This window comes from Amphiura filiformis, chromosome 19 (genome assembly GCF_039555335.1).
Source record: "Amphiura filiformis chromosome 19, Afil_fr2py, whole genome shotgun sequence".
Lineage (NCBI taxonomy): Eukaryota > Metazoa > Echinodermata > Ophiuroidea > Amphilepidida > Amphiuridae > Amphiura > Amphiura filiformis.
The window spans coordinates 8,438,852-8,686,693 of record NC_092646.1 but is presented as its reverse complement, the minus strand read 5'-3'; the positions used below and the strand labels follow the sequence as shown (position 1 = coordinate 8,686,693).

Here is a 247,842-nt window from a genome sequence, read left to right as displayed (position 1 = left end):
CGTATCATTATATCGTGTACACTGCTCGTACACTACTGATGAACCGGTAATCGTATACGGTATAGTTAGATTCCTTCTTTTTTCGATGCACTGTGATTCGGTAAGATTCAGCGATGCACAGTTCAGACCAGGTACACTGGGTACGTTACACCAGTGATCGGTTGTTGCTGTGAGAAACACGGCGCTGATGGCATGCCATGCATCTGGTATTGCCACAAGACACAGTAGAAAGTAGACTCGCCTCTGGAATCGACCAAATTCACCAAGCCTTTTCACGATTTCGTCGAAGTGCATTTTCTCTTATGTTTCTTCAAACTATTGGCTTTAATATATATTAATATAGCATATAGCCCGGGCCTATAGGCGTTTGTTTCATATATTAAAGTCGCACACTTCTCCCGCAGGCGGTTCTATGGCGATTTAACGCTTTTATCCCGCTCTATAAATAAACCCCCGGTTCCCGCACTCGGTGCATCCGCGGGTATTCATGATTGTCGGTGACCCTTAAAAACACACCCTTTTTGCTTTTCTTTTCAGGGGAAAACGCCCCTTTTTTAGCGATTTCCTGAATTATTTGCCCTTCGTCAATATACTCCTATTTTCGCTAAGGTATAAACGCGAACGATATACCTATGTAAAGGGTTGGCTACAAAAACGATTCTCTTATAAATCATCTATGCACAGTTTCCACCTCGATACATCTGAGCACACAATTTTGTCCAAGCTAGCAGTGAATTGTCTCTACACAGTCTTTCATTACACTATACGGTTCAGTGCAAAGCATCATATGAGCTGTGTAGCTTCTAGCTGGAAAATATGCCTCTGTGATTGGTTTTTCTCAAAACTTCAAGTGTTCTCTTCATCCAATCAGATTTTTTTTAATATCGAACGAAAGCTAACATTTCCCCCTAAAAACACTTTTTGTCATTAGGTCAACAGATGACGCAATTCAATGTTTATAGCAAGGCAAATGTGGCAAATCTGTTGAAAACGACCTATCCAATCACGATTTTTGACCAAAATGTAGGTTTTAAATGTCAAAAACTCAAGTGTTCCTTACAATATTTTTCAAATTTTATGTCATTAATGAAAGAGCACACTTATATTGGCCATATACTAGCGTCATTAGAATGAGGAATGGCCAATTCTCTTGAAATTGCAAATCTTATGCAAAAGGTTTTCGCCTGTTTTGTCATACGGTTGTAAATTCAATGAACTATGACTTTGCTAAAGAGCGCTTACCAATTCTCGCGTTTCACAATACGATGCGCCTCCAGCGGTCGCTGGGCCGAGGCCAAAATACCCAGTGCATCATGGGAAAATGAGTCGACATCCAAAGCCCGCGTAACATACTGCAGTTACTGCACCAGTATCATACAGAAGCATCTGTATATACTGAGTGATTTGTATCCAGAAGCACACAGTAATACTGATGCCAAGCTAGTACTTTGCGTAGTCTGGTATAGAAGCACACGGGTAATTCCGTGTGCTGGACCCGTTGTTGCTATGCCTATTATGCCGTTGCACTGTCCGTTGCCTAATTGATCGAGTGCACTGTTCTTTAGGATCCGATGAATTAGTTTTAAAGCAGAGCAGCTCAGAACGACTGGTCTTTTAGACAATTTTAAATTTTAAACGCGTATTTATTGCACGGTTGGCTTGACAGTGATTTGGCTTGGCTCTGGCGACCTTGCATCCCGGGGTACCTTGATCACAACAAATTTGGTTCTCATAATTATCTAGAAGCTGACACTATAGGCCTAATAAAATTTTTCGTAGACCCTATATTAGGCCTAATAGCTTTTATTTTATCCGTAGGCCTATATTAAACGACTGGTATGTGTGTATAGGTGTACCTGTACATGTAAATACCGTGTCTTTGTTTTGATACGCGAATGGACAAAAGACCGGATAACCGGATCGAATATTCCCTTTAATGAGTGGGGCTACTACGGGCAATAGCGGTGTCGGGGTGCGCATGCAGTCTCATACAGGGTCCATACGAATTATCAAGACATGCTGGACGAATTATTGCTCAATAGGTTATTATCTAGAATAACATAGAATGGCAATTATTAGGCCTATTTATCGATTTATTATTATAGACTGATAAATAAATATAAAAAAATATAAAAAAATAAATAAATAAATAAATAAATAAATATAATTAATAAATTAATTAATTAATTAACATTTATTCATTTATTTTATTATCTATTTATCGATTTATTATTATAGACTGATAAATAAATAAATAAATTAATAAATGAATAAATTAATTAATTAATAATTAATTAATTAATTAATTAATAAATATTAACATTTATTAATTTATTTTATTATCTATTTATTTAGGCCTATTTATCGATTTATTATTATAGACTGATAAATAAATAAATTAATAAATAAATTAATAAATTAATTAATTAATTAATAATTAATTAATTAATTAATTAATTAACATTTATTCATTTATTTTATTATCAATTTATTTTATTTAGTCACTTATATATTTATTTATTTATTTATTTAATAATTGATTAATATATTGATTGATTGGTTGATTGTGTGAGTCAGAAAGAGAGCTTGTGAGTAGGGTGAAGTATCAAGTTGATTGATAAGCTGATTGGATTTGATTTTGTTTTAAATATTTTGTTGACTCATCCACTCATTTATTGATTAATTTATCTATTTATTTATAAATTTTTACTTATTTATATATTTATTTATTTATCTATTTAGTTATTCGTTCATTTAGTTTAGTTTGATTTAGATCGATTAATCGATTGATTGATTGATTGATTTGTTTGATTGATTGATTATGTGAGTGAATGAGAGAGATGGATAGATTCAGAAAGGGGGGAGAGTATATCAAGTTGATTCGGATTAGTTGATTGGATTAATTCATTCATCGATTGCTTGATCTGTTGATCGCTAGGTAGGTTGATTGGTTAAGTAGGTGATTTAATAGCTGAGTGAGTAAATGGGGTCATTGAGCAGTATAGGGATTGAGTAAGCAGTTCAAAGTATAAGCCTACTTTACGTGAAGGGGTGAATGGATAAGTTCTTTCTTTCTCCTGGCTTGGGACCGTTACTGTCCACACCACCCCACCCCTGTTGCCTCCAGTTTCTTCATTGAAGGTAAGTTGTAGGTTGTACTGTTTGATACATGTTTTTATTTGGAAGGGGCCGCTGGGGATGACTTATGACCCACCTTCCTTGCTCTCGACCCAGCTGCTTCAGCTCAGCAGTGCAGTGATAATTTAGGCACGTTGCTTCCCATAAATAGTGTCATAGGGACACGGGGGCACGTGTCTCCCCCCAATCGATCTGGAATTTTAAAAAATCCCATGGCGAATTTGCTGACCCCCCATTAGACCCTTTGCCCCCCACCCAAAAAAAAAAATCGTGGTCGGTACCCCCCCTACAACCATGTTAAAGTTTTAGCGCCTATTCACTTTTTGACTGAGGGATCCCTCCCCCACACAAAATTGCTCGAGCCAATCCATCTGGTTCAGTGATGATAAGAAAATGGAAGCTAGTTGTAGCCTAAAACCCGTTACGATCATGTAAATGTGTTAGTGCTTCCTCATATAATCACACCTTGCTTCCCATAAATTATATATGATATCCGCTTTAGGGGAAAGCTTTCTGACTGGGGACCCCACCCCCCATACAATTGCTCTCAATCCATCTTGTTCGATAAAGATCACCCACCCACACCCCCCCCACACACACACACACACAATCTCCCTCACAATTGCTCTCAATCCATCTTGTTCGATAATGAGCCTAAAGCACGCTATATCCATGTTAAAGTTTTAGCGTCTTCTCCTATTTGAACATCTCGCTTCCCATAAATTATAATGTTCACTTTTATTTCGATGGGGCATTAGGGACAATGACTTCTGTCTGGGGGAACCCTCCCCCACACACAATTGCTCGAGTCAATCCATCTGGTTCAGTGATGAAACAAAAAAGTGGAAGCTGTAGCCTAAAACCCGTTATGACCATGTAAATGTTTTAGTGCCTGCTCTTATAATCACATGTTGCTTCCCATAAATTATAGGCCTAATGTCCACTTTACATGTTTAATTTATTTGTAAAGGGCATTAGGGAAAAGACTTCTGACTGGGACCCCCCCCCCCTGCACCTCACCCCACACACACACCCCCACACACACAATTGCTCAATCCATCTATGGTGATACAAAACACTGCATTTTGAGCCTAAAGTACGATATAACCATGATAACCATGTTAAAGTTTTCGAGCCTTCTCTTATTTGGACATCTCGCTTCCCATAGATTATAGTGTTTACTTTTTTTTCGAGGGGGCTTAGGGACAATGACTCAAAGGGGATCCCCCACACACACACACAATTGCTCTCAATTCATCTAGATCAGTGATGATACCAACAAAATGCAATTTGTAGCCTAAAAAAATCATGGTCGGTACCCCCCGCTATATAAATCATGTTAAACTTATAGCGCCTTCTCCTATTTGGACATCTCGCTTCCCATAAATTATACTATTCAATTTTGACTGGGGGACCCCCTCCCCCACACACAATTGCTCGAGTCAATCCATCTGGTTCAGTGATGATACAAAAAATGATACTAAAAACTGCATTTTGAGCCTAAAGCACGCTATAACCATGTTAAAGTTTTAGCGTCTTCTCCTATTTGAACATCTCGCTTCCCATAAATTATAGTGTTCACTTTTATTTCGATGGGGCATTAGGGACAATGACTTCTGACTGGGGGACCCCTCCCCCACACACAATTGCTCGAGTCAATCCATCTGGTTCAGTGATGAAACAAAAAAATGGAATTTGTAGCCTAAAACCCGTTATGACCATGTAAATGTTTTAGTGCCTACTCTTATAGTCACATGTTGCTTCCCACAGGCCTAATGTCCACTTTTACATGTTTAATTTATTTGTAAGGGGCATTAGGGGAAAAGAATTCTGACTGGGACCCCCCCCCCTGCGCCTCACACCCACACACCCCACCCCCACCCACACACAATTGCTCTCAATCCATGGTGATACAAAACACTGCATTTTGATTTTTGAGCCTAAAGTCAAGTACGCCATAACCATGATAACCATGTTAAAGATTTAGCGCCTTCTCTTATTTGGACATCTCGCTTCCCATAGATTATAGTGTTTACTTTTTTTCCCTTTTTTTCGAGGGGGCATTAGGGACAATGACTCAGAGGGGGAATGCCCCCCCCCCCCCACACACACACACAATTGCTCTCAATTCATCTAGATCAGTGATGACACCAAAAAAAATGCAATTTGTAGCCTAAAGCCCCTTATGACCATGTAAATGTTTTAGCGCTTGCTCTTATTTGGACATGTTGCTTCCCATAAATTATATATTATAATGTAGCCTACCATTTTACATGTTTAATTCATTTAGAAGGGACATTAGGGGAAGTGACTTCCAACTAGGGACCCCCCCCCCCCCGCACACACACACACACCCACACAAATTGCTCTCAATCTAGATCGATGATGATACAAAAACTGCATTTTGAGCCTAAAGCACGCTATAACCATGTTAAAGTTTAAGCGCCTTTTCTTATTTGGACATCTCACTTCCCATAAATTATAGTATTCACTTTTATTTCGAAGGGGCATTAGGGACAATGACTTCTGACTGGGACCACCCCCCCCACACACACACACACACACCCACCCACACAATTGCGCTCAATCCATCTGGTTCAGTGATGATGTATGTTTGCTTTTATGAAACTTTTTAGTTCATCCCTGTTTGAACACAGCTTTAGTACGTAGGGCGACCGGGCTATAAAAGATAAGAGCGCCCTCGTTAGGCCTCCTATATTTTCATCGCCAAATACGCAGTTCTATTGCATGTAAGCAAGTCACTGATAGACGTGACGGTTCTCTATAGAAGAGATTGCTGAAAAAGTTTTTTAAGGGATGGTCTTGTTAAACACGCCAGTTAGGAAATTTTTTGCATTCGCAAAATTGATTTTTGAACATGCACGGGTGGGATAATGGGAATGCTGTGCAATTATTATATATAAGCCCTGGGGATGGTTAATTTTTGTTGGGGGAAAACATTTTTTTGGCTTCTGATTGGGGACCCCCCCACACACACACACACATACACCCACACACACAATTGCTCTCAATCCATCTCGATCAGTGATGATACAAAAAATGCAATTTGTATATAGCCTAAAACCCCTTATGACCATGTAAATCTTTTAGCGCTTGCTCTTATTTGGACATATGTTGCTTCCCATAGATTGTAATGTCTGCTTTTACATGCTTAATTTATTTAGAAGGGGCATTAAGGGAAATGACTTCTAAATGGGGACCCCCTCCCCCACAACCCTCCCCCAACACACCTCAGTTGTTCGGTGATGATACAAAAAAAACTGCATTTTGAGCCTAAAGCACGCTATAAGTTTTAGCGTCTTCTCCTATTTGAACATCTCGCTTCCCATAAATTAGGCCTATACTGTTCACTTTTATTTTGAGGGGGCATTAGGGACAATGACTAATGACTGCGGGAAACCCCCACCACACACACACACACACACCCAATTGCTTTCAATCCATCTGGTTCAGTGATGATACACAAAAATGCAATTTGTAGCCTAAAACCCATTATGACCATGTAAATCTTATAGCGCTTGCTCTTATAATCATGATAATCACATCTTGCTTCCCATAAATAATATTGTCCGCTTTTACATGTTTAATTTATTTAGAAGGGGCATTAGGGGAAATTACTTCTGAAGGGGGACCCCCCCCCCCCCCGAGACACCCCCACACCCCGTTCGGTGATGATAGAAAAACTGCATTTTGAGCCTAAAGCACGCTATAACCATGTTAAAGTTTTAGCACCTTTTCTTATTTGGACACCTCGCTTCCCATAAATAACAGTGTTCACTTTTATTTCGAGGGGGCATTAGGGACAATGACTTATGACTGGGGGACCTCCCCCACACACACACACATTGCTCTCAATCCATCTGGTTCAGTGATGATACACAAAAATGCAATTTGTAACCTACAACCCCTTATGACCATGTAAATGTTTGAGTGCCTGCTCTTATAAATCACATGTTGCTTCCCATAAATTATAATGTCCCTTTACATGTTTAATAATTAAAGAAAAGAGTTTTTAAGGGGGTATTTACACACCCTGCTCAATTGTGTGCCTATTTTTGCATTTTTCAATATTATAGCGCATTGGTGACAAGTAAGATATGTATATTATAGGGGCAAGGACTACAACTACTGCACTGGAAATTTTATTTCAACACAGACACCAGTTGTGGAGTTACAGTCAAAAATGAGGGAAAACCAATATTTGATCAATAAATCAATAACTACTTGCCTTGAGTTGCTGAATTTTCAGTGCAGTAGTTGTAGTCCTTGCCCTATAAGATTACTTGTCACCAATGCGCTATAATTTTTGAGAAAAATGCAAAAATAGGCACAAAATTGGCCAGGGGTGTAGTACCCCCTTAAGTGATCGTCTTGTCAAACACTCCAGCTACGAATTTTTTTGCATTCGCAAAATTGATTTTGAACATGCACGGGTGAGATAACGGGAATGCTAATTATTATGAACCCTGGGGAGGGTTAATTTTTTGTTGGGGGGGGCATTTTTGGGCACACATTCATTAACGGATCACCTTTTAATGGGGGGGGCAGTACAAAAACCTTGATTTAGATGCAAATGTCATCCTCTCATTATTCCTTATTTGACCATTAAAGATTTGTGCAATTATAAAGGGGGGGGGGGGGAAACTTTCACACAGATCTGGCAACGGGACCCGGGGGCTTAAAATGAAAGACCTGTTTAGAAGTGACACTACAAACAGTAGAATGAAAGCAGATACAAGTTTGCATTATATTCGCTTTTTATTTTGTTCTTACAAACCCACAAGGGGCATACAAATATGTTGAGTATAATACTTCTTAGGCTTAAAGGAAGGTGACCTGATATAGTTGGAAAATCAAATTCTTTAAAACTTACTATAACATAAAATGTCATCCCTTTCAAGCACTCATACAAAAAGAAAATGTAAATGTTTTTTGTAAATGTGACTAATTCCTAATGGAATTACCGACAGGGTGTCTAAATAAAAATAGGCCCTGTGGAATGGGGTCCATAACTTTAAGTATCAGCAGTAAAATTAAAATGTTCTTAAAGATTCAAAAACCACAAAGTGCCTGCTTTAAAATTATGCAAAAAGCGTCACAATCCGCTCTCGCATCACTGAGATAATTGAGATTGTACAAATAGACTCATTTTTGGACCGTTCCAATGGGGCAATACACATTAACAATATGCATTGTAGTTTAAAATGAAAAAATAAAATGATGAATACTCCCAATGTTGTTGGATTCAACATAAATCAATCAATCAAGCAATCTCTCAAAGAATGTTGTTCACACATTTCTCTTTGGGTTAACAATATGTAAAAGTGAATCTTCTAAAAATATTGTTCACTCATTTCTCAAGCAACAGTAGGGCTGGCCTTAATATTGCAGTGGCTGAAATAAATTGTTCTAAAAATGGTTACAAAATTAAATGGTTCAGGTGAAAGTATTGATTGTGAAATAAACAAAATTTGAAAAATAATATCAATAACCGTGGAGGCATAGTTTCTGATCAGACAAGCTATCACCTACCCAAGAACACCGGGAGTTTTACGTGTATTTCCTCCATACTAAACTACAAAGCAGCATATTATTGTTAACATGTATATTGCCCATTGGAAAGGTCCAAAAATGGGTCTATTTGCAGTTTTCCAATTATCTCAGTGACGCGTGAACGGATTTTGATAATTGTTGCACCATTTTATAGCAGACATTTCATGGTTTTTGAATCTGTAAGAAACATTTAATTTTACTGCTGGTAATTGATGCTATGTCCCCAAATCCACAGGGCCTATTTTTATTGAGACACCCTGTACAGTGTGATATTGGTAGTCTACAGTGTTTTAATTAATGATAATCATCATGATTTCAAGTGAAAGGTCCTATTTTTTCTCATAAACATATTGAAATTAGAAGTTCTGTCAGTGTATTTCCCAAGATATCTTCAAAAACTGTTTAATTAGTCAAAACAATGGTATACCATAGTTTTGACTAATTCGCAGTTTTTGATGATTTCTTCGAAATACACCGATTTAGAATGCCAAATTTCAATATGTTTATGAGAAAAATATGAGCTTTCTTCTGATACCAAAATCAGCATTTTGATGAGGTAAAGTGGGGGATGAGATTTTCAATCAGGTTACCACCTCTAATTTCAAAATGTTTGAACCAAACTTATAATAAGTACTGGTTCTACATAAAGTTTGTACTAACAACTTATGCAAAATATGTATGTTTTATTTAAATGAAACTTTAAATGAGGTATGATTACGAAAACTATAAAGTATGGGCAAACACATTACCTTAAGGTGGTACTACACCCCCTAATAAATTTTGTGACTAATTTTGCATTTTTCTCAAATATAACTTTACACTGGTAACAAAATTATGTATATTATAGGGGAAAGGAATCCAATTACTTCACTGAAATTTCAGTGATTCAATACAAGTGGTTCATTATATATGTTATTCTAGCGGTACCTCTTTTCTTATCATAAATAACGTACCGCTTGTCTCGAGTCACTGAAATTCCAGTGTAGTAACTGGATTCCTTGCCCTAAAATATATATAACTTTTGTGTGTTATTATTTTTTGAGAAAAATGCAAAAAATAGTCACAAATTTATACCACCTTAAGCAACAACAAAATTGTTTCATTTACTTGTCCTCCATCCACCAACCGACCCAAAATTGGCCAAAATCAGGGTCGGCCCTTTAAAAAAAAAAAAATTTAGTTTTACGTTTAAAATGTTCATGCTAATTTACCATCATATTCTGTTTATGTACCAATACCTGACACTACATTTTATAAACATGTAATTTATAACCAGTTAAAAAGGGAATGATATAGAACTACAGAGTATCATGATAATATTATGTGATGTGATCTGTGAAAACCCTTCACATGGCAACATTTTGCGTTTTGTACACAAAAAACATTTTGTACCTGTAATTTCAATGTCAAAGGTTATGAGCAAAGGATTGATTTAGCCTTTATTACCTTTATAAAACAAAATAGGATAATGTAACATACAAAGGCTTTTCACAAATCACATCAAATCAAAACAATCACTCTTTTTATATTTGTGCTAAATATTGAAATACACATTACCACTGCATAAACATGTAACTTTATTTCTTAATGTAAAGTGTGCCAAAGTTTGGGCATCAACGTCTAGGCCTTGTGCCTGTGCGTAGCGCCCTATAAATCTCTGCGCTTTTTTTAAAATATACAATCCAAGTAAACACAATGTTCAAATGTTGTTGCCGGGTTATATAAAGGCTATAAAGCGTTTTCATATTAACATTCACAAACGCTTCAAAACTTACTGCAAAACATTCTAACATAATGTTACTTAAATGTTGCAAACATTTTGACATTTATGATATTGTAGTATTTTTTCATACACACATTTTAAAACGTTTTCATGTCCTTTATAAAATGTGACATGTTATTTAAAACATTTTGACCAAAACCCAAAATATAACCCCTTTAAAATAGGGTGCTTCTTTTTTTAAAGTCAAGTAATTGGTTTGTGTTATCCCTCTGTTGTCTTGAAATGTTTTGAATTTAACACTAATCCCAGCAAAAGTGTAAAAAAACCTCTAAAATTGTTTTAACTAAATTATTTAAAAGTGAAGGATAAGTCGATAAAATTGTCATTTGGTATTTTTGAAATGAAAAATTTGACAAAAACAAAACAAAAACAGCAGTGTTGACTAAGTTCCATTCAAATACATGATAGCTAATTTATATACTGTCAGTATAAAAATTACAGATTCATGTAAATGTCTTATTTTGTTTCAAATACACCGCTTTTGGCTGAACTACTAGCATGCTATGTTAGCACATCTATGACAATGACAATGGTACCAAGATCAGAATTTTGATGATTTTTAAGATTGTCCTGATGAGCAAATCACTGAATGGGCATTTAATTTCATTAAGGGGTACTACGCCTATTTTTAAATTTAGGGGTCAATTTCCCCGATCGGGGTTAACGCTACCCCTGATCTGCTTGTGCTTGTTTGCCATTAATCGGGTGATGGGTATAGGCATACATGTAGGTCAGTCAAAGGTCAACATGGTGATAAAGTGTCCAGATTTCAACAAAAATGCATGGTCTCAAATTAGTTGTCATGTAAAATAAAGTCAAATAAGGAATAGTTCGCTTTGTCTAGAATGCTTTGTTTACTGCCTAAATTTATGATTTGATCAACCCTGTATAGGGCCTATTGAACATGACCTATTTTGTAATGTTTGCTATGTATCAAAACATCCTAAATGGTAAGAACTACAAACCAATTTGGGATAATTTTGTTGAAATCAGAGCACTTTTACATTTTGTATAGTTTGTGGCCAAAATAACTGACCATAATTATACTGGGTTTGACCTTTCTGTTTGTAACTCTAGAATGGTATGTTGCAGACAGGTCAAACTTTTTTCTTAATCCTTCACATGAGAGGAATACTAGTACGGTTTTTAACAAAATTTTGAAATTTGACCCCTGCGTTGACCTTTGAGCGACCTCTTACACTATACCAATCACCAGACTAATGGCAAACAAACACATTATGATAGCTGTGGACCTTTGCCAACAGAAAAACATGGTGGATGAAAATCTCTAAAGAGGAGCTACAAATTGCTCCATGCTCTAACACATCCATAAATTTATAAAAACTAATTTGTAAAAAAGCCATGTTTTTGAAACCATATATTTTGGCATTATTTGTAACATTTACACATGTCCCAACTTACACCTTAATTGAATCAGTCAAATTTGTTGTGGGCAGTGTTTGTAGGTCAATGTGAACAATTTGAACTTAAAGTCATATTACAACTTTAATTCCCCTATATAAATCCATGTTAAACAGCCAAAATAGCCAGTGTGGTTTCTTTCACTTTACCTTGTTATTTCAGCATAAAATGGACAGAAGATCTTTCTGACAGGTATTATTACTATTAGCATTATTTTTAATAACAGTGTTTTGGTTCAAGAATAACAAAATTAAAATTTTACATTAATCGTACATTATGGCTTTAAGAAGCGCAAATACTTCACAGATAGTGCTGAAGAATTTGCCCTTTTCTAGTTTTTAGGGAAATTAAGAATAAAAAGCACATCTCTAAACCAGTTTTCTGAAAATTGCAGCCCAAAGTTATACCCAAAAGCCTGAAAATGCACCCTAAATCTGCTGCACATCTACCCACCTTTCCACTAAACACACTCCCTACCAGTGTTGTAGGTCTCGATACCAGGTCTCGGTCTCGAGACCATCTCAAGACCATCTCAAGACCTGGTTTTGCAGTGTCTCGGTCTCGGAACTTAAAAGTCTCGGTCTCGGACCTCAAAAGTCTCGGTCTCAAACGTTTTCTAGTTCGAGACAAGAAGAACATGAGGAAAAAGATATGATTTTCTGTTGTTGTTCATTACTTATTCCTTACCCTATGGGGGATGTGCATAAACATGGGTAGCATTTTTAGCCTTTTGGTATATCGATGACCCCTTTTTCTAGGCCAAATTTGGTATAAGAATGGGTCGCTTTATATAAATTTTTGCAGAAAATTTTGCCTCCACTGTAGCCAACATTTTTGAAATTTTCCCAAAATTTAAAAGGAAAATTATAAAAATTAAGACAAATTGTGTTAAATTTGGGTCCAAATTTCTTGAAAACTTGGTACATTGATGAGTCAAATTCTCAGCGGCAAATCCTTACCCCAACCAAACTTGAGTATCCCCGGGATTAAACCAAGGTCTTGGTCTCGAACTTAGAGGTCTCGGTCTCAGAAGGGGTGATCTTGATCTCGGAAGGTTTGGTCTCGGTCTAGGACGGCAGGTTTTGGTCTCGGACGGGCAGGTCTTGGTCTCGGACATAGAGGTCTTGACTACAACACTGCCCACTACCCCAACCCATCCCCCTGGCTTGCCACATGAGAGTGAAAGTCCATACGGACAAAGTACGCTAACTTTGTTAATTTTAACTGCTGCATCCTCCCTTTGTGAGATTGTTTCATGTTTGAACTTTGTACAATATTTTATCATATCATGTATTCTTGTTCAAAAAATACCCAATTCCTAAAGGTGCCTGTAAAGGCTCATTCAGTGATTCTTTCATCGGGAGGATCATAAAAATCATCACAATTCAGGTTTTGGCACCTTTGTCAGTGTCATGTGCAAACATAGCCATGTACATAAAGACAAAAGAAGACATTTTACACAAATCTGTAATTTCTCTACTTCAGTAGAGAAATTAGCTACATGTATTTGAATGGGGCTTCCCAGCTTCAACTTTGTCAATACTGCTGTTTTCTTGTTTTTTTGCCCAATTTTTCATTTCAAAAATTGAATTACTTATCCTTCCACATTTAGGCAAATTATGAATAATTATAATTTTTTACACATACGCTGGAATCACTGAATGGGCCTTAATTAAATACAAATACACATAGAAAATGTTTATTACTCTAATAGTCTATTTGGCTTCCTTGAGAGAGAGTGATGTCAGAACATTGTTGGAGTAAAATTTACATCATGCGAACAGCGAGCACAGACGTACCACGTTTAGTGATTGCACCTGTAAACACATATTTCTTTGAGTCACTGTACGCACGATTTAATACCACATGTATGCACACACTGATATCACTTTCTCAAGCCAAAGGACTATTAGCTATTGGTCATAATCATAGACTGTAGTAGATATCTATGGGTGGCCGTGAGGGCCAAAAGGGTCTCAAAACCACACAAGGGTCTCAAAAGTACAATAAGATCTCAAAAACACACAAAGGTCTCAGAAATAAACACACAACAAGGTCTCAAAAGTATAATAAGGTCTCAAAAACACAAAAAGCTCTCAGAAACAAACACACAGTAATGTCTCACTAGCACAATACCAACAGAGAAAGGAAGCAAACACACAAGAATGTCTCAATAGTATAATAATTAAGGTCTCAAATACAGAAAGGTCTCAAAACAGAAAAGGTCTCAAAAAGAGAAAGGTCTCAAAAACAGAGAAAGGTCTCAAACACAGAGAAATTCAGAAAAAGGTCTCAAAAACATGTTATGGTCTCAAAAACATGTTATGGTCTCAAAAACATGTTATGGTCTCAAAAACACTTTATGGTCTCAAAAATATGTCAAGGTCTCAAACCAGGTATTACATCCGACCGTTATATGTGCAGTATCGCATGCAGTACTGCACACATCAGCTTGCAGTTTCGCATGCGAAACTACACATTCCGGCCACGCACTTCCGCATGAGGAGAGGAAGTAAGGAAGTACATATCCCAACTTGCATTTCCGCATGCGGTGATGCAGGTTAGATGTGCAGTTCCGCATGGGGAACTGCAATATTTTGGTGCATTTCCGCATGAGGAATTGCAATATTTTTGGTGTATTTCCGCATGGTGAACTGCAATATTTTTGGTGTATTTCCGCATGGGGAACTGCAATATGTTTGGTGTATTTTCGCATGGGGAACTGCAATTATTTTGGCGTATTTCCGCATGGGGATCTGCAATTTGTTTGTGGCATTGCCGCATGCAAAAAAAGCGGAAATGCACCAAAATGTTGCAGTTCCCCATCATAAGCGAACCGCACATCCCGATGTGCATCACCGCATGTGGAAATGCTAGTTGATGTGTAGTTCGCATGCGGGTGTGCGTGATTTAAATGTGCAGTTTCGCATGCGGAACTGCAAGCGGATGTGTGCAGTACTGCATGCGGTCGGTTGTAATACCTGGTTTGAGACCTTGACGTGTTTTTTGAGACCATAACATGTTTTTGAGACCATAACAGGTTTTTGAGACCATAACATGTTTTTGAGACCTTTTTCTGTTTTTGAAACCTTTCTCTTTGTTAAGGACCTTTCTCTGTTTTTGAGACCTTTTTCTGTATTTGAGACCTTTCTGTTTTTGAGACCTTGCTCTGTTTTTGAGACCTTTCTCTGTTTTTGAGACCTTTCTCTGTTTTTTAGACCTTTCTCCGTTTTTGAGACCATTCTCCGTTTTTGAGACCATTCTCTGTTTTTGAGACCTTTCTCTGTTTTTGAGACCTTTCTCTGTATTTGAGACCTTTCCTGTTTTTGAGATACTATTGAGACATTGTTGTGTGTTTGTTTCTGAGACCTTTCTGTTTTGAGACCGTATTGGGCTGTTGCTTGACATTACTGTGTGTTTGTTTCTGACAGCTTTCTGTGTTTTTGAGACCTTATTATATACTTTTGAGACCTTGTTGTGTGTTTATTTCTGAGACCTTTGTGTGTTTTTGAGACCTTATTGTACTTTTGAGACCCTTGTGTGGTTTTGAGACCCTTTTGGCCCTCACGGCATATAGATAGGCCTTACATTGGCCAGACATTTTTAAAACTTTGCAATGAGTTTTAGTAAACATTCAAACGTACAGTATTGGGGTTTGAACATGAGGTCATATTTATGAAATTTGCTACACAAGTAACATTTGTACTCCAATTGATGCTCAAAGCAATTGTCCAGTGTTTCCCTGACAAACTTCCATTTGATAGTCTTAATTCACTGTTTTTGCCATATTTTGGCCATGTTGAGCTATAATTAGTGAGCATCTGCACATCTCAGCTTACAACAATCCATTTTCCAATCCAAAGAATTTAAAGATGCGAGCTTTTTTCTTGTATATTCGACACAACCACCTTACGTGTATCAAATGTGATGACGAATCCATCAGCCACCTTTTTCTTCTTGTCCTGCACCAAGATCTCCTCTTTCCCGACCTATAATACACAATGATGCTCTTGCTGTCTACCTGGAATGACCTGTCTCCTCTTAGGGTATGGCTTATCTCCAATTACATCACACTTCATTCCCTCCGCTGGCCTGAAAATTGAGCATGTTAAAATATGAGAACATAAATTGAACTGCTGTTTTATAAGAGCTTAAAAACAAACTAAAGCAGTAGCAACTGACAAGTAGGTGAACTTTGGATGGATCTAAGAAAGCAGTGTTGCCAAAAGTTTTGCAGTGTCAAGGCGTAGCGAATTGGTTTGCCAGGCTGCAAGGAATGACTCTCAAGGAGCCCAATTTTAAAGATTCCAACATAAGTGCCCAATATCAGATATATGGACAATTCACCCGGATTTAGAACGTAAATCACCCAATTGAGCGGAAAAGCAATTCACTTAAAAACATACGGTTCATGGGAAGTTACCGACCAAACAATCAATGGTCACAAAACCCATTGTCATTCCATTTTGAGCTTCAGAGACTAAAATCTTCAAAATTTGGTTGAATTGAAAGGAAAATATCGTCACATTACTGCCGCGAACTTACTCTTGCAATGCAAAGTAGCCCAATTTTAGGCTACATTACTTACCAGATGTTTCCAAATTTAACCAAAGTTAATGCTTTATTTAGCTAAATGGTGACAGATAATAAATGCATTCTCAATGCTTGGAAAAAAATCATGCTTTTAAATAACAAACACAAACATTTTTCCTAACAGTTCAATTACAATGTACCATCAACATTTGACAATACTATGATTGAGCTTGTTCAAAATTTAAATATCTGGGTTTGAGACTTTCTTTTGGTCTCTCATGGTTGACTCAAATTGTCACCCATCAAGACAAACATCTTCTTTACTATACATTAGTTAGCACATGTTTGGATCTCATTTCACTCTTTTGTTATAAAGTTTGTTTCACGGATTCAAATATCAATTGATGTATCGATCTATATTCAGTGTGCTAATAATTCATCTCAAAGCCCCTACGCATTAGTAAATTGGCCCGTTGTTTGTGTTATTCCTGCTGGATTGAGTAAATTTCTTTCTGCTGTTTTATTTTTTTTCGATCCACCAAACAAAAATTTCACTTCTGATATAGTCAGACCTTAAAATAGCCTAAAGCGTAAATCTCAATAAAAATGCTTCATACATGTATTAGCCACAGTGCAACCTCCATAAGAGATGAAAAGGTGGTCTATTCTTGCCACAGATATTTGATTAATTTTTTAATTGGGAAGGGCTTTGAGACAAACTATCAAATCAAGATGGCCTAATCACTGCGTGCTGATGATGCATCTGTTGTCATTGATAGATATTGACTCCGTGGAACAGACTGAAAAGGAGGTTAGTTTCAGTAAAATTCTTTTATTGTATTGCATGCATACTTTGAGGCTATTCAAGCTACATTGTTTTTTCTTCTCTTTTTTATGAATGTGTCCCTCTTAATAAAATATATTGATTTTTATCTTGAAAACATGAATACCTAGATATTGATTGCCCTAATTAGCATGGCCATTGACTAATGACAAGCCTCGATTTTAATACATTTGTAAATACCTTGTGGGGAGGGGACTTCAGTTTAGGTATAGATGAAAGCCCAGTTACTGATTATCCATCATATAAGTTTAATTTCAACTTTAGTTTATTCATTGATACATGCAATATGGTCTTGGCCATGGGTGGAAAAAGGTAGTTCAAAAAGGAGGGATATCTTGGAATGCAAAGCTGAAATTTGGGGACTCCAAGCCTAAAGACCTGAAAATATAAAAGTTAAAGAGACAATCTCACCAGGAATTCCAGAGATCGCTTCAAGCTAATGATCACAGTGAATGGTTACGGGATACCACAAGCAGCAGAGCTCCTGCAGATGACAGATGCCAATGTTGCAGTCGGTGCAGTTCTTCACCCCAAACTCATGAAACTTCTCCGTAGAAAAAATGCTGCAATTAAGACAAAAAGATACAGAACCTGTCAGTGGCTATGTAGAAGCACATTTGACTACATGCATAAATGCTATACAAGACTGTGTAACTGAACATAACTTGATGAAAGCTGGCTGATGACACCAGGCAACCTGTTAACCAAGTGGGGAGTGAGTGGAATCATCAGGATGAAATGCAACTGAAATTGCAAAATGCTACTCACAATTTTGGAATTGCTACTCAAATCTGAAAGTGAGTAGCATTTTTGCTACACAAAAAATATTCAAAATCGATCACTGATTATGACCCCTACCCTCAGATATGTGAGGAGGGCCGGATATCATCTTTTGTGCGGTTACATTAATGACTATCCCAGTGTTGTAGTCCTCGAGTACAGTCCTCGGCCTCGAGGACAGGTTTTGAAGTCCTTGGTCCTCGGACATGTAGTCCTTGGCCTCGGACGTGTAGTCCTTGGCCTTGGCCTCGGACCCCAAAGTCCTTGGTCCTCAACAACAAGGACCTGACAAGGACAGGCAAAATCACCAAAAATGCAGGCAAATGTTTAAAGAGTGAAAGAGTACAATCTGCTGTTTAGTTATGGTCGTGCGTCATTGAATTGGGGTGGTGGTGTTACATTTAAAAAAAAAATTCAGGACGTTTTGGCCCAGATCTCAAGAATGTAGAGGGCTACTGAACTAGAAATGGTCTCATTTTGTTGCTAATTTATCTACCTAAAACTGTGGAAAGTAAAAACTTCACACTGTATTTACTTTTTGAGATATTGCAATTCTAACGATACAAAGTCAGGGGTGGTAGTGCCTACGGTTGAGGTGCCTACGGTTGAGGCGTGTGTTAAAGTATAGGGAAAATTGATTTTCAGTGCCTCTCAAATTTATTTTTTACTGTAACTTCATAACCCAGCAAGGTATTAGGATGGATTATGTACCATTGTTTTGGTATTTATGTCTAGTAGGTAACTTGACCAATTTTACTCCAAGCTGGTTTAATTTGTTGCTAATGTGCTGCATTCTGTGTCATGGGTTCTAGGCTTTTCCTATACGTTACTGTACTAAGCATGCATTTGTGCTCCGAAATGTTCTGAATGTCACATTTCTTGAAGAAGTTACCCTACTTCTGTACAAGTTAATATTTCTTAGAAGGAAATTTGATGAGGAATTCAAATATGCCACTGGTTTTTGTGTAGGACATGAAGGAAAAAAGTTTTGATTGATAATGTCATAAAAATCATAAACATTTATGTACGACTTTTGAACACCCTGTATCTCAGTTAGGCTACATAACTCATCATTACAAGTTTGCTTTTTTTGAGAGCCTACAATGTTATTAGCACATCTAAAAAGGTTTTAGCAGAACAGGTGTTTATGTTAGTGAGTAAGAGAGGAACCAATTTTTTTACTTTTTGAACGAAAATGTAACTTTTCCACCCTATATAATATTTGTGGCACCCTGTATATCAACTTAAAAGTTGAAAAATTGTCTTCCTTACACTTTCAGCTTTATGATGATATAAAAATTGTAGGTTTCTGACAAACATGAGATGAATTACAATCATTTTTGTGTGAAAGCGTGATTATTTTTCTAATTTTGAGCATGTAACGCATTTGGCCCCCAATTCATGACACACGACCTTATAAATTTAAACTTTTTAGAGAAACATGACAAGGATAGCTTTTTATTGTACCTGATTGAAATACAAAACAGTTTGTCAATATTTTGGTGCACTCTTAACTATCATCTTTGCTCTTTGCAAAACATGCACATGGAGGCCAAATATGTGGTTTTATATTAAAATTCCACTCAGCCAATATGATTCCTAAAATAGGAATATCGAATAGACACAAGAGGTTCTTTAGATATTTGAAGAAACTCATTGGGCGCTACTGTAGGACATGTTTCGATTACCGGGTAGGCCTAACTGTGATCAAATGAATTTTATCTATTTTAGTTATAATCTCATCAGCAACATTTTGCTGCGTTTGATCTTAAGCAGCCATTGTCAGTAAGAATGGGACCGAATTGGGACTTTGTGATTCAAGTGCGTCATGGATTTTCTTTAAAAAAAAAATAGGATGATGCAACATCAGTCCCAGAAACTACCCCAAAAATTTTAGCTTCCTCGCTCATTTCGATAAACAAAAAAAAATCATTGAAATTTTGGCCTCATAAACATCGTTAAATGGTTTATCAATTAGCAGCCACTAGAAAATTGTGCGCCAACGTTGGCCCAGTGAAAAGAAAACATTTTTTGAATCCTTTTATGAGTATCATTACAATGACACAAAAAAATGGTTGGGTTACCATTGGCGCGTCGTAATAATCAAGTTTAAAATATTAGTGAAAAGCGCCCTCGTGCTGTTTTATGTGGCTTTAAACTCATTGCGCCATTAAGCACCCATGAAAAAAGCAAGTTGAAATGGATAAACTAATCATTTAGAATCAAATGCAAATGCAAAATTGATGGGTGCTCGTTGCAAGAAGAAAAAAATGGAGGTCAAAGGTCAAATTTTCTAATTTTGAGCCATTTTCACGCCTCGTTAATTTCATGCGCCAAGGTCAAGAACAGAAAAGTGGTGTTCAGTGGTAAAAAACTGTAACTCTACTAAAAGAAGCAGTAAAAAGCTTGGGTCCTGTTGGTTTAGTATTTTTTATGATTTTCTAAATATCATCTTAAGGCAAGTAAACAGTAAATAATATGCCATGCCGTACTATATATGCGAACTTTAAGCATCCTCTACTAGATATGCCAACAAGTACCCATGGTGTTTTAACTTTAGTTAGTTTATTCAAGTGCTGTTGATTGCATTTCTGTGGAAATAGGTGTGGGCTCATGTTGGCGCAATCATGTGATTACCTGCTTGGTGCATTACTGAATACAGTTTGCACGATTTCAATCACTTCACCTGGAAAATGAGACCCATCATACTCAACAACATGAACAAATTTTGTATCAGTCATACAAATCTCAGTAATCAGTATCAACTTGAAATGTCACTGTGGCTGTTGTAGTCTCAGGATTTCCAGTATCTATATTTCTTGGGCTAGATTTGGGAGGAAAAAATAAAAATGTTGGTTGCATCATTTTGACCAGGTATTAGTAGGGATGCCCACTCTCAATACAGTTTCCACAATTTTTCATTTACTGTGTGCGTGCACTCACACACGTATTGTCTATGGAGAAACTGATCGATACAAGAAATCCCAGGCATGTTAAATGGCGTGCATACTTGTTTTGATCCAAATGTAGGCCTATATCAGGGTGTTTCAAGAAATTCCTGATTCCATCAGAAAACATTCACCAAACTTTTTCCTGTTTGGTCAGTAAATAGAGAGGACCTTCCTGCATGAAGAGATCAACTTTTTTAATGAAAAATTTAATGAGATGAGAACTACAACAGGTTGAAGTGACACCATTCCGTGCATCAGGTGTTCAAACGCAATTATCTCCGAATTTGGAGTGAATCAGACAAGCAAACTTACATACTCATAAAATTTAACTATTTATGAAGACAAAATGTGTAGGATGCCCATCTCAAATCATGCACTTCCCCGTGCACTTCTCACTACCATGTCCATTTCATAGGGAGTATAAAAACCGGGGACCATCATGGCTTCCATGCACACAGTGTATTGCTCAATGTAGTAAAGATAACCTTTGAGTTGGAACAAATTTCTCAAAATTGGTAGTGATTAATGTTACCAAACTTATGCCATGATGAAATATAATAATTTTTGAAGATAAAATGTGCTGACCTTAAAAGATTGAACAATGTTTAAGACTACCGCTTTTCATTTGAAATAATGCACTTATTGTTCATCTCCTCTATGGAGATATTTTCCATGGCGGCCATCTATGATCATGCTTGCAGTTGGAGGGCCATTCAACTTTGACGCGCTATTATTAAACTGTACGCTATGAATACGCACACAACGAAAATTTAAATTTGCTTGATTTGGGTTGCAGTTTTAAAAGCTTCCAAATTTCTCTCTACAACTCCTAATAGCTATATATTTTATATATAACTACAAGAAAGGCTTTCAACATTCCATATATGTTCACAAAAAATACCGTAACTTTGCAAGGAATATGATATGGGCACATAAACACAAATTTTTGTCATGAATTGAGATAAAAGAGTAAGAAAAACTGCGTTATTTTAAAAATGGTGCGAGTTCATAAATCAGGAATTTGCATATGATTAGAAACATGGCTTATTATCCTCATATTAAAAAATCAAGATTTTTGGTTGGTTAAGACAAAAACCTGCCGGGATGAAAAGGGTATTTTACAAGACGGAAAAATACCAGAAAACAGTAGGCCATGCGACAACAGCATTGCGAAGGTTCATGCGAGCAGTGTACAACTGCGCGCGCGTATTTCACTGAACGCAGATGAATGGCGCGCTTGGGCGCAACAAAGTCACGCGCGTGTACTCGTTCATGGTGTCAAGTCACGCGGTATTGTTATGAAGTTGTTTACTTAATTTTCGCCGATGGGCCTAATCTGGGTAACCAATTTAAACTATTATAACAATTTAGAATTTTAAGTTCAAAATTTGGGACAAAGACTAATCGATAGATAAAGGTTGAAATGACTTGTCTGGCTAAAAATTAGAATGATTAAAGCGTTAAGACAGAAAATATCCGGGTTAGAAGTCCTTAGCAACGAAAATAAATTTGAAGGTAAAGCAAACGCAAAAATCACGAATTCTAACGACAAAAGTAGACAAAATGGAAATCAAGTAGACAATTGTGAAGATATTTTCTAATAAAACTTATTTGTTAATTGCCCAAGATGATTGGCTACACATAATACGATACATTTCAAATCGAAATTTTCCATGGGAAAAGTAAAAAAGCATACCCAAGAGTGCGACGGTCATTTTTGCCAAGGTCGCGTCCGTTAATAATTTGACCTTTAACGGAAAACGCGCATGATGGCCCTCCGACTGCTTGAGGTTTCAACAAACAAACCATGGGTTTTGAGGTCTTATAGTTTTTGTTGTATGTCAACAAAATCGATTAAATTTTCAGGATGATCTTATTTTCATGTTGTTATAAGCAAATATAATGTTCCAGATAAGATAGTTAATAAATACATTAAGAAAAAGTACCTTAAAGTTGCACTTTCTGTTAGTATTCCTTTTGGACTTTAACTTTTTAACATGTTCTAGCAGCCCTATATAAAACCGTGACACTTTTCGAAAGGCCATATCTCTGGAATGAAACGTCCGATTAAGATTATTTAAACGCCAAAATGTTTCTTTCATCAATTCCCATCCAATAAGTTAGGTCTGAATCAATTTAAAAGTACTTCAATTTTTAGTGGACATGCCTAGTATTAGTAATGGGATATAGAGCATTTCTTTTAGAGAGACTGTACAAGTTTAAGTCTTCGAGCTTCAAAAAAGGGACTTTATTTTGGTAAAAATTTGGTATACATGTATTTACACTATTTTACGCATGATCAGGGTGGAACTGGCTCCTTGAACCTGTTCTCTATCTTTGCCTTCCATATTTTTACTTTCATTTTTCTGTAAGAAGGGCACTTTTATCTTTAATTTGGGGCCCCACACATGTGTGTTTGCCTGGTTGTTTCTTTGTTTGCTTCTTTGTTCGGCTGCTCGGGAGGAAGCGAATTGATTAATCCACTGTGCAGCTTCAACACAATAATCGATCAACTACATACTTGGTATACTATGCCAGATAGATAGTTAGGTAGGGTGATAGGATATGGTGGCTTGATGTGCTGTATAGTTTTGTGTTATTTGCATATTTATGAATATTAATGAGCTTATTTGCATATTTTGCCTACATTTTCATTGATCCACTCTGCAGCTTAAGTGCATAAAATAACCAATCAACTTGAAACTTGGTTTGGTGATTGTATATTGTGACCTGATGTTTGTCATGAATGTTATTTGCATATTTATGAATATTAATGAGCCTATTTGTATATTGCATATCATTTGTATTTACAAAACATTGTTATTTACACACTTTTGAGTGAGTGCCACCTTAATTACGAACCCCGTAATTCTAGTTTGTCGGGGAAGTCTGCCCCACCTGCTCCCCCAACTGGCTACACTACTGCTAGAAAGTTGTTACCATGGTTACATTTATGCATATTCATGCAGTTGGGAGATACCTCTATTACTGCCAAGTGGTATTTTGCATTACCTTTGCTGGTACAGGGGGAAGTGGGCTATGGTAACTCGTGCTACATCGGTAACTCGTGCTACTGGTAACTCGTGCTACAGTTTTTAAGGGGTCATTATTATGTGGTGGATAGTGTTTTGTATTTCAATTTCTTATTTTTATTCAAGGTACTACCGTACTAGTAGAAGGAAAATAATAAGTGGCATCAATTAAATTGTCAACATTTTGTTATATATTAAAAAATGCATCTCTCGGTAACTTGTGCTACACCATATTTAGTGTTATGAAAACACAATGAAAGGAAAAAACTAGCGGGGGGTTATTTAAAATGTGATGGATATTTCTTGAAGACCATATTTCATAGATATAAAATGTATCAAATTAAAAAGAAAAGTGCCCCTGTTTAATAAAATAGACCCACTTAGAAAATATCTAAGTTGAACAGGATTTTTCAACTAAAAATACACTCTCCGAAGAAAGGTTTTTTAAACAAAATGTTAGAAAAATGCAGAAAAAGTTTAGAACTTGAACATTACATCTGCTTGGAATATTATGAAAGTTAAAAGAAATACAAAAGGCAATTTTAGTTTTTTGAGTCATGTCCACTTTTGCTTGAATTGCCCATTTATACATTTGAAAATTAGAATAATCAGGCTGTATTAAAATGAGCCCAAACTTGATGCAATTGGACCAAGAATAGCCCTGTGAGAACAAGTTAAATTAGAAAGAGGCGAGAAAATGTAACATCACCAGGTATTTTGGGGTCCCACCATAAGACACATGACCAGCTCCGAATTTGCACACGATAGTTACGCATTCGATGCTAGAGTTGTATGTTGCTATCGTTTTTCGGTCAGACAGCGGTGCACTTTTTTGCACGTGCACCGGAGGTTATTTATTCTGTTAATGTTGAAATTTGGATGAAAGTTATTTCGATGAGTCAACTGTATCTTTTGAGTAAGATTTGCCTATTATGGACAGTTTAAAATTGTGCTGAAGTGTAATTTTCACAACATTTTTGTTTCCATGCGATCGCCTGTCGTGATCGGCTGTGACAGTGTTTACTTAGAAAGTAACTTCCATTGCTTAGTACACGGTGTCATGCTTCAGCAACTCCGAAGTCTAGATTTTGAATGCAATGGTCTCTAGCCTAGAATGTGAAGCTATCGGTGAGCAAATTCTTGGCTAGACTTCTCGAGCAACACAAAGACGTCGACCATCACTGGCACTGCCACTGCCATGACTGTATATTAATTATGACCAACAAATGTGGAGCAATGAGAATGATTGATACTTGGATATAATTTTACTAAGTAGAACTTACCCTGGAAGGTGCCGCGCCATATCATCGCATCGCCATCGGCAGTGCAGCTAGTGCATGAGTGTCAGCTGGTCATCACTCAGTGTAGACAACATACATGGTACCGCGGATACATTTACCGGCATTGACCGGGTAAGCTTAAAAACATTTTACACATAGACATGACATGATGACAGTTCAGTCAGTTGTGACACCGAAAATCACACCACCACACATTCAACAAATTATGCATTATACGGCAGTAAAGTAGTGAATAAATCATGAAAATAGGGTTTCTCTATTTAGGCCAAAGACAGTTCCAAATGAAACAAAACAATGTTCGTATCGAAAACTCTGTTCATGATTCGCGGAATCGCGGTTTCCCATCGGTCACTCAGACTTCATTTGCAGTCGTTTTTGTAATTTTATTCGTCATCACCGGCAACACGGTACCGGCCAGAAAAGTATACGCTACAAACCGTATGATTCTGTATACCAAGCTATAAACTATTTAGCTTTGCATTGGTACTACCGCGTACTTGCGCACCGAAAGTGCACAGTAGGTAGTGTCGACTGTATCTTACACGGGTGGTTACTGTCCGTTTTCCTATACACAATACACAGTGCTCTCACCATTGACGCGTGACCCTATACAAATGATGTATGTTGGGAGAATGGACACTTGCCTAGTTAACATCACTGTGTGAAAAATAACCAGCCAATATTTTATTTATTCTCCAAAACTTCTAGCAAATATATTTCTCTAACATGACCTAAAATTACAGCTAGGTTAGATGTTCAGAAATGGTCGTACTTTTGTAAAATATGAGTGAGGGCAAGGCATAGCTAGCCAACTCCCCGTGTTATTTGAATGGAGATTTGACCGAAAATATTGGTATCGGACCGCTCACTTCTGAAGGATGCCACAAAAAACCGGTAAAAGCTACATTTAAATTATTCTAAATAGGTTCTAGAAAATAAAGTTTTGTAACATGTCCTAAATTTTTAGCTAATTTAGGTGTTTGGAGAGGGTCGTACTTATGTGTTTTAGGAAGGACATGTAAACGACAGATAACACCAAAAATATGAAGAAATTATTTCCAAACCGTGTTAAGTAAAAAATCATTATGTTGCTCATTTTCAAGAATGCTGGTTTACAAAAAGCACGCCATTGTCTGATTTCGTGAACAAAGCCACAGATAACATTGTTTCCTTTCGTTTCCTTTATAATCGGTTACCCAACTGAAGCTATGAATACCAGCTTTATTGCGATATCGCACATGAAAACAGTCACTTGTGCACAACCAGAGAAGATCCGATTTAATCAGTTGAGCTGTTTCAATGAGTGTTATCTTGGTTTAATAGCTTTTAATGGGGTTAAGTCCTGCAAAGGTCGAGATGAATTCTACTGTAGACATGACTGCATCATGATACGAATACAATACAGGAACATGCATCATTGTGGGTTTAAATGTCATTATAATGATGTTACATGCGAATGCACACTAAAACAACAATTTACAACTATAGTAGATCCATTTTCTATCTATTGATCACAGGGAATCCTTTGTGGAGCTGTTTTCAACATATTTATTATCACACTCGCGTGAAAATTCAATAGCAGCTAGCTAGAACGGCGATGTCGACTCTGGAGTCAAAAATTTGACTGCCAAAAGCAACCGCTGGCGACGCATCGTATTGTGAAACGCGAGAATTGTTTCCAATAGACCCTTTTCTGGCAGAAACGCGTAGACCGCTGCCCTCATTCGTCAACCTTCTGGAGCATAACACAGTACATGCGCAGTGTAGACGGCTGGTGGAATAAGTCTAAGAAACGCGTAGGCTTCATATACAATGCACGAATTGCACTGGCGCATGCGTTTTACAGGCCCCGTGGCTAAATGTATGAACTTTCATTACTTGACCGGGTGCACACCGGATACACCGAACAGAAAATTATCCTGATGGGGGATTTCAACGCCAAAATAGACTCTGACAGTAAAACATGGACCTCCGCAATGGGCAAGTATGGAATTGGTAAGATCAACAGCAGAGGGGAGAAACTGTTGGAATTCTGCATGCTCCACAAGTTGACAGTCTGTAACACCCATTTCCAGCATAAAGCATGTAGAAAGGTAACATGAACTTCACCTTGTGGGAAATACAAAAATATGATTCATTCATTCATTCATTCATTCATTCATTCATTCATTCATTCATTCATTCATTCATTCATTCATTCATTCATTCATTCATTCATTCATTCATTCATTCATTCATTCATTCATTCATTCATTCATTCATTCATTGACTTCTTCATAACTCAACAGGAGAACCTAAGTGCCATCCAGAACTGCCGATCATACTGCTCAGCTGATGGCTGACGTGGGCTCAGATCACAATCTAGTGATCGCCAAAGTGGTCTCAGCACCAGTCAGAATCAAACGCTTGAAAACAAGTTCAACAAGCTATGACGTCAGTAGATTTACCAACCCCCTGATTGCAGAAGAGTTCAGAGCCAAGATTGGCGGTACTTTTGAACCCCTGCTTCAACTGGAGGATACTGATGTAGAAGACGGTGGGCTAAGTTCAGAGACTCCGCAAACAAAATTATAGAAGAATCAGTTGGTATTAGGAGGGCTCGCCAAGTGAAGGGATTGCCTGAAGAAGTCAGGAAAATGTGCCACCTGAGAAGAAAAGCCAGAGCCTTGATGTTAAACAACCGCTCAGATCCAAACAAGAACCGCTATCGGAAGCTGAACAAAGGGGATCAAATGTCAAGTGAAGCAGTGGAAAAGACAGCTTCTTGAAAAAGAATTCAATAAATGGAAGAAGCCCATGCAAAGAACATAAGCCACGATCTCTTCAAGAAAGTCACAAAACTAGCAGGTGATAGAGCCAAAATTCAACCTGCAGCCAAAGACAAACATGGTTTGCTGAAAACATCCCCAGAGGAAGTAATGAAGTGCTGGGAGGAATACTTCAGTAAACATCCGAATACATAATTCCTCAGACTGTATATGTAATATACTTAACCCGATCCCGGAACCTGTCAACCCCGCTACAACAAGTCTGCCCTTTTCCATAGATGAAGTTGAAGAGCCCATCAAGAAGCTTAAAAACAACAAAGCTTGTGGTTGGGATAAGATCTCAGCAGAAGTGTTAAAAGCAGGAGGACCCATGTTGAAACAAATGTTGTTGAAGATCCCCGAAAATTATTGCTTTTCATTTTGGCCGAGAAAATTAAATTTACATTGAAAAGGTGTAACTAAAAATTTTGCTCATTTCAACACAAAATTCAATCGTTTGTATTGCCTCATTAGGCCCTGTATCCATAGGCTGTTCCCTTGTGGCGTGTGCCCTTGTTCCGTGTTTACTTGTTCCCATGTGACCTGCCACACAGACCATTTGCCCCAGGTTCCCCTACTTATGTACTAAATCTTAGAATCTGTACTGAAAAATGCCATTAATTTCCAGGTTAAGAGTCACTGAAAAAATCACGTAAAACTTGATATTCTTCCTGGAGCTTTTATTGTATTTTGCAAAGTGTTATGTTGCACGTTTTCCGCGTCGCTATGGTAATAAAGACTGCACAAAAAGTCACGTAGCTGTTATAAATACGCCAATAGCTTCAGAACTATTTATTGTCTATTATTAAACAGACTTGTACCCGAGTCCAGCTTGTCCGAGCCGAGTCCATCTGTATCCGAGTCCGAGCCAAGTCCGAGTCCTTTTGTGTCCAAGTCCGGACTCGAGTCCAAGTCCAGGGGTGCCGAGTCCGAGTCCAACAAAAATAAGACCCGAGTCCGGACTCGAGTCCGGCTCGAGTCCGGACTCGCGGGGTGAGAGTCCATGCCTGGTGGTGGTGGTGGGGGGGGGGGGGGCATTCAACTTTAATCTGACAGGTATCTACCTATTGGCATTGCTTAGTTTGGGTATAACAAAATGAAAAAGGGGTAATTGGGTATAAAATTTTGAAAGAAGGGGTCATTTGGTACAACATTTTGAAAAAATGGGTCATTATTTGCAAAAATGGAGCAAAATGTTATGTTTTATTTCTTATTTGAAAAATTTACAATACAAATTTGCTGAAAAAGGTCAATTTTAAAGTTTCCGCATAATTTTATGGCATTTTGATGATAAAATTGTAGAAATGTGATGAGAAGGTCACTCACTGCATCACACCACACACCACTCTACCAAACCCCACCCAACACTGTTGACTCAACCAACCAACCGTATACACTTTCTTCAAAAGCCATGTCCATGAACAGGTTACTCCTGAAGGTAAAAACTACATGTATCAGACCACCTATAGTACATGTATCAGACAGCAGGCATGTGGGGGGTATTTTGTGTGTGTGCGTAGCACACTACATGTAAACTCACAGTTACTTAATTGCGCCTAGGGACAAGGCTGTAGGTATGCCAGGTGAATTCAAATTTGCCATCAAACTGCATCATTTTATATCAAATTAAAGCCCTTGAGTAAAGTAAGTCAAAACTGAAAACTGTTTTGTCATAGCACTTTCTGTAGCAAAGTTACATCTTGTCAAAGATTGACTTTCATCTAAAAGATTCAGCTAACAAAACAGCATTTCGGTCATAGTGTGTTGCTAATCTTCGAGTATCGAGTTTCGAGTTCGAGTATCGAGTTTCGAGTTGCAATTTTCGAGTATCGAGTTGCAATTTTCGAGTATCGAGTTGCAATTTTCGAGTATCGAGTTGAAATTTTCGAGTATCGAGTTGAAATTTTCGAGTATCGAGTTGAAATTGTCGAGTATCGAGTGTCGAGTATCGAGTTGAAATCTTCGAGTATCGAGTTGCAATTTTCGAGTATCGAGTTGAAATTTTCGAGTATCGAGTTGAAATTTTCGAGTATCGAGTTGAAATTTTCGAGTATCGAGTTGAAATTTTCGAGTATCGAGTTGAAATTTTCGAGTATCGAGTTGAAATTGTCGAGTATCGAGTTGAAATCTTCGAGTATCGAGTTGCAATTTTCGAGTATCGAGTTGAAATTTTCGAGTATCGAGTTGAAATTTTCGAGTATCGAGTTGAAATTTTCGAGTATCGAGTTGAAATTTTCGAGTATCGAGTTGAAATTTTCGAGTATCGAGTTGAAATTGTCGAGTATCGAGTTGCAATTGTCGAGTATCGAGTTGAAATCTTCGAGTATCGAGTTGCAATTTTCGAGTATCGAGTTGAAATTTTCGAGTATCGAGTTGAAATTTTCGAGTATCGAGTTGAAATTGTCGAGTATCGAGTTGCAATTGTCGAGTATCGAGTTGAAATCTTCGAGTATCGAGTTGAAATCTTCGAGTATCGAGTTGCAATTTTCGAGTATCGAGTTGAAATCTTCGAGTATCGAGTTGCAATTTTCGAGTATCGAGTTGAAATCTTCGAGTATCGAGTTCAATTTTCGAGTATCGAGTTGCAATTTTAATTTTCAATCTGCTTTTGAAGTAGGCTATAGGATGTCCCCTCTCCGACATGAAGAGAAAGCACAAAATGTTTAACCCTTCTCTATCCAATTTGTTATTACGTTCTCCACGGAATTCGTAAAAGCCCCGGTAAAAGCACACTAGTTGTTCATATATATATAGATAGGTATTAACCTCGGGGGTATATTTACTATATATGAAAGGCAAAATACTTCAGATCAATTTAGATTAACCTTTGGCCTAAATAATATGTGTTTACCACTTTGATTAAGGGCCGCATGTGCGACAAATGCATCATTTGCAACAGAAAAGTTTAACTCGAACTTCGTTCATTTGAGCGCATTTCGAGTAACAAACTCGAAAACCTGCAAAATGAGCGTACTTCGAGTTAAAAACTCGAAAACCTGCAAAATGATCAATATTCGAGTGAAATCCATATTTACTATAGGCCTATATGAAAGGCAAAATACTTCAGATCAATCTAGATCAACCTTTGGCCTAATAAAATGTGTTTACCACTTTGATTAAGGGCCGCATGTGCGACAAATGCATCATTTGCAACAGAAAAGTTTAACTCGAACTTCGTTCATTTGAGCGCATTTCGAGTAACAAACTCGAAAACTTGCAAAATGAGCGTACTTCGAGTAACAAACTCGAAAACCTGCAAAATGATCAATATTCGAGTGAAATCCATATTTACTATATATGAAAGGCAAAATACTTCAGATCAATCTAGATCAACCTTTGGCCTAATAAAATGTGTTTACCACTTTGATTAAGGGTCGCATGTGCGACAAATGCATCATTTGCAACAGAAAAGTTTAACTCGAACTTCGTTCATTTGAGCGCATTTCGAGTAACAAACTCGAAAACTTGCAAAATGAGCGTACTTCGAGTAACAAACTCGAAAACCTGCAAAATGATCAATATTCGAGTGAAATCCATATTTACTATATATGAAAGGCAAAATACTTCAGATCAATCTAGATCAACCTTTGGCCTAATAAAATGTGTTTACCACTTTGATTAAGGGCCGCATGTGCGACAAATGCATCATTTGCAACAGAAAAGTTTAACTCGAACTTCGTTCATTTGAGCGCATTTCGAGTAACAAACTCGAAAACTTGCAAAATGAGCGTACTTCGAGTAACAAACTCGAAAACCTGCAAAATGATCAATATTCGAGTGAAATCCATATTTACTATATATGAAAGGCAAAATACTTCAGATCAATCTAGATCAACCTTTGGCCTAATAAAATGTGTTTACCACTTTGATTAAGGGCCGCATGTGCGACAAATGCATCATTTGCAACAGAAAAGTTTAACTCGAACTTCGTTCATTTGAGCGCATTTCGAGTAACAAACTCGAAAACTTGCAAAATGAGCGTACTTCGAGTAACAAACTCGAAAACCTGCAAAATGATCAATATTCGAGTGAAATCCATATTTACTATATATGAAAGGCAAAATACTTCAGATCAATCTAGATCAACCTTTGGCCTAATAAAATGTGTTTACCACTTTGATTAAGGGTCGCATGTGCGACAAATGCATCATTTGCAACAGAAAAGTTTAACTCGAACTTCGTTCATTTGAGCGCATTTCGAGTAACAAACTCGAAAACTTGCAAAATGAGCGTACTTCGAGTAACAAACTCGAAAACCTGCAAAATGATCAATATTCGAGTGAAATCCATATTTACTATATATGAAAGGCAAAATACTTCAGATCAATCTAGATCACCCTTTGGCCTAATAAAATGTGTTTACCACTTTGATTAAGGGCCGCATGTGCGACAAATGCATCATTTGCAACAGAAAAGTTTAACTCGAACTTCGTTCATTTGAGCGCATTTCGAGTAACAAACTCGAAAACTTGCAAAATGAGCGTACTTCGAGTTAAAAACTCGAAAACCTGCAAAATGATCAATATTCGAGTGAAATCCATATTTACTATATAGGCCTACAGTATAATATGAAAGGCAAAATACTGCAGATCAATCTAGATTAACCTTTGGCCTAATAATATGTGTTTACCACTTTGATTAAGGGCCGCACTAGTGTGCGAAAAGTGTATCATTTGCAACAGGAACGTTTAACTCGAACTTCGTTCATTTGAGCGCATTTCGAGTTACAAACTCGAAAAACCTGCAAAATGAGCGTACTTCGAGTTAAAACTTCGAAAACCTGCAAAATGATCAATATTCGAGTGAAATCCATATACTATATACAGTATGTATACGAGTGGTCACATCCCAATATCAACGGTACATTTTGGCACTGCAGATATAATTATTGCGATTATGGTTGATTTTATAGGCCTACATTGATATCAAAAATGCAGGGGTGTTTCAGTATCATAGTTAAGAAGTATAAAAAAGTAGCAAATTAATATAGGCCTATGTCATTTTGAGAAAATGTCAAATAAAGATCAAATAGGCCTAGTTAAATATTTTGCAATTCTCAATTTTGGACGCGGGAATTATTAGGCTAAATAAATAAGAAATAAGTAAATAAATAAACATGTTTCACGTCTCCTCTGACTTTCTTTTTTGAGATTTCTTCGATTTATAGGCCTATAGACCTATTATTATTTTTCTGAAATTCAGTTTAATATAGGCTAACTTTTCAAAACATAGGCCTATCTATAGGCTATGTCTAGGAAGTTGAGATGCTTTCTATAACCTAGCTAATAAAGGCCTACAAGAAACATTTTTGGTTTTGGAAGGTTATGTGATAATTAAAGGGTCTTACCGGTACCTCTCAGAAAAACAAATAAAAGGCTTATTAGGCCTGTTGTCAGTGCAGTGGCGGCGCCAGGAATTATTAAAGTGAATTTCAGGGGGAGGAGCGCAAAATAAACAAATTTTGAGCAAAATTGCCGCAAAAAGTGGAAATTTTCATAATTTTGAGTTTTACTGGGTATTTACCGGCAATTTTGCGATAAAAATAAAAACTCCCTCTTCCTTCTCTTTTATTCAAAAAGCCGGATGTGAAACATGTTTGTTTATTTTGTTTGTTTAGGCCTATAAGTTTGTTTATTTATTTGTTTATAAGTTTGTTTATTTGTTTGTTTAAAACTTTGCTGTTATTTGTTTGTTTGTTTATCTTTGTTATTTAATTTGTTTATTTGCCATGTATTTTGTTTGTTTTTAAGTTTGTTTGTTTATTAATATTTGTTTATAAGTTTGTTAATTTGTTTAAACCTTTATTCATAATTTCTTTGTTTGTTGACCTTTTTATTAATTATATTGTTTATTTGTTTGTTTATAAGTTTGTTTATTTGTTTCTTTGCTTGTTTGTTTATCTTTTGTTTATTTGTCTGTATTTTGTTCAAGGTGTAAGTGTTTATTTATTTATTTATTTGTTTATAAGTTTGTTGATTTGTTTATAACTTTATTAATGTTTGTTTATCTTTTTGTTAATTATATTGTATATTTGTTTATTTGTTTTTGCTTGTTTGTTTATCTTTTGTTTATTTGTCTGTATTTTGTTTAAGTTGCAAGTTTGTTTGTTTATTTATTTGTTTATAAGTTTGTTGATTTGTTTATAACTTTATTAATGTTTGTTTATCTTTTTGTTAATTATATTGTATATTTGTTTATTTGTTTTTTTGCTTGTTTGTTTATCTTTTGTTTATTTGTCTGTATTTTGTTTAAGTTGCAAGTTTGTTTGTTTATTTATTTGTTTATAAGTTTGTTGATTTGTTTATAGCTTTATTGTTAATAAGTTTGTTTATCTTTTTGTTAATTATATTGTATATTTGTTTGTTTATTTCCTTTTTGCTTGTTTGTTTATCTTTTGTTTATTTGTCTGTATTTTGTTTAAGTTGCAAGTTTGCTTGTTTGCTTATTTGTTTATCTTTTGTTTATTATTTTGTTTCTTTGTTTGTTTAAAAGTTGTTTATCTTTTTGTTAATTGATACTCGAAAATTTCAACTCGATACTCGAAAATTTCAACTCGATACTCGAAAATTTCAACTCGATACTCGAAAATTTCAACTCGATACTCGAAAATTGCAACTCGATACTCGAAGATTTCAACTCGATACTCGACAATTGCAACTCGATACTCGACAATTTCAACTCGATACTCGAAAATTTCAACTCGATACTCGAAAATTGCAACTCGGTACTCGAAAATTGCAACTCGATACTCGAAAATTGCAACTCGATACTCGAAAATTGCAACTCGAAACTCGATACTCGAACTCGAAACTCGATACTCGAAGATTAGCAACACACGAAGATTTCAACTCGATACTCGAAAATTGCAACTCGATACTCGAAGATTTCAACTCGATACTCGAAGATTTCAACTCGATACTCGAACTCGAAACTCGATACTCGAAAATTAGCAACACACTCGGTCATAGACATACTAGTTTGTCTGGGATTTCGGTGGTGTTTCTAGATCTTAGTCTCATGATGATAGCAGCTTTTCTATGTGGAACTGCTATCAAAATGCGGGTCAAAATCCCTCTAAAATTCCATGTGCGAGTGTCTCATCGCCATAAAAAAAAAATCATATATTTGGGTCAAGTGAAGTATAGACAACATACTAGTATTTATGTAGGTTTCCTTGACCTACCTGTTCTTTTAAATTTCTATGTAAATATGTATTGTGTTCTAGGCAAATTTGGCTGACTAGCAGATAGGTTTGCCTGGCATACCTATACGCTGTGTGCAGTATTACATGTAGGCCCCTAAATGAATTGCAATATATTCAAATACATTATAGAAAATTAACATCATCATCATTATAATAATAATAATAATACTAACAGAAATTCACCTTTATAATTCTAAACATATTTTCAAAATTGGCCCACACAAATGTCATGTGTACTCACTTACTGAGCACATGCAAACTATGGTTATTCCTTCATGTAATTTTACACGAAATTAGGGTTAGGGTTAGGGTTAGAGTTAGGGTTAGTTTAGGGTTAGGATTAGGGTTAGGGTTAGAATTAGGGTTATGATTAGGCTTAGGGTTAGGGTTAGGATTACGGTTAGAGTTAGGATTAGATTACACGAAATAATTACATGAAGGATCGACCCAAACTATAGCCCTACTGAGTGGGAGCTGAGATGTATGGTCCAGTGTGCATGTTTCTCTTTCAAGATGGATTGGAAAGTTCCATGAAAGAAGTCTTACATTGTAGAAATTTTTATCAATTATTTCATTTTAAATGATAACAAAAATATGATTCTGCTAAGTGACAGATAAATCTAAATAATTTGGTGGATATGTAGGAATAATAACAGGTCACAGATTTGACAGCCCCAATTAATTTGGAAAATGGCCAAATAAGTAAAGTCAACAAATTTGAGATCTATTTTTACATTTTTAGATAATCATTTCACATTTTACATAGATTTGGACATTGGACTGGACTCGCCTTCGAGTCCGAGTCCTTTAATCCGAGTCCGAGCCGAGCCGAGTCTTTTTGTGTCCGAGTCTGAGCCAAGTCAGAGTCCAACAAAAGTGGACTCGAGTCTGGACTCGAGTCCGAGTCCGGACTCGAACGATACATCTCTGTCTATTAATCATGTTTTTACGTTCATTTTGATACCCCATTTGTCCAATTTCGTTCAATATTAACAGTAGAGCAGTGTTTCGAAAGAAAAATACCCGAATATAAAAGTTACAGCTATATTATATTGATTTGAAGTCAGCGCGAAGATAGTAGAGAGCTTGCGAAATGACGTTACTTTAACTTTAACTTTAACGTCTAGAGGATTATAGAGGATTATGTATTCAAAACCACCTTGGTTTTGAATACATAATCCTCTAGACGTTAAAGTTAAAGTAACGTCATTTCGCAAGCTCTCTATTTTTACATATACCACTGCACAATGCCTGCATGATAAACATTGACCGCTGCAAACTGCAACTTTTAAATTCGGATATTTTTTTATCAGCACTCACTCAGAACATGTTGAAATCAGCACAATTCAGAGATACACCGTTTTGCTGTGAAATTTATTTTCTCGTTTAAATATAAAGGAATATTTTTTCCTTCAGAAAAAAACATAGTGCTTGGATATTCATTAAAAAAAATCCTAGTATTAAACTTAGGCATTAAATTGTGTCTTTTAGTGTAAGATTTAGGATATAACTTAGCCCTCGAATTGATTTTTTGGCGTTTCAAACTAAAAATAGTTTGCAAAAGAAAGTGTGGGTCTATATTATAGCTTGGTCAGAATTTCCGTTTCGATTTCAGCTTTTTTCACTTGCGACTGCCAAAATGTCCAACCAGTACCTCATTTCTAATATAAGCAGCAAAAATAATCGATATTTCTCTTGTGGCTTGCAAAATCACCCATCCATGAGCACATTCGCGAGTTGATTTTGACAAATTTGGTAGTCGGAATTGAAAATGGTGCAATCAAAACCGAAATTCTGACAAACCTATGGCATATATATAGCTTCATATGATATGCTTTAGAAAGTTGGGAATATCTTTCGTTAGCGAATTATGTTACTTTGAAAAGCAAAAACGCTGACACCCCCCCCCCCCCAAAAAAAGCTCATGGGGCAAGTTGAAGCCTATGAAAGTCGGAGATCTTACATTTAGAAGCCTAAATTTTACACCTAAGTTTAACATCAGGGTTTAAAATATACAGTACCAAGCATTATAGTTTTCTTCTGACATTTACTGAAAAATGAAAATTATTGTTTTTCATTTTGGCCCGCGAGAAAATTACTTTTACATGGAAAAGGTGTAACTAAAAATTTTGCTCATTTCAACACAAAATTCGATCGTTTTTATTGCCTCATTAAATGACTGCGTGAGCCTTGTACAACAATAGCCATCGGTTGACTAAAGTTCTGAGTGCACTATACTGTGTTGTTGATATTGAACGACATTGAACAAATGGGGTATAAAATAGACCCTCCCTCGTGTCCATGGAGAACGACTGGTAATGTAGATAAATAAACCCGATACATGGAGAGCTATGATAAAAATAAACAAATTGGTCAGTTAGATTAATTGAGTTTTTGTCGACACACAGTGCTCCAGGAGCACTATAACTTTGTTGCTGGCAGTTTAAGGGCTTGTTGGTGTGTTGGTATTATTCTGTGGAGTGAAGGAGAAGGTGGTTTGAGCTCTAATTATTTACCCAGAGATGGAACCGAGACTATGGGACAGTCTAGGTATCAAAATGCGCGTAAATACACTGATTATAAAGATGACAGTATCCTAACACTTAAGGGCTGGGGTATGAACGTTTGGACAGTATTTATTTTGGGACATTAGAGCACATTAGACATATCGAATTGCATTCTGAATACGAAGAATGTCATTCTGATATCAAATAATTTTGGTTTTTGAAATTCGCAATTTAATACACATTTTATGGCAAATCATTAAAATTGATATTTTTGATATTTAACAGTAGTAAACTCGAAGTAAACTTTATAAATCTGATGATTTATACTTAACGTGTATGTAGGTGGGATGACATGCCGACGATCAATTGAAAATTTTGACCTTTCGTATTGAAGATATGGATTTTTTTTCCCAAAACACCAAAAAAAATTAGGTCTTTTTGGGAAAAAAATCTATATCTTCAATATGAAAGGTCAAAATTTTCAATTGACCGTCGGCTTTTTCCTCCCTGCTACATACACTTTAAGAATATATCATTAGATTTATATAATTTACTTCGAGGACTGTTATATATCAAAATTTGAAAAATATCAAATTTTTATAATTTGTCATAAAATTTGTATTATATTGTGATTTTCAAAAATGAAAATTATTTGATATCAGAAAGACATGCTTCGTATTCAGAATGCAATTCGATAGGTCTGAGGTGCTCTCATGTCCCACAAAAATACTGTCGAAACGCAATAAACGCTCATTTTAGATCCCTTAAATCGACTTGAAATTTATAATTTCGATATTACGAGAAAAGAGAAACCCACATGGAAACGAGAGTCGGAAGCGGCTTGCAGGTGTGCTTAAACATGCTCAAAATGGTTTTGTTGGCGTTCGGATTCTTTTAGTAAAAAGCTGAATCTATGATGATATGAAAATGAAATATGTAAAAAAATTAAAACCTTGATAGTAAGTAAAAGTATAAGGCCTAATATTGTTACGCAGGGTACAAATTGCCATCTGAAAAAGGTCTTTGATACTTGCTTTTCCTTTAATAGTTTATTTGGTGATATGCACCCTTGCGTTTGTGGCACTACAGGCTGCATCAAAATGATTGGTACTCATCAGTTTTAATGTTTATTGAAAAGCCTGCTTCTCCCAAATGTAACATTGTGTCCTCTTGGAATAGCCACAATTGTAGTTTATGACCATATATAACATTTACCTACACATTTATGTGAATTTTATGTTGTATTTTGATACAGCAGTCTTGTTAATAATCAGTCAAAATTGTTGGGTACCAATCATTTTGAGACAGCCTGTATACCATTACGCCTACTCTATTATAGGCCTACTGAATAAATACCCTGACGAATTGAGCAGAAATCCCATGGCGATTATATCGGGATATGAGATTAAAGGGTTAAACAAACAAGTCCATAAACTTGATCGATGATCCTCATAATATATCTTTTAATGCAATCGACTTTTTATTGCCAAAATTCTAGGAATAAAGGCCAACCCCCATTGTAGCCTAGATAGTCAACCTACAATTATACGTTGGTACAACATCGTATTGGCTTTAAGATTTTCAACATTAGGGGGGCTGACCAAACATCATTTCAATATAGGGGGGCTCTTGCTTGGAATCAACTCCACAATTCAATCATTTCTCCGTTACCAACCAGTACTGGTGTTTTTAAATCAAGATTCTATCCAAAATAGTAGGTATATTAATTTCTCTTGCCACTAAACATTGGTTTAAACATTTTAGGCTCTTTTGTTGAGTATTTTTAAATGATAGGCATTGCAATGATTGTTACAGGATCAACTTTTGCCAAATTTCTTTTGTTTAAATTTGTATTGATTTTTCTATTTGCTGTTTGATTATTGTGTTCTATCCTAGCCACTAAGTTTTTATCAATTTTCTTTGATTATTTGAATGTAGTTTGTTGTATTTTGAAATCCTAATTTTAAATTATTATGCTGGCATAATGTTTTATCATTTTAAAATTTAAATTCTCATAGTGCAATAAGAAATAATAATAATATAAATTTTGTCAATGTATTTGAAAATGTAGTCTAATTAATGCAATATAGTGTGTGCTATGTATTATTTTTACATATCTTTTAATATTATTGTTGTACCCAATTAATTTTGGTAATTCACGTAATTTAAGTTAATATAGTAAATTATTCTAAGTGTTTTGTAATTATTTATTTGTATTTTTGTATGTAATAACTGGGCCATATGGAAGAACAGGGGAATACTTAAATTTTCCCCTGAATATGGACCCATTATAAAGAAGAAATAAACAAACAAACAAACAAACAAACATAAAAATTTGGTAACCCATCATGTATCATGGCCAAAAATAAGGGGGGCTGATAATAATTTTGGGTCTGAAGGGTGGGGGGGCTGAAAAGAAAAAATGTGAATTTTTCTTTTTGCATCAGACCCCATCCCCCTGTTACATTTTCTTATGTGTTCATGATGTTGTTCTTTTTTCTATCATTTAAAACTAACGTCGTATTCTATTCAATAAACTAGATATCTGTTTTGTACGAACCCACACTTCTCTGTACGAATCCACACTTCCTGTGAGATTCGTACAGAAAAGTGTTGATTCGTAGAAAATAATCTACGGTTTATTGATTAAACTGATGACGTCATAGCATTAATATAATGAGGTACATAATCTATAAGGTATACAAATAATTAAAGCCATAATGTGTGATTTGTATCTCAGCGACGCCCTCAATTTTTCTTGAATTTCTAATTTCTGCATGATTGTAATATCAATTAGGTTTATGATGATGATGATGATGATGATGTATCATAGTGATCACTCGCACCTGTAAGATCTATGATTGGAGACATACACAGGTGATGAGTGCAACATCTATCAGTCCCGTTGTTGCCCTGCGCCTCCGATTGGTTCAAATAACGAGTACACGTTTCGCTTCTACGCGCACGCACTGAATCGTGTTATATCGTCTCATCACAAGAACCAATAAGATTGCAGGAACTTTCCCAAGTGCTTAAGATTGTAATTAATGAACTAACAACTGATTAATCAGAATTATTGTAAATTTGTATTCGTCGTCACCATCCTCATCATCATCATTATCATCATCATCATCATCATCACCATCCAAGACATTCTCTAGCTAAATTGTATATATGTTACAAATCGTGAACACCTAATTTTGTTTATATGATACATTTTAAGGCATGCGCAATAGAAAGATTAAAATGTAAATATATTACATTTTAAGAAAAATCCGACTTCTGCGCATTTCACTGAAGTGATGATGATGCTTATTTTGTATATTTAGCACGGCAGTAATTAGCGCCCTCTGTGTTACATTAATGGTACTGTTGGCCAATTTTATACATTAAGGTTACTGTTGGTCAATGTTACATTAAGGTTAGGGTTAGGGATAGTGGATTAGGGTTAGGATTAGTGGGTTAGGGTTAGGGTTAGGGTTAGGGGTTAGGGTTAGGGTTAGGGTTAGGGTTAGGGGTTAGGGTTAGGGTTAGGGTTAGGTTAGGGTTAGGGTTAGGGTTAGGGGTTAGGGGTTAGGGGTTAGGGTTAGGGTTAGGGGTTAGGGTTAGGGTTAGGGTTAGGGTTAGGGTTAGGGCAGAGAGTTGATATTCTTGAGAGGGCACTCTATTCACGTGGTTTCTTTTCCAACGCTAAAAGATCACGAATTTTGGTGGTTTGCAAATGAAAAGTGTCCGCACTATCGATTGATTACGTAACTGTTATGAATAATGTATTAGGTTTTCAATGCAATCGCCTCGACCCATCAATACATATTATCTGTATTTATCAAAGTACTTGGAATAGCAATCTGGTGAGTTCACTGAACTACGCCCTAATACTGATGGAGTTTTAATGGCGTTTAATGGCGCTAATCCTCTCCATACACAGATGAACAAATACAATAGGAGAAGGTCAACACATATGACCTCCTATATGACATGTTATATGAGATGTACAACAACCTGAATATCATAAAGATCAGTGTTCGTTTGTGCATATGAACTGCATATTTACAATACTAAATATTAGTCGTTATATATTATGCCAAATATTGGTATTATGACAACACGGTATATGCATTGTATATAAAACAACTAATAGATCCTGCTATCATGGCGTCAGGTCATTGGTTCATCATATCCCGTATGTTTCTTAAAATTCATTCATATTTGAGACAAATTTCTGTGCCCATTTTATAGGCGTACAGGTGGATCCGGTTTTTTGGTCATTTTCATTTCTTTTTGATGAAAGAATTAAGGTTTTCCACTGCACGGAGGCCACTATGTGATACTAATTTAATGCTATATTTATAAATTGAATACGTGTTCCCGATTGGCTCTATAGCGATTTCACAGAAAAGGTATTTCTAGTACAATGCAGCGTCGGACTCTAGCTGAGAGCGTAGTAGCCTAAGTCATGGACTCCAAGAAAGGCTCTCCATACACAAATGAACAAACACAAAGGAAGGTAGTCTCCTCCGTGACCAGCTTGATTTCGATGGAGCGAAAACAAATTGGCTGCAGAGGAGACGGGTAATTTTGCCATGCAAATGAGGTGAGTGTCATCCCCCTGGTTAGGGTTAGGGTTAGGGTTAGGGTTAGGGGGTCAGGGTTAGGGTTAGGATTAGGGTTAGGGTTAGGGTTAGGATTAGGGATAGGGTTAGGGGGATTAGGATTAGGATTAGGGTTAGGATAACCTTAAGGGTGACGGGCTGTCTCTACTAGGTGATGGGCTGTCGATAGCGAAAATGAGATTCTGTTATCGACAGCCCGTCACTCATATCCATACTTAGAGACAGTCCGTCACCCATTTCACACTTTCTACTTATTTTACATTTTTACCCCGTAATTTCCCTCATTCTTCAGGCCCTGCCCTCTATCGGTGGCTAATTTACAGTTTAAGCTTGTTTGCTATTGTATTGGGAGCAACATTGTTTCTTTATAGGCCTGCGGCGCAACCTTGAACAATATTGTCCTTGAGCTAACGCCCCGTAGCCACCCCCAGCCAGCCCCATACCTCATTTCAGTTTTTAAATTAACAAAATTCTGCTTTTTACATTTTATAGTGTTACTTATTAACTCAAATATTAATTAACTCTCTTAAAAAGTACTTACTAAAGTGAATTTTGATCAACAGAGGGCGCTATTTACTGCCGTATAATTTGATGATGATGATGATGATAATCCTTGACTACTGCGCATCCATTCTTGCGCATGGTCTAATTTGTATCATATATACATTTTAACTGCTTTGACCATTTGTATCATATGTACAAAATAAGATTGAGAATGGGTTGCATAATTATCATCATCATCATCATCATCATCATCATCATCATCATCATCATCCAACCCATTCTCATTCTTATTTTGTACATGATACAAATGGTCAAAGCAGTTAAAAACTGAAATGAGGTATGGGGCTGGCTGGGGGTGGCTACGGGGCGTTAGCTCAAGGACAATATTGTTCAAGGTTGCGCCGCAGGCCTATAAAGAAACAATGTTGCTCCCAATACAATAGCTCAAGGACAATATTGTTCAAGGTTGCGCCGCAGGCCTATAAAGAAACAATGTTGCTCCCAATACAATAGCAAACAAGCTTAAACTGTAAATTAGCCACCGATAGAGGGCAGGGCCTGAAGAATGAGGGAAATTATGGGGTAAAAATGTAAAAAAAGTAGAAAGTGTGAAATGGTGACGGGCTGTCTCTAAGTATGTATATAGGTGACAGGCTGTCGATAACAGAATCTCATTTTCGTTATCGACAGCCCGTCACCTAGTAGAGACAGCCCGTCACCCTTAAGGTTACGCTAGCCCTAACCCTAACCCTAATCCCCTAACCCTAACCCTGACCCACTAACCATAACCCCCTAACCCTAACCCTAACCTCCTAACCCTAACCCTAACCTTAACCCTAACCCTAACCCTAACCCTAACCCTAACACTAACCCTAACCCTACCCCCCTAACCCTAACCTAACCCTAACCCTAACCCTAACCCTAACCCTTACCCTAACCCTAACTCTAACCCTAACCCTAACCCTAACACTATCCCTAACCCCTAACCCTAACCCACTAACCCTAACCACTAATCCTAACCCTAATCCACTATCCCTAACCCTAACCTTAATGTAACATTGACCAACCGTAACCTTAATGTATAAAATTGGCCAACAGCAACATTAATGTAACTAAGAGGGCGCTAATTACTGCCGTGCTAAATATACAAAATAAGCATCATCATCACTTCAGTGAAATGCGCAGAAGTCGGATTTTTCTTAAAATGTAATATATTTACATTTTAATCTTTCTATTGCGCATGCCTTAAAATGTATCATATAAACAAAATTAGGTGTTCACGATTTGTAACATATATACAATTTAGCTAGAGAATGACTTGAATTATGATGAAGACGATGATGATGATGATGATGATGATGATGATGATGATGATGATGATGATGATGGGATGACGTTGCACCCTAGACTTCTCCGAAGTCCACTTGCCCATTTTGCATACTCTAGCTAATACATTTAAGCATAAAACTCTGATTTGTATTAATTTGTCTGCAATTGATAGATTTTTACATTTGATCTTTTCAATCACCATACTCCATCTGTTTGTTAGCTTCCCAAGTGGACTACTTACTTTGGATTGCGGTTAACATTCTTAACACGGGTCTCTATGTAGGCCTAAAGCTAGGCCAATTTATGGCCTGCTAAAATTTACCATGGTGTAATGCATCTTTAAATAGATCTGGCTTGCGATTGGTCGCCCAAATCTCGTTATGGTTTAAATCCTCCGGGCACGTGCCATTACATCGTACACAACTATCTGTGGAATTTGCGGCGCTATTTTTGTTAAAGTTAAACTCTCACTATGTGCATGACGTACGTCTAGCGCGTCTTGTACTCTCCATGCTCTGTGCTTGCGGTTAAATTGGATCACAGATTCTGGAAAGTATGATTGACAGTGTGTGTTAGGGACAAAGTCCCCGATCAAAGTCCGGCTCAAAATCTTAAGTACATAGTCGAATTTTACTTGGGCTTTCGCGATCATTAATAAACTGGTAGATTCCAAAATCAGAATCGTTTGATATGCATGTGAGCCATTATGCAAGATATGTTGGATTCTATAGCATATGCCTACGTATACTCTACTTTGATTGTCAATAGTTATATAAACTCTTTATGACCATTTACTATTGGACACTTTAATTGCAATAAATACAGTATAATTTTGAGTTAATAATAACATAATTATTTCTATTCATCAAAATTCGACTATAGCATAGTCTACCTACGGGCTTGAAAAGGTCAGAAAGACGCTATTATGATTGGGCTACGCAGGTCTTATACATCGTACGCCGTGAGGCTAGAGTAGCCGTTGAGCCCCCATTTCGAGAAACTGGCCCTCGAAAACTTTGAACAGGTTCTTCCCCGATCAGTTCATTAAACTCAATTTATTGTGGGAAACTTTGCTTTATAATTTTTATATCTATTTAAATAATTTTACTGCTGTACGTGATCGATTCCTTGTTACGTGCTTGTCTTACTCAGCAAATTAAAGACGCTCCTGGATCAGGGAATTTGGTATAAAAGAAGCGCATATAACAGTTTAACTGGCATATTCCCACCCCATTATCAGGACGGACAGCTAGCACCGAAGAAATTAGCAGGAATTGGTGGAATTTCTTGTGAGCAAAACAAACAAGGTAAGGTGTTTTTGTGTTATTATTATTATTATTATTATTATTATTATTATTATTATTATTATTACTATTGTTATTATTAGTGTTATTATTATTATTAGTAGTAGTATTAGTGTTATAAGTGTTAGTGTTATTATTAGTAGTTGCAGTTTGCTCCATTGCATGCCCTATTGATTTGTACACAAAGCGTTCTCGAACAAGAGAACTATAGCTCCATGCTTTCCATTGATTGCACATTAAGGTTAGCAACTATTTTAAATTGTTGCGATTTGGTAGTTCACAGCATCTTGCGAATGGTAGTGAGCTTTGGCAAAATTTCATAGCGAGTCATGTGTAGAAGAATTCAAATATCACAGATATACTTTTGTAGGTCCTGTGGTTCTTCGGTTGTTGTAAAGAGGTAAGCAAGTTTTCAAAGTATATGATTTGTAGAATGAACTTTTGCAAAACAAAGTGTTATTTTTCAGTAATAACTCATGTAATGATTTAGATAATGAAAATCGATTTTTGGCTGCTTCGACCAACAATATAGTCTATAAGTAACACTAGCGTCGTGCTTTCATTGATTAGCACATAAAAGTGCAACTTTTGATTTCGTTCCTTCCTTAGGTTTAGACCACCGTTTCTTTAATTCTCAACCAATTTCAACATATGAGGTCTTAACTGTTGCGATTTGGTAGTTCACAGCATCTTGCGAATGGTGGTGAGCTTTGGCAAAAATTGCATTGATCATTTCCTAGCGATCGTGTAGAAGAATTCAAATATCACATATATACTTTTGTAGGTCCTGTGGTTCTTCGGTTATGTTTTAAAGAGGGCTGAAACAACAACACTTTGGTAAAACGTGCATAACACATTAACAAGCAAGTTTTCAAAGTAGGCCTATATAATTTGTAGAATGAACTTTTGCAAAACATTAAAGTGTTATCGTTCAGTAATTATATTGATTTAGATAATGGAAATCGATTTTTGGCTGCTTCGACCAACTTGTCTATACCCTTAGAACTAGCGTCGTGCTTTCATTGATTAGCACATAAAAGTGCAACTTTTGGTTTCGTTCCTTCCTTAGGCTTTAGATCACCGTTTCTTTAATTCCCAACCAATTTCAACAAATGAGGTCTAAGATTAGAGCTGACGGGTAGGGCCTACCGGTACTAGATGCTTGTTTTAATTTTGACATATTTGTCTTTGTTAAAGATATACAAGGGTGAACATTAATGGTACTTTAATTCTTTTGCGCATTGTATATGATTTGGTTAAAAGTAAAGATCAGCATTCAAGTTTAATGATTAGGCGACGAAAAAAGGAAACCATGTGCTACGGGCCCGACCGACCCAGATTTTGAACAAATTGGGGGAAAAAATTCCTGTTATGCAAATGAATGCCGCCAACCCAAATTTTGGAAATTTCAGGAACAATTTTTTTTGTATTTTCTCAAATTACAAATTATTTACAGATTTTGGTGTTTTTTGGGGTCATTTCAAAAACAAACAAAAAGCCGACCGACCGACCCTATACTTGAAATGTCCGTCCGCCCGTAGAACAGGGTTTCTTTTTTTTTCGCCTCGGGTAATTTTATAGAATCAGGTTAAGGCTGTGTCATAGAGCTATACGATATAGCGTTACTGAAACCAAGGAGTTATGAGGGTAAGGATTTAGAATTAGGGTTATATTATAGGGTTATGATTTTTAACATGTTTAAATTTAACATACAGGGTGTCCCAGAAAAAATTAACGAGCAAATAAAATTGAACGTAAGTCGAGAAATAAACATCAAAATCAAAAAATTTAAAATGTAGCGCATAGCTTATTTTGTTGTGCATCACATACGAAAATTTTATTTGATTCGGTTGACTGGTTGAGAAGAAATGAACGATTACATAATGTGTGCATCAATTCAGTTCATTCCAAGTTTGATGAACAGACGCTTTTTTCATACTCGCTCACCGCTGCCTAAAGTGTGTGTATCTCATTAAATTTAGTCCATATTATCTATTTTATAATCGGACGGTGTTGTGTCATTCATGCTTTCACTGAAGATAACAGTTTGTCCGTAAGACTTTGATTTCTGCAATTGGACGCTTTCCAACTTCAATTCTTCATGTTGTGCAAATATGTTATATTTTAACTTTCCAAAGAACATTTGAGACAAGAATAACAATGACCAAGTGCTTACAGCTTTACGTGTGATTTTTGATACCATGCAACATCATTACTGTGAAAGTTTTAAAAGATTTAAACTTGGCATTACAATTTCTTGCCTTGGAAATATTCCAAAGACATTAATGTGTGTGAGAAATTTTTAAGCCAGCTAGAATTCTTTATGCAATAATTCTTTATGCAACATTAACGAAAAATATATATTTACAAATACCGAGCATCATCTAACATCCCAGCAAACACAAAACGTTTTCGACATCATTCGCAAAAGGTTATAAAAGGTTGTCAGGAAACATTTAAATACCGGGTTATATAAAGGGTATATTAAAAGTATAAAACGTTTTCATAACCTTAAAAAACATTTTTTGATAATTTACTGCTGAGGAAACAACAATGATTTACAGAAAACGTTTAAATGTCGGGTTATATTAAGGGTATAAAAACGTTTTAATAACATTCCAAAAACATTCTTGAAAACTTGATACAAAACATTTTAAACAGAATGTTATTTTGGGGTTGAAAAAATATTTTGCAAAAAATGTTTGCCCACAATATTTTCAATAACGTTTTTATAACGTTTTCATGACCTTTATATAACCCGACATTTAAATGTTATTAAAAGGTTTTGAAAAAAACATTTTAAGAACATTTCTGTGTTTCCTGGGTTCAAATATTTTAACATAATGTTATTTAAGTATTGACACAATATTTGGCAAAAATGTTTGCAAAAATAATTTTCAATAACATTTTTTGAAAACATATAAAAATATTTTTGTAGTGTGTTTTCATACAAAACGTTTTAAAACGTTATCATGACCTTTATATAACCCGACATTTTAATGTTATTAAAACGTTTTTACGTAAACCAAAAGACAAAATATAACTTATTTAAAACGTTTTTAAAACGTTTTTGTGTTTGCTGGGATGCAAGCTTTCATTTTCAATATCGTGCAGGTTTACAAATTTGAACAAAGCAGATTGTTTAAAAAGAACGAGGAGTTCACAGAAAATATGAAGCCCCTTGACAGTTAACAACTAGTGTGCATTATGTTGAATGATCTTTCTTTCAAACTTGGAATGAAGTGAATTGACACATGCGTTATGTAATCGCTCATTTCTTCGCGATCAGTCAACCGATTCCAGCGAAATTGTCGTATGAGATGCAGAATAAGATGGGCTATACGCTGCTGTTTAGATTTCTGGATTCTGGAGTCTATTTCTCGACTTACGTTCAAATTTGTTCGCCCGGTATTTTTTTCTGGGACACCCTGTATGTTTAATAACTGCAAGTTAAGAGTTATAGGACTAGGGTTACATTTTAGAATTAGGTTTAGGTTATAACTTATATGATACAATTACTGTTAAGGTTTAGGGTTAGGTTTTAGAATTAGGCTACTCTCTTAAATTGGCCGATTGAAATACTTCAATCTTTTAATGATTGATGATTTTAAGAATCAATCTAAATAGATGGAAAAATAGATTGAAATGGGGTTTTTTTTGGTTTGACTCTAACTCTTTTTGTAGACTGATTTCACTATCCAATCATGTGTTACTCCTAATGTACTGCCAAATGGCATATGTTGCATGTGTTTGGAATCAGATTTTAAACTTTTTAGAGTGAATATTTTCAATATTTTTTCAACTGGAACGATTGTCCCTAAATCGGGACGGCAAAAGATTGAAAAGCAATGAAATCAGCCCATTCTACTGAGAATTCAATCGAAAAATATTGGCCACTAACTCTAATCGCTAAAAGATTGAGAATCACTCCTTTTTATTGAAAAAAAGGGTTTAAAATTCAAATCACTCGACTGAATAGACAATCAAAACGATTTGTCCCTAATTCGGGACGGCAAAAGATTAAAATTCAATATTTTTAATTGATTGAATATTCAATCGGGCAATTTAAGATAAACTTGGAAAATGGAATTAGAAGGGGTAGGTGTAATATAGTCTTAACCCTCCAAAAACACATGTTACTGGCTTTAAGAGAAACCATTTTTTGACCACATAGTTGTGAAATCGGATGCATTAAGTACATAAGCATAAGTGCATGGGTTTTCCAACAGATAATGTGAGTTGCTGGAATTATTTGTGTAATTATTAATTTGAAACCAGTCACTTGTAATTTGATGGTTAGCACTATGTTGCACAATAGATCATGCACTAATATTGTTGTTTTTGTACCTTCTTTTTAGACCCTGGAAACGCTTAATAAATTGGAAATTTCTTATAGGAAATCTAAAAGTTTGGGATATAAAAAACATGTTCTCAGTGATCCATAATAGAGATTCAGCTTTCAGTGTTTCCAGTTGGTCTGTTTAAGGGGTTGTTTTGAATGACAGGTGAGTCAGGGGTCAAAAACAAAATTGATACCTTTTTGACCTCAGCACATGTGTATGTATGATGTGCCATACAAAACAATACCTTAAAGTATCATTTTTAATGTTTTTGCGATAAACAGTATCTTTTACCATGTTTACAAGCTACAACTATTTGTACCGTGGGCGTGTTTGTTGCCAGGTCATTAACAGACGGTCAGACCTTGAATAATAAATTTTGTGGCTTTACATAATGCATTGCTTAAAGCAATTATAGTAGCCTTGGCCCAAGGCTTTGGTTCTATAAGTCACATGTGGGAAAGCATACAATATAGGCCTATTCAATAATTGCTTTATATGCCCCCCCCCCTTGTGTTGTCTCATATCCCTGGTCAAATCCAGCTTGCAAAAAATATAAATGTGCTGATATTAACTCATGGTGGTTTCTTTAATGTGTACATGTAAATGGCTAGCATTGCACCTGGCACCATTTTCCATACTGTTAGATTACATACATGTAGGACCAAAAATTGTGTACTCACAAGAAACTGAACAAATCATAGATCCAAACTCAATATCCTACAATTGGTCTTAGATTACATGCATGTAGAGTGTGGCACCAAAATAGTATCCTCGTAAATTATACCTTTTATGTCCTGTTTGGAAGATTTTGAAGTTAATAATTTTGGTATATAGGCCTACATGAATTTAATTTTGAATTTTGATGATTCATTAATACTACTTCATAAAGTACCATGTTAACTGTAAAGTAGGGCCTATGTTAAATACAAAATAATAGGCCTATGATATCTTGATAATGATAATGATAATATGTCGCACACCTCTTATAACTTAGTAATTTAGGCTTAGGCATATACAGCCTACATCATGAATTTTCTCTGCAAATTAATTTTACTGTTCTAACCATGTCAAAAGACTTGGTCAAGTCTAAAGCAACAGAGGGTATACAATATAATGTCACTCATGTCAACCTCATCATCAATATAAAATATTGACATCGTATAAGGTACCACGGGCAATTCGAATGATAATACAGATAAAAACAGGTGATGGGTATGAATGGTAGTTAGTGGTTTTGGAATCGAACTACACACCTGTGCCTCTATCACCTTAAAGCTGTCCCATGTCTCATCCCTGAATAAACCAACCGAGCTTAACCGTAAAGGTATAACAATTGATATTGTTAAGCTTTATAGAAATCAGTTCCAATGTTTAAATTGGACACACCTCAGTGATCCGAATACATTAATGTCCATATTTGTGGAATATAGTATTGGCGAGTTGTGATTTACTTTGCAGAGTTTATAAACTACGTTTTAAAATACTGCAGCATTCTCTGTGTGGTAGCATGTAGGCTTATAGTGTGGCGTAACATGTGATGGTGTGTAGGGCGGGTTGCTTGTTTTAGGGTGCGCTTATCTTTTAATATGGCCATTTGTGGCATATTAAAACTTGATGCGTTGTCCTATACAAAAACAATTTGGTTTTGAAATATTGTACACATTTCACGTTAAAACGTCATCAATTATGCCTGCCGAAAAATGTACATTTTCCTAATTTTTGCTCTTGCCTTGTGGTATTATTTTCTTAGGGGATTGAGGTAAAATGTTTGACTGAATGAAACATTTATGTAATATGAAGGTATATGCTGAAATGCATCTTTTTATTGTTTTTCTTTCTTTCTTTTTGTTCACAATTAATGATAAGACACAAATATATCCTAAACCTAACCCCAACCATAACCCTAAACGTCGCCTTAACCTGTAACCTAAGTTTTAATCCTAAACCTAAACCTAGCCCCAAACCTTATCTAACCCCTGACTCTCTGAATCCCAATTCTGACTTCCAACTCCTCACCTATGCACACATTCCACCTTGCAACCCTTAATACTCACACACGCACATCCCACACACCCCATACAGCACCCACATCAATAAATCCACACTCCGTCGACTTAAAACACACACCTACCCCGAGCTACCCCCAAATAGGCCTACCCCATTCGGGTCTAACTCTAATTCTACTAATAACTCGACACTAAATTCTACTAATAACTCTCACTAAATTACTCTAGAAATAATTATACATGTTGGAATATAAAAAATTGGTTGTCGTTTTTTCCGATGTATGCCCCGCCTACTTTATCGAATGGTTTATAGTCCAATAGAGGCTGAAAGCGATATTTATGAAAAAATGCTAGCTCCAGATCACAATAAGGCTATTGAACAGTGTATAGAATAAGCCGGTCCCTGTAAATTTTAGTCGTTAGCCGAAGCGATCAATGTTTAGAAGGCTTTTAGAACATATTTTGGCAGTAGAAAAATGATCTGGGCAGTATCGCGGCCAGAGACTAAGTTCGGTTTTATACATTAAGCGTATATTGACAACCTACATTGAGACCCCTTGAAATGATGATAAATATATCGACACTGAATCCAGAGCTGCTCAGAGTGACACATGTTTTTAGTTATGAAGTATTGCAATGGACTGTTACCAGGAAAATGTGGATTTATACTAATTCAAGACACCAATCGGAAGAAACATAGTAACCACTGTGCAACGCTTGTGTTTGGCCTTCTTATGTGTGAAATTTCGAGGCAAGGCGGTGAGTAAAAAAAAATAAAATCAATGAATTTATGCTAAAAAATTCCATAACATCAGTTCTGTAGATATGACATATAAAGGCAAAACTCAGCACTAAAGTGGACGTTTTGAATAGGATGCATTTACTAAATACACACAAATTTGGGTTTCTTCGCTAACGGAATGGGTGTAGAAGTCTTTTCGTTAAAAAGTGGGACATTTTTAAATTTTGATGGACAAAATTGCAATAAGAAATAGGCGTTTCCAAGGTTGCAAAATTACGATGAATTGTGTCCACAAACGATACCAATTAAGACACATGCCTTACCCTCAAGTTGAAAGTAAGTACCGTAATTATTTATATAGAGTGTGCAACATATTAAGGCGAACTTCTGGCGAAATCGATGCAAAGTCAATTCATGAAATCTTCGTTGCCACTAGAAAGTGCGTGAGCAATAATGTAACATCAAATATACACGCCTGTTTACATAATTTCCTAAGACCTTACACAAGTGATCAGGCTCAAATATAAAACTAGAGAGTTTGGTCATTGATATGTACCATCAATTTTGAACCTATGATCAATATTGCTAGGCAAAAATTCACATCAAACATGGCAAATTTCTCTCATTTCGGAGATATTTGAAACAATACAGCTCGACCCCTTAAACCTGGTTGTACCATAGACTGTAGAGAACAGTCTATGGTTGTACATGCTATATCTTAGATAATTAATCATTGATATTCCTGATTATATAACACATAGTGATGATAAGCGCAATGATCAGATGATTTTTGTTGAGAATGAACTGAACACCAATATTACAAATTATGTTTTAAACGCAACCGTTTTGAAACCAGTAACAAATCTGTTGAAAAATAGGCGAGGGTTAGGACTATACCCCTTATTCTTTAAAACTTACTTATAACATAAAATGTCATCCCTTTCAAGCATTCATGCAAATATTATAGTTCCTTGTACCTAATTGTAAATGTGACCAATTACGGAAATTTATACAGCATGATACTGGTAGTCTACCATGTTTTTATTAATGATAATATCTGTAATCGTGTATTAAATTGACATCAACTGAAAGATCCTATTTCTTTCATAACATATTGAAACTACTGAGGAGCCCGGGGGCACTTCAACTTTGGAGGTGACGCGTATGTTGGGCTGTTAAGACCCCCTTTTTCATCATCTCTGTCACCCAAAGACCCCATATTTTTTTACGAACACATGCTCTGTCCCGGCTCTGTCACCCGAAGACCCCTATTTTTCCATTTGATCTGTCACCCAAAGACCCTTACAAGTTGAACAGCAACTTTCATTTATCACTGATTTTGTTACTTATTTTGAAAAAAAAAACAAAGACATTTGAAGCCATTTAGAACTAAAAATTCGATTTTCGCGGTTTCTGTGGCGCTGTTTCGGTTCTCACCCAAAGATTCCATTTCAAAAAAAGGTCATGTTCTCACCCAATGACCCCATATTTTTTACATTTTGCTATCACCGAATGCCCCTTAGTGCGAAAGTGCCAGCCCTACACATATATCCATTTCAAATTGAAGTGCCCCCCCCCCCGGGCTGAGGAGTTATTAAGATATTTAAAAATAAACTGTTGAATTAGTCTCATATACGGTATATGGTATACCACAGTCGCGACTAATTCAACAGTTTTGATAATATCTTCAGAAATATACCGATTTGGAACGCCTAATTTCAATATGTTAATGAGAAAAATTGGATCTTTCACTTGATATCAAAATCTGCATTTTGATGAGGTATAGTGCGGTAATGAGACAGTCAATCGGATCACTGACCTTTAAATAACTGTAGGGCCTATGTTAGAATATTTGCAGTAAATTGTCAAAAAATGTTTTTGCATGTTATACACCCTGTACATAACTCGACATACAGGGTGTCCCAAAAGTCTCGATACAATTATTTTAAACGTTCATAACTCTAGTATATAGCAACCGCCAACAAACATGAAGGTATCGTTCCACAGAGAAAACTCATGCAATTATTTTGACATCAAATTTGACATATAAACCCACTAACATAATAAACAGTGTACGGTGAAACAGTTGGGCATATTACACACAAAACCATATAATAATTTTATGTTTACAGCACATCTCTGGATCCCAAGTATCCACTACCTCCTCTCAACGTCTAGACCAATGTCCCCCATTCAATTCAATTGCAATATCTTTTTCAACCAGTTCTCATATTATAAAAATATCAAGACTATCAAGATGATATATATAACACCAAGAAATGTGTACTTATTTTTCAATTATATTCAGAAATCAAGGGTCGAAAGTCACAATTGGGTACAAATTTAAAATGCTGACAGCATGTTGTAATATATCTCCAACTATTCCTCTCATCATTAGAAATTTATAAAAATAAATCATATTGTTGTACCTATACTTAGTTAAAGGGTTATAAAGTCATGTAGGTCAAATGTCTAAAATGTGATAAACGTAGGTCAAATGTCAAAAACGATAAAATTTTATGAAAACTGATGTCAACATATTCCTCTCATCATGTAGGAATTTCACATAAAATTAACGTTTATTATATAACGACGGTGCAATTTTGTCATATGCGTCCTGCGTCAATTAAAGCCAAAGACGATAAGAATATGAAAAGGCTAACCTTTGACCCATGTTTTCAGTATTTTCTGAGGTTTTTTTGTTTTGTTTTTTGTTTTTTGCAACCCCTATCCTTTATTTTTATAATGTAATAGCACGTAAATATTTCACACGTTCTCTTTTGTAAATTATTATTATATGTTTTGTAAATAACTTGGTACAAATTAAATTATCACTACACTGTGCATTTTAATCACTGTTTCTTTGCTCATGACAGTATTACCATAACATGCACTTATCATTATTATGCGCAGTTTTACACTTATAATATTCATTGTTGATCATTTCTTTTTTTTTTTTTTTTTTTTTTTTCATTTTATTCACCTGTACTTGGGCCTGGTGGACCCCATCTTAATTACGGTAACCAAGATAGATACAAAGATGCAATCAGAGTGTGACAATGAGATTTAAATACTGCCCCACCAGCACGACAACAGGACCCAACAGATACCTCTGTTAAAAAGAGCATAAGGCCGTATAAAATTAATGTTTTGGTTCTCGTCCAGAGGATTTTCATGAATTGATGAGGGAGGGAGGTTTTGTTTTTGTTTTTTTTCAATGTAAAATTAGCATTGTCAGTAGTTTTCGGTCTTCTCCAACAGTGCTCGAGGAAACGATGAGGCCCTTTTTTTTTTTTTTTTTTTATTTTGAGGGATAAACCCCCTAGAGTACCACAAAAAGACTTGGAAGTGATGCTTGTTTTTTAATAAACTTATTCATATGTATGAAGATTTCATAAATCATTCCAAAGTCTAAAAAAATTTAAAAATCTAAAAAAAATCAAAAAATCTGACAAATCCCAGAAATTGAGGAGGGAGGGACGAGAACCAAAATATTAATTTTACACGGCCTAATGCTGCACACTACCAAGAGTGATGAAAAAGACAAGCAAAAACAAGGAGTGGTAGTCCAGCAAAGGCAAGAAGAAAAAAAACCCACAAAGGCCACCGTTGGGTCCCCCCACCCTGGGTGGGCAGATTAAGCACCATAGTATATTAAGATGAAACAAATAATGTTGGTTACAAGCGTATCAATTAAAAACACATCAGGGATTTTCTACATAAAAACAAAAATCCCACCCAAAAACCCCCTCAATACACCCACCCACCCATCCCCAAACACACATACATGTAGGACAAGTGACAAAACAAACCACAAATAACTTTCCCATATATCACTGTACAATTAACATGGTCACAGTACAAAAAACATGGTCCACCAATGAACTGATTAACTTAGGGTAGACGAGGTATTGTTGGTCAAAGCATCCTAAAAATCGATTTTCATTATTTAGATCAATATATTATTGAAAAATAACACCTTGATGTTTTGCAAAAGTTCATTCTTCAAATCGTATACTTTGCAAACTTGCTTTTATAATGAGTTATGTACGTTTTACAAAAGTGTTGTTGTTTCAGCCCTCTTTACAACGTAACTCACGTACCGCAGCACCTATAAAAGTATATCTGTGATATTTTAATTCTTCTACACACTCGCCATGAATTGAGCAATGCAGTTTTTACCAAAGCTCACTACCATTCGTAAGATGCTGTGAACTACCAAATCACAACAGTTTAAAATAATAAATAACCTTAATGAAAATCGCATCCCATTAAAAACCAAGATATGAGGTTGCAAGTATCTCAAACATCTCAACCATGATCTTATTCCTCCTGATGAGAGGAATATTCCTCCTGATGAGAGGAATAATTGAGACCAGTTTGAATAAAATTGAAGCATTTTGAAACCTATTGGCATCAGGTTTAATTTGATATTTGACATATTTGATCTTCAAACTTTATTTTCTAATTTTGATTGCGGATTCTTTCAGGGGCTGTAGGCGTTAAATCAACGACGCGCGATGGCTATAATGCAGATTCGATCAATTTCACTATTTATGCTGATATTTGCGACAGCTATCGTTCTATCGACCGGAACAGGTAATTACTAATATCGCTACTTTTAATTTCGTTTTTGTTTATTGTTTGTTTGTTTGTCTGTCTGTTTGTTTGTTTGTTTGTTTGTTTGTTTATTTGTTTGTTTGTTTGTGTGTTCCATCTTGGTTTGTTTTTTGTTTTTGTTTCTTTTTTTGTGTGATATTTTCACACACATTTTTTATCTATATTGTGATGAAACTTCCTACAAATGTCAACCATTGGGACCAAAGTTTACAAGGTCATTTCGCGGTCATCAGAAATCAAATTCTTATCAAGTTTTTCAAAATGCCAGCTTTCCACGATCAAGGTAGGCCTATATTAAAACGTCAACAGTGTTATTGCTGCTTGATCAGATCGTCAAAGTCATCCGCCTAACTTACCTCGTGCCCTTGTAAAGAGCACAGTTGCTCTAGTTTCTTCTTTCTTTCTCCTTCAAGTTAGTTCAATCGATAAAGCATTCGACTATGGTGCGAGAGGTTGCGGGTTCGAACCCCGGTGGTGCCTATTACGCTCTCGTGGAAAAATTGAGTTAGCTTGAAATTCCCTGGACAAGGAACTTACTGCTAATTGTCTCGTTGTAACCCGTACGAAACTCGGGGAGCTGATCCTGGTTGCGAAGGTTATTTGTGGAATGTCTAGGGTGTGCGCTCTTGAAGCAGCAAAGTCCCTGAATTGTTGTTAAATGGCTTATGGAATGGTGTGGGGCCGTAGTGGTCAGCGACAACCTGTAAAGTGTGCTGAGGCTTGTGGAGCAACGTCTAGGCGTTGTGCCTGTGCGTAGCGCACTATAAATCACTGCGCTTTTTTTTCTCACAATTTGCTTAAGTTTTATATTTTGGCATTTTGCTCTCACCAAATGCACATTACTATGAAAGTGTCAGCCCTACACCTATTATTAAGCCTATAAGCATTTCACATTGTGCCCTCGTATTGGACTATATATTTTGTTTTAACAAAGTCACGATGTTCTTTTTCTTTTTGTTAATTTGTTATTAGCTCAACCCGCTTGCGACAATCATCTTGGTGTAGAGGATGGATCAATCCCTGACAGCCATATCTGGGCCTCCTCCGAGTGGGACTATGATAATACTGACCAAGGAACTAAAAATGCGCGCCTGAATCGCATTGCACAGCCCGGTACTGCTGGAGCTTGGATCGCCCGGACCAATAATGAAAATGGGAATGTGGAATGGATTCAAGCAAAACTAGGCGGCCTAAAACGAGTTACAGGCGTGAAGATTCAAGGGAGACAAGATTGTTGTCCACAATGGGTAACCAAATTCAAAGTCGCATACGCTAATGACGGTGAACATTGGACGTTTGTGCAGATAGGGAACAATCAGGCTGATATGGTGAGTTTTTATCGGTAATTTTTACTTGAAGTATATGAATTTGTCTTATTTGTATTGAGTTTGGTGGTTTGTATGTCCCCTACCCCTTGATATTGTCATATTTTACGCTGCTACACATCATGCACATGAAAAATTAACACTTTTCTCACATTTTATGTCTATAGAGCTGACAACTTTATAATACTAGAAAGTTAGAACAATCAATTAGCTACATATTGATACCAAAATGAATTCATTTTCATCAGTAAAACTTGAGTTTTGGTGGTTTGAATGTCCCCTACCTCTTAATATTGTCATATTTTACACTGCTGCAGATGGATAATTGAAAATGTTCTCACAATTTATGTCCATCCCGTTAACAACTAATGGTTATTTTGCTTTAAAGGGGGCATTTCGTGATCTACAGCCTCATCCCCCCACTTTTCCCAAAAAAAGTTGAGATTTTTACACCACTGGATACCTCTGGCTACATATTATGTTTATGTACCAAATATTTCTTGCAGATTAATTCGTTTAGCAAAAATATCGTTAAATTTGAATTTCGTTCTGGTGCACCAGAACGAAATTACAACACATTGTCTATGGAGCAGTGTAATACACATAATCATGCATAACTCGCAAACGCAAAATCGGAATCAACTCAAATTTTGGAAATAAGCTTTTTTCGTGGATATCTACTGAAAAATGTCATAAAAAGAGGATGCTAAGATCACGAAATCCTCCTTTAAAAGGTTACAAAAACCAAATACCTACATAGTGAGACCATATTGAATTAACGTTCAGCTATGGTGGTTTGTATGTCCCATACCCCTTAATATCGTCATATTTTACGCTGTTACACATAGAAAATCACACATTTTATGTCTACAAGACAACTGATGGGTTTTTGGTATTATATAGAAAGTTAGAACAATCAATATTAGTTACATGTAGATTCCAAAATGAATTTAAAAAAATATTATGAGTAAACGTAAAATATTTGAACCAGAACAACAATGTTTGCTATATGCTTGACGTTATTAGACAAAATTAAAAAAATGGAAACTTAACCAATTTTAAAAATAGAAATTAGCGCAGTAGTAAAATTTGAAGAGAGTGTCACATACACACCCACCCTACACATTGTTATGAAAATCTGATTTTCTACTAGTGTATGGACTGTCCACTTCAAACATGATTTTAATGAGACCTAGGTTAGCTTTCACCAGTCTATAATATCGAATTGATTAATTCGAATTAAACAGTTCAGGGCAGCGCCATTAATAATAGACATGTTACAAGACTACCAAGTGACAGGTGATGGACCGTACACACACAAAAGAATAGGCACTTTTTGATAATTTTCATCAAGGTTACTCAAAACTTACCTAGCTAATTTATGCATCAGGGGTCTCTGTCTTTTCAATATGTTATGAAAAACTTAATTTAAAAAAGATCTACCGACGGACATAAAAATCCATCGACGGATAGTCTTGTTATGCTCTCACAAACTTAGAAAAAAATCTTAAAAATCCAAAATTTTGGTCTAAAAAATGCCCAAGGTTACTCCTGTCCCATTACAGTCTCAGTACAGTCTCAGTACAGGAAGGCCACCTACAGCGTTGAGGTCAACTTTCTAGACTTCCTGTCTACTGGCAGTAATGGCTACTACCCAGTGCTAACATCAATGAATTGTTTAATTCGAATTAATCAATTCGATATTATAGACTGTTCACATACTATAAAGTTAGAACAATCAACGAACTCTATGTAGGGCCCATAATGTGATCTTGCTCCTGGACTATGTATTATTATGTAAAAGTGAGAGGAACATGACCTAGCGGTGTTAGCACTCAAATATTAAGCTGATACACAAGAGGAATGATATGGATTATATCGCGGAGGTCCCAAGACGGTGTCATACATATATTATAGCACGAACGAATCATACTTTAACCCACTCATACTGCATTTACTGTTCATTTTCCTATACACAATACACAGTGCTCTTACCATTGACGCGTGACCTCTACATATTGCCTAGTTAACGTCACTGTGTGAAAAATAACCGGCCAATATTTTTTGTACTCTCTGAAATTCTAGAAAATATAGTTTGATAACATGTCCTAAATTTTTAGCTAATTTAGATATTTGGAAATATTCGCACTTTGGTGTTTTAGTAAGGAAGGGCACGGCATGCTTGCAAAATTCCCTGTGTAAATCGAATGCAACTTTTAGTGACTATCACTCACTTCCGCTCTCTTCCGAAGGGCATTAAAGCTAAACCACATGACGGATAATTTTTGCACTTACTGTCAATCAAGAATAATGTATACATTACATGTAGGCAAAAACCTGAGTAGGTGGAGCATCTGCAAATGTTCGTACCTCCCTGATATGTAAATGGCAGATAACATTAAAAACAGCTCCCATAACTTTGGTCAGTGCAGCGAGTCAGAGGATTTCAAGTGGGTGATTATTGATTGGCAAGTGCCATATTTGGGCATAAGTGCAGTCCTGGAGTAATTTCCTGTTAACCAGGTTTAAGTACTGCAAAGGTCGAAACATGTTTGCTGTGCAGAATAACTGCACTATGTTTTGACATGTTTACTAATGAAATTGTGTGAAAGGCACTCACAATCTACGGGTCATTTAAGGAGAGTGGATGACAGGAGTCATATTTTTCCAGTTTTAGACAATTCAATTAACTAAAAAAACTGCAGTGTACTTCTTAATATTAATACACATTGAAATGGAGTTACAGAAGCCAATAATCGCATTTATATTTCCATGTCTTGCGGTTCTTGAGTTAAGAGTAATAACATATTAAAACGAAAGTTTGGGCGTTTTTCCTCTCCCCGAGAAGAATCATTCCCACATGCACTTTTGTGATCAGTTTCACTATAGTTTTCAGTTTCATTTATTACAGATATTTAATGGAAACATGGACAAAAACACTGTTGTCACAGCACTTTTCCCAGAACCAGTTCAAGCACACAGCTTCCGGATATTCCCTACCGAATGGCATCAACACATCAGCATGCGTTTTGAGCTTATTGGCTGCGAAGGTAAAACATTTACTCCTGATTCCAGAAAAATGCAGCATTAATTTTTTGGAATTAAGAAAATATTCTCTTATTTTGCCAAATGAAACAGCTAAATTTTAATCATTTAGTTACTAGTAGTTCTAATTGGCAATAAAAGTAAAATTGTTATATTTATTTGCATTTTGAGGGAAAATTACGCAAAAACATGCAATTGTGCTTGTTTTCTTACAATTGTTTTCCTACAATTGTAATCACAATATTTCAACACTTGGCACAAGTCCAAGCATTCAAAATTTTGGGTGTAGGCTATATAGCTCAAAATTTTAATATTTTATGTTATTTTTGATCATTGGTTATGAAATTGATTAGAAAATCTGTTTTTCAAAAATTAGAATGCATAACTTGAAATTAGCCTTTGCACAACGTCACTGGGCGGGGAAAACCTCATGTAGTTTTGGCCCTTGAGCATGGATAAAGCTCAAGGGCTGGTGTAAATCAAATCACTGGTGTGATTTGATACTTTGTAACAAATGTATGAAAAAAAAATCAAATTAAAGCAATAATGTGTAATTTGCTCACAAGAACGCCCTTAATTTGTTTGAATTTCTACTTCTTTGCACGATTGTAATACCAAATGCTGTACTTAAAATCCCCGGTTTTATTTCCCAATTCCGGAATAAAGAGCTCCATGGCTAACTGGTTTTCTTTCATTTTACCTCATTATTTCGCCTAAAAATGATCATAAAACCTCCTTGACAGTTGTTACTAATAATGTGTAATAATTTTTGACATGCACTGAATAACGAAATAAATTTAAATTTGACCGAAATCATACATTATGGCTATAAACAGTGCTCTTCTGATATTTCTGTTAACTAGTTGAACTCAACTGCCGGAACCGTCTTGGTATAGAGGATGACAGGATATCTGATAGTCAAATCACAGCTTCTTCCGAGCTCGACTCGAGCCCCCTCGATCACGGGCCTAGCAATGCACGTCTGAACCGCCAAGCACAGTCTGGCACTATTGGAGGTTGGCATCCCAAATATGATAGCACCACGGAATGGATTCAAGCAGCTCTTGGCGTTTTTACAAGGGTTACTGGCGTGTTGATTCAAGGGAGGCAAGATTGTTGTCCGCATTGGGTGAAAAAATTCAAAGTCCAATACAGTAATGATGGTCAAAATTGGGCGTTTGTCCAACAAACAGACAATCAGCGAGATATGGTGAGTTTATCGGCAATTTGTATCTACCGTAAAACCTTGTCTATAAGCATTATGGTGTTTTGATGAAAGCTAAATTAATATGAAACAGCCGTAAATATGCCAATACAATCGATTGGTATTACAATAATACTTGTTTGTATATTATGCTTGTAGCGGTAATTTATATGCCCAACATCCACAATTTTATAACTTTGTCGACGGGACGGCGCCTGGATTAATTTAGCTTTCATCAAAAGCACTCTATATGCTTGTAGACGAGGTTTTACGGTATTTTATATAGGCATTACCACGAGGCGTGTACACATCTCACGATTTCGAAAAGTATTTTTGATAGAATGCCTATTGAGAGAGCCATCAGTAGGCAGGGGGGCCTAACATGTCTTATACTTAGGTACTTTGTCCTGAAGAAGTCAGAGCTACTCCTGACGAAAGCTTGACAGTTCTAAACTTGTCCGACGGCGAACCCGCTAAAAAACGAAAAGAATGCCTATTGTTCGAAATGGATAAAATAATATACAGCGATTACAGTCACGAGAACCACTTTCACTGCATTATGAACTTTTTAAAGTTTATAACTTAAAAATTTGACCTCCTTGACTTTTGGTCGACCTTTGCACTATAAAATCTGAAATGGTTCTTCATATGGTAATCTTTCCATTTCATTTTATAGATATTTAATGGAAACACCGATCAAAACACAGTTGTTACCAGACATTTTCCTAACGCAGTTGAGGCATCATTCATCCGAATACGCCCTACGGAATGGAACATACATATCTGCATGCGTTTTGAGCTACTTGGCTGTGAAGGTAAATTATTTAGTTCCAAGTGAAGTTACGTATAGTTTCTTAGGGTTTTATAATGTTTTATACATGTTCAGGGGCCAAAACAAATCTTTCACAACCTTTCATGATGTTTTCACCCAGTAATAAGTATTAAACATTATAAAACCCTAAGAAACTATACGTAACTTTAGTGTATACATGTTGAGGGGCCACGTGGACTTACGGTCGTCTTGCGCTCAGGTCTTCAAGTATAAAGGGACCGTTCAATATTTATGCCAGGGAAAGTGGAAGTTTTAATGGAAGAATACGGATTCTTTTTTGGGTTTTGAGGGGAAATCTGAACTAAACTAAAACTGAACTGAACTGGATGAACTGGATCTGATTTTTTTACTTGACCATGAGGAGGAATGCTAAAGAGGAATGGTCCGATTTATCTACATAAAGTTTTCATCTTGATTACATGACATTTACCACCAATTCCCATCTGTGAAGTTTCACGTCAGTACGCTAATTCATTTTGATATGAGAGCTAAAAATGTAATTTTCTAGCCCCATAGGAACACAATTAAGCAGAGGTGCACCTTTTCATTCATAACGTTCAAACTAAAAATCTTTGAGGCCTGAAATTGCATAGGGTCAATGACAAAAATGGAAACCATATCATATTCCACTACAAACAATCGAGAAAGAAATTCTCATGAAAGATCTGTGACTAAAAGATTAATTGACCTTGAAGAAAAGCTATATAGATAATGAACTTCAAGAAGAAATTGTACATGAGTATGCCGAAGTGAAGAAAAACTATATAAAAATACAAAGTCAAAGGTATTATGAGATCAAGAGGCAGGTATTATGATGAAGGAGAAAAAAGCTCTACTCTAAATATTTTTTTAAATTAGAAAAAAGAAATGTTTCAAAAAGTAGAATTGCTGAAATACTTGTAAATAATGTCTTTAAAACAAAATCAAGATATTTTTGGCGAAATCAAAGTATTTTATGAAGATCTTTTTTCAAGTAAACAAGATGGTGAATGTTTAGATATTGAGGAATATCTAAATCAAAATGACCTTTTCGGTAAATCCCATAAGCCTTTGCGAGTACACCTAAGAATTCGTCATTCTGCGTCACGCCGCTCCGCGCCGATGCGCACATCGTTTATCGAACATCGTTACTGCGAATTGCAAGTCGGCGTGACGTCAAATGACGAGTTCTCAGGTGTACTCGCAAAGGGTTATGGGATTTACCGAAAAGGTCAATTGAAATTCCAAAGCTTTCACCACACAGGGACAGCTTTGTGAAAAACGTTTGACTTCGGACGAATGTTACAAAACCTTAAAAGTCTAAAAATAAATTTCCTGGGAGTGGTGAGTTTACCTATGTTTCTGGGATTTGCTTGGAAATGTTTTAGTGGACGAATACTTTCTTATTCGTCCAAATAACAACTTAACATAAATAAACATAAAGGTTACAGAGTATTTGTGAATTTATAATATCTCTTCTTCCTGATTCTGCAACAAAAATAATTATCATTTAATAATACACACGTCACTCTTTCAAATGCTACTTTTACTACGGCTAGAATCCCTGCACCCCTGTTGTATATAAATATATATTACGACTCCTATTCCATAAGGTCTAAACTTTGAATTTTTATACACCCTCCCAAGTTAACACTACTCTTCTTCTCGCTCTTCTTGTATTGTAATTAATTAGTTTGCCAGGGCCGTCTCGGTATAGAAGATGGCCGGATATCTGATAGTCAAATGACGGCTTCCTCCGAATATGACTCCAACCACGGGCCTAGCAATGCTCGTCTGAATCGTGCTGCACAGTCTGGCACTAGCGGAGGTTGGAATCCTGAATATCAAGACACCAACCCGTGGATTCAGGCAGCTCTTGGCGTCCCAACCAGGGTTACTGGCGTGTTGATTCAAGGGAGGCAAGATTGTTGTCCGCAATGGGTGACAAAATTCAAAGTTCAATACAGTAATGACGGTCAAAATTGGGCGTATGTGCTACAAGAAAATCAGCAAGACATGGTGAGTTTATCGGCAATCTTTTTGCAGGGAACCAAACTGTAACGAGGAATGGTGGGAGAGGGCATTAATCACATGATTTTGAAATACAAAAATCGAGAATTTTAAAGGTATTGTCGTAATGGGTGGAGAAAATCCAATTCATTAATGACCGCACTTGAGGTGCTTGGACACACAGAGTAACGGTAACACTTTAAAGTGTAAGCTCAAGAAATATGTAAGTTTCCATACTTTACCGTTTTGTGATCATTATTCGCTTTTTAAGTTTTTTATTGACTTTTGATCGACCTCTTTGCCCTCTATGGTCAATTCTATTACCCCCACGACCCATTATTCAAAATCGCGCACTGTGATTTGTTGAAACGCGTCACGTGACAGACCATTAATTGGCGATAAAGTGTCAAGGGCAACGAACTTTATGTTCTTCTATCATCACAGCGCACAGCAGAGCGCACAGCACACCTGCTTATGTAGGGGAGAATGGAATGTCAGGGATGTGTTATTGTATGTGCATACCTGCTTATAGGGGAGAATGAAATGTTAGGTTGTGTTATTGGAATGTGCATACGCTTTGGCTACGCGTATGCGATCCACCTTGAGGTAAACAACTTGAAATATTTGGGGAAAAAATTGATATTTTCTCTTTAAATCACACTATTTTGTGGTAATAGAATAGAAATAAAGGGTACAGCATTATCCTTTACACGCAAATAATGTGTCCTCGGCAGTAAAAACGTTTAAATAATGGGTTCGGCTGCGCCTCACCCATTATTTACGTTTTACTGCCTCGACACATTATTTTCGTGTAAAGGATCATGCTGTACCCTTTATTTCTTAAGTACCGACAGGTTCTAATTTAAATTGAAATCTTTTAATTTCATATTTTACAGATATTTAATGGAAACACAGATCAAAACACAGTTGTCACCAGATATTTTCCTATTGTAGTTGAGGCATCATTCATCCGAATATACCCTACGGAATGGAGCCAACACATCAGTATGCGATTTGAGCTTATTGGCTGTACAGGTAAATGTTTTGTTTCTGGTCCATGCTTTTTTTTTAGTGTAGTGCAATGGGTGAAGGTTCTTCCTCCTACAAACCCTCTGGAAATCAAAATAGTGCGCCCCTTTATACAGTTGTTTCATACCGACCTACACACACTAGCCGTAAGTATTGCAACATCCCACAGCGTCATCATCCCTCTATCTTCGTGTCTGAAATTGTAATGACAGTAGTGCGAATCCACTAGTTGTTCAACAGCACGGCATGGCGATTTTGTTCCGACGTGAGTTAATAGTTTCAAGATAAAGGCCGAACAATCCGGGCAAAGTATAACACCCACTTGTACCTGTACAAACACCACCTGTACGATAGATACATAACGTTTCTTTTCCACTATGCATATACGATTTTTGTTGTCAGTTTTTGATTTCAAGACGTAGGCGGGGAATTCAATGCGCAGAGTAAAGGTTATCATATTCTTTCAACACATTATTCATGTGCTAGCTTTACAAATGTTTTTTTTCAAATAACAAAAATAACAAAATAGAGCCCGTCAGCGTTTTTCAAACGTGACTCATAAGTGTTTGTATACATGATTGGTACCCACGAGCTCCTCATTCACTTGCTTGATATGATTGACCTCTATAGATTAACTGACTGCAAGTATTGCTCTATACCTAATTCACCTGTTGTTTATGCCCTGAAGCTTTGAACAGATTTTACAAGTTCCCACAAGATGGCCACTGTGACGTCACACTGACGACCTCTATATATTCAAGGATTTGAGATTTTATCACATCAATAGTAATTACACCACCATAGGCCTATGTACTAAGTGGTCGGGTCACATAATTCAAATCAATCCAAATATAATTATGTGCTTCAGAAATGCGAGTCGATTCGGACTGTCATTAAGTAATCAAATCTATTCGCCGTAATGATCGGATTACCTACCGTAGCATTAGAAGCATACAATTTTTGAGTAGATCGCCCTGCACTACAATTAGATTGCACTAATCACCTGTGTATGTCAGTAAACATAGATTGAATACAATACCGCTCTTTTCAAAAATACTAATCTGACAGGTGCGAGTGATCTATGGTTCAATGCATAGGTACCGCGTGAATATTGAAGTGCAGGGCGATATATTCAAAATTGTATTCCTCCTCATCATCATCGGTCGGCTGCGGAGCAGGCTACTGCAAGCTTTCTCCAACTAATGCGATCTTGGGCAAGCGAAACAATTTTGTTTGGCTGCAGCATCCCTTAAGTATCTCCCAGGAGGTGCTGGACATACTGTATTAAAGTACAGTGTGCGCGGCCGTCCCGGTTTCCTCTTCCCATGTGGTGGAATATAAAGCGCATATTCTTTCACAGGCGCGCCATCTTCAAGACGCAGTATATGGCCGAGAAATTTGAGTTGATGAATCTTGACTCTGGCAACCAGTGGAGTGGTGTTGGTCAGGTTGTAGATGGTTTCATTTGGAATCCGAAACTCTGTAGCAAGATGTTGCAAATGCATTGATCAAGTTTTCCATGTCCTTGGTAATTACCCATGACTCGCACCCGTACAGAAAGACAGTAACACACGTTCTCTGAAACAGCTTGATTTTTGTTTCGATTGGCAGGGACGGGCTTCTCCAAAGGCGTTCCAGTTTCCAGAAAGCTGCCCAGGCTAGTGCTTTTCTTCTTTTTAGGTCTCCAACACTAGAGCCCATCTTGGAACCCAAATACTTGAAGTCTGTGACATGGTTGACGGTACTACCATAGACTTCAAGTGCTGGTTGGGCGTTACAGTTTGCAGTCATATATTCTATCTTAGGTGCGCTGATGACAAGGCCTAGATCTGCTGCTGCAGTTGCAGTCCTAGTAAGCTGTGACTGGGCCCGGTCTATGGAAGATTCCAGCAGGACAATATCATCAGCAAAATCCAGGTCATTCAGCATCTTGGCAGGGTACCTGCTTGACCGACGTGGGTATAGGTAACAATTCCAGGGTCAATTCCAGTTGATTTCATGAGAAGGTACCGTAATCTACCAGGATAATGAACAGGTCCCGCATGCACAAGATGCATACCTGTGCATGTAGCGCGCATTTTCGAGATGAGTATTACTCTGACTTTTCCCAACCCGTCTCGGGTGTTCACATGAAACCCAACGGCAAGAGGCCGCTTAGTGCTAAGAGCAGGTCCCTCACTGTAAAAATCGGACCAGCCAAATTTGCACGCTACAGAGCCTGAAAAATAAGATCCCGCGAATCACAAATTGACACACGCATGGTAGCTGCCGGCAACGCGGGGGGGGGGTGCTAACGATCGCGTCGCCAGCACAAGCGTCCTACGCGATCAATAACGCGTATAGGGCGCATTCAACTGTGCCGTAAGCACCGGTACACACCGACATCGCCTGGCTAATAATTACTTGGTGCATCAGAGATGCATACTAAAATCAATACCCGGGATCGATACACGTGTATGTGCTATGCACGAGTTTGATATGAGACGAAAATCTTTGGATACCGGGGTAGAAAATGATGAATATCTCCCGTAAATGATTTCGAAGAAGCCAGATGTGGCTCCTTGCACTTGAATACATGTTTTGAATAGATATGATAGTCGTTAGCTAGCGTCTTGAAAAAGAAGCTTGCCTCTTGAACTCAAAAACTGACAATAATTCTGATTTTATATGTGCCGACTATATAGCACAGTGTATAGGCCAATCGTGGAGGTAGTCTAAAAGCAGATGACATATGGCGTACCATGGTCACTCACACACTGGCGAGGTCAGTCACCCATGGTCACCGGGCTATTGTCAGGAGCCTTAGTCAGATGTCCTTCGGCCCATTATGCGTCTCAAAACTATTAAACATGTCGGAACAAAATGGCCATGCGTGGCGGTGGATTCAACCTACCATGGCGATTTCTGCCATGAAGATATCGGGGTGATGACACTGTGCGGTAGTTCCTGATACGCGATGACAGGGTTAATGGCCGCTTCCACGCAGTAACATACTTCTGAACTTGCTGTCAGGGTCCTGGTAAGAGGCTTTCTTGGGTTATCCAGGATTGTATTCACGAACACATTAATTCAACAGATTCAAGTATGTCTATTTGGTTTATATCCGCTAGTCCGAAGGTTCGCAAGTGTGATAAAAATAATGTTGAAAACAGTTCCATGAAGGCTTCCGTGTGATCAATAGATAGAAAACGGATTTACTGGTATAGTTGTAAATAAATAATTGTAGTGTGCATTCGCGTGCAATATCATCGTAATTGATATTTCAACACGCAATTACAGTATGATTACTAATTTATATTACGCGGGCTTTGGATGTCGACATTTTCCCACGAAGCACTACGTATTTTGGCCTCTCCCCAGCAACCGCTGGAGGCGCATCTTATTGTTAATCGACCTACTTATTTGTCTTTTGTTTTGTTTGTTTTCTTACAGTAGTACCATCCTTTCAAGGAGCCATCAGCGTGCGCAGATTGCCAGCGATCGAAGGTAAACAAATTATTCTAAGGCTAAACAAACAAAACAATTAGGGATCTTTCTCGTGGTTGTTCAAATTTGCAGATACCAAATGGGTGCGGTTTTGGGGTGTTCGATGGGGTTTTGTGAGAATATATGAAAAAAATTGCTTCAAATCCCAAATTTCTTATCAAATCAGTTGAAAAGTAACAAATTGAATAATTAAAAAAGTATCAGTAGCGAACAAGAACTGTCTTTAAAAAGACAACGCCACGAATGAAGATCATGCATGTTTCATTTTTACATGATTAAGTCCATGGAATACTGGTAATTTGCTTGTGTGTTGAATAATTCCCAGGTGGGAAATACCATTATTTAATTGCAGGCACCCACCCCAAAGCCATACTGAAAGACACCGTGAAATAGGCCTACTCAAGAATTAACACATTTAAAGCTGAATATATTTTTAAAAATATGGGCCAAACACATGGAATTCATGATCATTTTGTATCAAAAGGCTCAATGGAGATCACATCCACCAAGTTTACAACTGTCCACCAATCTGTATACAGTTGACCTCAGATGACCTTGAAACGACTTTCAAAAAGATTGTCTCTGCTCATGTTTAATGACAACCCAACAATCTATATTTAGATGACCTCAGTTGACCTTAACATGACCATTAACATTTTTGACGCGCAATAGTGATCACAACAGTCACTTTTTGAAAATGCGGGCCACCTACATACCAAATTAATCAAACTTTTTAGCCTAATAAGTTACTAACTTTGCTTTCTTTGTACAAAAATGGTACATATTATATCAGTATGGCTTTATAATGAATGCGTATACGTATGCTTCCGGACTAGTTATCGTCCCGTCTCTGCCGTCCCGTTTGGGTATCACCCATTTTGTTAACGGTCAACTTAGATCACGCATCCATTCGGTTTTACGTTGAGCACAAATAAAAATACCTAGACGGATGTATGATACCCAAACGGTTCTATGTGCTAATTCCATTTTAAAACCACACTTCTCCTATGGAAGATTTCATGGGGAGTATGAATTTCAAAGGAAATTAGCATATTAACCGGCTCTATTTGAAACTCACCCTACCTCTGTGGAAAATTCATGTTAAATCTCTCTCAGAGGGTGTATCTAACTGCCCAATGTATTCATTCCATCCCCTCCCCCTGTTGAAGATATTTCAAACATCTTCCACAGAGGGAGTGTGTTTTGCTCAATATATAAACGGTTTGTAACACGTACCCAATCATTATTCATATAAATTGTGATATTTTGCCCACAAGAGGGCCTCAGGGGCATGCGTAACGTTACTCTCCTCCTCTTGCCCTACCGAGGTCCCTGGTTTGAGCTCCAACCGTTTCCGACGAATTCGCATTTGGTTTCCAGTCCATACATCATTGGTGGCCACTTGCATTATGGACTTTATAACTAATCACATATGAACAATATCTAGAAGCCATCAACGTGAATTTTTTGCGTCGATGGATAGATGTTTTAAGTGGACAAATCAATCATGTTCAGAAGAGTCTGGAGAATCTTTTCTACCATGTTGTCAAATTTGTTTTTCTTTGTTTTCTTTGTTTTACGTATACCCCGTTTTGTTTTGGCTCGAAATATTAAATAGGCCTACTAACATTTAAATGGGAATCTATTCTTGAAGCAAATAGAATTGCATAGTATTGCTTTAATGTCCCACACAGGTGGGCGTAGATTTCAAATCGAACTACCACATTTTGAAATTTACGAGGAGATTAAGGTCATCTATGGAATTCAACTCACAGCTGTTTGATGTGATCATTTATTAGTTTTTCAAACAAAACATCATGTACCACTAAATTTTAGGCTTAAACAGCTAAAAGCGATATTATGCTAATGTATGCAGATGATTTTGAGTCATTTTCAACTTTAAATTTCCCCTCTTTTACAAAATTATTCACTTTTACAGCATTTTTTAAAGCTTTTCGGATATAAAATGTATCTATTTATGACAAAATTGGTGGCGCTATTTATTTACTGAAAATTACTCTTTCAAGCTTTTAATACGAACAAATTTCTTTTATTTTTGGATGAAATATGTTTATAAACTTTCTTTGCCCCTTGTTTCACCAATTCCATCTGTTTTAAAGGCAGTATTGATCACCTAACCTTGCAAATTAATATAATATGATTTAGGATAAATAGCGCCATCTATAGTTTACATTTAGTTAATAATGAAGCCAATTCTATATACATCAAACAACCGTGAACTAGAATAGCCCAATAATTGGCCGTGTTACAACTTGCTAGTATAGCGTTAACAACTTATGGCAAATGCAAAATTTGAACCCTAAACTGCATTTCCCCATTATCATGATTATGTTAAACAATCGAGACAAAATAACAGCATTGTATTGAAATATATTTACCATTGTAACAGAGCCGCGAAGGCCGCCACCGCCGCCTCCATCAATGACTACACAAGGTATGTTTGAGATCAGCTAAATTATAATAACTAGGGTACCTGTAGCTGTGATAGCACCAGTAGCAGTATGCTAACTATGTTTGACCCCTAACACTAGAAACCCACAAAGGCGAGAAAGTACCCATTTTTGGCGAGAAAAGGCGAGGAAAGGCGAGGTAGCCTATAAAAAGGGCGAGGTATGGCGAGGTTGAAATAATTGCTCTTGCTCAGATCCTGGGCAAGTATGTCGAGGAATGGCGAGGAAAGGCGAAAAATGGCGAGGAAAGGCGAGGTAAATCCAGTGAGATTCAGCTCACCCCGACTTTCTGGGGGTATGCCTGCAAAATTCCCTGTGTAAATTGAATGCAACTTTTGGTGACTATCACTCACTTGTAGACCGCTGTCTTCCGAACGGCATTAAAGCTAAACCATTTGACAGATATTTTTTTGTACTTGCTGTCAATCAAGAATAATGCATACATTACATGTAGGCTAAAAACTGAGTAGGTGGGGCATCTGCAAATGTTCATGCTTCCCTGATATGTAAATGACAGATAACAGCAAAAACAGCTCCCATATCTGTCCATAACTTTGGTCAGTGCAGCGAGTCAGGGGATTTCAAGTGGGTGATTATTGATTGGCAAGTGCCATATTTGGGCATAAGTGCAGTCCACCATTCAATGTGGAGGACAAACTAGACTTTATCGATTGATTTTGCTGGAGTAATTTCCTGTTAACCAGGTTTAAGTACTGCAAAGGTCGAATCATGTTTGCTGTGCATAGTGTGCAGTATAACTGCACTATGAAGCGATTGTTGTGAAGGTACTTACGCCGTTTATCTATTCAAAATCGCGTTACAGGAGATTGATTATTAGACCGGTGCACAGATCCGGGAAATAAAGTATTTCCCGGATCTGTGACCGGTGTCAGCACCAATGCGCTTGAGAGTTTGCGATGTCTTTATGCCTTTGATATGTAGCACGGTGGCCTAGCACGGTGGCCTAGCGGAACGGGCACTGACTCATAATCAGAAGGTTGCGGGTTCGAGCCCCGGCGACGCCATCGTGTTGCGCCCTTGAGTAAGGCACTTTATCTCGATTACTCCTCTCCACCCAGGTGTTTAAATGGGTACCGGCATTCTTAAATGTTGGGAAGGTAATAGACTCGCTGTAAAGGAGGTGTAGCGATCCCCCTGTAGCAACATTACTTGCAGGAGGAGTCTGGCCCAATCGCCAATGAAAGAGAGATGGGCACTCCGATCACTGTTTATACAGGATCGTCTCCTTTACCTTTACCTTTACCTTACTTATGCCTTTGTGTTTACGCCCGTCTAATCTATGAATAGTGATTTTGACCCGGGGATTTTTGAAAAGTTAGACGGTCGTCGCAAAGCGTATAAATCGTTTAAAAATATAAACAACGTAAAACAAATTGTTATCGATACATTTTCTTCGTTTCATAGATCAATTTAATCAACTGACGACGCGTTTAGATGAAGCATTCATGCAGATCGACAAACTGAAGAGGCTATCACTGAGTACATTGAAGTTGATACTTAACCCAGAGGAACAAATGACTCATAACTCGGGTAAGTGAACCAAAGTTGAAATGCTCATTAACAATTTATCGTCAATCCCATAAGCCCTTGAGGGTATATCTGAGATGTCGTCATTTGACCGTCACGCCGATGCGCACATCTTTAGCGAACATCGTTACTGCGCATTTCAAAGCCGTGAAGTTCACAGGAACGATGTGCACATCACAGGTCTAACCGCAAAGGCTTATGGGGTTTACCGAAAACTAAGTTTATCGTTTGAAAAATTTAGTTTATCAACTGAGCTTTGTATTTGAGAGAGGATATAATGATGTTTTTTAGTTTATGATGAAAACTATAGGTATGTGGGTGTGTGTGGGGGGTGTATATGTGGGTGTGTATGTATGCAGTGGCGTACCGCGGCCGCTCCTACCCCGGGGGCTGATTCAACTTTGCCGCCCCTTACTCAATTCACAGCCCGAAAAGGTTGACCCATTTTTTTTCGGTGGTTTGAAAAAGTATAGAGCAAAAAAAAAGGGATCATAGGCGCTAGCGTCCTAAAAGCAGCACATTTTGATGTATAGCGCCCTTTTTTTTTTATAATTCTTTTTGCCACCCCATCTTCTTCCGCCGCCCCTTCTTTTAGGCGCATGGTATGTGGGGTGTAGGAGGTGGGGTGTGTAAGCTTAAAAGTTGTATATATACTAATTGGCCCGGCTAATTGTCCCACTGTGAGCCCCCGTTTGAAACCGTCAGCTTATCTTATTTATTCATGTTGGGGTCACACTATTTCTTCCAGAAACAAACGATACGTGCCGAATACTTGGTACGGCACAAACCCCAGCTCTTTCTTGCTACCAACTTAAAGAAGCGTGCCAGGTACCAAGCGGTATTTACTACGTGCGAGGGGGAAGCGACACGTTCTACAAGGTATGTATACGTTTCACAAATAAAACAACTCAAAACAACACACAACCGTTATTTTGACATTGGACCTGTACCAACAATGTCCGACTTTAAAAATATCGCCATCTACGGTATACCTAACCCTAATCTAGAGGTTTTCAATCCATACTCATAATTCGCTTATGACGACTGGGATAGGATGAGATTTTAAGCCTGGGCTAAACCCGTTTATTGCCGTTGGGACACTGTTGTTTGATATGGGATCATTTATTAGTTTTTCAAACAAAACATCATGTACAACCAAATGTTAGGCTTAAACAGCTAAATGTGATATCATGCTAATGTATACAGATGCTTTTGAGTCATTCTCAACTTTAATTTCCCCTCTTTTACAAAATTATTCACTTTTATAGCATTTTTATAGCTTTTTCGTATATAAAATGTATCTATTAATGACAAAATTGGTGGCGCTATTTAGTTACTGGAAATTACTGTTTCAAGCTTTTAATATAAATGATTCCTTTTATTGTTTGATAAAATATGTTTATAACATTTCCTTGTTGCTTGTTTCACATATTCCAGCTGTTTTAATGGCAGTATTAATCACCTAACCCTTGCAAATAAAGAAATATGATTTAGGATAAGTAGCGCCATCTATAGTTTGCAGTTAGTTAATAAGGGAGCCAATTCTATATACATCAAACCTTAGATTATTAATACACAGATTGGAATTTTTCATGCCTGTGCCCTCTAAGCGTACTCGAATTCAGCTGACGCCGGTACAGCGTACAGACCTGGCGACATCGCTTATCTTACGCGCGAAGTTTCTTTTGTGTACGCTCGCACTGTTTGCGCTATTTTTGAGTTTGCTCACGCGGTACCTGACTTAGCGTCGATCCCCTGAGGCAACATGCCATGTTTCCGCGGTATGCATCAAACAACCGTGGGGAAGTGTACAAATCAATAACTCACAGTTTGCCGATTGATTGTAGGGTGAATCAATAGGTGCTTCCTATATTATTTAGATATATTTGTCTCAGCATAGCGCCATCATGAGCTTATTGCAATTGCGTTAATATGTAGTCTCGGGTCAGACTGTATGCGACTATCACAAACTTACTAGGAACGACGACTGGCTGTGTAGGAGACTAGTTTGGATGTGAACGGCACTATGACGTTCTACCGAATAATGTCGTAATATGGCGTTAGCAGTGAACACCTCTTCGCAATCTCTCTATTGATTATTGATTATTGATTGACGAGCCAATTAGTGATGGTCAGGATTAAGTCGGCCATAGCTGGGGGCCATCCGCGCCAAACTAGCTTATTTCGTTTGGATTGCGATCCAAGACGCCCACTATCGCGAGCGCATCGGAGCGCGTAGCACTTGCGCCGCGTCACGGGAGCGGTGAACGCTGCACGCCTATGATACCGGCGTCGAGTAAAATGGATCGATGGACCCCCGCTATGGCCGCCAGTGCAGTGAGGTGTAGGAATGTGGCTCGTCGGATTCGTCTATACGCCGTAGAAGTGACGTCATAATTGGATTAACTACCATAGCAATGGATGAATACAATTTTTAAATGTACCGCGCTGCACTACAGGCAGGTTGCACTCATCACCTACTCATCACATATCGCGTTAAACATGGCATTTTGCCTCAGGGGATCGACGCTAAGTCAGGTACCGCGTGAGCAAACTCAAAAATAGCGCAAACAGTGCGAGCGTACACAAAAGAAACTTCGCGCGTAAGATAAGCGATGTCACCAGGTCTGTACGCTGCCCGGGGGGGCACTTCAATATGAAATGGATATAGGTGTAGGGCTGGCACTTTCGCAGTAAGGGGCATTCGCTGAGAGCAAAATGTAAAAAATATGGGGTCATTGGGTGAGAGCATGATTTTGGGCATTCGGTGAGAGCGAAATGTAAAAAATATGGGGTCATTGGGTGAGAACATGACAAAAAACAGCGTCAAAAAACCTCGAAAATTTTTTAGTTCAAAAAGGCTTCAAATTTCTTAGTTTGTTCAAAAATAGGTAACAAAATCATAGATAAATGAAAGTTGCTGTTCAAATTGAAAAGTAAGGGTCTTTGGGTGACAGATTAAATGGAAAAATAAGGGGTCTTCGGGTGACAGAACATGTGTTTGTAAAAAATATGGGGTCTTTGGGTGAGAGCGACGCTGAAAAGGGGGTCTTAACAGCCCTACATACGCGTCACCTCCAAAGTGGGAGTGCCCCCCCGGGGGTACGCTGTACCGGCGTCAGCTGAATTCGAGTACGCTTAGAGGGCACAGGCATTGAAAATTCCAATCTGTGTATTGATAATCTAAAGCTGTGTTCACACATGCACTTATTACCGGTAATATTTTATCTAGGCTTATGTCCGATCGAATTAAATATTTCCGCTAATCCCATAGTGCGTCCACATTTGTCGGCAATAGCGCTATACGCTGGCGAAGTTACGTAATAATCGGATTAACTACCATAGCAATAGGTGAATCATGCTGATTAGTTGCACCTGTAAGATTAGTATCTTTGAAAAGACCGGTATTGTATTCAATCTATGATTGCAGACATACAGGTGATGAGTGCGACCTGCTTGTAGTACAGCGCGAAATGTTCAAAATTGTTTTCACCTATTGCTATGGTAATTAATCCGATAAATGACGTAACTTCGCCAGCGTATGCCCGACGTGTTATGTCCGTTAAAGCCTATTACCGGTCATAAATCTCTTCTTTCTACATGAGCATCATCAGAAAATTTAACCCGATTTTAATGTTTTCACTGAAAATTCACTTTCAATAAACGCCCCTCTTTAGAACAAATTACAGACAATGCGGTAGGTATGTCATGTAAGAAAAATGCAATTTCATAAGTTCCAAAATTAAGACCAATTTTGTATTTATGTAGGTTCTATTATTATTATTATTATTATTATTATTTTAGTTTGACAAAGTAGTCCCATTTTACAGTAGACTTAGCTCTATATCGCATTTTATACATGTAGGCCCTACTATGGTGGACATCTTTGAAAAAATGAAAAAAATAAAAAAATTACACTGACTCCCATCATCATCATGCCGTTTACACCCCCCAAAAAAAACATCAGTATTTTTGAATAAAATAAACACACTATCTGTAGTCATGCTGAGTTGTGACTCCCTACATTTTGGTCATCAAAAATATTTTATGACACCCCCTATTTTTCTTTCCGTATATTTTTCACCCGATCATGGAGGGTGCGATGGAGAGTTTTCAGTGCCTTTATCACTACAGGTTTCTGCTCCCCCGTATCGGGCCCCCCCCCCCTTGTCATGTAATAGCTCCTCCCAAAGCTTTTTTTATCCCAGAAATACTTTCCGTGTCTCTCCAAATTTTGAGTATAGCCAATGTTTCCTTGTCATTCCAATTGACCCCTCTATGGAAACGGGAAATCACAAGCAGCAAATAAAAAAAGTCGGCTTCAATAAAATTGCGACCTCCCCTATTTCGGCAGCAAATATTTTATGACCCCCCCCCACCGTTTACACCCCCCAAAAAAAACAGGCATCAGTATTTTTGAATAAAATAAACACACTATCTGTAGTCATGCTGTGTTGTGACTCCCTACATTTTATGACACCCCCTATTTTTCTTTCCGTATATATTTGGGACCTCCCTAATCATCTTATAAAATGCAATTGCATGCCTTTCTGTTATCATGCTTATGGCTTAATAAATTTCATCTCCATCTACATCCAGGGCCATACTGCCCCCCCCCACTGAACCCTCTGGGGTTAACATTTACTACCCCCCCGAAACTCGTGTAGGTTATCCCAATAAGGATGGTCAATTGCTCCTGCGCCTGAATTTTTCACCCGATCATGGAGGGTGCGATGGAGAGTTTTCAGTGCCTTTATCACTACAGGTTTCTGCTCCCCGACCGTATCAGGACCCCCCCCCCCCCTTGTCATGTAATAGCTCCTCCCAAAGCTTTTTTTATCCCAGAAATACTTTCCGTGTCTCTCCAAATTTTGAGTATAGCCAATGTTTCCTTGTCATTCCAATTGACCCCTCTTTGGAAACGGGAAATCACAAGCAGCAAATAAAAAAAGAAGCTAAAAGGGAAATGTAAGAAAGAACAAATTTTAATGTTCATTTTCAATGATTCTACCTGTTCAGTAATTCTTCCTGTTATAGTGAACGCTCCCATTTACTCATCTAACGGTGATGTCCGAAAAAAATAATCGCATCCCCAGGCCTTGCCGTTTGAGGCGAGCGATCGCTCTCGCTCGCCGCCGCTCGCCCAAACTCGATTTTTAGTGAGCGATTTTCCACTCGCCATAGACACTAAATATCACTCGCTGCGAATCTCCCAAAATCAGCCACTGAATCAGCCATTTCAGTATTTAATCGATGCTGTACTCTCTCCAAGCGTAGAAAGTGAAAATGTTAGCGCGCTTCGCGCGCATTTCAACATAAATGTACATAAATACCGTGTCAAGACAGAAACTCTACTTGATTATTTCCTAAATAAGTGATATTTGTGAAAATTCGACCACTCGCCTACAATCATGCTAGCGAGTGATTAACCACTCGCCTTTAAAATCTAAACGGCAAGGCCTGCATCCCGATAGTTTATATTAATATTTGCAGCTGCAGCCATAAATTACTCTGCTTAAAATTTTCCGCGAGTGATATAGGCCTACTCACAATTATATCCGACAGCCCAATAGTGCTACGTGTCCACACGTAATTACTATTAATAATAATAATAATAATAAAAGAGATTTATATAGCGCATCATACAGAAGTCTCGATGCGCTTTACAGAGCACACATACATAAAAGTAAAAACTAAATAAATGTACAAAATGGCGGAATTACTATTACGTCCGGTACTATTACCGGACGTAACGTTTCGATCGGTCTTAACAGCTCTTAACTCTGGTCATCTTCAGCCTTAAATTGTCGGATTTAAAGCACATTACGTCGGATATAGTAATTTTTTTTATCCGACGCTCATTCACACTGCCACTTATATCCGATACTATTACCGACGTAATTTAAGTCCGGTAATAGTCCGACTGTGTGAACACGACGAGTCGGCAATAGCTCTATGTCCGACGTGTTTATATCCGAGCTATTACCGGTCATAACTAACCGGAAATGGTCAGCAGAGCTAATGTCTCCTTCTCTTGCCAGTTCAATCCTCTATTGCGTTTGATATTTGCACCTGCATCCATGATGATTTTGTTTTATCTCTCACTGGTCACACTATTTATACTCTGCTTCATATCAGTTGCGCGAGTGATTTAATTTAACCCGGAAGTGTTCTTCACGCTGAATCACGCAGAAAGGTGAAAGGTCACAGTTATATCCGACAGCCCAAAAGCGCTGTTCAGTGTTCACACGTAATTACTATTACCGATCGTAACGTTTCGATCGGTCTTAACAACTCTTAACCCTGGTCATCTTCGGATTTAAATTGTCGGATTTAAACCACATTACGTCGGATATAGTTATATCCGACGCTCATTCACACTGCCACTTATACCCGATACTATTACCGACGTAATTTAAGTCCGGTATTAAGTGGTTTAAGTCCGACTGTGTGAACAAGGCTTAAGAATACCGCTCTTTTCAATGATACTAATCTGACAGGTGCGAGTGATTAGCATTTCTTTGACATCTATAGTTCAATGCATCGGTACCACGTGAACGTTGAAGTGCGGGCGATATAGTCAGAATTGTATTCATTCATTGCTATGGTAGTTAATCCTATTAAATACGTCACTTCTACGGCGTATTACTTTTCGTTAGTGATTTTAACAGATGAACTCTTTTATCCGACTAAGAATACATACCTGACAAGTTTATTGTGTGACCAGACACTACACATCCAGCCTTGGGTAAATACGCCGTAGAAGTGACGTAGTTAATCGGATTAACTACCATAGCAATAGATGAATATAATTTTGATTATGCCGCCCTGCACTACAACGATCACGCGTTACAGATGCATTGAACCATAGTGTCAAAGAAAGCCTGATCACTCGCACCTGTAAGATAAGTATCTTTGAAAAGAGCGTTATTGTATTCAATCTATGTTTGCTGACATACACAGGTGATTAGTGCAATCTGCTTGTAGCGCAGAGCGGTCTATTCAAAAATTGTATTTATCTATTGCTATGGTAGTTAATCCGATTATGACGTCACTTCTACGGCGTATAGCCAACCATTCGCCACTTGCACGGTTCCGCCATTATGCACTATGTGCGGGAGAGCCTCGAACTGGCAGCATACATGAATGGGAATTGAACCAGTCATATAACATTCTGTGTAAGGTTACGTAATTCTTCCTTTCATGTATGCTGCCAGTTCGAGGCTCTCCCGCATATAGTGCATAATGGCGGAACCGTGCAAGTGGCGAATAGCAACAATAAAACTATAAAATGATTAGTACTGAAAGCCCTTTATAGCGAGTTTGAATTTATTTTTCAAAATTAAGAAAACAATTTTTAGCGGATTTATGAAAGTTACACAGCAAGCTCACAGCAGAGAAGTAATGAAATACTACAATATCTTGATTAAACACGAATTCCTATAGACCTATAAAGTTATATATAAGATGCTTTATTTTACGATATGAGCCCAAATGAGTTCAGGTGAACACACTTTTCTACAGGGGTTAAATTTTCAACATGCACCAATTTCAACGAAAAAGGTCACAAATTGTTTATGCCTTTCTAAAATTTCTATATTTTTGTTAAGAAAGATCATACCGACCGAGCTGCGGAGCTTTTATCCAGAAATGCACGGTAATTTTGAGTGTCCACTACGAATGAGCCGTAAACTCTGCAAATTGTATTTTGAGTCACAGTATAAAATGTGCGTGAATGTCGTATTCATAGCTATCTAAATTCGGTGCGACAAGTATCTTATCAAACACTGTTTAAACCAACCAATAATCCTATTGCTGAAGAGGATAATAAGCTTCTACCTATTTCTATAGAATAGTTCTTGTCTTTGTTTGCCTTGGCTAAATCCTGTTCAAGTGGTGGATTACAAAGCATTGTATTTTGTCTATGTATATATAACCATAACCAACAATTAACAATGAGAGGACATTCCTGAACCTCGTTGACTTGGGGATAATTTGAAATGACCGCCAATTATGACTGCTTGATATTTATTACCAGAAATGTGGAAAAAGAGACACAAGTAGAACCGATAAAAGGTACAATTTTGTTGAAGGAACAGAGTTCAACCAAACATAACGCCGCTTCTGGATATCGTTTGGAGTCAAATGATATACCATTTTAAAGCTTTTACGACTGATTCGTGGTGTCCAGTCACATTTAGTGTAAAAATTATTATTGATTTATCAAACAGGTGTATTGCGATATGGAGACACTGGGTGGAGGCTGGACACGTTTTGGTAAAGGAAACATGAGTTCCCTTTGGAATTACCACAACGAAGAAGTTGAGACAACAACCATCAACATTTTCACCGACTCTGACATTATCAAGATGCAACACATGCATTTTCATGAGTTCAAGATCTTGACAGATGTGCAGTTGTCGCTTCAACAAGATAATAGCATCAACCCATCTGCGTTGTCTGTTACTTTGCTGCCTTCCTTTACATCTGGTCAGGTGCGGGTTACTGGTGATTCTAATCATGATCACACTCGCATTGAGTTCGATTCACAAGGTATGAAACACGTTACTTTTCGTTATCAAGAGTTTGACCCATTCAGGGGCTACGTCAGTGCCGCCGACAAGGGGGGGTTAAGGGGTTGCGTTACACCCGAGCCCGGTGTCCTAGGGGTCCCGCAAAAAATAAATAAAGCATACCTTAATGGGTCCATAAAAGCAATAAAAAGAATTTTATGACAAGTCAAAGTGTGGCAGCAATTTTTGCAGGTCAAAGGGGAGGGGGAAGCGATTTTGGCAGACATTTACGGGGCACCTTTTTTTTATATAAAACGCTCTAAAAAACTTCGGCAAACAGTATGCCTATAAAAAGTTCAAATATGCACAATTTAGTCTTCCTACGCTGTATGGAAATGCTACCCCCAGCTCATAATTTATATTTCATAGTACATCACATAACCCCCTGAGCACTACCTGCCGATCTAACATTGCCTCTGATTGGTCAATTACGTGATATCTTCACTTTAATCACCAATCAGAATGGAGCTTTGCATATATATAATTCACCCCAACTTTTTTGCGTGGTGAAATTATTCTAACAATGTTGCTGATTGATCCAATTGATAATGAAAACTTCTTTTTGACCAATAGGCAGGTAGTTCTCATAGGGTTATAAGGACATATCAGACATCATATTAGCTGCAGTAGAAACGCCAGCGTACGTAGCCAGTTTTTTTTTTTAAATTCGGGTCTTTGTGTTGGGGTGGGTTTGTCAGGGTGTGTGGGGTGACCCGTGGGTTTGGAAGGGGTGTGGGAAATGTGTGAGGCTTGTGGGTATGTTTGCTTGTGTTTTGAGTGCGTTAAAAGCTTGTTTGGTTCTGGCCTCGTTTTTCTAGCCTAGATACCGCGGGACAATGGCGCGGGTAATTAGTAAAACGAGGCCCCCAAAATGAGGCTCGACCATTATTTCATTGTTAATCCATAGTATGTTGAATGTTGTTGTGTCTTTGTGGGTGTGTCTGTAGCCATGGTAGCTGCTGATAGCTGTAGCTGACACTAAAGAAATACTTCGCACTCAAACTTGGCGGGAAATTGTTTTGTCATCATGGCACGTGAATGTGTACTCAGTGGCGTAGCGTGGGTCATCACATAGGGGCGCCGACCATTTTGGGGGGGCACCAGGTCTCATGGGGGTGGGGGTGGTGGCACATACCGTTTTCGGCAATTTTCCTATGGGATTTTCCAAAGTTTCAGATATATTGGGGCATGTGAACCCCCCCGCCCGTGCACCTATAACGCTACGCCACTGAGTTGTACTGTACCTGAAACAAACTTTTTTAACACAATGCAGGTGACCACATCGAATGTTTTGGATCAAAGGAGCATCCTCAGTCAAACCGTTGTGGCTATGGTGGGACTCCTTCCGTTGGAAGCCAATCTCCTCAACTCCTCATCCGATCTGCTTTCTTTGGACCCAGAGCAAAGGGGTCATCGGTTATCTTTAGATCCAAAGAGCTCCCTTCGCGAAATAGGTACACTTGGATGGGCAGCTACTACTACGTTTTGGCAAAATAAGCATTTTTCCATTAAAAACAGTTTTAGATAGTTTTTGATTTAAAACAGAGAAATGTATGTATCAAAAGAAGTAAAAGAAGTAAACACAAATTTTGAGTTCAATATCATGCAGGGGTCAAATAAAGTTGATTACTGAAAATCATCTTGAAATTCACTATTTCTTGCATATTAAATGCTGTGATCATCAGAACAATGCCAAAATGTCTCTGTATTGCATTAGGTGAATATAGGGTTATAATCAGTTCTGAAGTCACATTTGTTTCGTCAGATGTAGCCTTTCTTTGTAGCCTTTTTTCTCATGCTGTTCTTTTGCTTTGTTTAATCTCTTTGACCGCTTCGTTTAAAATATATATCAGCGCTATCGAAATATTTAAATGTATGTATATGTAATCCCTATACATGTAGGGTATCGTGGAAGATAAATAATCAGTTCAGACATAGTCTTATGATCAATGCTCTCTAAACTTTCAAATGTGTGTAGTGTCTCAATAATGTCCCTTTAATAACTTCGGTTATAATTTGATCGTATAGACGAATCCAATTCCACGCATTCCTACACTTCAATGGCAGCCATAGCCGCGACGGGGACCCAGCTATCTCACCTAAAATGTGAAATGATGCGGCCTTGAAGGGTATTTTAAACTGCATTCTATCATCCGTGTTACACGTAGACAAAAGAATGATGACAGTTTACAAAACAAAAGAATCTAACATCGAATTTTAAGCGGGTGTAATCCACCCAATTGGGCACTCACAACACCTGTTTGGTGCATGCGGGGACCCGATAATGGCCGACCAAATCCTGACCATGACTTGCTTCGTTGGATTCGTCTATATAAAATCACATGACGATAATTCGTCAGTAAATTTTAAAAGAACAGACTGAATGTTTTTCTTTCATTAAATTTTAGCCACGCAACCAGGATTGGTGCACAATGCAAACGTACAGGGAACCGATCCTCTTCAAATACATATCGTACGTTTTAGTTATTTGATAAATTGGTAATATGCATCTTATTATGGCATAGTCAGTCCCTGGTATAGTGTAGGCCCGGGAGTGGCACATAACAGAAATGATCATATACGGGTATGCTCCCCCGGAAACACCCTTGTTTTGGACCGCGCAGCTCCGAAAGACACCTGAATTCAACCAAAATAGAGGGCTGAAAGACTCCTCAATTCATGTCATTTTGATTATCTCAGCTCTGAAAGACAGCTCATTCTTCACATTTTTTTTCAAGCAAATTCCAACCAGAAAGCCAAGAAAGACCCTTGATTTTGACCGTTCTTTTTTTTTTTACCTGTAGGCCTACGGTATCAGTTCCCAAAGCCCAATAATTTACGAATTCCGGGGGAGCATACCAAAAAATAGACGATGTGCCCCTCCGCGGACATGTAGTCTAAAAGAAAGGAATAATTACTACCGGGGTTATGTATATGCCTTTTCAATAAATCCCGTAAGACTTTGCGAGTACACCTGAGAACTCGTCATTTGACGTCACGCCGATCTGCGCACATCGTTTATCGAACATCGTTACTGCGCATTGCAAGTCGGTGTGGCGTAAAATGGCGAGTTCTCAGGTGTCCTCGCAAAGGCTAATGTGATTTACCGAAAAGGTCAATTCCCCGCCGCTTTATAGGCCATTATCATCTCATCTCATCTATTCTCCTGTAAGATTATTTGTAAGCATAGAATAAATATATAAATGCACATTAATTTTGACTCTTGTGTGATTCATTGGTTTGACCCATATCCCTGGGCATGTGGGGAAATGATGGGGCTTCTCAATTTGTTGGTATTAGTGGCCGTCCCCCGGGCCGTCCATAATTTTCGCCATTTTAAGTTATGCACAATGCGAAAGAGGGGTGAGGGGGTAAACATTATGGGCATGACGATTTGTTTAAGCAATAAAAATGGGAGTGAAAAATTGTGGTATTTTCCAAGAATTTATTCATAAATACGAAAAATCAAAATTTTCAAATGATCGTCAGTTTTTCATCCCAGCTCACACATACTTTAAGTAAATATCATTAAATTGATCACTTTTACTTCGAGGACTGTTAAAATGTCAAAAATGTCCATTTTTAATTATTTGCCATAAAATTCATATTGTTATTTCAAAAAATTAAAATTATTTGATATCAAAAGGACATTCTTCGTATTCAGAATGCAATTGAATACATGAATACAAAACCCACCCAAGTCCATGGGAAGTGAATTTGAGAGAAAAACCTGTGTATCATTTTAATTCCTTAAGTTAGATTTATCTGGTCAATATGGTAAGTTTTACGTGCAAATGAGTGGATTAAACTGTATAAAGTATGACGATTATCATTTCAGGGACTTTGTAGGGTTCATTTTAAATTTTGGACTTGGGTGGTTTTTTGAATCATATACAAAGACAATAACGTTGGAATGAGATTACCACTAGTAAGATTTACAAAATAAAGCACACAGTTATGTATAATGTTGATAAGCATTCTGCCATGTAATATAAACCACACACGTTCCTTTATTAAACCCATTTTTTTCAAAAGTCACTCTAATGCAAAGAATGTGTTACAAGTGGACTTTTATACATACTGGATTTCAATCAATGTGTTTCAAGACTCAAATCACGGAACTGGGTGGTTCTTTCATACATGCTATTTCTCACGTGCTCAATAGACACATATGATGAATTTGAGTTGTTCTTTCATACATATGACAGGCGTATGTATAGCAACAATTTCCCATGCTTAACTCAATTTGGCCAACGTATGGACTTGGGTGGGTTTTGTATTCATATATTCAATTACTGTAGATGTCTCATGTAATATCAGGCCCCACAAAAATACTGTGCAAAGGTGGGTGACCGACCCCTTAATACAATAAAATATCAATGGAATTATTCAATTCGTTGTACAATACAGCTTTTTTTTTATTTAATGTTTAATTTTGAGCCAATTATACACACCAGGCTGTCCTATATAGTACCTTTTGCTTAATTTATTTCATACCAGTATAGGCCTAAATAAATTGCGTTTTTCTCTCCCGGTTCGGCTACAAGGAAAGCTTCGAGGGTAAGCATGCAGTGTCTATCCCGAATCATATTCACCGATGAAACAGTTTTTCAACCTGAAAAGGCAACATGTGACACAGAGTGTTTGATGTTAAAGCCATAACATTTGCTGAGGAGAACGCCCTCATTTTTTTTTAATTCTGGGTTTTACAAGATTGTAATGTAATTTAGTTAATAAAGATACTCTGCAAAAATCAAGACTTTAGGTGTTCTAGTTTGGTCAAAATCCGAGATTTTGAATAAAACGATAGATCCGGCGTTTTATTATTACGATGGAAATATTAGTCGAACAAGTATGCACAGTACGTGCACGGCGTGCGGGATACACAGACACACACACACCCCGAGGATCGTACCGTATTACAACCGCTGGAGTAACATGCATGGGCGCTAGTATTAAGTTCCAATTTTCTAAGCTTTACCTCACTTGTTCGGCTCAAAATTAAAAGGGGACATATCTGACAGTAAAAGCTAACATTTTATGGAAAATACATACTAATCTATTTTTACAGAAATGTTATAATATGGCTTTATGATTTCAGCATAATGACGAATGTAGCAATTACTATAAACCGACTCTATTATAACACGTGAAATAGCCTGCGCGACTCGCCCAGCGCGAGTAGCGACAATGACTAAATTACCCAGCAAACACAAAAACGTTTTTAAAACGTTTTAAATAAGTTATATTTTGGGTTTTGGTTTAGGTAAAAACGTTTTAATAACATTAAAATGTCGGGTTATATAAAGGTCATGAAAACGTCAAATGTGCTGCAGACAAACACTAGTAAAGTGTTAGTTCAATACCTTTAGAAAATATTTCTCTGTGATGACTCCTGTTGATTTTGGCTAAATACGTTGTATTTTTACTCAAAAGGGTACGTGATTCCGCTTGATTCATTGTGCACAAATTTTACCCCCTAGCTTACTGAATAAATACTGCAGTTTTCCGATCTTTTCCGATCTTGATTTGAAAAGGTCTATAGCGATAATGGCAAAAACGGCTTTGCAGCGAAAAAAAAAAGTAGATACGATATCATCGCCCTCTATAGCCATTACGAGTATAATACAGGGCCGGTTTATAATTATATGAGATTCGTCTGTATGTGTTGATGATGATTGCTTGCCAGGCCTATCATTGTAGACAGTCTAACCTACATAATGAACATGTCTCTGTGTACAGGTATTTTTCCAAATTCTTGGAAGGCTGCTAAAGTTGTGCCTCTTCATAAAGGGGGCGATTTGAATAACACCAACAACTATCGGCCAATTTCCATTTTATCATGTGTTAGTAAGATAATTGAAAAGGCAGTTCATAAGCATGTTTACTCTTATCTCAGTGAGCATAACCTAATTAATCAACATCAATCAGGTTTTAGACCATTTCACTCCACTGAAACTTCTCTCACTGATATGATTGATGGTTGGCTTGGTAATATGAACTCAGGTAAACTGACTGGAGTCGCCTTTATAGATCTTCGTAAGGCTTTTGACACGGTCAATCACGATATTTTGTTAAATAAATTGCACGGCATTGGTTCTACCGAGAACACTGTTAAGTGGTTTAGGTCCTATTTAACGGATAGGACGCAACAAGTTTCTTTTAAAGGGTCCATTTCTGAGTCACTCGCTGTAAATACTGGTGTTCCTCAGGGCAGTATACTCGGTCCTTTGTTGTTCATAATTTTTATCAATAATATGTGACCGTACAGCACGAATGAGCCGTAAATGTCCTCAATTGTATTCTGAGTTACAGTGTAAAATGGGCATGAAGGTCATATTCATAGGTATTGAATTTGGTGCTACGTGTATCTCATTAAATGAGGTACACGTAGCACCAAATTGAGGTACCTATGAATACGACCTTCATGCCCATTTTACACGTACACTGTAACTCAGAATACAATTGAGGACATTTACGGCTCATTCGTGCTGTACGGTCACATATGTGTGATGTAATTAAGCATGGTAGCATTTCCATGTACGCTGATGACACCACTTTGTCTGTTGATGGTGATAATGTCAGTGACATTTCTAACAAATTAAGTTCTGATATTGACGCCCTTATGGTATGGTTGCACAATAATAAGTTAATTCTCAACACTGACAAAACTAAGATTATGTTACTCGGTACAGGTGCTAAACTTAAGAATGTGCAAAGAAGTGACCTTTCTGTTATGATTAATGGTTGTGAGCTTGAAAGTGTGCATAATATGAAATGTTTGGGTGTTTTAATTGACAATGAATTAAATTGGCATAAGCAAGTTAAGAATGTTATCCAAAAGGTATTTTGTAAGATTGCTCTTTTACGTCGTGTAAAACCTTTATACTTGGATGTAAACACTCTAAATGTTCTTTACAAAGCTTTAGTCCAGCCACATTTTGATTACTGTAACATAGCTTGGTATGGTCGCTTTAAAAATGACACTGCTAAACTTGATATATTACAGAAACGGTGTGCGCGAATTATTTTAGGTGTTGACTTTTCACTCCTTCGGATTACATGTTTAATGAACTTAGATGGGAGCGGCTTTCAGTCCGCAATCAGTATTTTAAAGCACTTATGGTATATAAATCTCTGCATAATCTAGCACCGCAGTAGGCCTACCTATCTACGAAGTTCAATTTTGTAAGTGATAACCATGATCGTAATACAAGACAAGCTACTTCTGGTCAGCTAGCTCTTCCACCACTCAATGATGGTTATGATATCGAGTGTTTTAAACATTCTTTTTAGTTATAGTGGTGTTAAAGTATGGAACCATATTGATCTATGTGTTAGAAATTCTCTAAATTTGCATTCTTTTAAGGAGATGTATAAGAGACATCACTTTAAACAGCACTAATTTGGTTTTTTTTTTGTGTGGTGCTTATGCAGGTTGTCTCAATATATTGTGTTTATTTTATTGTTGTTATAATATGAGTTGATATGTTATGTTGATATGGTGGTTGAAGTTAAATATTTTATGATATGTTGTTTTAAATTTGTATATATGTATTATTGCAGGGCCCCGGGTAAGACCAGCGGTTAGCTGATTCGGGCCTACCCTGAATAAAGATTATAAGGCCCATTCCATGTCAACTCCAGGGATGTGCACCGCAGCACCTCTTCAATTTTTTCTTTTTCTGTGTGGTGGTAGATATTGATGAGAAAGTAAAATCCTGAAAATTTGAGCTTCATACTCCATTTCGTTTTCCCGTGGCATCAATTTGAAATTTAGGGGTCAAACGTAAAAATGTGTCGCAACGCGAAGACTATGTTTGGAGGTCCATAAATGGATAAAGGGAACCTTTTAAAACTTTGAAAAGTATGTATCCTGGGGTACTTTTTGGTGTAGAATTCAAATCTGCTATCAGAAAACTTGTAACTCCTTTACTTTAAAAGATATAGGGCCCTCAAATGCAACTTCGTCACCAGGACCAACTTTGAGAACTCAACTTTGTCAATTTTTTTGGGGTCAAAAGACAATTTGTAAAACTTCAGGTAATTTTATTGTCAATTTTTTGCCAGTCAGAGCCCTTTTGTAGGACATTACTCTTATCCAATATTGAGCATATTAGAGTACATTTAGCTGAGATATTACCCATGCAAAACCAAAGTTTACATTTGAGTTCCCCTGAAAACCAATGTCAGACGAAGTTGCATTTGAGGGCCCTATATCTTTTAAAGTAAAGGAGTTATGTTTTCTGATAGCAGATTTGAATTTCTACACAACAAGTACCCCAGGATACATACTTTTCAAAGTTTTAAAGGGTTCCCTTTATACATTTATGGACCTCCAAACATAGTCTTTCGCGTTGCGACACATTTTTTACGCTGACCCCCCTAAATTTCAAATTGATGCCTCGGGAAAATCGAAATGGAGTATGAAGCTCAAATTTTCAGGATTTTACTTTCTCATCAATATCTACCACCACACAGAAAAAGAAAAAATTGAAGAGGTGCTGCAGGTGCACATCCCTGAGTTGACATGGAATGGGCCATAAGTAATACCCGTATTCACTCGATAGTTAGCACATGTGCTTCCTATCGAGGGCTTTTGAAAACGTGCAAAAACGAAAAAAAATGAACAGCGCCATCCACAAAAGTGACAAAAGTGTAAAGGGTTTTGAGCAAATCATCGATACACATAGCTATATACGAACAATTAAACCTACGAATTTTTGTGTTAACTACATTAGCGCAGTTGGTAAAGCGACAGACTTTGAATCATCTTAAGAAGAGCGAACTGAGCAGGAGTTCGAGGCTCGTTATAAACTTTTCCGTTGCTTTATTTTTATTTTGGGGTTTGAGCTTTTCTTCATAAATTTAATCTTTGTTTTTCATTTTGTTTCTTTATTGTTTTTTATTTGCTTTATTTTGTTTTGTTTTTTCTTTTCTTTTTTTTTTCTCCTTTCTTTCTTTTTTGTTCTATTCATACTGGGGTCATGGGTTATTTATTCAAAACATACCTATATACGAACAATTCAACCTGCAAATGTATGTCTGAACCCCATTAGCTCAGTTTGGAAAACGCCGGACTTCGAGACTCGATGAAGTTCAAATCTGTTCAGTATTTCACTATTTAGATTTTTTTTCTCTGCCATGTTTGTTTTACAGGTCTTTTTTTAACTACGAATATAGGCCTACATTTGACAATTCTTGAAGGTTTTTTTGTGGGCTTTTTATTTATTTATTTATTTATTTTTACCAAAGGAACAATTAGAGATCAGTTGGATTAAAAGTGGAGTGGTTACATAACTCCTTGGTAACTGGATCACGCATCTTTTTGAAGGCAAATAAATACGCTCATTTCGTTCTAATAGACAAAGTGATAATCGGATTACACGTAACACTTCGCTGGCGAATAATTGGATCAACTTTAAAATTTCACCCCTGCATCCAATTTCATGCATTTCTACACACATGCATGCTACACCTCAATGGCAGACATAGCTGGTGGGACACAATAGAACAATAAATGGCGATGAATGCCATAGACTTTGTGTTGCGATCATATCGATCGTGGTGCAGAACTCAAAAGCGTGATCCAGCTGACAGTGATAATCGGATTACACGTAACATTTCCCTTGCGAATTGTTACGCATAGTCGTGCTAAAAGTCGGGCGATACATGTTGAACTCAGCACAATTCAGAAATACGCGTTTTTGCTTTGAAAATTCTCGGTCAAATAAAAAAACTTTTTTTTTTCAGTAATGTTGAATAAAAAATGGTGAATAAAAACATAGTTCTTGGATATGCATTTGAAAAAAAATCCCGGTGTTAAAATTAGGCACGAAATTGTTTCCTGTTTGATTTTGATAGGACTCAGCTTCACCTAGACTGCGGAACTTAGTCCTCAATGATAGTCAGTCATTTATCTTTTGGTCGTTATATGACTATCATGATACATCTCCGAGGAGCAATTTCAGACAATTGCTTGGGATTACTGGGGCAGAGGTTAATTGAATCCTTTCATGACCACTGATGCATAGTCAAGTCTGACAAAGACACTCGGCACGAATTGAAAGACCATGTCACTCTCGACAAAAGAATGCATGCATGTCAAAGGTCATACGACACCAATTGGTGTTTGTTATGCTCATCGAAATATGTACAGTAGGTCTATGTCTGGTTCCCTTCATTGTATGTAATGTCCTTCCATATACTTCTCCAACCCACTTGGTGATCAGAATTCGTCTTTGGCTTGCTGTTATGTCATTGTTGGCGTATTTTTGGCCATTTAATCAGGGACTGGAAACAGATTATTGTCAAGCTATAGTTATCAGATTATCTTTTCGACCTTCGATTGTATGCGAGTTGCGCCGAGTGCGCTATGTTTGAATTTTATTATTTACTCATGTTGCCCTACTAAATAATAAAAAAAAAAATTCCAATATCTTTTTTAAGTTATGTTAAATTGTGTAAAATGTCTATCCTTTGTCGAACACAATTTCTGTGTAGCATGGAAAATCATTTACATAGGATTTTGAAGACAAAATGTGATACTTTTGTGGAGATACAGAATGCTAGAACAAACAAAATTATATTTTTTCTGGAATGTGTACACCGTACGCTTGTTATTCCTACTGATTTCGATACTGAAATAATTCTTAAAGCTTCTTAAGATGATGTTCTTTGAAGATTTATGTTGGCATTTCTAGAGTCTGTCATTATAGGCAAACATGTAGGCTCATTTCGCAATGTACAAGACAAGCCACGCGCTGTGTTGTAACTGTGCTTGGATTCGTAGGGTCTATTGATCAACGTATTATTCATGCTTGCTCAACTGAGGATAATTTGTAAACATGCAACTCGCATGGTACAATGGGTGGAAGCCGTTTACAGTCCCTCCATATAGAGGCCTTGCATGTGACGTATCATTACGTAAATATGGCGGACTACTCAAATGCATTCAATAGAAGCATGATTGCAATCTACCGTGACAGTTCGTCTCACACACATAACCCTGCACTACGATCAAATAGGTTGATGACAACATTTGATTGAATGGACTGCACTCCGCCATAACTACGGTGAAGGACACCGGTTCAAATCCTTTGTCTGGAGCCAATCGATAATTTCATGCAGGGCCTCTATACAAGGTCCCTGATTCAATAAAGCACACAATGTAACAGGCACAATTGAATCGGAGCGGGATTTTACACACAATGAGCGTGTTTATACATGGTTTATAGTGAGAAAATCTTTCCGTTATTTAACTACCGCGCAGTCTAGGTTTGCAATGGTTAGTAAAACATAAACAAATATAGACTGCGTGGCAGTCCAGCTAAATACCGCATAATCTGGCTCACTATAAAGACGCTCTTTGTTTTTTATTTTTCGTATTGCACAAAATCATAAAAGTATAATGGATAAGGTTAAAATTATAAAATACAAAAGATTTCTTTGCGGTTAAAAAGCATGTCCATATCACGTTTAAGTCGCAGTTATTGTGTCCTTCTTGATGTAAAACGAAGTCAGTATTTTGAAATAGACTGCGGAACTCAGTCTTCAATGATAGTCATTTGATAGAAAGGAACCATCATCAGAGCCTTTGAAAAATATGGAATTTCTGTAGCGTGTAATGGCAAAGAGGACCATGACCACCTCATTTTAACATTGAGGGCATACCCAACTACATTGTTGAATAAACAGCCCTTGACCCCAGTATGAATAGAAAGAAGAAAAAGAAAAGAAAAGAAAACACAAAACAAAATAAAGCAAATAAGAAACAATAAAGAAACAAAATGAAAAACAAAGCAAAAAAAGATTAAATTTATCAAGAAAAGCTCAAACCCCAAAATAAAAATTAATCAACGGAAAAGTTTATAACGAGCCTCGAACTCCTGCTCAGTTCGCTCTTCTTAAGATGATTCAAAGTCTGTCGCTTTACCAACTGCGCTAATGTAGTTAACACACAAATTCGTAGGTTTAATTGTTCGTATATAGCTATGTGTATCGATGATTTGCTCAAAACCCTTTACACTTTTGTCACTTTTGTGGATGGCGCTGTTCATTTTTTTTCGTTTTTGCACGTTTTCAAAAGCCCTCGATAGGAAGCACATGTGCTAACTATCGAGTGAATACGGTAATAATAATAATGATATAATTCATCAAAATCTATATCGTATTATAATAATCTTGTAAAACAAAAAGTATAATAACTATTGGCCAATATTAACAGAAGTGAAGTGTAAATTAATTAAGTTAATATCACAACAGAGGAGTAGTTGTTCATATGTAAATTCACTAGTATGCAATCATCCACACAATCATCTCGGAGAAGATATCTTACCCTTCCAGAATCCTTTGCAACATGATATAATGATTACTTTATTATATCAAATGACAGTCCCAGTACTTTGTACAGATTCCCCTTGTTTTCATGTTGAAAATAGACCGGTTAAACAAGAAATAAACATTTTTCAAGATCTGGATGTGCTCTGGTCATTAAGCATGTTAAGGTTGGCCCCTACTTTTTGTCACTATCGACCCATATTGCACTAGATAGCAAACCATTACAGGAAATTAAAATTGGAGAAATGCATTATGGGAAGTGTGTGATATCTTCTCTGAAATCTTCTGATGTTCTTTTCATATTCTTAACATCAAAAACACAAGAGAATGTAACGTTACACTAATGTTATAAGATGACTTTCCTGTTCAAACAGTGCTGAACTATAAACTTGTAGCACATTGTATTTCGTAGACAGTGGCGTAGCTGCCGGGGGGCAGGGGGGCAATTTCCCCCTGGCAAAAATTGTCTATTTGGGCCCCCGCCCCCTAGTGCAAGGAAAAAAGAGGAAAAAGGAGGGAGAAAGTGGAAAAGGAGGAGAAAGAGGAAAAAGAGAGAGAGAGAGGGAGAGGAGGGCAGCCTGGCAAAAATTGTCTATTTGCCCCCCCCCCAAGTGCAGGGAAATTTTGTGGATTTGGGCCCCCGCCCTTGGGCTTGCCCCTCCTGGAAAAAATCCCAGCTACGCCGCTGTTCGTATATATCAAAATATAGATAACATTTTATAATAAATGATAATAAATGTATTGAGTCAGTGGCGTGCGCAGCACATTGAAAGTGGGCGGGGCCAGGTTCTTCAGTTCCCCCGAATGGAATCTGATTAGGAGGGTAAGGTGCGGGCGTAGCCCGCACTGCGAGCGGCTTGCCGCGAAGCCCCTCACGGGTGGGGCCCAGGGGCCCGCCTTTAGCTGGTGTGGTCCAGGGCGGGGTCCAGTGGACAACGTGCCCGGAAGCTCTGGGGTTTTAGCGTTTTAAAAGGCTAAGGAATCCTGTTTTGAGGGGGGCAAATTTTGACGTTTTTGCACCGTCAAAAGTGACGGACTCTTTCATAAATACTTTTTTTTTCACACCATAGTAAATCAGAATTCATAACGATATGGTTGACCAAAAACTTTTGAATACGATCGGGGGCGTTGGTTCAAATCCTTTCTTTGAAATCAATCGATACGAAAAAGCATTGGAATTTCAAGCGGACAAGACATAGGGCCTAGTGGCTTGTATTCTGTCAGACCTGAAAAAGACAAACTATCATCATGCAGTTATTGTTAACTACATGTATGCACACAACACAGGGGCATTCACAATAGGCAATTGAACCCTACTCGTAGCACTGTGTTGTAGACATATGAGATGAACTAGTTAGCGTTCATGATGCAGTCATGTCTACAGTAGAATTCATCTCGACCTTTGCAGGACTTAACCCCATTAAAAGCTATTAAACCAAGATAACACTCATTGAAACAGCTCAACTGATTAAATCGGATCTTCTCTGGTTGTGCACAAGTGACTGTTTTCATGTGCGATATCGCAATAAAGCTGGTATTCATAGCTTCAGTTGGGTAACCGATTATAAAGGAAACGAAAGGAAACAATGTTATGTGTGGCTTTGTTCACGAAATCAGACAATGGCGTGCTTTTTGTAAACCAGCAAGCATTCTTGAAAATGAGCAACATAATGATTTTTGACTTAACACGGTTTGGAAATAATTTCTTCATATTTTTGGTGTTATCTGTCGTTTACATGTCCTTCCTAAAACACAAAAGTACGACCCTCTCCAAACACCTAAATTAGCTAAAAATTTAGGACATGTTACAAAACTATATTGTCTAGAATTTTAGAAGAGTACTTTTAATATTGGCCGGTTATTTTTCACACAGCGACGTTAACTAGGCAATGTACTATTACCTATAACATTAACTAAAACACCAAAGTACGAATATTTCCAAACATCTAAATTAGCTAAAAATTTAGGACATGTTAAAAAACTATATTTTCTAGAACTTTAGAAGAGTACTTTTAATATTGGCCGGTTATTTTTCACACAGCGACGTTAACTAGTCATATCCCCATACTGTTAACATAGGGCTATTTGTAAAGGTCACGCGTCAATGGGAAAGAGCACTGTGTATTGTGTATAGGAAAACGGACAGTAACTGCAGTATGTATATAGCAAAAAGTATAAAAGCTCTGATTTCAGTACTTGCTCTATGTTTCAATTACTTATTCTTTTCAAAATATCTGAATTTGTAATCCGGTACAAGCTTTAGTAACGGGGGAGCATGCATTTGTATGAGAAAGAAAATCTACCATCTTATCCAAACTCCCGTGTTAATCCAATGCAAATTTTGCTTCACCGGGCCGCCCTGACTTGGTCGCGTTTGGGAGAGGGGTACCACCAAACCGTAATAGGTACAAATTTAGTACTTTCTGTCAATCAAATATGGTTTATTTTCATAGTCCATAGCATTAGCACGGTGGAGCGCCTTGATGAGTAAATGATAGCAAACCAGTGAAAAATCCCAAAACTCAGTCAGTGGAGCTCCGCCCGTGCATGTCAATAGCGTCATTATCGATTGGATTAGTCGACCGTAGCGGACAATTCGATCGCTCATTGGATTAATATTATCACGTGGTAAGAAATGTGCATTGGACAATCGATTACTATAATGGTTTAGTACTGCATACTTCGGTTTAATCTTCACTAAGCGGGTTTATGGCTGAAAAGGTCACGGTGAATTTGCCGTGGACAAAACTGCACTATGTGCGGTATTTAACATGTGACTTCATTTACTACTTGTTGAGTTTTGCAATATTTTCGCTATTTTATAGAGTAGAAATGTGGTCAAATGTTTACCAATAACGAAGATCGAGCATTTTGGAATATACATAGTCGAACCGGAATAGGTATGCAAACTACATAAGACGTTTGAGCATGTTGAGGTAATGGTAAGTTGTTTTAACAACTAAAAAGAATATTAAAATATTTTTTTTAGCAAGAACATAAAAAATTGGTAAAAATGCAACTTCTTTCAAGAACGCTACGGCCTATATTCTGCGATAGTCCACATGACTTCTGCCAACACTTTTGGTTCTCGTTTAAATTCTGCCGATAACACAGTAGGCCTATATCTGCACAGTAAAACAAATTTGCCCGGTTGGACTACCCCCTTGTAGGACTACACAGTGAAAAAGAAATAGGATTTATCCTTGTAGGACTACGTAATATACAAATCTAAGTTTTTAAAGGACATGTTACAATATTGCTTTAATGTATACGATGATGCATAAAAACTAATCATTTCACTTTAGCCTTCTGAACTTTCAGTTGTTGTTTTATATATTTCCCTTGTCATTACATTAGCTAACAACAATGGAAAGGTTGAGGGGAAAGGTGAGAAAAACTCGGCAAAGAACCAAGTGATATAAGTAGGCCTAGTATTAGTGGTTTCTTGTGTTGTATCAAATTCAAACATTCAGACAATCCTGTCTCCGTTAGCATAGCCTACGGCACAAAAACTGAATAATTTTGTTTGCTGTGTTTTCCGGTACATTTGTTCTTATAAATATATATATTTAGGGATGGTGCAATATTTATGTGTACCCCGGATGGTGAATTCTCAAAATGGTCTGCCAAAAATCTCCCCCTCCCCTTTGGCCGTTCCCAAAAGTCTTTGCCAACCCCACCTCGACGTGCCAAAAAACCTCCCCCCTTTTTGATGTCGCAAAATAATTGCCTCCCCTTTTTTTACACATGCAAGATTTTGGAGAACCCAAATTTAACACCTTAAATTGTCTTATCATATAGGCTAAGCCTCCCCCCCCCTCCCCTTCGACCTGCCAAAAATGCTCGCCCCTTCCCTTAGGCCTGTCAAAAAAGTCCCCCACCCCGTAATTCACCACTCCAGGATACACATACACATAATTATTGCACCACCCCTTATGTAGGCCTATCCCCCTCCCAACGAAAAAGTGTGAAAAGGCCCAGATTTAGCATTTTATGTTATGTATATAGGCTTCCTTTATCTTTTTTGGCTATTATGCATGCATGTAAAATCAGCAGCTTTTCTTGTGAAAAGTATTGATTTCGACTGAAAAACGCCACCAAATTGCAATTTTGAAAACAGACGGCCGTATTGAACATTAATGAACAAAACATGGTCGTTTTTGTCGCCTAAATGTGGATTTTTACTCTTTTTCAAAAATGACAAACAAATAAAAGATTCACACAGGCAAAAGCAAATTCATGCCAAACCATATGATACTGAAAACTGAGATGTATTGCAACCTTTTCTGAAAACTCAACAAGTAGGCCTAGAAGTTTGCACAAACAGTTCGAGTAAAAGAGCTCATAAAAGCTAGTAAAGCGGAAAAATAGCAGGTACGTATATAGTTATTTTAATTAATAGGGCTAAGTACCGTAAAGATTCGCCTAATGGTGCAGTTGGTCTCTTTTGCCTTTGGATAATTTCATGTGCAAATAGAGAGCTCCCTCCTCTGAAATTCTAACAAGAATTAATGCCCTTGTTTGCTGAGGGGAATTTTACGGGAAGACACCTTTTTGGTTGTGCCTTAAATTCCACTCATGTCAAGTGAGGCCATAGCGCCATTAGGCGAATCATCTTTACGGCACAGTGTCATCGCCCCGATATCTTCATGCCAGAAATCGCTATGATGGTAGATAGAATCCACTTGTTCTTCAATAGTCATGCATTTTGTTCCGACCTGTTTAATAGTTGAGACGCATAATGGGCCGAGGGATATCCGACTAAGGCCATTGACAATAGCCCGGTGACTGACCTATGTAGATCTCAGTGAGCCTGGCACGTCATCTGCATTAGACTGCCTCCACCAGTGGTCCGCATTGCGCTTGTAACGTGATATGTTTCGTTACCCCGACTGTTTACGAATGAGGGCAGCTCTCGTTTGTTCTGTTCTGCACATATAAAATATAACATATGAATTTTTGTCAGTTTTTGAGTTCAAAACGCACAGTTGTTTGTCAATACGCTCGCTAACGACTATCATGATCTTTCAACACATACATTCAAATGTAAGTCTTGAAATCGGCTTCTTTAAATTACGGGAGATATTCATCATTTTCTATCCCGGCATCCAAACATTTATCGTCTGAATATCAAATCGTGCATAGCACATACACATGTATCGATCCCGGGTATTGATTTTAGTCTCCCTGCTATACAATGTAATTATTTACCAGGCGATGTTGATGTGTTCGGTATATATTCCCATTTCGCGATCATCATCATAGAAATCAATGCCAAAATGTTCCCCCTTGTCTGCTTGCTGCACACACCTAATTGGGAAACTCAAATCTCAAATCCGGAGAGTGGAGGCACTCTACTTTCATAGCATACACTGTACACATGCTTGACATAGGCCTAAAGGGATTTCCAAAACATATCATAAACAGGATTTACCCTTTTGAGCAAAAACACCGCGGAATTTAGCTTTTAATGTTATTACAACGTTAGTCTAACGTTTTAACCAAAACGTTAAAACATTTATTAAAACATTTGTGTGTTTACTGGGTTGACATCTTCCGCCTTTACACCACAACTGTAGAAACCTTTTGTAGTTACTGTCCCCGTGGGAGAGGGGGCACTCAACCTTTTGAAGTGACGGGAATGTGGCTACCGGCTTCGTGGTCATTGGGGGTAAACAAATTAGGTATAAAATGTTGGGAATTTTTTTTTTTTTTTTCAAATTTGTCAAATTTACAATAACAATTTGCTGAAATAAGAAAATCTGAAAGGTCCTGCATATTATTTTATGGCATGACAAAATTCTAGCAAAAAAAATGAGGTCGTTTAGTAGCCGAACCTACAAAAGGGGGTCATCAGGTTGGACTTTAACAAAAGGAGGCCATCGGGTATTTTGACTTCCGAAAGGGACTATTGACAAGCACCAATCACTTCAAAAGATGACTGCCCTCCCCCGGGGGTTAATTACATCGCGGGGGACATGCGTGACTCCATCTAGTGAGGGTTCTGATTATATGCACGGAGGAGGGTTAAGTGGTTGGAATCTAAATATTCATTCAAACATCCAGTCTTCATGCCCCCCCCCCACCCTCCCCCTTACCAGGGTCACCCCTCTGTGTCTATAACCTTGAGGTTGTTATTAGAAGCCTCTGCCGAAAACCGAGATAATTGGCTGTTGCGTTTAGTGTGAAATAATAGAATTTCATTTGAAATATAATGCAAATAAGCCAATTATATCCATGGATATTCAAATAACATGACACAGAACTGTATAATACAAAATTCATACCTGACGTTTCACACACAGATACCAAACCATCACCATGTCAAAACATCTTATTGTGATGCTCACCACACTTGGTTTCATCACCATGGTAACTAGTCATGTGACACCAACAGGAACCAGCCAAACTGCAACCCAAGAACAAGCCGAGTCCTGCAACTGTCCTCCATATCATCCTGTATATATTCCTGCAGGAGTACAAGGCCCACAAGGTAACGATATCACTTTATCAGACCCCGCGTCACAGGGGAAGTTCCCCAAAGTTGTTCAAAGTTCCATTAAGTTGTCTAAACATTTTGCAAAGTTGCACAAAGTTCCATTAAGTTGTCTAAACATTTTGCAAAGTTGCACAAAGTTCCTCAAAGTTATGTAAAATTTTGCAAAGTTGCACAAAGGTCCTCAAAGTTACGTAAAATCTTGCATAAGTTGCGCAAAATTGTACAAAGTTGCACAAAAGGTCCTCAAAGTTGCATTAAAGTTGTGCAAAGTTACTCAATGATCCTCAAAGTTGTGCAAAGTCACTCAATGTTAATGCAAAGTTGCACAAAATTGTCAAAAATTTGCAAAGTCAAATGATAACTTTGAGAAGTTTTGCCCCATTTTCGGTCAACTTCGGTCATTTTGACAACTTTGGGCAACTTCCCCTGTGACACGGGGCCTTTTATCTTTAATCCATCATGCCCAATGGGGACTATCGGCCGAATTATCGGCCTCTAAGAACTATTTTGATTGGTTACAAGGAGAGCTATATGTATTGAACCAATCAGAGATGTTTACGCATATAGTAGTCAGTAGGTTGAAGGAGATTAAGCTGCAAATATGTAAAATTCAAGGCAATGTTTTGCTTATTGAAAGTAATGCATTGCTAACTAAAGGCAATGTATTGCATATGAAAGTACTGCATTGCTAACTAAAGGCAATGTATTGCATATTGAAAGTAAAGAAGGCAATGTGTTGCTTATTGAAAGCAACACGTCGCTTACTGAAGGCAATGTGTTGCTTATATTGAAAGTAATACATTGCCTACTGTAGGCAATGTGTGGCTTGTAATGTATTGCAAATTGAAAGCAATGTATTGCATATTGAAAGTAAAGAATGCAATGAAATGTGTCGCTTATTGAAAGTAACACATTGCTTACTGGAGGCAATGTGTTGCTTATATTGAAAGTAATACATTGCCTACTGAAGGCAATGTGTTGCTTATAGAAAGCAACATGTTGCTTACTAAAGGCGATGTGTTACCTATTGAAAGTAACACTTCGCTTACTGAATGTGTTATTGAAAGTAACACATTGCTTACTAAAGGTGATGTGTTGTTTAATGAAAGTAATGTGTTGCCTACTGAAGGCAATGCACTGGTTATTGAAAGCAACACATTGCTTACTGAAGGCAATACATTGTTTATTCGAAGTAACGCATCGCTTACTGAAGGCAATGTGTTGCTTGTTGAAAGTAATGCATTGCTTATTGAAGGCAATGTGTTGCTTATTGAAAGTAACGCTTTGCTAACTGAATACAATGTATTGCTAATAGAAAGTAACACATTGCTAACTGAAGGCAATGCATTGGAAGCAACACATGGCGTACTGGAGACAATACATTGTTAATCAAAAGTAATGCATTGATTACTGAAGGCAATATGTTGCTTATAGAAAATAACGCATTGCCTACTGAAGGCAGTGTGTTGCTTTTGGAAAGTAATGCATTGCTTACTGAAGGCAATGTGTTGCTTGTTAATAGTAAGACATTGCCTACTGAAGGTAATGTGTTGCTTATTAAAAGTAATGCATTGCCTACTGAAGGCAATGCATTGGTTATTGCAAACAACACATTGCTTACTGAAGGCAATGTGTTGCTTATTGAAAGTGATGTGTTGTTTACTGAAAGTAATTGAAATTTACACATTGCTAACTGAAGGCAATGTATTGGAAGCAACACATTGCTTACTGGAGACAATACATTGCTTACTGGAAGTAATACATCGCTACTGAAGTGAATGTGTTGTTGCTTTAGAAAGTAACAATTACTTAATGAAGGAGGGAGTGTATTGGTTATTAAAAGCAATGTGTTACTTACTGAAGACATTGTTACTAATTGAACTGTAACATTAACTCAATGTGATGGTCTTATCCTGTCCTAATCTTCATTTCTTCTTTCAAACAGGTCTCACCGGCCCTGCCGGTGACCCAGGCATCCCTGGTGTACCAGGTCAGCCAGGTCAACCAGGTCAAGGTTTAAAAGGTGAACAAGGTCAAGGGTTACCAGGTTCAAAAGGTGATCAAGGTCAAAAAGGAGATATTGGTCCAGTTGGAGAACCAGGTAGGTGCATGAATTGGACACTTGAACACCATCAGTGAGGGTGAGAATCTGCCACTGCAAAATAATTCAACATGAGATGAGACACACTGTAAAACAAACTTAGCAATGGTAAATCTGCAACAAGAATATTAGACAAAGCTCACCTGTGCATGTATGTTGCACTATTATATGTCCTGATTTCTGGGGAATTCTTTTGGCAAAACCTCACTGGTAGTATGAACATTGCAAAATACTTGTTACAGGAATTAATCAATTATGAACCATGCAATCTTTACCCCACATAAAAAAATATGGGTGTTGCACCATCAGACTAATTTCTGGAAATTCTTTTGGCAAAACCTCACTGGCGATGTGGATTCTTGTCAACAACCTGTTGTATGCAATATTAAAGGGACAATCAGTGATTTCTCAAACAAGAACACCCAAAAAATCATGCAAAATGCAGGTGTTTTTTTAATTTATTTTGTGACAAACACAAAAAAGTGTATGACTGTATCCCAACATCAACTGGCCCCCTCTAAGTCTTTAATATACTACTTTTTACTAGTAACACCCAGGGTGAGACCAAATAGGGAACTGATGAGTGGGGTCAATATTGGTGGTGGGATGCAGTATCAACAGCACTTGAGTAAATACTGTATATTTTGTTTTTCTTTTAACATTTTATAAAACAAGGAGATATTTTTGACCTGCTTGTCTTTGTTGAGTGTTAGGTGGAGTAGTTGGACAAAATAATTTCATAATTGTAAATATGTGCAGATTTGTTTTGTTTTTGATGCACATCCCATCAACACTGAAATCAAGTTTCTTTCATATTCATTTCTGTAGGTCTCTTGGGATCTCCAGGCAAGATGGGCCCTGTAGGAATCCCTGGGTTATCAGGGGTCAAAGGTCAACCTGGAATAGATGGGGCCAGAGGTCAACCTGGAACAGATGGGGTCGGAGGTCAACCTGGAACAGATGGGGTAAAAGGTCAAAAGGGTGAAGCAGGAACATCATCAACATCTTATACACCGCCATCGACTCAGACATCTGCATTTTCAGCACAACTTAAGCGAGATTTGACTGGTTCCCAAACAATAACATTTGACGTAGAAGACCTTGACATCGGTAATGATTTTGATCATACTACAGGCATATTCACCTGCCGCATCACTGGTTTATATTTTTTCACTTTTTCATTTGCTAAGTGGGAGACAAGTATTGCAGATGTAAGCTTGCGGGTGAATGGAGTAAGAAAAGCTTGGATCAGTATCGATGTTGCTGATGCGCGTGAGATGCAAAGTCAAAGTGTGGTCTTGATGTTACAGCAGGGAGATGAAGTTAAACTTGTGACAGCTGGTGACATGGCCAATTATAGTGATGCCAATATTAACCTGTTTAATGGTTTTTTGATTCATGCAACCTAAACCAGGGGTGGGCAATGTACAGCTGCCAGCAGTAATTGGGCTACTTCAGTTAAAATCCACCCTTCCCCCTTCCCCATTTGATAATATTTTGGTATTATTTGGTTACTACTAACCCAAAGTTAGCGCCAATCCAGCTCGAAATATGGGGGGACAACTGGCCAAAATTGTTAAAAAGAGGCAGAAAAGAACAAAAAATGGGTAATTTTGCCAAAAGGTAGGGGGTTCCCCCCCCCCCTGTTCCCCCAGGATTGACCCCATGCTCTATGTAGAATATGGGTTCTTTTGCCCTGCAGGTTTTTTCATTATCTCAGAGGGCAACATGAGCGTTAGGACTCGGGATGTTCTGCAACTGGTTTGGGCAAATCACTTGAAAAACCCTTCAAGTCAGGCAGATGTGGAAGTAAAGGTTACACGTCAATAGTCCAAAGGGTTCTTAGTCCCTTCAAATTCACACTCCCTGTGTGGAAGATTAAGGTCACATCTTCCACACAAAGATGAACTAAGAAGTCACTAGGTAACCCGGGTATTAACCATGGGGCCCCTCACATGCCACACACAAGATCATCGACTTCATGCCACATGGGTTTCACTGGCCTGGTCAGTGATTTATATATGACTTGGGGTGATTGCGTTATGGCATCATGTGCCAACTCGCTCTCGTGTAAATTCACATACTGTAACACATTGCACAAGTAGCGTAGCTGCTGCCCCCAACTACATGCAAGTCTTTCTATACCAATCCACAATGTTATGAGTGCAATTTATTTTTCGCCAATTTGTAAGCGGAATAAAGTACAGTGTTGTTGTTTTCCATTGGATGAGCAATAGTGTATAATATAGTTCAGGCATGAGACTGCACTTTCCTAAAAAACCCTGAAAATGCACATGAAATTGGGCGAAAAGTACTAAAAACAGGCTGAAATTAAATAAAGTTGCAGAAATTTTGACCAAAAAAAAATGAATTCAGGTTTTAAATTGAAAATTCTCATGCCTGATAGTTGGAAATTTGTGTGTTGTTTTCATTTTCACGCTGTTGCAGATAATATCAGACCCACAAATACATTAAAAAAGGGTTTTTTTTACACATTCTGGGTTCAATGTGTAGCTATTAGAAACTGCAAAAATGAGACAGACCAAAAAACAAAAAAATAGCAATACCGCAAAATTTCACACTATTCACCCATTGCATGGTTCTGCCATGTGTAAGGAGAGCCTTGATCTCGCAGCATGCATGAATGCATGAATGGAATTGAACCAGTCATATAACATTGCGTAAATTTATGTAATTCTTCCTTGCATGTCATGCCAGTTTGAGGCTCTCCTTGCATCACGGCAGGACCGTGCAATAGGCGAATACATTTAACTCTTTCCCAATAAATAGGTTCATTATGAAAATGTACTAAAGTATCAATACCAAAAAATTCTTTTAAAGTGTTCAAATTTATTTGTTAAAAGCAAAGTTATTATGCTTCAGCTATATATTATTACTGTTAAAATCATGAATAATTAATTAGTTACACATATTTGGTACACTTCAAAATAAAGAGTAATTTTACACAATATTGTGCTGTTCCAGTTTAAATCCATACACCCCCTGTGGAAGACAAGATCTTAATCTTCCACACAGGAAGTGTGAATTTCACATGGGGTTACCTGATGGTTGACTCCATTTCAAATCTGCACCCCCTGTATGGCAGATTAAACTTATGTCTTCCACAGGGGGTGTATGGATTTCAACTGGAATAGCTTATAAACAGACAACTTTTTTGCCCAATTTTGATTCAAAATATAACAAATTCCGCTTGTAACAAGCTACAATTTACAAGACAAAATATCAAATTTGATTGATAAGAAGGATACAATCATTCTATTAATTCATCCAATCATTTATGTATTGTATTATTAACCACCTTGTATAACACAGCCACACTCCTCTACAAATGTATGTGTTAATCAATGTGGAACCTGAAATCCATGTTAATCACCCCAAAACAAAATTGCAAAATCATTCATTACAAGTAATAACTCAAAATATATGTATATAAAACTGCAATAGCAGAAAGAAACACAGTTTTGTTCTGCAAATTTGGATGCCTTATTTGTCTTGGCAGCCACTTTGAATTAAAAAAAAAAAGATTTAGATTCAAAAGTTGCACTGAAATCATTCAAGCCAGTGTACCATTATATTCTCTACATGACTGGTCAAGGAAGACCAGTGATGAGCAGGCACTCTAGCAACATTTGCAATGGGTGTAAGTGCAACTTCTGAATCTGCATTTTTTTCAGTCAAAGAGTCAACATGGCAAAAACAATAGGCTATTATTAAGACAAACGAAGTATCGAAATTTGCAGAACAAACTGGGTTTCATTTTGCTTTCAGTTTTAAATTTCATGCTTAGAATTTGAGTTATTATTTCGTATTAACTTTTTGTGATGCGTTTATGTATCTTCTTTCAGTGTGATCTTGGCATTCTGTAGTTACAAGTATCCATATCTACCAACAAGTTCCTGTGGTGGTCCCATAATGAGTACCAAATAAAGAAGTAGTCTAGCTGTGTAACTGAGGGAGTGTGATCCGATCAAGCAAAAGTATTTTGTTCAGACTTTTACATCATGATCAACATTTTCAATTTGTTTGATTTTGATGTAAAGTCCATTAAAATGTGACATACAAAAGCAAACATAAGGTATATAAACAATAATGAAATAAACCAAACATTTGATGACATCCTGAACACGAGAGGCTGATCCCTCCCTGAAGAAACATAAGTGTGATATGTTGCAACTTCAACAATTTCGTTTCACAGATTTTTTTAAATACAAACCTAATCAGAATTTTTTACCCTCTCCCCCTCATGAAAGGACTTTTGTTTATATGATGTATGTTTTGAATGGCTCATAGCTTTAGCCACCTGTTTGGGTAATGCAATCCCTTTTGATATTCACACCCCCTGTGTGGAACATTAAGATCATGTCTTCCATATGGGGTGTGTGGATTTCAACTGGAATAGCCCATTGTTCTCCTTTTGCTTGATGGGTCACAACCAGAGAAGACATCTTACACTTCCCATAATGCATTTCTTCCCTGTATTGATTTACTATTCAATGCAACAAGTGTTGATCATATCAGCATAGGAAAGAAATGCATTGTGGGAAGTGTAACATATCTTCTCTGGGTCACAACTGTATTATAACCACAAAACCAGGAACATGCATGCATAGCTTAGCTTAAGCCATTAAAGTTTAAAATGAGTGAAAAATCACTTCAGTCTTAAGTTTCATTGTTGTTGTTGCTTGCAAAAGTTAAATTTGGTCTCTTCTACCTTGAATATGTTGCTTCTCATAAACTCTACAAGTTACAGATTAGATGGTTCAAAGTTTACACAGTAACAGGACTTCAGTTTTCTAGTTGGCGACAAGTTGGCACAAAATAGTCACCTAATGGCGCACATGTGTTCTTTTGCCTTATAGTACATTACACGTACAAATAGAGAGCTCCCAACAAAAATTAAGGATCTGTGCCTTTACAGGAGGGCATTTTCAGCTTGTGCCTAACATTCCAGTTATGTCAAGGCAGCCCGTTTGCGCAATTAGGCGACTCTTTGCGGTATGACAAGTATTAGGAGTCAAAATAAGAATATACATCCTAGGAACGTTTGTGCCCAAATGACGCAAAATGCACCAACAAAGAAAATGTCACTTAGCATTACAAGACAGGTCCCTTATACTATGGCCTCCAAAAACTGTGAATCACTCTACCTTCATGGGCGGAGTGGTGTTTGGGTGATACTCATTTTCGGATACCAGAAGAGTCCTATCTAGTAGGGCTAAATTTATTAACTATAGTTAATAGTCTCATATTGTTGTGCTATAGTCAACTTTTCACATGCATCCCCAATTTATGTCATTCTAAAACTGGTTTAAAGCCCATTTTATAACATTGCCTTTCACCCTCCCCCTATAATATTAACACACATATTCAACTGCTGATAATCATGATTCTATTATCTAAGTTAACCCCATGGGCATTAACAGCAAATTTCTAATATTAGCCTCTAAGAACAATTTTGATTGGTTACAAAGAGGCCAATATCATGTATTTAGCCAATCAGAGATATGTTAAAATAGTCAGCACTGAAAGGGATTAAGCTTAGAAATGCTAATAGATCTATAAGATCTATTTTGATTGGTTACTCAGATGATTATATCATGTAATCAACCAATCAGGAACATTGTAAGGCAGACAGTATTGTCCATGGGGTTAACCTGAAAAATGTTCTTTTTACTGATACAAAATTTCAAATCTGAATATTTTCACCATGCTCCTTGCTTCATGGGAAATGGTCTAGTCCAGCTGAAATCCATACCAAGCATCCCCTATAGAAGACATGACCTTTATCTCCCACACAGGGGGTGTAGTCACCCATTCAGGTAACCCAAATTGAAATTCACACTCCCTATGTGGAAGATTAGCATCATATCTTCCAAAGGGGGGTGGGGGGTAACAACTGGAATAGCCCATTGGTCACAAGTGCCATACACATTCCAAAACATAGAATTCATATTCAAAACATTACAAGTGTTCAACATGTACATATAAATCAAGGCTGTATATAGTGTAAAAATAATCATCATTTGTGGTGTGATCAAGCAAAATCAGTCTGGAGTCGGACATACTCAATTTTCAGTTTCTTGAAGGACTGTAAACAACATTTGCAAAGCTACATTTTACAGAAAACCCCACTGAATTTGAACAACCAGTTCAAAAAATGTGAGCAGTTAAAGAGTTTCCAAAACAATAGGAAACAATGGAAACACTTCTTTGTGTGGCTATATCTCAAAATCAATATTTCGGACTTCCGACTGATTTTGCACATAAGTGAATCAATCATAGAGATTAGATCCAAAGAGTACCAACTCAAAATTGACCTGTGTATAACTCTATGGTAAATACGCCGTGTTGGTTTCTCACTCATGGAGAGCAAATAGCATACATTTATCCGCTAACGCGCGCTGCTAAGCGGACATTTTTTGGCACAAAGTGTTACACGTAGAATACAAACAACCACACACTTTGGATCAAATTTTGAGGAGTGCATAACATTATAAGTTACACTATGTTGGCCTCCATGAGCACCATGCAAACATGGCTGAGTCTGTACTCTTTGGTACTATTTCATTGGAATCAATCAAACAGTGAGGACAATGTCACCAATGTGACCAATAGTACAGACACATTTGCCATTTGATCCTTGTATTTTTAGTATTATTTCAGATTCCATCTCTTAAGTATTCGCCTTTTGCACAGATCCGCCATCTTGGTACAAAAACAAGGTTCTCCCTGCAAACGCATGCGCAAAATGAATTCTCCCTGCAAACGCATGCGCAAAATGCGCACTTTTGGTTCTCGTGCTTTTCTAGCAACGCACCAGAAGGTTTTGCAATGCGTATGCGTAATTAAAGCATGCGTTTGACAGGCATACAGACACACAGCACATACTTTGTGGGTAGAACCTTGTTTTGACGTGACCGTGCGATTAGCGAATATCATATTGGTAGAGTTTAAACCAATACACACAATGACGACTCTGTGTCTTTTTCTAACTGATGGTGATTGTTTGCTTTTAGACCAAAATGTACGAGAAAATGAAAGAGTTCAGATGCAAAAACCGATATATCAATTTTTTCCATTTGCGATATAGACAAATATAATTAGTCAAATATAAGGTAAATAATAAGAAAGTATGTTCTACATTTAATCATGTTTTCAAAAAATTACAGATTTTTCAAAGTAAGGTGTCAATTTAAGGTGGTACTAAACCCGCTGATAAATTTTGTGACTAATTTTGCATTTTTCTCAAAAAATAACTACACTCTGGTAGCAAAAGTTATGTATATTATAGGTGCAAGAAAACCAATTACTTCATTGAAATTTCAGTGATTCAAGACAAGTGGTTCATTATATATGTTAAGAAATGAGGTACGTTCTAGTGGTACCTCTTTTATTATCATAAATAACATACTGCTTGTCTTGAGTAACTAAAACTCCAGTGTAGAAACTGGATTCCTTGCCCCTATAATATACATAACTTTTTGTTACCAGTGTGTTATTATTTTTGAGTAAAATGCTAAATATATCAAGGGTGTAATTCCACCTTAAAGCCAGTATTATAGGGCAGATGTCAGTGGCTTAACTCAAATTTAAAAATTGTGTTTTTTGCATCTAAACTCTTACACTGACTTATACAAAGGAATATATTCGCATATTATTATTTTCATGGTTTGCTTAAAAGGCATGAAAACAAAATGCAATCATAAAAATGTCAAATTTTTACAGTATTTTAGTGCATTTTTGGGTGACATTTTAGTACCTCTCCCGAGCCACTGATATCTGAAGCAGATAAATATTATGCATTACATAATGCAACAAAGTCCTCTGTGCCAATGGCTGATTTATGATTGATTTATAAATTGCATACGATAAAGATAATGATAAAGAATGTATCAGTTATATCACTCAAGGTTTCATGTTTTTTTGGATTATCCTTACTTTAAAGGCTTATAAGACCTACATTATAAACTTTGCTCAACACATGAGACCCATAATTATGATTATTTTGGGAGCAAAAAATCATCAAATTTTAGACATGTCGTCAGATTGTTGCCCTCTTCCTAGAAAGAAAAAAAATTGCCTCTACCCCAGAATGTCACTGGCTTCACTTCATGCGAGTGTATGTTTGAATTCTACTGAAGAACTTGTTGATGAAAACCACATAATTTTTGCTTCAAACAGATTCTTAGTATAGTGATCCTTGTTTTCTATGGAAAGAATCTTGGTCACTGCCTGAAATACAGGGTTGCTGATTTAAAAAAAAAAAAATTTAATCAGATTTTAAAAAATCAGATTAAAAAAAATTCTCCCCAACCACATAACATCTGCTTAAGTAAACCAAAGTGGCTCAACAAAATGCCAAAGAGTTTGCAATTCCATTGATGAAATAAAAATCAAACAATTGTCACTCATGCAAAATATTGTTGATGTAAAATCTTGAATAAATCATGTGAAAATAAGAGATAATCAAGGTGATTTCCATTAAAAAATCCTAACCGGTAGAAGACCTACCACAGGCTTCAAACACTGAATTGTCCAGAATGAATCAAATAAAAAAAAAATTTAAATAATTGATTTTGGTGGAAAATTTATTTGATCTCTGCTTAATGGCACAATAGCATTACTACATAGTAATAGCTTCCAGATTCACAAGTTCATATCCATGTGAAGCATGAACAAAGTTTAATACCTCTTATAACACAGATACAAAGTTGAAATACCATTTCCAAAAGGCAGCTATTGTGAACAAGGACTTTGCTACACTCTCAGGAAGAAATCATTTAAAGTAGGGCTCAACCAATTATCAGATCGGATATCGTATCGGCCCGATATTTTCTATATCGGTATCGAATCGTATATCGTTAAAAAAAATCTTTTTTTTTTTTTCAAAGTTTTAACAAAATAGAATAGGTCCAGTAGTTCTTCAAAGTCGCCGAAAACTTTGAAAAAAAAATTGGATCGGATATCGGCCGATATTATAACATCGATATCGGATCGGTAGACGAATGCCATATCGGTTGAGCCCTAATTTAAGGCAAAATATTTTTGTTATAATAAGCACACTGTAAAGTGTGCTGAGGCCTGTGGATCATCATCTATTACCTCTTCCAACTTCAATGTTACCTCTGTCACTTTTGAAGAGTTATCCGAGTGATTTGATGAGACAAGTGCCCCCATCAATTCTTAGCAAATCAATGCTGTATTGATTACACATTTATATGCTCCATTGCGTTCACACCCACAAACCTCCTCTGACTGTGAATAGAATTTGTCCAGCGGGGCACCATAGCTGGAACGGATAATAGGCATTGTACCTATTCGAAGTATACTATAAATCACTGCGCTTTTTTCATTTGGGTCATGTGGAAAGAAACACCTTTTGCAACATGAAATTTTCATATGAAAATTGATTCTTTTGCTTCTAGAAGTCCGAGACAAAAGATTTGAACTGGTGTCCTTCACCATAAATCATGGTGCATGCAGTCCATTCATCCAATTTGATCATAGTGCATTTGTTATGCGTGTGAGATGAACTGTCGTGGTAGATCAAGCAATCGTGATTTTTTTTTAATGCATTTGAGTAGTCCGCCATATTTACGGTATGATACGTCATATACACAACCCCTATTCTAAAAGTAAATGAGCATGAACATTTTGTGGATCCTTACCGCCCGTGAAAATTTTAGGACTGCGAAAATTACTTGCTTCATAGCATAATGTATTCACTAGCGCTGGAAAATTTGGTCACTTAACTGTATATGTAAAATTTGTCTTAAAATACAGCAAAACCAAACAGTCAAGTTGATTTCACAGATTACTTTGTGACATGTTTGGTATCTTCCTACCGTCCATCCATCATGCCAGCATTGGGCTGTCCCATTTCAAAAATACACACCCCTTGTGGAAGATTCAACAGAACAAATAACTCCCAAATCCAAATATTTTCAATAATAAAATACGGAAAATGTGTTAGAAATTGGACGAAATCGCCAAATTTTCTGCGAGATTGTGCAAAATTCAACTGCATTTTATAAATTTTAATAATTTTAACTAGCAAAACTGTCCAGCTAGATTGAATAGCAGGTGCAACTGGAATTAAGATGGTAGTAAATCTTCCACAGGGTGTATGGATTTTAAAGGGAATAGCCCATTTAATTGATGAATCAGCTCTCACTATTCAGCATCAAAGTGTTTCTGTAATTCTCTTGGTTACCGGATCACGCTATTTTGGTATGCCTTCGAGTGCCATATACTTTCGTGTGGTGATTGCTTTGATCGTGCTTTATTACTCAAGCACATGATCCCGTTGACATAGTAACATTACGTAACTTCGCTGGCAAATATACATATCACTCATACATAAATTCCAGACAGTTCATTGGCTGATTACCTTTCAATATTTGTATCGTCAACCAAGGCTGTTTTTGCCATATTTTTTACCAACGACTCATGCCACTACATGAACCTTACAAGCCCTAGCCACATGTAGTATTTGTATCTCTGTCATACAAGTGGAGGGAAGACATTGCTTCTTATGACTCGCCGATTTAGTTGGGGATAAATTATTGGAAAAATTGTGTTTTGTTGTGTTGACAAATGAGGGTAAAATGCGACCCAACGGCAGTAAATGAGGCTGAATGAAACCAAGTACATTTTGATTTAAGAGCACAAACATAAAACAAGGTCAAACTGGGTCAAATTCATAATATTAATGAACTTCGTAAATCGATCAGGTTTAAAGGTATTAGTTTTTTATTTCTTCTGTTTACTTATTAAACAAATTGTGAAAACTTGATAATGTGCATTTGATGTAATGGAGACAACATGATTTTCAATTAATTCATAATTTTTGAAAGAAATCCTGTATATACATTTGATTTTGGGTATCAAATGATTCACTGAGTCATATAAAACAATGTGACATAAAAATATATATGTTTAAAATTCCTTCATTCAGCCTCATTTACTCGTTGGGTCATAAGTAGTTTTGAAAAGATACAGAATTTATGTACGAGTGATATAAAAAAAAACATTAATTGAATGGTAGAAATATAATCACTCAGCGACATATTTTCACAAAGCGGTACAGAGATTATGAAATCATTACATTCATAGACAGTTAACACTTCCTTAGCTGCACCAACAAAAACATGCCACTACTTGTTCACAGAACATAAATACACCAATGTTACATGCCGATGGCGGCCATCTTGGACATACGAGGGAGGGAAAATGTTCTACACAAACATTTCATAAACATTTCAAATGATTATTCCTCGTAAGCAGTTTCAAAACTCACCTTTATTGCATATCCAAGATGGCTGTTCATGCCATAGTGGCAAGAAAGGGAATACTCCCCTTTATGCATGGCATGGAAGTTGTCAACCAGCTACGATAATTGCCAAACTCTTTTTTTGTCATTTTGAAAGTACAAAATATGGATCAAGCATGCATTTAATCATATTAATTCATCAATCTTTGCACAGCACAAAAAACAAATGATAATGAGACAAATTTCAAAGGAATAATTAGGAATTATTAAGGTGATTACATAACTGATGCATGCTTGAACCATATTTTGTACTTGTTCTCAAAATTACAAAAAAAGTTAAGCAATTATCGTAACAGGATGACAAAGCGTTAATATTTGCATACTGGCATATACAAGGGATTCAAAAATTGACAGCATTTGAACTTGAGTCATCACGGCAACAATAACAAACTTTGTTCAACACATATATATGCAAGACTTACTACATCTTGAATTGATATTGAATAGCGTACACACAGTTGGGCAGCACATACGTCACCTGTATCTTTGCATAATAATGGGTGCGCAATGGGCTAATCCATCTAAAATCCACACTCCCTCTGTGGAAGATTTTGGAAATATCTTCCACAGTGGAGTATAATTCAAATGGAATGAACACATTAGGCAGCTCCATTTGAAACACACCCTCACTCTGTGGAAGATTCCGGTTGAATCTTTCACAGAGGGTGTATGAAATTCAAATGGACCTGCCTAATGCATTCATTCCATTTGAAATTCATACTCCCCCTGTGGAAGATATTTCCAAAATCTTCCACAGAGGTAGTGTGAATATTAAATGGAATAGCCCAATTTCTGGAAGTTGGGACTTTACAGACACACACAGTAGCATAAACTAAACAAATTTTGCATATTTAATGATGAACAAAGTTAACGAGCAATGATTAATCTTGGAGACAAATGCCAGGGATTTTGGATCTTGATGGGCTATTACATTTGAAACATAAACCTCCTGTGGAAGATTACACCACTATTTCAATTCCACTTGCATCATATGATCAACCCAGTTTGAATTCTTTGTATTTTGTATTCTTTGTAATTTAAGCTGTTTTTTTAAATTCCAAAATCTTTTCTGCACATTTTTAGTGAAAATTGTTGACTATTATAATACACACTGAAATTGGTTGGAATTTAATAATCTTCCTCAGCATAAGGTGTATGATGTTTAAATAGAATAGCCCAACCCATACGACTGCTACATGTAGTATAATACAATTTTACAGCCTGTGAAACTCTGTACACCTTTGTACAAGTTACCATGGTGACGATATACTCCAATTTTGTGATGGTAGTTTCCTATAAAGCTCCAGCTCTATAATCTCTACACTGATTAACAAGCATGATATTGCGACCAGCACAGTAGCTATGCTCATGTTGATATTGTCCAATTCCGAATGCACAACAAAAATGACATCAGTTTTGTGTTGATGATTGCCCGCCGTAGTACAAGACGGCGTAGTATTCAATGCGTGATCATAAAAATAATAGTTACAAGTTCTTCTTTCATCTTGGATGAATATTAACAAGCTGGGGGGATGTTAGCTCTCCGATAAGTACTTGCCTGGATGGAAGGAACAAAGAATAAACGAACAACATTAAGTGATACCGTCATCATAACACAACATTATCATCTTTTATTTACATGAATATGAGAATAGCCATAGAGTACAATCCTGAGCTTGCTGGTGTGTACGCAGGTGCTCGGGATCATTTCGGCTGATGGGAGTTCATGTCAGCACTGGAATATGCTCTGAGGGAAGTGGGACGGTTGGGATCCGTTTTAAAACCGGTTTAACCCACCAGAGTCTGGTCCTAAGTCCAGAGACCTCAGAGAATTGTTTGATGCCTACCCAAGACAAGAAAATATGCAGCTCAAGAAATACTTCCCAAGACATAATGGAGTGCTCATCTGTATTAGGGTGAAATAAGGCTCGGAAGGTGACTGCGCTGGTGCTCTACCAATGAATTACTTCTCTTATCATGACTGCATGAACATTACCAATTTCACAAAAAAGAGGAAACTTTTCAAGTGAGTCTGCTGACATTAATTTCCACAATTTTTTTTTAATATACAAGGTTTACTTTTCAGTTTTGAATATTTGCCAATTGTATTATACACTTTTCAGCTTTAAATCCTCCAATCATCTCACCTGATGTAAATCTTTTCTTCACTAGTGATAACCTATATGATGTGTTGAGTAAGTCTATATCCAGACCAGACAACGTCGTCCCTTCGCTTGAGAATTGCACAGCTAGAGTTGACGGTTTACTGGGCCCTTCCGTCAGCTCAAACTTGGCCCTTAAGGAACCCGTTGCAGCGGCATCGCTGACGTCGCCAATCTTCCATAGCGCCCTCTTGCTTTCAGCAGACCTGCGAATAGAAAGATAAGGTAATTACTGTAATTTTGAAACTCCTTGCAAATTCATTGATTAGCCCCTGTTTTTGCAGTAAATCAAAAGTAAAGACCTCAATGTCAAAAGATCCAGGCGATGTTATGGGCTAAGTGCAACAAAGTCGCATCTCCACAGCACCACTGAGCAATGATGTATATATGCAATTGGGGTTATGAATAACATTAGCCAGGTAGCAAATGGAGATACAGCTTTGTTGAACTACGTTCTCGATGCATGCTAATTTGGGATACTGTGTAAACCCTGTTCGCGCTACGAATGAAGGTCCCCAGTGGGTGTTTCTTGTCATTTTATGGACCAGTAATTGATCTAAATAGCCAAAACTGTCTTGGGCCTTGACCCTCTGACTCAAAGACAATAAATTTGGTCCAGTTTGGTTTAGTTTTTCCCAGGTCAAGTGTATTAACAATTATTTAGAAACATTGACAGATTTGGCAAATTTTGCATAATGGGACCTTCACAGTTTATAGCAAGGTTTACAGTTTTCAGGCTATTCAGTGTTTGCAACAGGTAAAAAATGCAGAATCCTAATATCACACACACATGATTTCGAAGTTTTACTTGGAAAATACATGGTGATAGACAGTTTTGCACATTTGCTTGGGAGTTTCATCTTATTCCTCTATGCAATACAGCTAACATTTCTTAAGCTGTCCAGTCTACTAGTCACAGCATTGTGCGATGCTGTGATCTGCATAATAACACAATAAAATTAAAATATACACTCGGAGTAGTATCGATATCACTATGGAGGTGTTCCTGTTGGCCCTACAGTATGATAGCTCATGTTTTTGGTGAGGTCACTGATAAAGACTTTCAAAGACAGCTTCCAATCAAAATTGTGTAGCCCTGCGATATCGCAACAAAGTTGAACAAAAATCACCTCTCGGTAATGACTAAAATCCATCGTGCGATAAGAATTTAGAATGCGGAGATAGTAAAATCTTCATTGCAACCACGAAATCGCAGCCAAGACGTGGAATATACCCATTTATAAATCTACTGTTTAGCTGCAGGGAAGTTGATGCCAGGGTCAGGGGCAGTGGCAGCACCAGGATTTTTTTTCGGGGGGAGCAAAGTGAATTTCAGTGGGAGAAAATCAACCAATTTTGCACAAAATTGCCGCAAAAAGTGGTAATTTGTGTGATATTGGGGTTTTGCCTCAAAAGTGTGGGAGGCAGGAAAAATATTTGGGGGGGGGGGGGGCAAACTGGGGGAGGGGGCACTGGTCAGGGGGTACCCTTACCATGTTGCAGCGGGTTTTGACTGCATGACAGTGACCCCTCCGTCCACAGGCACCAGTAATGTGACATTGTTGAGAGGCACTGTTTGGTCCATAGCTGTCCCATTGAAGGCATAGTCCACTCGGACTTCCGTTGTGCTTGGTTCGCACTTCCAGTAACTGCACAGGTGTAGTGGTGTTGACTGGCCCTCTGTCTCAGCTTTCACCTGGGAGAAAGATTGAGGTAATTTATGTGATTCATCAACTTTTTATTTATTTTCTCCTAGTTTCACCTGGCCCAGCTCAAAGTCAAGAACTTCAAAGATCAAACTTCCCACTTTCAAGGGCCAATACTTGTTGACAGGTTTACCGAATGTATATAATTATATACAGACTTTTAATAAAATACACATTAATGTTCCTGAAAAACGCATCAAATATCTTATTATATCAGAATTTCTTCTATAAAAATTTCAAGGGTTTTCAAACCATCAAATTCAAGAAGACATTGAAAACAGATGCACAATGAATGCTGTGTAAGTAACAGTTAACTGGAACATGCCATAGAATTCTGCCTACAAGCATATATGCCCCTAAAGAGGGTGTTTTTGCCGAAAGAGAGAAGGCTGACACTCTTCGCAAAAACATTATTTGGAGTTTGAGTAACTATAATACTGATACAGGTGGCTGTACAAGCATGTATTATTGTAAGACCACTCTATTGTAATGTTTTTGGGGATGGTATTTGCCTTTCGTCTCTTTCATCAAAAAAACCCTCATTTATAGGCATACATGTTTGTAGACAGAATTCTAACTTATTCCAGATTAGTGAAGGGACTGCTTACCTGGTATTTTAAAACATCTACATTGAAGTATGAAGCTGCTACATTTTTGCCGGCCTTATTTTTCAATAACATCACCAAATTGGACATGTTGAAGTAATAGCCTTGGTTTTCTGACGATGTTTGATCTAAATCACTGTTGGTAGAGAAAAGATTATAGGAGAGAAATTTAACCCCCTGGACACTACTGGTCATCTAACAGCATTTCTGATTGGTTGATAACTTGAAATGCTCATTACAATTGCCAATTATGACTAGGCTTTAAACTATTTATGGTCAAACTTGCAATTGCAGATGATCTTATTAATACCCTCCTTGATTGGTTCAAAATTGGACACAATATTCATTTTGGCCAATTGGCAGGTAGTTCTCATGGGATTAAGCATATTTGCACATCAAAATTCTTTGTAATTGATCTGTGTTGGGTTTGTTAGTGGGTCTTATTGTTACCTTTATATGATAGTTGCACCACTCAGTTCATCACATACATCCTATAAATTTGTATTGGCAATACCTGACCGACCCTAATGGTCATATCGTTCCAACAGTCGCAGCGGAGGATTCAAAAATTGCTAGTGATCCAACGCTTGTAGCATTTTCACAACAGTGTGCAATCACTGCAAGTGGCTGAGTGTCAAAGTTGCCTTGAAGTCAACCGGCTTACGACTTGACGCTTGGGTATGCTAGCCACTTATCGATTAGATATTGGCAGTCGCTTTGCTGATCAGCGACGCAAGTGTCATCATAAAAAAATGCTCGATTCCTGGCGATTGCTTAGTATGATTGCCCTTATTGATAGGCTCCACCATGAGTTTTATTTTTTTTTTTTTTTTTTTGGGAAAAGCAAAACAAAAATGGTGCTCCTAGCAAAAAAAGGAATTTCTTATACATCAGAAGTTGGGCTGATGCCCTCAGTTAATGTTGTAATGTTGGACTTACTAGTCGTGACTACAACTTTATTCGACTTAAGTCACCCAAGCCTTGTGTCTACTCACCTAGTTATGAGTTGTTTGTTTGGTACTATCTGTTCTAGTCGACTAGAGTTCTTTATTTGGAATGCAAGGACTGGTGGCGAGGGGTTACTAGTTAACGCCTGGATTATGCCAGCCGGGAATGAAAACATGATATCGCCTGTGATCTTTACTAAACATCTGAAATGAAAAACAACAACAGCTTGAATATAGAGATGGTAATAATTAATTAAACAAACAGTTCTCCATACACAAACATGATTTCATGAAGGCCAGCTGTACATGTTGTTTCAATCGGTTTTCAAAAGAGCTCGTCCAGAGAATAGGCTATGGGGGAATCACCCCCTCCCCCCCCCCCTAAAAATTGATTTTTGTCCTTTTTTGTACAAATATAGTCAATGTTATTCCAGAAATGTGAAAAAAAATCAGGAAATCCAGAAAAATTACGTCTCTGCAATTAAATGTTCAAGATGAAATCCTTACAAACCTTATAGAAGACCTTAATCTTCCACACAGGGGGAGTAAATTTCAAATGGGGTTACCTGAATGTGTAACTCCATTTGAAATCCACACACCCTGTGTGGAAGTTTAAGGTCATGTCTTCCATAGGGGGTGTATGGATTGGATGTGTTCTTCCCAGTGAATACTAAAACCTTTTTAAATGTTTTTCTTTGGTCAAAATTCTTTAATAACATTAATGCCGGGTTATGCAAAGGTCATGATAACTTTTTAAAAAATTTTGAAGGGAAAAACACGGCAACAACATAATGTAAAATGTTGTCAAAAAATTATTGTAAAATATATTTTTGCAAACAATTTTGCAACATATTTTATCAACACATAAATAACATTTGTTTTAGAATGTTTTGCAGCAAAAATGTTTTTGAACATTATTAACACATCTATATTATATATAGCCTTTCCTGACCTTTTTCAAATGTTTTCGAAAAGTTTGTGTTTGCTGGGTTATAGTTACCCTATCAAACAAACACACACCTGCCCGGTCCCACATACAAAGTGAGAGCGCCCACACTTTGTGCGTAAAATCTGTACATTCATACTGAGACATTCACACACATTAAAAGCCAGAAAAGTTTATAAGAGTGTTTTTCATACACCCCATACAGAGTGAGGTCTGCCTATGTCAAAGATATCCCTTTTTTTACTGTGTTTACCAATGTTAAGAACTTTGGTTTGATACAAACACATCGCAACTTACTTTGATTGGTCAGTTCCCTTGAAGTAAGCACTGACCGATTCGCTGAAGGCTACTGCAATAGGTATGGTGTCCGACATGCACAATGTGAGTGGACTAGGTCCTCGTGATGTGCCTATCGCTATGGACGAACCACCGAAAGGCGATGACGATGATGCGAGTGACGATGAGCTGTCTTGTCGTAAGATTGGTGGCGTTTCATGGCCTGGTACAGGAGACTGGGATAAAAAATAAAGGAAAGTGTTCAGATTTTTATACAATTTTCTTCAACAAAGAATACAGGTCTGAGAATGAACTTTCATGGAAAACCTGAACAGATAGAAAAACCTAATAAATCATGTACGGGTGCGAGTCATGGGTAATTACCAAGGACATGGAAAACAAGATCAATGCATTTGCAACATCTTGCTACAGAGTCATGTTAAACATCAAGCGTGTGGATCGGATTCCAAATGAAACCATCTACAACCTGACCACTCCACTGGTTGCCAGAGTCAAGATTCATCAACTCAAATTTCTCGGCCATATACTGCGTCTTGAAGATGGCGAGCCTGTGAAAGAATTATGCGCTTTATATTCCACCACATGGGAAGAGGAAACCGGGAGGGCCGCGCACACTGTATACTTACAGTATGTCCAGCACCTCCTGGGAGATACTGAAGGGATGCTGCCCAAGATCGCATTAGTTGGAGAAAGCTTGTAGTCGCCTGCTCCGCAGCCGACTGATGATGATGATGAATAAATCATGTCCAATCGAACAACAACAACCCAAAATGATGTGTGATTTTGTTAACAAAAAAACCCTGAATTCAGGTAAATCTGAAAATTCTCATGCCTGAGAACAACATGGGACTGACTTTTACAACAGTTAAAGGGGTGTGACCCGATCGGCATCAAAAGCAAAAACTGAGATTCTGATAACAGAAGAAAGCTCGTATTTTTCTGATTACCCCGATTGTTCAAGATATGTTTCGTTTAGATGGTGTGAACCAAGACATGGTGAATTGTGGTAACCACAACTGGAACTGTGTACTATTCTATGGGGGATTTTTATACACATTATTGCTCATCATATCTAAACCACTGGCACTGGAGCAATACATCTCATAATTTGGAAACATATTGTTTAATGGTTGGCCTCAATGTAGGACAGAAAAAACATTAAAAAAATTGGACCCCCCTTAACTTGCTTTCCCATATGCAAAGATTCCCCTGTAACTAATTTCCATTGTAAAATATGCATCTGTTACACTCCAACCAAGATCAATCTTCAAAACCCAATCATTTTATTCTACCTACCTGTACCCCACTCATAGGTCTTGACGGCGGCCTTGGAGGAGGGAAACCAGCTAAACTTGTCGGTGTGTTAGCGCCCCCTAAGCTATGCCTCTGCTTCGGCGGTATTGCTGGAGGTAAGGAGTCTCCTGTCGTTGTCGGACTATGCAATAAATCTGTTGTGTCTGGTAGCGGAGAGAAATGCAGGATTGATAGTTAGAAATGGAATGGAGGGCTATAAAATCAAACTTATATACTGATCAAGTACAACATAAGGTATTGTATACTATACAGCGCAGTATTTTCACGGCACAAAATTGCTTGGTGATAAATTTCCTTTTAATTAATATCTGCACAAAATAATATTTGTCCCCTCTCCCTCCAGTAACTATAAAACCTACAAATGATGATGATGAATAGTGGGTTGGTATGATGAATATGCATATAGTGATAATCTAATATACCCTAAACTACATTGTATGAACAACTATCCCAAAATACTGTACAGGTTGAGCATGATTATAGTGATTATATACAAAGCTACAGCAATTTTCACAATTGTTCAAAGTTTAAGTGGCATTCTTCTGTTAGATCCTGTTTTTTCTTATAAACCTTTTGCATATATATCTGGATTTCTTCTTACATGCAGGTACTCAGATGTGACGTGATGGGAGCATGTCACTGAACTCTGATCAATTATGAAAATACCTGCTGTAAAATTATTCAAAGCCACTTCCTTATACTACGCTACAAAAATCCTATTGAGGCTGCCTGCACAGGTACACAGTCATCAAGGCACCTGGCAGGTACACAAAGAGTACCTACAGAGGTACTCTGCTGATACTGCACAGGATCCACCATCAGAGTACCTGTGCAGTAGCAGAAGAGTACCTGTGTAGGTACTCTGTGTGTACCTGTACAGGCCTGCTCATCATGTCCACTCTAGTCAGCCTAATGATAGTAATTAGGGAACAAACCAAAAGACCAGTTAAGTCCTATAATTAAATTAGTTTTATTTCGGCAAAAATGTATAGATACATTTCACATTCATTCTAATGGCCATTAAGATTGCTGAAGATTATTTGTAAGCTACGGCAGTGGTTAGAAAATATCACTTTACATACATTGTATCTCCTAAATTCTAATGATCCTACATTATTTTCTAGATGGGGGAGTATTCTATTGCGAATGATATTATTAATCTATAGAGCTTCATCGATAATTTGGTTTGTTTCCTTAAATCCATTGGGTACTTTTTCAAGTTTGCGTAATATACCCATCTCCTGGTAGGTTTTGCAGTTACTTAATTAAAATGTTTGAAGAATTGAGCATGACATTATTGATGCCATTATGTCTAGGGAATAATGACATCATTGATGCCAATAATGTTCTAGGAATAAACCATCTCGGCATTCTCCAAGATAGTTGGCAGCAGAATTGAAATACTACATCATCAAATACCAAAAAGTACCATTGCACTCTAGTTCTAATTCGAGCATTAAGAATGCAAATTGGTGTTTGATGACATAATTTTCAACCCTGCTGCATTCTGGGAATGCTACAATGGTCTTGCGTTACAAAAGCATGATAGGATTTTTGATTGGTGCAATGTTAACTGGTTTACAAATCATTATGTGGTGTGTACAGTCATGGGTTAGTACTGCAGTATTTTATAATTGTCCTTCAACAACAAAGGAAGGAGAGCAATTAAACTGACACCTTCCCTAAAAGCCCACTTCACACCCCTCAGAAGTGCAATTCACAGCTCTCCTTAATAATGATTAAAATGAGCTATTCCATTTGAAATCTATACGCCCCTGTGGAAGACATGACCTTAATCTTCCACACAGGGGGTGTAGATTTCAAATGGTGTCACCATTCAGGTAATCCCATTTGGAATTCACACTCCTTATGTAGAAGATCAAGGTCACATGTTCCATAGGGGTTTTTCAACTGGAAGAGTCCATTGTATGCCCATTTTGTCTAGTAATAACAACTCTCATACAACTCTCCTAACATCTATTTATCAGGACGCTTTATTTTTACCCACAAAACTAAAGCCCAGCTACTGGTTCTTATTTGGACCCCTATCTCACTGATCTGTAATCTATACCCCTGGTCTACACCTATACCATTATACAGTGCATACTTTGATTACTAATTTCCTATTTCCCCCTTTCATTATTTTAGTTTCATTAATCAGTCTCACATAGGCAGGAATCATTTGATTTTTATTCCTTGTGTGAAAAACCGATATATTAATCAGAAGTTCACTAGCATCCCAATCTATGTAGTTGAATTCAATGCAATTCAATCACCAGTAGCTCTGCGTTTTTTGACCACAGCTGAATCGCTGAACATCATTTGCACATTGGTCTATTCCAGTTAAAATCAACATCCCCTATTGTGGACATGACCTTAATCTCTCACACAGTGGGTGTAGATTCCCATTTAGGTATAATCCCCATATGAAATTCCCACTGTGTGGAAGATTAATAAGGTGATGTCTTCCACAGAGGGTGTATGGATTTCAACTAGAATGACCTGATCCACACCCACCTTTCCTCACCAGTGATTTCTCTCTTGATCACAGCAAATGCTAGTAGGCTACGATATATATATGTGCATAATTCTATGCTTCAAATGGCTATATCTAATTTATACAGTATATATACCGTACTGCTTGTCACCTCAAGATTGGAGTGAACATCACTGTGTGTTTTAGGTTGCGTAGCCTTCAAATGCGCACACTGATCACAGCATAATGCCCTCGCTTGTAAAAGCGGCACATTTGTAATGCTCTCCCACATATAGCGACACATTTTACCATCACTACAAGTCTTGAGGTGACAAGCAGTATAGTTTTCTTATACTTGGCCCTCTTCCAGCCGTTGATGCCATTTCGCCTTGACTAACTCCAATCGGGCCAGAATTAGCGAAGCCAAGCTACATGAGGGATGATCAAAACTCGACCGCTGGTTCCGTTAGAGCTGGTTTCTATTGTTCCAAACAATGGAACACAGTTCAACTGTCGGTGACCGCATGTCAACTGGCAGTTGAGTTATGAGTTCATCCCTAATCGTCCTTGCTTTCAGTTTTCAGGCTACACAATTGTCCTCGTTTTCAGTTTTCTGCTTTGCTTATTCCGGCCTGATTGGTGCTAGCCGAGCCAAACGCCATCAACGAGTTGGAAGGGGCCAACTATAAGAAAACTCTACAGTTGGTCAGATTCCTTGAACTAATTAAAACTGCATTCAATCCGTCATGCATGTATTTACAGATTTCCTTACAGTGTGTTGTAGTGACTGTTTTATTTCTGGGCCTCCTGATATAGCGTGTCTTACGTGGCCATGTATCCACTCCCGTACCTGTCCTACGTGGACTATGACGACTTACTGGGCGGTGATCTTAAACAGGGAAGATGAAGGATACAGTGGATATTGAGATTCATCTTGGGAATCACCACCACCTTTGACCTTCCACATATGCTTGATGAAGATGTTGCCTCATGCTTTCTCAAGAATCTATCAAAAGTTGTTTTCTCTTTAAGAAATTAAAGATAGAGCATCGAAAACTTGTTGGAAATTCTTTGTTTTTTAAATGGATATTTTCCATCTCAATCAGTTTCATTCCGGTCCGACCTACTCTTGCCTGTTTTATAGATGCTCGTATTAGCAGTACAACTTTAAAAAGGCATTTAAGTGATCCACAGCCTCATCCCCCACTTTTCTAAAAAAAAGTTGAGATTTTTACATCACTGGAAACCTCTGGCTACATAATGTTTATGTACAAAATATTTCTTGCAGATTAATTCGTTTAGCAAAGATATCGTGAAATTTGAATTTCGTTCTGGTGCACCAGAACGAAATTACAACGCATTGTCTATGGAGCAGTGTAATACACATAATCATGCATAACTCGCAAAACGCAAAAATCGGAATCGACTGAAATTTTAGGAATAGGTTTTTTTTGTGGATATCTAATGAAAAATGACATAAATAGAGGATGCTAGGATCACAAAATACTCCTTTAATTTGTGTTGTCAAAAGATATACAGAGCTTCCCAACTTTTTTTGGAAACACTTGCTCCATCTTGTATTGAAAATAAGACTTACAGAACCCACATCAAATTTGGACAATTAGATAGAATCTTGAGACCCCAAGTTCAAATCTCTACACCCCAGGCTCAGATCTTCTGCTTTATTAACCTCAACCGAAAATAGCACATTCAGACTAGAGATGAGCTCCAACGCTCCTTTTATCAGAGAGTACAGTAAAAATTCATCTCAGCACTGCACCTAAACATAATTAGGAAACACAATTTCTGCGAATAATATTTAAATAGTTTTGAATTTTTTCTTGAGAAAAAGCAACATCTTCACTAAGCATCGGGCTATTCAAGTTGAACCCATACACCTCCTATGATACAAAGAACCGTAATCACATACATAGGGAGTGTAGATTTCAAACGGAGTCACCAATTAAGGTAACCCTATTAGAAATTCACACTCCCTGTGTAGAAGATTAAGGACACATTTTCCATAGGGGTATGGATTTCAACTAAAATAGCCCATGAGAGCCTCACCACTCTACGGAATCAATTAGCAGCCAATGCAGAATCACAGATTGTTTTTATTTCCTAAGGGCAGTGACACAGTTGCATTGTGGGGCACTATTAACACTTCCTGTGCACAACACATAAATGGGAATATTTCCATCCCTGCACATCTAAAATGGCCACCATGAAACATCCAAGATGGCCGCCATGACATGAGCGGCCATCTTGGATGTGTAGTAAAGATGAATCAAAAAACTGTTTTTGAGGAATGACGAATATCATTTGAAATGAGGTAATTGTAGTATGTGTTTTCCTCACTTGCATATCACTTGATGGCTGCCATGAGCTTGAGCGCCATGAGTAAGGGGTGGGATTTTTTTGTTGGTACATTTCTGTACAGTGAGCAATAGAAGTGTTAAATTGCAATCATAACCCATACAGGCATCAACAATAGAAGAAAACAGTCAGCCATGAATAATATCGCATTAATTCACCATTTCATATAATGCAGGCATGAGAAGGCATATATTATACCGATACACCTGTATTCATTGATGTCACTGCCCCCGAGGAAAGAAAAGGCAATCTTGGTTATAATTAACATAAATGTCAGTATATGCATGTCATGGTAATTTCCGAACCAGCACAATGCAAATGACAAGAACAATGCACATCTCCTGTAGGCAATGGACTATTCCATGAAATCCATACACCCCTATGAAAGACATGAACAAAATCACCCACACAGGGGGTATAGATTTCAAACGCAGGTAACCCCATTTGAAATTCACACTCCCTGTGTGGAAAATTAAGGTCATGTTTTCCAGGGGGGGTACATAAATTTCAACTGGAATAGTCCAATTGGCTAATATTCCAAGACACCATTATGTCATTCAACTTGTTCCACACTTAGACATTCAAAATAGTTTTATGTGATGAGCATTGTGCAAAAAAATGAATTGGAGGCATGTAATATCCATTTCCAGATACAACCATCAAAATCATGCACAGGCAATGTTCTCATAACAATATCATATGATATCTCTGTATCAACCTCCTAGTACTACATTTACCATTGTGTATATCACGCAGCTATGACCACAACCACCTGGAGACGTGGTTAGCTACACTGACCATGGAGGTAGCAAATGCTCTTAAATCCATGTAAATCTACGATACCGGTACATTGTAGCTGTCTTAATCCTATGTATTTGCATCTGCATGGATACTTTAATAGTAGTCTTGGTCATGGGTATAGAGAACACAACATGGCCATGCATAACATTGAAGGTGATACATAGTTATACATGCCCTCTGCAATGTAACTTAGGATATTGTTACGAGAATCTAACCTCGGGTTCACTTGCTCAACTGTTTAATAAGCACCAGAGCTGTTCAAATACATGTATCAGAAACTTCTGATTCAATTGTGATATGATTTCCAGTGAAATTTAAAATAATAGACGTCCAACTCATGATCATTCTTTGCATGCTCTTATCACACATTATTATAGTTTATACTAGTTACAGCTACAGCTTGCTCACAGCTAGTTACATCATTTTTGCTCTTCCATTTAAAATTCCATTTAAAATTTTGGAAATATGAATGGAATGGAATAAACACATTAGGCAGCTCTATTTGAAACTCATCCTCCCTATGTAGAAGATTCAGGTTGAATCTTTCTCAAAGGGTGTATATGAAACTCAAATGGAGCTGCCTAATGTGTTCATTCCATTTGAAATTCATACTCCTCTGTGAAGATATTTCCCAAATATTCCACAGAGGTAGTATGGATAAACTGGTATAAACCCCATTGGTAACATCTATGGTCTACTGTACTATGCGACTTGAAGGTACAATCAGTGATTTTTGTGGAAGTATTCAAATATTTGAAATTGATAGGAATAGCTTAAAATTGATAGTCTACCAATTCTAACTAGAATTTTTTTCATGTGAAAAAATTTACACACAATTTTGCTTAATTTTTATACAATTAAAAAATAATTAGGTAACTTCTGCCTTATCAATTGTAGAAAATGTTAGTACACTTATACTTCATTCAAAAATAAAACAAAAATAAAAAGCTGATGACTTTTCAGATTTTCTGACTCAATGAATCACTGATAAATGCCTTTAAGCTGGTGCTTATGAGTTCTAGGTTACATTTCTACATAAAGTACTATTAAACTACATTAAGTACTATAGCCAGATTAAGATGGTTTCCATTAAATTAAGGTTATATCTGTTGCATGTTCTCTATTTATCTATGTTCTATTTAAGCAATTATATTCAATTTAAAAAAAACAACAAGTAGAGTAAACACCAATAATGAAAACTTGTGCCCCAACTTTTTTGGTATGAATTGGCAAATTCACAATGGCTCTAAACCCAAGGCCATTTTATACCATTCTACTGAAAGCCGTGTTCACACGTGGCATACATGCACAAAACCAGAAGCAGACTCACAGGGTCTGCCAAAATTTCTTTGCATATACCACAAAAACAAAGCCAAACATGATTGTTTAATAAAAAACCTCATCACATTGAATATACAAATTCCTTATTCATCCAATCTCATGTTGCTAAATGTGCAGAAGGAATTTCCCCATGAATGGCACTTCCTTGATTTTCTCATAAGTGTTCATTCCATGAAAAATGGTCTCAAAAAGAATTTGCATGATTCAATGGGCTATTCCAGTTGAAATCATACATCTCCTATGGAAGACATCACTTTTTTATAATCTCTCACATGGGGGGTATAGATTTCAAATGGAATAATCCATTCAAGTAACCGCATTTGAAATTCATACTACCTGTGTGGAGGATTATGGTCATGTCTTCCATAGGTGGCGTATGGATATCAACATGAATAACCCAATTCACCAGCGAAGTGGTTACATAACTTCCTGATAACTGTATCACGCGCCTTTGGAATTGGTAGTACATGTCACAGACTTTGTGTTGCGATCATTTCGATCATGGTGCAGAACTCAAAAGCGTGATCCAGTTGACATGGTGATGATAATAGGATTACATGTAACACTTCGCTGGCGAATACCATGGCAATCTTGCGTTAATACCACCAGTGACATCATACAATCACAGCATAAAGTTGTACACTATCATAACAGATAAATACAATACAAGATTACCAATACCATCACCATAATATTAGTTGAAAAATAGAACATGAAATAAACTTGCTAACAGCGGCGGCACCAGGAATTTTTTTTTTTTTTTTTTTTTTTTTTTTTGGCGGGAAGGGGGATAATTTGACATGGGGTGGGGGAAATAACTAACATTTTTTAAAATCTACAATTGGGCAATTATGGCTCCAAATAGTGGATTTTTGACAATTTTTGTCCTGATGAGGTGGACATACTAAGGAGAGACAAAACTTGAGGGGAGGAAAATGCCACCTGGTGCCACCACGGCTTGTTAAAAGTAATTTACCAGTTTATTAATAGCAGAGTAGATCAATAATATCAATCAGCCATTCCAAGATAGCAATTAGATGGAAAGAAAAGTAATCAGAAAAGTTAATACTGAAGAAATATATATTAGTACCACAATACCATTAAAATAGCAGCAATTAAGTGTGTGCATAACGCTAACAGGTTGCAAACAGACTTTGTAACAGTATGATTTGTAAATAAACAATACACCTTTAATTATTCACTATTGTGGATTTTGTTACTTTTCTCTATAGCTTGAATTTTTTAGTGCGACGACTGTTGAATTGATGTTTCTACACCTACGCTATTATCACCTTGAAGTATATTCTCAAACCATAAATCTCCTTCACTATCTATGCTCAAACTTAGGGCACAGTTCACAACTTGATAAAGTAAAACATCAACCAGTGAACTTGTGCTAAATACATGGTGAAAAAAATCACTTCACACGTAAGTTGCAAACTTATTCATTAATTTGACCAATTTAAATTGAGCAACTCCTTTACTAGAACTACAGTGAGAATATAATTCAAGGTGATAGGACTATTTTTGTGTGTGATTCCGATGTGTGGAAAATATGGTGTGTGCATAAAATTAAAGGCTAATTGCTGTAAAAAAGACCCTGTACTGGTGAAGTGAGTTACTACTATATTTCACACACACTACATACAATGATGAAACTACAAAGCATATTGCTACATCTTTTGTTCACTGACCAGTACTATACATTACATATAATTTATTTTAAACCATTTTGTCGCTGCAGCATAAGACGCAAAAAAATTACAATTGTACAACCCAATTTAATTCAAGATTAACAATTTTACTCTAAAAGAATTAAAATACCTTGAGGTGTAAATACTCTGATTTATTCATTATATTTCCTTTCCTACCCAAACCACATCTTTACCCTATCCCCTACACTATCAACCTATACGCATTCCTCTCCCAGATTGGGCCCACCACCAACAAAGCACACTGGGGTATACCAGTTGAAATCCATACACCCCCTATGGAAGACACAAGCTTAATCTTAGGATTGTAACCCTGAATGGATGACTCCATTTGAAATCCACACACCCTGTGTGGGACATTAAGGTCATGTCTTCCATCTAGGGGTGTATAGATTTCACAGCAATAGCCAATGAAAGGCCCATTAAAGATATTGCTGACAAAATGCAAATGATTTTGAACACTTATGGGCCACACACCATGATATTTTTTTCCACAAAATAAAACATCCCACTTTAATTTGTTTGATCATGACATCAAAGTATACCGGTATATAAACTATGTTAATGTTTCAACCCGAATAGCAAACCATCGTCCAATGATAATGCTTTAACCCTCATACCAAACCAAACACCGTGCAAATAATAGGAATTTGATGAAGTGATGGGGAGGCAATGGGTTAGTATTCCTCTCAGGGAGAATCAGGGTTAAGTTACTTGGAAATATGGTTAAATAATCCACACTCCTTGACAAAAATATTGATATGTGTTGCTTGGTTATATGGAGTGTTAAAGGTGGTAATCTTGGTTATACTATTACTGCTTTGTTGTGATTTTGGATAATGCACCAAAATGTCTCTATTGTAACATATGTCATCATGATACATACATAAGTGGGACAACACAGAAATATCTCACTAGGGATTTAAAAGTTCACAAGATCAATTTTCGAGATATTTTCTAGATCGCCGAGATGAGCTGCCAAAAGACCTGGTACAAGTACATTTTGCTTAGTTCATAAAAATTGATTGTTGAACATGTTGATAGGGCATCGATGCGAGCAAATGGCACATTATGGCTTAAATTGCCAGAATTAAACCCCGGATAAAATTTTACTTACAGCACTTAAATTCAAAGCTTCAAATTTTTAATTGCCGACATATGAGCCAAATTTCTATTCCAAATGTTCAGGCATGAAAATATATTTCCATGAAAAAACAGGAAAATTGTGTCAAATGTGGCAAAAACACTTCAAAACAGGATAAAAATAGGAAATTTGGGCAACAAAAAAGCAAGAATTCCTGCCTAAGCATGGAAATTCTCACGCCTGTAATGTTAATTTTATTTTCAAACAGCAGTACGTAAGTATCACCAAGACTGCACCTGTTAGTAGTTATGATGTAACAATTTCAAATGAATGAAAATCAACAGAAAGCATATACCTATCAGAATCGTCACCGCAGCACCATTATCTGAACAAAACATTCAAATTCATTTCATGAATGCAAAAAAAACATGACTGAAAATTTGCAATGTACGAGGCAGCCATTTGCTAGATGTAGTTATGATACATGTACAAGCAAATGTTGAAATGGATTTTTTTCACTTATTGACAAATTCACAAAGTGTACAAAATTAATCACTGCATCGCATATGGATGAAGCTCTGAACTTAATTTCCCATTATTTATGTGAAATTTGTAACTATTTCTTTTAAATTATATTATATTTGGTAAATTAAATTGTATTTAGAAGTAAACACTATCATTGAATCTTCCAAAATTGTCTAATTTCCAAAATTTGCTTTAATTATCTGTTAGTTGTGTGGTCTATAAAATTTTAAGAAAGATCTTATCATAATCTAGCATACACCAGGCACAAAAAGAAACTTGTCAGTTATATTCATCCTTGCTGTTCAATAACTTGATAATTTTGGATTATTCTGAAATATACATTTTGTTAATTGGACTTTATGTTCTCATTTGACACCCTGTTCGTGAAAAACGAACAAGAATTGACCAAGATATGCGCCTCCAAAGCCTCAAACCCCAAAATCAAAAGTTGCATTTTCAACGATTTTCAATGGGAACGCATCGTTGTATTGCACACAAGCACCACGGGCCAATCAATAAAGCACACAGTGTAACAGGCACAATTGAATCGTTAAAATTGCAACTTTTCATTTTGGGGTTTGAGAGTTTGGAGGCGGATATGTTGGTCAATTCTTGCTCAATGTTAACGAACAGGGTGTCAAATGAGAAAGAAAAGTCCAATTAACAAAATGTATATTTCAGAATAATCCAAAATTATCAAGTTATTGAACAGCAAGGATGAATATAACTGACGAGTTTCTTTTTTTGTGCCTGGTGTATAATACTCTGTTTAGTAATTACATTTAGAAGTTAATTCTTATCATTTCCACTTATTTCAAGTTTAAAAAGTGCATATGATTAATAAAAGAGTGCATATGACTATGTAATGGTGATTCTCAACCTATATTCATTTATCATAAATTTTCCGTTCAAATCAAACAAAACTTTCATTAGGATGTGGGTAGAGCAAACTCAGTAAGCAAAGTTCTTTGTATCAAATCCAGTACATGCACTCACTTGTGTATGTTTCAGCAACTACTATTTCCCTTTTCAACACTTCATGAGATTTGACTGCTGCTGACAACCGATACCTGATTAATTTCCAGCGCTGATCTGAAGAGTTGCCAGTTGGTTTTCCTTTAAGGGATTTTCTTCATCACTGTTTCAGAAACTCATCACTACTGTCCTTCAAGATAGATAGGATTAATTGAACAAGGTCACCACATGAACAGAGATGAAGGCCAGTATCAGTTTTCTCATGTTTTCGATTAAGTTTCTGCAACAGGTTATTTGCATAAGAGTAATTGAACAAGGGCACCACATGAACAGAGATAAAGCCAGTATCAGCTTTCTCATATTTTCGATAAAGTTTCTGCAACAGGTCGCTTGTCAGTAGCAGCATTTCTCATCAAAAGTTGAAAAAGGCAACAGTGGTTGCTGAAACATATACAAGTAAGTGCAATTTACTGGATCTTATACAAAGGACCTCTTGTTTACTGAAAGAACAATTCTATTTCAATAGCATTGGTTATGATTATCACACACGCAAACGAGGGGTGATTAGGTGGGCAGATGGAGATAGAAAACGTCTTACTTTCAAATGGACTGGACCATCGCTTGTTCGTCAGTGTCGGGGTTGTATTGGGGGACGTTGGCGGGGTCGTTGTTGGGGTTATCGTATTCGGGGTCGATGAGGACACAACACTGGAGTCATCGTCCATAGAGAAGGCCCTAAGCGCAGCGTACTTATCAGCTACCGGTGCAGCTAAAACAATTGGAAATGATAGGCATATGGATGGTTAATTATTGCAATGGCGGACTCTAGTTTTCCCTTCTTGGATTCTAACAGGCCTGAAATTTGGATTCTAACAGGCCTGAAATTTGGATTCTAACAGGCCTGAAATTTGAATTTTTTTAATATAAAGTATCGTTTTTGAACCGTTAAGGGCAGCTTTTGTTCATTGCCACAAAAGCAGCAGCCTTTTTTGCCTGTGTTTGTTCTTACAATTTCAATCTAATACAGATCTGTTAGTGTCTATATTGGGCTCTTCCAGCTGAAATCTACATTACCCCTGTGGAAGATTTAGGAAATATCTTTCACAGGCGGAGTATGTTTTGCAAATGTAATTGGTCAGTTCGAAACTCATACTCCCTCTGTGGAAGACTTTAGCTAAATCTTTCACAGGGGTAGTGTGGATTTCAACTGGAATAGCCCATTGTTTGACACCTCGAGTTTGTAGTGACGTCAAATGTGTGTTATAGATTCTGCAAGCCATTCATGGAATTACAAGCAATCTCGAGATGACAAGCAGTATATAAGGAGCAAAAATTGTAGTGGCGAATCGAAAGATACAATGTTCACCAATGCTGCACTTGTTGCATTGGGAAATTTCACACATGAAAAGCTGTCCTTAAAAAGGTTTTGAAAGAAATGTATCCCTTTTAAAAGAAAATGAATCCAGTGATAACTGATAACAAGACAACAACAAACATTATCACGGTTTCTATGTTTGAGATTTTGGTCTGTAAAGCAGTATGTTTTAAATGTCTTGTTGCAAAGAATGGTAATTGGAAGTTCAAATTTTCTGTTTTATTGTTTTTTAAATATGTCCTCCATGCAAGAAAACTAGAGATGCCTATTAATAATGCAAAACTAAAAATTAAACGTTCTAAGTCAACAGAAAATGTACATCAACTTAACAATGTTATATATAAATATCTTATTAATATACAATATTAATTATATGATGATGAATTAGTTTTGAGATACAGTATGAAAAAGTAAATAATTATGCAAGTATAAATAAATTAGTAAAACTAGGGTTGTATTATTTGCTTACGCTAATAGACCGCAAAAAATTAAGATACCAGTTATTTTTTACACCTGTATATCACATACACAGATATGTCATAATTGGAACCAGCAGCCAAAAGCTGTATCTTTTAGCTCGGATTTAAGACACGATGATCAAAAAACCAGAGGAAGATGCCAATTCAAAAGTTGCAGCTTGCTCCGTTGCATGCTCTATTGATTTGTACACAAAGCCTTCTCGAAAAAGAGAACTAGCATCATGCTTCTAAGTGACTAGCACATTAAAACTAGCACAGTGCTTTCCACTGATTAGAACATAAAAGGGCAACATTGATTTCATTACTTCCTATGATTTTAGATCACCATTTCTTTAACCAATTTTAACCAATGAGGCCTTAAATTAGAGCTAACGGGTACAAGTATTGGCTGCTAGTTTTAATTTTCACGTATTTGTCTCTGTTTAGGATTTAGGATATACAGGGGAACATAACTTATACCTTAAGAATTACTACACCCCTGCCCAATTGTTTGTATTTTTTTAGCATTTTTCTCAAAATTATAGCGCATTGGGGACATAAGATATGTATATTATAGGGGCAAAGACTACAACTACTGTACTGGAAATTTTATTTCAGCACAGACAAAAGTTGTGGAGTTACAGTCAAAAATGAGGGAAAACCAATATTTGATCAATAAATCAATAACTACTTGCTTTGAGTTGCTGAATTTTCAGTACAGTAATTGTAGTCTTTGCCCTAAATATACTTATCTTACTTGTCACCAATGTGCTATAATTTTTGAGAAAAATGCAAAAATAGGCACAAAATTGGCCAGGGGTGTAGTACCCCCTTAATCATTTAGCAGTCTGAATATGAAAAGAGATTATATATGTGGGGAAAGAGCTAATAACTAGTTTATCAAGGTAATAAAAAATGACTTGTTAGGCAATATATTTTAATTAATTATTATGTGATTCCTAGAATGGCACCTAATTATAAGAGTTCTATTGTATATAAAAATGTCTACTGTGATCTGAGGGTCTTTATTTATAACATTTTACTACTTTAAATCTTTCACCCTGCTTACACCAGAGAAATGTCACAATTATATTTTGACTTATTTGCTATTGAGTTCAGTTCAATGCCAAGTCTCGTATACACAGGTATAGTCACACTTCCGAGTGTGACTTTAAAAGTCACTGTTGAATGTTGGACAGGAGTATCATCAAGTTAAATTGAATCAGACTCTGTCGCTATTGAAGTGTAACTTTTCCTTGTGTGTCTTTGAATAGAAAGCTGAAAGTGGTCTTTCAGATTTTCTGAAGTCGACTTCAATAATACTGACAGTGTAAACATCCACGACATAGCACAATTTACGGTATTCCTCTGTTGTAATCACATCCTATGTCAAAATTGAATTGTGACTTCCTTCTACTGTAAACGGAGTCTTTATAACATGACCTGAACTGATATAATCGGTCTAACACCACCAACAATGATGTAAGGGAACTAATAAGATGCCCATAGGACATGACAGAACTAGAAATTTCGCAGTTTATGGATATGGTAATTTACCCCAAGGGGAGGAGCTCCTGGGGTAGAGACTCCTTCCCTGGGGTAGGGACACCCACAAAATTTACAGAGTTGAGGAGGTGGTGCATAATTGTTCCAACAGGTTTCACTACAATACACCTGACCAGCTCCACCAAATCATGCCCACAAATTTGGAAGTATACAGATGAGTTACCTTATTATTATTTTTTTTCAGAATTCCTTTTATAAATTAGGCGTACTGTTATCCATCCAGCGCGTATTATTTTCCATAACTTCCTATGCACATGCTTAACTTAATGCAATACGCGATGGTTAATGCATAAAAGGAACCTTGCAACAGATTAATTATAGCATATTTTGGGACAGACATCCAATAAAATTTGCAGACCGCCAATTGCTAACTCACAGCATCAATTCCATCAATTCAAAGTAATATTTGTGAATGCCACTACTAGGATACTGTTTTTTTATAATAAAATTTTTGAAAATTCCTGGGATGATAGCGGCCTGAAGTGACTTTGCAGGAAAAGTCTGAAAAAGTGTGTAAATGTTGGCTATAAAGTCTCAAAACGGGCTAAAAATAACTAAGAATGCGGAAATTTGAATTAACAAAAAGTAGGAAATCCTAAAATTGCAATCCTGAAATTCTCACGTTAGACCGATTGGATCAGGTTAGATCATGTCTGTAACTTGATGGGTAATACAAAGGTAACATGCACATGCAAAATAAGATTGCATGTAGTATGCAAGTAAGATGCACATGCAAAGTGTGATTGATGTGACTGCATGTAGAATGCAAGTAAGATGCACATGCAAATAAAGACTAAATTGCATGCAATATATCAAAGTGACATGCACATGCTTTAATGAGCATGCATGTTGAAACAAAATGTGTTGCATATTATCCAGAATCTTGTTAAAAACATGCAATGTGAATCATGCAAACAAACAGTGACATTATTTTAGAATATACTTGATTTAAAAAGCCAGAATATTAATTTAAAATGGAACAAAATCTGACAAGGGCTGTAATTATAACATACTAAATATTGACCTGCCTTTCACATTTTTATACAAATGTGAACTATCAAGCACCTATCGAGCACCTATTAAGCTGAATTTACACCTCGTGAAAGCGATGATTGCATTAATGACCTGGATTGTACTTCTTCTTGTTCAAAATGAATCAATCCTGACTGGTCGAGAATTAATTGCCCTACCGCAACCAGCAATTGGGTTAAATTTGGTTAAGACCATGGTCCCTGGATTAATATCATTAACAACTGAGGGTTTTGAGCAACCCATCAAATTATTTAAAGTTACTGGAATGGCTTGTTACAGTCTTCAAGGCATTAACATTCATTGGAGTTCAGTAAAACAGCTGTACTTTCTTCTACATTTGCTCAACATTTTCTAAACATATCAGCAAGGATAGGCAGTATATGCAGCCATTCCCCTAACCTATTAGATCCCTTTGCAGGCAGATTGACATTTTCTTTAAATCCCTACCTCCCTTTTTAAGGCATGTTTATTACTTATTTACTTTGTTTAAAAACATGACATAACTGTACAAGGGACAAGCACAATGTGCACACATATGCGATAATGAAACCACAGAGATATAACAATACAAAAAATACATGCGTTAGACAATGGAAGCATACATACACAGAACTCAATAGGAAGGGACATTCACAAAGTCTTACATATAATACATGTACACACACACATGATAATGAACTCATATTTCACTCTGTTCATCAAAGATTATTTTAACAGTTTTCTGTTAGTGTGTTTTTAAGTCTAGTAAACCCTCACCAATAGGCCCACTGAAATCGACCATTACTACACAAGGCCATTACACCTGTAAAGTGTGCTGTAAAGTACACATGTAAAGTGTGCTGAGGCTTGTGGATCAACGTCTAGGTGTTGTGCCCGTGCGTAGCGCACTATAAATCACTGCGCTTTTTTTTTTCATCGCAAGGGGATATTAAATATGCTGACAAATTTGAAATTTCAGGGCTTATAGTGTTGGGAGAAACACTTCAGAATTGGGATATTTTTCAAATATTTTTTTAATTTGGAGTCACATTTTCCAGTATCACAACTTACTTTTGGTCACTCTGTCAATACCGCACCTGGGGCAGGTGCCCTCCCTTGCCCAACACTTAACTATAATATACCACTGCCTATAATAGCCATGTGCACTTGTTTCACAGATCACATAGAAATTGGGTCCATGTTGCTTGTCACACAACAGATACATATAAAACTGACTTTTGGGGCAAGAGATATCAGAACCTGTTTCGCAACCATTTAAAAAAACGGTATGTATGCGTATTGTCAGGGAGGAATGTATCAAAGCACATCTTGATTTTTTTTCATGCACATAACAAAAATATACCACCATCATTACTATCATACAAATAATGGTATTAAATTACAGGAATCGTTTTAACAATCATTCCAATGTAATACTGCCAGCAATCTTATCAAAGTAATTCAATTTTATTTTCCACAAATTTGGAGAACGTAATTTATTAATATTCATGAACAAAATGTGTTGCTAGTAAATATTGCAGTATGTTTCTCACAAATTGATTTGCATTATGAAATTTAATAAATCCATTACAGGCCTTGCCGTTTGAGGCGAGCGATCGCTCTCGCTCGCCACCGCTCGCCCAAACTCAATTTCTAGTGAGCTATTTTCCACTCGCCATAGACTCTGAATACCGCTCGCTGCGGATCACCATGACCACCCAATTTACATTTGAGTTTCGGCACTTTCACTGTATTCATTCCATATATTGTAATAAATTAGTCTTAATTTCTGAAAACGATAGAGAGGGTATTCAACAGTCCCTGATGAGTATATATTTGTATGAATCTAGACGGCAAGGCCTGTATAATCGAAATATTTAGAAAGTGAACTCTGCGCAAATCAAGAATCTGAACTGATATTTAGCAATGATGGTGGCATATGTAGGGGAAATGTTTGCAGCACTACAAATAGCACTCTCTATTCATATAAGACAGGCATACATACAAACAAACAAACAAACAAGTAATGACATTCCTATATACATATTAAATATATATCCCTATATAATCCTAACTATAAAAAAATCAGTTCTTTGGTGAAACTTGGTGCAGTACTTTAATATCATTGAATAAATGTTGTAAGTTTCTAAAAGTTCTACTCTGTAAGATTTGTTGAATATTTTGAATCTACTTGTTGTGTAAAGTTTGTTTTTTAAAACAGAAATATGCATAGACACAGTCAAGAGAACAAACACAGGAAAATAGTCACTACAGACATATATTTCATAATTTTAACAGACTCAGACTTTTTTTAAAAGACTAGAAAGTAGAAATTGCTTCTTCACATATCACAGAACAGAATTTGGAGGCTGAAAGCTGTTCCAGAAGTAAAGTGGTTTCTGTTGTCTAGAAAGTTTTTTAGTGTTAGTCTGAATGATAAAGAACAAAAAACAAAACCAGAAACATCATTTTACGTCAAAAGATAAAACATAAACATACAAGTTAACCCCATGAGAACTACTTGCCGATTGGCCAAAAAGAAGTTTTCATTATCAATTGGACCAATCAGCAACATTGTTAGAATAATTTCACCACACAAAAAAAATTGGAGTGAATTATTTGCAAAGCTCCATTCTGATTGGTGATTAAAGTGAAGATATCATGTAATTGACCAATCAGAGGCAATGTTAGATCAGCAGGTAGTGCTCAAGGGGTTAACAGAAAGAAAAATGTATCTGCAGTAAAAGAAATAAGCAAAAAAAACCAAATTATAAACAAACAAAAAACACAAGTTACTCCTGATTTTTTAACCTAAGTTCACTGCATTTTTTTTGTTGGGACAGAGGAGGGTATAACTTACAGTCACTTGACCCCGGTGTTGTTGCGGATGACCCTGTGTCATTGGGTGGTGAAAAAAGGTTGATCGTCCCAGATGCGTTGGCCGTCAGATCAAGATCCAATAAGTTGCCGCTTGATTGTGTACTGTTGAGACAATGATAAATGAATTGATTGTATTAACCCCATGAGAACAACCTACCAATTGGCCAAAATGAACATTGTGTCCAATTTTGAACCAATCAAGGAGGGTATTAATAAAATCATCTGCAAATGCAAGTTTTACCATAAATAGTTTAAAGCCTAGTCATAATTGGCAATTGAAATGAGCATTTCAAGTTATCAACCAATCAGAAATGCTGTTAGATGACCAGTAGTGTCCAGGGGGTTAAAGGTTGGTTTATATAATTATGTTATGTAATGGACATGTCACTTGTAATCCAGTGTCCCTAGGTACCGACTACCCAGACACCAGCTAGCCAGGACATAGTGAAAGGGATTAGATGTGTGATGTCATCACCATGCACTGACATGATTTGGTCTAGGGCCTTAGAGGGAGATTAACATTAATTAAAAAAATTGTGGAAGTGAACAAAAGGGCTTTTGTTGGGAACTATTGTGTTGATTGAGTTGTCCATATACCACAACTGAAAAAACACAATTCTAAAAAAACACTTTGGTGTAGGTGCCACACCCTGCCAGAACATGGTAAGGGCTTTGTACGGATGTTGGCCAATTGCAAATTTGAATAACTAGCTAGTTCAGCCCTCCTTCAACATGATAAAGTACCCAGGGGCCAAGGATTAGGACTGGCAAGTGCATCAGGATATCTGCTGTACAGCATTTTTGATATGTTAACTTTGAATCACATACAGATTTCTTGCAATTGCACAGATCATGTATCACACACAAACATGCTTTAGGGCTATTCCAGTTAAAATCTGACATACCCCTGTGCTAGATTCAACAAAAGTCTTCTACAGAGGGAGTATGTTTTTAAGATGGAATTTGCTAGTGTTAATTATTTTTAACCCGGCGTTCCCCCTGTATATGACTTCACAACTGGAGTGAGTATTTCAAATAGAAGTTACCCATTTATCTATTCTATTTGAAATTCATATACTCCTTCTGCAGAAGACTTTAACTAAATCTAAAACAGGGGGAGAGTTGATTTCAAATGGAATAGCCCATTAATTTGAACATTTAGCAACTGGATGCTGGTATAATTTGACTAATTATATATCGCAAACTAGGCAGGGATGTTTTATATAATCATCGTACATATGTCACCAGCTAGCATGTTTTAATGCACTGTGAGTTGACTCTAAACATGCAACCATAGTATGACTCTATTCGTCATAGAAGTAGCCGTAGAAGTAGCGATGTAACAGGATTAATTACCATAGAGATAGGTGAAACAATTTTTGAATGTATTGCCCTGCACTATAAGTAGGCTGCACTCTTCACCTGTCATGTCTGTGTATGTGTGCAATCATAGCTTTAATACAATACCGTTCTTTTCAAAGAAAATAATCGTTCAGGTGCGAATAAAACATAAATTGACTCGACATAATGTGAAATTTTCATAGAATTACGATCCAGGTCTTTATGCCTATTCTTTGATAATCTGATTACCTCGAGTGCCGGGCAATTCATTCAAAACTTGTTTTCACCTATCGCTAAAGTGAGCCCTGTTACATCACTACTTCTACGGCAAATATTGATCGACAACTTGGTGCAGCATTGCTTCATCTCCAATTTGAGAAAATTCTGGCCTCATATAGGCCTATGTATACATAGCCCTCTGAATAATAAGGCTATGTTTCACTGGTCTATGGCTCTATTGGGGTTGCAAATTGATGCAAGTCTCCACTGTAACTGGGAAACTCTTTAGATTCTGAAAATGTTAGTACCAAAATCTCATTTTTACCAAAAATTGGAGATGAGGCTTTGTTGTGCTGAGCCCTCGATATGTTGATGGCCTCTAATGTTGCAATTAACAACAATGATTTCTTAAAGCATCGTGAAATCTGTTATCATTGACCTGTTCAAATATTCTAAAGAATATGTTCATTTTTTTCAGTCAAGCTGGAATCATTCAGTTACTCTTGAAGTGTGTGTATATAAGAAACATCGATCAAATTGAAACGATGCAAATATTCAAATATTATACCCTGCAGCTCCACATATTCATTTGACAGAAATTAAAATGACTTTCATTTTGCAATTTACACCACTATGAAATGTGAGTAATTGTTGGTGCCCATGTATTTCTACAAAAAATGTTTATTATGCATGTATGTGCACAACACTACCTACCAATACGCAACTACCTAGATTATATACCTACCAAGCAACATTGCGCATTTCTGAAACAGGGTTAGCACTCTACTCTGCTAAACCTATATACTCTGCTCAACCTAAAGCTGGCAAAACTTAGGCTTTTGTTAGTGTATGAGCCAGCCAATAAAGTCCCAACTTTAACGCTGGTGTAAATTCACATAAAGTGTGCACCAGTCACATTAAGCAAAATGCACTTGAAGCGTATGTGCTGTGCCAAGCTACATGCACACCATTCTATATCAATCCACAATGTTATGAGTTTTGCCACTATTAGGTTGAACACAGTATAGCATGTTTGGCCCAAGTCCCTCTTGCACACTTCTTTCACCCCAATATTGGGCTATTCCAGTTGAAACCCATACATCTATGGAAGACATGACCCTACTTTTCCACACAGGGAGTGTGATTTTCAAATGGGGTTACTTGAATGGGTGACCACATTTGAAGTCTATACCAACTGTATGGGCAATTAAAGCCATGTCTTCCATAGCAGGTTGTATGGATTTTACTGGAATACATAGCCCATGTTTTGGATTCAGGGCAAATTCCCAAGTAGAGAGCTCCCAGAAAATATATCTCACCCTTCCCAGAATCCTTTGCAACATGACACATCATCTCATTACAGGAAATGACATTCCTCTTACAATTGAAGACAGAATTAAAAAAGACTAGTTTGCGTATGATGTCCTGTCAACTAGACCAAAATGCTGTACTGCACAGGTCAGCAACCAATCACGCCGCGCCTTTGCCCCAACGTCAGACGCAAACTAGTCTTTTTAATTCTGTCGTCAATTATAAGGTTTCCTTTGTTTTCATGTTGAAAAAAGACTGGCTATAAACATTGGTCTATAATGAGAAATAAACATTTTGCAAAATTTGGATGTGCTCTGTTCACTGAGGTACATTTCGTCACTAACGACCCATGTTGCTTTAGATAGCATCAGTATAGAAAATTTAAATGTGAGAAATGCATTATGGGAAGTGCAAGATATCTTCTGTGGAGAGCTCCCAAATTAATAATTTTTCTGGACACCCAGCCTCCTCCAATATGAGAGACTAGTACTAACCCTGTTCTATATGCACCTACATGTACTTGCCTACTATATCTCTGCTTAATGATGAAAGAGTTAATCATTTAAGACCTATTTCAGAGTTTTGCCATTTTTGCCATTTTAAGAATTCAAAAAGAAATTACTTTTTGCACCCTGTATACAGATAATACTGGCACTAGAATTATTTAATCACTACAAAGACCTTTCTTCCAAGTTAATTTATTGCACATGTGTACTGATTATGATATTTGGACCCATCTGAGATCAAGATATAAGCATGCAAAAGCAAGGCACCCTTGCGTTCTTGGTGAACAAATTTAAAACAATCATTAATACTTAATTTTTTTAAAGCAAAATATTGGCAAAAGGTTCATATTCCAGAGCAAGTATAGTAATTTTTTGCCCTTAAACTGCATTGATTATTTGCTAAAACCATGAAATACCAAAACAAAAAAAGTAATGAAATATTATGAAAGCAGTATGTAAGATTTGCTTCAAACAAAAGTAATAATAATTGGTGTACTTTGCCCCCAATCTTGCAGGCATTTAAAACTTGCTTAGAACATTTCTTAATTTCAAGAAAATTGCCTTATGCGCCTCAAATTTATAATAAAAAGTTGTAACAAGTATGTTGCTTTCTTGAGGGAGCAGATATTTGGGCTATTATCTATAGTTGAAATCCATACACCCATTCTGAAAGACATGACCTTAATCATCCACATAGGGGAGTGGATTTCAAATGGAGTCACCCATTCAGGTATCCCCATTTGAAATTCACACTCCCAGTGTGGAAGATTACAGCCATGTCTTTCGTAGGGGTGTATGGATTTCAAATGGAACAGCCCTTTGTCATAACCATTCCAACCCAAATTCAATGGGCAGGAAAACCTCCTTTGTACTTGTGGCCCTTGAACATGTTTAAAATAAAACTGCCAAGAGGTTAAATAGGAAGTTTTGCTTTAAACATATTCAGGGGCCAATGATACAAGGAAGGTTATTCCTGCCCAACAACAATTTCTTCTTTTTCAGTCTAAGCTTTCCTATAGGAAATGTGTAATAATCCTGACCCCCCATGTACTTTGAAACATGCCGACAGAAATATTACACATACATATCAAAATGTTAGTTATACCCCTACACATTATATCATCTCTGCAGACACTATGCATAACAAGAATATAACACAAAAAGTCCATACTCAGAGAAAGAGAGTTAAGAGTTTTATCTATATAGTTTCAAACATAAGATAGTATAAGTATCGACCATAACAGTGTTTCCATAATTCACAAGATTGAGTTCTACATTCCAATTAAGCTGTAGAAGTGATGCAATAGTCAGATTAACTACCATAGCAATAGAGGAATACAATTTTTGAGTAGATTGCCCTGCACTACAAGCAAGTTGCACTCATCTTCTGTGTATGTCTGCAATCATAGATTGAATACAATACCGCTCTTTTTCAAAGATACTAATCTTACAGGTGCGAGTGATCAGCATTTCCTTGACATCTATGGTTCAATGCATAGGTACCACTTGAACGTCGTAGTGCAGGGCGATATAGTCAAAAAATGTATTCCTCTATTGCTATGGTAGTTAATCTATTAATTACGTCACTTCTACTGCGAATACTCATCAATGCACACACTTGCGTGCATATACTGATAGACAAGCACAATCCACAATACAAGACAGGTGATTAGAATTCTGCATGCATGTACACTCATTGTTATATTGACATTGATATAAATAAATAACAGAAAATAAGGGCAGACTCTGCTCATAGAACAGCAGGCAACTGATGGGTAGATTATTGAACATACTATTCCAAATCATTCAAATTATAGTTATTTTCATATTTGTAAAATACTATTAATTGCTATACTATTATTTGGCAATTTATTCATCATCATTGTCTTCACAGTCAACATTGAAGGGTTCTCAGCATTTCACAAGAACAAAATGCCCTGAGTTTTTCCCTAACAAATTCCCAAAATTACATGAGAAATATTTCCAATTTACCAAGGTTATATCAGCGTATGGATCCAAAAGTATAAAATATTAACTCAGCTTATAGCTCAATGGTTGTAGTACAGTTTGGAGTCATACACTGTATACGTGACATGTATGCCAAAATGACAAATTACCCTCTTGGGCCACTCAAATTCACTGACTTTGACTGTTTTTCTCAAATTCCATGAGTTTTCCTGCAACATCATATCACCGTGTCATTTATTCTCATCTTCTCTGGTCATATTTATCATCATAATGCTGCTCTTCCTAAACATACATCGTCGTCGTCATCATCATCATCAAAAATAAAATCTTGTCTAAAGGTAGTAAGTGGATATAAGGTCATGATCAAAATTACCTCAAATAATCCGAAAGTCTTCACTAATTTTTTTAGTGTTTTTTTCTCAAAATATTTCACTTCAGATAATAATTACTATTTATTCCTGAATGAAATACCACAATGAAGGTAACAAAGATAAAGGTGGTTAAATTTTAAAGGAACAAGGAAAGCTTTTAGAAACCATGCCTGATGCATGCATTTACAAAATTTCAGGGAAGAAAAAGGAAAGAAAAATCACTAAATATTAAACACTCATGCCTTCACAATTCATAGGGAATGAAGGTATAGGGTGAGACCTGGTCATTGTCCTTGTTATTTATTTTAATAAAGATCATAGTTTGTTAAGAAAGCATGCTTTTGGTACACCCTGAAAAAGGGTAAGTGTGGATCTCATTTATGGTTTAATTTTCCCCACTTTCTATTTTATTTTGTCACATGCAGCATGTTTCATAATGAATTATGAACAACCACTGATCCTTTAATAGGCATCTTAAGACTTGTGTAGGGCAATTTTCCATACTAACCAGTAATTTGTTTTGACATTTTTTTTCTCTACAATTTAGCAAAAATGAACCATTCCAGTTGAAATCCACAAACCTCTATATGGAAGACATGATCACAGGGTGAGTAGACTTCAAATGGAGTCACCCTTTCAGGTAAACACATTTGGTATTCACACTCCATGTTTGGAAGATTACATAAATGTCTTCCATAGGGGGTGTATGGATAGCAACTGGAAAAGCCAAATGTTTGAATCCATTCTCTGATCAAATTCTGCATGCTGTATACAGGTACAATGTATGTTACAGCAATGGTTATTACAGAAAAAAAATATGTAATACGTTTTTCTGGAGTTATTTTTAGTATACAATTTAAAAAGACTTTAAGAAGAAAGCTGCTTGTGTACAAAATGGAGGTGATCTTAAATATCAGAGATATGAAGGTGATCTTAAATATCAGAGATACAAAGTAAGTTTAATTAATTTTTTTAAAGATATTTATAATATTTGGGCCATATTAGTCAAATTAAACACAAATAATATTTCAAAAGTTCCAAATAAAGCCAGTCAGGTTAGCTGCTATGTTAATTGTTATATGCCGTGCTGAGGTGTAGCCAGAGGCGAGGTGGTTGAGCGGGAGGGTAAGGTGGGGGGGGGGGGGGGGACTGCCCTATCTGGGAAATATTTTCAGGTGCAATTGAGGAGAATAGATGGCAGCTGATGTTAAATAACCCCTTTCAGGGACTTGCCTTTTGCCCCCCTTAAATGACAGGTTGGTTATGGGGTGGGGCCAGTTTCCCCCTCCTGAAGAAAATTACGCAAACGAGTGGAGGCTGGGATGATGATTATATAGGGGCAACCCTAAGCTGTCTTGAATCACAATTTACACTCCAAAACTCCAAATTTGATGGTTGTGATCAACAAGGCAGGTCTAAGGAGTACCATCTCTGCTATTTTGCATGTCGCTCATGCAGTGTGCCTCTAAATAATTTTGTATGCACTGTTGTTGTTCTGCATGTTACACGTTTTGATATAAATATTTAAACATTCTATCGCCCCTCCCACTCACATTTTCACGATAACATTACCTCTCGACTTTAAAAGTAGGGTACTATTTGGCGACCTGGAGTTGCAAGGAGAGCAATTGTGAAGGACAACTCCAATAGAATGGAAAGGGGAAACTTGCAAATCTTTGCTCGTCTCGTGGGGGAGTAACAGTTGGCTACACCTCTTACACATTGTGCCCTTGCTAACAGTCAATTCAAATAAAGCACATGGATGCTTCAAACAAAGCACATTAAATGCCTTATTCTAGTATGATTTGGTACAAAACCTGAATTTGCCCAAGCGTTTCCTAAAGGGTGGGTTTTCCCCTTCCGACTCATACATAGTTCTTGGACGCAGACTACTGTATTGATTAATAAAAAAATGAATGATTGGATTTCAAATTGTTGTCCTTTACAGTTCAAGTAAGCTTATTTGTATGTAACACAAAAGCTAAACTTGGAAGTTTGTTGGTAGAGCATACATGTGTTAATAATTTCAAAATTGTTTTTTTTTTTACAAGTAATCTGTAAAATAGAGGAATTACTCATTTCTGATTTCAAACCCAACTCAGACCAAGTCCATTCCCAATCAGGCTATTTCAGTTGAAATCCATACAACCCTTGGAAGACATGGCCTTAATCTCCCACACACAAGGGTGTAGATTTCAAATGGAGTCACCCATTCAGGTAGCCCCGTTTGAAATTCACACTCCCTGTGTGGAAGATTACGGTCATGTTTTCCATAGGGGGGTGTAAGGATTTCACCTGGAACAGCCTAATTTCTTCACTCCAAGCATAAATAGTGGAGCCCACAGAGGCCAGTCATTTCAAACATTGTAAACATGACATGTGTGTGAATGCACCATAAAAACCAGTGTAATTTGTATTGCTTTGCAGATAAACAATAACTCTTATGTGTTCTAATAGTGTATGTACCTAGGATGAATTCCAGACTGTAATATCAAAACATTGCATAAAAATATCAAGAGTCACCACATAAAAAAAAGGATTATATTATTATTAACTGATATTCTATGAGATCAAGTAGAAATTCTTGTTGTTACCAAAACCAAAACTATTTTTTTACAGATGAAAAATTGATACATCCAGTTTATTCAATTTGAAATATTGGCAAATATAACTAGTTAAATAAAGAAAATAATAAAAAATATCTGCTACTTTCAATTTTTGTATGAAAAAATAAAATCTCCCATTTTCATTCACACATCTGTTTAAAAGGTTTGACCTAACTGGCTCTCTTGAGAGGAGGGGAGGAGTATATAAACCACGACGACACAATAGAATTAAAACACAGACGGACGTCAAAGCACCTGTGTTCCCATCGCCTGCGCACCCACGTGTCTCGCTGGAGAAGACTAGCATAGTGCAACGGGGAGGCTCCGTAACTAAGGGGGATATACAACAGGTTTAGTAACATGTAAGAAACTTGGTTTAACTAGGATTTATTATTGTTGACTAGGGTTAACGGGTGGTATTGCACATGTATGTGCCGCTGAAAAGGGCAAAACATTGTTAGTATTGATTCATGATGGGATAATAATGGCACATAAATTTCAGACTAACATAATTTTATGAAGCCGCTGGATATTTTCTGAGTGACTTCTTTGAAAGAAAAAGAAATAGTTTAAATTAATTTGTAATACATAGCGTAATATCCTGAGTTTATATTCTGGAGAAAATTATTTTTAATTTAGTGCTGAGTTGATTTAAGTGGCAAAATATCTATTGCACTTAAGGGATCTAGAATGAGCGTTTATGGCATCGACAGTATTTTTTGTGGGACATGGGAGCATCTCAGACGTATCGAATTGCATTCTCAATACGAAGCATGTCTTTCTGATATCAAATAATTTTCATTCTTTGAAATTCACGATATAATACAAATTTTATGACAAATTATTAAAATTTGATATTTTTCAAATTTTGATATATAACAGTCCTCGAAATAAATTTTATAAATCTAATGATATATTCTTAAAGTGTATGTAGCTGGGAGGAAAAGCCGACGATCAATTGAAAATTTTGACCTTTTATATTGAAGATATGGATTTTTTCCCAAAAGACCTTTTTTGTGTGTGTGTTTTGGGAAAAAATCCATATCTTCAATACTGAAAGGTCAAAATTTTCAATTGATCGTCGGCTTTTCATCCCACCTACATACACTTTAAGTATAAATCATCAGATTTATAAAGTTTACTTCAAGTACTGTTAAATATCAAAAATATCAATTTTAATGATTTGCCATAAAATGTATTACATTGCTAATTTCAAAAAATAAAATTATTTGATATCAGAAGGACATTCTTCGTATTCAGAATGCAATTCGATATGTCTGATGTGCTCTAATGTCCCACAATAAATACTGTCCAAACGTTCATACCCCAGCCCTTAAGTTTATTAACAATATTCCTAATTAAACATGAGTTGACACCATTTTTGATGACTTTGGTTGATTAAAAGCCTCTAAATTAATGTACTAAATTAAATTAAATTAAAAAATATAAGTTTTTAAGTTCCTACTCCCCATTCCAGAAAAATACAGCACTAATTTTTGGGATTAATAAAATATTGTTAAATTCTGCCAAATGAAACATAGCTCAATCCTAATTATTCATTTAGTACTAACTGGATATAAAAAGAAAAAGTTCACTATTTTACTAATTTTGAAAAAAAAGAGCCAAAACATGTTTTGGCCCTTAATTCATAAATTTGACCAAATATTGAAATCTAACTTTTATTGCCAGTTAGAACTAACTTAAGGATTAGGATTTAGCTATATTTCATTTGGCAAAACAGGATAATATTTTTTAATCCAAGAAAATTAGTTCTGTATTTTTCTGGAATAGGGAGTAATTAGTAGTCAAAGAACATTTTGTTTTCAATCTTTGACAATTATCACCAAAGTTTTAGCAGATAATTTTGACAAAATATGATAAATACATTCCATTTGTTAAATAACCTGGGTTAATGAATTAATTCAATAAATAACTAGGATTTAACAAATTCAATCTGCTTAACCAGGTTTAGTTATTAACGTGTGATTGGGTAACCAGGATAGAGAACAGGTACCACTTTTTGACTGGGTCCATTCATCCAACATATTCAAACAGGGTTAACAACCATAAACCTTGTTTACTTGGGTCAGGTCAATTATAATTGGGTTAAAATGGGTTCAATCTTGGGTGCAATGGTCCCATTCTGTTGTACACATTCAACTAGGGTTAACATCCATTATGTAAACTGTTCAACTTCAGGTTTACCAGGTTTAAACAACTGAACACCATTCAGATAATAATGACGATATTTTATTGTACCTTCTTCCAACCCATGTGTGACGTTTGTAGCGGGCTTTTAGGGACAGTGCTGCTCCACAGCTGGGGCTTAGATTAAGAAAAGTTTTTCCATATTAAATTAAAATCATTATAAATAATCAAAAGTAAATGCATCAGCGTTAAAAAACTAAAATTGTGGTCTTGGCAACTGGCGAGTGATAAATTGACACTAAAATTGTGAAAGTGCTCAAAATGACCACAATTTGCACATGTATGTGATGTATTTAATATGTAGTTTAAATTCCCTACTCTAATAAACAAAATGATGAAGCTATACCTTTGGCATTTTGCTTGTACATAAAGCTAAATATTGAGCATGAAGTGATGTAATAAACTTCTGATACACTAATGCAGTGTGAACAAAACTAGTAAAGATACTGTAATGAGGAAAAACAAGTGTCACAAAGTATACTTTATATAAAAAAATTTTCTCTACCTGCGTCGCTTGAATAAGACATCTCTAGATCTATAAGAAGGGTGTAATATTAATTAATAAATAGAAGTAATAATGAAAAGAAAGCATTCATTTATTCAAAAATACATGATATAATACAATAAGGGGCAGTCTTTTCCTACATGATCTTGGAAGTAAAACACTTTTGTGAAACAGAAAACCCAGGACAAAAGATGCGCAAACAGCGTTACAATTCTCACAATGATTAGCGTCAACAGGTGTGCTCAAAAAACAATGTATGTTCTCCTCATTTGCTATGAACTAACACAGTAGCTTATTCACAAGAATAAATTGATTCTCTCAAACATTTTCAGCAACAATGAAAATCAACTTGCTTCCTGCAAATTAGTACATTAGGCAGCTCCATTTCAATTTCAGACACCCTCTGAGAAAGATTCAACCTGAATTTTTCCCCGATGGAGAGTGAGTTTCAAATGGAGCTACTAATGTGTATATTCCATTTGAAATTCATGCTCCCCCTACGGCAGATATTTCTAAAATCTTCCACAGGGGTAATGTGGATTTTAAATGGAATAGTCCAATTTGCACCAAAAACTCTATACTGGAGGCACATCAAAATTTGTTAATTCCCATTCTGGTTGCGATTGAATAATGCATTTTAATACGCCATTGCATCGAAAATTTTAATAAAAAGTGCAGAATTATTTATAGTGAGAAGAACGGTGCGGTGCAGTCTGTATTTTTTTTCTGCTCAACAAAGTACTGCTCTTTATTTTTGTTCAGTAAGATATACATTAATGTAATTGATAATGTATAAACAAGTTTCCCACAGACATTTAATGATGTGTGTGCTAGCCATAGGCTTCCATGTTTTGAGATATTTTCTCAAAATATCATGAGTTATCTTAAGAACCACTGAACCATTATTAGGTTTGTTTGTACTCATCTTAATGCATTTTTCATGCTGAATCCAAATATGGTCATGAAAATTTACAATCTTGAAATTTTTGAATTAAAAAAAAAACAATATAAATTTGTCGTCTGCAGTCGACACCGGCATGGAGAGTTAATGATGCCAAGACTTAAAAGAGCTTGAGTGTAAAATCTCAAGACTGTGTAATGAGGGGTTAATGCTAGAAGGCCCTATCTGGAACAGCTGCCCTGTAGAAACATTCTTTATCCTGGCAGCTATTGCAGATAGGGCTTGTTAGCATTAACTCCTGGTTATATATAAATAGTTTCATTATGTAATGTATTACCTGCTTCTCATTGCTGGCTGTATTCGTCTTTTCACATCACCATCTGTAAATAACAAGAGAAAGAAACATTTACATCACACCCGTAACCAGGATTTATTTGGGGGGGGGCTGATTTTGAAAAAGAGGACTTGGAGGGCAGATTTTGAAAAAGTGGATGTTTTTAAAAAATTTGACCTTTTTTGACCAATCAAAAATCAGCGATTGAGAGAAGGGGCATCTGCCATCTTCGCCCCTCCCCCTGGTTACGGGCCTGATAATGGACTATTCCAGTTGAAATCCATGCACCCCCTATGGAAGACATGATCTTTATCTCCCACATAGGGGCTGTAGATTTCAAATGGAGTCACCCACTCAGGTAGCAAATGAAATTCACACTCCCTTTGTGGAAGATAAGGGTCATGTCTTCCATAGAGGGTGTATGGATTTCAACTGGAATAGCCCATAGATTGGCTTATTGCTCCCTGCCTGTGTAGTCCTTGTAAAATCCATTTTGGTGGTCCACCAATTTTACATGTTCAGTGGCATATCAGTTGTCTGAGGGGGCAAAGACAAAAAAATCCAGACGGGCATCCGTCATTTTGGTCCTGTGTAACTGTGTACCAAGTGTGAATTTTTTTAATTGTACACTATTTTATCCCAAAATTAAATTTTTCACCATTTTGGCCCAAAATTAAGGTAAAAAATTTGTGTTTACCAGGTCAATATTCAAGTTTACACTGGGGGGTGAAATTGGTTGGGGATTGTTTTAGGGAGGGTTGAAATTTTCTTTTGGGAGGTTGAGTTAGTAAACCAACTCATTTGGGGGTTCACCCACCGCCAGGTAGGTCCACACTACTCCCCGAACTCTCTGTCTCCCATACTCACTCCCTTATAGTTTTTATCAAAACAATTGGACACTTACTTGCTTTGTCTCTTCGTAACTGCTGGCAAAAACAAAAAACAAACAAAACAATTATTATATTATGATACTACCATATTGTGTAACACCTAGTCAGGATATATACACATAATCGTATGATTTATTCATCAATGTATTTGCCACCTTGCCAGCCCAAACATCAAGGGCGCACATCACTAAATGATATCAATACTATAACATAACCGTTGAGAAGTACAAGGTCTCTTACTGAAATTCCTAGGACGTGAGAGAAGCAGTAATCCTTCCACGTAAGCCATATCATACTATCTGGTCATTGGACAGGTGGCTGAGGGCTTGCGTGCGATATTGAACATTTAGGGGGGTTAGTCCAGGGGAATAGGCTGCAGGGTATCACCCCCTCCTAAAAAGGGGTGTTTGTTTTGGCTCTTTTTATGTATGAATTATCATCATCTAAATTCTGAAATGCAATTTTTTTTTGTGCCAAATTTCCGGTAATTTCTGGAAGATTTAAATCCCTGTACTATGCAATCAAGGATGCAGCATTTTTTTTATGACGTAACTTCCATTGCTTATCGGAAAAGTGATTGCCAATATCTGATAAATAAGTCGCAAGCATATCTGCCATAGCGTTAAATCACAAGCAGTTGACTTGAAGGCAACTTTGTCTCTACGTCACTAGCCGTGACTGGACACTGATAGCAATTGTGAAAACGCTACCAGCCTTTGATCGCTAGCAATTTACGAATCGCATGCTGTGATTGCAAGTATGTTATGCCCATTAGTGTGACCATAGATGAAAAAGTATATAGATAGAGCATTCACCAACAAATCTCTCTAACACCTCCCCATATATTATACTACACATACTGCGGAATGTGGGCATGTTGCAAAGGGGTTGACACTAAGTCAGGGGTGTGTGCGCGAACCAAAAAATAGCGCAAACAGCGCGAGCGTACACAAAAGAGACTTCGCACGTAAGATGAGCAATGTCACCAGTTCTGCATGCTGTACTGGCGTTAGCTGATTCAAGTATATAGCAAGCCATTGGGCCCATTACGCATTGCGGCAACGCGTTGCTTTCAATAAACAACACATTGTTAAACCAGCCAATAAGAACATAGTGTGTTGCGAAGAGCACCAATCACGGCGAATCTTATAGGAGACTCGGTCGTCGGTGATACCACTTTCCGTATTCATTGTTTCCCATATAATAATCCTAAATTTATGCATAGGCCTATATTAATTGGAACACATGCATGGTAGGGATATATTAATAATTATATCAGTGATTGTAAGTCTATGTATTGTACTACATGTACATCATAACATTTATAACCGGCCCATCCAAGATAACAACAACAACGGACAATGACCTTCGCCTTATTATACACAAAGCGATTGCGTGTAGTGACCCGTTGGAGCATGATTGGAGTGACCTTCTCCTTCAACTACACAGCATAGTACACACTAGTATGGGTGTAACTGGGTCAAACATGAAAACATGACTGGTGCTGTTCAAATGCTTTATTTTTTCACACGTACTGAACATGTATACATATTTTATATCCAAGTGAAGGCAGTGATCCTAAAATATTCTCTCCGCTTACAGGTGATGATACAGATCGATGTATGTTACATACAACTATTAATCATCAGAAACATCGAAGTCAACAGCTCTTGAAAGCGTTGAGATGATTGGCCAACCTAAACAACGCGTTGCCGACCTAGTGAGTTGATCAATGAAAACAACGCATTGCTTTGGAAGCAACGCGTTGTTTTCGAAGGCAACGCGTTGCCAAAAGCTCCCTTTCTATTGGCTGATTTAACAACACGTTGCTTATTGAAAGCAACGCGTTGCCGCAATACGTAATGGGCCCAATGGCTTGCTATACAAGTACGCTTAGAGAGCACAGACATGGAATATTCCAATCAATGTGTTATTACTCTATGATACTACACAACTCACCGTTGGCGGCGACAAGGTAAGGTTTCCTAGGGATTTTTTTGATATCATCTACAGTGGCTGCATTGGGTATACTACCATCATTGGTTGCCGGTTTGATCTCAACATGGATCTTGCGGGTTTTCTCATCTGCATCATGATCCGATTCGGAGTCTGAATCAGAATAGAAACTATCTCGCTGGTTAGTAGGTGCAAAGGGGTTAAGGTTCAAATAAAATATTTTATTCAGATCACTTTTAATACTCTTTTTTTGTACAAAACTTTCTTTAAACATCTTTGTCAAAGCGTTTGCTCAAATTTCACTAGGCAGTTCTTGAACCATTAAGTCTTGCTTGCTTTCTTAACTACAGTGCAAGTGTTATTGACCACAGTGACAGGCAAATTTCAATTCAAGCTTCCCTAAAAACTAATCAATTCAACCTCAGTTGAGAGGTGATGATCAATGGTAGCTTTGAAATAACCTTGCACATTTTTGGTACATAATGCTGATAATTTCTACAAAGTTTCATGAAAAACCAACAGTCTTTACTAATTTGACCCAGAATGATCCCTAATGACCTTGAAATGACCTTCCTTGTAGTGTTTCCTCTCACTTCATAGAAAGGATATTGGTCTCTTCGTCCGGTCTAATGGTGAAGCCTTCATCATCTACTTTCGGTGTGTTCTATATATACAAACAAACAAACAAACAGAAAATCATCCATTAGTGATTACATAATGATAGTCAGTAACCATGGTAACCATAAGACCCTGTAATATGATGTTAGCATAACTGGGTTATTCCAATTGATACCCATACACCCCCATGGAAGAAATAACCTGAATTTCCAACACAGGAGTAAACAGAGTATAAACAGAGTCACCCATTCAGGTAACCCCATTTAAAATCCACACTCCCTGTGTGAAAGATTAAGGTCATGTCTTGGATATGGATTTCAACTGGAACAGCCCAGTCAAAGCAATCAAATACAACCAGTATGTAACACAGGCTCTGTGATGTCTTGTACCCTCTGAAGAAGGTACCAAAACAAATGCTCAATGGCTGGTTCACAGCAGCTCATCACCTTTCATGGGATGCTGTTTTAAGGATGTCATGGTCTGTGAACCAAACCCATTCTACCAATATAAAGAAATATGATATTAAAATCATAGATAGTGGCTGTGTTTAAAATGGGGTGATTAACATTGATGAGTGGTGTGCTTTAAATGGGTAACTGTACCACCATGAGGTGGAGGCTTCTTGCTCCCTCCTTTTTCTCTCTCCTCCTTCTCTTGCTCCTTCTTGATCTCCTTATTTCTATCTCAGAGATATGCACGAACACCCCACCCACACGCAACACTCACCCACACATGCAACCCCTTACACACAAACACCCCTGTGTCAGCACTGCAGTAAATGATAAAATACATACAACCCTATCAAACACATGACCTTAATCTCCCACACATTTGAAATTCACACTCCCCGTGTGGGAGATTATGGTCATGTCTTCCAAAGGGGGTGTATGGATTTCAACTGATATAGCCAAATCATGGACCATTCGGAAAAAAAGCCCAGATCCTTCAGACTTCCAGACAGATGCTCAAATTACCTACCAATGTATCAAAAAGGCTAATGTGTCACCACCTAGGGCTGTGATAATTATTATTATTATATCTAAAAAATATCACTAACTACAAATTTTATATATATTTTTTCTTTATCAATGAAACAGCTGTTGATATTATATAGATGACATCATCAAAATTAAGGTTAAGGTACTCACAAACCTGGAATAAATAGAATTAGTAGCACATTGACAAGTGTGGCAATATTATACACTTAACAATAGTGCACACTCATGATATTGTAAAATGTGCTCAACTGCTCATACAATGTATTGTACAAGTATAAAATCACCTGCAGAAAACTTCAGTAATTGCCATCATTACATGTGGTATGTCCTATTTGCTTTTTAAAGAATTAGCATACAGAATCATTCAAAGTTGATGCTTTTGTTGTTGCAAAAATAAAAAAATAAACTTAGGAAACAACAACTATAATAATAATAATAAAAAAAAGAATTACTCGACAGGCTTTTATGAGGGGTAATCATTCCACAGATTGAGAGTTTCAACATGTTTGCAATCAGACAAATGTATAAACTCCTAATCATCTTGCCATTCTGAAGAAGTCACAGATTCAGAACAGAGTGCATTGTGGGTAAAATTCTTGGATGGGAAATGGGATAAAATAACACAATCCACACAGTCAACTCTGGGAATGAACGACAGATCGGAAATTCCTGTGATTTTATTTTCCTTTACAACACCGGTACTTTCAAGATAGGATCGAAATATCTTTGTGTGTTATATGCAAGTTCTGTGGGGTCAATCAGACCCAACAATTGAAAAAAAATCAAAAAAGGTTCTTTTAAAAGTGTCAAGGTCGTCACCATTGAAATACTGTGTGAGCCTGGTCATGATATCCAACCAGATTTTACCCACAATGTACTCTGTCCAGAATTACTGAACTGGCTTGTTCCAACCAAAGCATAATGGCATACTTGTCCAATGGCAAGCCCATTGAAAAACTCAATCTGTAGCACAAAAAAGACTCCCCAACCAAAACTCCATTTTACTCAATGGTTGACTCATTTTACTTATTAATCACATCAAAGTTTCATACTCCCATGCTATGTACTTGCACAGGAATGGTGATGGTGATTTTAGAATTAATCCATAAATCAATGATGATGTCTACCACCTGACATGCAGACAAATAATAGTACAATCACATTTGATACATGATGACACAAACTTGCTTCTGCCAACCATATCAAAATATTAAACACATTGCACACTGCTGTCTTCATGAATTGCAAAATTTCTTTATAAACATTTCAACTACTGTGATGGTAACACCCCCCTCCCAAACCCACGGAGGAAGATTTGTTGAATGTCTTTGAATTGTCTAGGCAACTTTCTGTCGCTGGAAAAATAATCCTGTACTTTCGCTGAAAATCAAGTCCAAACATTGTTATTTTCTCATATTTCCCATTGCATTCTGTTAAAAATTTCCAGAAGTGAAAAAACATGCAGTGCATGATGGGTAGTAGAAATAGGGATCCTCCAGAAAAGGAAATCGTACTGAACTGACAAATAATAACATAGCGGATACTATGTTTTGATTTGGTAGGCAGATATGTTTGAATCGACCTGTTCTCAAAGTAAAAGGATACTTAGTACAAATGACCATACCAAGTGTCGCAAACATGGGCATTTTGGTATATCAATGACTTCTTTTTATTAACCAATTTTGGTATATGGATGATCCTGTTCTCAAAATTTTCTCGATTATTATGGAAAATGTTCCAATTTTGCCTCAATCTAGCTAGAATATTAAAAATTTTACTCAAATTTTTTGGAGAAAATTTGTAAAAACTAAGACAATTTGGGTTAAATTGCCTTTATACTTGGGATGGTACACATTGTATAAAATGGGCTATTCCATTTGAAATCCATATACCCCTATGGAAGACAAGACTTTAATATCCCACACAGGGGGTATAGATATCATGCAGAGTTACCCATACAGGTAATCCCATTTGAAATTCAAACTCCTTGTGTGGGAGGTTATGTCTTCCATACGGGGTGTATGGATTGCAACAGGAATAGCAGATGAAACATATATAGTGCAATGAACCATTTACACCATACAGACAAAATCATTACCATATGAACATGATGTAATCAATCATGCATCATAACATCAAACAATAATTACACCAAAATTAAAAATATATAATAATACAGAAGGCAATTACCATTAAGCATGCATAAATATAATTCAACAAGCAAATTAGCAAAACACATTACAAGTGCAGTGAGAGGCAGTTCTGAATCGCTGTCGGCAGAGAACAAAGGTTCGTCGACTTGTTTCTGCTTATTAACCAGACGATACGTGGAGTGGCTGTATTTCCATGATGAGATGGTCTTACCACGGGTACGCTGGTTGGTCACCTGAACTTGTTCTTCGGGGCTCTGCTGACGGATTTAAATCACTGGTTAGTACTGATGAACGTGGCACAAAAAGTTAGTAAATTTGTACACATTGACAGTTGTGTGTAGGACCCTGTATAATAGGATCTCAAATTGACACTTAAATGCAACAAGGTGTTAAGTGTAAAATAGCTACACTATTCTCTTTAATTGATGTCTCTCTAATAAAGGACCCCATCTTAAAAAGTGACAAAAATGTTCAGTAATTTAATAGTATAGCATGTAAACATTTAAGTAATATGATCGTGTAATTGCTTGGACAAATTCCTATTCTAACTTGCATTTCCATCCAATTCATCACCACAATTATATAACAAGCTCATATTATTGCACGTATGTCACTGGTTTCAAGCAATTGAATGGTTTTTTTTCCCCATTATATTAATGGACAAAAAAACCCACAACACTATTTACCATTAAAAAAATTGTGTCTATCTTTCTAAAGAACACATTGCCCGCTTAAGTAAGACCTAAGACCAAATAGCAGTATATAAGTAACATTAGGATAATGTACTGAGTGAGTTCTGGAAGTCTTCAACTGTTCCAAGTAGTTTGTGGTCATGTTAGTATAAGTTAGTAATATTCCACATGCATCTGAAGTCACATTTGCACAAGAACCAATAACATGCCACAGACATATAATAGTGTTGCCAACACATTGTTTGAAGCAATAAAGGTGGATGGTCTAATTTGTTCACATGGTAATTCCTACATAGAAGTGCTTTTCATGAAGGCCTATACACCAAACCAGGGTTGTGCCGTGGCTTTGTGGGGTTGAGCCTCCTCCCTTCTGGTTAAGACCAAAAAACATGAAAAAGTAGACCCGTGGGTTGAAGGTTTCTGGGCAGGCACACCCCAGCAAACAAAGCAAACACATTATGTTCATATGTACTATCTCTAAAAGGTTAATGAGTTGAATTGAATAGGAAACATTTGGGTTATGCGAAAATATGAGCCCTTCTTCAGCTGTCACAAATCATATATTTGGTGGGGTTAGAGGGAATGAGGTTGTCACTTGGGTCACCCACCTTTAAAATCACTCTATGAAGCTTCACCTTTAACCATAACCTGGGATGTGGTAACTCGATTCATCTTTTTGGTAAATCTCATAGGCCTCATTTGGATCCCTGATGTCCCCATATCACACCGATTCGCACATGAAATGCGCAGTAACGATGTTCACTAACGATGTGCACATAGGCACGATGTCAAATGACGACATATGGGTTCCATAAGCAGAGGCTTATAGGATTTACCGAAGAGGTGAATTAGGCTGTGAATTGGGCTACCAAATCACATGCTCAGCAACACCGAATCATACAAATCATATACATATAGAACTGGCAACACCATGCATATCAGTCACGTAACAGGTGCAAAGAAAGCAGGAAAGGCAGCATGGGTAATCAACTCACCAATACATGTACTTCACTGATATTGATAAAAGAACCCATAGAATAAAGCTGTGGACTTGACGGTAGCATGGCTACCTTATTAATTTGATGCTGTATAGGGATAAGGAAGGCAGTTGCATAAAGGTCACAAGGTCAAAGAGCGGCAACAGAAAAAGTGTGTAAGCTTTGCAGATTCATATTTGAGATTATACTAGTATTTGGCAAGGTTATTATCGCATAAAAAGAACTATGTCACACCTGGGTCACACGATGCTATGCAGCTTGATCAGGGAGTGAAGTGCCGTTGCGATGACGGCGTGACTCAGTTAGACAATTCTTGCCTACTACTGAGAAAATGGGCATTCCATTTAAATCCATACATCCCCTGTGAAAGTCATGACCTTAATCTTCCACACAGGGAGTGTAGATTTCAAATGGAGTCACCCATTCAGGTAACCCCATTTGAAATTCACACTCCTTTAAGTGGAAGATTAAGGTCATGTCTCCCATACGGTGTGAATGGATTCCAACTGGAATAGACCAATGTAAGCACATATTAAACTATCAAAGATTGGTTGATCCATAGGTAGGGTCAAAATCATCCAATTTTACCGTATTTGACCAGTTTTTTTCATGTACTCCCCCACCCCTTTATAATGGGTGGGCATTCCCCCTGGATCAGCCCATGCTTTGATGACTTCTTTCTGACAACTTACTTTCTTTTTTATGCATAGCAACAAGATGGAATAAGGTCATATAGGGAACTGTTAATCTCATTTTCATAGTAAATCTGCAGTATGCTTACACAAGCTTCTGGTTAAAACTCACAATAGCAAATTTCAATCATTTCATATTATTACTACAAATTTAACTTTGAATTGGATATTTGTAATCCATCATAAGATCATCATAAACAAAAACAAACAAAACGAACACACTCATTTTAAAATTGCATTAAAAAATGTCAAAGTGAAGCGAAGCAAATTTTGACACTCTATTAAATTCAATATTTCAATTCACACAAAATTTGTTTTACGGATCTCACAAATTATCCGAACAAAAAACTGTGCACAACTTATAAACAGCATGCATGCATACAACTGAGTTTAAGAACACAACATAAACACAGTAATATGATGAGGCATGCATAAAGAGACTCACCGCACGGACGTCAGGCATAGAGGTACTGGGCATGTTGTTACTTTGCTGGGATAGGGTTGATGAAGGACTAGGAGACTGAATAGATGAGAGCATGATCAGGAGAAACGAAAGAGAGTTGCATGAAGAAAGGAAAATAACCAAGTTATAAATAGTAGTTAACAGATGAATAATAGGATTAGTTAGTTCAACGATATTAAACCCAAAGAGTACCGACTCTGCCATATTTGTGTGTCACTCATGGAGGACAAAATAGTGTTCCTCCCGATTTATCCCCAAGCACCCAGTAAACTACCTTTTAAAATCTGTGCTTGTTTGCGTTATGCCTGTAAAGTGTTGTGACGAGGCACACTATCTTGGTCTCCACCGTGACAAACCAAAATGGCAGATTTACCATAGCGTTGTATAGAGGGCAACTCTGAGTCGGTTCTCTCTTTGGGTATAAATAATCTCTTCGAATTGGTTAATATATGTATTATATTGGTGTTGGTTTCACAAAGCAGGGTCCATTTCACTATCAAATGCAACCTTAAAGACTGATTGTAAATCTTTGTGAAATAGGCCCCTAAATATGATATGTCTTTTAATCAATGTATTAGAAGTTTAAGACTAATATATATGTCAGTCTTAATGGCTAAAATAAGTCAAAGTCCTTCAACCTATCCCAAGTCCACAACCAACGTAAGTCTAACATGTAAATCCTGGTTTACGATTTAGGACTATATTGTGAAACCAACTCCAGCAGATCCCTTTGTACCACAGATTTGGAAAATAATAGGTTAGCATAATTTCACTACTTCATAGTTGAAGATTTCAATAATAGCTCCATGCTGAAACACACCTGATAGGAACCCCTGGTATGCATTGTTGCATGTTAGTCATAATAAATTGATAGAATATATGCGCTTCCAACAATCAAGAAAGCACTATGGGCTAAATCAAGTGAAATCCATATAGCCCCACCATGACAAAAACCATGACATTATTGACTTTTTGAGATAATGGGCAAAAACTGTGACTAGTTTTAGTAGACTTGTACATGATAACCCATTTTGAGTTGTAAAAACTCAACTTTGCCAAAATGTCAATTTGTTCCTTTTGTCATGGCAGGGCAGTATACACCCTATGGAAGACATGACCTTAATTTGCCACACACAGGGAATGTGAATTTCAATTAGGATTACCTGAATGGGTGACTCCATTTGAAATCTACACCCCTGTGTAGGATATTAAGGTAATGGCTTCCATAGGGGGTGTATGGATTTCAACTGGATTAGCCACATGTAACTTTCAGTATGAAGAATTGACAGAGACTTTCCATTCTTATTCAATGGGTGCGTCTTGTAAAGAATTCACGTAATTTGATTGGTTTTCTGGTGTATAATATCTCACAATAGTTGATAGTGATATTAGTCAGGGCGGCATGCTTGTTGCTCCTCAATGATTGCGCGATAATGCGTTCGCGTAATACACGTGCGAGAACTAAGAACGCGATTCGGCGGCTTAGATGTTCGTGATGGTTTCGTTCATTTAAAACAACGGGGATGTCCTCACAAAAGTAACTTTATTTTTTTCTGAAAAAAGGCAGTTTTTCGTGCAAAAATTACATTAAAACGGAATAAGAATGAGAATAAATGATAGATTTTGTCTTTTGCCTATCAATATCGTGTCATAATGGATGGGCTGGCCATATTTTTATCGTAGTGGATACCGCTGCGCCCGGCATCCACTACTCAAAATATTGGCCAGCCCATCCATTATAACACGATATTGGATAGGCAAAAGACAAAATCCTATCATTTATTCTCTAAATTGCTTTTTTCATTGTGACAAACTCAGCAGAATTTTTGCTACAGGATTGATTTCAATGTTGTAACAACTGTAACAGTTGCAGAGTTGCCAGTAAATAGGGATATTGAGCCCAAAATTGCAGCAGGGAAATGCACTGTTTGTTGCAACGTAAAAAAATGTTGCTTTATAAACTGCACTTGGCAGGTGAACTATCAGAACTGTGAATCTAAATATTTTGCACATTTTATGTCCAATACAAATAACAATATAATACAAATATCTCATTTGAGTCTCATAAAGAAACCAGAGCATGTCATTGAGCTAAAATACTTGTAAGAAAGCTTCGAATCAATCAAATTTGTCATAAATTGTATGAATTAACAGAGAAAATGCCGGAAAAAATTGGTTAAATCAATGAAATTTATCACAATTTTAAAAAAAATTCAGATTTCAAAGATGACAACTTGATAGAACTGTGACTATAAGTCAGATGTAAGTTTTATGGTAATCTTGATTATGTGAAAAACATGTGGCAGACATTTTCCAACTATGCATTAAACCATCTGGATAATTACACATTATATTAGTAATCATCATTACACCAAATCACCAATGTGTTTCACAGACAGTGATAATCATCAACGACTGGCATAAAGCATTTGCGACCTGCTCCCATGAAATGAGAGTAGAGTCGCAAGTTGGGAATTGAGAGATTCCAATTGTTGCTCTACTTTGTTTGAAAACACCTGTATAGTCAGTGGTATGACCTTTGTGGCATTCACAATACCACTGCCAAATTGAGCTATTCCATTTAAAATCCACAATCCACCTGTGGAAGATTTAGAGAATAAATGATAGGATTTTGTCTTTTGCCTATCAATATCGTGTCATAATGGATGGGCTGGCCAATATTTTGAGTAGTGGATGCGGCAGCCGGTATCCACTACGATAAAAATATTGGCCAGCCCATCCATTATGACACGATATTGATAGGCAAAAGACAAAATCCTATCATTTATTCTCATTCTTATTCAGTTTTAATGTAATTTTTAGAAAAATGCCTTTTTTCAGAAAAAAATAAAGTTACTTTTGTGAGGACATCCCCGTTGTTTTAAATGAACGAAACCATCACGAACATGTAAGCCGCCGAATCGCGTTCTTAGTTCTCGCATGTGTATTACGCGAACGCATAATTGCGCGATCATTGAGGAGCAGCAAGCGTGCCGCTGTTGCGTGGCGGCGCGCGCCCTGACTAATATCACTATCAACTATTGTGAGATATTATACACCTGAAAACCAATCAAATTACGTGAATTCTTTACAAGACGCACCCATTGAATAAGAATTGGAAATATCTTCCACAGGGGGAGTATGAATTTGAAATGGAATGAACATATTAGGCAGCCCCATTTGATTTTCATGCACCCTCTGAGAAAGATTCAAGCTGAATCTTCCACAGAGGGAGGGTGGGTTTCAAATGGAGCTGCCATAATGTGCTCATTCCATTTTAAATTCATACTCCCCCTGTGGCGGATATTTCCACAATCTTCCACAGGGGCAGTATGGATTTTAAATGGAATAGCCTGATACAGGTGTCTTCAAGCAAAGAACATCGACTCAACAGTTGGAATGTCTTGAAACTCCTCAACTTGCAACTTTATGCTCATTTTGTGGGAGCAGAACTAGGTCACATTTTACTATTCAGAAAATTGGTTTGCATAAAATATACTTAACCCCATAAGAACTACCTGCCGATTGGCCAAAATGAATATCGTGTTGAGACCTTCCCAATTGTTGCTCTTCTTTGTTTGAAAACACCTGTATAGTCAGTGGTATTGTGCTCTGTATTCAATTCTGTTCTCATTCACAAAGGACATACCCCTGTTAATACAGGTGAGCGTACAGTCACAAGTTTGGGAGTTTTGAGACCTTCCCATCGTTGAGTTGCTCTTTGTGTGAAGATGCCTGTATAGTCAGTGGCATGTCCTTTTTGCTTTGTATTCACTTCTGTTCCCATTCACAAATGACATGCCACTGCCAATACAGGTGTCTTCAAGCAAAGAACATCGACTCAACAGTTGGAATGTCTTGAAACTCCCCAACTTGCAATTTTATGCTCATTTTGTGGGAGCAGGTCAGATTTTATTATTCTGAAAATTGGTTTGCATAAAATACACTTAATGGAGTCAAATTGTGATTGTGGTCTATGGGTGTTCCTATACACAGGGGAGTAATGGTATGCTGAATACAAGCCTAACCCTTACCCTAATGCTAACCCTAATCTAATTAATATTACTCATCCTATCCCTAAATTCAGCCCTTACTTAGTCACACTAATTAGCGTACCGTTACTCAACTCTGTATAGTGATACCCATGAACCATGTCAGAGCATTATTATGTTTTGACGAGTCAAAGTGTGTAAAAATATTGGATCTAAAACATAATAATGATCAAGTAAGAGAACATACTCATGCAAGTGATGGTGTAGACACGTCACAAACTACATTACATAAGACAAGGGAAGAAATTAGAATTGTGCTTTTTGCAGCAAAATTGCACTTTATGAAAACTAATTGTGATCTGGTCTACGAAAGAATACAGAAAACTGCATGCAGATCACTGACAAAACTGGAATTCAAGGTATAGGTAGGTGCTTTACCCCTTAGAAATGGCACATACTCATATAAGTGACAGGCTGATGACATAAACTACATTTATAAGACAGGGGACAGCAAAAATGTGCAATTATGTTCGCCCCACTTTTTTGTTTTAACTAGAAACAGCACATACTCATGCAAGAGCTATAGGATGAAGACTGAAATTACACAAGACAAAGGGACACATATGGGCAATAAACTTGCACTTTCCTTGGTTGGGGGGGGGTTGTCTCTTTGTCCTCTCCTAGCCTGTGCCGCTACTTTGAAACCCAATTTTAAGGAGACATTCACAGATTTTGAGGTTTTAACAATTTTTGCACAGTATATTTCATGAACTACTCTTTCACTTTTTTTGTTTTATTGCTGAAAAAATCCCCAAAATTGATAATGAATAAAAAACATGTAAATTTTGACCTTCAGTCCATATTTTGAAAAATAAGAAAAAATTTCAAAAAATTAGAGGAAGTAACAACTTGATTTTTGTCACTAGAAACAATTTTCAATTTTATCATTTAGAAGTGTAAGCATATTTAATTATAATGCACCGAAATTTTGGAACTGCTTCCCAATTTCGCCGCAAGTATACTGATAAACCACTGTTGTACATGCACATGTACACTCAACACATTTAACTTTACAGGTGCGATTTGACACTGCGGCAAGCGAAATAAGCATGTACATCACTACCGAACTTGAGGTGAATCAAATTATAGAGGCAGCAATTTGGTAGACTCCCACTTTCCATCCCCAACATAGCCTTTAGCCTTTTTGTTATTTTAAATTTAGTCACCCTTCAAACCTTGCCGTCCTATTCAACCATTAAAATCACCGAGTGGTACTGGGGGAGATTATTTAATACGTACACTGGTAAACAACTGAATCATGCAATCATATAATGGAATGCGTAGAAAAGCGTGGGTCCACTGCAACAAAACTATGAATGTCCCTTTAAAATTACATATTGATCAAACACAACTGCACAAAATGATGGGACAATGGGCATCCTGTAAGAAACAGTCACAATCAGAGAAGATCTTACCCTTCCCAGAATCCTTTGCAATAAGATACATCACCTCATTTCATCAAATGACATCCCCTTTACTTTATACGGATTCCCTTTGTTTTCATTTTGAGAATAGACTAGCTAAACATAGGTCGATATTCAAGATAAAAAATTTTCAAGATCTGGATTTACTCTGTTCATTGAGGTACATTTCGTCACTATCGACCTATGTTACACTACAAAGTAATTCAGTACAGATAACTGAAATGAAGAAATGCATTATGGGAAGTGTAAAGATATCACATTACTCCAACTTCATATTGAAAGGTGTAATGCATGATCTTTCTAAAACTTCAAAATGATCCCAATTTCAAGAACATGTTTGAGCAATATTCAGACCGCTTTGGCAAAACAAAATGACCCCTATTTTGACATGTCAAGGACGAGTTCAGCAATGATATCAATAGGTACATGTTTATTTGACTGTCAGAATATCTGAATGCATGCTAAACTTGTCAAAACTTTGTTGCAAAAAATGTGACAAAGTAGCCAAAAAGTTCACTGTCTTTTATTTTTTACAATGCAGAGATTTTCTAGATTGCTATGTTTTTTCTTGATTGCATGTTTTTTTTTATCATTTTGAGGATTTTTTTTTAACAAACCCACATTATCTGCTTTTGCATACAATAAACATCATAATGTTACTGACAACGATCTGACCTTAAATATATGTGACACAAACTGATCCAACAAAAACCAAAGTCACAATTTTTTTTTAATTCACTACTATTACTTACTTATTCAGTACTTAAGCTTACTGATGTTACAATCCTGAAGTCCCTGGTATACATGGTTACCAAATTATGAACTTCTTATATGCCCATTTTCTTATGTCTGTTATTGCTTTTTGCTTCTTACTTTTGCCTTTATCTCAATTTCAATATTGCTCTCTTTGGTCCGATTGGATCAGATTATGTCATATCTCTCACAAAATGTAGAATGATCATGCCTACACAGTCAATGAATATGAAGTTGAAGCACTACAGGATAACAGCCCAACCACTCACTGACTCACCATGTACATTTCATGGAGAGAGCTCGATCATGATTAGTGATTGTTGCCGTTTTCTTTTCGACGACAACTTTAGCTGAAGTTGTTATTAGTCCATGTTTGGAAGTAAATAGGACAAGAACAAACAAACAGAATGAATTAGAAGACAAACAAATGTGTTATAAAAAACCAGATGATGCAGTGCAGCTAAATGTGCCAGTGAGTTTTAGGTGAAATTCTCAAAAAGAAACACTGGAGAATCATCAGTCAGTCTACCAACAGCATTACATCGCTGATGACGAAGAATGGTTTCTCTGAAATATTCGGTTCAAAAAGCTAGTGTTGTTGACCAGTTTTAAAATATACTTTTGCAGATATAATTACTATCTTCCTTGCAGCTCGGTGCCAACAATAAGGCAGCTGTATTGCGCGGCTATCTACATGTATGTGGCCTCTTTAAACACATGCGTAAGTATGGCAACGCTTGGATCAAATGCTAGCGATTTGAAGATGCACCCAATGCAATGTGCACTAATGTCACAGTGAAAAATAGTATAGATGATTATTTGGTAGATTTTCAATGAACTAGTCCAAAGAAATTACATTTCAATGACTACCATCTTTTTCGATGCTACAGTTGAAAATATGATTGGTGTAAAGCTGTTGTTGACTGCTGCTTAGTAACAAGATTGCTGAGCATGTATATGATTAACTGCTATGAAAAAGCTGAAATCCACCTCTTCTTTCTTACCTTTATTACCGTTTTTTCTCTACATTCAATCTTAATTTCACACATTTGAGTTTTTGGTGCAGGGGCGGATTTAGGGGGGGCGCGCCCCCCCTCTATTTTTTGCCTAGCAACGGGCGCCGCCCAACTTAAAATACAAGAAATTAAAGAAATTAAAAAAAATTAACAAATTCGGCCATGAACAGCAAACAATGGGCCAAAACCGTTGAGTTTTCGAGGGGGTAACCCCCTTAACACCATTTTTTCGTTGTTGACCAAACGGCGCCCCCTCTATCAAAAATTCCTGGATCCGACCCTGTGGTGAGTTGCTGAACATGACAATGTGTAAATTACATAATAACATATACATTTGAGAATTTCACCAATTATTTCACCCCCCCTCAAAAAAAAAAAAAATTAGTGCATCAAATGTAAACAAGTGTGAGTTCTGAAAGGCAATGTTATGTTTACAGCAGCGTAGCTATGGTTACAATTATATAGCATTTAACCTTAAGGGGGTACTACACCCCTGGCCAATTTTGTGCCTATTTTTGCATTTTTGGCTCAAAAATTATAGCACATTGGTGACAAGTAAGATATGTATATTATACTTATAGGGGCAAGGAATACACCTACTGTACTGCAAAATTCAGCAAGTCAAAGCAAGTAGTTATTGATTTATTGATCAAATATTGGTTTTCCCTCATTTTTGACTGTAACTCCACAACTATTGTCTGTGCTGAAATAAAAAATTTCCATTGCAGAAGTTGTAGTCCTTGCCCCTATAATATACATATCTTACTTGTTCCCAATGCGCTATAATTTTTGAGAAAAATGCAAAAATAGGCACAAAATTGGGTAGGGGTGTAGTACCCCCTTAAACAAGCTTTTGCCAAAAGCTGATAATAAAAGTTCTTGAGACAATAAGCTTATTCTGACAAACACTTGTCTGGTTTATATTATAAAGAATGACATCAAAAATGCATCAATTAAACAATACAATCATAAAGGGCTATTCCAGTTGACACCCATACACCCCTATAGAAAACATGAACTTAATCTCCAACACAGGGGGTGTAGATTTCAAATGAAGTCAACCGTTCAGGTAACCCCTTTAGAAATTCACACGCCCTGTGTGGAAGATTAAGGTTGTGTCTTCCATATAGGGCCGGCGTCTGCACCGTTTTTTGATGTCGACATATTTCGTATCTTGACAGTGTGTTGACATACATTTGGGTTCCGAAAAAATACCAGGACTTTTTTTTCTTTCATGATTTAAAAAAATTTAACCTAAAAACATCTAGAAACACCATCAGCAATTTCAGCATAATTCAAGATGGACGTCTTCATAGCGAGCACATAGCGATGAAGTGTACAATTTACACCGGAAAACAAGGCAAAATCCTGCCAAAAGTATGACCCCTGAAGGCAAATAACATGAAAAGTTGGCGAAATAATATGTTAAAGATAAGATTTGGCATTGCATTTTGTTGAAAATACATTGGAAATGGCCAATATTTTGAGTGAAAATGAGCTTCCCTGACGAAGTTTTACTGGGCCATTGCCTGAGCACTATGTCGCCATGGACGAAGATCTGTCAATATGTTGACAAAATTCACTTTGTCGACAGATTCCGACAGAGCACCTGTCGACGTTGGCCTTACTTCCATAGGGGGTATATGGATTTCAACTGGAATAACTACCCAATAAATATGCGACATCAGCAGACACTATCAGCTAGTTAGTAGTTTTTAACCTATAATGAAGAAGGAGGCGACCTATATGCTTCACCCAAGCAGGACGTAAGACAATGTTAGACATAATTAATATATGCAAGGATCAAAAATAAACAACGCAAGCCCAAAATAATAGATTTTAACCTGACAGTTTCCTTTATGTACATAAAAGTGGACAAAATTATTATGGCCAACATTTTTGCAAAAGGTAAATCAACAAAAAAAAGCATAATTATTTTTTACATCTGAAACATAAAGAAAGCACATTGTTATAAATATTAATACACATATAAATAAAATTCCTGTCAAAATAATAGAGAATTATGGTTGTCAAGATAATATTACAGCAAACACTTGCAACAAAATAATGCACACAATTACATGTTGTGTATGACACACATTTTATGAAAAACATAGCATATTTGAAAATAAACAACAACAATAATAACCATAACAATAATCATAATGATAAAAATAATTATTTTTATAAAAACAGACAGAAAAACAAAACTGAACTTACCAGATCAGGTGAATCTCTGTGAATAAAAAGAGCAAAAAGAAACATGTATTAACAACAAAATAAAGACACAAGTTTGTCTGTCTTTGTGTCATTTTTGATGTTTCCTATTTTGTAAGTTAATTGTACCATGCAAGTTGGTTTCTACAAGCTTAAGTTTGTTCGGCCCATACAAGGCGGATATTATTTGGAATTTGTTACTCCGCGCATCAACAAAGTCCCAACTCACGCTCGCGTAAATTCACATAAGCGTGCGCCAGTCACGCAACACACAACTAGCGTGAGCATTGCGCCCAACTGCATGCAAGCCATTCTATATCAATACACAGTGCTATGAGTCTTATTTTGTCCACCTTATATAAACCGAACAAACTTTAATGGTGGTTTCATAGCATCATAGGGGTGTGAGCCTGAGGTCATATGGTTTTTGTTCATATCAAAATCTCAATTTTCATGGGGTAAAGTGGGATGGGGTACTGACAGTCAAGTCATCCACACCCTTGTTGACATTTTGTATTCATCTTTAAAGTTGTAAAAATAAGTGTTTCTTGAATATGTGACACAATCATTGAACAAAAAGGTCAAATTTCCCCCACTGCTAAAGTTGTCTACTTACCCAGGAGACCCATTTTTGTCTTTTTTGTTCGGTTTTGGTTTCTTCCGTTTTTTCTTCTTTTTCTCCGGATCTGGCATGGGAATGTTAGATGTGTCGCATTCTTCAAATTCTATTGGACCTACAGCAAGAAATCAATCATTCAAGTTATTGGACTGATCCATTTTGAAAACCACACCCCCATGGCCACTCTGGAAGATTTTGGAATCCAACCAGATTCTACTGTTTAAAGAATTCCAGATCAAGCAATTTTCATTAACCCATAAAAAGTGTACAAGGGGTGGGATATTTTGAAATTCCAAACAAAATTGTCTAATTTGATGCCAAATTCAGCTGGATTTGATAAATTACAATTTTTAGCTGGAATTTCACATAAAACTAGCCCCAACTAGCGGGCCTATTTTGGTGGGAAAAACCTTTGTTTCTTTTCTACTTTGGAGACCTTGCACCAATTCTTGAAACTGTTGGGCCAATTGTGCACCATACGGCTTCATGGGAAACGCTGGATTGGATGAATAATCCACATTTCAGGCAGGTAATTGTTAGGTCAGGACAGTAACCTTTTGGGTTAACAAGTGCCAAAACGAGTTACGGTACTGTGGCAGTATTCATAACAAACACTTCACTGAAGTGCAAACTTCCCCTTAAGCTAAGTATCTCTCTTTCAGTAAGTGTAACACTTTTAAAAGTAAAATCCTTGGAGGCTTTAGCACAGATTTTCCATACAAAATATTTTGTGTTATTGAACCACCAAATGATCAACAAGCACTACTTCAGATTCCAGAAAACTGCACTAATTTGAAGAAAAAAAAAAGGCTTAAAATTGCTACTTAAGAGTTTTGATTGGTTACTCAGATAATGATATCATGTAATTAGCCAATTATGGGCACTGTAAGAAAGGCAATAGTAATAGTACCCATGGTGTTAAATGGAATAATAACATATCTTACCCGGTTTCTCCTTGCCTGTGCCTTTTGATTCAGAAAACATTTCTATAAGTTTTATTTCCGTCAATTCATCACACTGCTGACAAAATTCATTATGCACCTGTCGACAAGAGAGGGGAACATTTTTAATTTTTTAATGAAAATACTTTGGAAAAACATTTCTTAACAATTTTCTTAATAAAAATGTAATTTATACTGGATGTCTCAAATCTGAAAAATTGAAATAATGCAGAAATGCATAGCACAAAGCCTACAAGAAACATATTTGTTATTTGTTTTGCAATGTGAAAGCTTTATCAAGGATATTGATAGAACCTCTTCACAATGTTTGGCTGATATGGCCTCTTTATTAATAACATTTGTATGCAATTTATAAGGACTGATTTCTGTAATATTTATGGGTCTAACATAGGAGTTAATAATTATATTTAGTCGCTAGTGGTGGCAATGCCACTCCTTAGGCGCACAATTAGGCTACTTGGCGATCACTTAAACCGTACTTGGCCTAATTTCGCAAGTGCACTGCATGTCAATTTGACACATTTTCTCAATTTAGCAGAATTATAAAGGTTTTAAGTATCTGAAGCTCAAAATTGAAATACCAATAGGTTTTGTGACCATTATTGATCACTGGAAGTTTCTATACTGTATATTTCAGAGTCATACAACTCTTTTTTTTTTAAACATTCACAGTTTAGACAGATTCCGAGGGTCTATTGTGCGATTCCATTTTAAATCTGTCATACCCTTTGGAAAAATTAAGAAAAGTCTTCGACAAAGGGAGTATGTTTTTCAAATGGAATTCTTTGATTATTTTGAAAGCTATACTCACAGTGTAATTTCTATTTGAAACCCATACTTCCTCTGTGGAAGATTTCAGCTAAATCTTCCACAGGAATAGTGTGGATAATGGATATTAAATAGAATAGCCCATTTTGGTTTATTTTTTTAGGTCACAGTTCTTATATTCCTGGAACAATGGTTTTCTGAAACTTGAATAGGGTTAATGTTACCAGTGGAAATGGCAACGGAACTAATTTTGACCTACTATTTCCCCCAAGTAACATATAATCACACACATAATTCACAAGTTAACCGCACATTGGTTTTAAAGTGATAAAGATTAGGCCAAGTAAAATCAAATGTGTTTCTCATCTGGATTTTTTTTTACATCGATGAGGGAAGAAAATGATTGACACACAAATAAAAAATATTGATTTAGAATTTGGATTTTTTTCCAGTATTTTGGAAAATAACAAATAACAATAAAATTGGTGCGGCATCAAAAATTGGTGTGGGCAGGGACGTGGGTATGACAAAATAAACCAGAACGTTAATTTACTGGTCTGTTTTTGGTTGAAAAAATACTCTTTAAAGATTTGATACCAAAAATGTCAAATATTAAAAATTATGATCATATTTGCTGTAAAAATTAATACCACAAGGATTCACAAAAATAATTGAGCAAAAAAAGGGACATCACATATACATATATTTCAATTCATATGGCGCTTTTTACATAGTTTCAAAGCAAAACATCAAATCATCAAAAAGATGCAATTTCTAAAGTGATTTGGCAAATGTTGACCAAAATGTTTAACATGAACACCATGTTTTACTACCAGGGATTCTTACGTTTGGTTTGAGCAGGGATGTGCCACTGAGTATTTGAAAGTGGACCAATCAATATACCAATTTTTCAAGAAATTTGGACCCATCATGTACCAAAAGTCAAAATTTTCAGCCAAATTTAACACAAATTGTCTTAGTTTTTATAAATTTGCCCCACATTGTAGGGATTTATTTCAATACTCACAGTATTTATACTATTTTGACACTCTCTGAGAGCTACATTGTACTGCTTCAGAAAATCCTTCAGCTGCTTGAGATGACTTTCTTCTAAACTTTGGAATTGCTGCGGAGATGAAAAACAGAACACATTATCAGCCTCTAAGAACTATTTTGATTGGTTACAAAGAGGGCTATTTGATGTATTGAGCCAATCAGAGATATGGTAAGAGGAGTCAGTAGGGCTGAAAGGGATAAAGTTAAAATTATCAGCCTCTAAGAACTGTTTTGATTGGTTACAAAGAGGACTATTTGATGTATTGAGGCAATCAGAGACATGGTAGGAAAAATCAGCAGGTTATTAAGCTTAAAATTGTTATTTATAAAAGCTCAATTTTGATTGGTTACTCAGATGATTATATCATGTAATTGACCAATCAGGGTCACTGTAAGAAATTGTAATGCCCATATCGATATGCCACTACAAAGCAGGAAGTAGGGCTTTTAAAACTATGTTTTATAATAACAAATTATGCAGAGAGGAAACATTCTCAAAAGTGTATTCATATAAACATCAACAGAAATCTTGTCTTGGAAAGACAATACTTAAAGCCATATTTCTTGGAATGACAATACTTAAAGCCATATTATAACATTTCCATAAAAATAGAATTGTATTTTTTGGTATAAAATGTTAGTTTTCACTGTCAGATATGTCTTTTTTTAATTTGGGCTCAAACAGACAAGGCAAAACAAAGAAAATTGCTATTTAAGGGGGGTCGGTCTTTTGTGCGTAATTATAGAGGGCCAGAGGATTCACTCTATCATTATAAAAAAATATTTAAAGAAATCAAAGAGCCCTAGGAATAAAAATTGTAGTGTAATTCACGCCAGATACAATTTCTTTTAATGACAAAAATGAATTTTTGTAATCGATCAAAAACCAAACGTTTTATACAAATTTTGAATTTAGCCTGAATCAGTAAATATGACACCTCTACGCCCTTTTTCAGGTCAAGGCTGTTTTTACCATTATGCAGCGAATCATTGTTGAAGCTATTTCACATACATGTCTAAAACACTCTAGAGAAAGAATTTTGCCATATACTGCTAAAATATCTTTTGTTGATTTCTAATGATATTGTCTTAACGTCGTAAATTTTAAGGTCAAATTTCAAAAATCAAAACAAAACATTGCGACGCAGATATTCCCCGACTTATGCAATTTCATCATCGTATCAGTGTCTTTATTATTTGTTTGAGCCCTTTTCCAAATGTTCGTACTATTTATACATAAAACGACCAATCTATCTTTACAAAATGCGTCATTTTAATGTAAACAAAAGGCTAAAGATAGCATTATGAGATTTATCTTTTATTATTACACTCTTCCATTCATCTGCCTCCGTGGCAGAGCGGTAAAGACCGGGACTGATAATCAATGACGCGTGGAATCGTTGGTTCGAGTCCCCTCGAAGCCTGTGGGAACTTTTTTTTTTCTTCGAAATTCATGATCGCATTCCACTTGCAAGCCACTCATTCGAACGCGAGTCATGTTGGTTCTTTTGATATGTCACGACTGCCCGCACGCCATGTACGCACTGTGTTATGCATGTTGTGTACATGTTCAACTAATATTTCCATCTTAATAATAAGACGACGGTTCTTGTGGTTTATTTAAAAACTCAGATTTTGACCAAACTACAGTACCTCAAGTCTTGATTTTTGTAAGGTATGTAATTAGTTGTCTAAAGTACATAACAATTGTGTAAAAAAAAAGAATTTTGAAAAATATTGAGGGCATCCTCCTTAGCAAATGTTATAATATTGCTTTAAGAATATGAAAAAAATAAAGCCACTTGAATTTTCAAAAGTACTTTTGTATTGTACTGGGAATTAAGAAGGAAATGCATCCATTTACCAATTCATTTCTTGTAAATACATGTAGTCAACAACTTAAGTTGTATTATTCCACGAAAAGTATGCTGATTCAAAACGTACATCCTCTCATGATCGAGAATTAGATACTTTGCCTATAGTACAAAACATTAACTATACTATATATTATATATGTCAACGCTATTTTGTATATTAAGCACTGTTGTGAACAATTGCGGCAACAGTTGTTAGGTACAGAAGTTCATAAAGCTGAAAAGGTCAGCAAGTTTACAAAGAAATTCTGATAAGCCAAATGGTTCACTGTAATTCTTTTATAGTGGATTCGTAAACACTTGAGAACATTCCTGCAATCCTATTGGTTCTTACCCGTGTGATATGACACGATATCACCCACTTTAGCGTGTGTGTGTCAAAGCGATACTCGTACTTGCTATTCGAAACAATCAGAGGTGCATAGCAACAACAGGACTGATCAATTTTATGCCCTAGGTAATTCCTTGTAAAACATGGGAATTAATATGATCAAAATTTGTAATACTTATGATATTTTTATTTGAATTGCAGTGTTTTTAAGAATGAGAATAAAGGTATTAACACGGGTGACATCATTATTTTTGGCACAAAACAACTTGGCTTTGCCTCGTTGTTTTACTTAAAATAATGATGCCGCCTGTGTTATACAATACATGTATGAGACGATAGATGCACTGGCTAAAAACAATACCTGTATTCTCTAATTATGGTTCTGCAAACAAGCCAAAAACAACTTTAAAATTCTGACCAACCGATTGACAAAATGGTTGACTGCAGCTCAATGCAAGTTTTGAATAATGGATTATGGTTCAGCAAACAAGGCAAAAGAACCTTTAAAAAATCTGACCAACCGATTGACCAATAAAATGGTTAACTGCAGCTCAATGCAAGTTTTGTATAATGGATTATGGTTCAGCAAACAAGGCAAAAGAACCTTTAAAAAAATCTGCCCAACTGATTGACCTTACCTGGCATGAATCTGTCATCTTTTTGTCAAAATCCAGCCTATATTTACCATACTTTTCTATACAGTTCTTATAGTCTTCCACTGAAAGAAAAACAGCAAAAAATATTTTCTGTTAAATTTTTAACAATAATTATTTTTATGTGGGAGCTAAGAGTACACCAGACAGTGCATTTTGAATACGAGGAATGTCCTTTTGATATCAAATAATTTTTATTTGCGATATAATACAAATTTGATAACAATTTGACATTTTTGATATATACAGTCCTTGCTTTGAAGTAAACTTCATAAATCTAACGATATGTACTTAAATGTGTATGTAGCTGGGATGAAAAGCTGGTGATCAATTGAAAATATTGACCTTTCATATTGAAGATGTATATTTTTTCCCAATAAGACCTAAATTCATAATCAGATTTTACTTTTCTAAATATAATGAAGCATTTGCGATGTACCTAATCCTTCCATGAACCCATTTTATTTCAATTATTAGTTTGTCGAAAAATGTACGAAAATCAGGCCGAATGTTAACAGTGTTTGAGTTTCCTAGTCTTAAAATTTATCGCAATTTGATTGATATCGCGATAAATTTTGCCGCCATATCGCGGCATGGAAAACCCTGGCGATGCCCACCCTTAAAATTTATGAGCATAGGGAGAATTTTGTAAGCTGCAGTATGATTCAACACTCACATAACAAGACACAACCAGGTTTGAACTTACTTTTCAAATCCACCAATAATCATAAAATCAGGAAGGTTTTACTTTCTTTCGATTACACAAATAGTTTGGTATCAAACTACTGACAAAATTCTTCAATACACTCATATAAACTTAAGTGTTTTGATGTAATCATAATATTATTAAAAATTATGACCCCAAAATACAAGTGTGGACTTTCTTTTTGTGAGCTCTGTGTTTACATAACCGAATGAGGTTTTTACAGATCTACCGGCAGTTTCCTTCAAAACACACCACACGTTTCCTTCCTTCCATTGAACTCACATATAAATGTCATTCACTTATCAATAAAAGGACAGATTAGGCCTGTCAAGACAAGAGTGGATAGGAAGCAATTCACATTGTGGGCTGGTGATTAAAGTGTTCAGTTCCTAGATGCTGCTTGATACTATGAAATATCAAAATGTCACAGGTTCAACTCAATGTGGATTTATAACTTGATTAGACTTCCAATTCATTTACATGATGAACAGGTTCAAGTCACGACTTAAACTAAAGTAGCTTTAGTAGGGATGGCTGTAGGATTGCTCCTCAACAGACTGGCGATAGACCTATAGACCTGGATTTCATTTTTCAGGACAGCAAAAACTGTCTGTTGATTTATGGTCTGGGACAATTAGTTGGTGGTCAAGAAATAATAAAAGCATTTCAGTGCTGTATGCTGCACGCAAAATAGATGTACAACTTACTAAATGTTTCAGAGCATGAAACTTGCTTACTGTAACCTGTTGAGTATAAAAATCATAATACCAGGCTGCAAACACATTAAAATACCCACAATATAGGATATGGTGAACCAAAATGGGGTTTTGCTGCAATTTGAGGTCAGAATTGAAGCTATTAATTTTGATTGGAAGCTATTGAATAAGTGCCATTGGACGTTAGACTGGTTTGGTTTAAATACTGACAGTTACTGTATGTGTTGGTTTAAATACTGACAGTTACTGTGCAACAAAAAGCATCTCTTGTTTACACTAAAGTGAGTCCTGGTCCCAACTAAATTCAGGTGAAGTACTAGTAGGACTCACTTTTTTTTCAAACTGGGTCTTGGTTGAAAAGCTCTTAACTGAAAGATAGCTAATTCTATTTGTGTCAGATGCAGGCTTCCCGTTAGTGTGCGTCATTGCGTCCATCAGATGCATATATTTTAAGTTTCAGGTGGACAATCAAGTATTTTGCGTCCATGTCACATGCATGTGTACGCAGACAAAACTTCGAAACTTAATCATAAATTTCTATTCTTTTATATTTTTAAAATAATAAAAGCCCAAAAATGTTGACCAACCTGCTAAGAATTGAAGTAAATTCTGCAATATTTGTAAATGCAACGTCAGGAAATCTTGCACTTTTGCATGCTTTCCGTGATTAACGATCGATGGATTAATGGGGAAGTTTTGATGAAGTTTTGTTTACTATCGTGCTTGACTGCCACAACGTATGGTTAATGTTTATTTAATTATTTATATGTATTTGAATTTATTTGTATTAAATTTGACTTGGCATGCCGCTGCGTTTTCCGGTATGATCAATCGTGAATTTCATCAGATGGACACACAAAAAATTGTCTGGACGCAAGTTTTTGCAACCTTGCCGGCAAGCTTGCGTTGTACACGGACGCACATTTTTTTAAGCCTTAACAGGAACCCTGGTCAGAAGTGTGTCTTTTTTACTTACTAGCTTTTTTGTATTTGTTCTCTGCTTTCTCTAGTTCTTTCGGCCCTGCGTTCTCTTTCTTGAGTCTTTCAAATTCTATACACCTGTTGTTGTACGCTTCTTTTAACTGTAAAAAATCAATCAATCAATCAATCCAATCAATCAATCCAATCAATCAAGCAATCAGTCAATCAATCAATCAATCTATCATAGCAGTTATGGTCCATCGTATTTTCAATAACTTGTAAACACTGAAAGTCAAGCTTCTTTACTTATTGATAAAGACAATAATTAGCTTAAACTTACAATTAAATGAAACACTTAAGGTGGGTTTTAAGAAAAGTCTTCCACAGAGGGAGTATGTTATTCAAATGGATTGGTTGGGGTTAATTATTTTGAAGCCCATATACCCCTGTATGGCTGTACCAGTATCTTCCACAACTGAAGTATTTCAAATAGAAGTTACCCAATTGTCTATTCTATTTGAAACCCATTATACTCCCTCTGCTTCCAGAGGTAATCAGGGATGCAAGCTGACATTGAAGGAAAAAGCCTGAAAAGTGAGTCAATCTGGGCCAAAAGCCTCCCAAAACGGGCTGAAAATAAAGAACAATGAGGGAATTTGGACTTCATGAAAGCAGGAATTCCTGCAAAAGCAGGAAAACTTGCATCCCTGGGTAATATGGATTTCAAATAGAATAGCCCATTATAGCACCTACCTTATTAAGATTATCATGTGTACTTTGTAAACTTGTGACTACATCAGCTGTGCCTTGAACCGCACTCTTCACCTGCATATGAACAAACAAACAAACAAACATTTTTAAATAGTGAAAATTGTTGTAAACTGATGATCTACTTTAAAATGGAAAAAATAATGAAGCAGAATTCCTTGTCAAAGGACACATGCATCAACAGACATTTTTACTACTTTCGTGATCCTAGCATCCTCTTTTTATGACATTTTTCAGTAGATATCCACAAAAAAGCTTATTCCCAAAATTTCAGTTGATTCCGATTTTGCGTTTGCGAGTTACAAATGTGTGTTACACTGCTCCATAGACAATGTGTTGCAATTTCGTTCTGGTGTACTAGAACTTAATTCAAATTGCACAATATTTTAGCTAAACGAATTAATCTGCAAGCAATTTTTGTACATAAACATTATGTAGCCAGAGGTTTCCAGTGGTATAAAATCTCAATTTTCCTAAATTTCCTAATTGTTCCTGATTATGTGCTATGCGTCAAGGATTTCAGTGAAGGTGATGAACAATCACACTGATTGGCTGATCACTTTAACAAGCTTAAGACAGTTAACCTGTTTCAGTCTGCTACAAGATTGAGGAATAGACGCCAAAATTTCAATTCTGATTGACATTCATCCACACCCTAGAAACAAGTAAATATTTGTTTTTAGCAGTAAATGTTATAACAACTTTATTTTCTACACAACAAACTACTTCATATTAATTGCATTACCAAATGGTTGCCATTCACTGTATACATATGGAATCAGTTAAACCCTTGAGTGTGTTACTATAGCAATTTAACAACGATAAATGTCAAAAGTGTGGCTGTGCAGCTATACCTATCGCTAGAAGCTGAGACTAGTATACAACTAGAATTATGTGGTTCATAATTAAGGTGCCCCCACTCAAAGCTTAGGTGTGTAAATACAAATATATGCAAGTAAATAAGGTTATTAATATTCACAAATATGCAAATAATATGACAAAAAACTATACAGCGCATCAGGCCACCATATGGAAATATGGTATCATGCAAATACATGCAAGCTCATTAATATTCATAAATATGCAAATAACATGACACAAAACTATACAGCACATTAGGCCACCATATCCAATCACCATGCCAAGTTTGAAATTGATCAGTTATTGAGCAGTATTTTTTTCTAAATACTTGAAATTAAAAAAATATTTTTAGATGAAAATGCTGTTTCCATGTTTTCCGTGTTATTTCTTTCCAATTTTCCGTTTACAAAAAAAAAAGAAAAATTGCCACCTTGAATGAATCCATACCATTCAGGAAATGGAGAGATGTAGTGCTCACTGTGCATGTATTCATTTATAGCCCCTGATCAATAAAGACACCTGGTACCAATCACCTACAACAAATATTAATGGTTTTCATTTTAGCTTCAACAGGTGTTCAGTTTCAGCACATGTGAGCAAAAAAATTACGATAAGGTTGACAATTTTTAATTCTGGAAGTTCTGCATTTATACAGTCCACCAACCTCTACTGTCATCACTAGGATCAACAACATGCTCATATCAGGGGCACAGTTCTTTAACCCCAATACATTTGTACATTCATTGGGTATTAAAACTCATACTCTGCAACTTCAGGTCAAATTTTGCACTATGATTGTTTAATTGAGGTTATTGAACTATGCCATTGGGATGAGGCCATTGTGATCCATAATGCATGAGATCAAGCATTGGCCATATTGACACACCATAAGTGAATCACATGCATGTGTAATTATGAATTGAATGTCTGAAGTGCTGAATTGGGACAATTAGCAAACCATTGCTCAACATAATGGGGGTAATAACAAGTGCTGAGAGATGGTATTTACATGTGTGTCATCGCAAGCTCGTCACAACAGGTGAAAATTAGGCTAAGAAAGACATTTTGACACATTTTCTTCTAGATTTTTTAATCTCACATGGTTAGTAGGCATGTTTTCTTACATGTAAAGTAAAAATATATTTTTGAGAGGCACAGCCATTATAAAATATTAAGTAACTTTGATTAGATCTGCGGCAATTCGTCTATTACAAATCGTTAACTAAATTGACCAACGTCAGCCTCATTTTCTTGTGCCAGGTAACAAAATAGCACAATCCAAAAACAGTGAAAGCGTCAATAAAGCATAGAAATATAAAACTGCAATTTTAATTTTAGGACAAGGTTTCATATGAAGCGGCTTTTTATAGCCGCATAAAACACTGCACGCTTCCGCTGACATAATTACAATGCAATAATTCATTTTTCAAATGGCAAAATTATGTGAGAAATTTAACATTTGTGGCACACATAAATCTGTCTAGTTTGCATCGTAATCAAAAAGAATACAATAAAACAATATTATTATTATTTATTATTACCAGACTAATCCAATCTGGCTCAAGGGGTTGCTTTAACTCTGCACAAATTAGCCAGCTTGTGTCATTCCGTCAACCTTCAAACACCGTTTATGTTGTTAATAAACCCACTGCATAAATTAGCTGGCTAATGTTCAATTTTGATCACGCTTAAAAACAGGTTACATTTCTGACCTTACCCAACCTCATCAATCACATTATTAGTAAAGTTAATTAACATGATATATATAGATACATCACCGAGGGGGGAAAACAATTTCACCGTACATAGCGACGGGTTTTACAGTTTAACACCACAGCCGTTGTTTGTGTTATTAATATCATCCTTAGAACCGCCCACGGGTGTTTCTTTTCAAACGTTAATACTACAATCCATACAGGGTGAGTCAAATTAATCTGTAATCATTTCTGTCTGGAATCGTGGACACACTGAATAACTAGAAATTTGTAGCTCTCATGTTACCCAGTCATAAAAATTATGCAGCGGTTTTTGGGTTGTGCAGTCATGAAAATTATGCTGTGCTTATGATAGAGAGTTGTTTTTTAATTTTTAATTTTAGAAATTGTTCATTTCAATCAAAAAATGTTATTATGTACATGTCATCACACCGATTGTGCAATACAGCTTGGTGTCTCTTTTATATAAAAATCTTGACATTCTGAATAAAATGGCAAAACTGAAACCAGAACAACATCATTTGCAACTCAAATATGAATGGTTACAATTCTAATTCTATAATACCATAAATATCCACCAATTAACTGTACAGCTCCCGAAATTCCATTGATGAAAGAAGTTTTTGGAACCAAACAACTAATCCCCGATTTTAAAAGCAGGAGGAAACGGAGATTCTGGAGAAAACCTGCGAGAGCGAACATGGATCGGGATAAACCAAGTGCACATACAATATTTGGGCTTGAACCCAGGACCCCAGTGGTGCAAGGCGAGGGAACAACCGTGGCGACAACTCCCTCTCTCATATATTCATACTCACATCATGTTTTGTAAACACAAAGCGGTACAGCAGCTACACTGTAGAATGTATACTGATAGTGAAATTAAGCTCTGTGATTTTTGACCATTGCTTAAACCTTTTTCAGAGTCTTGGTTTAGCAGCGACGTAGCTTGCAACACCATCATGACGTCTTCATTCAGCGTGGCGGTCATGCGGCTGGAGGATTGTAGACACTACGCTGAATGAAAATGCCCTGATGGAGTCGCAAGCTATGTCGATGCTGAACAAGACTCTGAAAAAAAGTAACTTTTAAGAAAATATAAAAGGGGTACATTCATAAAGTACAAACATACATTGTACAAATAGATAACATACCACCAGTCTAGGTTATCCTGCAAGTTTATTAGATTTAAATATTGCTAAGTATTTTTAAGATTTACCATTTTGAAACACCCTGTACATGCCACTAAATAGATATTACAACCGGCAAACTGAATTAGAGCCACTTTTGGGCTCCGCTTTTTGTGACGGGTCACGACTGACTCGTGTACGCATTTATTGAGTCTATGGTGCTGCCTTTATATCCCGAGGGGTTGTACAAAAACGGAATGTTTATACACCGCCAAAGAATCGGCTTATGTACAGGTGTCAAAACACTGGCCCTGCATGCTGAACATAAATATACTCAAGTGACAAAAATATGACCCAAAACATTGATTTTTATGAGGATGGTTGTATTTACATGTACAATAACATTTGCTCCTGCATACATTTATTTTTAAAGAAGATGTGTATGTGTATTTAAATCAAACCTCATACGCTGTCGCTGAACATCTTTTCCACTGGTATTTGAAGTGCAAATTCACTACAATTTCAGGAATTTCCAATTTATGGACCAGTTTTCATCTCAACTCAATATTTTGTGCATCACCTGGGTCTACCCTTCCTTGTTCTCATACAGGGACCAAAGTAATGAAGAATAGATCGATATTTTCCGAATCGGCCCAATTTTAAGCTACAGAACTAGGGTGACCGGTTCTTCACAAGACCGAAGCAGAGCATAGGAATAATTTTTCATCAAATCAGGAAATTTCTGCCATTTTCAACAGTGTGTTTATATTAAAGGTAACCTGATCCTTGCTGGGGTATAAAAATAGCATTTTGAGGCACCAATATGAGTATTAGAGAACACAAATTGACAATTACACATGAAAATTAGAAAATAATGTGCAATTTGCCAGTAATTATCCTGCCAATTGATTCCATATTGCTCATTTTTATACTATCAATGCAATCAACATTGGGCTATTCCAGTTTAAATACATACACCCCTATGTAAAATATATGTGACCCCTCTGCACAACTGAGCCCGGATGTTGCCAGTGCCACTATTGAGATATGCTCCATCGAACTTAACAATAAACAATAGGAAACAAAGGATTTATTGACTGTTTTATTGATTTTTCACTACTTAAATGTCAAGTACTATAGACATGATATACATCATTTTAAAGCTAATTTCAAGCAGAATATTTTGGTTGAATATCTCAAAAATGATGATTGGCGACTTCAGGGCTCAGTTGTGCCGAGGGGTCACATATGGCCTTAAAATCTCCCACACTAGGGTTGTAGATTTCAAATGGAGTTATCCATTCAGGTATAATCACATTTGAAATTCACACTCCCGGTGTAGAATTCAACGATTAAGGCCATGTCTTTAACAGGGGGTCTTCCAACTGGAATAGCCCAATTTTCAAATCACAATGATGCAACAGCATGCTGGCATTGCCGCATTATATGCATGTTACCGAATATATTTTCCTCCTTAAATTATGCATCAAATTCCCTTTCACGGAGCAGTCAAAATATTGCGAGCAATCTCAAATTGCGAGACATGATCTGTCGCTAGAAAGCATCCGTTTTGAATGAGACATAACATGCTGCAAAACTGCAGAGGTGCCAGACAGGTGAATGCTTGGATATGCAAAAATGGCCAATCTGCAATAGCTGCCAGTTGTCATATTTTTAAGATGTGTACAATATAGAATGTATCAAGTCTATAAGGCAGCTATTGCAGATAGGGTTTTCTTTCACTAACCCCTCATTTCATGGCGGTGAGAAGCAGTACGTTCGTTCAAAAGATTTTTTTTTAATTTCATCTTAAAGCTGAAAATTTTCCTACAATTTTTAAATGCATGCCCCAAGTAGTGGAAGTTGAAGTGATTTTTGCTTCCACCAGGAAGGAAGTGAAGCTAGCGGCAAAGCCCAAAGTGTTTTTTTGTTGAGGGGTAAACCAATTAAAGTTTGTTCTTCTTATAATGGCGAAAAATATTTGGTTTTTGTTACTGCACACGTCGATTAAGTCTCAACTTCCGCTCACGTAAATTTCCATAAGCGTGTGCTGGGCACCGCACACAACAGATCTACTACAAATGCTTAGCACCGCACAACAGATCTACACTATCAGAGTGAACCAGCCATCGCTGAACAGAGACAGGAGCCGATTAGAGTCTATGACCCGATTTTGGGGTCAAGTGTCTGAAAGGTCACTGACCTCTAAATTGGGTTGCCAGTCTGCTGATGAAAGTCAAAGTGTCAACTGAAAATTCCAGGTACGCAAAATTTTGTGTTGTGATCAAAGGTTTAAACCACTAAATTAGATTTACACTACCTGGGGATAGGAGACTACAGTTTGTCCACTCTGAAGTACAAAGTGACAATGTGCGCGTATACAGTGCTGCGTCTCTGCTGCAGGTATGCGTGCCTTCAAAGTCAGCACAATGTTTGTGTTCGCGTCGGTACTTTGTACTTCAGAGTAGACTTCCTGTAACAGTAGTAAACAAACAATAGGCATTGTGCGTCCAGGAGAATCCCATCTGATACTTGCATTGACAATATACATGTAGATACTAACCGTTTTATGTTTTTTGTGTTGTTCATCGCCATATTTCTGTATTTCCTTAACAACTTCGTGGAGTTTCTGTACGAGCTTCTGATGTGTAACTGCTAATTTCTCTGTGGCACTTTTGATCACTTGCCAAAATGGAGCAAAGGTTCTGCAAAAAAAAAAATAAAATAAAAAAAGAGACATGATATAGATCTTTCTGTAGGGGGTGCTTATAGACCCTACCGTATACGACATCACTCATCCTCATTTAAATAAAATTCTGTGCACCAGGAGGCCTCCTCGGGCAGTTCACATAATAAAACAGGCGATAGGTATGAATGGTCCTGGAACGAAACAAGAGACCTGTCCTACTGTCATCTTTACTGTCCACCAGCATGGCTGCCTGAGAAGTGGAGTTGGACGCTTCAATGCCAACCTGTTCCAATGGGGCTTATAGGAAAGCCCAGCATGTGAGTGTGGTAGTGAGGAACAAACAGCCGACCACATCATCTCATCCTGTCATCTCCATAGACCACCGAATGGTATCTCCGGCCTGATTGAAGTCGTCGAAGCCACCAGGGACTGGTTGATGCGTACTGGGCTTGAAATTTAATGAAATTTATTGTTTTGGCTTTTATATCTTGTTTCTTCCTGACATACGCAAGAAGAAGAAGCATGGCTGCCATTTCATGCCATTCCCATTGGTTTATTCGATTGGGAAGGTGTGATAATTACGACAAATTTATACCATAATTTAAGATCCACATCGGCAGCAAATACTTCAAAAGAGTATCTTTAAAAAAAATTGCAATGCACATACCACACTTTACCACAATTATTTATCCCAATGAAATTCTACACTCACTGTTGTTGCTACTTTTATTGTTCTTGTGTTTTTAATTATGCAACATCTTGGTTCTTTTGCTCTTCTCTCTTAGTTTTCACTTTCAATTTATGTTCATGTTGATTTATTTGGAACACACTTGAACCTTCAATGCAAATCACCCAAATCAGCACATGTTTGGCAACATATTTGAATGCGAAGAGTAAGTTTCAGACGCAAAATAATGTTGCAATACTAGTCATCTAGTACCCAGCAAATCTGCTCCAAGTCGCATGCTGAAAATTATGTGACATTTTGTTTGAAGGAAGTTACCTTGAGGCTATTTCTCTACTGTGCTCTAGATAAGGCTTTTGAGGATACAGTCAACAAAATAAGCAGAAGAAATGTGTTTGAATTTTGCAAGAAAATTGTATCAAACGGTGATAACATCTTGATTGAAAATGCAGATTATCTGAAATATTGGGAAAGGTTTTGATAGAAAAAATCGGTACTTAAAGGAAGGTGACCTGATATATTTGGAAAATTGAATTCTTTTAAGCTTACGTAGAACATAATATGTCGTCCCTTTCAAACATTTATGCAAAAAGAACATGTAAATGTTCCTTGTAAATGTGATTAATTCCTTATGTTATGGAATAACTGACATTCATATAGCATATAAATACTGGTAGTCTACAGTATTTTTTTTTTAATAACGAAAATCATCATGATCAGGTAATAAATTGATATCAAATGAGAGATCCTATTATTCTCATTAACATTAACATATTGAAATTAGGCATTCCAAATTGGTGTATTTTCAAAGATATCATCAAAAACTGTTGAATTAGTCTCAAATGTGGTATACTACATTCAACAGCTTTTTGATGATTTCTCCGGAAATATACCAATTTGGAATGCCTAATTTCAATATGTGCCCTTCATTTGATGTGTATGAAATGCATGAAGGGACAATTAGAACAAATATGTTAAATGAGAAAAATATGAGCTTTCGCCTGACACCAAAATCAGCATTTTGATGGGGTAACGTGGGGGATGAGGCTGTCCCTCATTTACCCACCTTTAAGTTTCAAAGAGTAAAGTTAGCATGCTTGTGTAGCATGAATTTGTGAAGATGGAACATTACACTACTCCAGGTGAAATCCATACACCATCTATGGAAGACATGTCCTTAATCTCCCACACAAAAATTTAAGGACTAAAAGACTCCAAAATCATGTAAGGTAATACTTGACACTTTTCTGCCCACATTAAGGTCAGACACCCTATTACAGAAGTTCTTCATGGACATTACATACAGGAATGTCAAAGTGTCTACATAGGTACAGATGAATTACATGCAGGACACACCTACCTGTACTGAGCAGAATGGCTTCCCATCAGAGGTTAATAACTGGGCATCAATTTAAGGGCACTGTTAGAATTTTGCCTTTGGAACAGAGGAAGATCCTGAGGTCCAAAGCAAAATGTTTAAATTTTTCACAATGCCTGACATATTACCGATGCCAAGTTATTACCATATTAGTATTACAGTACAATATAAATATGTGTATGATTTATTCCTTACCCTAATGTAGAACTGTTACTAGCAGTCTTGGCTAACTTGCTGATACTTTTAGTGTAGGCATCTTCAATTACGGCCCTGCAATTACAAAAAGAAGCAAAAAAAGAGAAAAACAGAGTGTTTAGAACTATATATAAAAAAACCTAATGACAAGTCCGCATTTTATCACTTAAAATATGTACCTCAGTACCTGTACTAAAATAGAGAGACAAGTCCGCATTTATTACTTAGAATATAATACATAACTTGTGTAAAACAAACAAGCAAACCATTTCCAATGGAGTGACCCCAATACTAGTACATAAAAGAACACACAAATGTGCCAATACTGCAAAACAAGGTAATTTTCATGGCACTTTTTCTCCCAGTAAGAGAAACCCAATTGCTTGCTATCTGCAGAAACAAATTTGCAATTATGTTGTTTCTCCACCATATGTAAATGTAAAGAATGATATTTTGTGCTGCATATTTTTTTTTACTTAAAAAAAGAACCCTAAAAGTTTCATGAAATGTATGTTCATGCCTTGTATTATTTTTTCAAGGCATGAACCATAAAATAAATATCTGTGGGCATGAAAATTGTATGAAGTTCTTGTTACTCAAGAGAACGTCTTTTGTGAGATGAAATCCCTTACCAAACTTGCCCTGTACGGTAAGTATGTAGGTAGTTTTTTGTTAAATGTTGATGTAGCTCTCCCGCTATAAAATGTCAAAAGTCATGGATTCTTGTTTAAAATTGAATGTCTTTTGCGAAATACAATTGCATATAAAATTTGCCATACGATATCAGAAGATATTTTACCCTTCCCAGAATCCTTTGCAAGATGACATATCAGCTCATTACATCAAATAACACTCCTATTACTTTGTAGTTTGCACAGGTTCCCTTTCTTTTGATGTTGAGAATAGACTGGCTAAACATGTGTACAATAGTCAAGGAATAAACATATTTTGCAAGATCCGGATGTGCTCTGTTCACTGTTTAACTTTTTGTCACTATCAGCCCATGTTGCACTTAGATAACAAATCAATACAGAAAATTGAACTGAAAGAAATGCATTGTGGGAAGTGTAAGATATTTTCCCTGATGGTACGTGTACTTTTTTGATGTGTTGATGTAGCTATCCCGTAATCATAATAATATATCAACAGAGACCAAATATTAGTGTTATGATGATGTTGCACTAGACAGCAAATCAGTACAGAAACTTGCAATGGAAGAAATGCATTGTGGGAAGAATGAGATATCTTCTGAAGTTCTATGAGTATGATGGTACATGTACTTTTTTGGTGTGTTGATGTAGCTATCCCGTAATCATAATAATATATCAACAAAGACCAAATATTATTGTTATGATTCACAACTTTGATGTCCCTTCAAATGCTTTCTTTGGCTCACAATAATGGGGAAGTACAAACATGGTCCAGGAAACAAAATTCAAATGCATTCAATGGATAAAAGGAAGAGAAATCAAAATACTCATCTTTCTGTGGGAAATTTTTGTGAGACTTTTATTTTCATACTTTTCAGAAGGGAGAGACTCAAACTGATATTGATTTGAAGGAAAAAAATGGGATTCTGAACTAAAATTTCAACATATTTTGGGGGCCTAGTGAACTAAATTTGGGCCAAATTATAGTGGTCAAAGCATAGGTTGTGGAGCCAAATTTGAGCTAGAGCTACAATTTTGGGAGCATATATCTAAAGACCTGGAGCATGATCCCTATAATATCCCATCTTCACATACAAAAATATTTATGAACAAAATGATGCTACAATGACAGCACATAAAAATATTAAAATTTTACACACAACCACCATCACTAATAATAATAAATATAATAACAATGAAACTAAATAAAAGAAATAATAATTTTAAAACTAATAAAACCTGATAATAACAGAAATGACAATGGTAATAATACTCAAGTTCAAATTACATCATGACAAATTTTACACTGAGAACTTCGTCCAAATTTGACCTACTACTTCTAAAGAGAATATTGATGGTTGAGAGTCAGAAAGTCTCAACTCACAGTCACCTGCTCCCACAAAATGAGCATAAAGTCGCCAGTGCACTATATAAGATACAGCCCATTAATCATGACAAAATTCAATAGAAAATTGCAGTGATTTATAGTGCGCTACACACAGGCACAATGCCTAGACGTTGATCCACAAGCCTCAGCACACTTTACAGGTTGTCTTTGACCACTACGGCCCACATCATTCCATAAACCATTTAAAAACAACAATTCAGGGACTTTGCTGCTTCAAGAGCGCACACCCTAGACATCTAGACATTTCACAAATAACCTTCGCAACCAGGATCAGCTCCCCAAGTTTCGTTCGGGTTAAAACAAGACAAATTAGCAGTAAGTTCCTTGTCCAGGGGAATTTCAAGCTAACTCAATTTTTACCACGAGAGCGTACTAGGCACTGCCAGGGTTCGAAACCGCAACCTCTCGCACCATAATCGAACGCCTTATCGATTGAGCTTACTTGACAAAAGACATTGCGGAGGAAATATCGATTTTGAAGACCAAAGCAAGGAGCCAACTTAAAGTGGGAATTCCAATTGAATGAGCGCAGCTTTTAATAGCGTGATTAACATTTGCGTACACTGTGCGATGTACGCCAGCGTGTGCGACTGTGCGTGAAATAGTAACGCGGAACCATGCCAACGCACTTTCGTGATTGGTTAGCATTGTATCCAAGGTCGTGCGTTCGCGTTGTAGTTTGAAATACGCGATATACAATCGCGGTTGGATCGAGTACAGCTGTTGAAAGCTGCGTTCATTCAATTGGAATTCTTACTATAATGCTCCTTTTGTGAGAGCTGGTCATAGTGAGTTACAGAGTTCTGACCCCTCGATATAATAGTAGTAACGACAATGGTGATAGCAGGAATTTATTTATCACACCATGACAAATTATACACTGAGAACATCCTCCAAATTTGACCTGCTACTACTAAAGAGAATAAAATATATTTCTTACAGATAGAGTGAATAGTGAATCAAAATTTATTTTACATGCATATTGTAGAGAAGATATCTTACACTTCCCACAATGCATTTCTCCCATTTCAATTTTCTGTACTGATTTGCTATCTAGTGCAACATAGGTCAAGTGACAAAATGTACCTAACTTCAATGAACAGATCCCATCCAGATCTTGCATGTTTAATTTTATTTCTTGACTATAGACCAATGTTTAGCCAGTCTATTTCCCAAAATGAAAACCTATGCACAGTAATGGGAGTCATGTGATGAAATGAGGTGATGATCATATTGCAAAGGATTCTGGGAAGGGTAAGGTATCTTCTCTGAGTATATTGATGAGTATATTTAGCTGACTATATTGTAGTAATATACAATGTAAGGTGTTGCCATGTTTCAATGTATTGAAAAATATTGCTGTTTTTCAACATTGAAATCATTAAAATGTCAATGTTATTGACATGAAAAGGGAATTAAATTAAAGGGAATAAAATTACAGGGAATTAAATTACAGAATTAAATTAAAGGGAATTAAATTAAAGGGACAAAATTACAACCAAACCAGTGAAAGCTCAGTATACATGTACATTATGTAATTGCTAAAAGTGGCTGGTGTTCATGATTGGTATGATTTTAAGCTTTGAACTTGAAGTAAAGACTTCAAATGTTATACAATTTATGTATTTCAAAAGACATTTTGTTGACTCAAGAATTAAGTCAGGAAACTCAAAATCAACTTTCATCAGCCTAAAATCTTGGTTGTTTCATCAGATTGGCTACCCATTATTGTTAGTGTTGTACTACGTTCGGTTGGCAGTGAGCCGAAGTGGACTATTCATACTGATACTATTTCCAGACATCAGTTGACGAACTTGAACTTTACAATTCTACCATTATATGACAGCTATCTCACTCTGACATTTACAATATTGTTACTATTATCAAGTTTCTACAATAATGTATGCAGCGTTGGCCATAACCGGTATCATGGAGCAAAATGCTACTCAATTTTGATCACTTTGCTACACATTATTTAGCAATTTCATGCCATAGACTTATAGTGAAGTGTGCAAATGTATTGCAAGCTGATTGATAATGCTACACATAAAATATGTCTTACGTCCAATGCTGAATGTATGCTGTGATTGGGATAATGTCAGAATAAAACTCACAATATCATTGCCCATTCTTTGCAGACCAACTTCATGAAGAACCAAAATACATTTTCACTGTATTCGTTTTAAAAAACCGCTCATGCTCCTAAGCGCCCTAGTGACTTTTCATCTTGTAAAACAAGAAATACGAAACACTCACTTGATTTTTTCCATTAATAAGATCAGCTAAAGTTAATTTTTTATTACTTCCGTGGTCTGGAGTGCACGCTGGTGAATTGCGATCGGCGTAGAAGTGACAAAATTAAGCCTACTAAGCGCCCGCGCAGAGCGACCAATGGGTCAACCGGCTTGTTGTCAAGTGCATTGATCAGCCAATCAGCGTGATTGTTTATTTCTTCTGTGTGTACGCTCGTCTACGCTTGGCGCACAGCTTGGACCACAGAGGTAATAACTTTATTATGCAAGTTTGACCATAAAAAGGTTTAAACTAAAAGTCTAGTCATAATTGCCCGGGCATAATTGGCAATTGAAATGAGCATTTCAAGTTATCAACCAATCAGAAATGCTGTTAGATGACCAGTAGTGTCCAGGGGGATATTATAAATTCAGATTTTATCATTCATTTTCTACTTCCAAGTTGCCCTGCAAAATAACCAACCCTAAACAATACATGTAGGCTTTTGATTCAAGCAACCCTCTCAAAAGCACCTGTTTTTGATATTAAAAAAAAAGATGGCAACACTGTTGTATAAATGACAAAATGAAATTTCACCCTTTCCAACACTTTTTTGGATGCGTAGAAAGTCACTTGGTGACCAACCACCGGGAAACCAAAGCCTCACCCCACCCTAAATTTTGTTTCATTTTTATTAATCATATTTTTTGTATTTTTTATCACATAATAACATGATTTGAATGTCAAGTTGTGTCATATGACTTAACTCAAGATAAGCCAATTCTGGAAGCATGCCATAAAGTTATAAATAGCAAAGATATGGCAACAACTACACACTTTTTTTCTCAATACATTTATTTTTACATTTTTTAAAGAACTTCTGGGAAGAAGTGTTTTAACTTTGCATTCCTAATTAGTGCTCCTCACCAAAAAGGTGCCCCCTGTGACTGTCTGAATAAAATTACTTTTCTAAACCTTCTCTAATATGAAGCCCATGCAACCTCTCTGGATAATACACTAGAAAGCAACAGAGCCTGAAAGTAGCAAACCCCATGACAGTTTCAAAAACGAATGCAAAATGAGGGTTTTTTTTATAAGATTTTTATTTTTTTTAAAGATTTTTTTAAAACTTAATTTTGAATTAAGATGTCATTTTCAAGTGTTCAAAAAGTACATTGCATAAAATTGTGGTTGATTTACACAATTGAAGTACAATTATCAATTGCTTTATACGTAAGCAAATGCGAGTATCAAATCCAGTAACTTTTCAATAGCCAAATTTGTCACAGAATTTCAGGATTTTATGGCTTTTATACATGTAGCTATTTGGATCTGCATAACTATGAAAGGAAAGCACACTGGACTGTTTGGAACAGTTAAAATTGAAAAACATTTAATATTCCATCCTGAATAAATATTGGGGTAAAAGCAGTATTATTCACAACGAACTGTTTAGTCTAAACGATGATTTATATACCAAGTACTGGATACCAGCAGTACCTGACACTGACACTATTAATACACAACATTATTTATTACTTTAATACATCGAATACATGTATTGAAGTTGAAGCAATCATTTGATTCATTGAGCAATGTAAGCTCCCATCTTCTATTTCATTCCTCATCTAAATCCAGATAGTTGCCATAGCAACATGAAAGGCAATACATGCCCTGATTACTGGGCCATTTGATTGTGATTGGTACTCTCCGAGATCACATGATACTCTGATTTCTCAATCTTGTGCTGACCAAAACTAAAATAAATTTCTTTCCTTTGCGCAAAAAAGCCCCAAAAATAATACAAAGCACACAAAAACAATAGGCAGTTTAGACACCATTTACAGACAGCCTGATACTACCCTCCCTTCACATACATGTAATGTGGATATTTTTGCGAAACATTGATTATAATAGATGTTGGCTGATCCCCCCACTCGATCGGCTGATCCAGATTTAGCAAGTGAAAAATCAAGACTGATCAGAGTTGAACCGGCCTTAAATCGGGATCGGAGGACATTTTATCACTGGGTGGGCACTTATAGGGGCATGGGCGGCTAATGGAATGAATATGGTAACCCATTTTGGCACTGTAAGATTCTCTTGAAGTGTGAGGGAATGAGGGAAGACTTCCTGTCTAGACGCTCCCATATGGATGAGATGCAGACTCTGATGGGCGATCTTGCGACTACATATACAGTAGATACGATCCGCATCAGTGTGCATTTCTATGATCCGCATCAAGTACATATTATCTCGGTCGGGGTTTTTCCATCCAGTGCACTTACCCATTTGTCATGACTGTCAAAGGGGACATCCTCAGGAATTCCCTATTGGTTTGTACAGGGCCTTTCAGTTCAAGTCCATATTTTCTCCGCATTGTACTAATTTGCTTTTCCTTTTATAATTATTGGGAGTTTATTCCCCTGATAAGAATACAAACTTTTTGAATTGTTTCACCAAGAGGTATTTATATCATTCTATGACATGTTTTAATATTTCCCCCATTGAGTACAATGATAAGTGTCCCCATCGTGTCCCAGGACGCAAGATGGAACAGCCGATTCTAGGTAAAAACAACCAATGGGATGCAGCGATCTATCGCGAGTAACGTCATGGTGACCCAGAGAATATTACTTGTAAGTGCATTACGGTGTTGGGCATTGTAGGCCGCTCATGTCGCGACATTGTATGCGTACATAAGAGAAGTCCACATAATCCGCATATCTCAGAAGTCTGCATTGATGCAGTTTTTGCCTCCATTGTGAAGTCACCCAAAATGGCCTCATCTCTAATGGCATAGATCAATACTCCCCATTTAACAATCATAACTTAAATTCTAACCTTAAGTTGTTGGGTATGAGTTTTACTACTCAACAAGTTCAAAGGTCATTCTATACATATACCGACAAGTTTGGGTCAAAGAACTGTGTCCCTGTAGATGAGCATGTTTGCGATACTGGTGTACATGTACATTTGTACCTGAGACCATAATACCTAAATTTAGGTATTATGGTCTCAGATTTGTACAATGTATGCGGATGAGATACTCACTCTGATCAATGGGTTAGCTTCAGTTTTAGGAGCTGAAAACAGATCAATCTTGTCGGTAAATCCCAAAAGCCTTTGCGATTGGACCCATAGGCATGTCCGCATTGTTCAAAGTTCCGGCCACATAAATGGCCTAACTGCGTAATCCCCATATAGGGAAATACAACAATTTGAAATTCGGAGAACAGAAACTTGAGGATGAAGGCAAAAAAGTGCTGGTACTTATTCTGATACATAAGTTATCATGCAGTGACAACTAGATTTCATCAATCGGTTTGTGTAAAATGGATCGCCGTGGTGAAAAGTGATGCATTACTTGTTTTTTTTGTACAGGAAGTCAAATTACATGTAAGACATAAACATGTGTGGCATTGTCAATGATTTTTAAAGTTAAAATCTATAATCATGCAGGGCCTATGGGTAATGGGCTCTCCACCCACAAATACAATTCTGGTCTACTAAAATTTGTAAGAGGAGTACATCATCATGTCTCAAAATTACTTATGTAATGACAAGTTTTAAAATACTATACGTTGACACACCATTCTATTTTATCACATGGGTACTGGTACATGTAGTACATTTTTGTACAAATTTGTGCCAATCCATGAGTATCTATGAGTACTGGTAAATTGGGATATATACTAGCATTATGCAAGTCTACCATTAACAGTAGCACTTCGACCAAGTTATTATTCTCACCCTTATCAATAAAAGAGGCATGCCAATTTTAGACCGATCAAAGTATAGTTAGCATCCCATTCTTGATTAACGAGTGCAGATTGATTACCAACCGGACACAACACAAAGTCTACTTGCTGTATTTACAAACACACCCACCACATACACTCAAACTGCTAGAGTAGATTGGGTCGTTCAAATTGAGGAGATCAGATGTTTTTTTCCTGCCATGGCTATTATTTTTAGATTGTTTGAATTAACTTATTTTAAAATGTAGGCACATTCACAGATTAAATATTTTAGAATGTCCTTATCACTGCTTATTTTAAACATGACATAGTACCAAATAAAGTGGCAGTGTTTATTTTTTAGCAAAAACAACAACTAAAATTATGAAGTTATTGGATCTGGTAATTTTTCATCAGCTCTTAAAATTTACACACTGAATCAAACTTGCATAATTATGTTTGTCTGTGATAGGGATTTGGGTTATTTAAAGTACTGTATTGACCCAGCGCTTTCTGATGCTGAATAAAATTAAAAGCCTGTTCGTTTTATTATTACGATGGAATTAACCGTCGAACGTATACACGATGTTCATAAGTCACACCTCTTTGTTTGTATGCTGCGTGGACCACCGTGATCTACACAACGAAGGGTCGAACCATAATATGACCGAAGGAGTGGTACGCATTGGCGACATATGCGCTGGTAGTAGATTCCAATTTTCTTTGCTTTGCCGCAGTTGGTTGGCTCAAAAATAAAAGGGGATATATCTGACAGTATAAAACTAACATTTTATGGCAAAGAAATGCTAATCTATTTTGTATGAAAATGTTATGGCTTTAAGTGGCATGCCAATTTTAGACCGATCAAAGTATAGTTTGCATCCCATTCTAGATTAACGAGTGCAGATTGATTACCAACCGGACACAACACAAAGTCTACTTGCTGTATTTACAAACACACCCACACGTACACTCAAACTGCTCGAGTAGATTGGGTCATTCAAATTTAAGGAGATCAGGTGTTTTTTTCCTGCCATGGCTATTATTTTTAGATTGTTTGAATGAAAAGGGCATAATTTAAGTGATCCACAGCCTCATCCCCCCCACTTTTACCAAAAAATGTTGAGATTTTTACACCACTGGATACCTCTGGCTACATAATGATTATGTTCCAAACATTTCTTGCAGATTAATTCATTTGGCAAAGATATCGTGAAATTTGAATTTCGTTCTGGTATACCAGAACAAAATTACCACAGTGGCCTATGGAGCAGTGTAATACACCGATTCATGCATAACTCGCAAACGCAAAATCGGAATCAACTGAAATTTTGGGAATAAGCTTTTTTCGTGAATATCTACTGAAAAATGTCATAAAAAGAGGATGCTAGGATCACAACATCCTCCTTTAATTTATTTTAATAAATGTAGGCACATTCACAGATTAAATATTTTAGAATGTCCTTATTCAACATGACATACTAGTAGTACCAAATGAAGTGGCAGTGTTCATTTTAGCAAAAACAACAAGTTAAATTATGAAAATTATTGGATCTGGTAAGGCCAAAAAAAAAAAGGTTAGTCTCAAAGCTTGCTTGCGCGTTTGTAAAATAGCACGATTTGACACAAATTTTTTTTTTAAAGTTTTTCAGAAAAAAATCGTGAAAATCATACTTTTTTTTATCAAAATACCATGAAAAAGTCGGGAACAAAAAAAAAAAAAAAAAAATCGCATTTCACTTGACCCAAGAGGCTACTCGGGTCAAGTGGTTTGGGTTCATTGCCCAGATCACGTGTCCCGAGTAGCGGTACGTCTTCCAGTACTACGCCAACTCAGTGCTGAAGAAGTGACCTCAGATGAGGCACGAAAATTCCACTCGTAAGTGAAATTTTACATTGCTTGTGTGAATCAGTTTTAAATTGTTCTACATTATGTCTCGCCACAGCAGTCAAAATTACATTCCCGTCTCGGCGAACATGGCGGGATGGCGACAAAACTAGTCAGGCGTATGGAATTTCTGGAAAGAAAATCGGCCAGATTCAGGAACCACCTTCATTTTACTTTACATTGCAAACACCACGGTGTTACCCCGGCGAGTCTCAAATTGAAAACATCAGTGAAAGGTATAACAGCGGAAAGGATTTTACAAAGGGCTCAACATCAATTAGTAGGGGAGCGGATCAGACAGATCTATGCTACGCTAAATAACATCAAACAACAAATCGCGGACATAGATGAACAGTTGTTTACTGAGTTGCCTATGGAGCGTGCTCGGAAGTCAAAGAGTGGGTCGGCGCATGCATCACAAAGCCGAATGGGACAAGTGCAGATCACGTCAACAAACCAAATTTGCTCGCTTGTCATCGAGTGATAAACAAACCAAAACACGGGATAAAAACCGCCCGATTGTTCCAGTTAACCAGCAGGAGCATAAGGAAGTAACAGATAGATGGGTGATTAATAAGTCAGACAAAGAACTTACAGAATCGGAGTTGTCAGTGCTTCAAAAGGGACTCAACTACGCGGTAAGTCCATCTAAAATCCCGGTAGTCGAATTCATCACCGGTGTTGAATCAGCGACCAAATTGATAGAAGGCACGATTCCGGACGAGGCGTCACGTTTGAGACTTCGATTGTGTGGACATTCTAGAACATGCGAAGGTCCCTGACAGTAATATTTCTAAAGAGGAAAGAGCAGCGCTTCGTGATCTGAAATCGGACAATAATATCATGATCCTCCCTGCCGACAAGGGGAGGGCTACTGTGGTAATGAACAAAACCTCGTACCAAGACAAAGCCAATGAACTTTTAGCTGATAAGAACACGTATGAACTCATTAAGAAAGACCCCACTGCTAAGTACAAAAATCTCTTGGTGGATCAACTCAAAGTCCTCAAAGACGAGGAGTGGATTGACTTTAAGTTGTACAGACAGCTGTACCCCACCACGGCTGTTGTACCCAAGTTCTATGGCCTTCCTAAGGTCCATAAACCTTCGTGCCCACTTAGACCGATAGTGGCGAGTCGCGGGTCTATTACGTATGACACTGCTAAATTTGTGGCCAACATCCTGTCCCCCCTTGTTGGCAAATCTGAAAGACATCTGCAGAACAGTGAGGACTTAGTCAATAAGATGTCTAAATTCACTCTCGGTCCCGAGGAATGCCTTGTGTCCTTTGATGTCACAGCCCTCTTCACGTGCGTTCCGGTGGATGAAAGTTTAGTGATTGTTAAGGACTTGTTAACAGCGGACACCACCTTAGAGTCCAGAACTGATCTTAGCCCGCAGCAAGTTACTGACCTTCTGAGCACCTGTCTTAAAACCACTTACTTCGTTTACAGCGAGAAGTTTTATGTTCAACGTGAGGGTGCGGCGATGGGCTCCCCGTGAGCCCGATCATTGCGAATCTCTTCATGGAGAACTTTGAAGAAGGCTCTTCAATCGTGTGCTAATCCCCCAAATACTGGGGGCGCTATGTCGATGACATTATGGTGATTATGGACAAAGCTGAGGTAGATACGTTCACTCAACACCTGAACTCTGTACACCCATCCATCAAATTCACGGTTGAACTTGAAAGCAACAATGCACTTTCATGATGCTTGACACCCTCATCACTCGCGCTCCTGACGGTAAGCTGGTCTTCAGTGTCTACCGCAAAAGTACCCACACCGACCAGTACTTAAATTTCTCCAGTCACCAGCCATTGGAACACAAGCTAGGAGTGATTAGAACTCTGACTCACCGCGCTAAAACTTTGTCATCTGACAGCACTCTTCTTGAAAAAATTAGATCATGTCAAGAAATCACTGTCCATATCTTGGATACACCAAATGGACCTGGACTGCGCCCGAGTAGTAGGAAGCGGGACCCCAAACCTCGTGGGGTGACACCCCCACCAAAGGTCACGTCTACGTTACCCTACGTACAAGGTGTGACGGAAGCGATTAACAGAAAAATCAGGAGTGCTGGTGTAACTGTTCATGTCAAACCCTCGAACACCATCAGGAGCATGGTGGTGTCGCCCAAGGACAAAGTAAAGACACTGGACCGTGCACGGGTCCATCTATCAAATTCAGTGTAAAGACTGTCCATCACAATATATAGGTGAGACTGAAAGAGCTCTCGGAAAAAGGGTTTCCGACATAAAAGAGCCCTCGCCGGTTGGAGGACATATGAAAGCTGCCAGACACTCCTTTGACCCTGGTGAGGTCAAGGTGTTGGACAGCGATTCCAGGTGGTTTCAGCGAGGGGTGAAGGAAGCAGTGTACATCGCAGCCTCCGAACCAGACCTCAATAAAGATCAGGGGCGCCACCCCCTACCAGCCGCCTACAAGAGGCTACTCGGGTCAAGTGGTTTGGGTTCATTGCCCAGATCACGTGTCCCGAGTAGCGATCGTCTTCAGTACTACGCCAACTCAGTGCTGAAGAAGTGACCTCGGATGAGGCACGAAAATTCCACTCGTAAGTGAAATTTTACATTGCTTGTGTGAATCAGTTTTAAATTGTTCTACATTATGCATTTTCGTATTTGTTTTAAATTTCTCGTGAGCTTTGAGACAAACCTTTTTTTTTTTTGGCCTAATTATTCATCAGCTCTAGAATTTGTGTTATTTAAAGTACTGTATTGACCCAAGTGCTTTCTGTTGCTAAATAAAATTAAAAAGCCTGTTAGTTTCTTCCTGTTTCTGTATTCCTGCTCTGATGCAGCTCTAGGCATTAGGGCGGTTCTATTGGTTGTCAGCCTTAGGGCTTAATGCTTATGATTCGTTGGCTTAGCTTTTTAAATGATCATTTTTATTTCATTGCGATATATTTTGCATGTTTTATAAGTTAGAGTTCTTCTGTGTTGTGAGAATTAGTGTGCTTTAATAAATTAACATATTACTATTATCATTATTATTATTATTATTATTATTATTATTATTATTATTATTATTATTATTATTATTATTATTATTATTATAATATTTATATATTCATAAAACACAATGCATTTATTAGGGAACAAAGATCAATTCCAAGTCTTTTTGTGGTACTCGGGCAGTTATATCCCTCAGAATCTCATATCCCGTTAAAAATAATTCTTTGTTTTCCTCTTGCACTGAACTGGAAAAAAACAAAAACTACAAGTGACAATGCTAATTTTACATTGAGGATAAAAACACTCATAAAATCATGACAATCCTCCCGAAGAAAACCACAGAATAAATTTTACATTTTAAACTTCTGTAATTTACTTCCTCATTATACAAAGAAAATTCAGTGAAAACTACATAATCATGATTATGATGTCATTGTTTTCGTCTTCCATATTCTAAAGGTTAGAGGAAATGGAAGTGGTGATTTCATGTGAAAAAGCGGACAAGGAAAAAACATCAACACCTTATTATCCTGGTACATGTATATAAAACTATTAAATGCAAACAACAAATTACTGTATTAAATTTCTTATATCAGTGTCCTAAACAGAAAGTCAGTACACATACTTGTAAATTTAAATATTAAATTGGTCTATCAATCAATAATTATTCATAAATCAATCATAAAATCAATCAATCAATCTCAATCAATCAATCAGAATAAATCAATCAATCAACCAATCAATCAATCACTGATTTGATTTTAATTTTATATCATAAAGCCCTTAGCATGCTTAGCCTGTTTACATCATTTATGAGCAGGGACAATTCTTGACTGAATAAATTCAATACTCCTTACAAACATATTGGACTTGCCCATGTACCCTGCACACTCAACAATGTCTGCAGTTCAATCTTAAATTTGTTATTGCATCACATGAATTAATTATTTGGGTTATCAAATATGGTTATGAATATTAATACTTCAATAGCTTTGATGTATGTGAATAAAATTAATTGGAAAATTGCATGAAAGGCTTTTACAAATGTACCTCAAGTATTCATGAAGGGCAAGTTTGTATATTTCGAACCCGGAGCATATGCAGGACCAAAAACCACTTATCCAAACAACCCTAACCCTAACCCTCATGAATGACAATCACACTAAACTTAAGCCAAATTATGATCATACATGTATCTCATGGTCCTGGAGATTTAGATACTTTGACACTTCAACATTGGTGGTTGCAATGGGGCTGCAGGTAAATATTAAATCACGGTGTCCCAAATCATCATCTTGCCTCATGCCTCATTTCACCCATTGCACGGTTCCGCCATATGCGAGGAGAGCCTCGAAAAGTAAAGTTACGTAATACTTCCTTTCATGTCTATTGCCAGTTCAAGGCTCTCCTCGCATATGGCGGAACCGTGCAATAGGTGAATTAACCCTCCTGTGATGGGCTTATTATAAATTATAAAGCTCCTTAATATTAGGGCTGTGCAATAATTATGACACAGGGGTAGTAAAATGTCCAAATGGCATGCCAAAATTTGCTTGCTCCCTTTTTCAGTCTGCCAAAAAATATTTGTATTTTGACCAGCCCACATTTTGATGGCCACCTCACATTTTTCAACCTTGCTACATGACATCTGGCTCTGACAAAAATTGCTTTTGAGCTGCCAAGAATTGCTTGCCCTCCCATTTTAGCTTGCCAAAAAGAAAAATTCTTGCCCCCCCCCCCCCTCAATTTTACCCACCCCAGGACTCACAATTACCACACCCCATATGCAGTCTAAAAATGTAGAATAGACCCAGTCACTGTATCTGTACGGAAAAGGTTACCTGCTTCAATTTCATCTTCCGTGTCTTTTTACAGCATACTACAATGTACATACTGGATATAAAAGGTTGCAAAAGAGGTGGGTGCAGGGATCGCGAAACATAAGAACACCACAATAAAAGGATGTTTTCTCCTCTTGCCTGAATTACTGAGCCATCGCCCTTTGATCCCTTTCATCATCTGATGCAGCGGAGGAGCATTCACTAGGATCCACATCATGCTCATCTACAAGGGCACACTTCTTTAACCCTAATAATTTGCACATTCATTGAATGACCTTTGAAAATTTAGGGACAAAAACTCATACTCTGCAACTTGAGATCAAATTTTGCACTATGATTGTTTAATTTAGGTTATTGAACTATGCCACTGGGATGAGGCCATAGTGATTTGATAGATGATGCACAAAATCACCACGCTGAACAACGGCGGCCGACTTGGTTACATGCTCTAAAGTAGACATAGCCGCTAACGTGACATTTAAGGAAAAATTAGGATAGATAGAAAGCTGTTATAGATTTAATGATTGCGAAAATGTCTCGCTTGGAAGTCACTGCATACACATTTTAAGGTGGAAAAGGGCAGACAATTTCTTGCAATAAGAATGCCACCAGTTCATTTTGTGCTTATAATTCCCAAATGAGATTTTGATAGACATGGCTTGTTGTATGTTGAAGACAGACTGATGAGATTTGTCTGTTTCGTATTCGTTTGCATACAGGTGTATGTAATTATTGATTCGGCTTGCTCGTTTGAGTTTTTACGCAACTTGCGTTCATGTCTAAGTGTAAAAATTTGCACTCTGACTCCTAACTAACTACTAAAGGTGCTCAGCAGACATGTAACGAGTAACGATTTGAGACTCAACTTTTTCAAAAATGATGACTCAACTCAGATTTTCCAATTTTGCCCTTAATTAGCTTAGAGATTATACTGTATAATACAGTGACTTTGAGAGTCTTTTGAAGATCTCGAAAGTCTTGACTTGAGAAATTGTTAGAAATGGCTTGACTAGACCATGAAATGACTCGACACATTACAAGTTAGAACTCTGCACTCATCCTGTTCCATCACTAATGTATTTTTGATCAGAGCAACATCAGTTTCAACGTAATAAGAATAGTAGGCCAATATAAATGTTTTCACAATTTCTTACTTGGCAAAATCTGTTGAGTTATGATGTGTTGTAAAATCAATTTCAAACCCCAGGGTTTAAACTTCCTAGGGGGCTGTGCAATAATTGAGCCCCCAGGGTGTTCCATTTTCTGAATGGTGTGCCAAAAATTGCTTCCCCCACCCCTCAGCCTGCCAAAATTTGCATCAGGTTTTCCATTGTAGTATACATGTAGCAGCAGCACAGCATTTTTACGTTCTTTGACTGTGATTTTCCCTGACACCGACAGTATAAGCTTTGTTTTTCTGCTGTATTACATTATCATATTTGGCAGTTGCTATGCGTAATCTAAAGTTGCTATTCATGTTTTCACTCTCTCTATACCTTTTTAAGAACAAAGCTGTCACCAGCTTTTTAGACTGACATTGTTTTTTTGGTGCATTTTTTTCGACAGATTCAGACCATTTTTGTTCTAACCTGCGATTTGTGGTTTAACTGCAATTTTCCGCTGAATGATTGAGATTTGTTCTAGCGTTGATCTCACCATTTTTTTTCAGTTACAGGAAAATTGCTGTTGTCACAACGGAAAACTGAATGCAAAAACACTTTCAGACTCAGTCCTTACCTTTCTCGTATAAAATCTCCTATTTCCCTTGTTGATGTATGGCCATTTTTCATATTCTGATAAAGACATGGAAACCCTTGATTCTTTTCCCCCTGCAAATAATAAACGGAAGAAAGAGAAAACAAAATTGGGTCAATTACGGTATAAAAATGTAATACTATAAATGTTATAAACTTCACTTGAAGACAATACGCATACACTGTATTACGTGAATAAAAAAACACATTTGATTCAAAAGTGTAAATTATTTTAAATTCCAAACAAAATTGTCTAACTTTATACCAGATTTTCCCAAATACGACTGGGACTGGGTGTACTGTATGATAAATATCAACATAAAACTTGCAAAACTTTGCGGCTAAATTAAATATCAGGTGCACCTGGAATTTAGATGTTTTGGTTCTCGTCCATAAGATTTTTATGAATTGATGAGGAAGGGAGGGAGGTTTTCCTCTCAATGTAAAATAAGCATTGTTAGTAGTGTTTGGTCTTTACCATAAGTGCTTGAGGAAAGGAGGCCCTTTTTCTTTTTTCTAAGATTTTGAGAGATAAATCCCCAAGGTACCACAAAAAGACTTGGAAGTGATCCTTATTCCACGTTCTCCAATAAACTTAATTATAAGTATTACGTTTTCCTAAGCATTTGAAAGTCTTATATTTCTTGAAAAATCTAAAAGAAAAAAAAAATCTGACAAATTCAAGAAACTGAGGCAGGAAGGGACAACAACCAAAACATTTATTTCTTTCAGACTTACAAAAGCTGATTTTGAGCTCACAGATGGTCAAATCATTGTTTTTCATTTTATTATCTTTATAAGTACTACCAACTTTTTGCTACAATGATCAGAGGTAAATTCAAGCTACAACTGCTTATTATGTTCCTTCTTCTTCTTCTACATTGTACTACAACGTCGAGTAGCAAAATTCAATTTATGTAAATTTCCTGATGACTTGATCTTCATTTTGCTACACGTCATCCTTGTATAAGTTCATCTGATCTTTAATATCCATCCTGCATTTACAGCTCTACAAAAATGTTTAAAAATAGATACGCTCAAATACGCTGACAAAAATGACACTGCTTCAAAAGTACAACACTTTGGATGCAATGGTGATACTGCAGTAAGCGGTGTGTATGAGAACAGGTAAGGACAAAAAGTAAATAATCAGTGGTTCCATCAATACAGTTCAATGCCAATGCCAGGATATCCTCTCCAGTGCAGATGCTACCTTAATTTAAAGGCCTATTCACAGAGGTTGAATTTGGAAAATAACAGGCGTGCTACAAATTGCACTTCTTAAGGGTTGTGTTTAGCTATTTCAGGTGGGTAGGGGTAGAAAAAAGATTATTGCCATTTTGACCAAAACACGTGAGTATTTATGATTTGCCAAACAGAAACTAACAGAATAATACCTAAAAGTATCACTTTTTAATCATTTTGTCATAAATCGACTTTCCACCATTTACAATTATTTGTACCGGGGTGTGCCTGTTGTCAAGTCGATCAAGATTGTGATGTAACATTCCGTACAGAGGGTAATCAGTACGGCGTGAAAAGTATGGCTTCTATAAGGTTACAATAAGGAACAAACCAAAAGATCGATGGCGTCCAATAAACGTAACTAGTTTCGTTTCTCAGCCGACCCCCTCCCTCCATGCCAGAAACGTAATAATGAAATGTTGGAAATTTTGACATAATAATAATAATGACACATTCTTCAGACCGATGTTTTTGTACAAACGTAATCGAGTATTTTTACCCCTACCCCTTAAACGAAACTGGTTTCGTTTATAAGACGATATCGATTTTTTGGTTTGTTCCCTAAAACAGGTAATAGGTATGAATGGCCGTGTAATCGATCTAGAGAAACCTGTCTCGCTGTCATCTTAAGCTGCATGGGTGTCCCAGAAAGATCCATACTGGGAAAGTTGAATTTTGTAGGTAGCATTGTTATCAGTCGTATTGTTTTGAGTTCTAAATATTACATATATTTAGCTTTCTTGGTAATTTAAGATTTTAAAGATCGAATGTTTCTAAAATAAATTACAGAATATTGCGTACAATGGTGAAGTTTAAGTTTTGACAATACAATCTATTATGAAAATAATGAATAACCGTTCAGCACAAAGTTATTTGGAAAAAGTTTTGCAGCTAATTTTGTTATGATCTATCGATTACTAGCATGCAAGGTATAAAGGATTTGTTAAGCTTGATTGACCTAATACTGCATGTGTAGTCTTTAGGCGGCAGTTTCGAAAATAATTATTATGTGTATGAGTTTCATCATTTGAAATGCCGGCAGAGATTGATTTAGGGGCCTATTATAAAAATATTATAGAGAAGATTCGTCCTTGTGCCACAGCATGTATTTATGTCCCTATTGGCAAACACACAACTAGGAAAAGGTGAAGATTACATTTGCAGCAAGTTTTTCTTAAACAAGTTATACCCTCTATAAGAATTACATTTTTGGCGTAAAATTGATCGTAAATTTTTTTTTTAAATTCAGCACAAATATCGGGACTAATATTGAAAACACATGAAAAAGGTCACTTAAATCAATATTAAGAATTATTCAGTGTTTCAAGCTCTACATTTGTGCCAAATTTGGTGTATCTCCTTTGACAACTGAATGATTTCTACACTATATTGCAAAGTACATCTACGTCTGGGCGATAGTGATAAAGCAGGTCAATGTCTGGTGCTTATGAAGCCTGTGCTGTAAGTTACACACGTGCAATTTTTGTCCAGTTTTAAGAATATCAATATCACGCCAAAACGAATCAAGTTTTTGAAATGAAAGTAACACAATAAGTAGGTGACATTTATGTCATTAGAAACTTATGAAATGACGTTACTTTAACTTTAACTTTAACGTCTAGAGGATTATAGAGGATTATGTATTCAAAACCAAGGTGGTTTTGAATACATAATCTCTGTAATCCTCTAGACGCTAAAGTTAAAGTTAAAGTAACGCATTCATAAGCTCTCTATTGTATTCCATGTACCGGTACTAAAATTAAATACACTGTTGATTAATTTTTCAAACACGGTATAGATCATTCTGGAACACCCTGTATCTCAGAACTGTCCTTCAACACAGGTGGTAGTATACGGTTATATTGTTCCGGTCCATTTATGACATAGCCATCCTCATTTTAATACATGATAATACAATAAAACATGAGATCGGTTTGAATGGTTGTGGAATCAAACTAGAGACCTGTTCCTTTGTCACCTTTATAGACCTGATAAATCAAGCGGAACGATTCTTGTCATATCGTTTTACAGAATTGGTCGTATTGCCAGCGCTGCAGTGTTAGTATTAACTTTGGGCTTCTTATGAATTGACTGTCAATATCTTATACTAGGTATACATTAAAACTCAAACGGGAGAAAGAATCGCGCATACGCATGTTAGAACATTTTCAAGAATGTTTTAAAATTGTATATTACAATGTATTTACATTAACATTGTACCCTAAATAACATGGACATTTGGGTGATATGTTGATGTAGTTACGAGCCATATTTAGTGCCGATTTGTCCCAATTTGCTTTTGACTTGCCTGGCAACACTCCATAAAATATGGCTAGTCGTGTGAAGACAAAGTTGAAGACCTATAAGGAGTTATATTCGTTCTCAAATGGAATCATTATGAAGATCGTAAGTAAAAGTAATATAATAACATAGCGCTATTAGCTCGCCTATGAACCTTGATATTCGTTAGTTAACCGGATAAATAACTTCGGCAAAACTGACAAACTTGTAGGCCCCCTACCAAAATTGGCGTTAACTCGTTACTGTCGAAAATGTACAAAATATGGCTTCCGTGAATCTGAAAATATTGATATTTCAAAATTGGTTAATTGTATTACCATAAATCGAACACGGACATGCAGGATGGTATCTCCAGAAGTCTTTTTGCCTAAAAAATTGGAATTTTGTTGAATTTAGAGTAACAAAATAACATGCGCCAGACAGTGGTCGACGAGACTGTAAAATCAGGTAGAAGTTTGTATGTTGACGAAGCTTGAACATGCCTTCGTCGCATTCGAAGTCACAAATATCTATCATAATTCTTATTTCAAGGTCCTGTAAATACCTCAGCAAAAGATAGGGTCATCGTCCAACACGGACTGCTCGAAAAGAGTTCACCTATAAAAAACTGCATGGGCTGTTATGCGTCATATTATATGTACAGGCATATTTGAAGAATTTCCTATCAACTAATAATATTAAGATTGCTAAAATATTAATCTAAAGACTTCAATCTTTCATGTGCACCATAAATTTTGCACCTGAGATAGATATTGCTAGGCAAAATTTCACAGCAAACATTGCAGTTTTCTCCCATTTCGGAGATATTTGAGACAATACAGCTCGACCCCTTAAGGCGGGCAGTCAGGTGTGCTATGTGCTTAACTTCGGTTTTACAAGAAGTTTAGGAATTGAGTGTGCTATCAATTGCATTCGGACAGGTGATTTAAGGTGTGAGATGTGTGGGATCGCATTCGCATGCCTTAAAACTCAATACCTGTATCAGTGACTTGCTCATCCTCCAGAATTTTGTAAAATGATTTTGGCACTTATGTTAGTGTCATACAATACACGTAGATGTGCGAACATATGCTGCTAGTGTTTTAAAGCCATTTTGTAAAAGTGGTTATTTTTGTGTGTTGCGCTTTGCTGATTTTTTAACCATTTCACTTGTTTTTAAATTCAAGATTTTAAATTTTCTTTGTTTTTATTTTCACGGTAGCTGCCTTGAGCGCAAAAAGCGCGAAAAGTAATGTACCATGAAAAATTTCACTTGCTTAGTTTTCACTTGCTTGCTGACAGTTCTATCCCTGCAAAATTATCAGTTAAATTAAGAATACTCAAACACAGCCAAGTCATTGTGTTGCACCGAAGAACTGCAAAAATCACTAACTTAAAATGTATTTGGACTCACTCTGATTCAAACCACTGATAAAGTTGGAATAATCATTTTATGCTTGTCTTCGAAAGATGTTGCCTACAAACACTTGAGTTATCACAGCTATAGATTAGCATTAGATGGGTTTTAAAAAATGTATTAACATGACAGGGCTTGAGACTCCTCACTTGTAGTATATTTCTGCTTTCAGCAAAACATCATATTTTCTTATTTATCTAAAAAGATACCTGCAAAAACAATTGCACAACACTGGAAGCACACAATGTAGAGAGGATTAAACTACAATTTACACACACATCTTGAGATTCCTCACTTGTTGGTATTTTTCTGCTTCCATTCAAGTAAAACATTTTCTTTCATGCTTATTGCATTTTCTTAAATTGCATGACAGTTACAGCATAGAGGGGGCTAAAGGCGCACATCTTGAGACGCCTCGCTGACTTATTACTAATGTTCTGCATCAATGCAAGTAAACCATCACATATCAAATGAAACACCCTGCAGTATACAACACACTCGCATTAACCCATTATTCACACAACGTCAGCATAAATATTAGCTTTAATGAGAAGAATAAACACTTCATAGATTCTCGTCTCTAGTCAATGGCGCAACCCCCAGTTCTAAAATGCTAACATGTACCGCCCACACAAAAACCACAACATACGCAACATGACAGTCTGATATTACATAACAACAAACACGTTCCCCTAGCTACCATATTTTCAATCCCTAATCGACAACTGGACACTAAAGACCTGTTACACCACTCTTAATTGCTTCCACTAGCTGTTTGCACATCAACTGTGACGTTTAGGAAGCATAAGATTCAAATCATTAAAAACTGAAATTGAACTTTAAAAGCTAATAGATGTCTAGCATATAGTGTACATCGCATGGTGTATTTTTGATGTCGTTCACTGCACATACTCACATAGTGTAGCTGAGATTTCCCCTTAGGTAAGGCACGTATCATAAAATCCATCCTACCGGTGATAATATGTTACCTTACGCACTTGTTGATAGCTCAACCATTTCCTAACGAGTGAGTCCAGAACGTTGACTGGTATGGTGTAGAGGATGGTCCCTAACAAGGACTCTATCTGACCGGGAAGTTCCAAGGGAAATGATACAAGCACATAGCCTTGAAAATTGACTATACAGTGAGAGAGCTGGATTCTAACCTAACCATAGCTAGCTAGATGTCTTGATCAAGATATTGCATGCGACGGAAACTGTTAATGCTCCGAATCAAGAGCAATCAAAGTTGCGACTTTATAATAATTCAACTTAACATTTAAACAGCATGAAAAAATTGTGCTTATTTTATTCAAATTTTATACTAAATTGAAAGGGCTATAATTTATCACTTTACTTCTTTAATTTTCTCTGGATTTTTAAGTACTGTAGCATGACAAAATTTAACTGGTAAGCATCGTCGATGAGCAGGAGCAACTCGCCTCTTCCCACTTGTTAACAATTTATGAGCAGCCACTGGCTGAACTGAATAGTGCTCTGCACAGATTGGGTACTGCCAGACGGTGCTGGTTATGCTTCAGGAGTTTGACTAAATTAAGGATTTGGAAATGGATGGCGACTGAATAAAACAAACAAATATTTTGAAATAATTGAATATGTTGGAAGGAAGATGCAATTTGTCACTTTACTTTGCTCTCATGACGAAGATAATACAAGATGTGTGGTAAATAAATTAGGGTGTAAACAGAAAATGCAGAAATACTGGAAAAATACTGAAAATCTGAAATTTATTTTGTATCTGGTATCTAGTTGAAAACTTAATTACATCCCTGAAAACACGGATGTGCACACACCCTAAACCTAATTTTTAGCAAATTCCCTATGGGATTTTGTCAATTTTGCAATCAATTGGAGGGGGACGTACCCCGGCCTCTATGATGCTACACCACTGGTTTTGAGATGCAGCCCGATATAACACGGTAGATACCATCAACGCGGCGAAACGCTGAGTTGTTCCATGCGATTGCAGAGATTATTATAGCTATTTTCACAGGATATGTTATTCACATCCATCCATTTATGACTCTGTCCACCTCGTCCACTGGACAGTCAAATCCCACTTCCCTCTTCGGTAAAAACAATTTGCAATACTACAGAGTTTTCACCTGCCCCACGGCTACATTATATACGATATACTGACCCTTGGCTACATTATTTACCATGTATGGACGACACTGTGTCACCACAACACTGATGTCTTTGCATGATTTAGAAAGTGTACCTTGTACAAAAAAAGGTACCTAGCGACGCTTGAACTGGTTTAATTATGATTTGCAATAGTGGCCAGCTAGATTGTGTGAAGTGATTTTTACAGGGCCCGTAGTAAGGTCTTGGGGCGATCATCAAGAAATTGGGACGGCTGGTTTTAGGTCCAAATTGATATGAATGTTATTAGAAAAAGAAGGATGATACAATTCAATCTCAAAGGTCGGATGACATTTTTTTCCTTGATTTCTTCTTTCTTATAGATGTTAAAACCTGGGTGTATCATTCATTGTTAGATTTTTAGTTTTAAAAGTTTGTTCTCACATGATGGGAAGGGCAGGTTAATTAAGGATGTTTGAAAAGCCAAGCATCACCCTGATCAGAACTGGCTGTGAGATCTTTGTAATCCACTGCATCTCCCCCTGCAATGGCACATTTCATTCATGCTGTAATGGAGAGAGTGGATAATTTGAACCTGAGTTTTGCTTTTACTGGGAACTGAACCCTGGTCCTTATTTAATTTAATTTTAAAAATGAAAGTTTTGCCACTATGTGCATGCGGACATTGATACCTAATTGGCTTTACTTGACTATAGGCAGCAAAAGCCCAGCAGTTAAAGCTTAAATTTTATAACACAAATCAAAATATTTACTTAAAATCCAATTATTTTGTTCACAATTGACAACAAACTAACACTCAAATAAGCCTGAATATCAAGGGACCATTATATTAAAGGTCTTACTATTTCATTTTGCAGGTTACAAATTCCAATTAATCCAGTAAAGCTAGCGTAAGTAATAATATAGGCAGCTCTAGTTTAGGTAGCTCTAGTTTAGGGCCATGGCAAAATCCCAACCAACCAGTCAAGCATTGCAGTCACACATCAGTCAAGCATCAGTAAGTACATGTAGTGACCAACCTGATTCCCAGCTCCTTCTTGTGTAGCCCTATAATTTGGTTCACCTCAAGTTTGGCAGTGACGTACGTGCATATTTCGCTCTCACCGCAGTATTGAATCGTGTGCGTGAACTTAAACGCACTGAGTGTACATGCCCACGTTTAGGTGCGCACGCTTGCGGTGCAATTGCGTAAAAGCATTGACGTCACAACCAAACTTGAGGTGAAACAGATTATACATGCTCGGTGCTCATTTCCATCATTGGGTGGGCCCGATTGTAACATGATCATGTCGTAATTGCTACCCTTAGCCATCTTTTTAAGATCCTCAACCACCTCTGCTCTTCTCCCAACCCATTCAAGCCCCACCCCAAGACAACTCTCCGCAATCTCAATAGCCTCTCTCTTGATACACCTTTCCGAAGGCTCACACTGTGCCAAAGGTCTTTTTACCCATATGTTCCCACCTTGTGGAACTACCTGCCTGAGAATGTTGTCAAAAGCACCTCCCTACCAGCCTTTAAATCTACTGTTTGTCTCCACCTCGTGCAGCAATTTCGCTTGGTCTCCTTTTATTTCTCCATTCCACCTGTCCTTGTCCTAATTATGTATTTTTTTATTTTGTTTTTGTTTTTGATGTAATGGGCATCCCTTTAATTTAGTGATTTCACTATTGGGTTTGTCCAGGCTTTCTAGCCTATTGTTATAAATAAATAAATAAATAAATTTTTAAAAATTACATGTGTGACTTGTGTGTACGCATTTTATTGTTGTATCATGTTTAACTCAATGGACTTAGTAACTGTGGTGTGTGTATAACCAAAACTTCCAGAAGTGATGACATCATGATGAGGTACTGGCCGTGTGAACACTCTCACCCAGTAGCGTGAGTGGGTGGCAGAGTGCCCCCCTGACAAAAAAAAAAGAAAAAAGTGCCCTCTGACAAAAAAATGAAAGAGAAAATCTGAAGGGGAAAGGGAAAAACGGGGCCAAAATAGTGTAAAATAGAAATAGAAAAACCCTTTTATAAATAAAAATAAATGTTGGTATTTATACAGCGCCTTTCACATGTGAACATGTACCAAAGCGCTTTACATTTATTCCGCCGTCATTAGAATATGTCAGCTGCCATACAATGCCCAAGGCATGCTCATACCTTTAGGCGGCGCTCAATGGACAGTATTCATAACAGCTCCCCATTATACACCTGGGTGGAGAGGAGTAATCGAGATAAAGTGCCTTACTCAAGGGCACAACACGATGGCGTCGCCGGGCTCGAACCCGCAACCTTCTGATTATGAGCCCTAGCCCGTTCCGCTCGGCCACCGTGCTCCACTTTATCCCGATCATGGGCAAAAATATGATTTTCATCGTCACAATAAAGCCATAAATTTGGAAGTGCAAAGATTACAGTCTCTGTAAAAAATGTATTGTATGATGCAACTGCAATTTTTTTTCATCTGTGCCCCCAAAAATTTATTTTGCCCCCTCTGACCAAGAAAGCTGGCTACACCCCTGCTCTCACCATTAAGTCACGATGACAAAAAAATAATAGTAAGGAGTGTGTGCCTGGGTCTACAATGTAAGTCACGTGCTGCACATGCTGCCTGGTAATATAACATTTAGAAGCCAAAATGTTGTGCAAATTAGTTCAAATGCACCGGCATCCACTACTCAAAATATTGGACCTGCCTGTCGTCTATCACATGGTAGAGGATAGTAAAAACAAAAATTCCTATAGTTTATTCCAGTGTTCTTAGTCGGTTAATTAACCTCAATCTTACCGGTTAATTAACCGGTTAATTAACCACATCATATTTAACCGGTGGTAAAATAGGTTAATTATGAATTTTGAATAATTGTGATGCTTTTTTAAGTTTTGACATTTTAATATCACTTCATTCACTGGAAATATTAAAATAGTATTCTTCTTCTTGTTCTCTAGTCCTAGAGTGTCATACAGCACATCATAGACCATATGCAGACTATATCATGGTCTATGAGGCATGAGCACATGTACAAATCCATGGGGGGGGGTTATTTGACAAATTTGGTACGGGGATTTGCCATGCAGACTTTTGGATGCTGACTTTCTCTATACCTACTCTTTGCTGTTATCAGTGTACCAATATTTCACAAAAAGCACCCAAATTTGCTCTAATTGGGCACTTTTAGGGGCATTGGTCTCCACTCAAAACCCACCCATAGATAAGCATAGGGAAAATGTGCGATTTTTTTGAGAGCAAAATACGCGCAATTTGCGCTTTTTTTTCCAAAATGCATGAATTCTCTCCCCAAAAAAATTGGATTTGCAATATTAAAATTGTACTTTTTTTTTTTTTTCCCCCATTAGGTCAACAGATAAGGCCCTTCGCACTTGATTATTAGTTTCATGTTTACCGCCGCGTCAAAATTGAAAATCTCATTAAAATAATTACGGTAATTATTTTATTTTTGTTTCTAATTGTTTCTGTATTTTGAATACAACTCCACCTTCACTTATTTATAAAATCAAATATTGTTGCGAAATAATTAAATGCCCGCTCTAGTCAATAGTTGCTTGTAATAGTTCAAACCAAATAAAGAAAATAAAAGATAATTAATAATTAAAAGTCACCTCGTCCCTTTTTCAAAATCTTTAACAGGAAACTAATAATTAAGTGCGAAGGGCCTAACGCAATTCAATGTTATAGCAAGGCGAATGTTGTAAATCTGCTGAAAACTACCTATCCAAGCACATCTTTTGACCAAAATGTAGATTTTAAAAATCAAAACTTCAAGTGTTCCTTACAATATTTTTCAAATTTTATGTCATACAATGGCCAATTCTCTAAATCTTGTGCAAAAAGTTACTATTTTTGCCTGTTTTGTTATACGGTTCAATGAAATATGACATTGCTAAAGAGCGCTTACAAATTCATATGACCCATAGATATACCAAAATTGCTGAAAAGGTATCCCAAAACCGTGGCACATCCCCATACATGTACACATTCAACCAGGCAGAACGCCACCCCACCTGTTGCACAAGTACAGGAGACTGAGGAGAGTGAGCACTGAGCAGATTATACCATTTTTGCCCAGGGTTGTTTCAACCAATCTGCTCATGTTAAATGCTTGCACAATGTTCTTCAGTATGATGGCATAATGAATTCCGAGCTCGGATTTATATATTTTCCAACCATAATTAACCAATCTTACCGGTTAATTAACGTTAATTAACCGGTTAATTAACCGCCATTTACAATTAACCGGTTAATTAAGAACACTGGTTTATTCTCTAAATAAACTTCTTTTTCTACTACTGGTGTAATGCCTACACAGTCTTTAGATCTAGTCTTTACTTAGGGACTGTTCACAAACACTTGTTAGCTGTGCCTGATGCAAAAAATTTTCATCACAAAATTTTTTTTGCTGCCCCCACCCCCTTTACAGACCTCAAAATTTCAGGGCCCCCTTTTTGACATGAAAATTATGGGTCAACCCCATAGAAAATCATATAAACTCAATTTTCCCAGGAAAATTTGTGGTCATCAGCCCCTCCCCTTAGGAGGGTCAAAACGTTTCAGGACCCCCCCTTTTGCATCAGCCCCCCTAACAAGTGTTTGTGAACAGTCCCTTAGATCAGGTATTTCAAAACCAGGTCAAATTTTGCACAGAACAATCTTCCCCAAGAAGTAGAACTGATCCATTACAAATCTGCAAACAAAATATTTCATTGAGATGAGATGACAAATACTTTAGTGTTTGCAATGAGTCATGTTATATTTTCTGATCGGACGAAGACAGTGTTGGCAATTATGGAATATCAAATTCAAAATTTCCAACTATTGTCAGAGTGGATCAGATCATGCTAGAACATAAACAAAAGCACCACTCAATGAAACCTGTATAAATCTTTTGACCTCAAATCAACAGCTCGGAAAATGGTACAAAGGTTATGTTTAGCTAAGTAAGCACTAACCATACCAAAAGTTTAAGGTGATGCAATTGAATACCTGAGTGGAAGAAGGGCCCAACTCCATTTTACCAAAATGAGTTTATCATATCTTAAAAGACCTGCACCGGTGCCATTGCAACATATATCATTTCAAATGTATGTTATAATGTATGTTCATGTACCAGTACTCAAGGTCCCATCAAGATAACAAGGATTTAAAACCCTTGGCTAAAACAATACCCTAAACAGGGATTTTATTCCTTGCATCTAATTTCATACCCTAAATTTCATATCCGCGTATTAGCAATTGCAATTTTGCTACCCTTTTTCCAATATTTCACGCTTTTGACACCCTAAACGTGTTACTCGCAGATCGTGCTTATCCATGAAAAACTACCCTTTTACGCGTTTTCATTATCGCGGATGGTGTACAGGCCACAATGGGAGTGACCCCCGGCAAAATTGACATTCCAACAAAATATTTTGACATAGATTTCCCAAGTGCATATTGAATATCGGTGTAATGTAAGAACTGGAAACCAATTGACACAAATGACTCTACAGTACTTAGCTCATGTTTACATCAAAAATCATACCAAAGATCATTTGAAGAAAATAAAAAAATATGAATGCAACTTCACTCCGCGTGCATGCATCCCATGGGATGCAGGGTCAGAATTTCGTTTCACAGTGTGAGAATCAATCGATTCTTGCAGAATAGATTGACAGGAATCATTTGATTCTCGCAAATCAACTTTTGTGTAAAGTTCTGCAAACTACAAACATTTGCGAGTATCAACTTTGATTCACGCAAATCTGTTTACGAGAATCTTTGCGAGAATCGATTATCTGATTCACGCCAAAATTCTGACCCTGGGACGTGATGATGCAATCGGCCGCCCTAAATGATATAATGGTTACGGATTCGCTGGCCCAGCCAGCGTAAGACCCGTGCCGTGGCTAAGTGTCGGCAGCCTAGTGCTTGGCATGCGAGGGGTCACGGGTTCGCATCCCAACCAGAGCAAACAACTTCTTTTGTTTACTCTCTTTATTCCTCCCTTCTTTCCATGCCATACACCAGTTGCCAAAAAGCCATTCAGGGTTAAGGTTAAAGCTTTAAAATGGCAAATCAGGTTATTTAGCATCAAATCACTACAGTAAACACTGAAGAAAGCTGAAGAATCTATTCTATTATTTCCAGGTCATTAGACCAAATAATTTTCCTAGTACAGTATATCAACTTTGCTTGTTGTTTTTGACAATAAGCTTATTGTCATAGCTATTTTGTCATATTTTTATTTACTCACTGGACTGCAGATGAACTTTGATGAATTGCATTCAAAGGGAAAAGGTAATGCTTAATTTGAAACTTCAATGGGAAAACTCACTAACTGTAACTAAACTAATAAATTCAATTCATGAATTTAGACACAAGTTTTTACTAATCTAAATGAATGTGTAGTTAGTAAAGTGACTCCTGGTAAATTGTTTTTCATTGACACAAAGCGACTCCTGGCCGGATTTTTATATGTTATTGCTTGTCTAGTATGTACAACGAGCTCCTAGCTACATGTACAACATCCTGAGTGCTCAGTTCAATGATTTCCTCTCTGAGTTTGACCAACAGAGGGTTCTCTTCAACATGCTTCAATGGTATTTTGTCAAATTCTGTGAGACATGGAATTTGAGGGTTCTCTTCAACATGCTTCAATGGTATTTTGTCAAATTCTGTGAGACATGGAATTTCAATATCTTTGTTATAGTGTGTCTCATCTCATATGGATTCCATAAACTTTTATACATGTCCTCTGTGCCATAGCCTGACACATCATGGCCCTAGCTGCTCCTTCCTCACAGTAGGGCCATGACTTCCGTACTATTGCAAAAAGCGGGGCACCGCCTCACTGAACTCATGTCGCAGTTTCAAAGGTTCACCCTGCATTCATAAAGTACTCACACATTCAGTTTACATGTAGTGATATTATCCTTCAAAATAACACTATGAAGGCTTCCTGCATCTTTTTTCTTCATCAAATCAGCATTTCACAGCCAAAAAAATGCAATTTCCTCGCCACCGTCATGACCGTGTTATCTCTATGAGACATTAATTTTTGTTATGGTGACGATCGATACGGTCACAAATTTGGTCATTTTTACACCTTCAAATGTATCCAAAATTTTCACACATGCACAAAATATGTTTTGTTTAAGTCTTATCGTCATATGAGGAATGGTAAGAAGTGATATTCTGTTTTAAAATTTGATACTGTGTACCCTGTATGGATCAGATAGGCCCAGGAGCTTCAGACCTTTGTACGGAGAAGGCCAGTGGAAATCGTAGTGAGGAGGTGTGAGTACCTCGGGCTATCTGTGCCAGTGCATTTGTTCTGATGTCCTGCTCAAGTGCTGCTTTCAAGATATTTCAAGTCTTTCACAACTTCCAAACTGGTTCCACCTGCAGTTCTTACATCTTTCAGTCTGTTGATTGAATACCATGCATTTAGTCTTTTTTGGTTTTCATGTGCAGCTTGATCTGCTATATAATTATACTCTCTTGTGGAATAAAAATCATGAATTTTTACACGAAAGTTGCTGATTCAGCTGTTAAAATGTTAAAATTGGGGCTTTGACAAAAATTGAGGATCACAATTTTGGTGAAATCTGACAACATTTCACTAAAAACATAGTAAACATTGACAATTGGATGAGATGCACATGATCAACATGCTTGAACCACTAATAAGTCTAGTTTTAGTAGTGAGATTGAAACTACCTGGCACTTCAGGTCCTAACATGCGTAGGATTGAATCTTTCCCCAGAGGCAGGCCCGTACGCAGGAAATTTTTGGGCGGGTGCTGATTTTGAAAAAGTAGACTTTTTTCCCAGAGGGGGGGTGCGATTTTGTGAAAAGTGGACTTTCTTCAAAAAAAAATTGGGACTTTTTTTACCAAAAAAGCATAAAAAATAATTTTGGAACTTTTTGTACACTTTTGCAAATTTGGGGAGGTGTGGCCGCACCCCCTGCGTACTGGCCAGCCCAGAGGAGTCCTTATCAGTGGGATCAGTGGAATCTTCAGATTCAGATGAAGACTTTAGTTTTAATAGTCTGCTGCAATACCATAGTTCCAGACGAAACATAGCAAAGTTGTAAAAAGTAAGTTGCAGTACTTTTAGATTTATTTCCAAAATTCTTTTTACAACTACTGGATGACTAAGAACTTTCAGTCATTAGAGCTTTCAACAAAAACAAAAATAATCAAATTATTTACAATTAAAAAAAATAAAACAATAAATAACAAAGCGAGAATCATGCTACATCCAGAGTGCTACATCATTTCATACATGTAGTTCATTCACATGCCATACACATGTACAGTGTACGTCAAACATACCATATTAATTCCCATGAAACTTGCCCCTTCAATCACTCTGTTTATATCCAAACAAACAAGTGTGGGCATAAATCTGCGCAACTTTCGTCCCATTCGTACTAATTATAAACGATCCACAAACTTTATTCACTATATTATTTTCCAATAAGTCCAAGTCTTTTCATGGATTATATCTGAACACCCATGTGGTTGATCCACCGGTGGTTAGTGTTGCCAGAAATTACTCCAAAAAGCATGGGGTCCAACACCACTCTACCACCTAACGCTACTTACCTCATGGGCTACAAAACCCACAAAAAGTGCAACTTGCAATTAGCATTAACCCTTTTTTCCATGATGTTGAAATAAAATAATCTACATTGTTCATGTAGGTGAAGTGAACCTAAAAAATGGAGAATGTCTCCCACTTGGGCTATTTTGACCAGTATTGGCAACACTAATTTGGGCTGGGGATATTATGACATGGAAAGTCAGATGAGCTAGACTCATTCAATAAATTTATTACATCCATGTCTGTACTACTATGTATGACTTCCCGATATTGGGATCATGGGATGCGAGTAATTATAAATGGGAACGGTATTATTTAACAGCAAGATATTTTCACAAAGTGGCAGGGGGGATATTTCCCCATGCCCCCAATCTTGGGCAAAATTTCCCCCTCCCTTCTCCCATCAAAATATGAAACTTGATTCTTCCAACCCCAAATAATACCTTAACTGACTTGGTGAGCATTTTTGCTACACAAATAAAATTGCATAATGCAGACCCTGTAACTGAGTACAATGAGTCAATTTAAATACTAAACTGTAAACTGGTAACACTGAAAATTTATACAATAAGGGACCATTCACAAACACTTGTTAGGGGGGCCTGATGCAAAAAAAATTCATCACAAAAATTTTCAGCCCCACCCCTTTACAGACCTCAAAATGTCAGCCCCCCCTTTTGACATGAAAATTATGGGTCAACCCCATAGAAAAGCATAAAAACTCAATTTTCCCAGGAAAATTTGTGGTCATTTTTTCAGGGCCCCCCTTTTTTTGCACCAGGCACTAACAAGTATTTGTGAATGGTCCCTTATTCTTTACATGTTTTATCCACATTTGTATCACTTGAAAATTATCAGTGAATTCTGAAAATCAAATTTCTGAAAATATAATACCTTAAAATTCAAATTTTCGACAGATAAACCACCATGCTAAAGTACATAGACCGTAACATTACGCTCACACATGTCCTAAGTGTCACCATTCATGCAAAATATGACGTAAAATGTCACTGAAATTTTTGTCACCAAACATTTCAGTGGACTATAATTAAAATTTCATTTTTCATAGTTTATATTTCACAGCAACATCTGAACTTCTGAAGCAACATCGATAATCTGAAATTTTTAAAAAAGATTTTTTAAATAAAAACAAAATCATTGACAAACATTTCAGTGAGCTGATTCAATCTTATTTTACACAACAAAATGTATTTTAAAGCTTAAAAAATTGAATTTGATATTTTAACATTCGCAATCTGAAACATTTGTCAATCAATTTTTTTTAAAAGTAAAATCATCAACAAACATTTCAGTGACACTGAAGAGTTTCAATTAAAATCTTATATTTCATCATATTTATTTGTCACAATTTTTTTTTTAACTTAGCATTTTCACATCCGCAATCCGCAACATTTGCCAGCAAAATATTTTCACAGTCAATTGATTTTCCCAGTCATCTCTGACGGATTAAAACCCTCATAATTACTCACAGCTTAAAATTGATTGCCCCAATGGCAGTGTGAGTCAGAGATTGCGATAAAAAAAGACTTGAGTTAAAAATAACAAGTGCTGACATTTGAAGCAAAAATAGCACAAATTCATATCATTATGATTCCTCTTTATATCACTCAATTTATTCAGCAGCAAAAAATGTTCAAGCTCTAACTTTTTTCTAAAATAATGTTGCTAAAATTTAAAGCAAAATAGATCTTAAATTCATATCATTTATGGTTCATTTTTAAAAATCACTCAATTTATTCGTAATAAAAAAATGTTTAAGCTCCAATGAATGATATTTTCCTAAAATAATGTCGTTGAAATTTCAAGCAAAATAGATCTGAAATTCATATCATTATGTTTCTTCTTTAAAAATCACTTAATTTATTTGCAGCAAAAACAAAAAAGAAGATCACTTTGAGCTACAATGTATGCCTTCTTTAAATAAAATAATGTTGCTCAAATTTGAAGCAAAATAGATCACAAATTCATATCATTATGGTTCTTTTTTAAAATCATTCAATTTATTCACATCAAAAAAAGTTGACAACGCTCAAATTTGAAGCAAAATAGATCACAAATTCATATCATAGACTGGTTCATCTATAAAAATCACTCAACTTATTCACAGCAACAAATTGTTCAAGCCATCATTTATTTTCTAAAAAAACACTGAAATTTGAAGCAAAAACCACCAAATTCAGATCATTAAATCACAATTATTTTAAAATCACAGCAAAAAAGGTTCAAAATAAAACTAAAATAAATTTGAGGCAAAGTAGCTCAAATTTATATCATTATAGTTCATCTTGGAAATCCCTCACAATTATTCACATTTCACAACAATATGTTTTCTTCTAAATTAAGAAGCAAAAATAGCATCCAATTCATATCATTGTGGTTCATCTAGCAGGAAGGATAACTCTATAAAAGGCGACTCAAATTACAACTAAAGTAGACATGTGATGAAGTAATCTATTATTTTTTGTTTGGTATAGGCCTATATATACCACAGAAGATATCTTACCCTTCCCAGAATCCTTTGTAACATGATGCATCACCTCGTTATAGCAAAGGAAACTTATCCCAGGTTCCATTTGTTTTCATGTTGAGAATAGACTTGATAAAATGGGTCGATAGTCAAGAAATAGAAAAAATTTTACAAGATCTGGATGTGCTCTGTTCATTGAGGTACTTTTTGTCACTTTTTTATCAATCCATGTTGACTAGATAGCAGAATATTAAAATGGAAGAAATGTATTGTTGGAAGTGTAAGATATATCTTTTCTGTAAAAGTGGTTATTTTTACATGTGTAAATGTTGATTTTGAACCGTTTCGCTTGTTTTTAAATTTGCAATTATTATTATTATTATTTTAGAGTTATCATCCATAGATCTATACATAAAATGTGCGCACTGTATTTTCGCAGTATTGAGCATGAAAAGCACAAAAATTATTGTACTACGAAGATTTTCAATTTTACAGTATCCAACAACCAGGAAAAAGTACAAAGCAAACAGAGAAATAGAGATATGCATAATAATCAAATTAATACATCCTTCCGTTTTTGGAATCATGGTTGTCTAAAAATACTGGCTAGATACAAAATGAATGCTTTTTCTGATCTTGGGTATTATTGTCTCAATTTATTTCTATTTCCAATGGCAAACCTCCATTTTACAATCACAGCTCAAGGGAACACTTAAAACAAACTATGAAGAATCTTCTTTCTCCACCTCCACCTCCCTTTTTCCGGAAGTACTCAAGTTTGGTTTTGGTAGGGACGTGCCGCTGAGAATTTGAAAGTGGACCCATAAATATACCAATTTTTGAAGAAATTTGGACCCATTGATATACCAAAAGTCAAAATTTTCGGCCAAATTTAACCCAAATTGTCTTACTTTTTACAAATTTTCCCAAAATTTTGGGAAAATTAAGGAGATTAGGGAAAAATTAAGAAAAAATTGGGCTGTTTTCCGAAAAAAATTTAGAAAATTTTGAAAAAAGGACCCATTCATATACCAAAATAGGCTTTGAAATAGGGGTCCCGTATGGTCATTTGTACTGAGTACCCCGGTATTTTTCTCCTTCCTCCTCACTGACTCCCCAGAGTAAAAACCATGGGGAAAATTCAGCCATGTCTGAATTATAGAGTTAATTTTATGCTAAGCCTGTTAATTTTTTAATCATTAATTTTAATAATATTTTTTACTTACTAGGCCTTCTATTATGGTTCAAAGTCCCCACACATATTTGACACCCTTATCTTGCAGATATTAATTCGTATACTAATAGTCATAAATGTTATGGTTCAGTTTAATTCAACCATTATCTTTTAGATATTAGGGCGTATAATACACATATTAACTTAACTGGCAAATTGACGAGTTGTCGACAAAGCAATATAGGGAATATTGGGATTGTAATGGAAAGATAATCTGCACCACTTACAAATGAAAATAGAAGACTGATGCACTTAAATTTTATTGTATATAATGGCGATGTTAAGCTTAACTTGAGCTCATCTCTAATATTTTTACTGTCTAGTTAGTGTTTGTCGATAATTGGTCCATGCTTGTCGACAATCAGGACAATTAATTGCTTTACAAGTCTACAATATTTTCGACAACAACCTGGTCACAGCCCTACATGTAATATGTAATACAGTAGATTACACACACACACCCCACACATGCTGAATGTATACAATTTTATACATTGTAGTCTAATACTAGCCCCATCCAACTGCCCAAATACAGTATTAGAAGAGAGGCGAGCTTCACAAATTAACGACGACAATGCTGGTAGATGCAGTAATGTCTACTTTACATTACTCTGTACTCACACTCATTAAAATTTACTGAGTGAATGCATAATTTATGCAAGTCACATACTAATGCACCATATCACTAGGGAAGTCATTCATGAAAACCATCATCTTGAGGAATAGAAATAAGCAATTAAGATTGAACAAGATTCAGCATTATGCCTTCCCAACATGCCCAATGGTGACATTTTTTAACAACTTTGCTACAGGGACTCACTTTTGGAAAAAAAAAGCGAGTCCTTGTTCACCTGTATTTTATTTAGAACCAGGACTCAATTTGGGCTAACTAAACCAGGACTTTTTTCCATAATTTTAGGAAAAATAAAAATATTTAAAAGGAAAAAATACTCTCTAGAAACGCCATCGTTAAAATACAAGAGTCAAGATGGATGTCTTCGGCATGATCAACACCAGACATGATGCCGGACATGATGACAAGTAAAGGCAAAATACTGCAAAATTATAATCCCTGAAGACAAATAACAAGAAAAGTTGTCAAATTGGAAAAAGAAAGAGTTGGCACTGCATTTTGTTCAAAATACATTAGGAATGGCCAATATTTCGAGTGAAAATTATCTTGTTTTTCACAGAATATGTATACATGTACCATTGTATTTTAGCACAAAATTAGTTGTCCGATTCCATGATTTATATCCTCAAATATGGGCCACAATACAGGACTCCAGGCATGGACTGGAACAATGCCCGTCACCTACTAAATTTCATCCTGTCATCCTCCACCATGCCTCGTTTCAGAGTATTCAGCAATGCTATTAAATTGAGACAATTATTGTGACTGTAGGTTTGTCTTTAATTCTTTCTAGACTGTACTTGAATTCAAATCAACTCGGAGCGATGCCGCTGTGGCGTTATGACAACAAAATATGATTTTGGAGCAGTGCTGAGCGACAACAATGGCTTTCAGAGTCATGCCGCTGCCGCTCAGCGGTGTGCTGCTCCGCTTGCAAAAAAGTGCAAGCGGCAATCCCTCGGCATGATGAAGCATCACTGCGTATATCAAACAACAATATCTCGAGACCTGGTGGTCTCAAAAATACATTGTACTAACTCAACTTAACCATAGACCATGGAAGATATGGTCTATGACTTAACGCTCATTTTGCGGAACTAAGACCCCGTTTAGACTAGGGAAAAGTCGTACTTCAACAACGACTTTTTTGAAGTCGAGTTCAGTCGAATTCAGGTCTAAGGGAGCGATCGTTATTTATGGTGGGGGGGGGATGGGTAAATTTAGGGGGGAAAACACAAAATTTTTTTGTGGTCTTGAGGGGAGAACCTGAAATTTTAGTTGAACCAAGAGGGGGATTGTTAAATTTTAAATGGAGAAAATTGGGAAAACAAGGGGAACGCAAACATTTTGATCGGACGTGAGGGGGGGAACGTGAAATTTTTTGTCGATATTTTTGCCAAAACACCCATTCCCCCCCTGCCGTAAATAACGATCGGTCCCTAAACAGGTACAGTCGTTGTTCAAGTACGACCGAAGTCGAGTTCAAAAGTCGTTGCTCAACAATGCTCCCGAGGTTCATTAAGTCTAATTCAATTCGACTTTGTCGTGGTTGAAGTGCGACTTTTCCTGGTCTAAACAGTCAGTCAAATTGAATTCGACTTTTTCATGCGTATCGCTGACCTGGCGAGGTGAATTTCTGGTCCGTAGATTTGTCGCTAAGCAACGGCACTGTGATATCGCTAAACAATTCAGCTGTTCTTGTGTATTTTTGTACATGTGCAGCATACTGTAGTGAGTGTACATCCAATTTTCACTCCAAACTCGAAGTAAATCCACAAAAATGGCAGAGTAGTTCATCTGAAATAATCCTCAACTTTAATTTAGGGTAAATGGGTCAAAGTATCATCTCGTAACTCGGATGCAAATGAGGCAAAGGGAGCAAATGGAGTTCATAAAGCAAGGTCATATATAGTTTTCGCGGCCTTAATTCTGTGAGCCGCCCCGCGGATGAATTTTATATGAAGTTTATTGAACTATGACGTCACAAGTTGAGCAGTGCACATGCTCAGAATGAGGCAAATACGTGTTAAAAATTCAATATGGCGACGTACTCAAAACGTTTCTACCGGAAAGTTAACGCTGAGTTTTATCTCAATTTTACTACTTTGCATGTAGATTTTTTGTTTAAAAAGTATACAGGCATTTAAAATAGAATATAATGAATTATAATCTTAGGTTTGATAAAAAAACAAAACTGGATGACAGAGGGCGTAATAGTCGTAATCGAATTCAACAGAGTCGAATTAGTTCGGGTGCATAGTGTAAACACCCACTAAAACCACAAACACGAATTAATTTATGCTAATCCTCTGTCTTAATCGAATTCGATGTCGAATTTGAATTCGACTTTTCTCTAGTCTAAACGGGGTCTAAGTCACAATGTCCACTTGAAACATGAGCTTAGACATAACGACTCTTGCGTCTTTTCCAAACTTTAATTTTATGTTTTTCATAAGTTTCAAAAGTACATTAAAAGTTATTTACCAAATTACAGATATTTTTGACTACCCTACAATGATATGAGTGCACTTTTATCAGGTGGTATCAGATATGAGATAGGTAATCTATTTCAGCATTGTATGATCAACTGGTCATGGTACTACCTGCCCTGGATGAATACATAACATGCTAACCCAAAACAATACAATGTAGGTAGATCTATGAACTCTTGCCTTCATCAGGTGCATGTACATTGGCGTAACTGTATAGTAGAGTGGTCCTGACTTTTGTCAGGCTTTTAAACACATTGACCATTGATAATGGCCAACTCACCTAGCAAAAATCTAATTTGAATGAACACAGCTACCAACAGCTGTAAGCGATCCTGTCCCAATCGTTTATAAGTTTAAAATGTCCCCCTTTTCCAAATCCCTGGATCTGCCACTGTTTTAAATTGAATACTGAAATTGATCTCAATCACATCAATATTGTAGTTTTGCAATTGACCTCACTTTGAGTCCTCGGATTGCTTTAAAAATAGTTGATATTCCCTTTTAAGTATCTGGAATGAGCGTTTTAATCGTTTCAACAGTATTTTTGTGGGACATGAGAGCACATCAGACATATCGAATTGCATCCTGAATACGAAGAATGTCTTTCTGATATCAAATCATTTTTTGAAATTCATGGTATAATACAAAGTTTATGACAAATTATTTAAAGTTGATATTTTTCACATAACAGTCCTCAAAGTAAATTTTATAAATTTAATGATATATTCTTAAAGTGCATGTAGCTGGGAGGAAAAGCCGACAATCAATTGAAAATGTTGACCTTTCATACCTGGGCTTTCATATTGAAGATACATACATGTATAGATTTTTTTTTCCCAAAATGACCTAAATTTTTTTTGTGTTTTGGGGAAAAAATCCATATCTTCAATACGAAAGGTCAAAATTTTCAATTGATCATCGGCTTTTCATCCCACCTACATACACTTTAAGTATAAATCATCAGATTTATAAAGTTTACTTGAGTACTGTTAAATATCAAAAATATCAATTTTTAATCATTTGCCATAAAATGTATTACATTGCGAATTTCAAAAAATCAAAAAATTTTTTGATAAGGATTTGATAAGGATCCTTATCAAAGATAAATCCTTGATAAGGATGTCCAGATTAGTTGACATCAAAGTAACTTTTACTGCATAAAACACAAAAATACACATAAGTGCCTATTGTATTCTAGTCAAAGAAAATTACAGGCTTTACCCAACAATGAACTGGATAATGCTCAGTCTTCTCAGTGACAAACAATATACACTCACTTTCAAGGGTTATAATTTCTGATTTCTGAAGGAGAAATAATAATATTTATGTACATGTATCTCATTATATTCATGAACAAATCATTGCAAGGTTATTGATCAATTGCAAATGACAAAACCTTTCCCATCATGAGATTTCTGAATTTTAACAGTGTATCAATCAACTTTTTAGCACTATAGGCCAATATAATAGAGGATGGTCAGTTTTGGTCACTGGCATACTGAGTGTTTAGGCAAAAAAAAAAAACTGTGTTCCCTGGTCCCGACCGTGTCTTTTTTTTTTTTTTTTTTAGTTGAATGTGCTAGTAAAACAGTGGTTAGTATTAAAATAAATTTAAAGAAAGAAAATGTAAAGAAAATGAACAGTATAACATACAGAACCATCTCAAGAGTTAAACCAGTAAAGTGCTGTGTTTTTACTTATTTACCAGTCTTCAAATTGTCAGTTTCAAGTGCAATATCTGTAAAAAAAAAAAAATCTGACCTACCGACCCAACTGTTTCATAAGCTTCTATGGGCAAACAAACCTTTTTTTTGGCCTTATATACACATGTAGGCAAAAGAAAAGATTGTTTGCTTGTCCTCCAGCGACAGACCGTGTTTAAAACTAAAAATGTTTTCGTGTACATAGGTTGTTGTTGGTTGGTTTTTTTTTTTTACAGTGTGTATAAAAGCTTAATTTATTACGTTTCACTAGATAATGACATGCACAAATAACTTGAACAATGTTTTAAACATAATATTTTGAAATATATTCTTGCATTTTGTGAGTATATTAAAAAGAGAGTAAGATTATTTTTGAACTGTAATATTTTGAATTTATGACATCAACAATTCAACATAACATGTGAAAATGGGGTACGGTGACGAACAGTATCAGACTCAGTGCACTGCAAACTCGGCATTAAAGCGCTGTTTAACCCAGTTACTAGCGTTGCATATCATCAACCATGCAGGACCAATGAGAAACAGACCCAGTCAAGTTTTTAAGCAGTGTGGATAAGAATGCTAGTCAAAGGTGGGCTATTAATTTAGTAAAAACCTATGTTGCCAAGTGTAAACTTGAGAATGGAAGGCAATAAAAAAATCGACCCCATTCTGAAAAAGTTGTGGAGGACAAGCAAACTATCCTTTTTGGGGGGCTTTATCCTATATATCTACATGACAACCTCATCCCCATGGTGAAAGTTTGGTGTAATAAAACATATGTGTGGTTTGTATCAGGGAAATAGGGTAACAGGTTCGGGATGATACATATGTACATAGTATGTAGTAGCTCATGACAATAACCTGCCTTATTTCCCCGTGCTGTACTGTAGTACAGAACCGGAAGTAATTTTACTTGTGGAGAGCGTGGCGCAATGGTTAGGGGTACTTGCCTTTGGTGCATGAGGTCCCGGGTTCAATTCCCGGCGGTGGTGATTTGCTGGGATATTGACTTGGAAAAGGAAAAGTCTGAAATTATTTGGCAACATCTGTAGATTAAATTCAGACTTCCGCTCTCCCCGTGGTTCATTTAGAACTGGGTAAATGAATCATGAAAGTACTCCGTCCTTTGGAGGGGACGTTAAGCTGTCGGTCCCGTGTGCAGAGAGCCATACCTGTACATGTATCTCGCAGCCAGTTTCGAAAAGAGTAGGGTGTTAACCCCTGACTGTTCCCAACCCGTCCCGGTGTTCAAATGGACCCCAATGGAAATAAGCTTCAATAGAGGCTTTCTTGGGTTATCCAGGGTTGTCAAAAACTCAAACAAATCAAACAAACAAACAAAAAATACCACAGTAGCGCTGATAGCATAACTACTGAAAATAATACGACGAAAAATTAACAGAATGATTGCAATCCACACAGTAACTACATGACCTTATGTTCACCTTTTCATACATGTGCTAAATAATAGAATGTGGTTGCTTTCACAATCATTAAATATTCACTGCTTCAAAGATTTCCACAGATGTTTAACTTAGTAAATTTTAATTAAACTGGTAAACAAGCATCAATGCAAAACATGACATAACGTCATATGAAACCTTTGAGCACGTATTGTTACCACTGTAGAGTTGAAAATCACAATTGGTTATTATCTTCCTGAATGTTAAAATGGCCATTTTCTACGATCTAAAGGTTTAGCCTGTCAAACGGAAATCGACAGCCTTACTAAACAATTATTGCCATTATATTTTCTTCTATTTTTGGCATGCATTTGTGGCAATATCTTCATGTTTTTTAACAAACACTGTGAAACCATAAGTACTCGTTTTGGACAAATCTACTCGTATTCAATCTCTAGCTAACAATGGGCCATAAACCATTGTGATGGCAAAGAAACGAGTAGCAAATACGAGTAGTACAGAGCACCCTAATCGATATGATTTCCACCCAATGCATTCGACAGTCAAGACCATCCAAAATGAATGCAGTATTCAACACCCTCGCGATCGATACCGGCACGCGACGGCCGGTACTTTGTTTATTTATTTATAGCATCAAACCATCGAGATAAAAATCAAACAGTAGGCTACAATTCGCGTTTATCATATTTTAATATTATTATAAATCGTGATGTCAGGATCATCTAATGATGTAAATTCGCGATGTCAGGTCATGCAGGATCAGCATTTTTTTTATCAAAAAAAAGTTTACCGATGGATCACACATGCATGATTGAAGAACATAAACCTGTCGCGCATATTCATTCATGTTAATAACGGCAAGTTTCCTTGTCTTCTTCTAGTCTTGAGCCTTTGTACACGGTTTATATAAAGTACTAAACGTTTGTTTTTTGGTCATTTTGTTTTTATAGAAAAAGCAAACATAAGCATATAAATCACCGCAAGTACAAGAGGATTTATCAATTGATAAAAATCCGTAAGACATAAATACCGTCGAAAGTTATTCTACTCAGCCACGACTGCCCAGCGATTTATCATTTATGAGCGGGTTGTTGCGCGGCATATAAAGCCTATTATCCAATTTGCTCTTCTTTGTCGAGCACTTGATAAGTACAAACACATTTGAGAGAGGTACTTCACCAATCCAATCAAATACAGTCGTTTAAAACTCCTTTCTTGACCGTGTTCCGAAGTATAAAACAACGTGCTGATTATTCACACAAAATTCTGAAACATGGTCTAAACCGGTCGTGCGAAATTTCATACCGGGCATGATTAAAATGTTATGTATTATAGGGCGTACTAGTTACATGTTTAAAATTACATTTGTATTCATTTAGTTTCTAATGTATCATAAAGATGTATTGTAATAGAGTAGCTAACAATTTGTACAAATGTGTGTATCCCGGAAAGTTGAGAAAGATCGTATCCTGGGTGTGTATCATCATAATATCATTACTCAATATCTAATTGTAAAAAAAGAAATAGATGAAGAACCACCGAAAAATAAATAACATGTATCGATGGAAGAACATGATGAAAATATACAGTAGGCCTAGGCCCTAGATCATTGGGCTTAAATTTATTCACTTCGGTTCGTTACAAAATGTCACCGTAGAAAGTAGGATTTCTCTGCTGTGCTTGGTCATACCCAGATTATGCTGCTACCAGAGTTGAAGAGAGAAACAAAGAAGCATGAAACCAAACCAAATGACTTCCCGAGCTCCGTCCATCGCCGGTATCACTCAGATTATCTACATGTAAAAACAACGTCGATAGCCCGAAACACTCATCAGTCTTCATGTGAGGATAGGAAAGAGAAGGTCATGAGTTTCGGGCTACTTAGGGACGCACCATTAGATATTATCGGGGGGGGCTAGGGAGTTTGGGTCAGGCAGAAATTTTTTTTTTTGTTTGCCGAAGGCGGCGAATTTTTTTTTTTCGCTGGATTTGGAGGCAAAATTTTTTTTTTTTTCGCCGCCTTCGGCGGCGAAGTTGTATTTTTTCAATTTTAATGTATACCTTTATACAGAGCTGGGTAGGGGAAAATTTTTTTTTTTTGCTCATCAATGAGGCAAAATTTTTTTTTTTTACTCATCAGTGAGGCAAAATTTTTTTTTTTTTTACTCATCAGTGAGGCAAAACTTTTTTTTCAAAAACTCCCTAGCCCCCCGATAATATCTAATGGTGCGTCCCTGGATGAAGCTTTTTCTTCACGTTCTACGTTCTTCACCACAAAATCATCATCACCATTACCGGGCACCATTGATGTTTTTCGCCGAGTCGACAAGTGCCGTGGCCCCCGGGCGTGGCCCGTGCGTCTGTGGGAGCTTGAGGACCCGGCCTTTTTTTGGCTTAAATATCTTACCTTTAGGCGGGGTAGGCCTATATTAAATCTATCATCGAAAATATAAAAGCTGCAATTATATATTCCAGAAATAATGTCCATAGATGTTCCATTAAATAGAAATGGCCTGACATCGAATGCCTTTCCGTCTTCTTCTTTGAGGCGATAAAATCCTATCATCGAAAATATAAAAGCTGCAATTATATATTCCAGAAATAATGTCCATAGATGTTCCATTAAATAGAAATGGCCCGACATCGAATGCCTTTCCGTCTTCTTCTTTGAGGCGATAAAATCCTGGGATGTATTCACGATTTTCATTTTCCTGAAGAGCTGTTCATTCCTATTTTGATACTTCCTTATTTATTTATTCCAGGTATGTGTGTGTGAGAGAGAGTGATCAAGAAAGGCACAAGAAAAAGGGTTGATGGAAGAGAAGATCAAAGATTCCTTGGAGAAGATTCCGTATCAACCAAATCATTCAAAACATTTCACTAGTCGTCCGTCCTCATTTGAAACGCACCTGTTGTCGCGCGCACAATTCAAAACATTCCCACGGCTCCAGATACAAATCCAGGGTTTTGTAGAATACGCAGGGTCGCCGTCTAGGGTATTATGTGCTGCGCCGCATTCCATTGTACCAGGTCCATCCACCGTCACCATGGTAACTCACAGTTAAGACGGGATGATACCATAACACGTGTGTGCTTGCTTGTCTTCATAAATCATCGGAAGAGATACGATATACGCGAAGTTTTGAAGTTGTAAACAATTGATAATTTGTCCCAGGCTGTTTGTAATAATAAATGTTTTGCTAATTATCATATCTACGAATCTTTCAAGATGGGTCGCACCATTTGATACTCGGGGGGGTTGGAAGTTGGGGTCAGGGAAAGAATTTTTTTTAATTCCATGCATAGGTGGGGAAAATATTTTTTTTTTTTAGTGTTTTGGTGGGGAAAGTTTTTTTTTTTTTGCTCATGTTGTGGGTGAGGTTTTTTTCAAAAACTTCCTACCCCCACCCTGAGAAACGTGGGTCACGTGATCAATACTTATATGATTAATACTGGTAGTCAGGCTGTCTGTGACTCTCACGGTCTGTGAGTCTGTCGGTGCACCTATTTTCTCGGAGACTAGGGGTCGCACGTTCCTCAAACTTTGTGGGTGGGTGCATCTTGACCCAATACAGAACAAGTTTGTATTGGTTAGTTATCTAGGGTCATCTAAGGTCAAATGAGCAAAAACTGTCGTATGGGTATATGAAACTTGGTGGGTACAGTCAACATTTAGAGGCAAATTTTTGAAGGTCATTTTGGGGTCATCCGGGGTCACCCAGGGGTCATCTGAGGTCAAATAACTTAAAACTGTCGTATGGGCATAAAATTGGAGGGGTACAGCGAACATTTGGAGCCAAATATTTAAAGGTCATTTTGGGGTCATCCGGGGTCACCTAGGGTTTATCTGAGGTCAAATAACTTTAAATTGTCGTATGGGCATGAAACTTGGTGGGTACAGACAACATTTAGAGCCAAATTTTTTGAAGGTCATTTTGGGGTCATCCAGGGGTCATCTGAGGCCAAATTACTAAAAACTGTTGTATGGGCATGAAACTTGGTGGGTAGTCAATATTTAGAGCCAAATTTTTGGAAGGTCGTCCAAGGTCTTCCAGGGGTCAGCTGAGGTCAAATTAGTAAATACTGTCATATGGGCTTGAAACTTGGTGGGTAGGCCCCTACATTCAACATTTTAGAGCCATATTTTTGGAAGGTCATTTCCGGGTCACCAGGGGTCATCCGAGGTCAATTTTAGTATAAACTGTTGGATGGGCATGAAACTTGGTGGGTACAGTCTGGCGGAAAATGAAACCGAAGTTTGATGGCCTCGTGATTCAAACGGCACATGTACGTGTTCCCGGAGTGATGATGCATATGCTGTGGACTGAGACTAGACAAGTATCTATACCCGGACTAGTACCCATGGAACTCTTACTTCCACGGTATTCCCCACCTTCGCCTGCCAAAAATCGTTGTCTCCACCTAAATGAATTCCTATACTCATTTTGTTTCTGATCCCGTAATGACCGAATGAAAAAATCAACTGGTTTTATGCATGAGCGCAAACATTTTGTTTCCGAATTCTGCGCTCAATAATGTTTTATCACCTACTTAGGCCTACTCATGCTATGTTTTATGCCGGGGTTTTATGTTATATAGTCTTGGTGGTATGTAGGGTTTCACCTTGCCCCCCCCACCCCAACTCTGCATTACCCCCCCCATGACACACACACTTTCACGAACCAATTCAAAGAATTGAGCCCGGAAATGTAAAATGTTAGTTTTGCGCACCTAAATTTGTGTTTGTGTTTGCATCTAAAATTATTAACCTATAAATCACATGAGCTTGGGGGTATTTAGGTGAGTGTAGGGGTGTGTTTGTGTGTGGTCGGAGACCGACGGATGTACTTTGTAGGTTCTCCCTACTCATTTGTTTTTGATCCCGGACGCATACGGTACGTAATGACTGAATGAAAATCACCCGGTTTCATGCATGAGCGCAAAAGTCTTGTTCCCGAATTCTGCGCTCATTAATGTTTATCATGTGCTGGGGTTTATTTAGGTGTGTGTCAGCTGGGGTGTATGGGTCGGGTGTAGGCCTACACTCTAATATCGCACTATTCTCTTTTAATTGAAACCCTACTTTTGTTTCTGATGATCAAATGACAATCACCCGGTTTCATGCATGAGCGCAAAAGTCTCATTTCCGAATTGTGCGCTCAATATTAAATGTTTTGTCATAATGCTTTGGTGTATTTGGGCGTGTGTAGGCCTATGATGGGGTTTGGGGTCGGGTATGTGTAATTTCGTATACCATTCAATTTAAAATGAATTCCTACTCATTTGTTTCTGATCCCGTAATGACCGAATGAAAATCGCCCAGTTTCTTTATGCATGAGCGCAAAATTCTCTTTTCCGAATTCTGCGCTCAATTATGTTTTGTCATAATGCTGGGGTGTATTTGGGTGTGTGTCTGCTGGGGTGTGTGGGTCGGTGTTCACTCTAATATCGTGCTATTCAATTTTAAATGAATTCCTACTCATTTGTTTCTGATCCCGTAATGATCAAATAAAAATCACCCTGTTTATGCATGAGCGCTAAAGTCTCGTTTCCGAATTCTGCGCTCAATAATGTTTTAGGTGCTTGAGTGTAGGGGTGTGTGTGTGTGGTGGGGGGGGTGCTGGGGAGGGGTGTTCGTGTGTAAGTGTGGGTCGGATGAACGCTCTAATTTTGTACTATCCATTTTTTTATTAGAATTTTTGATCCCGTAATGACTGAATGAAAATAGGCCTACCTGGTATTAACTATTATGCATGAGCGCAAAACTGGTTTCCAAATTATGCGCTCAATACAAGCATGATCTAAGAATTTTATAATTATGTGCTTGTACTTTTTGTTGTACGTGTGTAGAATGGGATGAACGTGGGGGGACCTGCTGACCCCAAACAAAATCTACTCCCCCTTGGCATATGGCATAATGAAGAAAAAAAACCCAAAACATTGAAATATAATATTACTAGGCGGTTACCCATATTTGGCGGTTCTCGGCTGGACGCGATTACTTGGCTGATGGTAACTGAAGCCACCAAGTGTCATGCCCATATGATATGATAGTTTTTACTAATTTGACCTCAGATAACCCCTGGTGACCCCAAAATGACCTTCCAAAAATTTGGCTCTAAATGTTGACTGTACCCACCAAGTTTCATGCCCATACAACAGTTTTTACTAATTTGACCTCAGATGACCCATGGGTGACCTCAAATGACCCCAAAATGACATTGCAAAATTTTGGCTCTAAATGCTGTCTGTACCCACCAAGTTTCATGCACATATGACAGGTTTTAGTATTTTGACCTCAGATGACCCCTGAGTGACCTCGGATGACCCCAAAATGATCTTCCAAAATTTTAGCTCTAAATGTTGACTGTACCTACGAAGTTTCATGCCCATATGACAGTTTTAGTAATTTGACCTCAGATGACCCCTGGGAGGGGGCCTGAGGTCAGATGATTTACGAACATAACCTTCTTGCCAGGACAGAACTACACCCACCCATCGTGGTGTTTTTTTTAACGCTCTCGGGGAAGAGTCGGCGCCCATGGGGCACCCACCCACCCCTTGAACCAAAAATCATTGCAGAAAACATTCCACATTTACCGACCCAGTCGGACCCACCACCGCCCTGCATTAACTCTGCCCCCCCCCCCCAGCCGGTAAACATGCACATGGGCCCTGCACCCTCACCATGCTCACCTCGAAAAAGCACCCCCTCCCACTAAAAATTCCCCGTGCCGCCACTGCGCATTTTAATACAAGGTCTGTGGTCTATTTAGGGACGCACCATTAGATTCTCAGGGTGGGGGTAGGAAGTTTTTCAAAAAAAAACTTCACTACATGAGCAAAAAATAAAACTTTCCCCACCAACACTAAAAAAAACCAAAAAAACTTCCCCCACCTAACTGTGTATAAATGCATGAAATTAAAAAAAAAATCCCTGACCCCAACTTCCTACCCCCCCGAGTATCAAATGGTGCGTCCCTTATAATGTTTGGATCAGAGCATGGACCAAAAATTGTGACCGCACACACGCACACCTGTGTAGGCGCCATTTCGTCTGGTATAAAAAAAAAACACTCCTCAAAAACTAAAAAAAAATCATCAATTGGTATGTACATGCACTCTGTAGCTATGGTACTAGCTAGGGATTTTCCCATGTTGTCGCAATCATCTGTCGCCACCTAAAGACCTATAAATAGAAACAACAATAAAATTAATAATGACTTGGGAGTCGGAGATTTTATTAGGGTGTTCTATTTGATGTTTCTTCCAGGTTTCCTACAGATCCTTTTAGCGCATGATTTTTATTTATATTCATTATTAGGGGTGGTGCAATAATTATGTGTACCCCTGGGGGTGAATTCTCAAAATGGTCTGCCAAAAAACGCTTGCCCCCCCCCCCTTTGATGCCAAAAAATCTTTGCCCCCCCTTTCGACGTGCCAAAAACCTTTGCCCCCCCTTTTGACGTGCCAAAAATCTTTGCCCCCCCTTACACATGCAAGATTTTGGGGAACCCAAATTTAAAACCTTAAATTGTCTTATCATATATGCGAGCGCAGCGAGCAGGAAATTTTGCATATTTGAATGTGTTCCTAACGTTTTCCTACGCTTTTTTAGGGCGTAATGTAGAAACGGTACCCAAAATATCTGTGCCAAAATTGCTTGCCCCCCCCTTCGACCTGCCAAAAATCGCTTGACCCCCTTTTGACCTGCCAAAAATGCTTGCCCCCCTTCTGGCCTGCCAAAAATCTTTGCCCCCCTATAATTCACCTTTCTCCGGGGTACACATAATTATTGCACCACCCATATGGTCTCAGTATTGGTGTAAATTAAATACTGACTATTGTAATGGTTTGATTTTTAAAAAATTGAAAATCAGTTAAACAAGTTCGTAAAATTACAAGCACATAATTATACAGATTCTGATGAAATTGAAAATATAATTTCCCCAAATTACACGTTTGTTTACATTTTATGTGCACGCGGTAAATCATGTACTCTCCGACGAAATGTGGTTCTAAAAATAGGTACCATGCAGAGCCTGGGTACCATGTACCATGTGTTCCCTGGGCATGGATATACCCTCATTTAAATAACTAGGGCGGTCACGACCGCTTCCCAGAAATAACATCAATGAGGTTCGGCTCATCAAAGTCAGTTAATACACATGGATGAGGGAATTCAACTTTCAATATAAACAAATCAAATGTATCGCAATGAAAATGATAAATTCAGCATGTTCATCTGGGCTGAAATCGAGTCAACTGATCCGGCGGCGCTGGCCTAATTTTAAATTGCTTGATGGACATTCCCGAGAGACATTCACGAGTCCGGTGCATTTGCATTATCATATCAGTAAAAACAAGATGAAGACCGGAGATGAAGATCACGTTGGTGCTTGGCCGGGCTTTCTTCAGATTCGTGGACGACGGAGTACTGCTGCCGATACTGCAGGATCGACTCTTTCAATTCAGGACTCAGTTCAATTTTGTTGGTGGTTTATCGACTTTCAACTTTGAATTCACAAATGCTCGGCATGTTGCATAAATTTGGTTATTTCACCGGCCGGGAACTGCCGGGCTGGGTGGCCGGTGGGTCTCGGTGCGGTGTGGGTTATCATCCCGGACTGTCTCGGCCTTCTTAACTTATGGGCTTGCACTTGGATCCGGACTTATGTACGTGATTTATTAATTATGTGCAGTGCTTTGGTTCTAAAAAATTGGAAAGGAGCAGAACACGTCCGTCAAACAATACAACTCATGAACTTACAAGGAATATAAATTGAGATGAAACCCGAGATGAAAGAAGTTACAAGCCAAAAATACGGTAGGCGTAACTACATACGCATGTTGGTTTTTTTTTCACGTTGCGTCACGTCCGTGCCGATTTATAAACTTTCAAAACAACGGATATAAAAGACTTTGTCATGATCTTTATAGTTCTCATTTATAGATATTCTTGATCCATTGGTTATTAATTAGTAGGCCTACTCCAGATCCATGGCAGAGCGGGACAACACAATTTATCGCCAGCCAAACAAATATTATTAATTAAAGACGCAAGCAATCTAATTTTAATTGACACATGATTTTCTCCTTCGTAGGACCGCGAAATACGCCAGACCACAGACGCGAACGAGATAGTAGGCGTACACGATGCAATTTCTGCGGTCTTAGTAATCATGAAACAAATGACTGTAATCATAGAAGGCCCGTTCAGTGTCACTCATGTCACAAATATGGACATAAATCATACTACTGTCGCGAGAACTACAACCAACGACAATGTCATGAATATGGATCGCACTGGGACTAGGATATAGCAAGCACCGTAGAATGCAAGAACGCTTTCTCTATATTAACTGATGAACTTGAATGTGAAAATGACAAAAATGATGATTTATGTATACATGTATGTATTGATAATATGTTTGGAAGTAATAAGGAGGTAAAACAAGTGAAAAAACGTCGTCATCGAAGGGAGGTAAGAAAGGTACATGTAGTACTAAAGTTAATAATAACATTGTTAAAATTGGTTTTAATAACGTTAATAGACTTCATCCAAAAATTCACGAGGTCGAAAAATTAGTTAAAGATGAACAAATTGATGTTTTTGGCATTGCGGAATCTTTCATTAGGGAATCTGAGGTTGTAAATGTCCAGGGCTTCAGATGGGTGGGTAAGAACAGACACAATAAAGGTGGAGGAGGTATAGGCCTTTTAATTTCTGATTCAGTATGTATTATTGATGATGATGTTTTTAATTCATCCTCTGATGTGTATGAAAGATTATGGGTAAAAGTATGTTTCGATAAAGATAAACCAATGTACATAGCTGTAGCTTATTTTCCTGTTGAGGGTGTTGACGCTGACACGACCGATGAATTATATGGTCAACTACTTTCAGAGGTAATGCGAATTGAAGATCAAGAAGACGATCCATGTATATTAATTATGGGCGACTTGAATGCCAGAATTGGTCCGGAAATTCCTTTTGGTGACCCAGTATTAAATAGTAATGGTAAAAGACTTCTTAATTTTCGTGATGACTCGAATCTAGAAATTTTAAATTGCTCCAAGAAATGCCAAGGTAAAATAACTTGGTTTAGAGGTAATCTTAAGAGTACTATTGATTATATGCTATGTTCTGATAATTTCGAGGAAAGGGTTTGTAAAATGATTGTTGATGAAGACCGTAATTATGGTTTAGGTAGTGATCATAATGTTCTTTTGCTGACATTAAACATTAAAAAGGGTAACAATAAAAGGTCTAACAATGACAACAAGATTATTTGGAATATCCAAAAAGACACAGACTATACAGCTTATCAAAACAATTTGCGGTTTAATTTCTGTGAATGGGATATTGATTCCTTAGACGATCCTGATGTCATATGGGATTCATGGAAAACCAAAGTTTTGGCGGCTGCGTCTGAGGGATTAGGGACTAAAGAGATTAAAGGGAAATGCAATTCATGGTTTGATAATGACATTGATTCGGCGATAAAAGATCGTAGAAACGCAGCAAGGGAGCACAGGAAGTGGGTAAAAAGTGATCAACATGATCAATGTAACAATAGGGAAGAAGGTAATAATTTATGGAAATCCTATCAAGACAAACGTCTCCATGTTAAAAATCTTGTAAAGAGTAAAATCACCCAAATGCGTGTCAATAGGTCTGTCGATATTGCAAAGAAAGGTGGACCTGCTTGTAAAGACTTTTGGAAGATTCTTAAGAGTAATGATAATAGTAAAAGTAAGTCTGCTGTTCACTGTATAAAAGCGCCTCAATCGGGTGAAATAATTTATGATAAATTAAAAATGAATCAAACTATTCTCCAATATTGGCGCACTTTAGGCAAGATGTACATGAATATTAATGAAGATGGAAACAACGAGAGTACAAATAGAGTAAATATGGTAAATACAATGGTTAATTCCATTAGATGTAATTCAAATGTTAATGTAAATGATGATACTTGCTTGCACGATGTTGATATTAATATGAATATTGTTTTAGAGGCATTGAGCATTGCAAAGAATAACAAATCTCCAGGTTTAGATGGAATTACAAATGAACTTCTTAAAAATGGTGCAGATTATATGCATAGAAGTATATTAGTAATGTTTAAGAAGTTTATCGATCTTGAAAAAACTCCTAAAGAATGGAATCGCGGGATAATCGTTCCTATTTTCAAGAAGGGTGATCGTAAAGATTTGAATAATTATAGGGGTATTTCACTCACTTCGTGCGTTTCAAAAGTTTTCAATAGAATTATTGCGATGAGCATTTCAAAATTTTTAGAGAATTCAAATACGCTTTCGGAAGTTCAAGGAGGATTCCGCCCTGACCATAGATGTGATGATCACATATTCGCACTTAAAAGCATTGCCGCATGTCGTTCGGCGGAGGGGAAGAAAACATTCATGGCATTCTTAGATTTCCGTAAAGCATTTGATACGGTGTGGAGGGAGGGTCTTCTTTTGGCAGCCTGGAAGTCGGGGTTAAGGGGACGAATGTGGAGATTAATTGATGCGCTTTATGACAATGTTCAAGCTCAAGTTAAATTTGGTAATATTAAAACTGATTTTTTCGAAGTCTCTGAAGGTGTTAAACAAGGCTGTGTATTGTCACCTGTATTATTCTGTATTTTCATACATGAATTTACTAAATTGCTTAAAAACATGAAATTGGTGTAAGGATTTATAACGTATGTGTCGGTAGCCTTTTTGGGCCGACGATGTAGTGTTATTAGCCGACAATGAACACGAGTTGAACAGAATGTTAAGTTTAGCAGCAGCATTTGCTGATGAATGGAAACTAAGCTTTAATTATGACAAATCTAATGTATTAATAATAGGCCAACGTACTAATGCAAATAAGTTGTGGAAATTAGGCGATAAATTCATATCAGAAGTAGACTCTTATAAGTATCTAGGTGTTACCATATCTCGTAATCTCTCAGATCATGGTCACGTTCAAGAGGTAACAAAAAAAGGTAATAGAATTATTGCATATATCAAGTCTGTAATAGGTAATTTCGACAATTTTAATCGTGTTTATTATGGTGATATATTATGGAGAACAATAGCGCTCCCATCAATTAATTATGCTAGTGCAGTGTGGATTCCCAGTAGTCAATCCGATATTGATAAGCTTGAAAATCTTCAGCTTCAGATGGCGCGTCACATTCTCAAAGCCCCCCGCAATACACCACGTGCAGCGCTCTATGGCGATTTGGGATGGGTCCCTATTTCCACGATTCAGAATTCTTTCAGAGTAAAATATTTTGCTCGTGTTATTGATTTGGAATCCCATCGCTGGCCAAAATTGCTTTTGAACACGATGATGAGCTTAAACATCGAGCCTAACAAGCTGCGTTACAAATTCTTAAATAGTGTCCAAAATATCTTAAACGAATGTGATTTAGATGACGTCATCGCCTGCGCAAAGGTCGGAAAACCTCCTCGTAATCCACATTGGGTGAATTCGATTAAAGATAGTATTTATAACATCTCTAATAACAAATGGGAAGAGGACGCTCAAACTAAATCTTCACTCGTTGATTACTTAGCAATTAAAGACGCTCCATATATGGAGACATATCTTTTAGATGCAACTGACTTTCATGGCGCCTCGTTGAAATTCAAAATTCGCTCTAACACTCTCCCGTTAGACAGTAAAATTTGTAAATGGACACCAGACAATGATGGTATTTGTAAATTATGTAATATTGATCGCGAGGATGTAAAACACTTCCTTTTCACATGTCACTCACTTAACACAATCAGGGCTGATGAATACAGTAAACTCGAGAAAGAGCTAATTAATTTAAATGGTATAGATATTTGGGAATTATTCATCTCTGGTAACTTAGACGTAAAGTATAATATGACCCTTGGAAGTGTAAAATTGTTTGATAATTTAAGTAAGGCAGAAGGTTTCTATCACACATTTGATAAATTCTGCAAATCCTTCGTGAAAAGAGCATGGAAGGCAAGATCCGAATTGAGTTTGAACGCTACTGATATTTAATGTATTTATTTATATGTGATGAATTCTGCGTTGCTAGCTAAACTGTATAATTGAATATTTTTATATTTTGTTTTATTTTCATGCTTACAACCCATTTCAAGTCAACTTGGGTTGAGACAGGCAATTTCTTTCTTTTGTTATTATATATCTTATAATTTTGCATGTATATTCAGTTGTGTTTAAAATTCGTTTTTATATGTATATTGTTTCTGAACGCACCGCTGGTTAGGCGTGTGCCACTGATATAAAAGTGTATGTTCCAATAAATAAATAAAATAAAGTTCAAAAAAAAGTATGAATAAAAAATACGTATGAGCTCGTAGGCCTATTCCAAGTATAATGTAAATTTTGAGTGATTTATGTTTTAACTTGATGATCAACACGTGTTGCTGTTGTGTTGCAATCAGTGACAGAAATATTAAACGGCAAACTCTAGAGACAAGAAGATGGTCATGCTAAAAGTAATGTTGATAAAATTAGGTTATATTACTGATTTGACATCCAACAATTTGCTACGATCGATCGAACCTTTTATCACTCGGCGACGCTGAAGTATGTACTTATCTCGGCTCAAGTGGGTTTGGAGCTCCCAAAATAACCAATACACCCAAGCTGTGCATTGGGTGCTTTTTGCTGATTTGCTACTCGTTTTTGCTGCTCGTTTCTCAAGTGGCGATGCTCGTTTTTCAAGTGGCGATGCTCGTTTTTGCTACTCGTATTAAAGTGGATTGGGTAACATAACAAAGGAGGAACAATGGTTAATTCCTCATTGTTTGGAGGTTTTGAAAACGAGTAGAAGTGTCCAATACGAGTAGTTTTCCATTACCAGTGAAAGCAGAAAGAACTTAGATTCAGTTGAGGTTTTCATTTCTGATTACGCCCTGGAGATAGCAGAATAATTAGCATATCATTGGATTGCTCCGCACCTTCACAGTTATGACATGCATGTTCGCAAAGTATATGTTACATTTACAATCACGATAAATAACGAAGTTCCAATGTACACTTTAATTGGGATAAAAACCTTGACACAAATCTGGCAATTGTACTGTGCAAATACTTATGGCTGCTTCAGACCATAATATTTCTTTGCAACATCCGCTATGGGTCAAAAGTGATTCTAGTATTTCCAATACATGTAATTATTACTTCTATCAGAAGATCACCGTGAGGTACGGTGTCTAGCTTGTATGTAATGGATCGTTAATTTTATAGTGAGTAATTAGTATAAAAATACTCCATCGGAACTGCACCGCACAATATCACTTGCGTCGTTTCAGACTACAAAAATTGTGACTTAAGTTTCATCTCATAGTTATACTATACGTTTTACGCCATTAAAGGCCAAAAGTGACAATAGAATGGTGCGTACACGCTGTAGCGTGTACACCCAAAAATACCATAAAAACATGAATTTTGTAACAAAAATAAAACTTGTTCGCGGAATAAAAGGTATATGTTTGTACAATTGAAAACATGTTTAACCATGTTCAAAATATTCTCTATCACAAAACTAGAAGCTAGAAGCCCTATCACACGGTACAGACTCCTGTACCCGGTACCGGTACATAAGAAAAACATGTTCCTTACGGTACTTCACAATCACACTTTAATTAGCGTGTCAAGCTTTTAACTTTTGACACCCTTGATGCATACAATCCTCAAAAATAAGATGATTAAACATGTATGATATCTGGGGCCAAATCAGTGCTGCATGCGGAGCTGCATGTGCTAAATTACCAACGGAGGAAAACTTTTTTAT

The 247,842-nt window shown here is 36.8% G+C and overlaps 3 protein-coding genes across 3 annotated transcripts; 2 read left to right on the top strand and 1 right to left on the bottom strand.

The window, feature by feature from the left end:
• Window positions 1–57,211: 57,211 nt before the first annotated feature.
• LOC140140362 (uncharacterized) lies at window positions 57,212–86,043 on the top strand. The gene is made up of 13 exons (XM_072162122.1): window positions 57,212–57,316; window positions 58,310–58,665; window positions 61,574–61,712; window positions 62,571–62,917; window positions 63,588–63,726; window positions 65,416–65,741; window positions 66,629–66,767; window positions 70,194–70,247; window positions 72,658–72,702; window positions 74,144–74,269; window positions 75,015–75,145; window positions 82,498–82,819; window positions 84,113–86,043. The coding sequence occupies exons 1-13, from the start codon at window positions 57,238–57,240 to the stop codon at window positions 84,334–84,336; spliced, it is 2,427 nt and encodes an 808-aa protein (XP_072018223.1). The 5' UTR covers window positions 57,212–57,237; the 3' UTR covers window positions 84,337–86,043.
• Window positions 86,044–99,440: 13,397 nt separating this feature from the next.
• LOC140140878 (uncharacterized) lies at window positions 99,441–105,331 on the top strand. Its single transcript, XM_072162627.1, has 4 exons — window positions 99,441–99,552; window positions 101,484–101,671; window positions 103,623–103,778; window positions 104,607–105,331. Exons 2-4 carry the CDS (start codon window positions 101,500–101,502, stop codon window positions 105,185–105,187), a joined length of 909 nt encoding a protein of 302 aa, XP_072018728.1. The 5' UTR covers window positions 99,441–99,552; window positions 101,484–101,499; the 3' UTR covers window positions 105,188–105,331.
• Window positions 105,332–115,797: 10,466 nt separating this feature from the next.
• Window positions 115,798–222,905, bottom strand: LOC140140877 (F-BAR domain only protein 2-like). The gene is given in 28 exon segments (XM_072162626.1): window positions 115,798–116,689; window positions 117,279–117,499; window positions 118,787–118,989; window positions 119,608–119,740; window positions 120,600–120,755; window positions 121,795–122,009; window positions 123,091–123,251; window positions 133,254–133,283; window positions 134,997–135,167; window positions 141,669–141,790; window positions 152,270–152,335; window positions 153,962–154,004; window positions 154,863–154,881; window positions 156,808–156,846; window positions 156,848–156,993; window positions 157,414–157,468; window positions 163,401–163,475; window positions 172,884–172,899; window positions 173,497–173,614; window positions 174,444–174,540; window positions 176,257–176,355; window positions 179,129–179,208; window positions 181,542–181,647; window positions 182,240–182,311; window positions 188,524–188,665; window positions 190,908–190,982; window positions 207,381–207,472; window positions 222,796–222,905. Coding segments are annotated over 28 exon segments (2,868 nt in total). The 5' UTR covers window positions 222,889–222,905; the 3' UTR covers window positions 115,798–116,666.
• Window positions 222,906–247,842: the final 24,937 nt, after the last annotated feature.

What these genes read in the sequence shown, in the direction of transcription:
- LOC140140362 (XM_072162122.1), top strand. Translation starts at nt 57,238, where the DNA reads ATGGCTATAATGCAGATTCGATCAATTTCACTATTTATGCTGATATTT. An exon ending in ACAAATGACTCATAACTCGG is followed by an intron (nt 74,270 to 75,014) that starts GTAAGTGAACCA and finishes TATTTCTTCCAG; the next exon opens with AAACAAACGATACGTGCCGA. An exon ending in GAAGCGACACGTTCTACAAG is followed by an intron (nt 75,146 to 82,497) that starts GTATGTATACGT and finishes TTTATCAAACAG; the next exon opens with GTGTATTGCGATATGGAGAC.
- LOC140140878 (XM_072162627.1), top strand. Translation starts at nt 101,500, where the DNA reads ATGTCAAAACATCTTATTGTGATGCTCACCACACTTGGTTTCATCACC. An exon ending in AGGAGTACAAGGCCCACAAG is followed by an intron (nt 101,672 to 103,622) that starts GTAACGATATCA and finishes TCTTTCAAACAG; the next exon opens with GTCTCACCGGCCCTGCCGGT. An exon ending in TGGTCCAGTTGGAGAACCAG is followed by an intron (nt 103,779 to 104,606) that starts GTAGGTGCATGA and finishes TCATTTCTGTAG; the next exon opens with GTCTCTTGGGATCTCCAGGC.